This window comes from Hemicordylus capensis, chromosome 11 (genome assembly GCF_027244095.1).
Source record: "Hemicordylus capensis ecotype Gifberg chromosome 11, rHemCap1.1.pri, whole genome shotgun sequence".
NCBI lineage: Eukaryota > Metazoa > Chordata > Lepidosauria > Squamata > Cordylidae > Hemicordylus > Hemicordylus capensis.
The window spans coordinates 24,401,305-24,643,290 of record NC_069667.1 but is presented as its reverse complement, the minus strand read 5'-3'; the positions used below and the strand labels follow the sequence as shown (position 1 = coordinate 24,643,290).

Here is a 241,986-nt window from a genome sequence, read left to right as displayed (position 1 = left end):
GAAGAGTTGGTTGGTTGGTATGTGTGAAATAAAGCCACACATCTTGATGACCTACAGATACTGAATTTCGCATACAATCCAGCCACTGAATTTAGCTGAATGCACCATCTACACCAGCATATGCAAGGGCAGGGTGGTGGTGAATTTTGTATTTTTAGAAGAAATGCTATAATATTTTTAACAGTTCTTGTTCTCAACAGATTTTTAACATTCAATAATCAGATCAATACTTCCAAAATGACATAATGCCCAAGAGAAGCAGAAGGTCATTGGTTGGCTTTTTCCTCCCCCCTTCATTTCGACAATGGACTATTGAGACTCTTAGTGAATTCAATTTGGAGGTATACACAGAGTTTGCTGCTTATTGACCCAATCTGGAAAATAAAATTAGGGGCTGTTTAACAAAAGCGGAGTGTCTGGAAGCCAGACCTAACACCAGCTAATTTGTGATTGGTTCTATGGTGGGAAGAGAAGTTGCATAGGAACATTTGCGGCAGAAGTGGGCTAATTTGTGAAGATGGCAATTATCAATTAATATTATAGTAAAAGCAAAGTAGGCAGATTAGCTCTTACCAAAACTTAGCTCTTACCAGAACTTGTTTTTAAATAAATTGAGAGGGAGGGATAGAGATCCCCTGTTTACAATTTTTAATAACAAATTGGAATAATATGTGCAACTTATTTATTTATTTATTTATTTATTTAAATTTCTATACCGCCCTTCCAAAAATGGCTCAGGGCGGTTCACACAGAGAAATAACAAATAAATAAGATAAACAAATCTGGGAACTGGATGGACATTTCTCCTTTATATCTTTGTAGCTGTTTAGAAACTTCTACTTTTTAATTTAAAAAAGCTAGACAGCTAGTCCATATGAATCATAGTAAAAAATATTATGCAGGCTGACTCTTGGAAACTTGCAGCCCTGTCCTTAAGCCCAAAGGAGATGTATTCCCAGCATTCTAACTGTTTTCCTGACACCATGAAGGAAGGAAGGAAATTGATACTCAGCAAAGTTTCAATTTTTCCAAATCAAACATGCTGAACTGATATTTTCTTTACGTATCACTTCATTACGGGACTGAATTTAGGTGGAAAATAGGTTAAAGCTCTTAACGTCTAGGATGTGCTTCTCTGCAAGTGTGTTTGTATTTGCAGATGCTGACTGCTGTACAAATCTGTATCTCAGAGGTACTTATTTCATTAAAAGGATCATAAAATACATCCCAAAAGCTGTATTAGGTAAGCTGCCGATGGAATTTTACAAGAGGTCTACACTACAGCCACCTTGAATAACTGGAAGTATATTAAATTCCCTTTTCAGGTAACAAGAAACAAACCACTTACTCTGGAGAATCCTGAACAGACATCAGTTGGGGTGGAAAGTGTGCAAGGAATGAATGGTGGTTGGGTGTCAACTTGAAATTAAATGGGGCATTTGGAACATTATAGGAGAGCCCACAAAAACAACCTACACCACCATTAACCTGGCATCCGCATTTTGTGTTCATGTTGTAGGATGTATTAGCAGAGGAAATATTAAACAATGGTGTAACACAGATCCCCAGTTTTTGTGGTTGCCAACAGCCCAGCCTAACTGTGTTTTCACGGTTATGATTTTGTAGGCCAGGACAGTATCTCAGACTGGACATCAGATTTAATGCCCTCCCTGTTACCCGAGCAAAGAGGCTCGGTTGAAGTGTTGGTTCTCTTTATTTAGCAGAGGGAGAGCATCTGGCCCTATCCAACCCCAGCACAACATCCCTCCAGTGGCTGTTTCTCTGGTGTCTAGCATATGTTTCTTTTTAGACTGTGAGCTTGTTGGGGACAGGGGACCATCTTATTTATTTACTTTATTTTTCTATGTAAACTGGTTTGAGAGCTTCTGTTGAAAAGTGGTGTATAAATATTAATCATATACGTGTGTTATGAATACCATCAGCCATTGTGTGTACCGTCTTTTGGCGCTCAGCTGAATCTGCCACATGCCTAACTATCCCTGTAAACCAAAGTACGTTTTTGCCAAAGTGCCCCTTCCCTCACCCCGCCCCCACTTGAAAACTGTAAAAATCACAGGAATAACAGGAGGAGATTTTTGTGTGTGCAAGATTAAACTGGCCACTGAATGTCAGTGTTGCACCAGATTGATATAATAGAGATAAAAATTTGATGCTAATGTTTTAAAAGTTGAAAGGCTGATACTGAACAGAACAAAAAACAGCTCAAACTATTTTCTAGATTGTAACTTAATTCTCTGCTTTCCCCTTAACCCTGTGATCTCCCAAAGCAAGCCTGGAACTGTAATATTAGAGATTGGGGTGGAATTGAACTGTGTGCTGTTGGATTATTTTTTGTGGTGTTTACTGACTTAGGTAAAGGTAAAGTGTGCCGTCAAGTCGATTTTGACTCCTGGCGCCCACAGAGCCCTGGGGTTTTTCTTTGGTAGAATACAGGAGGGGTTTGCCATTGCCTCCTCCCGCGCAGTGTGAGATGATGATGCCTTTCAGCATCTTCCTATATCGCTGCTGCCTGATATAGTACCAGCAGGGATCTGAACTGGCAACCTTCTGCTTGCTAGTCAAGCATTTCCCTGCTGTGCCACATGTATATATCCCCAGGACGATGTATACTGGGTTCACAGGTGGTTCTTGTCCAGATGCTGACAAACAACAAATATTGATATACCGCTTTTTGACAAAAGTTCCCAAAGCGGTTTACAAAGATATAACAATACAATACAATACAATACAATACAATACATAAGGCTCTCTGTCCCCAAAGGGCTCACAGTCTAAAAAGAAACATAAGACAGACGCCAGCAACAGCCACAGGAGAGATGCTGTGCTGGGCCTGGATAGGGCCAGTTGCTCTCCCCCTGCTAAATATAAGAGAATCTCCACTTTAAAAGGTGCCTCTTTGCTCAGTTAGCAATGACCAGACCTCGCCCTGCTTAGCTTCTGGAAGGTGGTTGTAAAGTGCCTTCACCAACATCTCTGCTTCCAAACACTGTTATGCTGCATTTAAAAATTAAATAATGAATGCAGCTAACATTCTAGGAGATCATGGTACTGAGTTGTATCAGGAGAAGCATGTTTAACAGATTTTAATTCTCGGATTTCAAAACGAAATTTGCAAATTTAAAACGTGACTTGCAACGCCTAGCTTTTAGCCTGTGCTTCCAGTTTATGAAGGAGCACTCTCCTGTTTCAAATCCTCTTGATGATAGACTCCATGAAGGACCAGAATGACTGGGAGTTTAACTGTTGTACTGCAAATCCTGTATGTGACCAGTATTTTCCTCCCATGTATATTCTTTGCCCAGAAGTTATGGATACAAAACTTATTGAGATGAATATCGACATCCAATCTATCTTATGGCAGCTTCGTGGTTTCTAGGTACATAGGATACTCCCTTATAGTGAATCAGACCATTTATCCGGCTAGCTCAAGGATTCTCAGGGTTGGGTCCCCAGATGTTATTGGACTTCAGCTCCCATAATGCCCAACCAAAGGCCACTGGGGCTGGGGATTATGGGAGTTGAAGTCCAATAACATCTGGGGACCCAATGTCTAGCTCAGGGTTTCTTAGCCTTGGGCCCCCAGATGTTGTTGGGCTACAACTCCCAGAATCCCCAAGCAAAAGCCATTGCAGCTGAGGATTCTGGGAGTTGTAGTCCAACAACATCTGGGGGCCCAAGGTTAAGAAACCCTGGTCTAGCTCATTATTGTCAACATCAAGGGTTTTTTTGGAAAAAATTCCCAGTCCTACAAAGGGGATTGAAACGGGGATGTTATGTATGCAAAGCAGGAGCTATAGTCTCGTACCATCTAGTGAAGAGTGACAGTTGCTCCCTCAATTTCTTTAGAATATCTGAAGTTGCTCTCCGTGGTTCTCAGGACAAGGATTTATTTTCAACACGAATACTGCTTTAGTGCCAGAAAGTGATGCCATCGAAGGCAGGGACAGCCAGAATGTATTTCTACCGGTTTATCTCTGAGCCACTTGTACGTCATTCACACACTGGAAAGGATGGGATATAAATCAAACCAATATGGAAATCTAGAGGCACTGGAAATCTATTTTAACAGAATTGTCAAGGAGTGTTCTTCAGTTCTTATGCAAACTGTGTCGAAAGCTCTTTTGGCTTACCTAAGGGAAATTATGACATTACATGGTTATTTGCTATTTCCTTTCGCATCAGCAACAGTTTGCATATGTCAGCATAACATTAGAGATGAAAAACAGGCGCTGAAAGAGGACAGGTAAGCATCTTTTAAAGATGTGTAGCAGAAAGATTTATGGCTGAGACCTTTATGTCAGCTGTATATTATGTACCTTATTCCTGAACCAGCAAGTCCACCTTATGAGCTAAGCAGGCTTCCATGCATCATATTCAGCTCTGGATTGGAGTACTCCAATCCAGAAAGTAGATTTCTACCCACTTGGATCTAACACACCTCACATTCAGCTGTAAAATGGATAAGCTCTTCAATGGATAGCAAGGCAACGAATAGGATGGCCTGCTCCTAAGGGTTGCTGCCTGCTTGACGAGGTCATCTGAGAGGGCTCTGCTCCGGGTGCCGACAATGAGGGAGGCTCGGTTGTCATGCATGTGGGACAGGGCCTTCTCTGTGGCTGCCCCCAGACTCTGGAATGCTCTCCCGGTGGCTATTCGTTCCTCGGTCTCCATCACAGTTTTTAAAAAGCATGTGAAATCCTGGCTTTTTACCCAGGCTTTTATAGGATTAACTCTACTGCTGCTGCTTTGTACTTTTGAATTGTTATATTGTGCTTGTATTTTAAATCTTTTTAGTCAGATCTACATTTTTATATTTTTAGCTGTAAAAATTCTGTCATATTAATCATCTTCTTAATATTTTGGTGTGAACCGCCTTGGGATTGTTTTAATGAAAGGTGGTATACAAATTCAACAAGAGAGAGAGAGAGAGAGAGGAAGGCAGGCAGGCAGGCAGGCTCCAGAAGCAGATTCTGTTTCTTCTAGGGATATCTTCAGTTTGACTGTCGCAAGCAGGGGCGGGTGGGGAGACCACTGCTATAAACCCATAGTCGTTTTATCTGCTGATGATTGTCTTTCTTTCCCTGGGAAGCCACATAAAATTGGGATGTTGCTGAATTCTCCCATCTTGGCTGGAATCCCTACTGCAGCTCCAAAAAGAGCTCAAAGAGTCTTGCTGCTACTTCCGAGTCCACAGCGATGTGCTCTTAGGACATCCCAGTACCGCAGGCATCAAGTGTTTTATATTAAGCATTGTTTCTCCCCAGGGCACTCTGGGAACTGTAGTTCCAAAGACTGCCAGATGATAAAATTCACTGGGAGAAGCCATCCCAATGAAATTCCTACAAGGCTGATTCAAATTCATACTCTGACTACATCTTCTTGTAGGGAATGGTTACTTAAAGGCTTGTGACACAGCCCTGTGGATATTGTAGGGGAGTAACAGCAGGAGAGAGGGCATGCCCTCAACTCCTGCCTGTAGGCTTTCAACAGCATCTGATGGGCCACTGTGTGAAACAGGATGCTGGACCTTGAGCCTGATCCAGCAGGGCTGTTCTTATGTTAACTGGAAAAGATGCAGAAGATGGCAACCAAGATGATCAGAGGCCTGGTGTACCTTATGAGGCAAGTCTACAGCACCTGGTTTTTTTGGGGTTTTTTTAGTTTGGAAAAGAGGCAACTATGGGGAGACATGATAGAGGTGTATAGAATTATGCATAGTGTAGAGAGAGTGATTTTTTTTCTGTCTACCTCACAACAGTGGAAACAGGGGTCATCCCATGAAACTGAAGGCCAGGGAATTTAGCACTGACAAAAGGAACTACTTTTTCAAACAAGGGACAATTAATCTATGGAACTTTCTGCCATGGGATGTGGTGATGGCAACCAGCTTGGATGGCTTTAAAAGGGGCTTAGACCAATGCACAGAGGACAGGTCTATCAATGGCTACTGGTGGCTATAGGCCAGCCTCAGAGTCATGATGCCTCTCAATACCAGTTGCAGGGGAGCAGCAGCAGGAGAGAAGGCATGCCCACAACTCCTGCCTGTGGGCCACTGTGGGGAACAGGATGCTGGGTTAGGTAGGCCTTGGGCCTGATCCAGCAGGGCTACTCTTACGTTGTCTCCAGAGCAAGTCCCAGTGAGAATGGAACTTGCCTTGTGCTCATGGTCTCACAGGCCTTTCCTTGGGAGTAGCTCCGTCAGCTCCATTTAAATGAACCAATTTCCTACCTTCTTGTTTGCTGTGGCTTGCAGCTGAAATATCTGCACACAGGGCCGCTCACACAGCAAGAGCTTTATTTATTGGTCTGTCATTACAGTTTCTTTCACACTTCCGTAGCTCTCACATGGTGAGCAGTACAACAAATTAACAGCCCAGTTCTCAGTTGCATGCTGGCAGTTTTGACATGTGCTTCAGGTGGTTAGAATATCAATCAGCCGCATGCCATTGGCTCTGCTCTCTGGCTTCCTCCACACTGTGTACGGAACAGCACACACCTAACTCTATGTTGCCTATGAAATGAAGGTGTGCATCCTTGCATACCTATTGCACAGCAGGTTTTAATACATAAATAGATTCATCCCACTGCTAAGAGCCTCCCAAGAATTGGCATTGATTGAAAGTAACTCTGGATCTTTTAATGGCTTGATATTGTGAACAGCATTGGAAGAAATATTGTGAGAGGGAGGGAAATCTTCAGGAATGCCTTTTGTCTGCTTTTGATGCCCTGGGCAGTGCTCACTGTAAGGGCTGCCCGGTTGAACCAAAGCTCATTTCAGTTGGGAGGGCCTGATGATGAACTGTCTAGCTATAGACAGTTCTCTGTAAAGCACTTTGATAATTCTTTGTTGAAACAATTTTTCTCTGTAAAGCACTTTGAGAATTGTTTGTTGAAACGCAGGATATAAATAACAGTAATGATAATTTAGTGTTTTTCAAGATGGCGGCTGTGTGGTGGGATGGTACAGCTACCATTCCAAAGGTCACAGGAAGAGTGTAGTGCTTGGCAAACGAGAAAAGAAACCCCGTCCTGCATAGTGAAATGTGAGAAATCAGAACTGAGGCCAAAGTGTTTTAATTCCACATTTTCTGTTATGAGGGTGGCCGTTGGCTGACTCTGTTGGCGTCCACATTGGTGTCTTTTGTTTTGTGTGATATAGAATCCAGCAAACACTGCCTTGTGAATCCCCATCCTGTTTCAGAATCCCTGAAATCTGTCTGCTCTTTCTATTTACTCAGAGATTGCCTGTCTTAAAAAAAACAAAAAACAACCCTAAAGGTGTGTGTTCTTTTGGCTCAAGATATAGCTGAAAGTTATTTTCCACTCAATGTCTCAGCAAGTTGAGGGTTTGAACTGACAGGCTGTGCTCTCAATGGCACAGTGTTAATGCATAAATTAGTGCTTGAGACACCCCACTGAGGGATATGATGGTGCCAAACAGACTTTCAGGCAACGTGTTTTAAAGCAAAGGACAAATAGATCGTAGTCTGATATCACGGCATAATCACCCTGGAGGGTTTATGAACCTCTTTAAGCCAGCTAGCTATTTAACCAATCTTATAACTCTGAAACAATGGAGAGCATTTTTGATGGCCTGTTTTAATGCTCTCCCTTTAGCAGTTTTAGATGGTAGATGTAGAAATATTCCTGTTGTCAAACGAACTTGCCTGTGTGGTATAGGTGAAACTGAAACTGTGATTCATGTACTGTACTCTTATATTGTCCATTTTATCACAATATTCATGCTGTTTATATTTCCCCTTTTTAATAGAATATACTGGGCAGGCCTGATAAGTTTACCCTTCCTTGCTTCTTGCAGATAATAACCCATTAACTACAATCCATGTGGCCAGATTTGGGAGCACTGCCTGTCAGGTGAGGCAAGTGTTGACTAATTATTAGTATTAATAATTAAGACATATGAAATAGAATTATAAATTGAGAATGGTTGCACACATGTTGATGGTGCTTTTATGTATGCTGTTGATGGTTATCTGCTTGTTGGTTGTTGTTTTTTGGCTGGTCAATGACTGTAAAGCACAGTGAGCACTGCAAGATATTCCGCTCAGGGGATGGAGCCGCTCTGGGAAGAGCAGAAGGTTTCAAGTTCCCTCCCTGGCTTCTCCAAGACAGGGCTGTGCCTGCAACCTTGGAGAAGCCGCTGCCAGTCTGTGAAGACAATACTGAGCAAGATAGACCAATGGTCTGACTCAGTAAATGGCAGCCTCCTATGTTCCTATGAGGACAACTTGTCACTTCACTGGTGCCCAAGAAGCTACATAATGCAACTGCCTAGGTAACATCGCCCCTGGATGTCTGGATAAAAGTTGCCTGGAGGTTTTATAGACAGCGCTTTCCCCCCAAATTCACTCCTGATTGGAGTGTGCCAGTCCACATATTCGCTGGATTTAACTCGACCTCTCTGTGGGCTATCAGGGACCAGGACAGACAGGGCTTTCTATTTCTCTGAAGGGAGGTTACGAATTCTGGCTTAGCTTGAGTTATGTCCGGGTTTAAAAAACCCTCTATTTCCAGCAGCTTTTGAAAAAAACTCCGAGGCTTCTGCTTTCTCCAAAGGTGTTGATGGAGGTGCTGATGGCTATGCAAATGGTCCATCGAATGAAAATGCCTTGAATCTGCCGTGAAGAAGATTTGCTCTCCAGGTACCTCAAGGCATACAGCCATGTGTGAAAAACCTCCGGGCATAACCCCAGCCCCCACTGGCTATATCTGTAACCGAAAGTTCAGACTCAAACTCCTCCTTTTGTTTTCTTTACAATTTTATTTACAAAATGTATTAAAACTCTTTTGTACAAGGCCTCATTTGAATGAGGCTCAGTCGTTGATGCCCACACATGCAGTTTACAATTTGACAGCCATGAATTTGCTTGGCAAGTTCTTTGCGGTTTTGTTTTTCCTGTTCACTGAAGTGCAAATTTAACAACCAATAAAGAAACAACCTGGAAAAAAAAACATTTTTTTTAAAAAAGAAAGAAAGAAAGAAAAAGTAATCGTAATTTTAAAAAGAAACAAAAAAGGATTTGTGGTTACTGCTGTGGTCAAATGGTTACTGCTGAACTTCTGTAGCTCAAAGCAGGAGCTTTTAAAAAAGCAATTGACACGTTTAACATGCACATTTTAAAAAATGGCCTCCTATTATCAAACCCTTCATGAGTGCGAAGCCTCCTCTCTGAAAAAAATTATTTTCATTTGATAAACATACATTTCTTTTTATACAGCTTTCTAAGAAAAGGTTTTTTTTACTTAAATACAACATTTTGCATCTCCCTTTGCTGAAACATTATAGCATTCAGAAATTGAAAATCACAGTTTCTTGAAAAAGAAGAGTTTCTTTTTGCTTAATGCGTTGTAAAAACATGAGCAGCAACTTGTCCTACAGTTTCCTTGATTATTTTTTTATAATACATTTTGTTGAAATGTTTTTTCCTCTTTATTCCTATATTCTATTCCTTGATTTAATGAGCTATCAAATATATCTTCAGTGACCTTTATATGCCTTGTTTTTTTTAAAACGAACTATCAAATATATTGTCAGTGACTCTTTCAAACATTTTTCTTTTTTTTTTAATCTCAAAGGAAAAAAAATATATTCATCGACTTTTTATTTTGTTTATATCCAGTATGTTATTTATGAAATGAAACTTTGCTGAACTACCAGTTGCACATATTGTCATATTAGAGGTAATTAGTATGCAGATGATTCCTTTATCTTGTATTTATCTATTTGGTAAATGATAGGATTTATTTTATTTTTTAAAAGATGCAATAATGAGCATATGAAACCGCCTCATATTGAATCAGACTAGTGGTTCACCTAACCCAATACTGCTTACCCTGACTGCCAGAAGTTCATAGTCTTAGAGGTCTTTCTCAGCCCTGTTGCCTGAGATATTTTTAATTGAAGATACCAGGGATTAAAAACTGGCACATCCCATACATGGGCTCCATCACTGAGTTGTGAACCCTATTTCTGGTGCAGCCACACTGGAATACATCCTACACCTGAAAAGCTGGAGATCTGTCATGCCATGCCTCTGTTTCTAGCAGTCTTCTATGGAATGTGTTATATTCCTTATGAAACTAAAGATGAACCTAAGAATCCTTTTGCTAAGCAGCCATGGGATGATGATTGACAGCAGCTGAGAATATAACAACTACTAGCAATAGTTATGCTAGAGGGTTTTGCTGTGATCCGGACCAACCGGTCTCTTCTGAGGTACCGCCCTGTTTTCTTTGCAAAGCGAGGCCGATCCACGAAGCATCGAAGTATCGTCTGAGCACAGTGCTAGATTCTGAATTACAAAAGAAGAAAGGTGAGGGATCCTGAAACTGCTTTATAGGGACACGTCCTTTTCTATGCTTTCACACTTATTGTTTCATAGTACATGTTGAGTTGAAAATGCATGCATGCGTCTTTCAGGAAACAAAATTGTGCATGGTTTCTCCTTAAAGTGATTGGATGCTATTTAAAATAAAATAAACATTTTAAAAAGCACTTGTAGTTTATAGAGAAGGGGTTGCCCTCTGGCCTGCCCTTCAGTTTTCTTCTAGAAGGATCTCCTCGGAAAGTTACACCATGTCCCTCCTTGATAGACAGATGAATACATGATCCTCCACTTTCTTATCAGCTGACACATCTTTTTCTTTGCTTTTGCATGTTACATTCAATTAGAACTGATATATGCGTTCTCTTAAAATGTGAGGCAGGAGATAGACTGGCGATAGGAAACGAGAATCCTCGCCACCATGGAGAAGGAAGCATAGCAGCACGGTGGTAGATCACAGAGTTAGGTTAATAGGCCGCTCTTGGGATATAAGCAGTGGTATTCTGAGGCTTAATATTAAGAACAACTTAATATTTTGATAAGGGGGGGGGGACTTGAAAACTTTTCTTTTCAAAAGAATACGTCCATTTACTGTGCAGTGGTATCAAAGAATGGCTTCTGTTGAACGTTTGTTAAAATTATTATTTTTTACAAGAATACATTTTTTCACATATTAGAATATTGTCTTATCAGTCCATTTGTGTGTGTGTGTCTGTGTGTGTGTCTGTTTTCAAGCAAAGCAAGAATTTTTTGTTTTGATGGTTTGCATTGTTTTTGAGTCTTAAGAATCTCCCATAAGGCACTGAAGGAAAAAACAAAAAAACCTATGAAAAGTTCATTGCACCATCATCGTGATGTGTCCAGTCCGACACCTAGGAGGGAGTAAAAGTGGCTCAGGTGATCGCTGAAGTCGCTGCGGGTCTGGTTTGTGCCTCCCTTTGCCCTCAGAAGCACGGGGATCTGTAACGAGATTGCAAATATCTCAGCTTTGTCCTCAGAGAGGGCGAGTATCGTGAGGTCATAGGAGAGAACCTGGAGAAATGAAGGAAAATAATAATGTGTGCTCACAGTGATAGTCCCCTACCTTAAAAATACTTGACACTGCAAAGTCGACTGGATATCGGCAGCTGTTTTTAGGGCTGCAGGTGGGGACTAAATATGGAGTTACTGAGATGGGCAGCGTTCAAAGGAATTACTGCACAGTTACGGGATCTCCCGTGGGTGGCCCTTTCATGCTGCGAGGTGAGGCTAGGTGGCAGATTACTGAGGCACCAGCTTGGCATGAAGAAGTCACTATCCGAGGGGCTCTTGTAGGGGGCAGGAATCTGACAGAGTTCTGCCTCTCCTTACACTCCTTGGGGCAATTCCAAGGGTAATGGAATCAGGCACTTTTTGAAGGAGAGTAGCCATATGCAAATTCCCAAGTTATTACACACCTGCTGACCAGAGAATATCTCCTATTATGAGGCCATCATTTTACACAAATATTATGCATGGTGCCTGAAACACGCAACTAACAACAAATATTTATATTCCGCTTTTCAACACAAGTTTCCAAAGCGGTTTACAAAGAGAAATAAATAAATAAGATGGCTCCCTGTCCCCAAAGGGCTCACAATCTAAAAAGAAACATAAGATAGACACCAGCAACAGTCACTGGGAGTACTCTTCCCCTGCTAAATATAGGAGATTCACCACTTTAAAAAGGTGCCTCTTTGCCAAGTTAGCTGGGGACTATGTCAGTAATGGAATCATTGGTAATGAAATATGTCAATTTGTGCATTTCAGAGTCTGTTCCTGACAAATTTGCACATTTCAGACACTAGCTATGATATTTGTTGTAAAAAAAAAAAAAGACACCTTATAGTAGACAATATTAACTTGAAAATCTGCTTCTGGCTACAGTCATTGAAGAAGTGGTAAGATGCCTGATTCTGTCACCCATGGTATTGCCCCTTGCAAGAAGCACAAGGAGAGATGAGGCAGCAGCTCGCATACTTCCCCTGCCTTGCCCTCCATATGGCTTTTGACCCTTGAAAGAGTTGGTTTTGAAGAGAGACTGGATCACATTAGGGACATGGGGCAATGCGGTGTCTGGTGCCTCACCTCAGATGCCACAATATCTTGGGATCACATCTACCAGAGAGGACTCTGTAGACCGGGGTTTCTTAACCTTGGGCCCCCAGATGTGGCTGGACAACAACTCTCATAATCCCCAAGCAAAAGTCATTGCAGCTCAGGATTCTGGGAGTTGTAGTCCAACAACCTCTGGGGGTCCAAGGTTACGAAATCCTGCTTTAGACAAATACTGTTGTGCACATCTGGTCTGTCTTTCCTTGAGGCTCCTTTGCCCTTCAGATTCTGAATGAAGCCCTTTCCCCTGAACCCATCACTCCCTCAACTATGACAGCTGTTGCGATATTTCATCTCCAGTGAATCTGCATGGATATGACTTACTGATTGGAAATCATTGCATGAAATCGGTCCCCTAGGTGAAGCAAATGGAAACTGGACCCTTCACTTCACTGAATGCAGAGTTTTAAAAAAAATCTTGCGCTGCAAGATTGTTCTTGCATCAACAAATCACATTGTATTTCCCCCCCTAAAAGCATTAGGTCGCAGGGAAAATGCCTCCAGGAACCACTTACCTGATTACCACAACACCGTTCCTTTTAATAAAAAGTGAGGGGGAAGATAAGAAAGGCAGGGAAGAATTTTCAGTGATGTCCATTTCTATGTGTAAACTTGCAGGGCTCTCCTGTCTGAATTACCTGTGAAAGTCAAGACCTTCAATGTGCAATAACTGTCAAGGCCAGGCCGGTGATGAAGCGGAGTGGGGTGGCCACCTCAGAGGCCACCTCTCAGTCACTGAATCGATTCTTACGAGTGGTGCGACTCACTCTAAAAAGTGATCTTCTATGAATAAATATAGATACTTGGTTTGCCTTCTATATCAGAAAGAGTATTGTGTCTGTCTGAACCATAGCTTCTAACAAACGTGTTTTCAATAGAAACATGTTTTTTTAAATTTTTATTTTAAAGCTGATTTCAGCATCCTATAACTGGGACGGAAGAGTGGGAGAATATGTTTCTTTAAACTGAAAGGAAGACAGGTCAGAGGCTATTATTGTGACTAATCAAGCACGCACATCAGGAGGCATGGTGTGCTGGAAGCCTTGAAAAACTCCCAAATGCACTAGAGGCAAATCAACAACGTGTACCTGCTTTTATGATCTTTTATTAATACCTTCGCATGTAGTTCAGAAACTTCAGTTAGTTCAAAATGCGGCAGCCAGACTGGTCTCTGGAGTAACCCGGAGAGACGATATTATGCCTGTTTTACAACAGTTGCATTGGCTGCTGATATGTTTCCAGGCAAAATACAAAGTGCTGGTTATTACTTCAAAGCCCTGAAAGCAGCTTAGGTCCAGGCTACCTTAGAGAGCGCCTTCTTCTGCATGATCCCTACCGCACGTTAAGGTCATCTGAGGAGGCCCATCTCCAGTTACCACCGGTATGTCTGGTGGCAACTCGGAGGCGGGCCTTCTTTGTAGCTGCTCCTGGGCTGTGGAATGCACTCCCAGCAGAAATCCGTAATTTGAATTTATTATTGGCCTTCAGGAAAGCCCTTTACGCCTATCTGTTTGGCCTGGCCTTTCAGGATTTTTACCTTGTTGTAAACTGTTTTAAATTGTTTAAAATGTTTGCCCTGGTTTTCCAGGGTTTTTAACTGTTTGAATGTTTAATATTCTCTTTTTTAAGTTTTGATTTTAATTGTTAACTGGTTTTAATTGTTTTTACTTTGTTGCAAACCGCCCTGAGCCAATAAGGATTTCTGCTGGGAGTGCATTCCACAGCCCAGGAGCAGCTACACAGAAGACCTGTCTCTGAGTCGCCACCAAACGAACCGGTGGTAACTGGAGACGGACCTCCTCAGATGACCTTAACGTGCGGTAGGGATCATGCAGAAGAAGGCACTCTCTAAGGTAATGCTCTCTCTCTTCCTCATCAAAAGGAGGGTTGTGAGTCCATAAGGCTTCTTCAGCATTCCTTAGCTGAAGGCTTCTTCGCACCTTCAGCAAAGAGCACCCAGAGCATTCTCTGAGCAGGAAGGGACAGATGTACAAATCTGCTCCTGATGGTTGTGCCGCTCCAAAGGAGAGCTGGTCTTGTGGTAGCCAGCCTGAATTGTCCCCTTTGCTAAGCAGAGTCCAACCTGGTTGCATATGAATGGGAGACTTGATGTGTGAGCACTGTAAGATATTCCACTCAGGGGATGGAGCTGCTCTGGGAAGAGCATCTGCCTGCTTCCATGCAGAAGGTTCCAAGTTCCCTCCCTGGCATCTCCAAGATAGGGCTGCAACCTTGGAAAAGCCGCTGCCAGCCAGTCTGTGTAGACAATACTGCAGCAGATGGACCAATGGTCTGAATCACTATATGGCAGCTTCCTATGTTCCTTTTAAATCATGTGGAAAGGGCTTTTGGAGGGATGGAAGAGAGGCAAAAGTTGCTCCCCTGTCCTCCATTGTGCCCAGACTGAAAGAATCCTTCAGTGCAGAATGAACTGCAGACCCACAGTGTAGTTGCACAGCAATCCACGGACCTGCTTCCAGTGACGGCATACTTTGCATCACGTTAATTTTGAATTATAGCGAATACTTGGAGGTTTTAATAGAAGTAGATCCCCCCTCCAAGTCCTGCTATGCTGCCTTATCGTGGTGGTGGTGGGGTGTTCCTGGGAGGGATGAACAAAGTACACCAGGAGTTATACTCCCAGTAGGGTCATCCAAGGTGTGAAGGTCATCCCAGCTGCCCAGTTAAAGCAAGCAGGCACCTACATTGGACAGCAGTGATATAGGAAAAACGGTCACTTTAGTGACAATGACAAATGCATCATTTCATACTGTGTGGGAGAAGGCAATGGTAAATCAGCCCTGCATTTTAACAAGATAACCACATAGATAGACAAGACAGAATGATTGTTGATGTAGTGCCCGATGATGGGCTGCTCAGGTCGGATGGTACTCAACATGCTACAGAGGAAGAGCCAAGAATCTCTCAGAGTACTGATGGTGTTTATGGTGCGATTAGGTTAAAGCCTTTTGGATGTCTAGCTGCTGATGTTGCCATACAGGAGAAGAAATTCTGAAGCTACAAAGACAGAATTACAGTGGGAATGTGGAACGCCAGAAGCATGAATATGGGAAAGCTCGATACAGTGAAAGATGAACTGAATCAACTACAGATTGACATCTTGGGCATCAGCGAGTTAAAATGGACTGGAATGGGACACTTTCAGTCAGAAAACCATACCATTTACTACCCAGGACACAAAAAACGAAGAAGGAACAGTGTTGCTTTCATAGTCCAGAAAGATATAGCAATGACAGTACTTGGGTAAAATGTGGTCAATGACTGATTAATATCAATTAGATTTCGTGGACAACCCTTTAACATGGCAGTTTTTCTAGTCTATGCCCCAACTACTGATGCAGAAGAGGAGGAAGTTGATGAGTTTTATGCTCAAGTTCAGTCTGAAATTGACAGAACATGGAAGCAAGATGTGCTGGTGGTGGTTAGAGACTGGCATGTCAAAGTTGGAAATAGCAAGAAGGAAAACACGGTCAGATTGTAGGGCCTAGGAAACAGAAATGACCAGGAGAATGACTTCTTAGTTTCTGCCAATCCAACAATCTCTTCATTGCTAACACATTCTTCAAACAACCAAAGCAGCGCCTATACACATGGACATCATCAGATGGAGTACACAGAAATCAAATTGATTTCTTATTTATTAAACTTATATGCTGAACATATACGGAGAGAAGCTGGATTGGAAAAAGATTAGTGTGGTTTTAAAGTTGGAGGAAGAAACAGCAATAACTTGTGCTACGCTGATGACACCACTCTGATAGCTGAGAATGCGGATGATCTGCAAGCTCTAGTAAAGAAAGTCAAGGAGCACGTGAAAAAATGAAGGCCTTGGAAAGTATACTTAGATGCCGTGATGTGTCTATACCTACAAAGATTAGAATCGTTCAGACACTGGATTTTCCAGTAACACTCTATGGATGCGAAAGCTGGACTTTGAAGAAGCAGGATAGAAAACGTATTGACGTTTTTGAACTTTGGTGCTGGAGAAGACTTTTGAGGATACCATGGATAGCCAGGAAAACAAGCAAATGGATCAATGGACAAATCAATCCAGAATTTTCACTCGAGGCACAAATGACCAGGCTCAAACTATCATACTTCAGAAATATTATGCAAAAACCCAGCTCCCTTGAGAAGTCCATAATGCTGGGGAAAGTTGAAGGAAAGAGAAGAAGGGGACGGCCAGCAGCAAGGTGGATGGACACGATTATGACAGGAATGAATGCACCACTGAGAGACCTGAAAGGCCAAGTTGAAGACAGATCATCCTGAAGAGAATCTATCTATGTGGTTGCGAAGAGTCATCACCGACTTGATGGCACTTAATCAATCAATCACTCAATCAATCAGACCTACTTTTAGATAGATAAGTATCTTTAAGATACTTAGAACCAGTGTATAAATATTCCAATTAATAATAATAAAAGTTTTTTTAAAATAAAAGCTTTTTTGTATTGAAAGTAATATAATTTGTTGTACCAGTGTCTAGCTTTCCACGATAGAGCCTAATTAGCTTGTATGAAACAACTGAAATCTTTTTCTTCTACATTGTCTTCTGTAAAGAAACTAGTGAACTTTAAGAGTTTTAGGAACCTGATTTGGATTTGTTCGTGTGAACAGCAGAAAATGAATTCACCTGAATGCTTTGATTTAACAGAATCAGTATTTGGATTTGGGATTTTCCTCCAATGAGCCAGTACTGGCGTGTGCATGAGAGGGAGAGAGAGGAGAGATAGAGAGAGAGAGAGAGATTTTTTTGATTGATTGGGATTATCTATCTTGGTTGCCCAAAAATCTTCAGTCAGCTGTGGATGTTGTAATTTCAAGTTATTCTGGCATCACCATTAAAATGCAGAGGGTAGCAACTTGTGTGACAGTTAATCCAGTCAAGGTTTGGGGAGAAAGACTGTGAAACATTCCGTCTGCGTTGCGATATACATGCAGTTGTATATCTGGAAGTAATATACACTGGAAGTAATGGCTCACGTAGTGCACATCAAGATAGTGTCTAAGTGAGACACAGAAGCTTCTGCTTCTGAGCCCCTTCATAGCCGGCTTGCTAGGATGCTCCTTAGTAGTGAAGGAGCCTTCCAGTTTTTGTAGGCTGCTCCATCAGGATTTAAAGGGACTCGGAAGCAATGAGCTTCCAGAAGGCCTTCGATGGGCATCTTACTGCACCATATGTGAGCCATTTATTCCCAGTGTCCTCCGAATGTGCAACTCCATTTATGGAATCTGTGCATTGTCCTGGATCACACATGTGCAACGGTATGCATGTTATACCGCAATGGAGATGGAATTTTGCATAGTACGTCAGCCGGTCATTTCAGAACACGTTTTGAAGAGACCTCTGCCGTGTTCCATCCAACTCACGTGCCTAGTGTGCGTCATCTTGAGAGGTTACTCCAAGCTGGGGAACAGCACAGCAAAACACATCACCACAGGGGACACTCAAACACATAAACCAGGCGTTTTGCTTACTAGACCTTTCGCTGCATCACTAGATCTTAACACTCTCTGTTCCGTACACGTTGTAGCCTTCTCTGTACGTAGCATAATTCTGGGTGTTGGGTGGAGGAGCAGGCTTAAAGTTTTGTGTGTTCTTTGTGAGTTTCATTCGTTTAGATTCGGCCCGAGACTTGTAACAGAACTCTATCAAAGCCACTGTCATGGCAAGGCCGAGGCCTCCGACAAGAATATAGAAAACGCCGGCAACATTGCTCAGACTCAAAGCGCTCGTCTTGTCCTAAGAAAAATGAACCAGTCGATTAGTTTTGCTGTGGAGAGGAAAGAAAAAGAAGGGCATGTTACTTTGCAAGACCAAGGCGTTTTGACTTTGGAAGCCCTATAACTGTATTCAAACCACTCGCCCTCACTAGGTTGAGCTCTTTATACCCAAATCTTATCACTTCAGAGGGACCAGGTGCATTTTAAAATTTTCGTTTCACGTTGTCCCACGATGGAAATGCACTTAAAGCAGGGGACACCCACAAAAGATCAATTTATATGTGTCTACTTGTTGCTATGTTTAAAAACAAAACATGTTCAGTGGTATTCACTGTGTAGCCCATTGGCTCTGGATGTGCTGCATGGTGAATATCACTGCTCTATCCTAAACATTTCCATTGACCATTTAGAGTTCCACTGGGGAAGGCTGAACCAAGCAGGGATCAAAGACCATTGATATGGTTTATATTAGAGGAAGTCAAGGAATATACTGTAATTAGAATCTTTTCTGACTTCTATACAGCTGTGTTTGATGAAGTTTATCAGCTACTTTCAGGCCGAGCTAAATAACCCTAAGCAATCATAATGAGCTTCTAAGGTTGGGCAGAAAAAAGGCCAGCATAAAAATTAAGTTGATCTGTACTGGCTCAGATATTTCTTCCAGGCATCATTAGGCACTTTAAAAAAGAATGTCTCTGTCTGTCATGACACCATCATAACCATTTTGCTGCTGGATTGGATTACCTGCTACCTTGGTGCTCAAGGGTTTGAATTCTTACGGTTTCAGCTGTGACACAAAGAAAATCAGAAGGCTTGTCAACATGAGAAAGTTGCGCAGGTGCGACTTCACATGAATTCAAACCAGCTGGAGTCAAACCGGTTCAAGTCCCAGAGTGGAAAGACCACTTTTAGGCTTTAGATATAATAGTAATAATTATGATAATAATGATAATAATCCATTAATAATAATGATAATGATGAAAATAATAATAAACTTCCAGCCAAAGCCTAACTTTTGCAATAACAGACCAAATTCCTCAAAGTAGGAGAAGATGTGTGCTTCTAACAGCACTTCTAATTCTTGAATCCCCTTAATGCTCAGAGACTGACGTGAAGGGTGCAAAATCCAACTCGGCGACAAAAAAACGGGCTGATGAGTCACTTTTCCAAGCAAAAAGCAGCATCCACCTATAAGGGGCTCGCATCGGTTTGACCACGGATTTACTCTAAACCAGCACAACTCTCTTATGTAGGCAAGGCCTGAGTAGTTGATGTCAATCTGGATTCCAGACCAATCTGTGGCAGAAATTATTTAAATTTAAAAAGTTGCAGGTTAAGCCTCGGCTTACCAAAAATCTTGTTAGTTGTTACAAAATATCTGTAAAATTCGGAAAACAAAAGCAGAACTCAACCCCTCCCCCCTCCAAAATAGATCAATTCCAGCCAGAGGAAATCAAAGGCATTTTAGAAAATTTTAGGTTTGAGTTACAAAGAGGCTGATCCTGCAATGGTGCAATCAAACGTCTGTTGGCCCATAGTTAAACTTCATAAGAGGCCATATCTTCGTCTTATTGGAATCAATACTTTTTTTATTGACTCTGGTAGGATCAGAAGATGGGGCCTTCTCTAGTCATCGTTAAGGTAATTATGACAGTAACTTTCAAAGGCCAAAGCAGAAGATCGGTGTTCAATTCCCATTTAGTTCCTATGAGAATTGGGCATCACACTGTGCTTTGCACCTTGGAAAGCTATCCAAAACAGTATTTAATACTGCTTGGGTTTTTTTTTTTTTTTAAAGTTGCGCCATTATATACATCTCCATGTTTCATCTCAGCAGGTAAGCAGAATGTTTTCTCCCAAATCAAGAAAGAAAAGCGTGTATAAATGGAGACCGCTGTGACCATTCTGTCTATGAAACATCCAAGAAGTTCCACAGGAGAAGGTTTGCAAGGTCATTCCACACCCCACCACTCTGTCAACAGAATGTGTGTGTGTGTGTGTGTGGTTTGATGACAGGAAGCTAAAAGCCATACCATAAAGAAAATCAAAGTAGGCAGTTGCAAAAGTTTCTGGTATGGGAATGCAGTAATACAGTAGCAAAATGGTTTGATGAATAATAAAAATAAAAGTTGAATGGCCAAAACTTATGGAATGAGCCAGCAGTAAAGGAGTGCACTATTCAATTAAAAAAGCAACCCGCCTCCAAACTTTCCTGGAACAAAACAAAACAAAAGTTTCATGCTTATTAATGTGATGTCCTCTCAAAAAAATAGATATTAAAAATCATGCGGCTATTGTTCAAAAACCGTCATGTATGGAGAAAAGTTACAGAATTTCGTAATAAAATCCTAGGTACTTTGTAAATGTTTAGAAAATTAAGACTTGGAGGCTAAAATAATAAGATTCAGCTAGAAAGTATCATTAAGTATATATAATTAAAATGGAGATACCAGTGAGATTTTCTTTGGTATATTTTGGAGAGAAAAAATCTGAGTAGGTAAAAAAATGTACTTACAACTAACGCCTTTGATACTGCAAAAGAGAAATGCTGTCACTTTTTTTGAGCTTTTAATGAATTTTTTTCATTTTTTAAATGAATTTTTTTTCCTTAAAAAAAAAAAAAATTCCCTGCCCTTTTCCCTTGAACCTTTAGAATGTAAATAATTACTTTAGAAAGTCATTTTGTATAAATAGAACAGTGGGTCAAAAATGTGATTGCTAATCAGTACAAAAAGACCTTCAGTGACTGACCTTACTTCCCGAGTCCTTGGCTCCACATTCACCCTTATCGTACCACCATTTGTTTTTCAGCTTGTCTAAGATGCCTTGTTCACTGAGTTTCAATACTGCAAGGTTTACAGGAGTTCTTCACGTGGGAAATAACATAAATAACATTATATTATGTTATTTTATGTTATTCAAGCTTTAAACTACTTTAAAACTATACAAAGCGATAAAGCAGGGTTCCTGGCCACAACTAAGTTAGTCATACTGAAGCAGGCAAGTGGCTCAACCCCTTAAAAGTTAAATTCTAGAGCGTCACTAGTTCACCAGGTTCTGCCCATATCGCTTTGAGTAATCGGCACACACTGTTAAATAAACTCCATGGAAACAAGGTAGCTCAATTCTCCCCACTGGTGTTTTCTGGCTTATTTATTCGTTCCTTTTTATTGATTTATTGTGTTTTGGTTTGTCAGCTTGCAGTAGCTTTGCAAAAAAAGAGCAAAAGAAAAGCAAACAGTTTGCACTCGTGGTAGACTTATTGAACTAACAGAAACACTTAACAGCCCTCTGTTCCTGCCATGAATAACAACAACAAAAACAACAACATTTATATACTGCTTTTCAACAAAAGTTTCCAAAGCAGTGTACATGGAGTAATCATAAATAAGTAAGATGGAACCCTGTCCCCAAAGGGCTCACAAGCTAAAAAGAAACATAAGATAGACACCAGCAACAGTCACTGGAGGTCCTGTGCTGGGGGTGGAGAGGGCCAGTTACTCTCCCCCTGCTAAATAAAGAGAATCACCACGTTAAAAAGATGCCTCTTTGCCCAGTTAGCAGGGGTAGATAAGAAAGACAAGCCTTTCTTCCCTGACTAGCAAGCAGAGGAATAAGATTAGTTATCAAGGATATATATTTGCATAGGAATCCTAGCCACAGAGTTAGACATATATATGTAGATACAGTGCACAGAAGTGTCGAAGACTTCAACACACAGTTTTCCAAACCGTTGTGCATAGAAATGACCTATAGCCATTTTGACTTCTTTGTGTGAAAATGCTTTAAAAATCATGATGACCTCCCAAGATCTTGGCCAGTGGCCACAATGTTCATGGAAGCCCAACCGCCATTGTTAATTCATGCCGCCAATGTCAGGAATTCCACATACCCTAGCAAAGCACAGCAAAATGAAGCCATATCCACGATCTGTGCTATGTATTTCAAGTCTCTGAAGAGCCACCATAAGGTGAAGCACCACCCACTTTTGAAATGAGCCAGCTCCAGACATTGTAATTTAATTAGTAATGCCCTTGAGTCGGTATCGACTCCAGGTGACCACCGAGCCCTGTGGTTGTCCTTGGTAGAATACAGGAGGGGTTTACCATTGATCTCCCGCGCAGTGTGAGATGATGCTTTTCAGCATCTTCCTATGTCGCTGCTGCCCAAAAGAGGTGTTTCCCAAAGTCTGGGAAATGCACCAGCGGGGATACGAATGGCAACCTTCTGCTTGTTAGGCAAGCATTTCCCCGCTGCGCCACTTAAGATGACATTTGCCATCATTAGGAGTGGAACATTATTTTTTCTGTTCATATTAGTCCATTATACCTTTTTAAAACTTCATTTCATCCTCTGCAGGGATAATTCAATAGTTGCTTCTGAATTAACCTATTGATAGTCTCTCTGAGAGACTAGAGGGCTATTTGCTGAGGGAGCTCAGGGTTGAGCTCAGGAGCTGAGAGTTAGCAAGGTCTTCATGGACCACTATCCATCTGTGTAGAGGAGTATTTGGGTTACAGGTCACCCACTGTGCAGTAAACCCATCAACAGTAAAGGATCCAGCAGTCGAGAAATATGCCACAGACTAGAACTTGGTAGGGTTGCAATGAAGGCCTTGGAAAGGATATTTAGATGGTGTGACGTGTCTATACCTACAAAGATTAGAATCGTTTGGACAATGGTTTTTCCAGTGACACTCTATGGATGCGAAAGCTGGACTTTGAAGAAGCAGGATAGAAAACATATTGACGTTTTTGAACTTTGGTGCTGGAGAAGACTTTTGAGGATACCATGGACAGCCAGGGAAACAATCAAATGGATCAATGGACAAATCAATCCAGAATTTCCACTCGAGGCACAAATGACCAGGCTCAAACTATCATACTTTGGACACATTCTGTGAAAACCCAGCACCCTTGAGAAGTCCATAATGCTGGGGAAAGTTGAAGGAAAGAGAAGAGGACAACCAGTAGCAAGGTGGATGGACTCAATTACGACAGCAATGAATGCACCACTGAGACCTTAAAGGCCAAGCTGAAGACAGATCATCCTGGAGAGAATCTAACTATGTGGTTGCTAAGAGTCGACACCAACTTGACGGCACTTAATCAATCCATCATTGTGCAGGCCTGGTTTAGTAGAAAACATTTTTTGGAACTTATCTAAAGTTCATCACACTCCCCTCCTTGAAATCTGTATGCTGTAATCTGATGGCATGAACCAGTCTTATAACAGATGTTGCAATTCCTACAAACCCTAGGATTAATCGGATAACATAGGCATTTGCCACATTCGCACGTAATGCGGAACCAAGGGTCCAATAGACCCAGCCACCCGACAGTTACCTGTCCACATTTGGACGTAACCTCCAGGACACCAACTGCAGTCAGGGAGACTGCAGAGAGAAGGGGGAACTGGCTGTACGGGCTACCTTCTGGAATGATGGACTGCCCCAGCAGCCAATCACAGCCAGAGCAAGGGAGGATCTTCCTCCCACAACATTGTTTAGAGCTTGCTGCAGCATTCAGACATAATGACCCCCAAATGAAACCTCAAGTAAAAAAAACTCACTACAAACCTAAGGTTCAAATTGGAGTTTGGGGAGAGAAACCTCGGATTGCTTTTGTGTCTGAATGCATTTGGATGTACAAGAAATTCAATTTCAGGCCCCTTCAACTCTGGGTTCCCATTAGGTGTGGATGGGGCCATTGCCTTTTCTAGCAGTGTGACTTGCAAAAATGTAGGTTAGATGCAGACATTAGCAAGTGCTCTGCCTTTTGAAGAATGAAGATTCCTCAATTAGTCTGCCTGGTTTTAATGCAAGTCTAAGAACACATTTTTATAACAGGAGATTGGTGTCAATTTGTGGTTGACTCATTTCTAACCTATGGGAATAAGTTGTAGATACATTCAATTTCCTTGATGAGCAGCACCAAGCCTTCTCTCTTCCATTTTCCATTAATATACTTGTTTCTGTAATTAGTTTCCTCCTGAGCAACTGGAGCAACGTTTATTATTTGCTTGCTTTCAACTGTGCAGATTTAGCTGATGAACTCTCTTTTCCTCCGGAATTTGATGGTGGAATGCAATGCCATTTTCCTCAGAGTTCCCCCCACCCCTAACCACACAATCTTCTCCCACTGTCTTTTGTGTTGATATATAGATTATAAAGCCCTTGGGCAGGAACCTGTCCTCTTTTTCTTTGTAAACATCACGTCTATGGATGGCGTTACGGAACTAAATAAGTAAATAGAAGACACTGCTGGATTAAAATACACAATGTACATGGCAATATATGCCTAGAAAGAATTCTTTTTGATAAAGCAGAGCTTGAGCCCTTTCTCATGATCAGAGAAAAGGCTCAAAAAGGGCGAGGGGAAGAAGCCTTCGAAAGCTTACCTCCCATGCAGACGATCCTTCTGAAGAGTCTGGGTGCAGAGATTGCATGCCCAGAAGTGGAGCTCCCTCCAAAGGCAGCGAGGAGGGCTGGGAGCATCTCCCATCATGCCCCATTCCACACCCTCCCCCTGTGCATTATGGGGATTCCCCCAGTGCCAGCCAGGAGCAGCTGGGGCGGGCAGACGATCCGAAAAACGGGGTTAAGAGAGCATTTGCTCTCTTAACCCTGTTTAGGAGGGTGGCTGGCTTGGCGGGTTTGCGACTGAGGCGCAGCCAGGATTGGACCCGATCCTGGCAGTTCTCATGTGGGCAAGATCGGGCTGGGCTTCGTCAGCCTGGTTTTGCCTGCGCATGAGAACAGCCTCATTGTCTTGTAGACTTGTAAAACAGTGGACCGGGTCTCACGATCAGTGAGACTTGGTTTCTGGCAGTGAGTGGGAAGAGAGGGCTAAGCCTGCTCTCCCCACTCACAAGTGGGGAGGGAGCCTTGGGCGGCCGGATTGGCCGCCCACACGATTGCCAACTCCGTGACGGAGCTGGCGGGGGATGGGGGGAGTGGGGGCCGATTGGCCCTCGCAAGCTCCAGTATGCCCTGCGCAAGCACGCAGGGCATGCTGGCGAGACCCCCAGAGCTGGGAGGCGGCTTTTCGCCTCCCCTCCAGGGGTCTCCTCGTGAGTAGCCACGGCACAGAGCCACACTGCAGCTACTCACGATCCAATAGCCCGGGTTTGCGGAGTGCTCGCTCCGCAAACCCAGGCTAAGAGGCGGGCTACTTGAGCGGGTTAGCCGCTCAAGAACCCCCGGGCTGGCAGCCGAGCCCAGTGGTTCTTACGATTAGCAGAAATCGGGCTAGGCTCTCCTAGCCCGATTTTTGCTAATCATGTGAATAGCTTCTTAATCTGGCAGTACACTAATTTTTTTTAAAAGGGTGTGCACTGGCCTCTCAACAGAGACTTTCTCCCCAGCAGCAAAGCTGTTGCACGTGTTTAAAAACTAAATAATTACTTAAATTTAATTAAAACTGGCCCCCAAAGCAGGCCTTCTTGGACAAGTGTTGGCCCAAAGAGGGCCTAAAGGCCATGATGCAGGTCCATTGCTGAAGCCTAGCAAATCCGGCCTTGTAAAACTGCTTTGACGGAAGACTACCCAGGAGCCAGATGTGAATTCTACTGAGTCCTTTGGAGGAGGATCTAAGTGAAACATAAGAGAATGTTCATGAACGAATGAGTCTTCCTCTTGTGTGGCAAGTTCTTATCTTGCCCGTTCAGGTATTTCTCCTCCAACATCCCTTTAGAAATGCTTTTCCTTTCATAAAAGCCCCGACATCTTCTATGAATCAGTTGCCCAAGGACAGCCTCACACATGACATCATTCCAGCTGTCTACATGCGGCCCTCTAGGATAGTTGAGTTGATCCATATGGGTTCACCAGTTAAAGTTCTTAATAAAAGATGTAGAGTTCCTTGCAATGAAATATTTGTTTACTGGGCCAATCTCTTGATGGAAACGCAACCATATTGAGTACACAAACTTTAATCGGCTCCTCTTCTGGTAAAAAGCCAAGATCGGAACAGGCCAATAGCAGTCATTTGCAGACGGAACTGCAAAATTAGGCATTCTTCTCTCTCCTGTCAGTCCTATAAACATGCAACTCTGTCTTCTGGGACTCCAGCCCCTGTGACTCCATGCACACAGTTGAAGTTCTTTGATTTCTCCTTCTACATGCAGCTCTTTTCATTGCTTTGGAGGTCACCTTGGGTCTTGTAAATTTCAAAAATTTTAAAGGGGGATAGTTGCTGTAGGAAAGAGTACTCAACTGAATGAGCTTGAATAAGAAAATGGTCCTGACAATTTCCAGGTGAGAACCATTATATTTGCTCCAGTCTTTTCATTCCAGGATGTTGTGGTTCTGTCTACAGATTTTAGCACGGTTTTTAACTTGCCTTACGTTTCAATTTGACTTTCTTGCTGTTTTAAGTGGCAGTTCCCCCCTTGGTTTAAATATTATCATAGTCATCACTTTGTTGTGGCCCTGATATCCTACATGATAAGGCAGGTTATAAAAATACTGACATAAACAGACAACCCGGAGCCAGTCCCAGGTCCATGCGTGTGACCAAAACACTCATTTTCAAATACTTGCTTGCTGCACTCACACATCATTTTTCAAATGTTCGCCAAAAACTTTCTTGAGCTGTATCTTAACAACACAGCAGCTGGCATGCTGCACATGGTTCCATATGCCTTTTTACAAAACTCTTGTGCAACCCACAGGAAATTGGGCAAATCGAAAGAATGGGCATTCACTGCGCAACTGTGCTTGTGTGGTTTTTGCAGCTGCAAAACTGCACGCATGGTTTGTGCCAGCACCTTGCATTTTACCCGGAAACATATTGGTAGTCAATAGGCTGTTAAAATCCCCGATCAATCACAACTCTGATGGAGATTTGTATATCCAGGCCATCCTGTGGTTCATCGATGCAGTACATAATTAGCTCTCCTCCTGGGCCGCCATTTTGCATCTGGCTCTGTCTGGTGGACCTCAGGAGTCTAATTTAAGAAACAAAAACAAATTATATCCCACAAGACTGAAGTTTGCCCACACCTGATATGACACCACTTATATGGAAGCACCAGTTCACACAAGCTGTATGCAATCGTGTTGGTGTGCCATCAGGTGTGACGTGGTCTGCAGCGGATGCAGAATCTCAGAGATTCCTCTCTGTTAAGATTCCCTCAGCATTAGATTTAACCAGCCTGTCACTTTATTATTATCAATACTTCACAACTGTGACAAGTGCAGAGTGGGTGGGGACGTGTGGGTTATTAAATACTTATTTAAGGTCATAATAGGAACTTAGCATAAAAGATTTGTGTAGGTAGGTACAAAATTACAAGGTGCCAAATGCAAGATATGAGGGCGATAAAGACACAGAGATTGTCAGGAAAGAAGGTAGAGAGCCTCCCGTGAGGGAAGAACAAGGGGGGGGGGACACCTATCTGTTTCTTCAGCATCCATCGGGGCGTAGCTAGGGGTGAGGGGGCCCGTGTTCACCCTTCTTTCTGGTGGCCTCTTGGAGTGAGGGAGATGATGAAGAAAAGAGGGAGGGGTGGAGCTGGGGAACCTTCAGGAGCTGGGGGGACCAGGTTCTTTGAACCCATCCGCTCAGTTATAGCTACCCCCTGGCATTCACCTTTGCTTTCAGAAAATTATATGGAAGTAAGCCCTACTGATTAATAGAACACCATGGCAAATGATATAGCAAGGCTCTTCTTGACATGAATTTATTTTGGTATCAGCAATCCAGCAGTTCCTCATCACTGGCTTAAAAAATAATAATAATTAAGGCCGGAGAGGGTTTAAACTATGAAATAACCATGTTGATAGGTAAGTGTGAGGCTGGGCAAGCACACTGAACTGGAAAAGCCAGATTTGTAACAGACCCCAGACTCTGAAAGGATCTCTTCTACATGGGGAAATGGCCTGTGCTTAGGAATGGGGGGGGGGGGCCTGGGGAGCACATGAATGAATGAATGAATGAATATCTATGTAAACAGCTTTTGGGAGCTTTTGTTGAAAAGTGGCATATAAATATTCGTCATATTTGTATTCGTGATAGAGTGTGCCTGTCCTGATGTCACTAAGCAGTCGGGACATCCGTTCATCACATGCTTCATGTTCATTTGAATCACCTCTTTACTTGTGCTCCAAAACCCTGTTTAAATATGTGGAGAGGAGAGCTGGTCTGGTGGTAGCAAGCATGACTTGTCCCCCGAGCTAAGCAGGGTATGTCCTGGTTGCATTTGAATGGGAGACCACATGTGAGCGCTGTAAGATATTCCCCTCAGGGGGTGGAGCCGCTCTGGGAAGAGCATCTAAGTTCCAAGTTCCCTCCCTGGCATCTCCCAAGAATAGGGCTGAGAGAGACTCCTGCCTGCAACCTTGGAGAAGCTGCTGCTAGTCTGTGCAGACAATACTGAGCGAGATGGACCAATGGTCTGACTCAGTATACGGCAGCTTCCTATGTTCCTATGTGATTAAAGGATGTCATGAGGGACATTCTGTGGTGATATCAGGGGGGTGGGTACTCCGGGAATGACTTTGTCATTAATTTTAGTCCATTCCCTAGAGCATCTGCTTTGCATGCAGAAGGTCTCAAGTCCCCTCCCTGGCATCTCCAAGATAGGGCTGAGAGAGGCCCTGCCTGTAACCCTGGGGGAGCCGCTGCCAGTCTGTGTAGACAATACTAGGTTAGATGGACCAATGGTCTGACTCGGTATATGGCAGCTTCCTCTGTCCCTAGCTAACCTCCACAGGTTCTGAGCAGGCTTAGATGAAGTGCCTCTTTGATCAATTGAAAGCATATGGCACAGAGGAGTATCCTCAGAGGAGTAAAATATCAAATACCACAACTAACACTAGAAGGAAAGCTAGCAGGAAAAAAAGATTAAGAGGAAAGAGGAGGAAGCGATGGATGGATGGATGACCTGAAAGAATGACTAGAAATGGACACAGAAGATATCATCCACAATTCTAGGCACTGCAATCTATGACTTTTGCTGATGGCCAACCTTCTCCAATCGGAGAAGGCACATGACGGGAGAGATGAGCGAAGGAGCTATAAAACAGGCAGTTCTGGCACTTTTCCTTGGAAGATGTGCAAGCTCAGCAAAATTGTTCTCAAAGAACTGCAGCAGAACTGTCTTGTTTGCACTCAGAAAGATATGCCTTTTAAGTGCTGGACAGACACTACAGCCTGGAATATTAAATGGGCCATGAAAATGTCACTTAGAAAGAGAAGCTATTTTGAGAAGCTATAGGCATTGCCAAAACATTTGCATAAAACTGTTGCCATGTGGTCAGGGGCGGTGGAAGAAACAAAGCCCCATCTTTTATTCTTTGGGTGGGGAAAAGTGCATTTTACTTTAAAGTAAAATTCACTTTAATTCTGCAATGGAAAAGTGTCTGCATCTGGTACCAACAGCTGGCTTGACCCACATTGTATTCCCAGAGGACTCAGCCTGGCTGATGGAGAATTAGAGCTGAAAATGTCTGCTAGTTCTTAAGAGCAGCTTTGCACTCAACAGCAAACAAATAAATAGGGGAGCAATTTGCAGGTTAAAAACAGGGGGGAAAAGGTTCTTATTTCCAATTCCTTTTTTTTTTTTTTTGGTCTTGGGAAAACAGACAGGGCCAACTTAACATCTCCTAGTGCAGACCAGAAATTGCATTTTTATTAGCATAGATCCTACTTCACAGCACCCAAAAGCTGGGATATTCCCTCTGGGATTTTTAAACTCAGGGTGGGTTTAAACTCAGTGCAGAACCTGGGGTTCAGCTGGCCCAAAAGATGGCAGGACATATGGCATTTATTTAATGTGCATTAATTAATTAATTAATTTTACATTCCAGTTTTTGCCCTGCTTTAACGTGTGCATGGTATCTTTGATAGGGAAGAACCCCACTTGTTGACTATTTCCCTTGTATGCATAAGAACAGCCTTGCTGGATCAGGCCCAAGGCCTCTCTAGTCCAGCATCCTGTTTCACACGGTGGCCCACCAGACGCCTCTGAGAAGCCCACAGGCAAGAGATGAGGCTCACAGGGTTGACATGCATTTGTCAACCCTATTATAAACACAAAGATCTCTTTACAATATCTGTGAAGACAGTCAGTGGACCGAAATACCTACTTTTTAATTTTCTGAGTACGCATCTGCCTGTACTATATGCAATGCCAATACGTAGCTTGAAAGAAACCCAAACAAGTAATTGTGAATTGAGAAGTATAAGCAAGGATTTTTCAAAAACAAAGCAGTACAAGAAAGAAAGAAAGAAAGAAAGAAAGAAAGAAAGAAAGAACCAAGAAAATCTGCTTTCTCATTTTCACACTGTCTAATATGTCAATTTTCAGTGAAGGCATTGCCAACTCTGTAAACAAGAGCTCTCTATAAATCGCTTTAGAACAAGTAATAAACTTGACTCGCAAAGATCCACTTTCTAGTTTCCCCAAACATACAGCTTCCTAGGCTATATGTGCTGTATAGTGTAAAAAAAAAAAAAAAGGACAAAGCATGGCTGGGACCCAAAGAGCCCTGAGTGACACCCTTAAAAAGACTTCTGCAAATGCAAGGGCAGAGCGGGTCCCTTGAGAAGTGGTGACCCCTGGGAAGCCCTTAAGGCTGGGAGTCAGCATTGCAGGAACCTGCTGAAGCCCTAGCCCCAGCCCGGAAAGTGCCCTAGCCCCAGCCCGTAAACTACAGTCGGCCACTGGAGCCCCTCACTTCAGCAGCTGTTGGACTACAACTCCCATCTACTGGCCACTGTGGCTGGGGATGAGGGGTGCTATAGTCCAACGTCTGGAGAAGGACCAAAATTGTGCACCTGCTCAGTCTCTTGCCTGTCAAGAGGTAAGGGACACTCTGGGACAGAGGAAGGAGGCAGCACTCATGGGTGGCAGTGGGGAGGAGAAGCACACTCTGTTCCTTGCTTGCCTCCTCCACTTCCAAGTAGTGGTGGCAAGTAGGGCCGGGCCTAGAGAAAGAAGGCAAGTGAGCACTGGCGATGGAAGCAAAGAGGAGGGGGCTTCCAAGAAAGGGGACCTCACTGAGCATGTCTCAGGGGCCCCAGAGAACCCGGGGCTGGCACTGAAAGCCCCGGTGTGCAAGTCAAGGCTCATGTGTAGCCCTTTGGATCCCAACAAGCCAATGCAATGCCAGCAAGCGAAATCCTGACTGTGTCCTCTGTTAGTTAAATAAGGTCCCGAGTTTAATCACAACCATAAGTGCAAAAAAAAAAGAAAGAAAAAGAGAAGACTGTCCAATTGAACAAGCTACTAGACAAGCCAAGTTGGCCATGATGGTCTCAAGATGGTCCTCCTCTCCTAGGCTCTTTTTTCCCTGATGCATAAAATAACAGTCTTGCCGATTACTCTTGTCTAAGGTACCCGATTGTGGTGACATTGAGGCTGACCTTGGAGTCACCTCCCCCGCTGCCGCACTCTCCTTTGTCGTACCACCATTTGTTTTTCAATTTGTCCAAGAGGCCTTGCTCATTCAGTTTTAATACTGCCAGGTTAACAGCATTTCTTGAAACGATAAAACATAACTCGTAAGAATAAAAGCACAAGATGCTCGGTTAAGTCGTTCAACGTATAAAGAAAGGAGCACAAGAGGACAAATTGGCCAGAGCGGTTTTTGTCACAGGGAGGTGGAGCTAAGAGATGTGTCGGTCACAGCAAATCACAGGGTCAAATATTGGAAGGTGGCATGGAGGATACACATTTGCTCAAAAAGCGGAAGTGTGCGGGGTGGGGAAATTTGTCTTCGGGGGGAAAAAGGAGGGGGGGAGGAAACAAAACATCACGTCATGCAACCAACGCCCATCACGGAGGGTGGTTTTAAAGTTGGGCTTTTACCATTTAAATTGAAAAAAAAAAGCCACTGACCCATAAAATTAAAAACAGCAACAAACAATCAGAAAGGACAACACGGAGAGAACATTTAGAAAAAAAAATGGATGCATTAAAGTCAATGAAACCATAATTTACCGTCTTATTTAACTCCATGGAATACTGAAAGATTTTTTTTTTTAACTTTTTAAGTTTACCTCAAATCCACAAGAAAGAAAATGACAACACAATACATCAGGGTAGGTGGAATACTATAACAACATGGAGATTGTTATATTATTCCACCCACCTTAATGCTGAGCCTTTGGGTGTTGCTACACCATAGCCTTTGGAATCCAGGTTTCCACCAACTTTCATTGTGTCACAGGGCTTTCGTTGTTCAATGTACTCATTCATGGTCGATTCAAGCAGGAAGGCAAACTTCCCCTTTGATTTCCTCACGCGAGCCACTCCATCCGCTGTCGTTTTGGCAAACACAGACGGCTCAGCTGACTTCATGTAAGACCACATTTTCTCATAGACAGCTATTTTGGATCTCTGTGGAAGGCAATGGAAAAAAAGAGACAGAGTTAACAGGCAATTTGCTAGCTCTGAACTTCCTAGGACAGACAAAAGTTTGTTGAGATTCCAATAGAACCTTGGGAACCCCTGCTAACGTGGCAAGAGGCACCTTTTTAAAACATGGTGATTCTCTTTATTTAGCAGGGGGAGAGTAACTGGCCCTCTCCACCCCTAGCACAGTACCTCCCGTGACTGTTGCTGGTGTCTATCTTATGTTTCTTTTTAGATTGTGAGCCAGTGGCCGATAGAGGCGCGACTATGTCCCTGCAATGCTAATGTGACTGAGACAGTTGACCATGTGTTACTCTACTGTGAATTTTATCAAGATGTCGGGAAGCGTTTAATTGAGCCCATGCTGGCTCAGTATTCGGATGGCCCTGGGCGTTTTTGTATACCTAACGATTTGTTAGTGAACTTCTTACTTGAAGATAAAGACTCTAGTGTCTCTTATTCAGTGGTGAAATTCTGCTACATTGTTGGTAGACTTTGGACCACTCTGGTGCATGGTGGGATTGAATGTATTTTCTGATTGTGCTGCTGTTTTATTTATTTGTTTTGCTGGTCAATTGACCGAATAAAGATAAAAGAAAGAAGGAAAGAAGGAAAGAAAGAAAGAAAGAAGGAAAGAAGGAAAGAAAGAAAGAAAGAAGGAAGGAAGGAAGGAAGGAAGGAAGGAAGGAAGGAAGGAAGGAAGGAAGGAAGGAAGGAGCTAGAAGGACCAATAATCTGACTCAGTATAAGGTGGCTTCTTATGTTCCTACCATAGAGCATAACCTCCAACGATGATCTCGTTGCTCATACGGAGCAAAGAAGTTACGGTATCCTGATTCACATACAATGCAAGGCAATGGGAACAGTCAGAGATGATGACCCTCGCTGCTGCGTCTGTATAACCACCGTTGATGGTGTCGTGCAGCTCTGCTCAGGGCATGGTTGTTGTCCACGCAAATGCCCGTCGCGCAGGTGTGGAGGCCATTTGTGTGTCAGTGCAGCACAAGGGCGGCTGGGGGAGAGCACCATTGGCATGTGGCAAGGGGAGCACTACGAGTACAGCAATGGTGGTGAGTGGAGGAGGAGCAGGGATGGAGCTGCTCTCCTACGTTTTAAAGCGGCAGGGTGGAAGCCCCCAGTTTTAAAGGGATTGTGCTGCGATTCAGATGCCGAATCGTGTTCAGAAATTATCTTCTATATGATAATCATAAAAAATACACAGGTGTTGCTTCAATACCTAATGAGCCATTTTGGAAGGGCGGCATACAAATCAAATCAAATCAAATCAATTAATTAAAAAACTGCCCATGCTGCCTTTTGCAGTATATGAGCCCTTGCCCCTGGGCTCCTAGAGACAGGAGGAAGCCGGGCACCTAATGCAGACCTGCGCTCCATCAAGCAAGACGGCTTCAGTGGCAGAAGCTAATGATTGCATTTTGGTCCGAAAAGACTTCCCTGTGATTAAAACAAACTTCTTACATCTTGTTTGCCCGCACCAGTAATGGAGCGAAGCCAACTTCAGAAGCCCATAAATAGAAGAGATTTTTCTTATGTGCTTTGTAAATCCCTTTTCATTTCTGAGACTGCTCTTAGAAGTCCAGAGGCAAACATTCCTTATGACTTCAAGAGAGGATGATTATAGCTTCTTTAAAAAAAACAAACCACCACCACACTGACACACAGCGACTGATCAAATTCAAAGTTTTCTCTGCGTTTCATGTCAGCCTTGGGAGACATTAGAACTGCCATCCACAAGCATAAGCGTATTCTAGTTCATAAGTAGGCATAATCCACAATTCTGCTTTCCTTCTTCCTTCAGAAGTATTTACTTGGACATCATTATGTAGACCAGGGATTCTCAGCATGGGGTCCCCAGATGTTACTGGATTTCAACAGAGAGCCAGTGTGGTGTAGTGGCTAGGACCAGGGAGACCTGAGTTCAAATCCCCACTTAGCCATGAAACTAGCTGGGTGACTCTGGGCCAGTCACTTCTCTCTCAGCCTAGCCTACTTCACAGGGTTGTTGTGAAAGAGAAACTCAAGTATGTAGTACACCGCTCTGGGCTCCTTGGAGGAAGAACAGGATATGAAATGTGAAGAATAAACCAATGGTCTGACTCCGTATATGGCAGCTTCCTATGTTGCTATGCTTTCTGCCTAGGCACGTTCTAGAATTTGTATTAACAAGAAGTACCTCTCCTTGTCCAGACAACCCAAGGGCACAAAAGAAGGAAGAAAAACAAATCCAAGTTTGGTGGTGCATATAACAAATGGAAACAACACTTCCCTTCCATTTTATTTTAAGTTAGCACTTCTTTCAATATTTGGGGGCACATTATAATAGGGAAATTACAGCAAAGGTATTTTTGGGGGGTGCCTTGGGAGAAAAGTGGCATATAGACGCAGCAAATGTATTTTTGATTGTATTTCTGCACCGCCGTGGATACCACTGCACAGCATAGAAACATTCTTAAATAAATAAGCGTTTCTTCAAAGAAACTGGCCTACTGCCTGTGGCTTTTGCCAAGACTTTGTTTTAAACATTGTTTATCCATAAACAAAATTTAGAAAAAAGGATTTGCTGTTTGATTAATTGGGGGCACCTTTTGAACCGACCGGCTCAACATGCCAGCCCTTATGAGAGCTGATAGATTCTTCTAACAAGCACATCTTCATGGGAGCCAGCATGGTTATAAAGTGGTACAGTAATTTGCAGGGGTGGGGGTGGGGACGGTGGAGCTCTAGCTGTCTCAGGCAATGTCATTATCATTACGGCGTAGTCGTGCTTCCAAAAGTGGAACACTGACAAAGCGAGTGATTGCTTTCCCCTGGGGCATGGGCTGCTTTCCTCCAGTGAGACATTCCTGGTGAACAAGTTAACCCATGAGCCGATCCTCTGCGGCAATCTCCATGACAGCTTTGCAAGTGCACGCATGATCTCTGATCTGCCCCAAATCAGTGTCTCCCCTTCATGGAGTCTGCAACTAAGGGGCGGTGCGCTGAGATGGTTGTCGTGTTTGCTGAGGTGTGTGCATCGCAACAAATTGGCGGTCAAGAGGAGTAGAGGGAAGATCTTCGGGAGCTGAGGCCAATTGAACTATTTGCCTTCTGAGAGATTTGCTATGAAGACGTGAAGGGTTGCATTGGATTTGACTCCTGCTGATGGGAAATGGCCCATGCTTATTCACCCCAGCTATTGCACAGACGTATCTTCTCTCTTTTTCCATAACAATGTGGACATCTCACCTCTCCCAGCCAGTGAGCATTTCATTTGCTGACTGGGTGCCCCAGGCAAAGGGTGAGGGGGGCCCAGACACTGGCAGCTAGGGGACATCTGTCCCTCCTGTTCAGTAGTGGCTATGACCATAGGTGTATTAGACAAGCGGGGGGCAAATGTCACCTGGCCCACAGGGTCTGAGGGGCCCTCAAGGCCAGCCCCCCCATGTCCTTACAAGTCGCCCTCGCGACCGCACACTCACTCAACCCCTTGCCGCCACTGGCTGCTGCTCCCCTCCTCCCAGAAAGTGCCGCTTCCTCTGCGGCTGCTGCTCCCCACCCCCCAGCTTTCCTTCTTGCCTGGTATTGCTCCTTGGTTGGCTTGCCTGTCTCTCAGTTGCTTCCCAAGTCCCCCACCCTGCATGGGCTCTTGTGCGGGGACTGGAATTGGCTTGGCTAAGCTGGCTCCTTCCCAGACTCGTTTGCTGCTCCATGTGGGCTCTGCCATAGCAAGATCGATCTTGCCCAGGCAAGAGCCCACGACTCTGCCTCTGCCCACCGTTTAGGCGGCTTTGGCTGGGCTTTGGTAGTTTTATCAGTTGGATTTTAACTGCTGTGTGTCTAATATCTATTTTCAGATGTTTATATGACGGGGTTTGACTCTCTTTCTCAGCCTCACCTGACTAGGAACATGGAAAGCTGCTTTCTACTGACTCTGACCATGGTCCATCTTGCTCAGTATAGTTTTCACAGACTGGCAGTGGCTTCTCCAAGGTTGCAGGCAGGAATCTCTCTCAGTCCTCCTTTGGAGATGCTGCCAGGGAGGGAACTTGGAGCCTTCTGCTCTTTCCAGAGCGGCTCTATCCCCTGAGGGGAATCTCTTCCAGTGCTCACACTTCTAGTCTCCCATTCATATGCAACCAGGGTGAACCCTGCTTAGCTAAGGGGACAAGTCATGCTTGCTACCACCAGACCAGCTCTTTTCCCTGATACCAGCTCTCTTTCCTCACAGGGTTGTTGCTGTTAATTTATTTGTTTGTATGTTTCTTTGGTTGATGTTGTAGTTGTGAAACATTCAAAGATTACTAAAATCCAGGCTAAAAAAAAAGTGTCTTAAGGGCTCTTTGGAAGGCTAGTAAAGATGTTAAACCACAAATGTCTTTAGGGAGTGCATTCCACAGCCCAAGAGTGACTACAGAGAAGGCCTGCTCCTGAGTGACTGCCAGATGGGCTGGCAGCATAAGGAGACAGACCTCTCTTGGTTATCTTAATGTGTAGTGGGGATCATGCAGAAGAAAGCACTCTCCCAGGTAACCGGGTCCTAAGCCATTTAGGGCTTTAAAGGTAATTGCCAGCACTTTGTATTTTGCTTTAAAACAGGCATAATACGGTCTCACCAAGAACCCCAGAGACCAATCTAGCCACTGCATTTTGGACCAAATGAAGTTTCCGAACCACACACAGAGGCAGCCCCATGTAGAAAACATTGCAGTAGTCAAGCCAAGAAGTTACCAGAGAGTGCACCACAGTTCTGAGGATAAAACGGTGGGGAAGATGACCATGTACCTTGCCCGGAACATTTAGAGAAAGGACAGGATGAAAACCAAATAAACAAACCTACAATATGTAGGTTGAATATCCAAGTAAAGAAAGAAAGATGCCTAGTAAAAGAAACTGAGACTCAGGCTGTGATTGATACTTGAAAAATGGCTAAGCATGGTTTAATTGCATGCCCATTTACATCAGTCAGTAACTGGTAGCAAAGGTCACCCTGGTCTACCCAAATCCTAAAAACTAATTAAAGCGTAACATCAGACATTTTTCAATATCAGCTGTGGATTGAATCTCCCCCTTCCCAGGTTTGATGTACTGGTCATATTTGTTTGAAACTTTAATTGAATACATTAGAAGATGTTAGTTCTTCTAACCCAGAAAGCAATGAATTCAATTTTGAGTAATTGCTTTCTATCACTTCTGGCTCTCCGAAAGAAAGGCAGAGAGGCCTTTTAGCATTTTTAACACCAGCCCCGAAGTGAACACGTCTCCAAAGAGAGGTTGTTCTTTTCCATTTCCTTCCCTTTGGGATAAAAGCTTTCTGAAATCAGGATGAAAATTGACACATTCTATTGATTGCCATTTATTGCACTGCCTCCTAAGTGTTCTATTGTAAAAGGCATAATGCTGCTAATTAGGAAAAAGTAGCTATTATCAAAATCACAGCGTTCTCATGTGCAGCCAAGACTGGGCGAAGACAGCGAACCCACCTAGGAAGCCCACCATTTAGCTGAAGTTAGGAGCACAAGCATGCCTTTAACCTGGGCTAACTGCTGGTGTGTCAGCACCCGCTGCTTCCAGTTGGTGATGACACAGGAGCGGGCTCCCAGCCATCTCTGGGGGGACCCCCATAATGCACTGCACAGATTTCTGGGGGCCAGGATCATGTGTCCCAGTCCTCAAACCTCCACGCACTGGACACAGCAATGACTCCCTGGTTCCAGGAGCACCCACCTCTACATGGGAGTAGGTAGCAAAGTAAAGTGAAGGTAAAGTTTGCCATCGAGTTGGTGTTGACTCCTGGCACCCACAGAGCCCTGTGGTGGTCTTTGGTAGAATACAGGAGGGGGCTGACCATTGCCATCTCCCGCGTGCAGTCTGAGACGATGCCGTTCAGCATCTTTCTATATCACTGCTGCCCAATACAGGAGTTTCCCATAGTCTGGGAAACACACCCATGGAGATTCGAACCAACAGCCTCCTGCTCTCTGGGCTGCTGCCTGATATAGGTACCAGTGGGGATTCGAACCGGCAACGTCTGGCTTGCTAGTCAAGTCGTTTCCCCGCTGTGCCACTGCACAGGCCTAGTATTTAGTTTAAGCACATATGCTTCTGTATTTAAAAAAAAGACTTTTAAGGGTGGCTTACAAGAAAATTAAGGTTCAGCAGTAATCAGAACAAAATCAAAATACAGCGGCAGACGTGATGGCATCAAAAGAATATCAACTCATGTTTTTAAAAGCAATTTAAACCTAGGTGCATATCTATTATTTGCTTCTACAAAATAGAGCAATTTCCCCCCTAACATGTCACATATGCAACAAAGACAACTGTTTTATAGCTGCTTCCCTTGTAAACACAAAGCAATATTATCTGTGTTTAACTCAGCTTTATTCAGAAACCACTCTATTTTTCTCCTTCTCCTTGCCCTCCCTTTCCTTTCTGACTCCACTCCCCACACTCCCTACAGGATCCCCACTGAGACAAAAGTCTAAGTAACAAAACACAAAAGATAGCTAAACAGAATACAACGCACCTTCAAAAAGACACTTTGCAGAATCTAGATTCTCTTGATCCCTTTTTACATGACATGGCCTCCTATATTGCACATTTGTTACCCTTGTTCCCAACCTCTGTGTGTTCAGCCTAACTTCTGAACAAAACTTACAGCTCGTGTGCACCATGTTTCTCTCCAAGTGATCAGGAACACAGGTGGTTTTTTGGTGGGTTTTCCCCTCCCCCAGAGTTCCAGATCACACACACAAAGCTTATGCACACGCAAATAGCTTTAACCTCAGCAAAGAATGTAAATGGTGAAACTTACTCTAAAAAATTCTTTGGTTGAGCCTGAATCCAAAGTCCCATAGGCTATTTCTGTCTGTTTAGCCAAGTCCTCAGCGCTTTCTATGGGAGACACCATCCTTTCCACGGTCAGGAAGGCAGCAAGGTTGGCCGTGTAGGAAGAGATGATGATGAGAGTGAAGAACCACCAGACACCTCCGACAATACGCCCTGAGAGAGATCTAAGAAAGAGGAGATGTGGTTATATAAGCTAACCCCCATTTTGTTTGAGAAGTCACAGATTTGGGGTATTGTTTTAAGCCACTGGGCAAAGAGAATGGGTCCATATATGGCTATTGTACAAAGATTGTTTCAGAAAACTCACAACTATGGCTTTTGGGGTTGCAGTACTTTCTCTATACCCAAGTGATGCATGCATGTGCACCCCCCCACACACACACATTATAAGAACATAAGAACAGCCTGGCTGGATCAGGCCCAAGAATGCCCATCTAGTCCAGCATCCTGTTTCACACAGTGGCCCACCAGATGCCTCTGGGGAGCCCACAGGCAAGAGGGGAGGGCATTTCAGGTTTCTCTCTTGCTGTTGCTCCCCTGCAACTGGTATTGAGAGGCATTGTGCCTCTGAGGCTGGAGATAGCCTATAGCCCTCAGACTAGTGGCCCTTGATAGACCTGTCCTCCATGAATTTGTCTAAGCCCTTTTTATAGCCATCCAAGCTAGTGGCCATCACCACATCCTGTGGCTAGGAATTCCATAGATTAATTATGCGCAGTGTGGAAAAAGGACTTCCACTTGTCAGTCCTAAATTTCCCGACCTTCAGTTTCATTATGTCCCCATTCACATCATAATCATGCAAATGACTGATAATACAAACAAACTCCCCCAAATTCCCTCAAGAACATGAATGCAGATAATTCATAAGCTATCTCTGAATATTAGAACACTTGCCTAATATTTGATTCTGGTATTCAGTATCCGATGACACCAAAATTTCAAGACTTGACCTGGTATTTCAGTGGCTCATATAGCATGCCGCATTCTAAGGGTGGGGTTGTGTCTTCCAAATGTAAGTCGCACTAGAACGCACTTGTGCAAATACGTGCAAGGGAGTTGCAGTTTTACACAGCCATTGGGAAAGAGCTGTGCAATTGTGCACCTTGCTCACACAATTTCTGCAGCTGTGCAGCTGTGCTGTAGCACAACTTACGTTTGGGAGAAGCAGTAGCACCAACAGTACACACAGTGGCTTAGCTATAATTGAGCGGATGGGTTCAAAGAACCCTCCCTATTTTCTTCATTATCTCCCTCACTCCAAGGGGCCGCATGGTATGTGGCCAGTATCAACAAAATAACTATTTTCTGTGAAAATCTTGTTGTTCTTATATATGAATATCTTGTAGATTTCTCCGTGACCAGTTCATTCAGAGATTGGGTTGAGTCCACAGTTAGTATACAGATCAAGACACAAAAGAAACAATGAACATTATCTGTTTCAGGAATAAATTCATTTTCCAAAGCAGCAGAAATACTGCTAGAGAACAGGTAACTATAATAATATTAGGACCGCAGCACTGATCATACAATTCATGTCTGTTTACCTTTCATGCAGTGCACAGACTCCTTCAAAAGCATTTGGTAGAAGTTCAGCAAGACCGGATCATGTTAGTATGTATGACACAAACTCACTTAGTTTTGGGGATGGAGGGATTGAAAATGAAATCATTCACGCCACTCTTTACAGAACGTTTCTAAGAGTTTATTTTTCAAAAGTTACGTCATTAGTTATTACAACTTCCTCTTTAAAGATCTTTGGCACTCAGGTTTCTCCCCTGGGTTTCACTGGTTAGATTAATTTTGTTCTTATATTCTGTACATTTGAACAAAATAAAAATTAAAATTCAATAATTAAAAAAACCCCACATCGCTAGCACTGACTCTCATACCACATATTGGAATGTACATTTTAAGAATAAAATAACAGTCCTGCTCGATCAGGTCCAAGGCCTATCTGTCTAGCATCCTATTGAGGGCACGCCCTCTCTCTTGCTGTTGCTCCCCTGCAACTGGTATTGAGAGGCATCTTGCCTCTGAGACTGGAGGTGACCTATGGCCATCAAACTAGTAGCCATTGATAGACCTGTCCTCCATGAATTGGTCTAAGCCCCTCTTAAAGCTATCCAAGCTGCTTATGATATATTTAAAGTTTTTGTTATTCTCCTTCACTTCTAGCTAAATGCTCCACAAACTCTCTTTTTGCATCACTTATTGTGTCCTTGCATTTCTTTTGTCAGAGTTTATGTTCCTTCCTGTTCTCTTCATCTGGGCAGGACTTCAATTTTCTGAAGGAATTCTTCATCCCTTTTATAGCTTCCCTGACTCTACTTGTTAGCTACACTGGCATCCTCCTGAACTTGGTTGTATCTTCCCTCCTTCTTGTTATACATTCCAACTGAGCTTCTAGTATTGTTGTTTTAAATAAGTTCCATGCTTTCTGGAATGATTTGGTCCTCCAGATTTTCCCTTTCAGGTTCCTTTTAACCTGTCCCCTCATTTTTGAGAAGTTTCCATCTTCTGAAGCCAAACACATCTGTTTTGCACTTCCTTGGCAATGCTCCACTCACATATGAGCTGAATTGGATCACATAATGGTCACTGTTCCCCAATGGCTCTACAACTCTGACATCTTGCACCAGGTCCTGGGCACCACTCAGGATTAAGTCCAAGGTCGCCTTCTCTCTGTTTGGTTCCATGACCAACTGTTCGAAGGCACAGTCATGTAGCACACCTAGAAATGTGGCCTCTCTGTCAATACTCACATGTGACTTTTCCCAGTCTATGTGAGGGTAATTCAAGTCACCCATGATTACAGCTCTGTCTCTCTTTCACACCTCTCTGAATGAATGAATGATTATTATGGTACTTGGCCAAATTTCAACATTATAGTACAAAACTGACATTCAATGCAGCACATCTCTCCAATTTGCTTCTCCTACTCCAGGTTTCAGTCTCAGCATTTTGATCTGGAATGTCATTGGGGGCATGCAGCTGTACAACCGCACTCTTACACAACTTCAAGAATGAAGTGAGTTTACACAAGAGCAACCCATTATTTTCAATGGGATTTCTCTTGCATAAATGTGTTTTGTGCAATTCTTGCAATTGTACAGGAGCGTAACGGCACAGCTGCATGCTCCCAAGAGCCGAACAGAGAACAAGGAAGACAGTCTCATTCTCATTTTCACTATCTCTGTTATTGTGCGTCAAGCAGCAGCTTTTCATGAAGAAATAAGAAGGGGACGCATTTCCTAAAAGCAGGAGATGCTTAAAAGAGCCTTTACGACTATGACATCTTACAGACTGTTCCCACCCAGTACTTTTCTCCGTGGTCCACCTAGTTTGCTTTAAAGGGACTCCTGTATGATTTGTTAATCATAAATAAATAATGTGAAAAGATTGACTGGAAATGTGTGTGTGTGTTTTAAATAACTATCAGAAAACTTTCCTGGTCTGAACAATTGGGAATTTGAGAGTCTAAGGCTGACGTATGGTGACATGACCAGACATTCTTGTATATCTTTTATGTAAATTAGAATTTGCATGTCTAAAACCCAGCGTTCCAAAGCATGCATATTCCTATTTAGCAATCTAGTCTCCGACACATTTCCATTTCAGCCAATATTATCACTGAAGAGAAGTGCAAATATTTATTCATTTCTTGTTGCCGTTTATAAAAATGTTCAAAGAAAGAAAAATTACAATAAGCCACGTCTTGGTAAAATGGCTTTTCCCATCAGCATAAATTCAAAGATGGGATCTCACCTCTCTAAACTAGACAAAACAGTGGTGGAGAGGTCTGTGGTATTCTGCTTTATGGTATTCACAATATATGGGCAATACCGCACCTCCAATAATGACCTGTCCAAATCGAATTGGGATAGTCCCCTGAGGATTCCTCTCTCCCTCTGACAAAGTGCCTTTTGCTCCTGAATAGTATATCTGGATCTCATCCAACATGGACAGTCGCCAATTTACATTCGTACACACACACACCAGATTGGAAATAACAATTTGAGTGCTCAAATAATGACGTACAATGCTATCATCTATAAAGTGTACAGACTTCCTTCCAATTCCCAAAGTCTTGTTTCTGAAAACAAACTTTGGAATTAAAAAAAAATTCTCACCCCCGCCTGGCCGTATATTGAATCTGTAGTATATTTATGTAAAGTGGTATATTTGGAGGCTGTTCTCGTGACCAGCTTGCCTGGGTTGCCCCAAGCAGGATTAGACTGGTCATGAGAAGCAGTGGGATCCTCACAGATCCTTCTCCTCCTCATCCACCTAACCCCCTTAACAAACCCAGATTTTAGCCAGGGTTAAGGGTGCTCTCGTACCATTACCCTGGCTACTGGGTATCACGTGATTCATGACACACACAGAGACAAACGGCTACCGGGTATCGTGTGAGTCACAGAGATGGGCACATAGAGTTTAGCTATAGATATGCAAGTTCCAAACAGAACCACTTCGCTGATAAAGAATCTTCAACTGTTATCATCAAATCAAGTAAAGAGGATATGTGCATACCTTCAGAGAAAAACAGGAACTGATAGCCGGAAATTAAACTGATAAGTTCACATCAAGGACAATAATAATGTCAAGGACATTATTATGCAAATGTTACATTCTCTTGTCAGAACACTTTATATATACATACACATCCTTAAACATTTCTGCAAAGAGCATGAATTTCTAATGGTACTCTTGACCACAATTTAGGTACCATGTAAGCGCCGTACCATGCAGCAGGGTGAAGTGAGGTGAATTTGGGGAGCAACAGACTTGGAGTTATCCCTCTGCTCACTCATCTCTGGGGTGGCTGACAGCACCACCGAGCCATAGGTGACGCCTCTCTAGCCAAGTCAACTCTATGGGCAGAAATCCAAAGATTTCTATGGACAGAAATCTTTGGATGCAATCCTTTGATTATTGTGCACTGCTTTGAGCACAAATATTGTAGAACAGTGGAAAGTGCATGAAATAAATAATAATAGATGTTACTGCTTGTGCCTATGACAAAGGTGTTGTACTGAAAAGGATTATAGGACCAGCTCTCATCATGAAAGAATTAGGGAATATAATATATTAAGCAGTCTGTCTTGTAGGCACTTAGAAAAGAATCTGGTGATCAGTAGGAATCAGCATGGATTTGACATTAGCAAGTCAGGCCTGACTAATCTCATCTCCTTTTTCAACAGTTACTAGTTTAGTAAAGTCAAGGTAAAGTGTGCCCTCGAGTCGGTGTCAACTCCTGGGGACCACAGAGCCCTGTGGTTGTCTTTGGCAGAATACAGGAGGGGTTGACCACTGCCTACTCCCCTGCAGTATGAGATGATGCCTTTCAGCATCTTCCTATATCGCTGCTGCCTGATATAGATGTTTCCCATAGTTTGGGAAACATACCAGCAGGGATTCGAACTGGCAACCTCTGGCTTGCTAGTCAAGTCATTTCCCCACTGTGCCAAAGTAGATCATGGCAATGCTCTGGTCATAGTGTATCTTGATTTCAGCAAAGCATTGACAAAGTCTCCTACGATATCTGTGTTGACAAGTTGGTAAAATGCGCAATGCATGAGTCACAACTGGTTGGACGACCAGTTAGTACTCATGAATGGCTCCACATCCTCCCGGAGGGAGGCATCAAGTAGAATGCCACAGGGCTCTGTTCGAGGCCCTGTGCTATTTAACATTTTCTTAAATGGCTTGGAAGGACTAGCAGAGGAGATGATTATCATCTGCAGATGACCCAAAGCTGAGTGGGGGATGGATAGCTAGCACCTTTTAAGATAGAATCAAGGTTCAGTCAGCTCTGGACAGGCTTGAATACTGAGCCCAAAGATTGTGAGGGGCCTGGAACCCAGAGCTCCTTCAGCCTATGGTTGAAAGAGCTGGGTATATTTAGCTGGGAGACAACTAAAAGGAAAAGTAAAGGTGTGCCGTCCATGCAGTATGAGATGATGCCTTTCAGCATCTTCCTATATTGCTGCTCCCCGATATAGGTGTTTTGCATAGTCTGGGAAACATACCAGTGGGGATTTGAATCGGCAACCTTCTGCTTGCTAGGCAAATCCTTTCCCCGCTAAAGGGAGATACAATTGCCTTCATCTATAAAAGACAGAGCAGATGAGTTCTTCGTTGCTCTTGAGGGCAAGACTAAAGCCAATGGATTGAAATGATAAAAAACCAGATTTAGGCTAGAGATAAGTAGGTGGGGGGAGAGAGAATGAGAGAGAATATGAAGACCTCCACAGCTACATGTTGTTCCAAAACAGTAATGCTGTTTAATACATTAACAGATGGATATGTGCATAGTGATTTCAATCTATATCAACTTTCTTGATGCATCCAAAGCTGGGGCATTGATAAGAGAAGAAAATGCCCTACTGGCTAATGCAATGTATTGCTCACCAAACATGTTAAGAGTAATAGGAAAAGCTGAATGAAAATCCCAAGATATTCTATTGGTAGTTGAAAAACTGAGATCTGGTGAAAGTACGACGAGAAACCCAAATGCCTGCAGCTTTCCATGTGATGTCCCATGCTTATTTTCCCGGTCCTGAGATGGGCGAACACATGATCAACAGCACTTTAAATGCTACTAGGACATATTATCTCAACAGCAAGGAAGAGGCAGGATTTCATTGCCAATTTAGGAATTAAACATGCACACAGGGAAGAAGCTACAAGCTACAAGTTCAAAAACAAACACCATTCCTAAAACAAGGTTGTTATTCATTTTTGATCAATTTCCTTACTTTCACTATCCCTTACTAGATGAGTGGGCTTCACCAGAAATAATACTGCCCATATTCGCACATCCCATCCCATCAGTTTCAGCCCCTGAACCCTCTTCTGCTTACTGACCAGCTTCAATTCAAAATTATTCAATTTCCAGGCTTTATTCTTTCTCAGGTGGCTTCCTATTTGCCATGCTGGTTAAAAGAACAACAAAACACCAGAAAAACTGGTGCGTGACATATAGAGGAGACCCTCGTTATTTGTTGGTTTTCCATTTGCAGTTTCTGGTATTTGCAGATGGGTCAGAGCATTTCATAGTTTCAGTAGTTCTACTCCAGTGGCATTTTTGTGATTGTAGGCAACAACAGAAATGTAAAGAGTCCCTGGCATCTCCCGGTATGGCTGGGAAAGATCTTTACCCTGAAAAGTCCCTACCAGTCAGTGTAGACATTTACACTGGGCTAGATGGACCACGAGCCTGACTCAGTAGACCTATTCACACATGTGTGCAAAACCGGTCTAAGGGAGCCTAGCCCGGTTTCAATCAAAAACTGTGTTCTACCCGGGTTTGGGAGCTATGTGTGCTCCCAATTTTTGTTTGTGTGGAAAAAAGGTAGGAGGAAAACCTGGGTAGAAGTGATTGTCGGAGGAAAAGCTACCCAGGTTTTCCACCTTCCTCGCTTCCACACAATCACTTCTACCCAGGTTTCCCTCTTGCCTTTATAATTGTGTGAATGACCTCAGGACATTTTTCTGTGCCCTAATTTTATTTAAAAGGATAGAATAAATCAAATAACGTTAATTGAAACATGTTAGACCACCTTAGGCAGCTTTTCCACAATGACTTGCCATGACCCTGCCCCACTCTAGGGCCCCCCAGAGCTTCCTCTCCTGCCCCACACCACCTCTGGTTATGGGCCTGGCGACAGTAAGACAACTGGGTGACTTGAGACGATTCATTTCACAGAATGACATACACACAGTGCTCACAACAATTCCTAGAGGGTATATATGGATGACATGAGCGTGTGAGTGCATCGATGCAATGGATGAAAGGGATCATGAAGATAACAAAGAGAGACAAGGAAGGGAAACTTAAAAGGTCGGCATAAACTATGACGAGCAGTGTGGTTTTTAAAATGCTGTTGCACGTGGCTTTGTGAGCACTGGGCTCTCGTTTGACAAAGCAGAAAGAACAGCGTTATATGCACCAAGCAGATGACCGTAAAATGAGATATGCAGCAAAAACACGGTAACCCTCCAAGCATTGCTGAAAGATGTAAAACCCGATGCATTTTACAGTCTCAACATGGTGTATATAAGTTCTGGCAGCAATGCGCGAGTGAGCAGGCATTGAAAGGCAACGCCAGGCATGTTCTGTGGTTGAGGGGTGAATGCTGGCAAGCAATTGTGACTTGATGGAAGGAGTTTAGTCTTGGATGGCATGTCAAAATAAAATTTGGAAAGGTGGGGAACATTGAGAAAGAAACATATATGCACCATGGCATCAGCCGACGACCATAAAATGCAAAGCGGTGATGGGGGTGTGATATGAAAAAACAAACCTTGGGGAAATATCGCATCCTTGCTGCATAAAGGCACCCAGGGAAAACCAGAGGCTGTTAAATATCCCAAACTCATTTGGAGGATCAGGAGGGTTCTGAGGGTCTCTGGGCTCTTCTTGGTTGTCTTCCAAATGCCACTCGTAAGGGCTGAATCGGCTGACTAGGAAAAGAACCACACTGACTCCAATATAAGCAAAGACTATACACATCCAAATCTCATAGGCCAAAGGATCCAGAAAGGAGAAGACGCCTGGTTTGGATTTCTGGGGTTTCTTGATCATGATGGAAATGCCCAGACTCATAAAGGGTTTGGAAAAGTCTATGACTTCTTCTCGGACCAAGGTTATGGTAAGAGGGGCGACAGCTATGTCCGCTCTCTGCAAAGACAGAGCACATAAAATGGAGAAATTATCATTATAACCAAACAACCAAGATGCCTTTATTTAAAACGACTCATGTATCCAGATCTTGGATCTGCTACTTATTCATTTTGTGACATTTATACCATACCTTTCTCCCATCATGGCACTCAAGAGACAGCATGCAAGGAAAGTCCTTCTGGAACAGGAAACCATTTTCTAATACTTTTTGCTATGTCAACTAATTTCAAAAGTGATATATAACTATTTTGAATAACAAAAATGGAAACGGTGAAAGAGGAACAAGTACCAGAAACCAAAACAATCGGAGCATATGTGAAGAGCCCCTGAAAGGCTTCCAGAAACCTGGGGATTCCCGAGAGCACATTTTAAGAACATAGGAAGCTCCTTTTTTCTGTCAGACCATTGGTCAATCCCCACCTGCACAGTGGTGGGATGAGAACTCGCCCAGCAGATGGTCCTCCTTACTTTCCCTAAGCACAGATGGGCTTTCTCGAGGGCCCGTCTGAATGCTCTTCCTTTGGAACTTTTGGCTGGCAGATAATAGAAGAATTCCATGTGAGCAAAGATATGGCCCCTGTAACTCTGATGAGATTGAGTCAGCTGCACATGTGCTCTTGCGCTGTGTCTTTTATATAGACTTTAGGCGAAGGTTAATTGACCCTCTTTAACATAATCAAACAAACAAACAAAAAAACTCCTGTGAATCAGTCCTTCAAAAACAATCATTACAAACCAATTTAAAAACAATATAAATCCATTAGCAATTAAAACATTTAAAACAGTTTAAAAACCCTGGAAGGCCAGGCCAAACAGATAGGCTTTAAGAGCTCTCCTGAAGACCAACAATGAACTCAAGTTACGGGTTTCTGCCGGAAGGGAACTTGGAGCCTTCTGCTCTTCCCAGAGTGGCTCCATCATCCCCTAAGGGGAATCTCTCACACTTCTAGTCTCCCATTCATATACAACCAGGGTGGACTCTGCTTAGAGAAGGGTACAAGTCATGCTTGCTACCACCATACTAGCTCTCCTCTAATCATGCATTGCAGATCATGCAGATAATTACAATCCATTAATTAATAATTATGCAGATCATGCAGATAATTACAGATCATGCAGATAATTCCGATCCATTATTATCCTACCCACTTTCAAGCTTATTTTGTATTCTTCAGGCAAGGTTTAAGACCTCTTTTAATGTGTAGATAAAACAAATAAAAACAAAGCTCTTACAAACTCGAGCAAACACATTTCAGTGCTAAGACATCATTGTCAATGCTCTATTTCAAACAGCTGGAGCACTGACAATGGACAGAGCACTGTACTGACAATGATGTTTTATAATTGAAACGTGTTTGCTTGATTTTCTAAGATCTTGGGTTTTATTTGCTTTATCTACACACTAAAAGAGGTCTCACCGCACAGAGCCTTTGGATGGATAGGGCGGTTCAGAAATGCAACAAATAAAATAAAATAAAATAAAATAAAAGAATAAATAAATTTGTCTAGAGTAAGGGAGTATGCTTATATCATTGCCACTATTTCATTGCATTCATAAGGGCTAGAAATATGGTATTTGGGTGGGAAATTTCTAGAGCTAATATCACATCCTGCTCTCTCTCTTTTTTTTTTTTTTGGCACATTCAGAATACACTCTGCCTATTGCTCAATTATTATTATTTTCCAAATGACATTCCAGTCGGCTATTAGACTTTTGACAAGTCAGCACATTCTGGCAATTGCCTTCCTTCCATTTTGGATACAGGGCAGCAACGTTGGAGCAGCGAAGAAACGGTTCTCCACCTCTGCTGGCAGCAGGAGCAGATCCCAAGGGGCAACGTCACAGAAATAGGGTAAAAACGAGGTTATGCAGAAAACTGACGCAGATTTCAGCATCGAAGCAATCATTCCGAATGTGTGCAAGGAGGCAGAACTCACTGGGGAAGATGGGCCTTCCCAAAATAGGGGGGGAAACCCCTTATGAAGCCGGTTTAGCATATTCGGTACCAGGGATTGCTACATCTTGGCACCGAGACAAGTATCCACATTTTCAAACGTCCCAAGGCCCTGAAATGGGATACAGGTACAGTCCTGCTGCTTCTGCGTCGTCCCTCCCTTGCCCTTGAACTCCCACGTCACAGTCTACTGTGGTCAGTAGGAACATGCTGCAGCAAGGGTAGGGGGGTGAGGAGGCAGTCCCCCCTTTTTTCTTCCAAAAACTGCCGCACCAGTGAGATGGGGGCAGCGAAGGCCGCAGAGCAGCAGCTGCAGGGGGGGGCAAGGGGGAAGTGCCCCCTTTAACTTTAAAATGCCACTGTGTGGCGGAATGGGGTGGCAGCAGCTGCAGCGGGGAGGATGGTGGTGGGGTGAGGGGAAGGTTCCCCCCTTTTACCATACAGCAGCATCACTGCTTAGCAGGGCAGTGAGGGAGAGCTCTTTCCAGCTCCCCTCCTCCCTCTCAAATGAGTTCTCCCCACTCCCCACAGCTGTGTGCCCTTCGCTGCCCCCATCCCATTGTTGTGGTGGCTTTCAGAAGAAAAAAGTGGGGGACTCCCCCCTCACCACCCCTGCCCTTGCTGCAACACCGGCTGTCCTCAGAGAGGGGCGGCAAAAATTGCCGCTCCTCAAATTTTGCCGCAAGTGCCTACTTGGCCTCTCCTTAAATCTGCCACTGCAGCCAGCTGCTTCCTCAGGGCACTCTCGGGACAGAACAAACAGAACAAAGCTTTCTCTTCTTCCGCTGGTGGCTGTAAGCGTAGTTCCCACCCAGACCTCTGGATTGGTCCTTCTGTTTTGATTTCCCCGGGCTTTTCTCCTTATTAGCCGTTGCTCTGAGCGAGGCCCAGTCCTCCTTCAAATCCTTCCTATGACTTCAAGGAGTATTGCCTGAATGACACACATCACGACGGCACTCTGCTCACCAAGGTCATGTCAAGAGAGGCCCCAGTGTGGGTATGACTGGGCTCGACCCTCTGGCTGGCTTCATGGGAAGTAACTTGTCTGCCGTGACAGTTAAGTGCACAGTGGACAAACACAAGCTGAAGCCATGAATTATGCAGGCATTCGGTTCAGCTGCTGGGAAAACTCATTTCACAGCAGGCCTGGCTTCCTTCAGAGCTGGGTCTCTGGGCTTGCTCGTGCAGGTATTCAAAATTAATGTCATGCATACCAAATGTGACAATCCTTTCCCCCGACAAAACACACGGGGCCCCCAGGAGCAACGCAACACACTCCTGCTTTCAACTTTTGTAATAGACTTTGAAGCTCCAGAGAGAAAGCAAAGTCATCTGATAAACCTAAGGCGGCCTCGTCATAATGAGCTATTTTATAGGACTTTTTCATTATCGACAAACCTTGATTGTATTCTGTTGTTAAGGCCACACATGACTTGCCATAGGAACATAGGAAGCTGCCATATACAGAGTCAGGCCATTGGTCCATCTAGCTCAGTATTGTCTATACAGACTGGCAGCGGCTTCTCCATTGTTGCAGGCAGGAATCTCTCTCAGCTCCATCTTGGAGAAGCCAGGGAAGGAACTTGGAATCTTCTGCTCTTCCCAGAGTGGCTCCATCCCCTGAGGGGGACATCTTAAAGTGTTCTCACATGTAGTCTCCCATTCATATGCAACGAGAGTGGACCGTTCTTAGCTAAGGTGACCAGAGGTGCTCTTACCCCTGGACTTCGGGGCTGAAATCCAGGGCCTCTACAGCCCCTGGGGGCACCCAAATCCTCTTCAGTCTGTCCCAGATGGTCACCAGGCCGAGCATGATGATGCTTAATTTGCAGAGGAGTGGGGCCTCCCAAGGGCTTTAGGTCCAGGCTCCAAAATTACCTCGGTGCACCTCTGAAGGCGACAAATCGTGCTTGCTGCCTCAAGTCCAGCTCTCCTCTTCATGTGTGTTCCTCTTGTCAGCTCCTTGCAGCAAAAGAGCATAGGATGAAGGCTGCATGTGATTCTGTGCCAGTGTGGAAGCTGGCAGAGGGTATGGAATTAAAACCATGCATTTCAGGACCCCAAATATGCTTCTGGTCCTTCTGGCAGACCTAAAGGTGTATGGGAAAGTGTCTGCTCGAGACTCAAAAGCCAGAAGTGGGTTGAAGGAACACACACACACACACACACACACCCCTAGCCAAACTTCTCCTAAAGTAGACTTTTGGTCCATCAAGCTCAGTACGGTCTGCATTTACTGGCATTGGGCCATCAGGGTTTCAGGCCAAAATACGATCACCAGCCCCTGCCACTGGCTTACAGACTCTGCAGCGCCCCGCGAAGGAAAAGCAGGATGCACCTGCTAGTTCCAGGAAACTGCAAAACACTGCTTACAAATGTGGAGAGCCTCCATGGCTCCTAAGGATTGAACCTGCATTATAGGATGCTTCTTCTGTCATCCCCAATGGGAGAAGCATCCTACAGGGCAGACACAATCCTTAGGAGCCAAGGAAGCTCTCGGGGGGCAACTCCAGAACAACTAGTTTGGGGGAGCGATGGAGTGGAAACCAACGTTATTAGGGGAGCGAGGCTGGCCTGGCTCCTGGGAGACTGGAGGAATCTCTGGCTTCTGCTGCTTGTTCTGGCGTAGAGGAGTGAATGAATGAGGCAGGGAAGCAAGGGAGAGATATGTTGGTTGGAAGAATTCAGGTTGATGTATATGGATTGTAATGAGAATCCTTGTATTTGCTTTGCTAGGCTATTTTCTTTCCCCCCATTTTAAAAATCTTTGTTAAAACAATAAATATTATTAAAAAAAGAATGAGGCAGCATTAAACAGAGGCCTTAAAATAAACAATTCAAGCGACAGGACCATAATATTGTGTTTGATTGTATTTACGGTTGGTGAACCGCCTAGAGCCTTCAGAATCTGGTGGTATATGAACAAGCGATTAAACAAATAAAAATAAAACAAAATGCGACGACACTTTGATTGAAAATTCCACTCTGCTAGATGGGGGAGTAAAAGGGGGAGCAGAAACTCTTTTGCGGAGACCACCTGTTATCCCTTGCTACTCCTTGGCGTCGTCTCTGGAGGCTCTCCACATTTGCTAGCAGCATCAACAGGTTTTGCAGCCCAATGGGACCAGCGCGAACGTCCTACTCTTTGACTAGTGGGGTTCTGTACACTATGCAAGCCATCAGGAACCTCAAGCTAGGTAGAGATCGTGTCTGCGCTGTAGGTCCAGCCTCCTTCTACCTTTGAAGACCCAATCAGCCAAAGACCAGGATACTTAAGACCTGCCTTACCCTATATCTGCCTGTATGCCCCATGTAGATTTGCCTGTACCGTAGGTGTAGGGACACAGTGCAGGTCATGGTTAAAGGCCCTGCACCGTGTTCCTTGGCCATTAGAGGAATAATAGGTGGACACAGAGGATGGGGACTTTGCTGTTATGGTGCTAAGGTGTCATCTATGGATGCTGTCTTCTACTGAATCGGACCATCTAGCCCACTGCTGTCTATGCTGACCAGTAGCAACTCTCCCGGGGTCCTTCTCAGTCCTACCTACAAGAGACAGAACCTGGGACCTTCTACTATTACGACGACAAATATTTATATACTGCTCTTCAAACAAAGTTCCCAAAGTGGTTTACAAAGAAAAATAATAAATCAAGAAGATGGTCCCCTGCCCCCAAAGGGCTGACAGTCTAAAAAGAAACATAAAGCAGATATCAGCAACAGCCACTGGAGGGATGCTGTGCTGGGGTTGGATAGGGCCAGTTGCTCTCTCCCTGCTAAATATTAAAGTAGCAGCACTTTAAAAGGTGTCCCTTTGCTCAGTTAGCAGGGGCATGCATGCAAAGGAGGTGCTCTATCACTGAGCATAGTCCTTCAAAACATTTTTATTTAAATTACACTTCCCTTCTCCCTGCTCACAAGGCAGAGTTTCAGCACAATTCCACCCACCCTTTTCTCTTCCCAGGACAAGGAGAAGCAGAATGTATTATGCAAAATCAGCAGAAAAAGCTGCCTCTTTGCATCGTTTAAGTCAAGGTGAAGAGGTCTCCTTTCCTGATTAGAGAGTCCTGTGCCCAAATGCTCTTGCTCTCTTTCTGCCCGAGAAGGCAAAATTCTGGCTCCAAAGATGCTCAAGGGCTCCCCAATTGCTCCCTGCGGCAGGAGACCCATGCCAGAAGATCCACTTGACCCCTGAGAAGGACTACCTGGATGCCACCGACATCGGGATGCAGATGATCAAGGCTTTGGAGAGCCAATGATACAACTGGTGACAGAGCAGGCTTTGGGGTGACTGCTGAACAAATGCAAAGCCATGAAGGGGGTGGAGAAGGCTGCTAGGGAGTCTCCTTTTGCCCTCTACTGCTTTCCCCCTACAAGCTCCTCTCCCAGTCATTTCCCCTTGCAATGTAACAAATGCAGCTGGTGGGGCGGGGGTGGTCATAGGGTGGGCTGGAGGGACCGCAGGGGGAAAGTGGCAAGCAGGGGGGAGTGTTAAGCGAATTAGTGCTCCCTTCACTCCATTCTTAAGACTCTGGTTTGCTGTCAAACGGTGCCGTATCTACCCGAATCGAAGACGACCATGAATTTTAGATGACCTTCTTTTTTAAAAAACGAGTTAAATATAGGTCATGCTACTGACCCAAAAGGAAGAGAACCCTGAATCTCCAATCCTCCAATTTCTAGTACTGGAAAAAAAAACAACCTAGTCTTGGATTCAGGTCAATCCAAGCCGTTCAGTGTATGGGCTCGTTTGTCTTTAACCAAATAGCACTGAAAAACAAAGACCATTTCCCTCCTGATGGTTATTCACCCATCATTAGAACCTCCTCAGTAAGCCCAGGCAGAGGAATCTGCCTCACTATAAAAACACAGGCAGAACCACCTCCGCTCCGGCCTGACACTCGGAGGTTCTCTCTTCCCCGTAGAGAGAGGTTGAGACGTGCAATCATGTTCAGGTAGCACATCTGGGGCTCTGCGCAACACATCCGAACAACAGCTGCCTTTGTTGTACTCCTCCCCGAGGAGCCAGGAGAGTTTTCATTCCAGACGAGTGGCTCGAAGAAAGGTTGGTGTTTGTTCAGAGCTTTCGCGAGCGGCAAACTCTTTCAGCGTTCACAGGATGAGTCTCGGGGAGGTGTCTTGGCCAGGTGACTCCCGAGCAGGAGAGATTGCAAGTGTGGTCACAAGGCTATGTGATGAATGGGGCAGGGTGGGGCAGGGGGACCGAGGGCAGCTGGGTTCCCAATTCCGCTGAGCAAATGACAAGAAGCCACACCCTCATAGGGCAAATTCAGCAGTCTGTCAGGGCCAACTTAGGCATTAAGAGTGGGGAAAATAGGAATTATATACCAGTGTTTCCCAATCTTCTTCATCCTGGGGCACACTCACATTAAAAAAAAAAAAGAACGGGAGCATGTTGTCTCCTCGGCAGTGGCAAAGCCCTGCATGTTACCTATTTTGGTTTTCTTTGGTTTTCTTTGGTCACTCTGCCGAGATGACAGAGTGACAGGCAACACGGATGAGGCTTCCTGAGGTGCTCACAGAAGCAGGAACAGTTGCCGTGGCTGGAGAGAGGCCTTGCTTTCCCCACTGAGTGCAAACAGTTTCATCACAAAGGCTCCAGGTGTTTTACAAATCCTAGCCACAAGACAGTTCGTTCATATCACTCATCCACGTCTCGTTGTGGCTGAATGTCAGGTCCTTGGAGATTAAGTACCCGGTCAAACATCGCAAAGTAAGTCAGCCAAAGACCCAGAATAAAACACAGCAGTCTTGGCTTCCACTCCATTTTCTCAAATTGCTCAACAGCTTTTACAGTGAGGAAACTCTTGGTGAATCCAAGTCTGCCTCTCTGTGAGTTGAAAGCCATCCGTTCTTGGCCAATAGCGGAAGTTTTCTTCTTTTTTCATGACACAGGAACTTAGAAAACTGCCTTATACTGAGTCAGTCCATCGGTACATCTAGCTCAGTACTGTCAAATTGACTGGCCGCAACTCTTCGAGATTTCAGGTGGGGATATTGCCCAGCCCTACTTGGAGAAGCCAGGGATTGAACATGGGACCTTCTGGATGCAAAGCAGATGCTCTAACATTGAGCTATGGGCCCATCAATGGTTATTCCCACCAAGATTACTTTTGGCACCAAGGTGGAGCTATAGTCCCATTCCTTTAAACATTAACATTATAGTTCATATAAAATAAAATGATTAAACATTAAATTAAAGTAAAATGAAATTATCAACATTTTAGATTTAATCTGGTCGATCTCCTAGAGACGTACATATCAGGCGGTATAAAAATATGATAGATAGATAAATAAATAGATAAATAAATAACCCCAAGGTACCTTGGGAACTATACTTTGATGATGATGAGGCGAGGGTCCTACACAGAGAATTCCTATCACCGTCCCCAAACTAAAATTCCCTGGATTCCCTGGGGGAGCCACCCAAACGAAAATCCCCTGGGTTCTTTGCAGGAAGCCATGACAGCTAAACTGGTATAAAAATGACATACCAAATTGTTTCACATTTTGCATCAAACCCACCCCCAGGAATTACTGAGACCATCAGCTCTGACAAAGGGAACCCTAGTGCAAGTTTGAAATAATGAAGTCACATACAGGTGAATGCGAGGAACTGTCATTAGGTGATAGACCAGGAATACAGATACAGTCTCCACATTTAGGACATTTACCTCCCCTGAAATATGTTATTGCTATATGCTTATGATACAAGTATGATACAGATTATACAGAAGAATTTACAGTTAGAATTAACAAATGCTGATAGTTAATCACTATCTGTGAATATACGTAGGTCTAAAGTATAATAAATGACAATTTGACATCAAGTGAAAAACAATTCTATTGGAGAAGATAATAACGGGCAGCCAATTTCTCATAAATGTGTAATAAGCCACAAATTCTCTATTATTATGTTGAATGGTATCATTGGTATAAATCAAAAGAAACAATTCTGGGTCTAGAGCAGAGCTGCCCTACTTTGGCCCTCCTGCAGCTGTTGGCTTACAACTCCCATAATCCCTGGCTATGGGCCACTGTGGTTGGGGATTATGGGAGTTGTAGTCCAATGGATGCGACAGCTGGACTTTGAAGAAGTGAGACAGAAAAAGCATTGATGTTTTTGAACTTTGGTGCTAGAGACCATGGACAGCCAGGAAAACAAACAAATAGATCATATACCAAATCCATCCATTTAAGGCACAAATGACCAGGCTCAAACTATCCTACTTCGGAAACATTATGCAAAAACCCAGCTCCCTTGAGAAGTCCACAATGCTGGGAAAGGTTGAAGGGAAGAGAAGAGGATGAACAACAGCCAAGTGGGTGGACTTGATTACGACAGCAATGAATGAACCATTGAGAGACCTGAAAGGCCAAGTTGAAGACAGATAATCCTGGAGAGAATCTATCTATGTGGTCGCTAAGAGTCGATACCGACTTGACGGCACTTAATCAATTAATCAATCAATCAATCAGTCAGTCTAAAAACAGCTGGAGGGCCAAAGTTGAGCAGCCCTGGTCTAGAGACAGAGGATATCCTAACAATCTGTCAAGTATTTGTCATACTGTAAAAAATCTATTATGGCTTTTCTGTGTGTGTACTTGCACATACATCCAAGAACTTTGCCAATGGGAGGGAGGGAGGGAGGAGTGGGTTGCTTTGGATGCTTATTCATATTTATACGCATGAGTATTTGAGGGCCACTTACCCCATAGACCAGCTCACCCACCATGCCATTCCACATTTTAGTGTCAGAATCTCTCGCTCCATATTTCCCATCAGGAACGATAGAGAGTTCGTATTTTATCCCGACGTGCTTTGCTATTTCATAGGCTAGATCTACACAATAGCCTTCGTATTTCTCGTTCCCTTCTTTTTGGTCAGGGGTCTGCTTGCGCATGACGTAGGGTGCTTCCTGTGAAATTGTTGGTGGGAGAGGGGAAAGGTGCTTCAGTTCAAGATGCAACTTAGGAACACAGGAAGCTGCCATATACTGGGTCAGACCATAGGTCTGTCTAGCTCAGTGTTGTCTACCCAGACTGGCAGCAGCTTCTCCAAGGTTACAGGCAGGAATCTGTCTCAGCCCTATCTTGGAGATGTTGCCAGGGACGGAACTTGGAACCTTCTGCTCTTCCCAGAGCGGCTCCATCCCCTGAGGGGGAATATCTGACAGTGCTCACACTTCTAGTCTCCCTTTCATATGCAACCAGGGTGGACCCTGCTTAGCTAAGGGGACAAGTCGTGCTTGCTACCACAAGACCAGATCTCCTCCCTAACTTCTGTAATCGTGTTCCAGATGTTGACAAGTGCATGCATCTGTCTGCCTCTATGCCTTGAACAGCTTCCACTGAAGTGAGCAGGAGAGGGACTTTCAAAAAGCTGTGAGGGAGAGGAGGGTAAAATACTGTATTTGAGGAACCGGAGACCTTTCACCTGACATAGATCTCTCCCCAAATGCACCCATTCCGTCTTGCTCCTCAGATTCACAAAGTCTAAACTGGTGCTGTGGAACTTACGAGGATGGTGGTGACCACGATGGTCCTGTTCTCCACAGATGAAGTATCGTTGGAGACCGTGGGGTCTAAGGCAGGCATAAATTTCTCATATTCATTCCAGTAACCAGCCTGCCAATGAAGAGAACACCAACAAGTCAATATGCTGCATGGGTGTCATTTTCAATACTTTACCACTCAAGCAACCCACTGGGCTACTGTGGGGATAATTATCAGTCTGCCAGTGGACACCAGCCATTTCAAACAAATCAGCACAATAAAACCACATTGGAAACCCCACCCCACCTTTTAGAGGGCTCCCTTTCTTGCGCCAAACCAAATTTACTGGTACAACCACCCTGGAAGGAAGCTTGCAGCACTTCGGTGTTGGTCTAGGACCAGTGAGAACAAAGGTTATTTTTACATTTATATCCAGCTCTTGTCCAAGGAGCCCAGAGTGGTATATATGGTTATGCTTATGCTCACAACAACCCTGTGAGGTAAGTTAGGCTGAGAGATGAGTGACTGGCCCGGAGTCACCCAGTGAGTTTCATGGCTGAACAGGGATTTGAACTCAGGTCTTCTTGGTCTCCTAGTCCAACACTCTAACCACTACACCATGCTGGCACACTCAGCTTGGAATCTTACTGGGTGGCCTTGGGTTAGTAACCTATTCTCAGCCTAACTTATTTCATGGGATTGTTGTGAGGATAAAATGGAGTGGAAGAGCCATGTATGGGACCCTGGAGGAAGGCTGTGAGTCAAATGAAATAAATCAGTAGGTTAGGCTAGGGGACAATTACTTGACCAAATGCACCCGATTATCTCCACTGAAGCTCAGCTAGGACCAGTGTTCCCTATATCAGGGATTTCCCAGATGATGTTCACTACAACTCCCATAACCCCCAAGCAAAGGCTTTTGCAGCTGGGGATGCTGGGAGTCATAGTCAACAACATGGCTAGGACTCTCTGGTCTGAGTCAGACAGGTGGCCCTTGTTATTCACAGGGGTTCCATTCCTGCAGATAACGAAACCGTGAATAAAGAGACCTTAACCCTATGGGGATTGGGGGTTAGGTTCCTTTTGCTTAAAAAACGCTTTAATAGCAGGGAGGGGCAGAAATGAAGGTAGAAAGCATAGTACTTTGTTCTCTAGGTCTTCAGAAATACCCCCCAAATCCTATTTTTTGTTTTAAATCTTTTTTTTTTTAACTTTACAAAAAAGAGCCACAAAATGCTTCTGCGCTTCAAAATGGAGAACTGCCAAAAATTGCCTATATTTCACTCTGCGGATAAAGAAGTTGGGTCTCTAAGACCCATTCACAGATACATGAAACCATGATCTGCGAAACTGCAGATAACAAGTGTCCACTCTACATCACATTGGCTCTACTGAGACTTCATTTGCATACTCCTGATGGCCCCGTTTTCTTTTTAAATGGCCTTGTGGCAGAAGCAGGATAAAATTAAGGGAGGGGAGCATATACACCCACATGCAGATGTGCCTTACCTTCCGTTCTCCGCCAGGTCTCATTTCGTAGACATCAATTGTATAATTAGTTCTACGCCCATAGGTGTCAAACTGGATGTTCCCTGTCATCCCTTGCACTTGAACCTTAAAAATGATACATTACAATGTATTACATTTCTCCTTGTTTTAAACACTGTGCCATCCATGGACCTGGTGCTCCGTGAAAGATACGCAGATGGGTCCCTGCTCCAAGGGTCTTACAGTCTAGACCAGGGATTCTCAACGTTGGGTCCCTAGATGTTATTGGACTTCAACTCCCATAATCCCCAGCCCCAGTGGCCTTTGGTTGGGGATTATGGGAGTTGAAGTCCAATAACATCTGAGGACTCAATGCTGAAAATCCCTGGTCTAGACCAGTGTTCTTCATTGTAAGGCCTGGGCACCGACAGCAGCCCCATCAACCCTAAATGAGGCTCCGTAGTTAATTGTTTATTGGGCCTGTGTGAGCCTTTCTCCATAGGAAAACAGGAAGCTGCCTCCTACTGAGTCAGACCCTTGGTCCATCTTGCTCAGTATTGTCTACCCCAGGCATTCTCAACGTTGGGTCCCCAGATGTTACTGGACCTCAACCCCCATAATCTTCAACCCAAGGCCCCTGGGGGTGGGGATTATGGGAGCTGAAGTCCAAGAACATCTGGGGGCCCAACACTGAGAATCCCTGGTCTACACAGACTAGCAGAGACTTCTCCAAAATTGCAGGATGGAGTCTCTCTCAGCCCTATCTTGGAGATGCCAGGGAGGAAACTTGGAACCTAATGAATGCAAGCATGCAGGAGCTTTACCTTTGATCGACAGCCCCGTCCCTTTGCTTCTACAAGACCAGCTCTCCTCCCAAAGCTGAGTACACCACACAACCCCCCAGGCACCATGTGAAGATGACAATTCTCACTGCATCCGGTTGTGATTTGCCCAGCAAGGGAAATGGAGCTCTTTTCAGTTCCTGCACCGAACTGGAAGGTGTGCACGGAGTGCTGGAAAATGTAGCCCTTCCCGATTCTTTTCTCCTAGAACTCATAAGACAGGGCTTTGTCTTAAAGGACCCTTCCAACACTCTGTGGAGTTCAGCTGAGTGGGAAATGGCCCTCACATTGACGTGGTTCCCTACTAGGAAAACAGTGAAGATCACGAATCTGGGCATTCCATACAGAAGGATATCAGTGGTTTCTTTCTTCTTACCATTTTCAGGGCTCTTTCGATATCAATGCCTTGGCTCCAAGGCACAGCGGGGTTTGCTAAGCAATCTCCAGCACTACCTCTCCGGGAGACATCGACACGCTGTCTCCTGAGGTACCGGAAAGCTTCCGCTATGACGAGGATGGCATCATGGGTCAGAGCAGATGTATACTAAAAAAAGAGGCAAAGGAGACAGTTTGACAAACGGCATTCTGGGAACTGCATTAGGTTGATTTTTTTTTTTAACTGCCCGGAATAGATTTTTACTTAGCTGATTTTTTACTGCCTGGAGCAGTTAGTCTAACTAGCCCACACTCCTTGAGATGTCAGATATGATTTTGCAATGATTTTGTTGCCAGGAGTGGGCGACAATGGCTATATTTTTCTTTAGGTTAAAATCAATAGCCCATTGTTTTCCGATAAGCAATATCAACATGGCTCACATAAGATGTCAGAGTCCTAGAGATAAAACTGTTCACAACAGCAATAAAATGAGGTTATTCACACAATCAAAAACTGTGTTCTAGTCAGGTTTGGAAGCTGTGTGTGCTTCCAATTTTTGGTTGTGTGGAATCAAGCTATGAGGGAAACCTGGGTGGAAGTGATTGTGTCACACATCCGAAAATTGGGAGCACACACAGCTCCCAAACCCGGATAGAACACAGTTTTTGATTGTGTGAATGACCTCAATGAGTAGAAAAATATCTTACTATTGTTATCATCAATAATGGAACACCATCAATGTACACTGAACTGCAGGCAACAGTTGTAGACTAGATTTTAAAAAAACACTCAGGATATGTGTGTGAATGCTGCATAGGTACTGCAGTGCATGTGAAAGAGGCACTATCTCATACTTTGAATTTGACTTGGCAGCACACGCTTGCCAAAAAAAAGCGCTGGCCAACAGCTTTTGTAAAAGCAAAACACTAGTCCTCATTAGGTAGGGATCCATTCATGGCAACATTCTGCCTATAAAACAAACCCTGTAAGTAGTGTCATATAACATGCCGTTCTTTTTCTTTTTTTGCTCACAGTTTTCTTCCTCTTTTTTAAACAACAAGCAAGCCAATATAGACTGTCTAACATTAACAGCAGAGCAACCATGAATCACATCTCTCTGGACCGTATTTCCCATTAGCTCAAATATGGAGCCAGCAATAAATCTGTTTATTTTTCCTTTGGAAAAAAAGAAACTCCACTACCTTCTCATACAGTCCAAAATTACAGTTCTTATTGAGGTTATAAATCTGATAAACATTCCTGTTCACAGAAAGGGTAAGATCTTTAACAGGCGTTGTGTGTGTGTGTGTGTGTGTGCGCCAGTGAGTTATATTTTATTTCACAGTATGAGGTAGACATCTCTTCAGAGCTAAAGATTTGCCTATCTTCTGAACAAATTGCTTTTTCATGGTCAGCTTTCGATTCCCCATTTTATTTTATTTTTTAAAAGATGTATTATTCAGTATTCAGATTTGGAAAATTAACTGGCTAGAATAGCCCAGACTGATATATAAAATCCTGGCTAATTCTGCAGGATATACAAGGGAACATTTTATAAGAACAGCTCTACTGGATTAGGGTCCAATTGAGCTAAAGCAGCTTCCCATGTTCAACTGCTGTTCACATGGAATCCTTCTCCACACTCTGGATTCGGGGATATGAACCTTCTGATTGGCCGAGGGCAACGGAGAACATCGTTCATCCCTTCAGAACGGCACTTGGCTATCTCTTAGGACCGACTGCAAACCAGCATCCTGTTTCCAAGATGGTCCAGACAGATCCCTCATGGAAGCCACCAGACAGAGCATAATCTATAGTTTGTTCTTAAGCCAGGAAATTGAAGCTTTACATTTCTTCCCCTCATGCACCAAGATCACGTGAGACCCAGATTTGTGCTCCGAATGCCTAAACAATGTCAACATTATGACTGAACTAGATCAGTGTCATCACATACATTAACAGATGTAATAAGGCCCATTCACACGTTATGTTCAACACTCATACGAGTCTACAGTGTACAGAGGTACAGATCTGTACAGAGGTACTGTCATTCACATGACTAGTACTACATAAGGCCTACATGATGGTGCATTTTTTCACCACGCTGCCTCTGTTATCAGGAACCTTAATGCAGTCCTTCACAAATCATGCCAAGTGAACAAATCTAATTTTCTACTTTATTCAAATTCTACTAACAAATGCATGGCCATGTAAAGGAAAGCCACTGTGAGAAGGAAGGAGCTGATAAAAAACTGAAGAAATTAAAAAAACACCAGAGATGTAATCTCCAGACAATTTTCTTTCCTAATGAAAAACATTGTACATAATTTTTAAAGCACGTTTTTAAAGGCGGTGGGGGTGCAAACACCATGCAAGTTTTAAGCAGCACCAGAAGCAGTCCTGGGCCCTGGGCCAGAGTCTGAAAGACCCCCTGAAATGGTTCCCTCAAAGCCTGAGCCCCCTGAAGAGCCAGTCTCTCCTACAGCATGGCATTCCTTGATATCTGCACACAGCACCAGCAACAGGATAATCAGGACTGGATAGGGAAAAGAGAGAAATGTCAGGCTTCGTTTGAAAGTCTGACATGAAAGTCTGAAGGGGGCCCCTTTAAGCCAGGATGCAGCAAGGTTGGAGTGGGCCCTAGGACCTGAAGTGAAGATGCTGCCCCTGCTATCCCACCTCCCTGCCTTCCTCCTCAAACGAGGGAGAGCAAAGAGCAAGCTGTCATTCAGCTAGCAGGCCCCCTCTCCCTTGGGGACCCAGGGACATTTGTCCTCCCTTGTTCACCTGTAGCTAAGCCTCTGCCTTTAAGGCTTCCACTATCCAAACAGGAAGCAGAGCCCAACAGGAGCATCCAGAGCTAAGAGGAATTGAAGAGCTGAGCTTGCCTCTACGGTTGGAGCAATGTGTCCCATGGAGCTGTCCGTGGTGCTGCAACCGGACATGCTTGGCCTTTTTCCAAACCTTGTGGACTTCTGTTTGAGGGATGGGACAGGACAAAAATACAGTAAAGCATGTTCCAGAGCACTCAGGTATGGTACCATATAATCACCTTGAGCCAGAGTGGGTGATGCACTGCCCATATTACTCTCATATGCATGGTGGAGTTTGGGGCGTGAGTTTTGGGCAGTATAGAAGTATGTTAAATAATAAAAAATAATAATAATAATGGTGGAGAACAAGAGCTCCATCTGGTGTTGGAACAGGCAGGACTCAGAACATGCCATTTGGGAACAGAACCGTTAGTTTCTTATCCATTTTGCCATTGCACCATGACACATACCTTTAATCGAGAATTTTTGGCTTCTGGGAATTCCCTTTCATCCAGCCTCTCCCAGCGCAGCATAAACTGCTGTACCATTGGGTTTTCCTTATTAATAATCTGAAATCCAGTTACATTGGCACCTCCTTGGACTACTCTTTCTAGTGAAATATCTGTAAAACCCTAGAAAGGTAAAAGAAAGAGATTTCAATTTTTGCACGGAACAGTCTGACATGTAGCTTCCCTGCCCACATATCTCCAGCCCAAAGCAAGACAGTGTAGGAAAGGTCCCCCGCCACCTGCTTATCATTATTTTTGTAATGGCACCATAAAGCAAAAGGAACAAACAACAACAACAACAACAACAACACACTGAAAACAAGGCACAAGGTTGAATGTTAGCCTGGAAATTATTATTCCAATACAAATATGTGGAAAGCCTGCAGAGAATCCAGACCCTCTTGCAGATTGCAGCTGTCTTTTCTTCTGGGATCTGGTAGGGAGGTCCAATGGGAAGAGAGCTCCTGGCGTGATATGGGTTGCACCCACTTCTGGTCAGCTCTTGCTTTTGGGTGACCTTCCCATCAGATTCTGGAAGAAAAAACTGCAAGACTCTGGAAGAGTGGGGCTGGATTCTCTGCAAGTTCTTGGCTCATAGGTGTTCGCAAGCTCTGTTTACAGCATTTTTTAAAATTGTTGTCTAGAAAAGCAACATTTTTCTGTATTAGTAGTATACAAGAATAAATGCTTGTTCCTTTTAAATTTCAACTGTTTTTTCAACTGAATTCATTTAGTTACCCATTTTCATTGGTTGTTTTTCTTGTTTTTCTCCTCCCTTAGAAAAGAGGCTAAACCTTATTGTAACTCCAGGGAAGAGCTCCATTGTGCAGGGACCTCCTGGTGGGTTGCCTTTTGTTTACCTACATGTCCCAGGATACAGAGTCCTTTCAGGGCAATGTGCGTAACAAAATGGCTGTGAGGATATGAAAAACTGGCAGTCCCAGTGGCTGTTTTGCCAGCAAAGCAATGCCCCATATTCCTTTGAACGATTCTAAGAAAAGTAGAAATTACTTTCTTTCCCAGTTCACTGACAGATATTTTTTGCTATGCTCAATCAGTTCAACACGAAGACCAGACCTACTCTCTCAACCTCTTCCTTTAAATAACCCAACAGTGGCCAACATCCTGACTAATGCAGAGCGGTCGTGCCAGGGGGAGAAGGGATTTCTGCCCATAGAGTTGGGCTGGCTAGAGTAGTACCAGCGGTTCTGCGGTGCTGCCAGATTTAGCCGAGAGTGAACTAGCAGGAAGGTCATTCGAACCTGCAGCTTCTCCAAAAAAGGGAAAAGATGTTTCACCCTGCTGTTGGTAGGGCCAGCTCTTTCTGTAAACAGTGGCTGATATCCTGACTAATGAAGTGCTTGTGAAGGACGTTGCCCTAGGGCAGGCCTGCTCAACTTCGGCCCTCCTGCAGATGTTGGCCTACAATTCCCATAATTCCTGGCTATTGGCTGCTGTGGCTGAGAATTATGGGAGTTGTAGTCCAAAAACAGCTGGGGGCCTAAGTTGAGCAGGCCTGCCCTAGAGTAATGCTCTTCATTGTAAGGCCAGGGGGAGGCGGCCATGTGAGGCCCATCAACCCTATGCGGGCTCCCCGACTAATTTTTAATTGGGCCTGTGTGAAACTTCTGCATGGCCTGCATAGACCCCTGGCATCGTGTGGAGCTAACCATCCCCACCATACAGTGCTATGCTGTGGACCCAGGTTGAACATAACACGTTAATATGGCTATGGAGGACCTGATATTCAAGAATCATAACTCTCTTCCCCTTGGCCACACGGGGCCTCTTGTACACTTCTTGCCTCAGCTCTCGCTTCCCTCCTTCTCCAAGCATTTCTGGAGACATGAGCTAAATGTCAACATATGATTTCCCAGGACCCCAGCTGAGTCTCCTTTATACATGTGTCTTTATATAGAGATGAGTTTAAAGCTGCAAAGAGAACTCCATACAAGCATTATAATGTCTTACCAGATTAGCCAGCATGTAATGATAACTTCTGGAATGTTTACTAAGGATTACAACCTGTATAAAGGAGAAAGAAAGAAGATCTGTCACTTGGGGAAAGAAAACAGTTTTCAACACGCTCAAAAAGGAAACTTGCCACCCTAAAAAGATGTAGTTTGGGGGTTGCAAATGCAATGGCTTGATGGCTATTGTCATCCACAACAGAAGAACTGTGCCTCTGCACACACACGCATAAAAGCCTGAATGCCACACACTTTTAAAATGCAAATAACATTATGGAATGAAGAGGCAGTGTGTAAGAATGCATCTGATAGTGGAAATACCTCCCAATGGCATCACAGATGAATGTATGCTCCCATTTCATGTCACCCATATTAATGCATCTCTGAGAATGGCTAGAACTACTTGTGTGTAGATAGTGCATACTTTATTTGTTGAGAATTTGAATCAAATTCCAAAAATTCATTTCAAATTCGAATCTGGCCTGAAAATTTGATTCAAATTTGAATCAAATTTGTATTGATTTAACCCTGTTTTGGCACCTTTTTCATCAAAAAGGGGGTCCAAATGGTTTTTAAAAGCTGCCAAACAGCTCTTGAATCAAATTTAAATCAAATTTCAAAAATTCAATTCGAATTTGAATGGAACTGATCTTTTAAGGAGTGATTTGATTCAAATCCGAATCACTCAAATGACCCAGATTTGAGTCGAATCCATTCAAATTTGAATTAATTTGCACATCCCAAATAATTTTTGTGTATAATAATTTTTATGCCATTCTGTGACTGGCTCAATCTCCTGAGCTACCAATTTGTGATCAACTCTGTGTCCCAAAGGACAAGTTTGTGCAGTAGCTATCAAGGCTTGGGGAGGGGGGAGAAAAGAAGTAGCTCCAAAATATTTTAAGACTGTCCACCCTTGCTGAAAGCAACATGCCACCTATAGTCAACCTACAAGTATAACCGTCACCCCTGACAGCACTGTTGGCTGCAAACAGAACGTATATTCCACATGGGGGAAAGGAATATTGCCATTGGACATCCCCTATGCAATGTGTCTTTTCTCCAAGTGATGCTTTTCATATTTCCTGCCAAGCTGGGAATGCAGCAAGCTCACCTGCCAACATATTCTGAGCACACTTTCACACAACTTCCATCACTTTATGATCAGTCTCAGTCTGAACTGTGTTCCTCACAGCTGACCTCCCACAGCTGGTGGGAGGAGAGTTGGTCTTGTGGTAGTATGCATGAATTGTCGCCTTTGCTAAGCAGGGTCCATTCTGCTTTGCATTTGAATGGGAGACAAAATGTGTGAGCACCACAGGATATTCCCCTTAGGGGACGGGGTTGCTCTGAGAAAAGCACCTCCATGCAGAAGGATTCCAAGTTTCCTCCTTGGCATCTCCAGATAGGGCTGAGAGAGACTCCTGCCTACAACCTTGCTTGGAGAAGCCGCTGTCAGTCTGTGTGGACAATCCTGAGCTATTTGGACCAATGGTCTGACTTGGTAGAAGGCAGTGTCCTATGCCCCTGTTTATGGACACCATTGTCCTTGATTTACCAAATCAGTCACCAGAATCAATCAATGCTCAATTAATGCTCAATCAAAATTAGGGAGGAAAACATTTTCAGAGGATAATTCTACAGAAAAAAACAGACGACATTTCCTCCGTTGGCTTCTCCACACAAATGTCATTTTATTGCATGCAGTGCAGCATTCTGTTGCCAGGATTAAATGGTAACAGTCTCTCACAGCTGCTCTTTGAATGTCCTCTGCCCACGCACAGATCTGTGCAATTGTTAGAGTCCTTTTCCCCCACAAGATCACTAATTTCTCAGGAAATCTCTGCCATTCCCCAAGAAAGGCAGAGTTCTTCTGATTCATGGCACATCTGGGGGGTTTAGAAAGTGAAATGCTCAGGTGGACATGGGGCATGTCAGAAAGAATTAAAATTAAACAGAATTCTCTCCAACACCACGTCCCTCCCAAAAACAAAGTGGTAAGAAGGCTGGTGCTTGAATCGCCAAAGGCACACACAAAAGTGAATAATTCTTGTTCCAATGAGTTCTATACCCTAAAAGGTATCAGGAAAGGATCCCCCCCTCTCCTGTTCTGTTTGCTCTGTCTGTTGGATCTCTAACAGCCAAATAACAGCCAAATAACAGCAAAATACAAGGACTGCCATTAACAAATACCACACACATGATCCATCTCTTTGCAGATTACACACAGTATTATACTTTACTAATCTCAGAGGTACAAAAACTCTTTTATCTCAACATGTTAATATACTAGGTATTCAGAATTAATTATACTGGCTGACATGAGGAAAATTACTCAAAGTAGCCCCATCGAAATTAAAAGGACATGTTAGGCATCACTTAACTTGTTCTTTTAATTTCAGTGGGACTATTCTGAGTAATTTTCCACATCATGTCAGCTGCTAAATCTGAAATATTCCCCATCTGTATATTACAAAAGGAGAAAGCTTCCCTTCAGAAATACTTTCAATATTGCTGAGTAAACTCAGCCTGGGGAGACTTCAGAATATGGATAAACACAAACAATGAACTTCTACCCATAAGTATACTACATTAATTTACAGACCAAAGCCAACCTTTCTGAAATGGAACTTAATCCACCTTTCATGGCTTAATCCACCTTTCATTACAAGTGCTCAACATTACTGTTCTCTCATTTCGATTTCAGACTATTTCTATACATATCCACACAGACCTTATCAAAGCATAGCAAATCCTTGCGGATAATTTTACTGAAGGAAAGAAGAGACTAGGAGGTCATGCACACATCCTTGGCCATGTGCTCCCTAGGGCTGGGGGTAAGCCAGAACTTACCTGCCTTCCCTCGCAGGGGAGTGGTGGCCATCTTGGCCTCCACCATGCCATGTGCCCACATGAGCGACAACTAGGGATGAGCACAAACCTGTTCAGCATTCTATTCTTAGAACACCGAACAGGTTCGGAATCTCCGCGTTCAAACTGGTTTGATCCCTCTGGTGTTCTGAGTACAAATAGTCCAGCGGGGCGTTGTGACTGGAAGTGACCGGAAGTGCCGTGTGCATGCCGCGGGTGCACATGTCATGTATGTTGCTGCCCCCCCGGACTATTTATACTCAAGAGCTCTTGAGGGGGGAGCATGGCGGGGGTGGGGGGCAAGTGCACCCTCCGTCCCCTCTCCCCATTATCGTCTTGAAGGGAGCCAGTTCTGTGCACATCCCTAGTGACAACACAATGGAGGCCAGAGCTGGGATCGAGAGGAGGAAGTCCTCCTGCATCAGAGTGTTCCCCGTGCCAGGAACGTAGCTGCTCCACTCGGTGGAGTCACTCCTTCCCCAGGCTTGCTGCCCAAAATGGCGGTGGGCCAGGTGGAAGCCATCTACCTGGCAGAGATCACACAGATGATCACCTGCTGAGGTATAATGAACTCACGATTAATTCTACCCCGATAAAATGCCGGGTAGAAAAGGCGGGCTCCACATGTTCTCCACAGGTGGGCCCCACACTTCCTCCTAGAAAAGCCTTCAGGCTTTGCTCCCCCTGGTCTTCAGTCTGAACAAGCAGTCATCAAGAGAAGTTACCTAGTCACTCATCAGGGTCTGTCAGTTTGGTTATTGCTTCTATCAAACTGAATGGAAACCCTGTAAAAACTCTGAAAGCTGCATACAGTTGTAAGATCACGGCAAGCCAACAAACCAATACACAGTATTTCCAGAAGAAACACATCAGTTTTTATATGCACAGAAATCAAAGCTTGTTAGAGGGAAAGTGATTTAATTACACCCTAATAATACTTTCAGAATTCAGCACATCTTCCTAGCCTAGAGCTAACAACAGCATGTAAGCCCGAGAAAATGTTACAACAATTTGAATGTAAAGAGAGGCAAGCTTATCAGATCTAATCAGCCACACTGGCATTAGGGTCCTACGAGAATGAGTGAATTTGATAAAGCCTTTTCATGAAGCAGATACACAGAAGTAGATCATATTATTATTATTACATTATTATTATTATGTTTATATCCCGCTCTTCCTCCAAGGAGCCCAGAGCGGTGTACTACATACTTGAGTTTCTCTTTCACAACAACCCTGTGAAGTAGGTTAGGCAGAGAGAGAAGTGACTGGCCCAGAGTCACCCAGCTAGTTTCATGGCTGAATGGGGATTTGAACTCGGGTCTCCCCAGTCCTAGTCCAGCACTCTAACCACTACACCACGCTGGCTCCCTTGACAATTGTATATACATTTTTCAGCTTCCAAAGATGGCAAAGACAACCCAAATGTATGACCCTTTATTTTTAAGATGAATAAAGACACAATTGCTGAGACAGCTCAGCACTGCTGCAGAAAGAGTGGACAGGTTCAGTCAGGATGCCCTCTTTCTTGGAAGAGAAAACTAATTGATTTGCATGTGATAATTCATTTAAATAGGGGCTAATTTGAAATAATTGGCTACTACTGTGGCAAAAGCAATCCCACCTATACACCCATCTTCCTGTCCAGTGAGGTCCTCTGAGGAGGCTCTACTGGGTGTGCCCCCACTTGAGGAACTCAGGAAGCTGACATTCTGATTCAAAATATAGGTCAATTTACACTAACTGGCAGAGGCTCTCCAAGGCAGGAATCTCCCTTGCCCTGCTTGGAAATGTTGCCAGGGATTGAATCTGGGACCTCTACATGCAAAGAAGATGAAGATATGGCCCTATCTCCATAGGATACAGCCCCAACCTGAGGCTGCCATGAACTCATGCCATCTCTGGGTTCCATTATCACCTCCTTTGCTGATTCTTTCAGGGAGCTTTCACCTGAAATGAACGCATGCAGGGGTGGAGCCACCAATGGGTGAACGGGTTCAAAGAACCCAGGCCGCGCCCAACCAGGGGCCACGCCCCGCGTCTGACGTCAGACGTGAGGGTGCTGGTTTAGCTCCTGAGTAGGGGCCATGTGGCCCCCCTTCGGGAGTTAAATGGCCGCTGCGTTCGCAGCGCAGCCAGGAGCGGCTCTTCCCTGCCTTTAAGACAGGACTGATCCGCTACTGGCTGCGCTGTGAACGTAGCACTGGCCCAAGTCTAGCTCCCGAAGGGGCTGCGTGGCCCCTTTGGGAATTAAATGGCCGGCACTGCTAACGCAGCACTGGCCGAACTCCAACTCGGAAGTGGAGTCACGCAGCTCCATTCGGAAGCCAGACCATGCCCCCTGCGTCCGACACGGGGGGTAGGCTGCAGCTGCACATGGGTCGCTGGCGGTCAGGCTCCGTGCCTGAATGCATGCTTTAAACTGGAGCCTGATTCACACACACACACACACACACACACACACACACACACACACACACACACCCCAAACCCTTGCTTCATTTGTTCAAATACAACTGATTACAATCATTGCTAATCATGTCAACATTTATTGTGATTTAATTGGGGCTTTTCTTCTTCTTTTTTTTTGCTTTTCGTACCGTGGGCAGCGATACAAATAAAATAAAGTAAAACGAATGGGCCAGATGGCCCAAAGAAAAAGTCAGGATGGTGTTAAATGAGCTAAATGGCCCTGCTAAAGTAATTCAGGGATATCAAAAGCCCAGGCTGGATGCTAATGCTGCAGGAAAGGCTCCTGGAGCAGGAGCTAGGCCAAGGCGTTGGCAGAAGGAAACTAGGGGAAAGATTAGCTGTAATTGGTTCGAAAGCTAAATTACCCACCTACTCTCTCTCTCCCCCTCTCCCTCCCGCTCTCTCTTTCTCAGCAGTGCAAGGCATATTTCAGACACCATCTCCAGTTGCAGTCAGTTACCAAAGCCAAAAGGACAGCGTGGCATCAAAAGGGGTTTTCTTTACCGCCACAGGAAAACTCTATTTACAGCAAGGTAGCCTCCAACCTTCCCACACAGTATGAACGGCTGCCTTTGAATGAGAGGGCTTCAGTCTTTCATGTCGAGAGCCAACAGCTTTGCCCAAGTGCATTCTGACTGGCTGAAAAAGGGATAGCATGGCATGCTGGGATTCTAGAAGACAAAAGCTCAGCGCCCTGGTTTTTTGTTTTTTTTTATGGTTTAGATAGGGTCCATTCTGAACTTTGGGGGTGGGGAGGTGGGGTCCCATTTTCTAACTTTAAAAACCTGCATCTTTAGAACATATGAGAATAAGAACAGCCCTGCTGGATCAAGCCCAAGGAAGCCCATCTAGTCCAGCATCCTGTTTCGCACAGTGGCCCACCAGATGCCTTCAAGAAGCCTACAGGCAGGAGTTGAGGGCATGCCCTCTCTCCTGCCATTACTCCCCTGCAACTGGTACTCAGAGGTACTCAACTGGTACTCAGATCCTGCCTTTGAGGCTGGAGGTGGCCTATAGCCCGCCAACTAGTAGTGTTGATAGACCTTTCATACAAGGAGAGAGGCCATGCCCTCAACTCCTCCCTGTAGGCTTCCAGCGGCATCTGGTGGGCCACTGTGTGAAACAGGATGCTGGACTAGATGGGCCTTGGGTCTGATCCAGCAGGGCTGTTCTTATGATGTACATAGGAACAAAGGAGCATCCTCTATACTGAGTCAGATCATTGGTCCATCTAGCTCAGTATGGTCTACACAGATTGTTTATGTTCTTATGCAGGGGTTTAGATAAATTCATGGAGAATTTAGGGTTAGGGGTTAGGGTTAGCCCTAACCCTAACCCTAACAGGTCTATCTACGGCTACTAGTTTGAGGGCTGTAGGCCACCTCCAGCCTCAGAGGCAAGTTGCAGGGGAGCAACACACAGGAGAGAGGGCATGCCCTCACCTCTTGCCTGTGGGCTTCTAAGAGGCACCCGGTGGGCCACTGTGTGAAACAGGATGCTGGACTAAATAGGCCTTGGGCCTGATCCAGCTGGGCTGTTCTTATGACTGGCAGTGGCTTCTCCAAGGTTGCAGGCAGGAGTCTCTCTCAGTCCTTGATGTAGGCTGCACAATGAAGAAAGCATGATGAGGAACCAAAGAGTCAGAGGATCCAAGAAGCAAGAACAGTCTCAGGTGTCAGCACACTAGCATATGAGCAGCCAGAACCACACGATCATAGAATCATAGAGCATTTTAAGGGTTGGAAGGGGGCTGGATTTGAAGACTGAAACTTGGTGAAGGAGATTCTGGTGTATGGCCATACACAGACAACTGCCCATGTTTACTCTGGAGGGTCCCTATTTTCTGGGACCTGCTTCTGGAAAAACCATTCTCCCTGTTCTGTCCCTGTTTTTGCCTTTTGTATCTTCTTCACATTTTGTTAGTGCATCTTGCTGTCATTTTACCTGAGGGAGCTACCTCCCCAGGATCTATCAGTGTTAAATCCCTTTGAGAACTGTAAAGAAACCATTTCCTTCTTAAGCTCAACATTTCCAACAGAAAGACCAGCACATGCCTTATATGTCCTCTGAAAGAAGTTCAATTAATCACATTCTCAATTCTTCTTCTGAGGACAATTTTTTCCTTGACAGCCTCTGGGCAATCTGACCATTTCAGAAATGTGAGCATTATATTCTCTTCTGCAGCATTACTTAACATTTTGTTCACTGGATGCTTCCACTTAATCCTAAGATTGCCTCTTGGCCTAACCTTTTATGATTGCATTTGGAAACAGCCTCCTTTTGAGAAGAAGCATAGGCCCTCTGGAATAAGAGAGGCCTTTGTAATATTTCATCGTTTTGATCTTGGATGAGCTTCTTATTTCCCCTTTGGGAATGCAGTCTAAATGGGCACAAAGGCACTCTGGCTTGAAATGAGACTCTCTGGCTGCATTCATTCCATGCACCCCTCCCTCTGCTCTCCCGTCTGAATTCGGACGTTCAAGAGAGCTCCCTCTCTGCTGTCTCGCTGACTACAGTGAGGAGGAGGATCTGGCTGTGCGGGCTGTCAAGAAGGCTGTGCGGGCCTTCTTGACTGAAGTACAGCCCTGGCAACCAATAGCAGCCGGAGCGAGGGAGGAGCTTCCTCCCTCAAATCCAGTTGCAAGGCAACCAGACTGCGGTGTCAGTGTTCGGACTTAATGCTGGCATCATGGAACCAGACACCCAGGTGGCGGACCTCACTACAAACCAAAGGTACAGATCACTGTCCAAGGAAGGAAACCGCGGGTCCATTTTCTTTTGTGGCTGAGGTTGCCCACATTCGGATGTACAGATTTTGAAACTGGAGGTCTCTTCACCTCTGGTTTTGTGTTACATGTGCAAAAGCAAAGTAATCTTTCTGACCCCGAATGATTGACTATTAAAAGTATACAGCAGCATTGTTAAAGACTTGGAGGCTGAAAGTGCTTTCACCTTATGGAAAATAAATAGGTACTTTTATTTATATTTTATTAAAAGTTTTTTTTTAATTTGGGAGTAGATGACAAGACTGAAACCTAAAGATGGAAATGGGGATTTTGCTTCTGTGGCCAACCTTTTCTTGTGAGATCAGAGAGGGACCTTGGTCTACAACTAAAACAGTGATAGACCTTCCGGCATTTCAGAGACAAAATAGGGACATACTTGTTACTGCATAAAATCAGCAACACACAGCTGAGAGAACCCAGAGCACAGAACTTCAAAAAGCGTTGAAATAAAGTAAAATTCATCGGCAGAGTGGCTGACAATGGAAGAAGTCCTGCGGGGACATGAAGAGGTTGGAAATTAGCAGCATATCTTCCTTCTTCTGTGCCCACTGCAGGTGGAAGGGCAAGTTACATGATTTTTGTTACTCTCTCTTCTCTCCTGAAAGACTATCCACTTGTAGAAATGTGTCCCTGAGGGCTGCATGAGCCTCCACCTGCACTGAGCCGCAGAAGAAGGAAAATGTGCAACTCGTTTTCAACCTTTTTACATCCTGCAAACCACGTTCCACTGTCAGAGCTCTGCGGGGAATGTCATCCACTGTCTCTAGGTTCTAATCCATCGGGGCCCAGGAATGGCCCAAGTGGCAACAAAACACCTGCACTCTTGCACAAATACTCAAAGTGGTGTGATCACATGTCTGGGACACTGGGCACATCTAGACTACAAACTTAAACTGATTTGGAAATGGTTTAAATGTCAAGGCTTCCCTCAAAGAACTCTGGGAATTTTTTAAGAGAGTTGCCCACTTCAAATCTTTTTGGATAGATCTCTAAATCCGGAAATCACACATCTCATTTACCTTGGTCGACAGCCATGACCATTGAACTGGTTTGAAACTGGTTTGAATGTATAGTGCAGACATGCCCACTAACTGGAAATAAGGTACGTAGCATCGCAGAAGTGCAATTGAGCCCGTTGAAGTACTGTATTTACCTGGATGCAAGGCTGGGTTTTTTCTAAGTTCTTTTATGTTTGAAATCAGGGGGTCATCTTAAATTCAGAGTCCTCTTCCAGTGTTCTCTCTAAAAAAAATTTCACCTGTGTGCGGAATAATTTTTGTTCTGGGTGGCAGTATCAAAACATTGTGTGTGCATGTATATTCAGAGTGGGGCCTTCCTGATTCAATCTAAGCGGGATTTAAAATTAACTGAGCAAACACAAAAAAACTTGTGTGCATGTGAACGTGCGCACTCCTGAAAAGGGAAGACTGTCCTCTTCCTTTTGGTTTAATATAAGTACAGTGTAACCTGTATTTAACCTATATTTTTTAAGGGACTCATCTTAAATTCAGGTATTTGCACAAGAGCAATCTTGTACAAGAGCACAGGCATTTTCACGAGATGTTCCCAGTGCCATGCGTAGTTCAGAGCGGCCAAAGTTTCACTGCGCAACATGTTGGTCGCCGATCTAAACCCTCCAGAGGAAAGGCAAAACATTACATTTCTCATTAATATTATTTTGTGCTCCCTACCCCCGCCTTTGACTGAGTTAATTCTCTGCTAAGCTCAGTAGAAAAACAATCTGAAATATGCAAATAGGGAGCCGTTCTTTCCCACAGTGCGGCATTATCAGCGAAGCACAGTTGTCATAGGGAAGGACAGCTCCCCTTTCCCTTGAGGATCCCTACTGCAGAGATCTAAGACAGGGATTTAAACAATATTATTATTTACTTTCTATGGAGATAAGGCATTAAGCTGGGAAGAAAGAGGGAAAGCTTGCAAAGAAACATAAAATAAAATTGCTCAGCAACAGACCCAGAAGCAGACCATCCCAGACTTCCACCTGTGGGGAAAAAAGGCATCTTGCATTGTTCTTTATAAAAAGGTTTCAGGACACTGCTGCCCATCATTGGATTTATCACTTGACACATCAACCTGGTGCAGAACCCCACCCCACCCCACACACACACACACACACACACACACACTGCCTTGCACCCTGCTCTGTGGTGAACTGGCCATGGTCGTGATTTGCTGTGAACTAGCCTAAACCCCTACCAATTGCAGGCCAGTGTGACCTATTTCAGGTCCCAGCATGGAACAAGATACCGAATGGGGCCCATCAGGAGGGAACCTGAAGTTCTGTTTAAGGAGCAGGAAAGGATCATGGCCAGTCACAGAACCTTCAGTGTGGATTAAAGATCAATAATATACCAGGAACATTTACGATTATTAATAGCTGCTTGCAATGCAGTTCCTCTCCAGCTCAGCTTTGCAGTTTGGAGAGGAACCAGTAAATTCAGAAACAGCAGGGAATGACTCAAGAATTCCAGCTGCCCAAGAAGATTCAACCTAAGGCTTGATTGGAACTGAATGCTGTCGGAACTGATTCCCATCTGCAGCATTTCTTCTGATTTGTTTATAGCAGGGAGGCTAGTTTGCCATCAGTCAATAATGGAGAACTTGCTCCATAGATTATGCTGATTTGGGGCTCCAAATTTTAAGGATGCTTCCTAGAAACATAAGCCTCATTTTACTTGGTGGGATTTCCTTCCTAGCAAACATACTTACAGTTAGGCTGCAAACATTCCTTTTGATGTAATTCTGAACTAGGAGCTAGGGAATGGTTTTCAGGTTATTCAAGGGATCCAAAAGTTGCCACAGAACTAGCTTTAAAACTGGACCAAATTTGTACTCCATTTTGTTTTTGTTTTGTTATACTCACCTCCACCCTGCAGACGACCGATTCTATGTTGCTGGGAGTGCAGACCATGCTCCCAAATGATCTGTGTTGCATCCCTACAGCACAAGGCTCCGGAGGCCAGGACGACACATACCGATCTCTGGAGATCCCACAATGCACCACGATGCACCACATGACATGCACGATGCATTGGGGGTTTCCTCCAGGAGACGGGTGCTCTAGACACCCATCTCTGTTTCCTCCGGGGCTGAACATAGCCCCAGTGAACATAGAAGCCTGTAGCCCGGGTTAAGGGCATGCTCACTCCCTTAACTTCGGCTAACAGCTGGGCTCAGAAGGTAGAACGGATAGAATGGATGCTTAGACAAATGGGAGACACGATCAAAGTGTATAAAATTATGCATGGCGTGGAGAGGGTGGACAGAGAGAATTTTTTCCCCCTCTCTCACAACACTAGAACCAGGGGCCATCCCATGAAACTGAATGCCAAGAAATTTAGGACCGACAAGAGGAAGTACTTTTTCATAGAGCGCATAATTAATCTATGGAATTCCTTGCCATGGGATGGGGTGATGGCCACCAGCTTGGATGGCTTTAAAAGGGGCTCAGACAAAGTCATGGAGGACAGGTCTCTCAATGGCTACTAGTCTGGTGGCTAAAGGCCACCAGAGGCAAAATGCCTTTAGATCCCAGTTGCAGGGGAGCAACAGCAGGAGAGAGAGCATGCCCTCATCTCTTGCCTGTGGGCTTCTAGGAGGCATCTGGTGGGCTACTGTGTGAAACAGGATGCTAGGCTAGATGGGTCTTGGGCCTGATCCAGCACGGCTGTTCTTATGGGTCCAGATCGGTCACAGAAAGCTAGCGTGCCTGCCACATACCTGCTCCAAAATGGTGTTGATTTTTTCTACTTCACAGTCTATCAAGTATCTTTTCTCCTGCCGCTTGTCCATTTCCTCAATAATTGCCTTAAACTCTTGAACATCCTTTATGCTTCCCACAGATCGAGCTGTCACTTGCCAATTGTTTTGCACGGCTGCTTCCATAATTGCCTGAAGAATGGAAAAACCTAGAAAAAAAGAGTGAGAGGAGAAGGGTAACACACAAGGACCAAAACCAGCCCGAAATCAAGAACAACCATCCATCTCAGTAACAGCTGCAGTATTTATTAGCCACTAAAGTTAATAACCGGAAGCTTGTTCTCCTCGCCATCGAAATCTAGCATTAACGTCTGTCCTGTTTGTAGTAATCTCTTGATTTAGCAAGAGTTACTTGGATATAAAAATGGCCCATAAAATATCTAACCGTGTCATGGAGATTTTTAGGATATTCTCATCTTGTTGCAATGAAATACATGTTTGCATACACACACACACACACACACACACACACACACACACACATCCCAACCAAATTTTGCAGTTTTGCAAAATACCCACATGTACAATTCACACAAATCAAAGTGAAGCATCACTCATAGTTTGGGAGTAAGATGCCTATCCTCACCACAAATCGAAGAAAGGAGAACAAGAAAAGCCCTACAAACACCTTCAAAATGTGTTAATTGGACGGGAGGTAAGAGAGCATAGAAAAGCCTTGCTGATTCGAGCCCAGCCACCTGTTTCGGGCCCACCAGATGCCCTAGGAGGCATGCCCTCTGTCCTGCTGTTGCTCCCCTGCAACTGATACCAGGAGTAATTTTGTTTCCAATTCTGGAGGTAGCCTATAGCCATCAAGACTGGTAGCCACCAATAGTCCTCCATGAACTTGTCTAAGCCCCTTATAAGAGAAGCAAGATGCTTGCCCCATCCTCATGACCTCTGTATGTTCAGTGGAATGTGCAGACAGAAGGGTATGAACGTAGGGTCTTCTGGTCAATTAGGAGCCTTGTGCTAGCAAGTATCTCAGAGCACAGATACAATTGTATGTGGGTGCAGCTCTTATCACACTTCGGCTCAATATGTGAAAGTCAGGAATGGGGCCAAGAGGCACGATCCTGCTTCCCCCAATACTGAAGGTGTAAATAGAGCTAAAAATCATGTCAGAAAAGGCATGTCGAAAGGGGAAACTAGAAAACTCAGAACACCTTTCCATATTTACAGTGCTTAACAGTTGCTGATATTTCCTACATTTGTAACTATCAGAGCTCACCCATGGGTTAGCAAAATACAATCTTTCTCTCTTGGCAACTGAATTCCACAGCTCTACTAGCATGTACACATTTTTGAAATTCTGATAAGTGGCTTTTCAGTGAGACTTATGGAAGAAGAAGAAAATCCCTAAATGTGACGACCTCCTTTCTGAGTTGCCAAGCATGCATATGTTGAAGTTAACTTTTCAAAATTCATGTGACATGCACATTTCTTTTGCTCACGACCAATATTAGAAATCCCCTAGTCTGGCTCAGAATCGGACACTTACTGGACAAAGCATTCCAACTCACATTGTGGAAGATCATTGACCCCTCCCTTATTCCATTAACTATTCTATCTGATTTCCTCAATATTTCTTATTTGAACAATACAATCACAAACGTTCCACTAAAAATAAAGCAGAAGGGAAGACTGTAAATCAGTCCATTGTGTTTACAGGCTGCTGCAGGATACTTTGCTTATTATCTGGTAGAAAGAATAGTCACTGGCCCCTTAAATATCACCACATAAATTGTATTCTTGAGCCAATAAGTTTCTGGGGTCATTAATATAAGTCTGTCATCTTCAGTCTTTTCAGACCTGAGACATTTATCTCCAGCCAACAACCTCCTATCTCCCTTCTTTCACCCCATTCACAAGTAATGCAAAACCAGAGTTGAAGGGGCAAAGGCTGGCAAACCTGTATGTCCGAATACAGGACTTCCCATCCAAACTCCAGTTCCACATGGAGAGCGATCCGACATTCCGCTCTCCAAACTCCAATTTGTACCCTCGGGTTGTAGTGAGTTTCGCCGCCCCATCCCAAGGCTGAACACAGCCTGCATTACTGGGGGGGGGGGGCAGAACTGCAGGCTGCTTTCTCTGTAACCAGAGTTTAGGGAGGAAGCTCCTCCCCCTCTCCAGCTGTGATTGGCTGTGTGGGCTGTCCTTCATGGAAGAAGGAAGGCTGCGCAGCCAGCTCCTCCTCCTCTCTGCAGTCTCCCTGACAGCCTGCTCTCCGTTACGTCCGCACTCGGAAAGGAGGGTGGGGTGGGGTGGAGAGAGGAACCGTGGGTCTATTGGACCCATGGGTCCACGTTACGTGCAAATCCAGCCTCTCTCTTTTCCTCCCCCCCCCCCCATTCTCTCTCCCTTTCTTGAAAGCTGCAATCAAGAAACAGAACATGGTGGTAGTGTCATTGGTTAGGGCACATATCCTGCTTCTGGGTCTTGACCAACAAACAGCTGAAGACCAGTCACATCATTGAGTGCATCTATTTATTTCCAGCGCTGGAGGGTACCTATCCACCAATGCCTTTATGCTCCTGTTACAACCTCTGCATCCTCATTTGCAATGCAATCGGCCATCACTTCCATCCCAGGAAATTGCTTTTCAGTCTCAGGTTACCCAGCTTCCAAAAATGCAGGACAGGAATTGATTGGGAGATGACGTCATGTAATTGGCATAGCCTGCAACTCTGCATAAGGGGAAGTGCCAATTAAGTTATTGTGGCAATTATCCAAGACGTGTAATGTGGACACGCAATTTGCCAGTATTTGCTTTTTATTCCATGTGGTGGTGGCTTTTTTTTTTTAAACTCTGCGATTACAATGCACATTAAATAACACTCCTAAAGCTCATATTAAGGTAATATTAACTCATTTAGCAGCTTCAACAGAGCAGGGAGGCAGCGTGAAATGAACAAAGAGCGACACAGTGGGAAATTTATGCTTGGAAGTGGGCAATTCATTCCTTGTGAATGATGGCAAACAGTGATGGAGACTGAATCGGAGCAAACTGCTGAGGACTAATTGTTGAGCAGCTGGGGAGAGCCATCTCCTTGAAGGCTACCTGTGTGGAAGCTTTTGTGGGGATACAGCTTTGCATTCCTGCTGTGGCATCTCACCGGAAGCATGGAATGATCCTGGCTTCATTCAAGGAATGGTGATTTCTCAATCAGAAGGATTAAGCTGAAGGCAACAGGCAGTCTTCTTAGGAACATAGGAAGCTGCCATATACTGAGTCCACCGGATAGGCCCCAAGAGAATCGCTGCCCTATTGTTACATGAGATCTGTGGGTACAGCAGGCATCAGCATGGGGCCTTCTGAGGGCTCTGGGCCTCGGCATCTGCCCAGTGATGGCGACCCCCTGATGTTGACCCTATCATAAAACCACCTCGTTGCAACTTTTTTTCACAGCCTAGAGACTAAGACATTACTGGGCCCCAGTGATCCATTGATGGGTTTGTGGATGGGGTTGGCTGCCCTCTGCTCTTCTGAAAAGAGATTCAGTTCAGTCTGCTCCCAGAGCAGCATCTTTTAAATATAACTTTCCAACAGGGCTTTCAATGGCCTCCCTTAATGATGTCCTGACTTCCACTGTTTAATTCGTCTTCAGTGTTCTTGGTTTGGGACGTGTTCACTTTATTGCCTTACGATTAATGCATGCTGTACTTGGGAATACTGTCTGGTTCCCCCTCTCCCCAGAGACCACTGAAAGAGAGGCATTTACATATGTATAGTACAATGAACTCAGCCTTCCTTAACATCATATTTTACAAAGATGCCTGTGATGTCTGAGACAGCATTACGATTCCACTACATGCAGGAGAATGAGCAGGTACAAGACTCAGTTACTCAGAAGCTTACAAATGAGGCATTGTGATAATTGAAACTCTGAGGGCAATTAAGGGGAAATTTATGCCAGTTATGCCAAATTTTTCCAGCTAAGGAAAAATTGGCCTTTTATTGCTGGTGCTTAAGTGGACATAAATACTCCAATAGCCCCAAAGAGCATGCGCAGGTGCAAGTAACACAGAGGTGAGCTACATTATTACGTGGCTATAGCAACATGCACATGTGATGGTCTGGATGGTCTGTAATGTAATGTGAAGGGAGGGAACATAAGAACCACCCTCCTGGATCAGGCCCAAGGCCCAACAGCCCAGTATCCTGTTTCCCACAATGACCCACTGGATGCCTCTGAGAAGCCCACAGGCAAGAGCTGAGGGCATGCCCTCTCTCCTGCGGCTGTTGCTCCCCTGCAACTGACATTTAGAGGCATCTTGCCCTATAGACATCAGACTATTAGCCACTGATAGACCGGCTTTCCATGAATTTATCTAACTCCCTCTTAAAGTCCCCTCTTAAAGAGTACTTTAACCTTCCCCCCACCCATCACAGTCCTGATCAAGGAGGAAAGCTCCCGCTGGTGCCAAACCCAGGATATATATTTTTTAATCAAGTAATGAAAATCACCTCACCTCACCAAAAGACCACCTCTGCTCTTTAAACACAGATGTTCTAAGCAGCGGTTGCCAGGAACATTACAACCAGGACCCAAAAGAAAGGGTGGTGTGTGTGTGTGTGTGTGTGAAATCTCTCAAATAGATACTGAAAGGAACATGGGAAGCTGTCATATACTGAACTGAGATCCACCTAGCTCAATATTGTGTACCCAGACTGGCAGTGGCTTCTCCAAGGTTGCAGGCAGAAGTCTCTCTCAGTCATATCTGGAGATGCTAGAGAGGGAGCTGGTCTTGTGATAAAGTCGGTGTTGACTCCTGGTGACCAAAGAACCCTGTGGTTTTCTTGGTAGAATCCAGGAGCGGTTTACCATTGCCATCTCCCATGCAGTATGAGATGATGCCTTCCAGCATCTTCCTTTATCACTGCTGCCCAATATAGGAGTTTCCCATATTCTGGGAAACACACCAGCGAAGATTCAAACCAACAGCCTCCTGCTCTCTAGGCAGGTCACTTCCCTGCTGCGCCATTAGATGGTTCAATGGGCAAGGGGAGCAGGGCTGAATTTCCAGATGGGCAAGAAACCACCTGGAAATTCAACCCTGCTTCCCCGAGCCTCATACAAAGCCCAAACCAATCTAATATATTGCTGTCAAAGGGAGAGAGAGAAATAAAGAACACGTCTGAGCTACTGTTTTAGACCACCTCCTCTGAGACTGTGATTTCTCAGATGATACTGCTAACACAGATGAAGAGGACTTTCCCACTCAGTTTCAATCGCACCCTAAATGCTTGAGAGAATCCTTTTCCCCCCCAAAAAAGCAAGCTAAGCAATGGAAGGAGGCGGGGAGCCTTCCATTCGAGAAAAGCTCATTCAGCAAAATGTAATTTGACCTCCAGCAGGACTGACCCAAAATACATACTTATCAGATCAAGTATAACACTGTAACAATACTGAATCCAACCTAAGAACCGATACATCAGATTATGTTTTGCATCCAGTGGGCCATATGGGCCCACATCAAGGATAGCATGAAGATCTTTATGACAGGCATCCAGGAAATTAGCACGAGAAACATCAGTAACTTAAATCACACTTGTATGGCTTGTTTCTTTTTCATCTCCATCCCATCCACCTCTATGCCTCTTGGGTTTCCGGGGTAGTCCTATTTTGATTGCATTATTGGTAGAGAAATGTAGGGTGCCTAGCTCCCTTATCTTTTGTGATGGCCCCCCAGCTACTCTTTTTAGAAGATCATGATTTGGCTAAAATGGGGTGGGTAGGTTGGAGCTTCTGGATTTTATTCAAAGCTCCCTACCTCCCCGCCCCCACGATTTAAGCACTAACTCCTACCAGACTATTAAGAACTAGGTAGAGAAGAGGATCAAGAGAAGTTCAGTCATCTATTTGCTTCTCGCAACTCTTTGTTCTCGGTCATAGTTTTCAGAGCACACGCTTTTAATGACTATAGCTTAAGCAGATGCAGCCATTAATCACCCCAAACACAGCACAGAAAAACAGCAGAGAAAGATTTGAGCAGGGAAGCTTGGCTAACGTGGTACTTGCTCCTTGTGGGTTTTCCAACTCATGACCTGCCCCTCAACTCTGAACATGCAAACCCAGAGAGAGGGCAGGGGGAAAAACGCTCTCTGTGCCAGCTGGTACTCAACTGAAGATGCAAATGAGTATGTGTCTGCCCGTGTTTATCCAAGAAAAAGGGATCTAATTACGAATCATGCAGTTAGTAATTAGCAGGTTAGTGGATAACCTCGTGTGCTGGGCAAGACAGTTGATCCATGTTCCAGAAGGGTTGAGTGCTTGGAGGATTACAGAACTTATAATCAAATAGCTCTCAGCTGGAGGTAAGAAGCTACTGCAGGTTTCGTAAGTGCCAGAAGTACAGTCAAACCCCCAATGGGTACATTTAGCTTATTGAATAATTTCTGAGAAACAGTGAAGGGGAAATTAATACTTTGTTCTCCAAAGCCCATGGCTGCCACATTCTCACAACCACATTGCCTGAGTTTTCTTTGACAGCACGAGCAATTAAGTAAGATTCCTTACAGAGATTATCCCATGACAGAAATGTACACCGAGGCTTGTTGATCTGTTCTCTGGAATGACCTGAGCCATTTTCACACCTTCAGTGAACATTCCTAATGTTTCATATGATGCTGCCATGATTGGACTGACTTGGGATATCACATTCTTGGTCCAAGAAACCTTGGGTTGGGAACAATCAGCCGTTTGATTCGGGTTTGCAGTCTGGGTTTGTAAGAGCGCTCAGACCACAGTTTCCCAGTAAGGAGGACATCATGATCAGCTGTGTTTTAACAAACCAGAAAGTGTTCCCTGAAGCAAAGTGTGCAAAAGGAGAAGGGACAAAGGGTGCTCAAGTTCATCATCATTAGTTGCTGATCCAATAAACCATGGTGATTTTGGACTGGAAATGAACTCCTGCTACCTCATCTGCCTGAAGATGACAAAGCCCAAATTGGCACGTAGGAGTGCCAATATGGCACTCATTAGGACTCATCTAAGGAGATCAGAGTCTCAAACACCGAGTGTCAAACTAGGCTTGAGGAGAACCAAATCAACTGGGTAACCTTAAGCCACTCACGGATGCTTCTCACACAATCGGTGTGTAGAGCCGGCAGGAATTTGGCAGGGAGAGCCGGTCAAGCCCACCCTCCCCGCACATGAGCAGCCGGCAAGCTCTGGGTGGCTGGATCGGCTGCCGACATGATTACCAGCTCCATCATGGAGGTGGTAGGGATGGTGGGGATCGGGGGCCGCCCAGCCCCTGGAAGTCCCAAGATGCCCCATGTGAGTGCACGGGACATTCTGGGGAGACCCCCAACATGGGGAAGCTTGTTTTAGCCTCCCGGTCAAGAGTCTCTCCTGCTTAGCAAAGGGGACAATTCATGCTTGATACCACAAGAGTGGCTTCTATACCCTGAAGGAAAAAAAAAACTTGTTTATTCTTACAGGGTGAAGTGAAAAAAAAAATACGGGGGAGGGAGGAGCACCATGGGTTGCATCCAGATGAATTAGTCATGACTAAGGACCAATGACTCCACGAGACAAGTTAGTCATGACTAACTTTAGGCTCATTAACTTCGATGGACTTAGATGTGGCTAATCTGGACCTTAGTCTTTGTCTTTACCAGCGTGGATGCTACCTTAAGTGTCTTGGAAGGAGAGTGGGATAATATGTAATAAATAAATATAATTTCAAAATGCCTGCTGCAATCGTTAACTCTCCTGATAATACAAATTAATTTTTTGTAAGTTCAGTCTGGATAATGCTGAATAACTCCTTTAAAAAGCCCCATGTCAAGAAACTGCTGAGTTTAGATAATGATAAATATTATTCCTTTGAAGAAACAATCACGGGAGATTATGTTAATCGAGCCAGAAATGGAAATTCATATTCCTAATAAGTAAAAGTGTGTTAGCTTAGTGTGTCTTAGATAAATGTCCCAGAAAAGTCAAATATTTGGCTGGCTGAATTGTCTTCCCATTTCGTCAAAAAGATTCTTGATGTCTAACCTTCAGTCATCACAAGTGAATAAATATGTAATTCTTCTTGCTAAACTTTTTCGGAATACTTTTAAAAATCTGGTTACCTGCACAAATCAAAATCCTTTTGCATCCAAGAACTCTCTTTAGTAGGCGCTATTAAGCTTCCCTAGAGGGGAAAAAGGGTCTTGCACCTTTACAGTAGATATTGGTGATGGGGATTTGCCGGGTTCTTCCCCCTTGGGAGCTGAGCCAAGGTGAAATCCTGCATGCCAAGGGACTCTTCATAGCCAAGACCTCAAATGGCCTCAGGACCCAATGGGGAAGAGCAGAGATATGGTTCTTCCCACTTGGGATTTGAATCTACTTGGGGTCCTGGCCATCAGACCTATGAAGAGTCCATTGGCAAGCAGGATTGCACCTTAGCTGAGCATGCAGATGTGCATATTTAAACTGAATAAGGAGGTCCACAAGAAGCAGTTCTAACACTGAAACTATGCAAATGTGTGTGCTACAAAGCACACATTAAAGTTGTGCCCCCGAGTCGGTGTCAACTCCTGGAGACCACAGAGCCCTGTGGTTGTCTTAGGTAGAATCCAGGAGGGGTTGACCATTGCCATCTCCCATGCAGTATGAGATGATGCCTTTCAGCATCTTCCTATATCGCTGCTGCCCGATATTGGTGTTTCCCATAGTCTGGGTGACATACCAGCGGGGATTTGAACCGGCAACCTCATGCTCGCTAGACAAGTCATTTCCCCACTGCGCCATTAAGTGGCTGTAGCTGTGAGAAATTCTCCCTACTCCCCCAGCAACACATCTATTATCACTAGCTGGAACCTTTAGCCTAAGAAGGTAGCCCACAGAAGAGTTAATCTGGTAATTCCACCCCCCACCCCGCATTTATTTCATGCACATAGGGAAAATGACATTAATTTAACTTTGCCTTCTGTGATATTTATATCTGTGCAAAAATGAAGGGCAAAGAGATAAATCAGGTCAGTGTTGCCTGTGAGCCAAAGTACAGTTGCCTAAAAGGAAAAACAAAATCCAGCTAAAAAGACTAATTATTAGCTTGCAGATGTTACAGATTTGAAATTTAATGCCAGAACATACTCTAGGGACTGTGTTGCAATACCACCATCTTTTGCCCTCCACTTAATGTTTACTCTTTGGTTGGATGAGATCATTACTGCTGCAATCCTATAAACACTTATTTATTCTGAAATTCTGTTAGCTGCCTTTCATCAAAAAAACATTCCTGCTCACTGACATATCAAAAGATAAAATAAAACGATATGATAAGATCATGGAATCAAAAAACGTCATAAAATCACAGAAGCAGAGGTCATCTTCCCCAAGCAATGAACTCCAGAAGAAGAATAAAATGCCAGTTAAAACCAGCCGCTACACGTGTGGAAAGATCTGGGCAAACCAGAGGACTCCAGAGAAGCTAGAACTCTCAAAGCCCTTATTTACTCTTTGATCAGCAACAAACCTGCACCCAGACTGAGAAATCATTCTGCAGAGGCAAGAGACTCCGATATACATTTTGCCAAGCCATTCACAGCAGCGGAATGCCCAAATCCAATTAAGAGAGCAAAAGGATTACATGTACAGAGTCGCTCCCAGGCACCATTAAAAGAGAAACAAAACACACACTCCGATGCATTAAATCCGATGCACACTCCGATCCATTACATTCCAAGATGGGCTTTTGAGAACATGCCGACAGTCTGTCTGAAAGAGAGATTTGAGTCTCCTCCATTAATTTGATCTTCTAACGTTCCCATCCTAAGCAGGTTTAGCCAGAGATAAGCTCCACTGGATTCAATGGGATTTACTTGGGTGGAAGCGTGTTGAGGATTGCTGCTCAAGGCAGCCAATGGAGCGGGGCTGTTCTGATTGCATTTACGCACCCGGACTGGAAGCCTGCAGCCAAAGAACCAGCTGGTTCGTTCAGATCAATCTTGGAGTTCGGGCCCCACTGGTATGTTTCCCAGACTAATCAAATCCCCACTGGTATGTTTCCCAGACTATGGGAAACACCTCTATCGGGCAGCGGCGATATAGGAAGGTGCTGAAAGGCATCCTCGCATACTGTGCAGGAGGAGGCCATGGTCAACCCCTCCTGTATTCTACCAAAGACAACCACGGGGCTCTGTGGGCACCACGAGTCGACACCGACTCGAGGGCACACTTTACCTTTATTCTTATTAATGCAGGTATGGACCTGCAACAAAATATTGCAGTATATCTCTGGTGTGCAAGTGTTACCTGAGAATGGTGAACGTTTTAGACACCTTTCCTTCTCATATACAGAACAGGTTGAGGCTGTCTTGAGGGAGTATTCTTTAAGTTGAGAAAATTCCCATTGTTTTTGTTCAAGCCTCTCTCCTCTGCCTCATCACTGTGTTCTATTAGCTCCACCCACCTAGTTGTTAATTAACTGCCCTCTGCATCTGTGAACATTCCGCTCCACGGAGTTACAGTTTGGGGTCTTTTCTTCTTATTTCTTTAGGGTTTTTCTTCAGATTGTTGTGAAACCGATGTATTTTCAAATTACTCCAAGCAGCCAATCCCACCCTCTCACTCACAGGTGCTCTGGTGATACATCTATAAGGATCAAAACATTTCCAGCTTTTTTGGAAACAAATGTAAGATTGTTTGGCTACCTATTTGCATGGTGCTTCAGAGGTCTGTCTCACATTCTCAGTGGGCTGACAATCTAAAATCCACACAAGGGAGACAACAGAGGAAAAGGAGGGAATTAGAAGTAGGGATAAACTGCAAAAAGATATGTGATTCACAGAATAGTATGGAGACTAGGAGAGAGGAAAATGAGTGGTTCCAATTCATACATATATCAGGGATATATGGGATATATCACATATCCCACCAACAGCCTCCAAAACATAGCCAAAACTTCCTATCTTCACAAGGGACCAGCTACCTTCTGTCCTGTTCCCATGGGTCTAGGTATTATATTTAACAATCCAAGGGGGCCGGAGCCATCACCATCATGCTGATGGGCTGACCCACTAGTGGTGACCTGCTGCCTGCAATAATTATCCCTCCCGCAGGAGTACGCTGCCATATTTCATCTGGCAGAAGATGCACAGGGTAGGGATCATCTAGGCCAGCTGTGTCCCTCCGAGGCCTGGCTTCTCTTGCTCTCTCCAACAGCGAGCGTTGGGAGATTTGGCCAGTGCAACACTGAAATAAAAACAGATTTCCTTTTTTTTTTTAAGAAGAGCAGCCCCAATCCAAACATGCTCATATTACCGAGCAGCAATGAGCCCTTTGTGGTAAAAGCAGTTCATGCCAGGCACCCTTGGTTTTACCAGAAAGAAAAACCCAGTCACTATTCAATGCCTGCATGCCTAAAGCACAGCCAGTCTTGTGTGTGCCTCCAGAACAGCTCTGAAAACCCTGCAAACTCACTGAAACCCTGTTGCAAGGGAAGCCAGCACTATTTTTAGAGTAAGGCCACCAACACCCAAAGCAATTATGTGCATCAAAATGCAAGTGAACCTCCTTCAAGCCAATCTAGTTGCTATGCAAAATATATCGCCCTTACAATAAATACCCAAGGACAGTTTCATTACCGCTGCAGCTACAGTTTGACGTGCGCCTTCCGTCCAAAAGAGTCTAACTGGAAGTGCCTGAAATCAGCCCAGCCCTTAGATCCCACCAGGCAGATTCTTTTCCTGTGTCCACAGCATATCTCCAAATGGATGAGATGGACCTTGGTTTACTCTGCAGCTGGATATGTCAGAGCCATACTTAACACAGAGGAGCTAAACTGGATGACCTTCAGATGCATTTCAGAACAAGGTCCTATGACCGAACTCCTTCCCAGATGATGACGGACTGCAGACGGAGAGGCTGCTTCTATTCCAGGGGTGTAGCTATAACTGAGCGGATGGGTTCAAAGAACCTGCCCCCTTCCCGGCTACTGAGGGGCCCCCAGTTCCACCCCTCCCTATTTTCTTCATTATCTCCCTCACTCTGAGGGGCCACCAGGGAGAGGGGTGAACATGGGCCCCCTCTCCCCTAGCTACGCCCCTGTCCCATTCTAAACCTTCATGCATTCATCTGAAGGTGTGAACAGAGCACTGCTCCTCATGACCTAAAAACATCAGAACAGCCCTGCTGGATCAGGCCCAAGAAGGCCCATCTAGCCCAGCATCCTGTTTCACAAAGTAGCCCACCAGATGCCTCTGGGGAGCCCTCAGGCAAGAGGTATAATGCATGACCTCTCTCCTGCTGTTGCTCCCCTGCAGCTGGGATTGAGAGGCATCGTGCCTCTGAGGCTGGAGATGGCCCACAGCCACCAGACTAGTAGCCCTTGATAGACCTGTCCACCATGAATCTGTCTAAGCCCCTCTTAAAGCTATCCAAGCTGGTGACCATCACCACTTGTAAAGTGCATTAATGGGTCGCTGAGCTGTGTCTCACATGTTTGGTTTCTGAAACAGACACTGACAAGCTACTTGTCTATGGGGGCTGCCTGCCACCCACCCCCCAGCCACCCTTAATTGGAAAGCCTGACAAAGCCATGGCCTGCACGGCTGAAGACACAGAGGCTCTCTTCAGAGCTTCCGATGAACAAAACATCCCTGGGTCCTTGAGGGAGAGGAATTCCATCAGCTAAGCAACAGCTTTTTCTTTGCTCTTCCCCTTATTCCTCTCTGAAGTAGGAGAGGGGCAGGAACTCATCTTCACTTTTGTTCCAGGACCCACTCCAACCTTAGGAACATAGGAAGCTGCCTTCTACTGAGTCAGACCAACAGTCTATCTAGCTCAGTATTGTCTACACAGACTGGCAGCGGCTGGGCTTCTCCACGTTTTCAGGCAAGAGTCTCTCTCAGCCCTATCCTGGAGAAGCCAGGGAGGGAACTTGGAAGTTTGGCTACTAGTTGGAGGGCTATAGGCCACCTCCAGCCTCAGAGGCAGGATAGCTCTGAATACACGTTGCAGGGGAGTAACAGCAGGAGAGAGGGCATGCCCTCAGTGACTGCCTGTAGACTTTCAGCGGTATCTGGTGGGCCACTGTGTGAAACAGGATGCTGGACTAGATGAGCCTTGGGCCTGATCCAGCAGGGCTGTTCTTATGTTCTAACTTTATGCATGCAAATGCTCTTCCCAGAGCGACCCCATCCCCTAAGGGGGATATCTTCCGGTGCCCACACATGTATTCTCCCATTCAAATGCAACCAGGGCAGACCCTGCTTAGCAAAGGGGACCATTCATGCTTGCTACCACAAGACCAGCTCTCCTTCCCTTGTTATGCCCCTGGCATCATCCCAATTTCCCCCACCTCCCCTGAATATCTGAATTATTGACTTTGGTGCCAGAAGAGGGCTATACAGAGCGAAACTCTTCTTTAGACCACTGCAGTGCCACAAATTACTACCAGATATACCTGCAGGATGGGCTAACATGATGACTGTGGGCTCATCATGTGTGTAGGTTTATTGGCAAGGCAGATTTCAGTTGAAGTTTAGCAGGTTTCAGTGTGAGAATAGACTTTTCACAATGCTTTTTCACTCCATTTAATTTCTTCATATTTTGAGCACATGTGCTCCACATTCTGGCTCTGAATGCCTGTAAATATCCATCATCATCATAATTATAATCATAATTCACAGCATTTGGTATTTCCTGGCAAACAGTTCTCCACCAAAGTATCCTGTTCACCATCTTTTCTAATTCTATTATCTTTCTTCTTCAGGAAACAGAAAATAGTAATTAGGAATTTCTCTCTCATTGGCAGATATTAAACTTCTATTTACCAGCACAGAATGGAGACCTTCTATTTCTTTTTAAAGGCTCTTGCTAAATTTTACTTTCCTATAGCAAGGTGAAACCTTCACCTTTATTGCATCTGACCAAAATTGCTAAGCAATATAGGCATTATCGATTAGCCGTGTACATTTGTCTGCACTGGCAATGATTGGTCTACAATTAGGTCAAGATTTTTTTTTATTAAAGAAATAGAAATCTAATTACATCATTGCCTGCCAGTTAGCCCACCATAATGACAACCTGTCCTGAAGGAATAACAGCTGTTGTACAGAGGGTGCCCCTGGAATCCACAGTCACCTGCAACATATTTGGTTTCCCATTCATGTGCCGTTTCCTTTAAATTGCTAACCAGTGCAGGAGAGGTGCATTTGTGAGGGGGTGGGGAGAAAAAGATGCATACGCTGTAGCCGCCTAAAGGCAGCCATAATGTATGCACTGACCGTTCAAGTTTCATGCTCTGCTATTTAAAAATAATGGCATTACAGAGACATTGCCTGCATTACATTAGGGTACGTAGGGAGGTGTCCACAGCTTAGGAATTCATGCTGCGCATAAATGGCTGAAACACAGATAACTATGTGGAACGGTTAACAAGCGAAGAGCACTAAAAAGTAGGTTCCCTCCCCCCTCTCTTCACTTATCGGTGAGCATTTTGGAAAACCAAACATTATATAGCATTGCTGGTTTTAAAACAATTCTATGTATTTCAAATATGTTTTGCACATTTTATTGTTTTGCTACACATGAGAACAGTCTGTGTATTGGTGTATGTGGGAGGAGGGATTTGTCCTCCGTGGCACCATTTTGTGTTTCTGTCTTTTCAGAACGCCACAAAATGGAGGCATTCTAGAGTCAATGGGACAAGCCATTCTAGAGAATGTGGCTCAGTAATAGTAAGGGGTCTGTATTTCACCTCAATCCGCCAAATGGCACAGCGGGGAAATAACTTGCCTAGAGGGTAAGAGGTTGCCGGTTCGAATCCACACTGGTATATTTCCCAGACTATCCGAAACACCTATATTGGGCAGCAGCGAGATAAGAAGGTGCTGAAAGGCATCATCTCATACTGCACAGGAGGAGGCAATGGTAAACCCCTCCTGTATTCGACCAAAGACAAACACAGTTTGAGTTTATATATATATTTGGTAGCTCCTGCCACTGCTAGCCTCTGCCTGTCTGCTTGGCCGCTGTTCAGCTGTGGACTCAGCACCTCCCTACCCATCATGGTCTAATATAGTCACCTTCTGATGCATGGCCCCGGGAAGACTGTATTACCACCAGTAAAGGGAGGCAAGCTGGTGGCAATGAGTCCTTGGCTGAGCATTAGCTAAGGAGGAAGGGGGCAGCTATGGAGATAGGGGGCACATTGGCTTTCCCCCCTTCTGGCCCCATTGAGTAGCCTGTGTCCTCTGCACACGGTTGCCAAATGGTAGTTCCACCCCTGCTTATCTCCTACACTTTAGTGGGAAATATAAAGGGTACACTTGAGGTGAAATAAATTAAAGTTGTACCATCGAGTCGGTGTCGACTCCTGGCGACCACAGAGCCCTGCATTTGTCTTTGGCAGATAGTACCTGAGAAGCCACTTTGAAGTATAGGAAGGTGATGGTGCCCTCTGGATTAGCAACTGGTGGGGGGCACAGAGAGAGTACCTCTGGAGACTGGATTCAGTTCAGGGGCCCCCAATTGTGGACCCCCGCTACATCAGCAAAAAAGAGAAGAGGTCAGTCCTTGCTCTTCTAAGTGCTATCTCAGCAGTGGAGAAAGAAAGATGTGAGGATAAGGAGGACTCATTCGCCTGTAGGTAGAGCCATCTCTATAGAACCAATGAATTAAAAGCCATTCAAGGGACATGCTGCAACATTCCTGAAGATAGTCTATGTACTGGGCTGGAAATAAAACCAGGGCCCCTTGTGTGGTATTACTGACAGAAGCGACTCAAAGTCAAAAGACATGCTAAAGATTTTGTGACATGTAGTCACAAAGCTCCTTCTAGAAATCTCAACAACGGATGTTTGGATTCCTTTAGCCTTCCCAAGAGCCTCTTCTTTATTCTCCACATAGCCGCTGCAATCCTGGTAGCTAAGTTCCAAATTTACGATTCTAATACAATATGCTCCCCCCGGGGCGAAGGAAACAGAGCTGGAGTTTATGTTTTCATTAGTCACAATTCTGGCTCCTGAGCAGACAACTTTCTGATGGTGTGCTCCTCAGGGACTTAAAATGATTCCTGAAGGCTTTCTTTGAAGCATGTCCACGTGTGTATATCATCCACATGTGCATATCATCACTTGATGAGCTGCAGTTGAATATCTGAATCGATTACATAGAAATTGTGCTGAAATGAAGTCAGGAGATTTGGAAGTTATGGATGTCCGGAGATATGGAAGCCATTGCAGTTTTGATCTGTAATGGCTCTTAACAAGGGCAAGTTACCTTTTTCATCCTGCAGTGTGAGAGGGTACATGTTTGAATGTTCGCTTGCAATAAATAAATACATAAATAAATAAGCCCTCCCTGCATGCAGAAATCTAGAATATCAGGGAAATACAAGGCTACTTCTTTCTCTCTAGTGCCAGTGTTCTTCTTGCTGGGGGAGATGTCCCCCCACCCCGGGAGCATTCTAACATGCAGCCTAACAGGCTAATTAATGGGTCTATAGTTGGAAGGGACGGAGTGGGAGCCATGTTTTTATATTGGGACCATAATGGCCTCACTCCAGGAGGAGGGAATGACACCTGTATTATTAATCGAGGTAAACAAACTGGCTAGGACATGAGCCCACCAATCAAGGTTATCTAATACTACCTCCAGGAAGATGAGATCAGAACCAGGTACTTTCCTTTTCTTTAGACCCTTAACTAGATTAACTATACCATCCGATGTAAGAGGTGGCCACAAAGGCAACCTCTCAGGAGTGGAGGGATCATTACCCAAAGGGGCCAAAGCTCAATTAAAAAGAGCATGAAAATGGGCTACCCAAGAATGAGCAGGAACCACAGAAAGCACTCTAGGGTAGGCAGAACCTGAAATAATGTGCCAAAAGGCACCACTATCCTTGTTGTGAGTGGCCAAGATTAATGACCTCACACATTTTTTATAAGCTTTCTTGGCACTAGTCAGAGAGAAAGATGTAGCCTTTGTATTTCCCTGATAGTCTAGATTTCTGCATGCAGGGAGGGCTTATTTATTTATTTATTGCAAGTGAACATTCAGACATGTACCCTCTCACACAATGAGGTGGTACAGTTCAGGGAAAGCTTCAACTCCCGATTCTGCTGAATGTATAATCTGGCCTGTAATCACTTTAAGAGGAGAATTTCCTCAAGAATATAATATTGTCGGTTTACTAAAGTGCACATTTGCAAAGCTATTAAGCGATGACTTACTAGAAGGAAAAATATGTGGGGAGAAAATGAGCATGGTTTTAAACGTCTCATTGGAATGCGAAGCAAAATCCATCTTTGCAAGAGCAAAAGGCTTTACAAATTGCTTTAAAATTAATTCGAAATGAGATCATTTCATCCTCCAGATGAGCAAAGTTTGTCATGTTTGTGTTCCTATTTTTTTCTCCCTATAAAACATCTGAGTCATCATTATGCTCCACTAAGGGAATTAATGCTTTCCCAGAAAACATGACATGGATAATTAAACAGGTAAAAGAAAGCAGTTTATTTCATTGTGTGAATTTTGATCAGGGAAAAAAAAATACAATACACACTTTTGCTTAGAATGAGGAAACCTCAGGATCCACAAATCTTGGGTGGATTCACCCATATCCAATTTTGGTTCAGACTTCTCTTACCCTGTTTGGGGAAAACCAGAGCTTTCCAAAGCTCCGCATGGCGGCGGGGGTCTGCTATCCCCCGCCATTGTGGCTGAGGAAAAAAACATCTTTGCCCCGTATTTGCTCACCTGACTGCCCATGCATTTATTTCTTTTTTGTAATTTTTAGCCAGCATTTTTACTTAAAATTCTGAAAATAAAGTGATCAGTTTCTGAGTTTCCCTTGGGATTTTTTTTGGATGTTACATCACTTGTCCTGAGATTCTCTGATGTTATATCACTTCCCCTGTGATTTCTGGATGTTTCAACTTTTCTTCCGGGATTCTCAGTACATTTCCCCATAAGAATCCAGCGGCACCCATTCCCATGAGCAAAATCCCACTTTAGGTTTACTCAGAAGTCCTGTTCAGCAGAGGCCCTGCTTCTCTCAACAACTGGTTTTTTAAGATTATGAACAACCCACAGACTTGAATATGGGGTGGTAGAGAAATGTGTTGAATGAATGAATGAATGGATCAAACTGCCCCTTAATCAGTAGCTTCCTCTTTGTCCCTTTAAAATACAGTAGCTAAGTAGCTGCTTCCTGCTACCTTGCCATGGATATGATATTCCTGGATTGCCCTTCATTCGGCTCCTGTTCCCTGCAGGAGGAAGTGGGGTTTAATTACTGGTTTCATGTTCGGCTGAATAATGGTTGCAAAATGCTTTTTATGAGCACAGTTTTGTTAGACAATCCAAATAAATTAATTAATTAACGTACAACTGTTCCGGCTGCAAAGAGGAAACCAGTAAAAGAAGAAACTGTCAGGAACAGGAACTGACTAATTCAGGAATGCCACAGCAAACTAACTGGACGCAATTAATTAATCCTTGCTCCCATTTTAAAAACGGAGGCAAGGTATGGATGACTTCAGTGGGTAGCAAGGGTTAGTGGGTGCTCCCCCTCCAAAAAATATTTCCTGTTCTCCCTTTAGCTCTCCTGTACGTTGGCCTGGAACTTTACAGCAAAGAGTCAGACCATACAGTCGCAGTATATTATGGTCCTATAGTCTGAATTAATTATTTTCAAAAGGCCTCTGTTATTTCAAAAAGCCTCTTTCACTCACTCCTCTACCCCAGGGACAAGCAGCAGAACAAGCCAGTACAATCAAGTCGGTAGGACTCCTTCAACCTCCCAGCAGCCTAATGGATGTGGAACTTACTCTGGGTAGTTTGCCAAAATCACATTTATTTATTATTATTATTATTATTAGTTATTTATTATTAAAACTTTTATACCGCCCTTCCAAAAGGCTCATGACAAAACAAAAGTTTGACACAATCTTCCATGGTATCATCTTGCATCGGTTAAGGGAGGAGAGCTGGCCTTGTGGTAGCAAGCATGAAATGCCCCCTTTGCTAAGCAGGGTCTGGTTTGCATTTGAATGGGAGCTTTCATGGGCAAGTAATGTAAGATATTCGATCCCTTAGGAGATAATGAGGCCACTCCGGGAAGAGCACCTGTATGCTTGCATGCAGCAGGTTCCAAGTTCCCTCCCTGAGGCCGACTTCTTCCTGAAAGCTTGGAGAAGCTTCTGCCAGTCTGTGTAGACAATACTGAGCTAGATGGACCAACGGTCTGACTCAGGCAGCTTCCTATGTTCCTAATGAATCCATAGTAGTCCACCATTTTGTTCAACATGGGCACACATTAGAACCTGCTGTAATGTGTTATCATATAATCACGAGTTGTAAGTTCAGCAACATCTGGAGTACCACCAATTGGGAACCCTTGGTCTACAGTGATTGGCAGCATGTCTCCAGGGTTTCAGACAGGATCTTTTCTAGTCCTATGTGAAAATGCCAGGGATCAATTCTGGGCTCCAGTCCTCCTTTTAAAGTCTATTAAGAATCAACCAATCTTTATTTACAGTCACAGACCAGCATAAATTAAGTAACATGTTTTCTGTCCATGTTTAGAAGCAGTATATGAAATAGCCAATATTGTCGAGCAACAATATGGGATGTCCATCACTTCATGACCTGCTTGTGAGCTTCCAGAAGCGTCTGATTAGCCACCACTGGAAAGTGAATGCTAACCCAGATAAACCTTGGTCTGATCCAGCAAGGCAATCCTCAGCATTGTTGATGCACTTTTCGAGGGAAGAGTTAAGCAGAACGCTAAACCCTTTCCTTAAAATTTAAGTACATAAGTAGCTCTACTGAAGTCGGTTGGGACTCCTGCCATGATTAATATAAGTTGTTCATTTCAGATCCCATCACTTGGCACGATATATTGCTTTAGATGTCTAAATAATAGAAAGAATGGTGGAATTAATCAGCCCCTGCCTATTCCATCTTTACAGTAGTAAGTCTTACACTTGGCAATACTAAATGAAGCACCTGCAGTTTTATCTATTCTTCTTTGCCTTGATATATGGAAGAAGCCACTGCAGAAATGTTTATACACAGCAGTCCTAAGAATTCATCTCGGCACTGTTATTTTTTAATGGGAAAGAACAGAAGAAACTCTGAACAGTTCCACAGGGGCCTCCAACTATTTTATAGTCATGATGAATGGCAGTCAGTAAGACCTGGAAATATGCCTTTTCTGTGGCCTTTACCGGGAAGTTGCCGAACTCATGTTAGAACAAGGAAGCTGAGTAGAGTACCTGCCAATGCTCAGACAGCGAGGCTATTCTCACGACCAGCAAAAATCGGGCTAGGAGAGCCTGGCGGTTTACACGCCCTGCAAGCCCGGTGGTTTAAACGCGGCTAACCCACTTGAGAAGCCCTCCCCTCAGCCCAGGTTAGCAGAGCCAAAGCTCCACTAACCAGGGTTAACGGATCGTGTGCTGCCATGGCGCGGCTCCAAACCACGGCAACTCACGAGAATACCCCCGACCGGGAGGCTAAAAGCAGCCTCCTGGCTCGGGGGTCTCTCCAGCATGTTCTGCGTGCTTGCGCTGGGCATGCTAGAACTTCTGGGGGGCCGCATGGCCCCCAAACTCTCAAGCCCCCACCAGCTCTGGCTTGCTGATCATCGGCTTGCTGATTGTCTGCAGGGAGAGCGGGCTTAGCCCGATCTCCCCGCAAACCCTTTCATAGCAGTCTCACTGATCATGAGACCCGCCTCCTTGTTTCCTAAATATTTCAAACTTGGGGGGCTACCCTCCTACACTTCCAGCTTTCCCTTAACTCTGCACTGGCCATTAGTTTGCCGAATGAGCACACATCTGCTCAGGTGAATCCATGTATATGAAGCCACCCATTATGCAGGGCGATCTGCAAACTGGGGGTGGAGAATATCCAAGCCAATGGCTTCCACAACACCCCAAGCACAGCTCAGCCTAACCCAGTGAAGAAGCACCTTGAAGTGGTAGATCTATTAGTGGGGACTGGCCAGGATATGGTAGCCAAGAACAGAACCGCCATAATCTAGAAGACTCAAGTGGAATACTCACAATAAGAGGCTAGGGCTAAAAAGGGGGAGACTATTTCTGCACGTGAGTGGTGTCTCCTAGACTAGTTAGATCTTGAGGCTGTTCTCATGCGCACCCAAATGTCCAGCCTGAGTTAGGTTGTGCATGAAAACCGCTGGGATCGGGCCTATTCCTGGTAGGGAAGGGCCACCTAGCCCATCTTTGTAGCCTGGCTTGCAGCCCAGGTTAAAGGCTTGAGTGAGCTCTTAACCCAGGCCTCAGGGTTTGCTGGGGATGCATTCAGCCCCAGTGGACACAGAGATGGGTGCCTAGAGTGTATTGGGGAGTCCCCCAATGCATTGTGCATGTTGGGCAGTGCATTCTGGGATACCTGGAGGCCAGGACATGCCATCCCGGCCTCTGGAGCTCCACGCTGTGCCATGCAGCGCCCAACCTCTGAGAGCACTTTTCGCGCTCCCAGAAACATTGCAGCACCCCCCGCATCTGCCTGCCCGCCCCCTGCCCCTCCAGTTGTGTGAATGACCGCCTTATGTTTTAATCTTAGAGGATGAAAAGCAAGGCTATTTGTTTATTGGTTTAAAAATGGAGAATCTATCCTGCTGGGTTGGAGAGCTGGTCTTGGGGTAGCGAGAATGAAATGTTCCCTTTGCTAAGCACCTTGATCTGCATTTGGGTGGTTGCCTACATGTGTGCTACAGCCCTTTAGGGGATGGGGTTGTGGCTGGCATGCAGATGGTCCTGGGTTCACTCCCTGGCATCTCCTGGTAGGGCTGAGAAAGACTGCTGCCTAAAACCTACTGCCAGTCTGGGTGGACAATACTGAGCTCAATGGACCAATGTTCTGACTCAATATAAGGTAGTTTCCTATGCTCCTGTATTCCTCCTCGTAGCTTGAATACCAGGACATTAACATTATCTCTATCCATCAGAATTTGGGCTTCCTGTAGGATGCACATTTACCCAGCGATGGGGGAGGTTCCACAGGTCATGATCCTGTTATACGTCTGAGCATATTCAAGGGCAGGTTTTCCCTCTCATTATTTCTACCGCAGGCTGTGCTCCTGTGGGAAGCCTCCAGTCCCTGATGTGGGCAAAGGAAAGGTGGGGTGGGAAGTCTAATGCCAGCATGGTATGCTTAGGAATGGCCTTGAGATTATTTTACAGAAAGGCAGTATAAAAATTTAACAATAAATAAAAATAAAATAGATTCATGGATAAGGTGACAATGTGAATGGTATACAGAAGCAGACATGTGGATTTATCTAACCCCTAAGGTACCTGACAGCTCTTCCTCCAGTGAAAGCTTTTCCTCCATTATAAAACCAATGGAGAAGAAAGGGTTAAACGTTTGGCACAGGGCCACATCAAACAGTCTTAAATGCGGAGTCGCAGAGCAGTGGCTCATACATGAGTGCTGAACATCTCATCTTGGACACGTGAGAAGCAGTGGCTAAGAGTCGCCCCTGCTATGCATTCCAAAATCCACGTTGAACAAAATAGCCTTTACTTAAATTATTTACATATATACACAAACTATGAAAATTAAACATGCTATATCCTATTCTGTAAGAGTAGCCGGAACATGCATATTTATGGGCCGATTAATATTTAAATGGAATGTATGAAAATGAAAAACTGCTTATAAACACGGCATGGCTCCAACTCTCAAGTGGTCCTAGACACACAGTTATTGCTATTATCTCCACTCCCCTTGCAGAACTTGCATTCAGAGCCTCTCTTGATGCTCCCTAGAATTCTCTTTGCTTTCCTGATGGACTCTTGATCAGGGCACGTGAAGATTTCAATACATTGTTTCTCCAAGACATGTTCATAGCCAGTTTCCCCCATTTAGACTCAATTCCTAGCAGCAGCCTCCCACAGGTATCATTTGCATTGTCACTCCATGCTTAGTGTATGCCTGGAAATCCTGGTGGGCTAACGCCAACGAGGCCTGCACAATTCATGACTTATCAACAATGTTTTCTGCTTGCCATACACCCCATTTCTGTAAGCCCAGGCAGGTAGCAAAGTCAGGCGGTTTACTGATCCTGGTGGGCTAGATGCTTTAGAGCAGGGGTTCTCAACGTCGGGTCTCCAGATGTTATTGGACTTCAACTCCCATAATCTCCTGCCCCAGTGGCCTTTGGCTGGGGATTATGGGAGTTGAAGTCCAATAACATCTGGAGACCCAACGTTGAGAATCCCTGCTTTAGAGCATCACTTCTACACCAGTCAGTGCCAGGCCTGCTCAACTTTGGCCCCCCAGCTGTTTTTGGACTACAACTCCCATAATCCCCAGCCACAATGGCCAATAGACAGGGATTAACGGAATTGTAGACTGCCATCAGCAGGAGGGCCAAGGTTGAGCAGCCCTGCTTTAGAGGCTTGAAGCAGAGACAGCCCAATGTACCAGCCATGGTAACATAGGAAGCTGCCATATACTGAGTCAGACCATTGGTCTATCTAGCTCAGTATTGTCTACACAGCCTGGCAGCGGCTTCTCTAAGGTTCCAGGCAGGAATCTCTCTTAGCCCTGTCTTGGAGATGCTGCCAGGGAGGGAACTTGGAACCTCCTGGTAACTTGGGTCATGTTTCTGTGTAGGACGTTTTCTGCATAGTGTGGTGCTTTCTCATCGGGACATAGGAAGGTACCGTCTATCAAGCCAGACCTTTGGTCCACCAAGCTCTGTATTGTCTACACCAGGCCTGCTCAACTTTGGCCCTCCTGCAGATGTTGACCTACAATTCCCATAATCCCTTGCTACTGGCCACTGTGGCTGGGGATTATGGGAGTTGCAGTCCAAAAGCAGCTGGGAGGGGGCAAAGTTGAGCAGGCCTGGTCTACACTGACTGGAGGTGGCTTCTCCAAGGTTCCAGGCAGCAGTTAATACCAACCCTACCTGGAGATGCCAGGGATTGAACCTGCGACCTTCTGCATGCAAGCAGATGCTCTACCACTGAGCTGCAATGCCTTCCCCTAAGAGGAAGATATATTCCTCTTCCCCTAAGAGAAATATTCTGCACAATCCATAAATCACTCCTACAAAAACCAGCACAGCCTCACCCTGCATTTTGCTTCTTGGGGAAGGGCTATAGCTTATTGGCAGAATGTATACTTTGCATGCAGAAGGAGAGGAGAGCTGGTCTTGTGGTAGCAAGCATGCCTTGTCCCCTTAGCTAAGCAGGGTCCACCCTGGTTGCATATGAATGGGAGACTTGATACGTGAGCACTGTAAGATATTCCCCTCAGGGGATGGAGCCGCTCTGGGAAGAGCAGAAGGTTCCAAGTTCCCTCCCTGGCAGCAACTCCAAGACAGGGCTGAGAGAGATTCTTGCCTGCAACCTTGGAGAAGCCGTTGCCAGACTGTGAAGACAATACTGAGCTAGATAGACCAATGGTCTGACTCAGTATATGGCAGCTGCCTATGTTCCTGCCCATGTTCCTATGTCCCAAGTCCGAGGCAGTGCTGGAAAAACCTCGTACACTGCTAGTCAGTACAGACAATATTGAACTAGATGAGCAGATAGTCTGCTCCATCTAAGGTAGCTTCCTCAATGCGGTCCAATTTTAGGACCTTAGGTTATAGTGTCAGTGTAGATTTAATACTTTACAGAGCAACAGAAGCAAAAGACATCTCCAGTCTAAATGTCACAAAATCCACAGCTGGGCGGGTTCCATTTTGAAGGGCATCAGTATGGCATTTTAAAAGCTAAATGTAGAGCTTACTGCTGCTTGCTGCTTTTTTTCTCGCCACAACTAAATTATTGTTATCAAAAACGCCGGGAAAAACATGAATTTCTCCAGGAACAAAATATACCAGCTAGTGCAGAGTAGCTTAATAGCCTGCGATTTCTCACCAATTGTCCCATTCAAACAACAAGTAAGCTAACAACACTTAGAGACAGAAGAGGTATTTAAATGATAATGTATTCTACAGGCTGACAGAAAATTGCTATTACTTCCTCCCAGCAGTATTTGTGCCCCAAAGCAGCAAAGGATCGAGGCTGCAAATTATTAAAAAGTACAGTCTAACGGTCCTCTGAGTGGTGTTGTTTTGCTTTATTTTCAATGGGATCTTGAAACTGACATCTGAGCCGTCCTACTATTCAGCACAAGCAGTAATTCACCACCACTACTGGGAAGGCTCCTGAGATGCTCTCTCACATGAAGACCCATCACAATAGATTAGACGGGCCACAGGAACTGCCAAGTGTTTCAGGTGCTGTCAAATACAATTACGAGGCCGGAGAAAACGAAGCGTAGGGTCTGTTTCCCTGACGGTAATGCACGGGTTCTGCATCTCCAGCTTCCTCTGGTCTTCAAAACAAAACAGAGCCGCTTCCCCTTTGGACTGCCACATAATCTTCCTTTCCACCCAGCCCCAGAATGACGGCATAATTTTGATTTCCATAATAATAATTTTGAACAGGACATTACAACCCCCCCCTGCAACAAACGATGACTGTAAGGCAGAGATAGAATCACCAGTCTTTAATGTTTACACTGTAGCAAGGGGTCACCTTTGGCCTTTTGTGGAAAAACGGCCCCGCTAAGCTTAATACCCATCAATGTAGAGAAAACCATTTACAAGCAAGACCCAGAAAGCATGCCAGAGAAAGGGATTTTAGCCTTTCCTTCTCCATAACTTAGCAGGAATCAATAAACATAAGCGCCTCATTTTTAAAAACGTTTAAAAATGTTTTATTTTAAGCGCCACTGTAACGGATTATATTTATTTACTTAGCACATTTCTATACTGCCCCATATAAAAATCTCAGGGCAGTTTACAATTTAAGACACAACAGTAATTTTTTGAAAATAACATAATTAAACCAATTTAAAAATATAGATTAAACCTCTAAAATGTTAAAAAAAAAACACCTTTACAGATTAAAATCTGGATTAAAGAGGTAAATCTTCAGATTTTTCTTAAAGACATTCAGCCACCGAGTCACCGAGTCAGTGCTGACTCCTGGTGACCACAGAGCCATGTGGTCTTCTTTGGTAGAATACAGGAGGGGCTGACCATTGCCATCTTCCATGCAGTATGAGATGATGCCTTTCAGCCTCTTCCTATATCACTGCTGCCCGATATAGGCATTTCCCAAAGTCTGGGAAACACACCAGTAGGGATTTGAACCAGCAACCTCTTGCTCCCTAGGCAAGTTACTTCCCCGCTGTGCCATTAGGTGGCTACAACACTTAAATTTGAGAATGAAATCAAATCAAAAGTAGTTCTATTCTACATTGGATTTAGGAATAGAAATAGGCAAGAGGAAGAGAAGAGTTGAACGGGATTTTTCTTACCTCTTTCTGTGTCGTAGAGGTACACAAACTTTTCCCAGTTGTAGTAAGTCAGAAGGCTCAAAATGGCCCCTTTGAGTGCTGGCCGCATCTGAATGACAAACTGTACATCAGCATCAGTTGGGAAACTGGGTGTGATGAAAGACGTGTGCAGAGCCCCACAGAAGGACGTCAGTGTGTTCATTGACATCTGGTCATAGAATCCAAAGATGGCATAGACTCCCCTGGAAAACTGCGAACAGACTAAGAAACAGAAGAGCAAAGCAGTTACAAACAAGGGGTAGCCAAGTGCGGGCTATCACAATGCATTGATAAACAAGAGAACTCGAAAGTGGTCATTGCAGTTTGCTTCATTAGATCAAAGTCATCAATGCAACTTGCTTTCTTGCCAGAGCAAAATGAATGGCAAGTTCTAGAAGGAAAAATACCCATACATTGGTTTTACTAGAATCCTCGCATTGCAAGTATATATATTTAAAACACGTTTGCTTCAAACACATTTGCATTTTGGAGGGGCAGCATATAAATCAAATAAATAAATAATAAAAATAAATCATATGAATGGAATGTATAAACTCTTGCTTTCAACATACATGAACGCACTTTCCCACACACTCATTTTTAAAAATCTGAATTGTGCTATCACAAAGACACTGCATAGCTATAATCTTCATAGGTGTTTGGAAACCAAACATTTCCGAGTAATGATATATTTTACTGCACAAGAGTCGTGGAGACATAATTGCATGAGATAGAGGCGACAACCTCTACAGTAAATACACAGTATTGCATTCCCAAGTACCATTTCCAGAGCATTCATTACTTGCACAAATCATAATATTTAGAATCTCTAAAGCCTGCTAAAGCAGCCTGAGAATGAAAGAAAAAGGATTCTCCACAAGAGCTCATTGACACAGCATCATAGGTAATGACGTCTTAAATAGCCAGTCAGTGGTGGAGGGAGGGAAGGCTTTCTGTCATCATAGCCAAGAAATTCAGGTGCAAACATTTAACACCAAACAGAATAAACTAGCTGAACAGAGCGCAGAACATCTGTGCTTCTAGTTCTCCCATTTCCTGCCCCACTTTTTGGCCTCCCGCATCCCCCTCACCTGCTCACTGGCTTTCTTCCCTCTCGCCTGTGCCCTTCACTATCCAGGCAGCTGCTCACGAACTCTCGCGAGAGCTGCCACACATGGGATTAGCTACGGGTACGTTTTAGATAGATAGATAGATAGATAGATAGATAGATAGATAGATAGATAGATAGATAGACAGATAGACAGATTTTATTCCAGAGTGGTTAAGCATTGTGAATGGATACAGAACCAAAAAGAGGTCATACACATATTCCAAGAGGGGTAGATGCATTGGAGAGTGCGTGGATATCCACAGGCTTAGAGAAGAGATACAAATGTACTGAATTTAAAATGAAAAACAAAACGTTAGGAGCAACCTCAGCAGCAAAAGAAAAAGAAGACATAACAGCAGCTCGGAACTTCATTTGTTTCTTGCCCGAGGTCTGACGGGAGCCTTAAATCCACTGCTGCAACTTTACATGCCGGAAGGAAATACATATATGGGATTTTACAACATTGTAAACAACAGCAGCAAAAAACAATATACTAGCTTACAGGCATAACAGAAAGTCAAAAGGGTGGGAGGAGAAGCAATATCATCCGCTACTATCACTACACCCAGCTCTTTGGGTGAAGAGCTCAGAGCTCTGAGGAGAAGCCCACACTTTGCCTGTGTAAAGGCCCAGGAGCAGTCACGAGAATCTACAGAAGAAGAGTGATGGTATTTGTGTGTTAAAATTTAGATATCCCACTTCACGGCTCAAGCTAGAGCTCTTAGGGCAGCTTAGATATTTTGTAGTCTTCAAGTCCTGCTCGTCTCTCTCCCCTTGGTCTGCAGATCAAAATATATTCAAAACTCTGATGTACATTTATTTTCTTATTTTATTCAACATATATCTATACCACCCAAAACTTGCGTGTCTGGGCGGTTTACAATTAAAATCATTGAAACATTAAAATCATTGAAACAATTAAAATCATTGAAACAATTAAAATCAGTTAAAACCCAACATGATAAGTATTAAAACCAGAAATCTAATTCAAAGCCTGGGTGAATAAAGAGGTCTTCAATGCATTTATAAAGGTTGCCAGAGATGGGGAGGCTCTTATTTCAACAGGGAGTGCATTCCAAAGCCTTGGGGCAGCAACGGAGCAAGCCCGTGCCCAAGTAGCCGCCAGACGAGCCATTATGAGGCTGTTCTTACAATCAGCCAAAACCAGATGAAGGAAGCCAAGCCTGGCCTTGGCCGATCGTAAGAACCGGCGGAACCACACCCAATCCTGGCGGTGCTTCAGCGGCAACCCCGCCAAAGAAGCCAGTCTCCTAAACAGGGTTAAGGGAGTGAGTGCTCCTACTAGCTGTGTTTTTCCAGTCGTCTGCCAGCACCAGACTGGGAGACTGGGACTCCCACCCATTGCTGGGGGGTTACCCAGAATGCACCACACACTAACATAGTGCATCATGGGATTTCCAGGGGCCAGGATGCCTCTGGATACCAGTTGCAGGGAGAGCAACAGCAGGAGAGAGGGCATGCCCTCAACTCCTGCCTGTGGCTTCCAGCGGCATCTGGTGGGCCACTGTGAGAAACAGGATGCTGGACTAGATGGGCTTCCTCAGGCCTGATCCAGCACAGGGCTGTTCTTATGTTCTTATGACTTTGATAAGGCTGATTAACCTATCGAATCCTGGTCATATTACAAAAATGCAAAGGAAGAAGAAACAGACAAGTTAATATTCTGGAGACAAGGTGACAAAATTAAATGAAACAACTTCCTCTCCTATTTACAAAAAGGAGAAGAAAAATGTTTGCAAGCCAAATATTTTCACACACATTTTTGATGCTTTCTAACATTAAAAATTGAAACCCTTAAGAACATAAGAACAGCCCTATTGAATGATTGATTTTCAGCCCCCACCCCTTATTTTTTCACTCAGTCTCAAAGATGCCTTTGATCCATATTCATGCTGACCAGGATGTGGCCACTTGAACATTCTACTAATGATTTAGCAAGAGGAAAGTGTAAGATTCATTGCGGACCAGGAAAATGCAGAGAAGCTGCCAAAGCATGAATCTAGTTTTATTAAAACAATTTTAGTGCAATTTCATCTATTAGTTTTATTAGTTTTATCTCATTCAGTCTCCTTGAATTTGTCTTTTCAGGGGTTATTGGAAGCAATACTATTACATCCTCAAAACTAAGCAGCTCTTCTGGTGATCAGCTAACAAGGAATGAAGAGAGAGAGGAATGCTTAAGAACATAGGAAGCTGCCATATACTGAGTCAGACCCTTGGTCTATCTAGCTCAGTATTGTCTACCCAGACTGGCAGAGGCTTCTCCAAGGTTACAAGAAGGAATCTCTCTCAGCCCTATCTTGGAGATGCTCCCAGGAAGGGAACTTGAAACCTTCTGCTCTTCCCAGAGTGGCTCCATCCCCTAAGGGGAATCTCTTCCAGTGCTCACACATCAAGTCTCCCATTCATATGCAACCAGGGTGGACCCTGTTTAGCTAAGGGGACAAGTTATGCTTGCTACCACAAGACCAGCTCTCCTCTCCATGCCTGCAAACTGCCAAGCTCTTTTACTAGTATATTATATAAATAGAAGGCTGTGATTTGCTGCAGGGAATGCATCTGGCTTACTTAGGAAACCAGTTCTGATGTTGGCTGGAATTAATGCCTTTTTAAAAAAGTTGTTTAGAATACGAACATCAGAAAAGTCAGCTACGTTCTAAAGCTGGGTTACATCTCCCAAACCTGGACAGAGAACAGTTTTTGATTGTATGAATGACCTCCTGATTTATAAGACCATTCTTAGAGCAGGGTAACCGTTAGCGTTTGACTTCACTATTCACCTCACTGTCCACAGAATTATCCCCGTTGGGTTTGAGTTTCATTTCCACCTTCATGGTGGAAAATGAGGAGCTGCACCTCCCCCACCTCCAAGTTGTTCAGAAAAAGAAAACCAGCATTAATGTGTTTCATCTCCATCTGAAGTACTTTCCGAACAGGCTGGAAATTGCATAAATGGGCTGTTAAAGAAGCAGTTGCAGTAACTCACGAGAGAGCAAACAGCTATATAATATTCTCAGAAGAAACTCTGGCCTCAGCAGGCTCGGCTCCTTAATAATATGTGGTCCTCTGAACTGCTTTCCATTTGTTTTCGGTTAACTTTAATTTTTCAAAAGTAGAAAGGAACAAAAAAACAACAACCCAGCACACACACACACACACCAAGAACACTCATTTTTATTTCAGCCACGGGGCAAATCGACTCTTTGCAATTGTCTATTTCAATTGCATAGCTAGCATAAGTGTGCATGGTTTAAAAGTGGCCAGTCTTGGGTGGAGCAGTGGCAGATCTATATCACCTTATCCCTAAAGTGCCATTTTTAAGCACGCTTATGCTAGCCATGTGAGAGCAGACAGGCTTAGTAGGGCTGTGCAGGGGCGGAGCCAAGATTGAGTGGGGGTGTTCAAAGAACCTGGGCCACCACGCCTCAGGGGCCACACCTCACATGGCTCCGTTTTTGAGAAGTTCTCCATTTTTGAGAAGTTTCAGCCACTACATGGCCCCCAGCCTGGCCAGGAATGCCTCTCCCTGCTTTAGCAAGCAGGGAGAAGCCATCCCGGCCACACTGCAAATACGGAGTTGGGCAGATTTTACTTACAAACAGGGCACACAGCCCTCTTTGCTAACATGGCCACTCCCCCTGCATCCGATGTCAGATTCAGGAGGGGGGGCTGGGGTGGAGGGGGCTGCCGCCAGTGGGGGCAGCAGGCTGAACAGGGGCCGCCAGCGTCCCCCCACGCTACTGGGGCCATGCAAATATTTAGTTGGCTATTCAGATTCAGTTATATTCTATCTGAATAGCCAACTGAATACAGAATTTGAGGTCAAGGCTTTGAATAGTATTTCTAGGGTGCAAATATATTCAGAGCGTATATATGCAGGGTATTTAAGAGAACATCTTCACTATGAGCTCCATCGCCCATTGAGATAATCCAGAGAGGTCCATCTACAGTTGCCCCCAGCTCATCTGGGGGCTACTCAGGGGCAGGCCTTCTCTGTTGCTGCCCCGAGACTAGGAATGCACTCCCTGCTGAAATAAGAGCCTCCTCATCTCTGGCAATTTTAAAAAAGCATTTGAAAACCCGCCTCTTCACCCAAGCCCGACACCAACTTGACGGCACGCTTTACGTTTACCATCTCTGACAGCTTTTTAAAAGCCTTTAAAGACACATTTGCTCACTCAAGCTTTTTAACTAGACTTGTGGTTTTAAATTGTTTTAAGGTTTTAAACTTTTGTTGAAAAGCAGTATATAAATATTTTAAAATCTAAATTCCATCCCCTAAACAAGGGACTGTTAGTTAAGCAACGAACATGCTCAAAAATAGTTTTTAAAGGAAACAAGAGTGTACTGCAAAAGAAAGAAAGATGCATTTAAAAAATGGCGCTATGTTGCCTATCAATATTTGTTTGCCGTTGCATTCCTGAACTCTACACACAAAGGCAAAAATTTATGTAGCCCATGAGCCTTGATGCTGTCTTTATTCTAGCTGATTGCCTGAAAAGCTTAAAATTATGCAGAAGTTTGGGGGGAACTCATGCATGAAATTGGTACTTTAGTCTGCAACCTGCCAAATGTGAACAAAAGCTCCTCCAGCTCTCTGTATATTCCAGCTCCTCCTTCGATTTAAGAAACTCAAGCATACCTCATCCATTTTCAAAGCAACATCTGTGTGCTGTTCAATCAGGCTAATCTAGGTAGTCAAGGCTTCCCCCTCCCCCCACCTCCTAGGGAAGTTTGGAGTGAGCAGAGATGACACCATACTATAAACAAGTATGCAGTTTAATAATGTTCTATAAGATCTGATAGATGGGCTTTCAGTTTAGTTTTAATTCAAACTGATGAACAGGGACTTTGTATGCAGACGGTCCACAGTTCAGTCCTGGCGCCTCCAGTTAAGCAATCTCAAGCCGCAAAGCTGGGGGGAATCTCATTTCAAGACTTTGGAGAGCTGGCAGCAGTTGGAGAAGACAGTCCTGGGGGAAAAAATGTATGCAGAGGCCATCACACACCCCATCATGATAGGAACAGAGGAAGCTGCCTAGACCAGGGATTCTCAGCGTTGGGTCCCCAGACGTTCTTGGACTTCAACTCCCATAATCCCCAGCCCCAGTCCCAGTGGCCTTTGGTTGGGGATTATGGGAGGTGAAGTCCAATAACATCTGAGGACCCAACGTTGAGAATCCTTGGCCTAGACCATTGGTCTATCTAGCTCAGTATCGTCTACACTGACTGGCAGCAGCTCCCCAAGATTTCAGTCAAGAGTCTCTGCCAGCCCTACCTGGAGATGCTGCCAGGGGTCGAACCTGCAACCACTGAGCAGATGCTCCATTATTGAGCTACGGCCCCATCTCCTGCATGAAAACACAGGCTTCCCTGCATTGGAAGCAGAGGAAGAGACTCTCTTCTCCCAGACACGCTAGTTTGCCACTTGCAGTTAATAAATGGTCATTGTCGTCATTGCCATCATCTTCATCTAAACAGGAGCACTTCTCAATACAGTGAGGCTGTTCTCATGAGCAGCCTGGGCTAGGCTGCATGTGTGAAGTTCCAGGATGCAAGCAGATTCCAGAGCTCCCAGTAGATCCCAGTAGCCTAACCCCGCTCTTCAGCCCGGCTCTTAGCTGAGGTTAAGGGAGCAAGCACTCCTTTAACCCAGCTCGTTTGTCTCTTTGGGCTCCACAGAGCTCAAGGAGACACAGAGACAGGTGCCTAGAGTGCCTGTCTGTTGGGGGAATCCTCCATGGGGCGTGGTGCTTTGTGGGATATAGGAGGCCGGGAAAATGAGTCTCGGCCTCTGTTGGTCTACACTGCTCCCAACAGCTTGCGCACCATTGGGAAAAAGAGGGACCATCGGGGAGAAGGAAGGTTGCCCGCACACGGTTGTGTGAATAGCCCCAGTATGTTTCCAAGCCTATTCATTGCCCTGACTTTGTCTAGAAAATATGGTACTTATTCTAATTTTAAAATACGCAGAGTTCAGCATTGCAGAAGACTATTTCCTTTCCAAAATGCTATTGAGCCATTCCTTAATAGCCTGAGAGGGTAATCCGGGAGTGGGTTTTTTTTTTCTAGAAAACTAAATGAAGATTAAAGGATTAGAGCAGATTAAAGGTGAAAAAAAGAAACAGGAACGGCCAAACTATTAATTAATATTTTCCTCAGATATTTCAACATGAATTAAATATTTATCTGAGGATCTTATGTTTAATGCATGTGCTCTTGATATTTTTTTTCCTTGGTATTAATGAGAAAAGCTAACAATTAGGAACACTGCCATATTTCAGATAGGCAGTGCAAGCAGGGAGATCAGATCAGGGTTTAATGGCATAAGAACAGCCCTGCTGGATCAGGCCCAAGGCCCATCTAGTCCAGCATCCTGTTTCACACAATGGCCCACCAGATGCCTCCGAGAAGCCCACAGGCTGCCAGTTCTCTGCTTACCCCAACTGCTAGTTCATTTATAAATAAATTAAAGAGCACTGGTCTCAGCACAGATCCCACTCCTTACTTCCCTCCATTGTGAAAACTGTCCATTTATTCCTACCCTCTGTTTCCTGTCCTTCAACCAGTTACCGTCCCCTTATCCCATGACTGATATGTTTACTCAAGAGCCTTTGGTGGGGAACTTTGCCAAAGGCTTTTTGGAAGTCCAAGTATACTATGTCAACTGGATCACCTTGATCCACAAGCCTGTTGACACTCTCAAAGAACTCCAAAAGGTTAGTAAGGCAAGACTTGCCCTTGCAGAAGCCAGGCTGGTTCTCCTTCAACAAGGCCTGTTCTTCTATATGTTTAACAAATTTGTCTTAAGTAAGCTTTCCATCAATTTAACTTCCGGCACAGAAGTTAAGCTAACCGGCCTGTAGTTTCCCCCATCCCACTTTGATGGCACAGCACCGGTTAGCCCTTCTTGCACCAAATCCTTGAGCAGAATTCATGCAGCATTATCTAATTTTTCTATTCTGGTCCAACACAACCTTTTCTGTCAGCCAGCAAAGCAGTTCTCATTAATTCCCAAGGTCTTAAAAGGAGCACAACTAGCCAACTGACTTTTTAAAATCCCCCCAAAACTCACATGCACATAAATGAAAATTGTGTTCCGATTACTGCCTTCACCAAGAAGCAAAGCCAGGTCAATGTTCTGCTGATAAGGTGGCCGGGTTTCAACCAACAAAATGGTGATGAGAGACTGGTGAGATAGATCCTATGGTGGATCTTTGGGTCAATTTATCAAAATCTGTCACAGGGGCTACCTGGTTATGGTGTGCATGTGCACGCACGGACACACACACAAACCCACACCCCAATCATCTATTGGTCCCACTAGATATTCTCAGAAGCCTAGTGGTACTCTCACTGTTACCGTTAATAATTTATGACATTTTCCTCCCACCCTCCCTCTACAGGTACTTATTATGGGACATTGCAACTCAGAGGATGGGTTAGATCTGCCTGTCCTCGTACACTCCCCCAGAAGAAACAGGTACACAGTCTGGGAATTCAATTGACTACTGCAATTTACTCAAGGTCAAGCTGAGGTTGGAGAGTTGTAATAAGGTCTGCCACAGACTTTTGGGAAGAGAGCTGGTCTTGTGGTAGCAAGCACGACTTGTCTCCTTTGCTAAGCAGGGTTCACCCTGGTTGCATATGAAAGGGAGACTAGAAGTGTGAGCACTGGAAGAGATTCCCCTTAGGGGATGGAGCCACTCTGAGAAGAGCATCCAGGTTCCAAGTTCCCTCCCTGGTAGCATCTCCAAGACAGGGTTGAGAAAGATTCCTGCCTGCAATCTTGGAGAAGTTGCTGCCAGTCTGTGTAGACAGTACTGATTGAGATGGACCTATGGTCTGACTCAGTATATGGCAGCTTCCTATGCCTTTATAGGCATAGGAAACGGCAACTGGTGCAAAATGTGGCAGCCAGATCGGTCTCTGGGGTAGCCTGAAGAGACCATATTATTCCCGTCATAAAGAATTATACTGGTTGTTAATATGTTTCTGGGCAAAATATGAAGTGCTGGTCATTATCTAGAAAGCCCCAAATGGCTTGGGCCCAGGGTATTTAAGGAGTAGTAATAAGTTTATTGTAGTAACCACTGGTCATTACACTATTTAAGAGGACACCTTCTTATTCGTGAGCCCGACCTCTCCTTAAGCCCATCTGGGGAGGTCCCCCTTGGCTGGTGACTCAGGGTCAGGCCTTCTCTATGGCCACACCGAGACTCTGGAATGAGCTCCCTTGTCAAAAGAAGAAGAACATTCCTGGCAGCCTTGAGAAAAATGCTCAATACGCACCTGTTTAAATGTTTATGGTTTTTGAATGTTATTCTTTGTAAACCACCTTGAGGCAGTATATAAATACATCAGTGTTTTGTTGTTGTTGTTGTTTTAAAAAAATAATAAGATGCTTAGTGTGTCATACATGGTTCTCTCCTATATTGTCTTCAGAACCATCTGAAAGAGACTGAGAGAAAGAGAACGGAGGCTTAGTTCAGCTGTTGAGCTTCAAGGCTGAGCAAGGATTTGTCCTTTTAACCAATGAAAGCTTGAAATCTCCCAATTTTGCAAAGATCTGCTTGGCCAGATAGAATTGCCTGGCAGCCCAGATGTTGCCTCCTGTTTGTTTATACACCAGGTGATTTCTCTCTCTGCTGCATTATTAATGGGCTTTTTTGCCCCAACTGCAGTGTGCACCATATGCTAGATCGATATTTTCAATAATAAGCAAACAGTTAAACAAGAATTTTATAGCATGAAGGGGGGGAAATAAAATAAAATCAATTTGCAGGGTCAGGCACCTGCTAGAGTAGGGATATAATATACAATCGTAGACTTATTTCCATTAAAAGAATACTTCGATCCAATGTTGCGTGTTGCACGCACAGATTGATTGGGGAATATCCAATTGCAGTGGGCCAGTTCCAGAGGGAACGATCAGTTAGCTTCAGTGATACATCCAAAGACGTCTACTACAGGCTTCTAGTTTGTGAAATGTACCCCTGCTTAATGGCTTCTTTGCTGATGAGCAGGAATTAAGGCTTCTTTTTTAATTTAAAGAATTGCATTATTTCATCATGTTGTCACTGGAGTAGGAGGACAGCAAATCAAGGTTAGGTTCCAACAGATAGCGGTCAGCAATTAGTCCTCCTCAGCCCTGTCCTAAAATACAAGTTCGCCCAAGAGCATTTGAAGGCGCTTTCTCATAACATAGGAAGCTGCCTTGTAGCATATATCAGATAATTTGTCTATCTAGCTCAGTATTGTCTATAGCACAGATTCTCAGCGTTGGGTCCCCAGATGTTAATTGACTTCAACTCCCATAATCCCCAGCCCCAGTGGCCTTTGTTGGGAATTATGAGAGTTGAAGTCTGGAGACCCAAGCTTGAGAATCCCTGGTCTATAGCAATGGTTCCCAACCTTTCCCTTTATGTGGACCACTACATTGTCATCTAAACCTTTTGCGGACGACCACCTAAGCAAGCCATTTTAAGCATTTTTAACACCGCCTATGGTTGATCATCTATCAAACATATTTGGTATATGTTTTAAAATATCAAAACATATATATTTAAAATGCAGCTATTTCGAATAATTTGTCACTCACAAACATATTGCACTCGTCACAGTGCATTTACCTGCAGCAGGATTACCAGTGGAAAAATAATATGATACATAAGGGGTACACAGGATTATAGTGTTATATTATCTTTCCCCCACCCACGGACCACCTGCAGTACCCCTGAGGAAATGTTAGGAACCACTGGTCTACAGTGATAGGCAGTGGCTCTCCTGGGCTTCAGGCAGGGGTTTTTCCAGCCCTACCTTTAGATGCCAGGGAATGGACCTGGGACCTTCTACGTGCAAAGCACAGGCTCTGCCACTGAGTTACAACCCATCCTAGAACACAGGGATTCCATTTTCAGTGGCAGCCTCATCTGCAACCTGTGCTTCTCCACTCTGTTTGGCTCCGGCAGCCAAGGAGAAAGTAATGAGCACACTCTGCTTGTTTGAACTAGGGAAGGTGCTGACTTTTCACATGGAGTGGGTCAGAAACATATACCCCCAGTTTGGAAAAGCTATACTGGCTGCCGATAAGTTTCTGGGCAAAATACAAGGTGCTGGTTATAACCTATAAAGCCCTAAATGGCTTGGGCCCTGGGTATTTAAGAGAACGTCTTCTTCGTCATGAATCCCACCACCCATTGAAATAATCAGGAGAGGTACGTCTGCGGTTGCCACTGGCTCGTCTGGTGGCTACTCAGGGACGGGCCTTCTTCACGGCAGCCCTGAAGCTTTGGAATGCAAAATAAGAGCCTCCCCATCTTGGACAATTTAAAAAAAAAAATCTTTGAAGCCAACAACATGTCTGTCAATCCTTTTGAGTGTTGACCAATGAGAGTTCCCCCAGCAAGAGACAACCAAGACAATGCCAGCAAATTCTTGACACTCAAAAAAAGTCATGTCTTCTACATAACACAGGACAACCCGTCCCCTTTCAAAGACAGATTTTGTTTTTGACAGTCACAGGAAAAGAAAAAGATTCTTCTATGTAAATTATGCATAATCGGTATTTATCAAGCTCAGTTAATTGGCACATAACAAAAGAGATGTCTGGCACACTGCTGAGTAATGTGCCCACTAAAAACAAGGGAGGGTGGCTGTACAATGGGCATCTGATTGCAAAAAGAGAAAGTCAAGAGTTGCTTTCGAATTGCGTCTCACTTTTTTCAGAAGAGGCCGGGCAAAAATCTGTTGTCTGATACATGGCCAGCTAACAGCAGATGGAGTGTTGGATTTTAACCAGATAGACCTGGGTTCAAACTAGTCTTCTCTGTAACAGGGTTTCCCAGAAGATGTTGACTACAACCCCCATAAACCCCCAGCCAAAGGCCCTTGTAGCCAGGGATGCTGGGAGTTGTAGTCAACAACATCTGGGAATCCCTGTTATAGGGAACACTGGTTCAAATCCTCCCTCAGTCATGAAGCTTATTACTAAGAATATTTATATACTGCTTTTCAACAATAAAAAAATGTTACCAAAAGGGTGACAGGTGTGCACAACTCAATAACATGCCCACTTCCTGGACTCATCACAGCTTTTAAAGCAGTAGCAACAGGAGGAATAGGATGCTTGACAGAAGCTTGAACAGCCTGTTGATTGCAATTAAGCAAAGGGAGGGCTCTCTTCTAATTAGCTGGGGAAGCACAAAGGTCCCTGTTCAGTCCAGAACGGGGTCCCTACTAGTTGCTGTGGCTGGTGGCTGCTTTGGGGTCCTTTTCTGAAACCCTTGGGGACAGAAACTTTTAAACAATTTAAATTGTTTCAACATTTAACCGCTCTGGTTTGCAATAAAATCGTGATTATAAACCACCACTGGACTGGGTTGTATAAAACTAACAAGTAAATATGGTAGAGTGTGCTGTCAAATCAGTGTCGACTCCTGGCAAGCCCTGTGGTTGTTTCTGGTAGAATACAGGAGGGGTTTCCCATTGCCATCTCCCGCGCAGTATGAGATGATGCCTTTCAGCATCTTCCTATATCGCTGCTGCCCAATAGAGGTGTTTCCCATGGTCTGGGAAACATATCAGCAGGGATTCAAACCAGCAACCTCTGGCTTGCTAGTCAAGTTATTTCTCCACTGCGCCATTAGGTGGCTATAACAAATAAACAACAAACTAAATAATGATAAATAAAACAAACCAGTCTTGCATTATAACCACATTGCATGAAGGGGGCCTGTAGGGCAATTTTTGCTTACCCTCTACTCTTGCATAGGCAGATTTCTCAGAGATGGTTGGGCAGCGTATTTACGATGCAAGTTAGGCCTGGACTTCTTTCAAGCACACTTGTTTGCCAAACAGGGAGAGTTTGACTGTCCAGGTAGATTAACAGATTCAGTGAAGTGTCTCTTCAAGCAAGGAGGGGCACAAGATCTCATTTCCCCAGATGTGCCAGTTCGAGGAACAGAAAAAGGTTTTCAGGATATTGTTGCCTTCTTTGATGGTGCATTTTAATCTCTGCTAACAAATCCAAGCCTCTCTCTGCCCCCAGCCAACCAGTGTATTATTAGTCAGAGCAAATCTTTCTGTGCACAACAATGACATGGGAACAGCTAATACAACCTAAATGAACACAATGAACATTAAAAATGTTGCTATTGTGAAAGGGACTAAATTGATAGAGTTCAGTCTGCCAGCAAGCAGCAACAGATGGGGCTAAATTTCAACCTCCCTTCCACACATGAACAGCAAGGCCAAGAGCAAAGAGAAAAAACCATTACAACCATTCAGGTGAATTTCATAGGGATATGTAGGCAGGTATGGAAAGGCAGATGACAAATGTTGCAAAAGCTACATCTGGAACTTACCAAGATAAGAGCAGTGTTAGGATCTGTATTTGAAAGGCACGTTTTGATAGGCAGGACTAAGGAAACAGATAAGGAAACATAGGAAGCCACCTTATACCATAGGTCCATCTAGCTCAGTATTGTCTACACAGACTGGCAGTGGCTTCTCCAAGGTTGCAGGCAGGCAGGAGTCTCTCTCCGCCCTATCTTGGAGATGCTGCCAGGGAGGGAACTTGGAACCTTCTGCATTTCCAAATTGCACGCTATAACAGTGTCACTATGTGTCTGCTAAGCGTGCTTCCGTACGGCCTGTGTTTTGACATCACAGTTCCTGCGCGGTCAGCAATGTGCTGTTCACATGTCCAATACCTTCTTTCGGGTTATCTTTGCGTTATAGTGCTACAACATTGCATGTGCATTGCAAAAAAGGAGCTGTATTGCTCCCCCTGCTGGTGGCTTTGCACAACAAATGGTCTCCACCCTTTATTTATGTTTTCGATATGATCTTGCCAAGCCAAAGCATTTCACCGCTGTAGAGCTCACCGTCTCAAGTCAAACTGGAAAGTGCCCAGGTGCTCTTCCCAGAGCAGACCCATCCCCTAAAGGGAATATTTTACAATGATCACACATGTAATCTCCCATTCAAATGCAAACTATCAAACCAGGCCAGTTCGATGTTGAACCGGCTCGAGGTTGTGCCACTTTGCACATCCCCACCAAACATGGTTTCTTTGATAGTCTGAATGGGGCCATAGGACTGGGGTTAGATTCAATTGATGTCAAAAGATTAAAATTGGCTTCTTAGCACAAAGAGATAAGGGATGTTAAAGTACAGGATTATTAACAGCAAGGAAGGCAATCAGGAAGACTGCAATCAGAAGGCAATCAGTTCACTTGAGAATGCAATCAAGCCAATATTTCGAGAAGTCTTTGTATTGATGTAATGCAACATATCTCTGTGTGTGTGCGCGCACGCGCATGTATACACACACAGAAATGTCAAAGCGGAAGCTTTGATATGGCAAGATCACAATGCCCTTCTAAACCTTCCATTTAGTCAGCAATATATTTAACATGAGATCACAGAGGCATAGCAAACCCTTGGCTGAGAATAAGGTGTAGGCCATGAAGACAAAGAATAATGTAGGTGCAAGAAATGCGGTATGATCTTGTACATTTTGAGAATTAAACAGTACATTGATATCAAGTCTGAAGTTTGGTCTATCCAGCATAGCATCCTCTACATCAGGGGTTCCCAACCAGGGGTACTCCAGCTGTTGCTGAACTACAACTCCCATCATCCCTAGTCACAATAAATTGTAGCTGGGGATGATGGGAGTTGTAGTTCAGCAACATCTAGAGGGCCCCTGATTGGGAATCCCTGCTTTACATGACTGGCAGTGACTCTCCAAGGTTTCAGGCAGGGGTCTTTCCCAGCCCTACCTGGAGATGCTGCCAGGGACCGAACCTGGAATCTCCTGCATGCAAAGTGAATGCGCTACCATTGACATTGAGCTAAGAGCCCTTTGCTCATTCAAAGTCCTTCATGCAGCAGGATGAAAATATGGGCTGAATTGTCGCCGCTGCCACCGTTGCCAAGTTAGGTAGGACCAGCCCTGCATTTCTCCACTGATTTTGCAGAACGATGCGGCAATGCTGCCGAATCAGGATATGTGAATACTTTATGAGAAAAGACACTGTCAGGCTCTCAGGACAGTCATCCACCTTCCGCTGCCAAAGGAGGCTGAGGTAGCCTCAGAGTTCTCAGCCAGAGGAGTGTTGCTACCCCCAAGATTCCCAACTGCTACTGCCAACACTAGCCTGCCCTCGTGTTGCTACTCACAAGGCTCGGTCAGAATCCCAGAGCTCCTTCCACACTGAGTTCTCCTGGACTGGCCCCTCATCACTGGCCAATCCTCCCTTAGATAGCTCCTGGGGAAAGTCTCACGAGATCTTGCCTTGAGATCTCGCAAGAGCCACTCCCGATCCTGCAAAGCGACAGTCTGTTGGTAGCGAGGCAGATGGGTATGGGCCAGGTAGGCATGCTGATATCTACTTCTTTCCCTTGCCCAATAGGGTCTTCCCAGAAAGACCCGGGCAGTGGAAACCCCAACATGAAGCTCACCACATTTACCTACAGCAATCAGATTCACCTTGGGATTCCCCTACAGACACATATGGTTCCAGGGCTTGCAGTACATGAAATGATGATGCAAGAGCAAAGGCTTTTGGGGAGGAAATGCTTAAAGAATGATGGGGTCAAGCAAGCACAGTGTGTCTATACGTGCACACGCTGTGCAATAGGATTTCTCCAACAGTTTTGCCCTGGATCAGATCAATTTGCCTCCCACTTGACTCCGCTAACACACCACCAAATACAGCTGCCTTACAATAAAGTGGCTTCCAATCGCATCAGCAGCCTGTTAGGTTTCTTGTACTCTATGCCATTGGTGGGGGCGGGGGGAGGGAGAGAAGGAATTTTTCTGCACATCTCCACCCACGTGACATGTCAAGAGTAGCAAATTTGTGCAGCAGAGAAGAAAACCAGAAAGAGGTCTTCGCCAGGGACATTTTTGTGTCCATGGCAAACATCTGCTGTTCCTTCCTTGCATTTCTAGTGACATCTGCCTCTTTGCTCAGAAATTCTAAGAGGTATCGAATCTATGCACATGCTCTGCAGCGTATTATTTATTTAGGCCAAATTCTGTCTATCACCCACCTTCATAACAGCTGCCTCATTTTTCTACCCCCCACCCATCCTATGGCACATATCTACAAACATGAAGTTTGTACAAATTAGGTCACCATCCCTAACCCCGGAAAGAAAGACCATGGCTATAACAAAACAAAGCAATGTCAAATGGGGGGGTTGGATCCTAGATTGAGTACCCCAAATAAACCACAGTTTGTTGACCGGTGTAGGTTCAGATGTCCAAACTAACCACAGACATACAAAACAAACCTTGGTTCTCTGTGTGATGTCTGAACTAATGAGACAAGATAGATCCATTCTGCATTCAGAGATTTAACTGAGAGAAAGCCTGAAACCTTAAGAATGACAAGGTCAATAATTTGTACTAAACCTTTTAATCAGTCACCCCCAAAAGACAAAAATAGGAACAATGACCCACATACAGCACTGCATTTGGTGGACAGCATTGTTGTGTGGCTGAGAAACGATGTCAACCTATTTACTCTTCCGCAACTGTCCAAAAATGTCACAGTTGGAGACAGAACAGACATTACTTTCAATGCCTCTTTGCATTATGTTCTTGGAGAACTGCATCAATTCCCATGCAGAAGTACAGGTGGTAGCCCCACTGCCCTCCTAATGCTGTGCTATATGTGGGCCAGTGATTTAGCAGGGACAGGTTCCAGGAAAAATGTGTAGCTGGAGAGTATGAACTTTCCCCAGAGCCTCCCATATCCTTAACTGGAGCTAAGCCTCACTGCCTACAAATGCATGTGTAGCACAATCCAGCATATTTTAACCAAAAAAATACATCCCAGCAAAGGATTGCAGCCTTACTCACATTAATCCTTTGTTACCCTTTATTTTTCCTTATCTTCCTTGGCTGCTAGAGATGTGGCTTTTCCAGAAAATCTTGCATGGGGAAAAAAAATTCTGGAAATACCCCGCCCTCCACATTTGCATTAATTTATCCTCAAAAAATCCATACTGTACAAATCTTCCTGATGCCCTAAATAGATTTCGACCTGATGTGACATGTTATTTGAGCCACTGAGCCATTTTTGGAAGGGCGGTATAGAAATCGAATGAATGGATGAAATTATCTATATCTATATCTACATCCTCCACCATATTAATCCACCAACCACTATATCTCAACAGTTTTTCCAAGAAGTCAAGGAGAAATTTTAGTAATGGAAAATATTCCAAAGAAAAAGTATGGGCATTTTTTCCAGAAAAAAATTATATTTTGGAAAAATCTCCACCCCACATCTCTGCCTCCCATTCTGTTGATATTCAGATGGTCATTGCCACATAATTTTAAGGTCTTTTTTTCAGTGTGCATTATGAAACATCAAGTGTAGTGATGGTGTGTTAAGTAAAGAACTTTAAAAAACAACACCACTGAATTATTTCAAGAGCCCTCAGGTCTAATAATGCAATGTGAGAAACATATGAAACATGAACATCCAACGCTTGATGTGTATGTGGGCACAGAAGAGTCAACATGAACCTTACGATTTGAAACGAACTGCCTAAATAACTCAGCTTTAAGCACCAGTAATAGATGACGTATTGGAGGGAGCTCTTATTTTTTAATTATAAGTTATTTTCCAGCAAAAGCTGCTGATGTACAATGACAATATAAAAACTACCAACTCTCCTCAAAAAAAAAAAATTCAATCAAAACAGAATGACTAACCATATAAAAGAACAGACCAGCAGCTAAACCAAATTTAAAAGCCATTGCTCAGGGGTACACACTGAACTAAATTAAAATTCAGTTTAAGCAAGCTAGACTTCACTCACCTTCCAGAGGTCAGGGCAGAGATGGGCCTCCTGAGGAAGGGAATCCAAATTTGGAGCCCTCAGTCTTCAAGAGAAACAAAGCCCTGGCAAGAACCATCTTGGAAGATATACATGGATCACTTGGAAGGGTAGTCCTTCCCCAGTCCTTTCTATGTTTTCAATAACATTCCCTTTATGGGAAAAACCACTGAGGAGGACTACGTTTCCCTCCCAGTACAGTGCCTTCAGAGATGGCACTAGGGCTCAAGAGGCCTCCGTTTCCTTTAAAGCAGCCCCACTGGTACTCGGCAAAGTGCAGCACTGTGTAGTAGGTACAACTGTCTCTGGACAGTGCTGTGTGGAGTGTTCAGCTTCAGCCAAGTTTTGTACTAGCCTAGCAAACAGTTAGGCAGCCACACTGGGTCAATGGAAGCCACCACTGGTTCCCAAGTCTTGCAGTGAAGAACGCTGGAGTAGGCAGGATAAGACAGAGAAAAGGAGGGCCAGATGCCAATCATCAAGGTTAAAGGTTGCCCCTTTAAGGCAGAGATCAGAAAGGATAACCTGAGTTCAGAGGTATTTAAGAGCTCAGTCTACTACTGACTGCTGTCAGAGCAACTTGTCCCCAGGAGCTGTCCATGGTGCTGCAAACCATCTTGAAGCCTTCCAGACATCACAGGCTCTGGTCTACAGGACAGAACATAATGGGAGCATCCCATAAGCACTACTTATGCCTATAGTGCAAAACTTAGATCAATTACTGATGAAAGCAACTGCAGAAAACTCTTTATTTCAATGACTGGAAACTCCAGAAAGCAATGCTTGGGAAACTCTGATGGGCTTGAAAATTCTTATACATGGGTGGTGTGGGGAATAACAAACTCTAGTACTACCACATAGGAACACAGGAAGCTGCCTTATACCAAGTCAGTCCATCTAGCTCAGTATTGTCTTCACAGACTGACAGCGGCTTCTCCAAGGCTGCAGGCAGGGATCTCTCTCAGCCCTATCTCAGAGATGCCAGGGAGGGAACCTTCTGCATGCAAGCATGCAGATGCTCTTCCTAGAGCACCCCCAGAATATCTTACTATGCTCGCATGTAGTCTCCCATTCCAATTCAAACCAGGGTGGACTCTGAATAGCAAAGAGGACAATTCATGTTTACTACCCCAAGACCCACTCTCCTTCCACATTTATATATAACTTTCCAATGAAAGTTCTCAAGGTGGTTTATTACATATTTCCTGTCCCCAAAGGGACATTTTCATCCCCTTTATCATCTTGTGATGGTGTTATTACAACAAAATGAGTTAGATTTTTTTTAAAGGCCATCAGAAAAGACTGCTTGCATGGCTTCCCAAGATCACAGTCTTCTGTATATAAACCTTTTGAAAATGGAAAAATGAAGCCAATCTGCCACTCAGAGTGACTTTGACTAGCAGATGAAATTGTATCAGGAAAGTTACCATCAAGGATAGATCAAAAGCATCAAAAAAACTGTCATGCTGACATTTCCTTCCACCACCAGGAACCCTGAGAAGCAAGTAAATAACTGATCCCTAGTTCTTTTGGAAGTTCAAATAAGAAAGGTAAATTCCTCTGCTCATCCAGCCATCCATTAGTGTTCAAGTGATGGAAACGCAACTGTCACGCTAATAACTGGTAGTCATCACTATCCTGGTGTGGGGAAGGAGAAAGGTAACCTATGGAGGTAAATCACATAAGTACCTGCATAGCAAATGGTTTCAGAACACTCAGGTAAGAAAGTCAAGGCACAAACCACAACAGACAACTTCATCTACACACTCCTGCCAAATTCACAGCCAACCTGCACTGTGGAAATTACATATGGGGGGTAGTCAAGACACCAAGGGCAATGTCTCACATGTTCTGGATGGCACTATAGTAATTACTTGCATGAACAGGTCACATTCATTGCATGAATGGGTCATCACAGATATGACTCCAAAAGTAACACTTTCATGTCTCTCCACATCACCTCAAATGCACTGCTTTTCAATAGTCTCGGTTCACACACACATTCAGCTTTCCAACACCAAGGGTTGGGTTCAGACCAGGGTCGGGTTCACTAGATGCCAGCAACGTGAAGGGATGACTTGCATGTATGAATGGAACAACACAGAACTGTCAGGTCATAGTTCACACAGTGAACTTGCCAATGGAGTCTGTTCATACATTTAGTCATCAGGTCACCAAACACAGAAAAAATATATTTTATAGCTACACTCATCCACAAGAGTCTCGCCACTGGAAGGGTTATTGGTGTACAAGACCATGCCACCCTGCTTTACAATAATCAACAGCTATCTACACACATTTTCTTGGAACCGATTCCCATAAAGAAGACATCTTTAAGCAAACTCCTGCTTAACTGTTTTGTGGAAAGGACCCAAGACAATCTGAGAGACTCCCCGCCCTTAGGTTTCTTAAAATGAATTTTGTTTGACAAAAATCCCTGATTTCTTACAGGCATCATCTTGAAAGAGTGTTATTTAGAGATGTTTTCTGACTTTCTAGCTCCCTTGGCAAAGAGGGAGAAAAATTAAAAATAAGAGTTACCCAAGTTTAGCAAGGGGAAAAAATCTGTTGTTTTAAATATCTCAGGTGAGGCTTTTGGAATAAGCTGACAGTACAGTTGAATGGTGAAACTCGCATGTATGTTTTAATTAGAGAGAGGCTGAACACCTACTGTTTGCATCCCAAGCCCATTCATTTCACAAACAGCAGGAGCAAGATCATCTATCACAGATATTTGGTGTGCACTGCTAGGCTGCATAATTTCGCTGGAGAAAACCCTGGCAGTGCTTAAGCAAAGACAACTGCAAGAGCCATGGAAATTTGCTGTTCAAACAGCACCTCCTAGATCTTTCTAGCTCTGCTGTGCACTGCAGCATGCAAGAACCCATTTCCTATTCAATTTGTGATGAGCATCAAGGTAGAGATGGTGTTTTTTTCCTCCTACAGCTAATGTTTGGAGCTGCCAGGACCGCAGGTCTGGAAGCCCCTCAGTGGGGAGAATATTTATAGGAAGCTGCCATATACTGAGTCAGACCATTGGTCCATCTAGCTCAGTATTGTCTACACAGACTGGCAGCAGCTTCTCCAAGGTTGCAGGCAGGAATCTCTTTCGGTGGGGGAGGGGGGAGTTGGAGCGGGGAGCCCCAGTTCTGTCAGTCCTATCCACTCTACCATTTATTTAAAATATTTATACCCCACCCCTCCAGTACACTACGGCTCAGGGCGGCTCGTAACATTAATAAAATAGATACAATATCTATCTATCTATCTTGGTAAAGAGGCACCTTTTAACATGGTGATTCTCTTTATTTAGCAGGGGGAGAGCAACTGGCCCTATCCACCCCCAGCACAGGACCTCCAGTGACTGTTGCTGGTGTCTATCTTAGATTTCCTTTTAGACTCTGAGCCCTTTGGGAACAGGGATCCATCTTATTTGTTTGTTATTTCTCTGTGTAAACCGCCCTGAGCCATTTTTGGAAGGGCGGTATAGAAACTGAATGAATGAATGAATAAATAAATAAATAAATAAATAGATACATGTAAAATAAGAGGCAAATAAAATTAAACATGTTTAAAAACCAGGCTAAAACTACATTTAAAATTACATTTTGAAAAATTTTCAAATTTAAAGTTCTTAATAAAAAGCTAAAAAGGGCAAACTAGAAAACCTAAAGAACCTACCAGATATAAGCAGCAGATACTATGCCTTGAGGAAGCGCCCAACTGGCAACGTCAGACTTGGGAGACTCCTCTACTGACCAGTCAGCCAAGGCAGAAGCCTCCCAACCTTGCCAAAGGCAGAGCCTGTGATACAGTGCCTTGCCCCTTGAAGTCGTGACAACTTGTGTAGGCAAAAATAGGGACAGGAAGCGGTGGTACTTCAAGGCTCTGTTGAGAACTACACCTCACTGAAACAACATCCTGCTATGCCTGGGTGGATGCCCCTGTCCAGCTCTGGTTGGATACTCTTTACAGAGTTCAGCATTTGGAGAGCTCCGATGTCAAAGCCAGTGAGTGCCTGGAGCTCTCCAAATTCTGACCTCTGAGAGTCAGTCACTGGAACATAGGAAGCTGCCTTACACCAAGTCAGACTATTGGTCCATCTAGCTCAGTACAGTCTACACCAGGCCTGCTCAACTTAGGCCCCCCAGCTCTTTTTGGACTACAACTCCACAATCCCCAGCCACAGTGGCCAATAGCTAGGAGTTATGGGAACTGTAGGTCAAACTCTGCAGGAGGGCTGAACTTGAGCAGCTCTGGTCTGCACTGATCAGCAGTAGCTCTCCAAGATTTCAGGACTCTCCAAGGCTTTCCCAACCCTACCGGGAGATGCCAGGAATTGAACCTGGGACCTTCGGCCTGCAAAGCAGATGCTCTGCCACTGAACTATGGCCACATCCTTGGTCCTGTTTCCTAATGGCCTCCTGCTTGGGCCTAATGTCTTAGTACCTCTGACCCTGGGACTGAGCCACATCCAGCCTGTAACAGGTTAGGAACTGCCCTAATTGCTACCACTGGTGTTTCCTCACAGCAGAACACACAATATGTAGAAATAATAAACCTGCACATTCGCACAAAGAAAGCTGGACCCAAACAGGTACATGTGGAAGAGGCCAATGTTAATTCCCTACAGCATTTAAAAGGTGCTGATCAGTGTCCTCTCTAAGGCGTGTGCATGTGTGCGCGCTCACACGTTTTTTGATGTCCGCTCAGTTAATTTTAGTTCCCGCTCAGGTGGAATCAGGCCTCATTCTGAATGCATGTGCGCACACACTGCCTTGATACTGCCACCCAGAACAAAACTCACTCTGCACAGAGATGAAAAAAATTAGAGAACACACCGGTGCAGATTTGTAGGTCCTTTCTCATTCTCAGTTATGAGGATAGTGTTGCCAACTGACAGACACAAAAACCCATATTCCAGTTCAACATACTGGGCAACAGACAGAGTTTCCCTTACTCTGGAAAGAAAAGAAAAAAAGCTCCTTCTTCCAGAGAGTCACAGAAACTGTGTATATCACCCATGATAATTAAAAACACTGGGTAGGATACTGGAACTCTTGGTCACCATGGAAATTGAATGGCAATAGATTCAGGACAAACAGTACTTCTTCACACAATGCATGATTAAATTCATGGAAGTCACTGCTATGGGATGTGGCGATAGCTACCAGCTTCAATAGGAGATTACACAAAATCATGTAGGAGAGGTCTATGATTGTCTACTAACCAGGATGGCTATATGCAACTTCCATGTTCAGAGACAGTAAGGCTATGCGCCTGATCACTGGGTGGTTTGGAGGTGTGCACCAAACTTACCTCCCCGTCCCGACAATCTGCTATTGCTAGTGGAAGGCATGGATTGCGCTCCTACACGATACATGCTGCTTGAAGCAGCACGGATCTCCGGAGGCTGGGACAATGCGTCCCGCCCTCTGCATATCCCAGAATGCACTGCGTGACGAGTGCAGTGAATTGGGAGAATCCTCCCAGGTGTCGGGAGCGCTAGGTGCCCAACCCTGCTCTAAGTGCCCTACCCAACCCTGCGTGCAGCTTGAACATACACACGACCCTGGTGCTGGGGTTAAGGGTAGCCGCTCACACCCTTAAGCTTGGCTAAAGGCCAGGGAGCAAAGTAGGGTTAGGCAGCATGGCAGCACCAGGATTGGGAGCAATCCTGCTGCTACACACAAGCAGCCTAACCCAGGCTGGGCTACCCTGGTCTGGGCTCGGCTGCTCATGTGAATAGCTTGAGTGTATCTGTGAATACTAGTTGCTGGGCAGCACCAGTGGAGGAGAGGCCCTCAGACCTGTCCGAGTCCAGCATCCTACCTCTGTGAGAATTGGATGCAGAACTAGACAACCTTTACTTACAATTAGATTTGGATGCGACCTTTCATAAAAGGTATCCCAAGGCAGTTCACAAAAACCATCAACTGAAAACCAGGACAATAAAATCCCTTTGAAATATAAATTTGACACACCAAACAGTACGGCTGTTAAATACACCAGCATTTGGCAGAGAAAACCTCAGCCCTCGAGGGTCCAAGGCCCTTTGGTTTGATCCAGCCGTATTTATTCTCTGTGTAAATTGGAGGGGTGTGTGTGTGTGTGTGTGTGAGAGAGAGAGAGAGAATGAACAAACAAATGAACTATCAGCATCTTTGCTGAGCCATACACATGGGGGAATTGTAGAACCCATGCAGACACTCAAGAAGCCAGGTTATCTAGTTCAGCCCCCAGAACTCCATTTCACATGCTGTGGATAGAAATGTGTGCTTCCTCCTCCCACTCCTACAGAGTCTCTTGCTCTAAGGGAGCACAAACACATTTCTGTCAGCACCAGCTGCAAGAATAAAAAGAACCCTTCTTCTATTCATTCTGCTCCCGCCACAGTCTACCAAGTTCCATCCCCTGGTTCTATCCAGGTTCCAGAATTTTTTAAATCCAAGTTGCCAGTCTGAAGGGAAGGGAGAGTTTGGCAGTAACCTGCACCGTTCCTCAGTGGTGATGTTCTGTGATATCAGGGGTAGGCAGCCTGATTTATTGCAGGGATGATGGGAGTTGCAGTCCAACAACAAGGCGAAAGCCTCAGGCTGGCACTATATGGTAAACACACAAATGCAATTCTCACAACAAAGGCAGCCATCTTCCTAAATCTGGGACAGCAAGTAGATATCCTATAATAAAAGTAGATTTAACGGGACAGAAAGCAATTCTGTTCAGAGACAAGAAGGCCAGCAGAGCCCAAAACTCCTCTCCCAGCGTAAAGGTAAAGTGTGCCATCGAATCGGTGTCGACTCCTGGAGACCACAGAGCCCTGTGGTTTTTCTTTGGTAGAATACAGGAAGGGTTGACCATTGCCTCCTCCCGTGCTGTATGAGATGATGCCTTTCAGCACCTTCCTGTATCGCTGCTGCCCGATATGGGTGTTTCCCATAGTCTGGGATTCGAATTGGCAACCTCTGGCTTGCTAGACAAGTCATTTCCCCGCTGTGTGATTAACACAGAAAACATAATTAATAAATAAGATGGCTCCCTGTCTCCAGAGGGCTGACAATCGAAGAAGAAGCATAAGGTAGACACCAACAACAGCCACTGGAGGGATGCTGTGCTGGGGATGGATGGGGCCAGTTGCTCTCCCTCTGCTAAACATAAGATAATCACTGCTTGAAAAAGGTGCCTCTTTGCTCTGTTAGCTCCGGTTACTTCTAACACAGCAAAAGACACCACAGAGGAATTCTGCAGATGGCCGAGCACGGTCAGCAAGTGCAACAGGAAAAGTGCCCATGAAACAATGCATAATTTAAGCCGGGTGTTGGTTCGTCCTCTCTCTCTCCCACCCTTCCTCTATACATTCGATGAAGTTTTTGATGTAGAGCAACAGATTGGCATGATCAGGGTACAGAAACGACAGCCAAGGAGCCATCTGCTGTGCATCTCTCCTGAGAATGCAACACTAAAAGAAGTAGGTGACTGAAGAGATTTCGAAAATGGATCCACACACCATTAGCTAAGCGACAGCATGAAGGATGGCAAACTTCTGAGGGTTAGTTTTTGTGGGGTTTTTTAAGGCCATTGCAAGGGCTTTTTGCTTTTGCATTCCTATCAGAATTCAGTAAGGTAATAGATATGGTTACAGGAAGCTTTGAAATCCCAGCAATTAGTGGGGGTGGGATTTTTGCCTGTGGGTACAGCATCGGTTTCTTTTCTAGTGCCAGGAAGAGCAACCAGGATAATCAAGGCACTGGAGCACCTTCCTGCTGGTACTATTCCTACTTATTTACTGGCAGGTGCTTTGTGTTTGGTTTTCTCTTACATCAACTATTTCCAGAAGAGCTGGAAAGGTTGTTATCGTTATGGGCACAGAACAGGAGCACCTGCGGACAAGGAGGTACTGGCAGATTCAGAGTAACTAGAAGATATGTCAGTTTCACCAAAATCTGAAGAAAAAACCTAATGGAGCCACAAACCCCAAAACTCAATTGAGCGGAATGCTTGTGGACTCACGGCAGCTAATAGACAACCAGGTGGGCGGAGCTAATGTATCTCAGTGATGGTACGGAAGGAGGATCTGACCAAAAACAGCAAGAAATTGCTCAGCTAGAATATCCAGTCAAGCTAGTCACAAACCCTTCTGCTTCAGAGGAGGAAAGGGGTCTAAAGTTCTAGTTCTCACCCCAGTCATTTCACACCTTTGTGTCTCTGAGGGGGAAGCGGTTTTACACATTTAAGCTCTTGGTGTGCATGTGGGATTAGAGCTGTGAAGGCAGAGAAAGAGTAGACAGACAAAGAGGAGAAAGATAAGAGAGAGAGAACGATAGTGACAGAAAGAGAATGATAGATAGATGATGGTCCTGTGTTTGCAGGCTGGCACTGATGGGTCTCAAGATCTTTACAAACGGACACCAAACCAATAAATGATTAGGAAACCGTCAAAAGAAAAGGTTATGGCTATTTTACTTTTAATAAAGTGGGTTTCTGCCCAGTGATCTAGCAAGAGATGTTTTTCAAGCCAGGCAGTAACAGTTCTTTGGGGGATTTTCACAGGAGCAAAATTTAGACTGTTTCTCAACTGTGCCTCTTTCCAAAGCATTAGAATAATCTTTTGATTCTTAATGCACGCATACTCCATTATCCTTCCCTCTGAAGCATCCTAAAGTACTCTTGAGTGATGAAAGAGCCTCCAATGCAGTCAGCACCAAAACAGTCGTAAATAGAAGCTCCCTTTTATAACATGCAAGGAAAATATAACTCAACGTATCATTTCATATCCCAATAATAGTTGCACTGTACAAGCGCCAGGACAAAATGAATAGCCCTGTAACTCTAATCAATACAAATTCTTTCAAACAACTGGCACAGGTTTCCCAGCAATCAGCAGTTTTGCCGCATTCACTGGCTTTTCCGGGAGTAAAACACTGGAAAGACCATGTTTATTTGTAAAATAAATGCATCAGAGTTATTGTTTATTATCAAATGGTGCCATCAGCGATCTTTCTGCTTGCGTACAGACAAACATAAGCAAAAAGAGGCCAGGTCTCTGCCTGAGCAGCTTACAGTTTTGACAGGAGACATGCAATGGGATGAACATGCAAATGAAATAACACAGACTAGGTCTCAAAGGGTTGCTGCAAGAATAAAATGCATGAATGGAAACCACGCACGCTGTCCTCTGCTCCTCGAATGAAGGGCAAGATAAAACATAAAAATAATTCTGCTTGCGTTGCCCAGCAAGGACACAGCTGCCTAGTGAGGCATAGCTGATTTGCATAAACAAATGTTTGGGAACATCATCATGATGATTACTTCATGGAGCTCACGAGTACACTAAGAGGCGAAGTTATGCTACAGCCATGTGTAATCGAACCCATCCAAGGTTCCTTGATGGAACAAAAAGTGCCAGCTATAATCATTTCAATAAATAAGAAAAATGCACCCCAACTGTTGTCTCTCTCTCGCAAAGTGAGGGGATGGATCACATCAGAAAAGGGGTGGAAAGGAATTCATTGTGAAAGAAATTACAACACAGATACAAACTATAATGCATTAGAGAAATGGAGGGATCCTGTCCTTCTTTCAGCTAATACACTGCTTTGAAATCAGGCTCCATGACAAGGAAAATTAAGCTGCTCTTCCTCTCTTGACAGTAATGGCACATTAGGCCTACCCAAACAGAATTTGCTTGCTCTGGGTTCTTTGAATGCAATTCCAGAAGTGTTGGTTTTAACCATTTATGTTGCTCAGGGGTTGCTATGAGCACTGATGCCACAGCCATAACTCCCGATATAGCCTGCAAATAGTAACTAACAGGGGTGTGCAGAACCAGTTCAACTCTAACCTGGTTCGATTCGAACCAGACCACCATGGCCCCCCACCCACAAATGGTGTGATGCCAATGGCCTCCATGTATGCGCAGAGATCACGCAAATGGCCTCCGCGCATGAGCGGAGTCCGGAAGCAGGCCCCGCCCCCTGTTGGCCCATGCTGCTGGCGGGGGAGTGCCAGCAGGGCCTAGAGGACTCCTGGCACCACCGGGAGACTGCCTCTGCTGGGGAGCCACCACTGCCACTGTGGGTAAGGTGACCTCTCACCTGTCCCTCACGGCCTCCAATTCAACCTCCTTTTAGCAGTAGGGATCCCTTTTGCTTGTAAAGGGGAATCCTTATCAGATTCCCCTTTATAAGCATCCCAAACTGAGTCAAAATGGGCCGAACTGGTTCAACCCGGTTCAAATGCACAAACCGAACTGCTGGCTGGTTCTAACAAACCAGACTGCGGACCAGTGTTTCGGTTCGAACTGAGTTTGAATTCGAACCAAACCGCTCATGCATACCCCAGCAGCTAATGCAATAGAAAAATCTCAGTCACAAGTTTTAACGGGGACAGTCACACCAATGGGAATGAATATGCAACATCCAATTGCCCATATGCACGTTTCTTTAGAAGTGAGTCCCACGGTTCTCGGAGTAAGCCCCCCTGAAAGTGTGCTGAAGATTACAGGCATGGCTAGGCCAAGGCAGTTTCAGTCAGAGCTGAATACCACAGCAGGTTTAAATTATCACCACAGAAAGAGAAATCAGCAGTATGCAAACAGAGGAATGCCAATTAGCTCTCACCTAGCTGCAACTAGACAACCAGCAAATCTGAGCCAAGCTTTAGGGACCTCCAGCCTTGCAATGGAATTTGAACTCGGCGCCGTCAACTGTGAAGCATCAGAGCTTGGTGAGAACAGTAGCAACAACATCCAGAATACTACTTTTTTTTCTTTTTGAAACCTTCTCATTTTATTTAGTTTTGCAGGGATTAATTCAGGGAAACAAGCAAACTCAGAGGTAAGATAACCAATGAAACAGGGCCATTAAAAGGAAGCATATTGGATCGGGAAATAGCAAGGCTGAAAACCAGAAAGACTTGAGAACATAAGAGCAGCCTGGCTGGATCAGGACCACCAAGGCCTATGTAGTCCAGCACTCTGTTTCACACAGTGGCCCACCAGATGCCTCTGGGGAGCCCACAGGCAAGATGTATGTGCATGCCCTCTCTCCTGCTGCTGTTGCTCCCCTGCAATTGGTATTGAGAGGCATCGTGCCTCTGAGGCTGGAGGTAGTCTATAGCCCCCAGACTAGGAGCCAATGATAGACCTGTCCTCCATGAATTTGTCTATGCCCCTTTTAAAGCCATCCAAACTGGTGGCCATCACCACATTCTATGGCAGAGAATTCCACAGATCATCTATGTGCTATGTGGAGAAGTACTGTACTTCCTTTTGTTGATCCTAAATTTCCTAGCCTTCACTTTCATGGGATGACCCTGGGTTCATCCATCTTTTCATTCTTCTTGCCATGTGAACTACTTTGAGAACTTTTTTTCAAAGTGGTAAATATTCTTAATAAAACACATTTTAAAAATTATTAAAAAGCTCTCTGCGCTCAACCAGTAGCACTTTAAAAATCCAACTTCAGAAATCTGTGAAAGACCAGTGAGGAGAGATGGCAGTTCCAAGATTATGCTGTCCTACACTCCATCTGCATGCTATCTTTGAGGTGCCTTCCCTGACTGATGCTGCTGCTAAACATTTGAGAGATAGTGTGGCAGAATTTGGACAACTCAACTGTCTGCTCCTGGCAAAAAAAATTCCCATTTGTTCCATCCTGTATCAAATCTCCCAAAATAGTCAAAATACAAGTCATTGGGCATTGTTAACCAAAACAAGTTATTAACGGACACTTGCATTCATTCTGACTGGTGCTGTTCTACATTCCAACCATAGCCTGGGCCAATCATGCATTATAGGTTGCTGAGAAGACATGTTATTCTGAATTATTAACTGTATATTTAAGACTGAGTTATTGATTTTAACCACTTTGACCATCAACGAGAGAAAGGCAAGGTAGAATGGCAGAAACGGAAAGCAATGGAATTGTCTCTCTCCGTGTATTTGTGAACCGCCTTGAGATTGCTTTAATAAAAGGCAGTACAGAAATTTAAAAATAAATGAATGAATGAATTCGGCATACAGCAACCCCATGCTTAAAGGGGGGGGGTGTTCACCTATGGCTAGGGATGTGCACAAATCAAATTATCAGATTCGATTCAAATTTGGATTCAAACTGGCCAATTTGATTAGAATTTGAATCAAATTGGCCCAAAACAGGCCAAGTTGATTCAAATTCAAATCGATTTGTTCTATTTTAGCACCTTTTTTAAACCAATCAAGGTGGTATGGCTTTTTAAAGGTGCTAAAATGTCCCTAAACTGTCGTCGAATCTATTTGAATCAATTCAAATTCTTACCTGGCTTATTCAATTCAAATCAGATTACTCCCTTTAGGGGTGATTTGATTCAAATTTGAATCATTCGAATCAGCCAAATTGGAGTATATTTTATTCAAATTTGAATCGATCTGCATATCCCTACCTATGGCCAGATTCACACATAAAACTGAACAAAGTCGATAACCTACTTGTCCACGGCTGTCTGGACAGACATTAAGGCAGGAACCAGAGGTGGACACAGGGCCTCCAACTGAAAAGTTAAACCTCAAACCTAGATTTGAAGTTGGTTAGCCAAACCAAGTATTGCTCACCCTGAGGTTTGCGCTATGTCTGAACCGACACTCTTCCTTTGGTTCACTGCAGGAGATCCCACCCCTTTTGCCATCGAGACCAATGGCTGTGAATTAGATGATATAGAGAAGGCTTGCCCATTGAAGGGCAGTTCAAGGCAGGCTAGGAAAGTATCCAAGGCTTCACTGGGAGGCATGGACAGAGGATGTACCTCTGGTTCAACTTGGCTACCTGTATGTGACTGTCTGCAAAGCCAACTTCAAGTTTCCCCCATATCCACCAATTCCCCACTACATATGAACCTAGCCACTGAAAGATCTACATTTCAGCAGGTAGGAGCAAACCATGCAGCATCCACATCTCACCAGCTCAGAAGAAGAATACAAACACAGAGATTTGCAGTGTGACATTTTGGGATGTTTCCTCTTCCCTGTTGAGTGCACATTAGAATTAAGCCCATACTGAGAAAAGCAAATATCCCATGGTGGCTGAATGCAGGAGACTTCCGCAGTTCTCCAATTATCGTTATATAAAATTTCTCTAAGGGTGACCTAATCTGAATTGAAATGAAAATGTCAACACTGAAGCCCAGTTAGCACCGTCTGCTGTTTCCGATGTGCGAAATAGGTCACCAATGCGGCTGCTCTTTTGCTGTTGAGCCAGGCTAATGAGATCTCTTGATTTCAAAATAAATCAATACCCTGAAGTTGAAAATTGTGGGGGAGATGCTGCATTACTCCAGTGAGTCATTGTAATTTACCATTCCAGTACTCAGCCCTTTTGGTTATTCTCGTCACCCACTAGGGTGGGGACAATTCAAGTAAGTAAAGCTGTATTCACTCTTGGGCAACTTCTTGAGTTTGGACTACAGCTTCCATCAACGCCAGCCACAATGGTCAAATGCAAGGGATTATGGGAATTGTAGTCCCAAAGCAAGTTACTCAAGACTGGCTGTATTACACAGCAATTCATTACATGCAGAATGTTGGGGAGGTGGACCCTATTCAGTGGTAGGGTCCATGGTTTCCATGCAGAAGGTACCACAGTCAGTCTCTAGTACAATGAGGTAGTGGTGGTAAACGCCCCTCTTTGGAACCCTAGAAAGCTACTGCAAGTCAGCTTAGAGGGCACTCAGCTCAATAGACCAATGGTTTGAATCCGTACATGCCAACTTCCTATGTTCATTAGCTCAGTTTAAATCCTCGGTAAAGTGTTCTTATCTCGTCTCCTCCCCACCACACGCCCATGTATTTCATCAGCTTTGGGTGGTTGACCGGGAGAGTTTCAGCTTTGCTATATGCTGGGTCAAACACTGTTAAACTACTAGCACTGAAAATGACATCTTTATGTCGAAACGTTTGCTTTTAACCAAGTCCTGTTGGGTTAACGCCCTTTTATATGCAATAAAGACGGTCTATAAAGGCCAGCTGTCTTGAGCTCTCATCATGTGTATTTCATCGCCATTAAACCAGCTGATTCAGTTTAAATCCAGTTAACATGATGATAAATGTTAAGTATTAAACTCCGATTAGAAAAACGCAAGTAAACATTCCTTTGATGTCAACACAAAATTTTGGGGAAACTGTACAGTTCTTGACATATTTTCAATTTATGTTCCACAGCATGTAAGATTATAGATCCCTTTAAACTAATTTTTCCAAAATAAAACTACTCCTGTTTCTATGCTAACTCCAAAAATTCCCCTTCGCAGCCCCCTTATGTAGGAGAATTTCCATCTCAAGATGTATGTGGTACCATTTTCCCTGCTCTGCCTGCAAATATTCTGTAAAGACCAACTTCTCCACAACCCCTTAATCTGCACTCCGAAATGTACACAACAAATATTTATATACTGCTTTTCAACAAGAAGTCCCCAAAGCAGAGAGAGAGAGAGAGAGAGGGAGAGCGAATGGAGCTCAGGATAAGGTACATGAATTCCAAGGTGACCACCCAATCAGGCACTAACCAGTCAAGACCAACTAATCTTCAGCAATGATGCCATTCTCTGGCCTAGTGATGTGGCAAAAAATTGACCGAATCCATTCAAATTTGAATTGAAACGGAATTGATTCTATTTGAAACTGCTTGCACAGAATGTGATTGGTTTGACTTGATTCAAGTTCACCCAAACTCAAATCAAATTCACCCGAATTTGACTGAAGTCAATTTGAGTTCAGGCGAATTCAAATCAATTCAAACAAATCCAATTCTGTGCAAACAGTTTCAAGCCAAATCAATTTGAATTCAATTTGAAATTTGAATCGATTCAGTCAAATTGTTTGCACATCCCTACTCTGCCCTTGGCTCCACTGCATTTGCCTGCTCTCTTACCCTGTAGAGCTGCTATTACAACTGGGAGGCTGTCCTCTGGTTGTCTTGCATCATTGACAGTGCCTTATCCCTGTCTCCCAAATCTCACCAAAATTCTGGACAACCGGAGACCTCCCAGGGCAGTCTCAGGTGCAAATCTGGTTGCCTACACCTCATGGCTTGTAGGACTGGAGATGGGGATCAGCATTGTTGGGCAGTTGGTGAGGGTCCAGAGTACTCACATGGCCCACTCTTGATCCCTGAGATTACCTCTGCGCCAATAACTTTTGTGTGATAATGGTAGATCAATTCTCTTTGGGCCCAGCCAGGTAGGAAGGAGCCCTGAATTCTGGAGCCATCCTCAACTCCAATGGACCAACCTTAATTTGGTTTATTAAAGGGCTTACTTGGTGACCTTGGATTCCCAAGCTTGGTCCTCCAGATGTTGCTGAACTACAACTCCCATTATCCCCAGCCACAATAAAATGGTCGATGGGGATGATGGGAGTTTTAGTTCGGCAACATCTGGAGGACCTCATGTTAGGAAACCCTGCTTTAGCAACCCAACTATGAAATACGATCTAGGACTACTGGCATGTCACTGTTGAAAGGATTAGTAGAATTGCTTACATCTCAATCTCAATCTCTCACACACACAACACATACTATCTCCCAGGAATTCATGTAGGATTTGGTCCTGCCGCTCTCATTATTGGCCATTAAGAATCTCTCGATTGTCTTGTAGTGACCAGCTGTGGACAGGGATGACTCCAAGGGGTACAAAAGTAGAGCGGGTGTTCCCCACCCAAATATTTTTCATTCCCCCTTTTGCTCCGGCATACACTATTTGGAACTGTATGGCAAAGTGCCAGACAATATAGTCATAGTATGTAATGGCCCTATAGCCTGAATTAATTATCTTAGGAGGCCTTGGTTGTTTAAAGAAGTCTCATTCACTACTGCAGAGCAAGCAGCAGAAGTCAGTGCAACCAGGTAGGTAGGAGCCTCTAGCCTTCCAGGAGGCAGACCAATTCCTTAGCTTCCACATCTTCCATTTTGTATTCTGAAACCTGACAAACCTTTAAGAACAGAGACATCTTTGGCAGCAGCGAGCTGACCAGTTGAAGCAGCGCAGTCCCTTTGCCAGCTGGCTAAAAAGAGCCCAGATGCAAGGAAAGCAAGTTGCTTGCCCACTGGCATGAAAAAATGCTGAGCAGCCGCAAACAGGGAAGTAGTTTGTGCACCCCGGAGCAGAGAGACTGGACAGGAGAAGCAGAATTAAAGATCAGTCCAGCTAATCTCCGTTAACATCAAGCCCTGCAACACCAGCAGTGCATATATTTTTTTAAAGGGAAACAGAAAACTCACTGGCCTTGGCTCTACAAAATCTCATCCCTCTGAAAGCTGAAGGATGAATGGCAAAGGATGCAAAATGCTGCTGAGGAAGAGAGTCAAGAAAAGCCACAAAACAGAAAGCACCCAAACAAATGGATCTCCGCAAACAAGGATAATTAGGTAATTATGCTCTTTTCCCTTTGGCTGGCAAAGGAATAAATGCAGTGGCAAACACAGCAGACAGTCAAAATTTGTTAATACGCAAAAAGAATCTCTCTCCCCCCCCCACCCGCCCCCAAATGACTCAAAAGGAATAAGTGAGAACATGAATAGCCAACAGATTGCTCAGGGTGTTTATCTGTAGACTATAGCTCACCCACATTTCACAGTCAATCCCTTCTGCTCCTGCATACCTTCTACCACTGCTAAGATCAACAGATTTTCTTATTTAATTTATTTATTTTAGTATTAAAGCTAATCCTTTCCTTAGGAAAATTCTAAGGGGGGGGGTGTAACTAACCCAATTGCTTTCCTAAATATTCCCTGCAAATGGTGCGTAAGCTGAAAGCACATTTGTTGGCCGTAAAGGTGTAGAACAGCAATTTTTTGCAATGACAGTGCAGAGAGAGAGAATATGCGATCTGTGTGCTAATGAGCTGACACTGCAGTAGCTGGAGTACGAGGAGCGAACAGTACTCTACAAGTACAGAACAGAAACGATACGGGCAGCGCTGCTCCGAGGGAATCGGGGAGACAGAACTTTAAGCATATTTTGAACACGAACCGTAACAGACTCTGGGGGAGGTTTTCATCTAAAGCTGCAGAGCGAAAAAATTATATCGAGATATGCAAGTGATGGAATTATGCCTGTAAGATAACCCATTCCAATCTGTCCTGACAAAGACGTCTTGCTCCGTGTGCAAGCAGTTTTGCAGGAAACCTGCAATGCCTCCCTTTCCACCTGCTCGTATCGCCTTCTGTGCTACTCCACCTCACAGAGTTCCTATCCTCATAGGGCAATTTTTTTCTCTCTCCCAGAGAAAAGGTCTGCAAAATATGGTCTCAATAATTTTTAATTCACCTACATGTTAAAAACACACACACCCCAAGCAGTAGTTTCAATCCAGCCCTTTTCAGAAGCAGACAGGCATGCAGCAGAGATTAGAAGCCGGAGATGCAGACAACACACAATGACAGGTTCATACAGGAATTTAACTGGGGAAAGGAGCTGCTATTAAACATCAGGGAGCAGAAGTTTTTCTGTCTCATAAGGAGAACATCCTCTCCAATGAATGCCAAGGTTTTTTTCTTTCCCTGTTCTGCTGTGAAGATTTCTTAGATAGGTCCCCCCCCACCAGTTTTGGAATGCACCACACTGCAGCAAAGTGGACACAGCATAAGGACAGTTTTCTTCCTCCTTTATAAACTCCAAGAACATTCCTGAGGTTACTATTACAGATTCTGAATGGATCGATCTTGTTTTACACTCATGAATCTGGATTAACAATCACCTCCATTATCAAGACAACAGTCCTCAGGACATTCTCTCCTCATGGTGCCAGGGTGGAAAGTACTTGGTTAAAGCCTGGATTGTTCCCTTGTTCTGGATTATTTGTGTGGGAGTTTTTACAATCCAGTATTAATATTGTTGTTTAGAGATTCATTCATCCCATAAACAAACATTTAAGATTAGGATCAAATTATCTGTTAATGACTTTTAGAAGAGCGGGAAAATATCCCCCCTTACTACCATTAAATAGCTAAGAGAAAGGCATAGGTGAAACAAGTTGAGAATTAACTATCTGAGCACACAATTCTTTTCATTTAAACACAACAGCAGCAGCAGCAGTGTAGACATACTATTGATACCACAAAGCACAGCCTAGGCACATCTGGGACACTCAGATTTTCCCATCATCCTTTGCAGAATCTGTTCCAGTAAGGCCCTATTTACATTGTAAAGCTGCATTAGTTCTGTGACTCACTGTCATAACTTTCTTCCCAACAAAGAATCCTGAGAACTCGGTGAGACATGGAGGACATTGCCTAGAACAGGGTTACACACCTTCAGCCCTCTAGTTGTTATTGGACTACAACTCTCATCATCCCCAACCACAGTGGCCAACTGGAAGTGGTGACGGCCTACAAGAGGGTGGGGGGAGTATTATGTCCATTCGACTGTGTGGATAGTTCTCACAACTTGTTGGTCAGAACCAATGCAGCTTTCTCCAACTTGGGCACATCAATGGCCAATGGCAAGAAAGTAATGTAAGATGCTCGTTTTCCGTGAGAAGACAGTCGATTCACAGACAACACTGGAAGACAAAGATAGCCACTAGTTCATTAGGAAGGGAATTGGTAATGCCTAGGCTAGGCATGGCTAACATGCTAGGCTAGAACATGGTTATCCTGCAGGGAGCAAGGAGGACGTCACTTGGGGATGCATATGTTCTGACTTTTCTAAGACAATTACTCTATGATCATAGCCACATAGGAAGCTACGACTACTTCATATATGTATATACCACTCTTCAACCAAAGTTCTCAAAGTGGTTTACATAGAAAAATAAATAATACATAAATAAAATGGCTCCCTGTCCCCAAAGATTTCACAATCTAAAAGAAACATAAGACCAATATAGGAACATAGGAAGCTGCCATATACCGAGTCAGACCCTTGGTCCATCTAGCTCAGTATTGTCTACCCAGAATAGAAGTGGCTTCTCCAAAGTTGCAGGCAGGAGTCTCTCTCAGTCCTATCTTGGAGATGCTGCCAGGGAAGGAAGCTGGAACCTAGATGCTCTTCCCAGAGTGGCTCCATCTCCTAAGGGGACTATATCTTACAGTGCTCACACTTCTAGTCTCCATTTCATATGTAACCAGGGTGGACCCGGCTTAGCTAAGAGAACAAGTCATGCTTGCTACCACCAGACCAGCTCTCTTCCCTATCAGCAACAGCCACTGGAAGGATGGCTGGGGATGGATAAGGCCAGTTGCTCTCCCCCTACTAAATATAAGAGAACCGTCACTTTAAAAAGGTGTCTCTCTCTGCTCAGTTAGCAGGGGTATAAACTGCCTTATATGGAGTCAGACCATAGGTCCATCTAGCTCAGTACTTGCAGCAGCTTCTCCAAGGTTGAAGGCAGGAGTCTCTCCCAGCGCTGTCTTGGAGAGATACACCCAACTCAGGGGGTTTGCTGACACAAGGTGAGTTGTGGGCCTAAAGTTCATCCTTTAGGTTTGGAAGCTCAGACCTCTGAAGATATGTACTGAGGGTACACAGAAGGAGGGAATGGGGTTCTCTCATTGCCATTTGTATTGTTGGGCGGAAGCTTAGCAGTGAAAGAAAAAGAGAGTTCTGTTCAGGGTCTTCTCAACTCCATTCCATAGGACTGTCGCTGAAAGTCTTTTGGCATCTCTAAAAAAAACCCCAAAACCTTGGATTCTCTGCTTAAAGCCTCCCTCCCAACCCATAATTTTCTTCAAGTTTAGTTTCAGGCAGAGTCTGGGAAAACTGGACTGAACCCCATGAGCCAAGCTTGAAAGAAAGCTTCAGTCCTTGGTATACTAGTGGCACCATGTTTTCAACAAAGGCGTACACTTGTACTGTACTCCAAAACACCACTGGGTACAAGAGGTAACGGGCTGGAAAGGAGCACCCTTTGGTTTCCAGTGACATAATTGTTAAAATAGACAAGAAATCGAGGAGGAGGAGGAGGAGGAGGAGGAGGAGGAGGAGGAAGGGACAATCTCCTTCAAACTAACCTGCCAAATGTGCAGTCAGGGCAGTTAAAGAGCATTACACCCATCTACACCAAAAGCACAAGCTTGTGTGTTTTACTCAGAAGCAAGTCAAGTTGTATTCCCAGATAAGTGTGCAGAGTTTTATCACCCAAGTGATGGTGAATACACACTTTTGCAAAAAGAAATATACTTCCATCCTTCCTCTGATATTTTTCAATTGGATAGGTATCAGATGCAGAAAGGTCAAGCACTCTTATGGTATGCAGCAGCAGTAATGTCACGTAACATGAGGCATTCTTCTCGGCCTATAATAAACGATTCAGCTCCAGACTGGATTAGCCAGAAAGCAGAGAACACTAATTCACACAATGCATAATGAATGTAATGGAATTTGCTTCCCAAAGATGCAGTGAAAGCCATTGCCTATAATATTTTTAGAAGGGGATGAATCCGTTCAGGGAGAAGAGGTCTATTCTCTTTGATAAACACCAGCCAATCACAGACTTCTTTGCACTGAACTCTCACTGGGGTGAACAAGCAGTTGGGCATGGCAAAGGCCTCTGAAGCACATGACACAAGATTCTGAAGTGATGTATTAGAACATAAGAACAGCCCTGATGGATCAGGCCCAAGGAAGCCCATCTAGTCCAGCATCCTGTTTCACACAGTGGCTCACCAGATGCCCTCTGAGAAGCCCACAGGCAAGAGGTATAATGCATGCCCTCTCTCCTGCTGTTGCTCCCCTGCAACTGGTATTGAGAGGCATCATGCCTCTGAGGCTGGAGATGGCCCACAGCCACCAGACTAGTAGCCACTGATAGACCTGTCCTCTATGAATCTGTCTAAGCCCCCTTTTAAAGCAATCCACGCTGGGGGTGTGGAGAATGTTTTTTGCCCTCCATCCATAGTGTGGAGAATGTTTTTTGCCCTCTCCCGTAATATCAGAACTCAGGGTCATCTAATGAAACTGACTGGCAATGGATTCAAGATGGACAATCGAAACTGCAATGGACATTGTCAAATTAACATGTGGGTAATGATCGCCACCGGCCTTGTTGGCTTTAAAGGATTAAGGAAATTCCTAGAGGAGAGGTCTACCATGGCCAGGAGCAGTTCCCCACTGAACGGCTTCCCTCCACGCCCCCTGCTTGTGGGCTTCCCAAGGGCATCTATTTGACTGCCATGGGAAACCCAGTACTGAATTAGACAGAACTGGTCCAATCCATCAGGGATCTCCTTGGGCTAGTATGGACAATATGTACAGCCAGCCCTGCTCATCCCACGATCAGGGGCATGAGTGTGTCCATTCTGTTCCACCTCCCTGTGCACCTGTGTCTTGAATCTCATGGGGAGGGGACTCCTAGTAATCTTAGCGGGATCCAGGAAACAGCACCAAGGTGTTTCCCTCCCCACTTTCTTTAAAAAGAGCAATTAATAACCAATTATCCAAGCTGTTTAATGCCTTTACTGTAAGTCCATATAATTGATATTTAAGGAAACTATGTTTGAGATAGAGCCTCTTGAAGGGATTACATTCATTAAGGATTATGATTCAGATGTTTGTTAAATGTACTGCTGAGGCAGGCCAGGATTAGATTATTAAAATAAAAGTCATTTTGAGTTCATTTGTTCTCTCTCTCTCTCTCTCTCTCTCTCTCTCTCTCTCTCTCTCTCTCTCTCTCTCTCGTTGACAATTGACCAGAAAATACAACCTGACCTGCTCTTGTGCATTTAACAGCTTGATTTGCAGAATTCAGCACGTGACACTTTTGACAGCATAGAGATAAAAGCATCATCACCTACTAATATCTTCACATCAAGCTCCGCAGTGGCTGGCTGAAACATTGGCAATTCCAGTTATAACTAGGAAGTTCACATTCCATTTATATGTCTGAAGAGCTTGAACCCTAAAATCCAGCACACAAAGCATCAACTAGTCGGAAGCCATCTGAACGCGAGGCATCTCAGGAGACGTCTGTGTGTCTAAGAGATCTTCTCCTTATGGAGAGCTGCTTGTTAACTCCTGGCCTAACAGTTTAGGAGTTCCTAGAAGGTAGGCTCCTGCTAGTCTGCCTGTTCCCACACACTCGTGCATAATTAATAGGAAAGCTGCGAGACCTAGAAAATCATCACAGATACAAAACCACAATAGAAATGGAATGATTGCATCTATAGTGAAGGTACGTTGCAGCTGGGCATTGGATGGAGTGAGGGCCGGGATCATCACCCCCTTTCTTTAAAGTGGCCCCCTGATATAACTGGTTGCTGACCAGGATCTTACATTTAAAATAATAAGGCGAGAGTAATTAATTTCTGGCATTGCACTCTTGCACAGCTTCTCGCGGTGGATTTCACAGGATTAAAACAGCCCTCTTTGGATTTTAAATAAAGGGCGATATCATTCAAGGATGCCACTTGATCCCAAACAAAAGACGTGTCTGAATATTAGGGTGGACCTTTGAAGAGATCTTGATGCGGCCCAGAAGGTGGATTGGTTTGTTTTCCATGCACTGCACTATATACCTTCTCCAATTTCTATTGCATCTTGCTCTCAATAGGTACGAGCATCACACACACACACACTTGCAGTGCTAATTTTTTTCCCCAGGCTGCCAGGCTTTCTCCACCATTTCTCTCCCTCCCTCTAGCTCCTAAAGCATTCATCAGTTTACAGTCTCTCATTGGTTTTTATCAAGACACTCATTCTCTGCAAGAAGAAAGGCTATTTTAAGGCAGAAGAAGGAGGCCAGTAAACCCATCTCCCTCTGTCACCTCAAGGTCACTTTAAACAGCATTTGCCACATTTCATTCCTGTGCAAGATATTATTTGTGCCATAACATTTCCCATCTCCTCCTGCCACTGCTTATATCCAGACTGTAGCTGGTTTTTAGCAACAATCACTGTCAAAACACACAAATGTGACTTTATAACTTACTCTGAATTGTTTCCATCAGATTGGGGGAGAAAAAACATATTAGCATGAGAAGAATCAAATATTTAATTAAGAGTAACTGGCAAGCATGCAATACTGCAAGATTAATTAAGTTGTGCTTTGGCAGGGCTGTTGTGATGTAGTTTAACAGGCATGAATTGCAGCTCTGGATCTCGGCAAAAGGAGAGCTTTTTTCTTTTTTTAGGGGCAGGGAGGAGAAAAGGTACATAAACAGAACCCCACAGTGTCATAAGAGAAGTCAAGCAGCTACTTACACGCATTTGTTACCGAAAAACTGTTGGAGGAATCGAGGTGGTCGACATGATAGTTCAAGTGGAAAGGTTTCTCCGTGAAATTTTGGTTTGTGTTATATAACTGTACAGCAAATCGGAATGCACTGTGTTCTTGGACTGTGTTTCTCATGAAAAGTCCTCCTGCAAGGGAGAAGGAAACATTGGAAATGAGATGTTTGAAATATGTTCGGCATGTGCTGTCTCATCAGACAAGGCACTGCAGCCACATCTAGAGCAATGTATTGACATGTTATACGGTAGTTTTCAGCCACACACACACACACATCAAAGAAGTGATAAAATACCAAATAAGGTTGCCATCCTATGCCCACTTGAAAGGCGTGAGACTTCTAAGTAAACATGGACAAGATTCAGCTGCAAGTAAAACGTATACATATCCATGTTTACTCTCAAGTAAGTCCCACTGAGTGCAGCAGAACTCACAACAAAGCAAATGTTAAAGGGATTACAACCTCAAATCCACATTATAACTTTATGCTGCAGCAGCCAAAGCACACTTCCTTACTCGGAAGTAAATCCCAACAGCTTCAACAGGACTTAGGTTTTTTTTAATATGACTGAGATCCTCAGTCAGGATCCAATCCTATGCCTTTTGTATTTTTAGCAGGAAGAAACACACACTGTATGTTTAGAGGTGCTTATTCCCTGGTAAATGTACATAGATCAGACTGAAGCCTTATTTGGAAGGAAATCTAGTGGAACTTACTTCCAAGTAGGCATGCCTAGGATCACAAGAGCTGTGGCTGTAGTATTCAAAATGCTACGGCTACAAACTTGGGCACTTCTGTAGAAGTCAGTGGGGCTTGCTTTCTGAGTAAATGTGGATAGGTTTGGGTAAACATCGGACTGGACTCTAAGAATCCAAGAGACTAGCAGCAGGAACTGATCAGGAATGAAATCCAATAGAACCCAATTGGGTTTCCAAGTGTTCCAATATCATAGCAGGCTACTTGATCTCAGAATATCAGTTGGAAGGAAGACTTTTGGCAGTGCAAATAACTGAGCTACTTTCATTCTAGTCTGCCAGGGTAACACACATCAGACACAGGTTATGCACAGGTGAAAGTTCTGAATGGCTGCGTGCAGAAGCTTCTCTGCAGCCCGACACACATCAAAGCAACCTTGAACGACAAGGCACTAGAAATCCAAGTTGGACTTATTCTCAAGCTTTCTTGGCACGCATCATGCCAGACCCTTCTGAAGCATGGACTGGGCAAACATGAATCCCCCTCTCCCTTTGGGCTTTCCCCCTCTGCAGCATGGATGCAGCCGCACATTAACCAACAGAGGTAAGATGCCTCCCGATCAGTGAATAAGACACTATTTTTAAACACAGCTTGGCATTTCTCAATGCCCCAGAACCCGAGTGGGAGGAAAAAATTACACTCCTACTCGCAGAACAGCAAGAGAGGAGTACATTTGATGCAGATCTCATTGGGTGACATGGGCAGGCAAGCAATTGATTATGTGAGCCAGCCCCCAGAAACTGCCCCCCTCGGCTTGTCACACCTGGGCTATCAGATGTCTGGGCTATGAGAAACAGCTCAGTCTTCTTTGGGCTGAAAGCCACATTTGGGCTACCCCCCCCCCAAAAAAAACCCCAAGGCTAAAGGTGGGCAGGGGAATTTCTAGTCTTTCATGTACAGGACGTGCACTATGAACGACAAAGTTATGCTGGCAGAGATAGTATCACAAGCAACAACAAGGGCATCACAACAGGAATCAATGGAAATGTTGCCAGTGGAGTCAACGGCTGGGGGGGGGTGTTAAGTGATGGGTAAGGAGGCATCCCAGCATCATTAGGACCAAGAGGCTTCAAAAGGACTTCAGGGGAACAGAGGACGCTGCCACATACTGAGTCAGACCCTTGGTCCATCTAGCTCAGTAATGTCTACCCAGACTGGCAGAGGCTTCTCCAAGGCTGCAGGCAGAAGTCTCTCTTAGCTCTATCTTGGAGATGTTGCCAGGGAGGGAACTTGGAACCTTCTGAATGCAAGCAGGTAGATGCTTTTCCCAGAGTGGCCCCATCACCTATGGGGAATAGCTTAGAGTGCTACTCACACATGGAGTCTCCCATTCAAATGGAAACCAGGGCAGACCCTGCTTAGCAAAGGGGACAAGTCGTGCTTGCTACCCCAAGACCCGCTCTGCTCCCAGTGGGGCTTCAACCACCACCACCACCACCACCACCTTACTGTTACTAACAACCCTGCACTCCCTTTCCCCCTTCCCACCCCACGACTCCATCCCTTATTAGTAGTCTATGCGATGCTGTGCAGTTATCTCGGGCGGTGGAGCAGGCGGGGGGGGGGGGGGAGGACGACACAAATCACCCTTGAGCCCGAGTTTCTCCGAGCCATTGACTGCGCCTCGCCTTCAGGTGATCTGCCTTCAGAACTCAAAAACCCGCCGGGATTGGGTGCGGGGTGGGAGATCCACAGTTGCGATGAAGCGGGGGAGGCGGGGGGGGGAGATGAAGGAGTTGCGATGAAGCGGGGGGGGAGAATCCCCCCTCCTCCTCCCCCCACCCAGGTACCCCCCCGATCGCCCTCCCCTGCCCCGCGCCCCCTGGAAAGGAGAGACCCCCGCCCGGCCCCGCCCGCCTCTCACCTATACTGATGGTGTTGGGGAATCCTCCCAGCGACCCCCCCAGCAGCGACCCCAGCCCGAGGAGGAGGAGGAGGAGGGTCGGCGGCGGCGGCGGCGCGGGCTGCCCCATGGCGAGCTTCGCCTCTGGCGGCGGGCGCGTCCTAACACCAAGCGGGCCGGCGGGCGGCGGGCATGGGCGCCACGGCGGGGGCTGCTGGCGGGCGGGCGGGCGGACCCCCGCGTTCCCCGTCGGCGCCGCTTCCCTGGGCGGGCGGGCGGCTGCCGCTGCTGCTGCTCCTCGGCGGCGGCTCCTTCTTCAGCACGACCAGCCCAGCCTGGCGGGGCTGCTGGGCTGGGAGACGGCGCGCCGCGCGCCACCCACTCGGGCGCCCCCCTCCGCCCAGGCCGCTCCGCGCCAACTTGCCGCCCCCGATCGGGCCAGGCGGGGGCTCAGAGCGCAGCAGCAGCCCGGCGCATCCTCCCGCTGCCACCCCGGCCGCGCACACTGCTGCAGCAGCGGCCAGGAGAAGAGCCGCCTCGGCGCGCCGCCGCCGCCGCCGCCTGGGTCGATTGCAGCAGCAGCAGCAGCAGCAGCCGGCGAGGCGAGGCGAGGCGATCAATGGCAACCCGGCGAGGCTCACGTGGACTCCCCTTCCAAGCTGCTGCCACTGGCGGCCCCTCGCGCGCTGCTGCTGCTGCAGTCGCAGTGCCTCTTTCGCTGGCACCCTCGCTTTCTTTCGGGGTGGGGGGGGGAGGAAGAAAGGGAGGGGGGAGGGAGAGAGGGAGGGAAGGCAAAGGCGAGAGAGAGAGAGCGAGAGAGCGAGCTCGCACTCCCCGCTGCAATCGGAGTTTCTCCATCTGGCTGTTTTTTAAAAGACGCACCTGTTTTCTCAGGCGTTCCGTTCGTTTCGACTGGTCTCATGTCATAACTGTTTTCATCATTTTATCCCGCTTTTTAATATATTGCATTTCAACTTAGGGACACCGCCTAGGGCTGCACGTGTCAGGCGGTATAGAAGTATGAGGGAGGGGGGGTTAGGAGAGGAGGGAAGGGAGCCGAGAAAAGAAGAGAATGCGGGGAAAGAAGAAAGCAAGAGATGAAGGAGGAAGGGAGAGAGAGAGAGATTTGGGCAGTAGGTCTTGACAGATACCATGAAAGTGACTAGATCTGACAGAATCCAAAAGTCACCATTCATTCATTCATTCATTCATTCATTCTATTCCATTCATTAAATTGTTCCCTGTCAGAATAGGAGCGTGCTGGTCTCTGGATGCCTTAAAAAAAACACACACACAACTTAGGACACACCTGTTTACTTGGGCTTTTAGTTAAATTTGAAATTGGTTTAAAGTGTTTTGTTGCCTGTTTTAATTGTTGGTTGCGTTTTTACAAAAATGATGTACACTGCCTAGAGATGTCTGTATTAGGCAGTATAGAATTAGGAATAATAAACAAACAGATTAATAAAACATTTATTTTATTTTATTTGTATACTGCCCAACTGACAATTGCCCTCTTACAATCCTTTGGATGGGGATAGAAATGTAATAAATAAAATAATATAATAAATAATATTTTTTAAAAATGTTAGAATCAAGTCAATCATAATACAAATTAAAAACACATTAACACATTAAAAAACCTAAAAGCGATTGATTGATTGATTAAGTGCCCTCAAGTCGGTGTCGACTCTTAGTGACCACATAGATAGATTCTCTCCAGGATGATCGGTCTTCAGCTTGGCCTTGAAGGTCTCTCAGTGGAGCATTCATGGCTGGCGTCATCGTGTCCATCCATCTTGCTGCTGGTCGTCCTCTTCTCTTTCCCAGCATTATGGACTTCTTAAGAGAACTGAGTTTTTGCAAACTGTGTCCAAAGTCTGATAGTCTGAGCGTGGTCATTTGTGCCTCAAGTGAAAATTCTAGATTGATTTGTTCTATGATCCATTTGTTTGTTTTCCAGGCTGTCCATGGTATCCTCAAAAGTCTTCTCCAGCACCAAAGTTCAAAAGCGTCAATACTTTTCCTATCTTGCTTCTTCAAGGTCCAGCTTTCGCATCCATGGAGTGTCAAAAGAAAAACCATTGTCCGAACAATTCTAATCTTTGTAGGTATAGACACGTCACAGCATCTAAATATCCTTTCCAGCATCTAAATATCCTTCACAGCATCTAAATATCCTTCATTGCAACCCTACCAAGTACTAGTTTGCGGCATATTTCTTGACTGCTGGATCCTTTACTGTTGATGGCTGATCCTAAAAGGCAGAAGCTATCCACCACTTCAATGTCTTCATTATCCATTCTGAGGCTGGTTGCTGTACCCGTGGTCATTAGTTTGGTCTAAAGACCCAAAAACAATACAGGGCTTCGATTTCTTCTGAGAAGTCACCCAAATGACACCAATTCTGGAACAGCTACCTTTCCAGTTCTTCAGCTTGCTGCTCAAGATTTGGTGTCAATGTTGGTTGGTCCTACAAGGTATTACCACATTGTGACTTTTGGAGAGAGAGAGAGAGAGAGAGAGAGAGAGATTCCCCCCAATGGGCCAACACCACAGCCTGTCATTTTTGTCAGAGATAACAGGGGTTCCAGCAGGGGCGTAACGAGGCTGGAGTGGGCCCAGAGACAAAATTTTAAAATGGGCCCCTTGCTGATACACACACACTCACTTCACATGTGACTTGCCTCTGGGGGGCCCCTCGAGGCGTGGGGGCCCCCAGGCAGCCACCTCCCCTTGCCTAATGGTAGTTACGCCCCTGGTTCCAGTGCCTTTAAGGCTATAATTCTCTAGGCACACTTAACTGTGAGTAAGGAAGTCCCACTGAATGCACAAGGGGACTTGTTTCTGATTGGGATGTGCCCGAACTGCGGTTCGAAGTACGGTTCGAGCACTTTTAGGGAAATTGTACTGGGAACATTAAGCAGAGCAGAGGTTCTGCCTCTGAGGTACAGCCCCGTCCATAAAGCACTAGGAACATCAGGAGCTGCATTATCCCAAACATAACTCTTGCTCCAGCTAGCTCCATATTGTCTACCCCAGGCCTGCTCAACTTAGGGGCCCCCAGCTGTTTTTGGACTACAACTTCCATAATCCCCAGCCACAGTGGCCAATAGCCAGGGATTAGGTGTAAGGCAACATCTGCAAGAGGGTCAAAATTGAGCAGGCCTGGTCTACACTGGCTGGCAGCGGCTTCTCGAAGGTTTCAGGCAGGAGTCTCTCCCAGCCCTACCTAGAGATGCTGCCAGGGATGGAACCTGGGACCTTCTGCATGCCAAGAAGATGCTCTACCATTGAGCGACAGCCCAGCAGACTCTATTGCTTCATTCTACAATTGGGGGTACCCCTTTGGGATGCTCCCTCCAATTAAAAAAACAACAAAAATACCTCCACTCAAAAATAGAAAGTTGCACTTCACAAAAAGAAGATCTAGCCTAGAAGTTCCTAACCTGAACAACAACTCACCCTCAGTTACCATTTATTGTAGCTGGGGATTTTGGAAGTGGTCATTCAGCAATCTCTGGAGGGCCACAAGCTGAGAACCCCTGATCTAGTCAAACCGCTTACTTGCAGCTTGCTGGGAGTTCTTACTCACAATCCATTCAGCCACCTCCTTCACCTATCCTGTGAGGAAGCTGCATTTCCATCTCTCCAATCTTCGCAACAGGCTTCAAGCCTTCCTGCCTAACTTGCAAGACCCTTGAAAACAAAGGGCCTGTGATTTCCGGACAGATGCAAAGAATATCTAGATTAGGCGTGTGTGGAAATACCCTCCCTCTCCAAGAGATTGGGCATCCATCTTATCAAAGGTGCCGCAGCCTCCCTTGAACCTTCCCAAGGGTTCTTGAGCAAACAGGAATTTCCGGATTCACTTTGTGCTTTGCTTTCAACGGAATTCAGTGGATGCACAAAACTCCGCTGCACCATTTCACTGATCTTATCCAAACTTCTTGCTTTTGCTTCCTTTGGAATTTCCTCCACTTGTTTTATCCAAAGGGGAACCCCAGTTTCGCTTGCACAGAAATTCAGTGGCAACTCTCGACTGAAGAACTCCTGCAAAGAAATAAATGATATTACTAGAATGCCAAAGGGGATTTTTCCAGTGCTTTGCTCTCGGGCAAATCTATTTGAAAGCATCCTTAATTGGACGTAGCGGAAGATTTTTCAAAGAATTCATTTTCAACACAGACTTCCTCGTTCTCCTTGTTTCATCTCCCTCCCCCACATGACTACTGTTGCCATTGATTGTAATGGAAAGCCATCCACAGCCTAGAAGCAAATTCTGCCTTTGAAAATGTGGCCTACATTACCACGCCCTTTAACAAATATCAGGATAGCGACATACATGTTATCACTCCCCAAGGATATCTACCTAAGAGGAGAGCTGGTCTTGTGGTAGCAAGCATGAATTGTCCCCTTTGCTAAGCAGGGCCTGCCCTGGTTTGCATTTGAATGGGAGACTCCATGTGTGAGTAGCACTATAAGCTATTGCCCTTAGGTGATGGGGCCACCTGCCTATATTGAGAAGAGCACCTGCCTGTTTTTATGCAGAAGGTTTCAAGTTCCCTCCCTGGCATCTCCAGATAGGGCTGAGAGAGATTTCTGCCGTAACTTTGGAGAAGCTGCTGCCAGTCTGGGTAGACAATACTGAGTTAGATGGACTAAGGGTCTGACTCAGCAGAAAGCAATTTCTGATGTCCCTATGAAAGTTCCCCTCACCTATTACACATTAGACAGTTAATTTATGAGATGTAGGCCTGTTGTTTTCCACAGTAGAGGCATCTATTTCTGAATAAGCTGGAAATGTTTATGATCCTTATGGACACATAAGTGCAACACCTGTGGGCAAGAGGAACATGTCAGTAGACTCAGGGTAATCTCTAGATACATTGGTTTCACAAAATCCTGAAGGAAAAAGACATAAAGTGACCAAAAAACCCCAAACTGCCATAATGTAACTTAATGGAGTGGAATGTTCACAGAGTCCTAGGGCAGTTAACAGATAACTCAGTGGGTGGAGCTAACTCATTGGTGAAGAAGTGGGGGAAGAAGGGCTTGAACAGAAAGAGTGGTAAATTAAGGTTGAAGACTGCTTCCATAAGACAAGCACAACCCTTTCTACTTCTGAGGGAGAAAGGGGACTAAATGTTCCCCATTTCCAAGCACCCTGCTAACTGAGCAAAGAGTCACCTTTTAAAGTGGTGATTCTCTTATATTTAGCAGGGGGGAGAGCAACTGGCCCTCTCCAGCCCCAGCACAGCATCCCTCCAGTGGCTATTTCTGGTGTCAACCTTATGTTTCTTTTTAGATTGTGAGCCCTTTGGGGACAGGGGACCATCTTATTTATGTATTGTATATTTTTCTGTGTTAACCTCTTTGAGAACTTTGGTTGAAGAGCGGTATATAAAAATTCATAGTAGTAGTAGTAGGTAACACTACACACCAGGGATATACCACAACAGTTTTTTGTGGGTCCATATTTTTAACACAAGATCTTCCACTGAAGTTGGCACAGTGTGGCAATACTGAATACATTCTAACCTGAAAAGGCAAGTTACATTTGAAAGTTAGAAAATATTCCCTTTTATAAATGCCGATAATGGGACGAAACACTGCACATGAAGACTTTTTATGGGAGACCATGATGATTAGCAAAATGGGCAGCAGAAAGTGAAGGGTTCAAAAGGTGCAAGCCTTTAAAAAAAAAAAGCACTTCCTTTTTCAGTTTCTGTTTCTTAATTGCAATGGCTGGTGTCTATTCCTTTTGCTTCTCCTAAAACCACCCATAGCTGGCAATAGCTATCAAGAAAGACTCTTTCTATTGTATCTGACTGCTTAATCTTGCTTTTAAAAAGAGAGGGAGAGAGAGAGAACCACCAGAAGAGCCTTTCATCTAATCAGAATTACATAGTTTCTCTCTGGTTATTTCCTCATAAAATAGAAGAGAGACAATTAACTGAACTTTATGCTAATGCAAGCAGTTTGATTAGCTACAACCTGATTAATTCCAAAGGAGACAGAGCTTTGCAGATACTGTGATAGGGGCATTGATAATAACAAAGATGAAAGGGGATTACGGAGAAAGTACAAAACAGACCGAGGGGACAAATATCAAAAGAAAGAGAGTCATCTGACTGTGGCGACAATGTAGCTCTGGGCAAATGACAAAGATCATAACCTTTTCAGGCATTTATTTTATTTTATTTTATTTAGTTATACATTTATATTTCATCCCTCTTTGGAGGAGCTCAGAGCAGTGTCCATGGCTATGCTTATCCTCACAACGACCCTGTGAGGTAGGTTAGGATGAGAGATAAATGACTGGCCAGACCCTCCCAGTGAATTTCATGGCTGAACAGGAATCTGATATCATCCAACATCCTAACCAGTAGTACACAATACCGGTCTCTCTCTCTCTCTCTCTCTCTCTCTCCCCCTCTCTCTCCTTATTGAATTTATATACCACCTAACATCAAAATCTCTAGGCAGTGTACAGAATTAAAACATAATCGTAGCTAGTAGGCACCAGCAATCAATGCCTTTAAAAAGTAGCAGGTTAGACAAACTCTAAAAGAGGTTATTGTTTCTGCAGTCTCTTTGCCACTGCTGTACAAAGAACCCCTGGAATGCTGTGCAATGTACACAAGTAAATTACAAATTAATTGGCCCATGATGCAGTATCTTGGAAACCCAGACATAAGGAATTCTTTTTTTGAAAATCCATTATTACTTAAATACCTCATGGGTCATCACATATAGAGTACCTTGAATATTGATTTCTGGGTGTTTGGGGCCGTCTATGCATGAAAAGCCCCACAAGGAAATTAGCTAGAAATGAGTGAATTCAATTGTTTAAAGTGCCAACAATAGGGTAAGAAATGAAAAGTCAATTAGGGTTTTAATTAGAGCTACAATAATCAAATGTATGATCTAATTAACAGTGGTATTAATTTTAACTTGCCTCCTATTTAATTGGCCTTTTATGGATACTAATTTGAAAACTTGTTATATTTGTTTTTCTAAAGGAAGATGATGTTTCTTCTGCCTACTTTAATAATAAAATCAATAGGAAACTACTGTTCTTTTTAAAATGAATATGTCAGTTGGTTTATGGGAACGATACTATATTGGATATAAAGATTCACTTCCACTCACAGAAGGAGGCTTCTGCTTCTAGAAGGAATCTTCCACTCATGGAAACACTACAGCATTAGATGAGAAAGGTGAATGGTGTTGTCATGCAGTGCTATCAGCCATGAGACTTGCTGGGTGACTCTGGGCCAATCACTTCTCTCTCAGCCTAACCTACCTCACAGAGTTGTTGTGAGGATAAACACAACCTGGTATACTGCTCCTTGAAAGACTAGCAGGATATACAAATAAAATAAAATAAGCATTCACAGATCAGCACTAGCGGCTATTTTCTTTCTGCTCACGCTTCTCTGGATCCACTCCTATAGTTTGGATCTGAAATGATGTGCACAAATGTTACAAAGTAAACTTTACTCAGTGGTTTACATCCAGGGGTACATGAACCTCTGGGATACTTTTAAGGCTTGTAAAGGCTTGTAAAGGGTCTTCAGAGCCCACCTCCCTCCCTGACTAGTGATTAGGATGCAGCTCCTTTGCCTCCTGTGCTGGTCAGAGGACTTGGCTATTAAATCCAGATTAAGTTACCCATGCTATTGAAATTAGTGGGGAAACGTTACGTGTCCTACTAATTTCAAGTGGGAGTATTTGTGAGTAACATAGAGGTCATTCCCACAATTTAAAAAATGGTTCTACCAAGGTTTGGGACCAGCATGTGTTCCCAATTTTCAGCTGTGTGGAAGCAAGGTACATAGGAACATAGGAAGCTGCCATAAACTGAGTCAGACAATTGGTCTATCTAGCTCAGTATTGTCTTCACAGAGTGGCAGCAACTTCTCCAAGGTTGCAGGCAGGAATCTCTCTCTCTCAGCCCTATCTTGGAGATGCTGCCAGGGAGGGAACATGGAATCTTCTTTCTCTTCCCAGAGTGGCTCCATCCCCTGAGGGGAATATCTTGCAGTGCTCACACTTCTAGTCTCCCTTTCATATACAACCAGGGCAGACCCTGCTTAGCAAAGGGGACAAGTCATGCTTGCTACCACAAGACCAGCTCTCCTCCCATAGGTGTTGTGTAGGCTGTTTAGGAGGAGCAACCAGGTTAGATAAGGATAACGCCAGGCTGAAACATTGAAATTCGTGCTCTTTCTGCATTACTTTGGTGTACTGTAGTTATTTCCTGTTTAATCTTGTATAATAATTAACTCCAATTGATCCACTGTGCTTTAGCAGAGTGCTGGGGCATTGTAAATTTAGGAGTGCTTTTATAAGGTTTAAAAATATTGTTTAAAAGCACTGTTCTAGAAACTTCTTGATTACCGAGTATACTTTTTCATTGGGAGAAAAAATGCACTTTGCCTTTCTGGCAGCTAGGAGAAAATGGAGCAAGAACACTTTGGAATTAACTACTGCAGTTCTTAATCAGGTTTAACTGGGTAAAAGAGGCACCTTTGATGTGGTTGTTCTCTTATATTTAGCAGGGATAGAGTAGTCGCCTGTTCATCCTGGCACAAATGTCTTTTTCAGCAGTTTTGTGCTGGTTTCTGCCTTATGCCTTTTTCTCTTTTTATAGTGTGAGCCCCTTTGCCAACAGGGAACCATCATTTTATCCCTTGTTCTGTGTAAACCGATTTGAGCATGGTTGTGCTGAAAAGTGGTATAGACATATGAATAATAAGTGGCCAACATGCTGTGCAGCGTTATGTGTGCATAACAGAGATCCAAGGCAGCATTGGCGTGAGCAAAAGGGACGCATCTGAGAAGTTCTGTGTAGGAAGTGCAATCCCCAGAAGCCACGCCGGCTTCCCGAGGAGAAGTCCGTCACTCTCTGCCCCACTGAACATTGCTGCATCCAGGGGCAGAGCCCGTTGCGTGGATGGGTTCAAAGAACCTGAGCCGCCGCACTCAGGGGGCGGGCCTTGTGCCCCAGCCACACCCTATGTCTGATGTCAGACACAGGGGGCAGGTTTCCCTCACAAACGGGGCCACGCCCCCCATTTGCGAGGAGATTCGGGCCAGCACTGCGTTCGTCCCTGGCCTTTAAAAGGCAGGGAGTTGTGTTCCTGGCCAGGCTGGGAAGCCTTGGTTTCTATAAGACCAGCTCTCCTCTCTATCCCCTGAGGGGAATAGCTTTGAACTTGAAAGACGTAACGAAACATAAGTATGGAGACGTACATACGGGACAGGTTCAGAGTACTGCCTGTACAGACTTACCAAGTAGGTATGAGAAGAACCAGAGATTTGTTTGCTTGTTTGTTTATGTTTATATAGCACTTTTGTTCTAAGACCCAGGGCAGTTAACAACAAGAGAAAAACAATTCAATCAAAACATAAAAACAGAACAAATACCGCTGAAAGTTTAAGAAGAGTAAAGGACCGCTCTTTGGCCAAAAGCCTGGATAAAAAGGGCAGTCTTCACTTCCCTCCTAAAGGCTAGGAGAGAGGGAGCCATGTGGGCCTCAGCTGAGCAAGTTCCACAATCCGGGGGCAACCACTGAGAAGGCCCTATCCTGCATGCTTGACAAACGGGCCTCAGAAGCAGTCGGCACGTGGATCAGAGCCCTTCAGGACAATCTATTCAGGTGGGGAGATTCAGATGGGATTCAGGTGGGATCCTGCCTTGGGACTGTTTTAATGAAAGGCGGTATATAAATTTAACAATAAAATAAATAAATAAGGTGGGAGATGACAAGGAGAGCATGCTCCCACTGGGTGTGATGCCTGAACCTGCCCAATTCCAGTTCCCATGATCTCCACCCAACATTCTCCTGAGAATCTCCACCCAACTTCCTGATCTTGGGTACAGAAGTCGGGTGAAGAATCTCGGGAACTGGGTGGGGGTGGGGGTGTTCCAGATGTCACGCCGTGAGTGTACACTCCTCACGATCTCCAGTTCCTCTCCTACCTGCTTGGTAAGTGCTTACAGGTGGTTGCCAAAAGCCGTCCAGGGATTGGCATCTCTCCTTGGGAGGTTCTCCTCTTTTTTGAGCTTTGCAGTGTTTTGCACACTTTCCTCCTTGAAACTTGGTTCTTAAAAATGCTTTTTAGCTCATATAAGAATGATCTGAAGGTGCTCTTGGAAGCCCAGACCAGATTTATGCCTGGAGAACCATCACTGGAGTTAATGAAGTTACTCTGGGGATGAATTAAGTCAGCTGTGTTTATTCTCTAAGCTGCCTCTACGTCGTAAATCATGCTAAGATTAACATTAATCTGACTGAAATATTCGAGCATCCAATACCCTGGCTAATTCTATTAAGGACATTTTTTCTCTCTCTCTCTCCCCCTCATTCTACTTTGAAATGTTATCACATGGTGACAAAAACCTAAGCTTTTTATTGGATTTTTGTAAATCCTTCCTGTGCTGGCTGCTTTTGGAATGGGGTCTAGTTGCTGAATGATTGTTCCATCAGCATTGCAGAGTCGTTTAAGAAACAAATAAACAATCATTCTGAGTCTGGCGTCGCAGCCATATGTCCAATCCAGGAATGGGATGTTGTCAGAATGCAATCATGCTAACAGCCGACTATGGGAACATTTCATGGGTGGCTTAGGAAAGTGCTACTGTCCAAATAGGAACATCAGAAGCTGCCATATACTTAGTCAGACCCTTGGTCCATCTAGAGCACTATTGTCTTCACAGACTGGCAGCGGCTTCTCCAAGGTTGCAGGCAGCAGGAGTCTCTCTCAGCCCTGTCTTGGAGATGCTGCCAGGGAGGGAACTCAGAACCTAGACGCTCTCCCCAGAGTGGCCCCATCCCCTGAGGGAAATATCTTGCAGTGCTCACACACGTAGTCTCCCATTCAAATGCAAACCAAGGTGGACCCTACTTAGCAAAGGGGACAGAGCTCAGGTACTGGACTGTATCTCTCTCCCTAGATTTGATGAGGTCTAAGGATGAAATATCCTTCATGGTTGCTGGCCAAAAGTGCCCACTAGAGAAAGTTGCGTCCTCCTGATTCCAGGATGTTCTGGGGGTGGGAAGGGAGTATGGAGGTGCTCCACTTTCTTTTCTGAAGAGGACTCCCCTGCCTCCAGATCGCAGGGCTGACACTAAGGTTACAAACTGAGTACCCAGAATGTTGGGGGCAATATGCTAAATCATTGTAAACCGCTTAGAGAGCTCCGGCTATAAAGCGGTATATAAATGTAAGTGCTATTGCTATTGCTAAACTGGAGGTTTCCCTAGGCAGTAAAGGGTTCCTCTAGAGTAATGCCATCCAGCAGGGTTGGTGGATGGCTTCCCCTAACCTGGAGTGTCACTTCCACTTCTGAGACAGCAGAGAGGATTTGGGCGGTGGGACGGGGCCCCACAAGGGAACACTGGACCCTAGGTATTCCTGGACTGCTCTGACAAAATGGCGGCCAGCGGAGCAAGCTCTGGCCGTTCAGAGTCTGTTTAGGGGACTCTCGTTGGGGCTGGACCTTGATCTTGCTTTTAAAACTAGCTTGACCCAGTTTTGCATGCAAGTTTCTCTCCTCGTCCCCCGCCACAGCCCCCTCACCCCGGAGACCTCCCCACCCTCAAGCATGGTGGCAGCAGCAGCACTACCTTCCTTTCCTGTGCCACCTCCTCCTCTGCCACCCTCCTGTTCCTTCTCCTCCTCCTCCTCCCTCCTTGGTTGCCCTGTCAGGCTCCGGTTCTTTGGCCACCCCTGAGCTTTCCCTCCCTCCACCGCCTCACCTTCAGGCCTCCTTCCTCCGCCACCCTTCTGCTCCTCCTTGTCCTTCTTCTCGGCTGCCCCATCGGGCTCCTCCAGTGCCCCAGCCGCCCCTGAGCCACCCGCTTCAGCTGCCGCCATCATGCTGACCCAGCTCTCTCTCGCCGCGCATGTGCTTAGCACCGCGTGGGCGGGACGTGCCACGTACCACCCGAGGTGTTTATATTTTTAAAATGTGTATGCCACCCTTCTTATACAATTCAAGGTGGCATTCAAAAAAGTTCATTTCCTCCTCCTTCTCCAAGCTCGGGTGGGCGGACAAAGGTGGGCATAGATGTGTGAACGCAGTTGACGTGACTGCAAAGCTGGTTGTACCCACACCAAAGGGGTAAGTTGGCAGTGTGAAGACCACACAGTGATACACGGAGTGCTTTCTCATGAACAGTGAGAAAGGGCTACAGGGTTTGTGGGGAGAAAGCCCTAAAGCAGGGACATAACTATAACAGAGCAAGGGGAGACAGTTGTCTGGGGGCCCACTGCCTTGCCCCCCCCCGAGGCAAGTCACATGACTGACTCCCCCAGCCGCACACCCACCTGGGCTTCCTTCAGTTGTATTCATCCTCCGAAATTGATGTGAGTGTTAAGACCTGGAGCTACCAGAACAGCACATCTTTCTTGAGTACCATTAAATGACTTCCGTCGTCCACAATTTACAAAACCTTTTTAAAAATAATTGAGGATGATGTTCTATTGTGGCACATAGGTTGTCTGTGTGTGTGTGTGTGTGTGTGTGTGTGTGTAAATTTTACTTTGCTTTTTGTTACCACTATTCAGCCTCATTTAAGATTTCTTTACTTCATGAGCTGAGCTTCAGTGGTGGGGGGGCATTTTAAAATCTTGTCTCTGGTCCCACTATAACTTTGCTACGCCCCTGCCCTAAAGAACATACCCCCCTGCAGATGATCATTCCGCCCACGCGGATGATTACCGGCTGCTGTCAGCCGCTCCGAGGGTCAGGGTGCTGGGACGCGTTGCCCCACATCACCCTACCCCTAGAAGCTCCAACCATGACCTGTGCAAGGCTTTTCCTGAGTCTGCTAGCCGCGGCTGACAGTCAAACGTAAAACCAGCTGTCAAGTGAGAATGGATAGAAGAAGGCAAAAGTGAGAGTGCATAGAAATAGCACCGATAGAATATTACCAAAAACACACCAGAAATCAAGTACAAAATACCTTGTAAGATCTGGCAGCCACTGTACCAACGCAGAACATCTTTTTACTGAAAGAAGACTAATTATTGACATAGAACAAACGAGCAACACACGACCGTGCCTTTAAAGCCGGTGGACATCTGTTTGTGCCTGTGAGAAGCCTTTTATTTTTCTTTAGTTAAAACGGTTCCTAACTAAATAGAAGCAATATTTTTGCGGTGGATGCTGAGATTCAATTAATGCTTTCCAAAATATGAAAGGCTAAATGCCACATTTACAATTGTTTCTGCTTAACCTTTAGTAAAGTAACCAAGTAGATATACAATGCTGAAGGTTTTGTTTTGAGTGTTAATTAAATGGTATATTTGTGGATGGAAAGGTCAGTTTCCAGTAGAGCTTTTAAAAAACAAAACAAAAAAAACCACACAAAACAAACCCAAACTACAATCTCTTTTCCGCTAAACTGAAGGAGTTAGTTGTACACTCAAGGTACATAACATAATTTTAAACCTTGGTTTGAAAATCGATTTTTTGCACCATGAAGAGAACATATTCATCATTATGAAGGGCAATCGTGCCTTGCCATACAGGCAAATGCGTGGCGGTCAAAATAATTTAGCATTACAGACCTGAAGAATTTAAATCTGAAGGATATATGTAGCCTAATCAGACCAGACATGCAAGGATTAGCAAATTTAATCTTTTGTTGTTTCTTGCTACCTGAACACATTTCTCTCCCTCATGGTTCTATTGAGAGACACCCCCGCCAAAAATATTTAAGTACGACAATTGTGGGAAAATATCTATTTAATCCGCAGTTGTCCCCAAATATTTCTAATAATAATAATTTTATTATTTCCAGAAGAATTTCAAATGTTATGATCCTTTTGGACACATAACTGGAGCACCTGCAGATGAGAGGGAGGTACTGGCAGACTTGGAGATATATCAGTTTCATAAAAAAATCCAAGGAAAAAACCTAAGGTGCAAAACCTGCCGAAATTGCTGGTATCCATATCCCCCTGCTAACTTGGCAAAGAGGCACCTTTTGCTGTGGTGATTCTCTTTATTTAGCAGGGGGAGAGTAACTGGCCTTATCCACCCCCAGCACAGCATGCCTCCAGTGACTGTGGCTGGTGTCTATCTCATGTTTCTTTTTATAGTGTGAGCCCTTTGGGGACAGGGAACCATCTTATTTGTTTATTATTTCTCTGTGTAAACCGCCCTGAGCCATTTTTGGAAGAGCGGTATAGAAATCGTATGAATGATGATGATGATGATGATGATGATGATGATGATGAATGAATTCCCCTCAGGCCACTGACAGGCTTGGGCCCTTTGCCCTTTCTTCTTTCTCTCTTCCCCTCCCTTCTCTTTCTCTCTTTTTCTCTCCTCCACTCATTCTTCTCCCCTCCCCCTTTGTGAGTTAACAGATCTTGTTCATCTTGTTTCATCATCTAATTCACACAACAGCAGTCTCCTTCTCCTGGAGGGTCTCTTTCCTCCCTCACAACCCCTCTCTTTGCAGGCCCCTGCCCACTATCCAGGTAGATAGATGGATAGATTCCTCTCCTCTACAATCAGGAACATCTCCCAACCAGTAACAGTTGCATTCCAACTGACCTTCACCTTCACAGGCTCCTCCCCGTATCTGTATATGGAATCCCCACTGCCCTATCCCCACAGTGCCACAGCCTCCTCCCCCTTTCTGAATATGGAATCCCCTCTGCCCAATCACCATGGGGCTTCTGCTCTCACCGGCTCCTCCTCCCTATCTGCATATGGAATCCCCACTGGCCAATCAGGTGCTTCTGCTCATGAATTCTCACAAGAGCTGCCACACACGGGATTAGCCATGGGTACGCCTTAGAGAACTGTATATATAGATGTAGCATTTCTGTTGGCTTTAATTGCAAGTCACCACAAGTGATGACATGCATAGTTGAACTAAGACATATTTATTTAGGGGGCAATAACCCCTCCATTTTGTCACCAGTGCAGTCTTGTGTTGCCAACAACTAGGCACCTTGTTGCCAGATGCTACTTCTGTCCAGAAAGGGAGAAGCTATAGGGATTAATGCTCCCTCAGTCAAGGGAGCTCAGTGCTACAATGGGGTCATAGCGGAGGCCATGTGTGTGCCGGTGCCGTGCGCAGGCTGTTGGGGAGAGTGCCATAGTAGTGGGAAGTTGCATGGAGTGGCAGGTGAGCAGGTAAGGATCCACTGTACTCACCTTTAAAAATCCTGCTAACCATCACTCCCCTCCCCAGAGCCACAGTCAAACCGCCGATCCAGTTTGGCGATAGCACGAACCGGTTCAGCTTCGAACCGGGGCATGAACCTTGGTTTGTGCACATCTCTAACCCAGGTTTCCTCATTTTAGCAATCTAGCCACTACAACACAAGCCAAAATCAGCAGGTGGGAACATATGAGTGGGAGAGATCTTTGCCCACATGGAAAGTAAATATTCACATACCCCCACCCCACCCCCCGAACAATGCTGTATGACGTTCTAGTTTGAGCTGGATTTTATTGACAAGGATTATGACGGAATGTGACAGAGGGTATAGATATAATCTTTACATATTTTAATATCTCATTTAAATCAACTGGGCTGGAGAGTGCCCAAATCTTTGTGGGATTCTGTTCTTGGTGCTTTAAAATATTTTAACTGAAATGCATTTATAGTTCTGTGTTATAGTTTTCCTGGCCATGTTGTGCTTCTTCTAGCAGTCACTGGCTGGTGGCCACCCACCTCCCGAATGCCCTCGAGTATAATGACAACATGATGCTCAATCACATTACACAAAATGTTTGTCATTCTGAGCTCCTTGGCTGAATGTTGCAACATACACACACAATAAGGTAATGAACCTGAGCCTGAAGGCTAAGACAACAGTCTTGCCATTAATTTTATCTTCCATTCCTATTTTCCTTGTTGGTTGGTACTCTTAAAGTACAAATAATCCTCATGCTTTCAAATAATGCTGCAGTAATTTCCCATTAGGAGTGATGCATTAACTTAATTTGGGAGGGATCTGTAAATGAAAGAGGTTTCAATTGGACACCCAATTTTCTATAACTTGGCATGTCTTGTTAAAATACATAAAGTGAAACATTCCATTAAAGAACAAACCAAGCCAATTAAATGCTTATATTCTGAAGAGGTGAGATTCAGTGGAAATTAATTGTATTTTGGTTAGGTTAGACTTTCATTAGCACTCGTTCCAGTGATAGAAAGTTTTCATTTTACAGGGACACTTTTCAGGTAGATGAACACCACAATCCTAGGTTTGCTTACATAGGAGTAAGCCCCACTGAACACAGCAAGATTTACTTCTTCTGAGTAATGTGGAAAGAATTGAATTGTATTATGACTGAGCTTTGAATTCTTTTCAAAACCTCTTACTCCTTCCAAGAGAGGAGTGATGGTGAAAGGATTCACAAAAGCTGCCACCTGCCCCAACCTTTATCATTGCAACTACTACTGTTTCGCCAAACAGTTACAGCAGTCATATTCCTGGTTGTTGGCAGTAGCCATTTCTCCCCTTGTACAAGGCTCCAGAGTGAGGGCAGAAAGTGACAGCAGACGCAGGGGCCCAGCTAGTTATGCTCCCACATCTGACATCAGACATGGGGGTGTGGTCTCCCTCCCAGATGGGGCCGCGTGGCCCCATTTGGAAGGGAGATTGGCCCACGCTGCGTTGAGTAGCACAGGCCAGAGCAACTCTCCCTGCCTTAAAGGCAGGGAGAGTCACTCCGGTCTGCAGTGTGGGCTGATTTCCGTTCCAAACGAGGCCACGCGGCCCCATTTGGGACCAAAATAACACCCCCCACATCTGACATCAGATGTGGGGGGCATGTCTGGGGCTGCACTCGCGGCCCCTGATTGGTGGTGGCCCAGGTTCTTTGAACCCATTCGCCCAATGGTGGATCCACCCCGATTCCATGCTGGTGAAGTTGGGGGTGTTTTTTAGCCCAGCCCTAGGCAGTATGGTTATGTAAAGCTTAAACACAACAGCCCTCTTCAGATGTAATGAGCACACGCAACCCTGTGCTCATGGTACAGCAGGCAAAAGCAGGGAGGAAGTCCCATCGCTCTGCTGTCAATCACCCCCTCGTGCTGACGATCAGGACTGCAGTGCTGCCCTCTTCAGACAAAGGTCACAGAAAAGAGATGCAGGCCACTGCTCAACAGGAGAAATATACCTCTCAACCAGGATATTTGAAAACATGTGCTTAGAGCAAAGATTAGATAAAATAGCACTATCCATCTTTTGCCCTATACAGGATTTTAGCTGGCAGGGAATCTCCAAAATGCATGATTCAGTTCTCACCGTTTAATATTTTTAATATTTTTTTTATGGTTACAAACTGCTACTAGTCCGTGCACCTCTCTATTTAATAGCCGCAAATTTAAATAGATTTAATATCTATCTATCTATCTATCTATCTATCTATCTATCTATCTATCTATCAAATGTCTATACTGCCCAAAAATCATGTCTCTGGGTAGTTTACAATAAAAATACAATTAAAACAAAAATTAAAACATTAAAACAATCTAAGAGTTAAAACATGTTTAAAGTGATAACTATTCAAATTGCAAATCTAATTAACAGCCTGGGTGAACAGATGTGTCTGGACTGACCTTCTAAAAATGGTCAGAGACGGGGAGGCTCTTGTTTCAATAGGGAGCATGTTCCAAAGCTTTGGGGCAGCAACGGAGAAGGCCCCTCCCTTAGTAGCCACCAGACGGGCTGGTGGCAACTGTAGACAAACCTCTCTGGATGATCTTAATGGGAGGTGAAGATCATAGTGAAGAAGACATTCTCTTAAATACCCTGGGCCTAAGCCATTTAGGGCTTTATAGGTTATAACCAGCACCTTGTATTTTCCCCAGAAATGTTTCAGCAGCCAGTGTCGTTTTTCAATACAGGAGTGATGTGATCTCACCGAGATGACCCGGAGACCAACCTGGCTGCTGCATTCTGTACCAACTGCAGTTTCCGGATTACGTACAAAGGCAGCCCCACATAAAGCACATTGCAGTAGTCAAGTCTCTCGAGGCTACCAGTATATTTTGCTGATTTTAGTTTCTGATTTAGTTGCTTCAGTTGGTGATTTTTAATCAGTGCTACTTCACATGCTGTGAAAAGTTTTGCCTGCTGATTTTTGCAACTCAGACTGTGACCATCACAGGAGCAAGTCCAACTGGGTTTTTCCATGGTCCGTTGGTAACCCTAACTGCTCAGAAAGGCATTTTTAAAAACCCTCCAGTAGAAACCAGAAGCACAAATAGAAACTCCAGCCACCATGAACCACTCTGGTTTATATTTATTTGGCAGAGTTTTTATTTCCTTGGGCCTTCCCTTTATTTCCATGAGTTTTACTTCATTATATGTCTGTTTTGCAGGGAGATTAGGCAATGCTGCCCATAGAGATTATGCTTGAAATATTTAACATTTAAATCCTCGTTTCCTGTTGCTTCCTTTCTGATTGCCTGTCTGTTTCTCTTTTATGAACGCCTCTTAAAACACCATCTGAATCCTCCTCCACCTCAAATCTTAGCCCCTTCTTCCAAATCACCCATTATGCTCAAAATCCTCACTTCCTTTGTGTTGGCCAGCGCCCAAATTCATCAGCTTTCCAGCTGCACATATAAGTACACTTCTTTTCAGTAGCACTCTTCAAACAAAACACATACATATTTTAAAGGGAGAGAAAAAATCCTGGCTTACCAAGGGTTGTTTCACACTGCAGAATATTTATGAACAATTGCATATGCAGATACACATCCATGGAAAGAGATGTCAGTGGAAAGCTAGCTCATGTTAAGAAAAATACCCTACACATTGAAAACTAGCACTTCAGGGTACTGGCTGATATTCAGAGCAAGGATGTATCAGGGCAGTTAAAGAGCAGCCTAACAGACCTTCCCAACTAACTGCATCAGTGCAGTGTGGTAGTGGTGATGGCTGATGCCCTCCCCTTCCCCAGGAAGCCCTTTGTGCCACTGGAAAATGTGTTCCTGAGCATTGTGCAGCCCTTAGGGACATATTTTTGGGTGGCACAAAGGGCTTCCTGGGGAAAGGGTGTCAAAAATTGTCCCTCCCCTGGTGCACTGGTGCAGTTAATAAGGAAGTTGAGACTGAGAATCAGCAAGACTGTAGAGAGGAGGAGGAACTCGCTGTGTGGACTTCCTTCTTGACTGGACAGTCTGCACAGCCAATGACGCTGGAGTAGAGGGAGAAGCATCCTCCACCAACTCCAGTTCCAGGGAATGCAGCCTGTGGTTCTGGATTCAGATAAACTGCAGTGGAAGCTCGGGTTGTGGTGATGAAACTCATTACAACCCAAGGGTTCAGAATGGAGTTCTAAATCTGAACCCTCAGTTTCGTCGCCACTCCAAACCCCATTTGCCCACATCTGGACATAAAGTCTGTGGAACCGCTGGCCCATTCAACTGCGGCTCTGCGTTACGTGTGAATGCGACCACTATTTATACTAAAATTTGTTTGGCTTTTGGACTGTCCATCCCAGTTGACTGCCTGTTTACCCCCAGGACACTTTCACTAATAGCTTCATCATCCTCATGACAATAAAGACAATGAACATGAATACCCTTGCACAACTCTCGATGGTATCTTGTCAATTTTGAGCAGAGACAGATCATACTGTGTTGCAGGTGCTTTATAAACCCCTAGTTAGAATGCTTCTTTCGTAAGTTGCCCATTAATAAGAAATTTACTACTCGGCATTTATAATTCAGTTCTTTCCATCTGCAGTTCATCACTCCTTCCTGCCCATGATAAAAACAAACCAGCTCAAAGGATTCCTTTTACACGTTCCTAGTTTTGCTCTCTGCTCCAAATCCTTTCCCACAGGGATCAGGAGATTAATGCCTCTTCCTCCAATTGTATCTCAGGAACCTAACTGGAAAGGGATGAGAGGAGGGAATATACTGCACATAAAGAAAGATATATCTCTTAGTGAACAGGATACTTATGAACAAAGTTTTTCCAACTGTAGAAAGCATAAACATACATAGATGCAGAGCTATGCAGGGCACTTAACTCATAGAAAAGCTACAAATAATGGAATAATAGGGTCTATAAATCTGAGACATAGTACTGGTATTTAATTTAAAACAAACTAGGAAGGCAACATAGATAATCAGGAATCTGTAAAACCAACAAACCCTATGAGAGAAAAAGACTGGAGTATCTTTAGTGTGGAGAAGATACATATTTTTAAACATGCCTTTGGCTCTTTTATCCAAACTGTTTTGAGCTGTTTTAGTTGTTTTGGCTGTTTTAATTGCTGTTTTTTAAATTTGTAAACAGCCTTGAGAGCATGGATGTAGGTGGTCTAGAAATGGAACAGAGAGGTCGACAGAGTGGTTTGGAGTTAGGAGATCGGTCTATTTCATCCGCATAATGGAGTGATCATCCCATCATTCCTCTACCAGTGTAGAAGCCAGTGCAGAAGCCTCTGCAGTCAGTTAGGCAGGAGACTCCTCCAGCCTCCCAGGAACCAAGCCAACCCTTTCACTTTCTTCCTGGCCAGGAACTGGGCTGGGTGAAGACAGGAGAGTGGGGGCCCGTGTTCACCCCTCTCTCTGGCGGCCCCTCGGAGTGAGGGAGATAATGAAGAAAATAGGGAGGGTTGGAGCTGAGGGACCCTCAGGAGCTTAGAGGCCCAGGTTCTTTGAACCCATTCTCTCAATTATAGCTACCCCCCTGGGTGAAGCCATCTGTGTAGTGGGATTCAGGGTCACGTCCCCCTGCAGATTTCAGCTGGCCTGGTATGGACCTCTCTCCCTGCCCCACTCTTTCCTGCCACATGGTCTTGGACAGGAAGAGAAAACAAGCCTAGAAAGCAGACTAGAAGGTTTGGCCTAATCCCCAAAGGCTGTCTTTTCTAAGAGGAATCGGGTCCATTTTCTGAACAAGTTTGAAAAGGTCAAGCGAGCAATCATTAATAAAGCAAAAGAACTAACATCAATTACCTAATCTCTATAATTATTTAATGCATGGCAAAATCCTCACTCCCCTGATAACGTTCTTCGCCATCCCTTTGCTCCCCCAAACATAAGTTCTTCTAGCTCAGTTTTCTCTTCACTGACCGGTAGCAGCTCTCCAAGGTTTCAGGCAGGAGTCTCTCCTAGCCCTACCTGGAGATGCTGCCAGGAAGTGAACCTGGGTCCTTCTGCATGCAAAGCAGATGCTCTTCCTCTGAGCTACATGCCCCCCTAACCTGATTTGGTGGCATTCCAGCCCATGTTCAAAAAGGAGACATTTGGAGACATCAGCTATGGTCAGGTGTTGCAGGATACTAGTGGTAGGCATTGAATGGTTAAAGACACCTCTTCCTGCCCTTCACATTTCCCCCTACAAACCACCTCTTTTCAATATTGCTTTACAGAGGGGTGGGGAGCAGAAATCGAGGTTTAAAACAGCGAGTTGGTTGCATAATGTGGCACTCCATCTCCGAACAGCAGATTATGCTGCTTCTGGCAAATCTTGGAATCTTAAATCGATTTGCAGAGGCTAAACGCCTTTCTCCCCCATCATACTCCATAGAAAGCATCTCCCTTTGACAAACAGAATGATCCAAGCATATATCTCACCGCACATATACATTGCCGATATGCTGCGGCTTCTGCCTCTCCTCAGATGGATATATTGCACGCTTCATAGAATCTTGCCAGTTTCATATTAGAACAAGGGAAAAGGTCTAGCGGGGGGTGGTGGTGGTGGTGGTGGGAAACATTAACTTGTAAATGTAATCTAAATCATTTCTCCTCTCTTCTAAATGTCAGGCTGAAATTTTCCACTGTTTCCCTCTGCCAAGACTACTCAGGGTGTTGATTCTGGCAGGCTGATTCGCGAGTCCCATTGTGAAGGAAATATTTTATTAATTCTTTGAAAGACACTTCTCACTCTAAAAGGCCAAGAACACCCACGCAGATGAGGTGCGCTGCTTTCTTTCCCCCTGGGTAGCTACCAATTGACAAACGAGTTTGATTTGCTTTGATGCGCGCCGTGAATTATTGTAAAGCCAGCTCAGCTCCCTGGAATGGGGACAGAGGAAAGGTATAACAGTTCTGAGCATCTTCTAAAGCAGGGAAGGATTTGCTGGGAAATCTTGTATTGCTTTAGGGAAAGTGGGCTTGTCAAATGAGTCTCTCAGTGGCTGAGAAGCTGTTAGACTGAGGAGAAGCAAAACCCAGTAATATCTGGATCAGCATCTCTGGGGGTGTCTGAACAGACACTGTCAGAAGTAAGGGACATGGCTTGGAGAAACAGTCTGTGGTGTAATCTCATTGGATTCCTGTGAGCTGAGGTGAGGACCCAGGGATTTTGGAGAGGGCAACACAAACCCTGAAGGAAAATACTTTGTGTGAGGAAAAAAGAGATTCTAGACAGGAATACTTTTGCCTTGAAAGAGTGGCTTACATTCTGCCCAACAAGCTGCCGATCTAGGAAAGAGGTGCGTTCACTGTCTCCACAGCAACAGGGGAGGTTCCATCCTACTAAGAAGTGCATTATAACACTTGGAAAAGTATTTTCATCATTCCCAGAGCAAGTACCATGGCAAGTGTGATGAGACACTCCTTCACAGGCATGGAGCCTCCCCGCCTTTAGAAGCAGCGTGGGCGGGGGTAGAGTTGTTGCCTCTGCCTTGGTGGGTTGCTGTGTGGACTGTAAGGCACTGGACACATCTTCACCTAACGCAGAACTGCGGTTGAATGGGACTGAGGTGCCCAAAACAATATGTGCAAACTGAAGCAATTGTGACGAACCCAAGGTTGCAGATTTGTGACTCCAATCTGAACCATTGGGTTGTAGTGACCGCAATGCAGTCTGCAGTACACCAGAATTTGGAACCGCAGGCTGCGTCCCCTTCAACCAGAGTTGAGGGAAGAAGCTCCTCCCTCAACTCCAGCCATGACTGGCTGTGCAGGCTGTCCTTCAGTCAAGAAGGAAGCCCGCACAGCCAGTTTCCCCCTCCTCTCTGCTCACTCTCCGTTATGTCAAAATTCAGACAGGAGAGCAGGGGTAGATCCATGGTTGTGTGTTAAACATGCGAATGCAGCCACTGATTTTTTTTTAAATTATTTAAATATTGCAACACATAGCACATTTACTTCACTTTTTCTTTCCATATGCAAGATGAGTTTGTTAATGCCATATTTGCAAGACAGCTTTATCAATTTGTCCTAAAGGGTAAGACCTCGTTTGGATTGTATTTGAAAGAGGTTTTTCAAACTGGAGGTGTTCATATTCCAAATGTCCTCAGTCCCCCCACCTCTAACTGTAATCCAGTGGAAAGCTGGGTCTAGGAAGGCTATTGCTGTGTCCCTTATTTTTGTCTGCTTTTCACCAAGAAGCTATCTAAGAAACAAGCATGTGCATGCATTCTCAGTTTTATAGAATGGAAGAAAAGTAAAGCCAATGCATCTTAGAGCTATTGTAGAAAAATGGCAGCCTCGTGTGTCTCATGATGGGTTTGTACAACGGTTAGAGATACAATTCTGGCTCCCAGGATGGGATCAAACTCCTTCCAAGAATAATCAAAGGAGGCATCCAGGGAGACACATGCATGCCAGTCTCTGCCCCTATTTTGACTAGCTGAACATCTCCCTGGTCTGGCAGTTAGACACCTCAAAGGACAATGGAGGTTGCATTCGGCCAGAGACATTGACAAGCTTACTGCAAGCAGCAGTTATACAAACTCTACCTCAGGCCTGCTCTACTTCGGCCCTCCTGCAGCTGTCGGCCTACAACTCCCATAATCCCTGGCTATTGGCCGCCTGGCTGTGGATTATGGGAGCTGAACAGCTGAGGGGCCAAAGTTGAGCAGGCCTGCTCTACAGAAAGGACAGGGAGGGGCTGATTGGGGGTGGAGTAGCACTGTATATGAACGAAGGGGTAGAATCCTGCTGGTCCTGTGGTGGCAAGAATGAATTTTTGCTAAGCTGGGTCTGCCCTGGTTCACATTTGCATGGGGGACTACATGTGAGCACTGTAAGATATTCCCCTTGGGGGATGGGGCCACTCTGAGAAGAGAATCTGCATGCTTGCATGCAGAAGGTTCAAGTTCCCTCCCTGGCATTTCCAGATAGGACAGAGAGAGACTTCTGCCTGTAACCTTGCAGAAGCCACTGCCAATCTGTGTGGACAATACTGAGCTAGATGGACGAAGGGTCTGATGCAGTATATGGCAGCTTCCTATGTCCCTATGTCCCTTCAAAAGGAGATCCAGGTGGAATCTGGGTAACTACAGGACATTTAGCTTAACTTCTGTGCCGGGTAAATTGATGGAAAGCATACTTAAGGACAAAATTGTTAAACATATAGAAGAACAGGCCTTGCTGAAGGAAGTGGATAAAAATAAATGAAAGGAATTACAATATTTTCCCCCCTTCCATAATCAAATTATGAACATAATATAGAGAAAGAAAACAGCCTTTGAGACAAGTGCTTTGTATGACAACCACTGGCTCATTAGCCTTAAGAGTACCATCTTGGTCCCATTATCTAGTAAAATACAATATATTGTAGACTATGATCAAGGAGCAGATGGCTCATTTGCTGATTCTGCTGCAAACATCCACCATCTTAATGCCAAGGGGGAACAAGATTTTACAAATAGCAATGCTGGTAAAGGAATAAAGAATCATATATATCCATTATATGTTGCTAGGTTGATATGTCAAGGCCCTCTCCATCCATTCAGCTCGAACCAACAGCCACATGGTTCCTTTGACTCCCTCTGTCGCCATTTTGTCTGGTCATTAGAACAATTATACAAGAATTTCTGAAATTGCTTGTTTTCCTCCTCCCTCCCAATCCCATTGGTCTACTAGGTTGTAATGTTGAGAAGCAGTCCCCCCACCATTTGGGGGATTTCGCTTCCATCTGGGCCCAAGAAACAGTCTGGACTCTTGTGCACTGAAGGCAGGCCTCCATTCCAAAGGAGCAACTCCGTCATGTAAGGCATGGGTAATATGTTCCAATCCTTGAAGAAGGTGACTGCACACTCTTGCATTTTAGATTAAGCTGAATGCCTCCTGCAAGCAACTAAGGGTCCTGGAACAATGAAGAGGTTCCAACAGACCAACCAACCATACACCCCATACAGTCAGAGCAACTCCCAGCCACAAAATGGATTTGACATTCTACAGTTCTGCTGCCTTTGTGCTGGCGGGTTAAAACCCACCAGATATAAGCAGCAGGTAAAACATTAAAACACCTATCAGCTCCCTTGAGAAGTCCATAATGCTGGGAAAAGTTGAAGGAAAGAGAAGAGGATGACCAACAGCAAGGTGGATGGACTCGATCACGACAACAATGAATGCACCGCTGAGAGACCTTGAAGGTCAAATTGAAGACAGATCATCCTGGAGAAAATCTATCTATGTGAGAGGAGAGCTGGTCTTGTGGTAGCAAGCATGATTTGTCCCCTTAAGCTAAGCAGGGTCCTCCCTGGTTGCATACAAGAGAAGAATAGAAATGTGAGCACTGCAAGATATTCCCCTCAGGGGATGGAGCCGCTCAGGGAAGAGCAGAAGGTTCCAAGTTCCCTCCCTGGCAGCATCTCCAAGAGAGGGCTGAGAGAGATTCCTGCCTGCAACCTTGGAGAAGTTGCTACCAGTCTGTGTAGACAATACTGAGCTAGATGGACCTATGGTCTGACTCCGTATATGGCAGCTTCCTATGTTCCTATGTTGCTAAGAGTCTGTCGACACTGACTTGACGGCATTTAATCAATCAGTCAGTCAGTCAAATATATGCGACATAGGAAGTTGCCTTACTGCCACGGTTCATCCAGCTGAGTATTGTCTACACAGACTGGCAGCAGCTCTCCAGCGTTTCAGGCAGGAGTCTTCCCCAGTCCTACCTTGAAATGCCAGGGATTGAACCTGGGACCTTCTGCTCTCCCATTGAACTATGGCCCCATTCCCAAATCACATTCTTCTACTTCAGCCTTACACCATTACATGGGCATAAATTTAGTTAAAGATAAATCTAAAACAACAAACTGACTTCCAGTCTCTTAAACACTGGATTGTGTAATATAATGTACCATTTGGATCAAAAACGTTTACCTCCATGTGCAGAGAAAGACATCTGAATCTTTTGGCCATTATTCCTTGGTCTTTCTTTAGCACAAAAAAAGAGCAAGGTATAATGAAACATGATCATCATAAATACGCAGCAATTAATCTGTAGCTACGTACAGCAAACTGTGACAAGTTGCAGAGTTAAATTTGGTTGTGTTCCCAGCCTCACACAAGGATCATTATATTGTATTCTTTCTCATTCTCTCTTTGGATGAAAAGGCAGTAACCTAGACACATCACAAAGAAAAGACCCAAATTTAGAGAGGGATGAGAAGGTGTAATTTTGAAATGCTCTGCAGCTGCCGAAATGTTTCCATTTGGTTTCTTAAATACGATTCTGATTCCAGACAAAATGGTCAGTTGAATTGAAGATCTCCTGCCCCATAGCAATAACATAATTAAAAAGAAAGGTTTTCTAGTAAGTTTGAATTTTATGCCCGCAGTTAATGTTTAAGTGTTCAGCAATAAGCAAGAATGTATTTTGTAGCCCCTGTTTTGTAAAGTTTTTTTTCATTGGGCTGGGCGTTATTCTTTCATTTAATGAGCAAACCTTATCACAGCCCCAAGCACAGCTGGAGTTAATGATGGCTACATTCCACTGAAAGCAATGGAACATAACCAACTTGTTCCATTGGGTTTCAATGGGCGGCTTCGAACACAACCCCAGACCAGAGCCCTGGGAAAACACACACATCTTACATTTGGTCTTGGGAAGGATATTTATTTATTTATTATTTATTTAGCATATTTGTATACCACCCACTACCAAAGTCTCTAGGTGGTTTACAACATTAAAACAAAACAATTTTTTTTTTTAAAAAGGCAATTTAAAACATATAAAAGTTCTAATTAAGATAGCTACCCATAAAACCCACTAAATAGCTAAAAAGCTTGGCTGAAGAGATATGACTCCAGTTATTTTCCAAAAGCCAACAGGGATGGAGCATTAAATACCTGGGTATTTAAATACCTGGGGTTGTGGCGAGATTGGGCATTTTCTACAACCCACCAGACAGATTGGGCGTTTTCTACAAACCTACCAGTCTCTGCATATTCTTGTCCCATTTGTGGTGCAGAACCTGACATCTGTAACTAAGATCTGAAGTGAGGGGAAGACTGCAAGTGGGGCAGACTATGTGGAGATTGGTGGGTTCATATGACACATCCATTTTGGCATATCCTTCCTGAGAGGAAAAACAGGATGTGAGGATGATGTAATGAAAGAAATAAGCCCTAACATGTTATGAGGTGAAAAACCTCTTCTTAGGTAAAGGTAAAGTATGCCATCAAATCAATTTTTATTCCTGGAGCCCACAGAGCCCTGCAGTTTTCTTTGGTAGAATACAGGAGGGGTTTCCCATTGCCTCGTCCCGTGCAGTGTGAGATGATGCCTTTTAGAATCTGACTATGGCATGTGAAATAACAACAATTAAATGTATAAAGATACATGGAACATCAAAAAGCTATGGCAAAATTTAAAAACCTTGGACAGTATAAAAACAAGTCAACCGTGCAAACATTGTCGGGCAAAAGAATTATAGAAAGAATAATCTCTATGATACATGAAGCAATAAAAACTGATGATGATGAATCGCAACAAAAAGTAATATAATAAATAAGCTACATGTCATGCATTCACATTTAAACTCCCTAAATAAGGCAAGACAAAAATAGCAAATATAGACCCTTGTTGAAAACCAAAGAATTAATGAAAACACAACTGATCCTTTGCACCCCCAGGCCCCATTAAAGACAAGACGCATACAGTTGGATGAACTAGGGCCACTTTATTGATTTAGGTAACATACATCCTGCAGCGAGGCATGACAATTCAGAGTGCGGTTATCCCAACTAAGGGCCAGCCTCAAAAGGAGGACTGCCCAACCCCGGGTGACAGATAGAGTGTTAATTCCATCCAGAATGAATCTGGACTTCATAACAGCCATGGGGTGAAACCCCACTGAGAGGAGGTCAGGCAGCCCCACTCACCCAGGCTGCAAAACTCGGAGATCCTGCCCCTGAGTAGGGGTGAATCCCAGCCCAAGGGCCTCAAAACCTGCAAGGGCTGTTCCGCAGCTTGCCTACTCACCTGAAACGTTCCTCCAGTCAAATACTGATTAATACATCTAAACTAAACCGCACTCATTGGCAAGGGACCAGTCAAGAGGTGACAACCCTAAATCAACTTCAGTGAGAAGTAGGCGAAAAAAGGCCACACCACGGCCAATCAGGTGTGACTCAAACAATTCCTACTTGGCCCCAACATGGCGACTGGACTTCCCTCACTGAAATGGGTGGGAGGGAGAGAGTCTCATAAAACTGAGAATGAGGGGTAGAGCCAGCTTCTTAAAATTCCGCTCCAGCGTCCTTATTGTCTGGCCCGTATCACGTGACGGGTTTTAAACATGGCGGCCATGCTTGCCTCAAGGGGTTGAAAGCACAACCCCACCGCCTGTGAAAGCATGAAGTGGCAGGGAGCGGCAAAACGAACAAAGAACTTGCATCATCCATACAATCAAACTAAAATATAAAAACAAGTCGAAACGTTGCAGGATATATGCATGTTCCTCGGGTTCCAGTGGCTATGCCATGTTCAGTGTGACATGTGAAGTCACTGCTAACGTTACCTAGATTGGGCTTCCTCTTTTTTTCCTTTCTTTTTTTGCATAGAAACATTTTTCCTCTTCTTCTTGATTCCATTCATTTCAAACAAAACCACATATACAAACTACTTAAAAACCCAAAGGACACAGAACTTAATAAACCAACCTGCATGCAGTGTTTACTCAGAAGTCAGCTTCGCGATCAGCAATGGGAATTTCTCTTGTGTAAGTGTGTATAGGATCGCCGCTTGAGTTAATTTTCCTAGCCATTGGCTCCATTCCAAAAAGGGAGATCTTCCATTTTCATGGCCTACGCTTTGCCTGCAGGGACTGTAATCAGGGCATGTTGTGAAATATGTGACATTTATTGTGAACGACTGTGGAGGGGACACAGATCCAGTGATCAAGATAGAGCCTTACCTTGGGGGCAAATCTGCAGAAGGCTCCAGGTTCACACTCTGGCATCTCCAGGTAGGAGAGCATGTGATGTGTGAGTTAGGAGACCATGTGATTAGGTAGCATGTGATGGGGTCTCTCTGCCTGAGACCCCAGAGGGCCGTTACCAGGCAGAGTAGACACTCTTGAGATTGACAGACTCAGTAGGAAGCAGCTTCATATGTTCATTCCGCTTCCCCCCCCCCATGTGTAGGGAAACCAGTTTTCCTTCCCTTTCTCATCACGATAATGCTAGTGGTCACAGGATGTGCCCTGGAGTGTGGGAGACCTCAGAGAAAGCCCAGATGCTGTTAAGATCTGGTGTTACCAACATTTTCCCCATGGGGAAAGCTTTGGAAATGCTGCTTGTGCCATCACCTGTTCTTAACAGCATTGGGGCTACCTTTGAAGCCTGCAGAACTCCCAGAGTGCAGCATTGTGTTTCCGTAATACTACATATCATGTGGGCCCATATATTTTAGCAGTAGCAGTGTTTTTTTTTATTTTCTATATTGTAAGCCACCTCGTAAATTGTAATTGTAATTATACACGCTTATAATAATAAACTAAAAAAACCCGAATGTCGCAAACAAAGTACATTAAGAGGGGATGATCTAAATGTGGAGGAAATGTCATCAGATTCAAAAGAAGTATACGGTCCGTTGCTTCTATTAATGAGAAATTCCTGAATAGGCACTGATGCATTTTCTTTGCAGGGAAGAAAAGTGAAGTCGATCACTTTGCTCTGTAGTCCCTGGAGAACATTTATGGTCTCCGATGAAGTCAGTGTAAGCTTCCTCTGTCTCATTTGAATGCAACTTCTCTGAGCCACGCCGAGAAAGACAATGAGTAAAACAGATGGGCTTGACAGATGAAGCCAACACTCTTTTTCTTTGGACAGGAGACCCATTAAACCTGTGAACTAGTCAATTGAGGGGTGTAGAACACCATCAGATACAGGTTGCTGCATCATTATGCAGTCAAGAAAACAAGGCAAGTTTTCTGTTGCTCTAATGGACCAAAGAATGCAGTCCTAATCTACTTGCTCTAGAGATATCCCAGGACTATCAGAACCTAATTCTCATCGAAGGGACAACCCATGTGACTAAATGCATTTCCATTCAATTTTTTAAAAACCTCCCTGTATATCTAATATCTCAACAAAACTAGCATCTCAGGCCAGACTAGAACATTGATATCTCTTCAACAAAGCCCAAGAGTTGTGAGTTCTGTTTTGTTCCGGAGGAGCCTCTACCAGCAGTTTGAGGTGGTATAGTCCAGACCAAGGTTTGCCCTGACCATTCCCAAATATTGAAAGAGGCCCCATCATCACTGTTTATGAAAACTGGGCAATATCAACATGGATGCTGCCTTTGTATTAGAATATTTTGCCTGTGCAATAACTTTTGCTAGCCCTCTTTCCTCTACTGCCCCTTTCAGTGCCCCTGAAAGACATGTCATTGAAGAATGGGAAATGCACATTACGGGCAGCAGAGGGAAATTTTAATCGAAGCATGGCTTTTCTATAATTAACACAGCGTGGCTGATCACACAACCAAAATCTGGGTAGGACAAGCATCCTTCCAGGTTTCAGAGCTGTAAAGTGTGCCGTTGAGACGGTGTTGACTCGTGGTGACCACAGAGCCATGTGGTTATCTTTGGTAGAATACAGCCAGGAGTTGACCATTGCCTCCTCCCATGCAGTAGGAGATGCTTTCAGCATCTTTCTGTATCCTTTCAGCATCTTTCTGTATCGCTTCTGCCTGATATAGGTGTTCCCCATAGACTGGGAAACATACCAGCGGGGATTCCAACTGGCAACCTCTGGCTTGCTAATCAAGTCATTTCCCCGCTATGCCATTGGGTGGCATATCTTCAGAGCTGTACGTACTCCCAATTTCCTTTTTCTTTTTCGGGTGTGGGGGAGCAAACAGCTAGGTAGGAGGAGGGAGAGGTGATTGTGTGGGAGAGAGGAATGTTGCAGAGTAATGACTTATCTTGTATAAGTGATTACACAGGACACCAACTTTAAATGAGAAACAAGAGTTTGATATTTATTCCTAACTAAAACAGAGGCTATGAAAGCAATAAGCAGGCTAACGGTCTCTTATGCAGAGAGAGGGAGAACCTCTATGGTGGAAATTCAGGACAGGAAGTGAAGAGAGAAGACAAACCAGCTGTGACTCCACCCCCAAGCCAATATATAGCTACCTTCAAATATAGACAAGCATGCCCCATATAAAGAACGGATACAATGTTATTGGGAAATCCCAGCGAAGAGCTGGGTAGGTGTCAGCGGGGACCCCCGCCAGCCTTACCGGCTCCGATGTTCCCTCGGCAGCCAAGGTCAAAGAGGCCCCAGGTGGGCCGGGCGGCAGGGCAGAGCAGCCCAATGAGTAGCCAGCCGAGACACTGTGGGACCAAGGAGACGGGCTTGTGGGGACGGGGGGGAGGGCGGGGGCGAGCGAGGGAGGTGGCGGCAGCAGACAGAAGCACAGCTGAGGGGGATAAGGGGAAGTCAGCCTGATATGGCAGGGTGGAGGTCCAATTAGCGGGGACGTGCGATGCATCAGTTGCCAGGAGGGATTGAAGGCAGGCTTGGCCAGTGATGAGGGGCAGTTGGAGGGCGAGTGGTCTGCCACAGTGACCCCGAGGAGCCTGGAGGAGAAGGACTCGAGTGAACCAAACCCCCTCCCCTCAAAAACCTTGAGGCCCAGTCTGGGGGAGGTGAGAAGGAGAAGTAAACAGGGGAACGGCTGTGGAGAGGCCAGTGTTGTGACAGAAGGACAGTGCCACTTTCATACCTAACGTTTGACGAAGGTAGGAGGAAAAGCTGCCCTACCCAGTTCCTGTCTCCCACAGAATCACGTATTCCTCCTCCTACCTAGTTGTTTGCTCCCGCACAATGGAAAATTGGGAGCACACATGGCTCCCAAACATGTCCTACCCAATTTTCAGTTGTGTGAACAATCTTACTGACTGTAATAACAGCAGTAATAGGGGAGTAAGCAGTAATTGTGTGGGTTCAGAATTCAGGAGATGATTTTGATCTGCCTGTTTTGGATGGGGTCACGCTCCCCTGGAAGGAACAGGTTCGCATTCTGGGGCTGCTTCTGGAGCCAAACCTCTCTTTGGTGTCCCAGGTTGAGGTGGTGGCCAGAAGCACTTTTTATCAGCTTTTTTGTGCCACCTGAGTCGGTTTCTTGAGATGAACGAACTCAAAATGGTGTTACATGTGCTGGTAACGTCGAGACTTGACTACTGCAATGTGCTTTATGTGGGGCTGCCTTTGTACATAGTCCGGAAACTGCAGTTGGTTCAGCATGCGGCAGTCAGGTTGGTCTCCAGGTCATCTTGGAGAGACCACATTAATCCTGTATTGAAAGAACTACACTGGCTGTGGATAAGTTTCTGGGGAAAATACAAGGTGCTGGTTATAACCTATAAAGCCCTAAATGGCTTAGGCCCAGAGTATATGAACGTCTTCTTCACCTTGATCCCCACCGCCCATTAAGATCATCCGGAGAGGTTTGTCTATAGTTGCCACCGGCCCGTCTGGTGGCTACTAAGGGACGGGCCTTCTCCGTTGCTGCCCCAAAGCTTTTGAACGTGCTGCCCATTGAAACATGAGCCTCCCTGTCTCTGACCACTTTTAAAAGGTCAGTCCAGACACATCTGTTCACCCAGGCTTTTAATTAGATTCACAGTTTTAACTTTTAGATTGTTTTAAAGTTTTAATTTTGTTGTAATGGTATTTTTATTGTAAACCGCCCAGAGACGTGAGTTTGGGGCAGTACAGAAATTTGTCAAATAAATAAATAAATGGCCTCACAACTGTACATTGTGCCTGTGAAATGTTGGCATTTGTGCAACAGCCTTCTTGCACAGCTGTGTGAACGCTAATGCTGACAATACCCAAGCGATTCCGCATTGTATGTCAGTGGTATATTTTTAAGAGCAAAATTATTCCAACTTCACAAGAAAATTAAATGGTAACCAGTTTCAATGCGTCTGTCAAATGCATTACTTCCCTCATTTATTTGAAGTGCAGCTGACATTTAGAGGCCGCAGTTTCTAAAATGGGGGATGCAAAATTTAATCATATCAGGCAAGAGCACCGTTACTGCAAATGTAGCCATATTTTCTAAAACAAAAGTTATAGTGGGATTTTGCCTTGTTAACTTCACCCCAAGCTGTCTCAAGAATTAATTACACCAAGGTAAAAGCTTTTCATTTCCCCCTGTTCTGATGTCTACCTGCTTCTTATCTCTTATAGTCACACTTTTGACAATTGATTAGCACTGTAACCCTACAGACAGGAATGCTAACCAAAAGAATAGAAGCTGGTGATTTAATTATTTGGGTGTTTGAGAAGTTGCTAAGGGCCTTTCAGAGTGTGTGCCAAACACATTTAAATCTTTGCGCAATATCCCCCAGCTAAGCACACACTCTCATGAACCCAGTGAAGAGTATACAGAACCTCCAAAGAAATCAGATATAGAAAAATGCAGCAAAGATGCTGTAGAATCCAAGGGAAAGAGGTGTGGTGGTCTACAAAGCCAAGGAAGTGAAATAGAATCAGGGATATTAATAGTTTAATGAAATAGACATTATGTACAGAGAGGCAAGTGCAGATTGCTTTTCCGGGCTCTTGCTGCTGGCTGTTTGTTAGCCCCACCTCTACTCCAGGACTGGAATACAAGTAGCTAAGGTCCCATTCAAAAGCTGACCTGGATCAAGGAATGGATTAACCAAAAACACCACAGATGGTTCATCCCATGAAAAGAGGGGTCATCCCATGAAACTGATGGCCAGGAAGTTTAAGCCTGAGAAAAGGAAGCACTTTTCCACATTGTGCATAATTAAGCTATGGAATTCTCTGTCACATGATGTGGTGTTGGTCACTAGCCTGGACGGCTTTAAAAGGGGCTTCGACAAACTCATGAAGTATAGGCTACAGGTTCCATATCAATGGCTACTAGTCTGAGGGCTATAGGTCACCAATAGCATCAGAGGCAAGTTGTCTCTCGATGCCAGTTGCAGGTGAGCAACAGCAGAAGAGAGGGCATGCTCTCAGCTTTTGCCTGTGGGCTTCTCAGAGGCATTTTGTGGGCTACTGTGGGAAACAGGGTGCTGGACTAGGTGGGCCCTGAGCCTGATCCAGTAGGGCTGTTCTTATGTTCCTGAGACCGTTGTTGTTCATCCCCACAGAAAGCAGGATACCTCTTTTTGGTTCAATTGTGACCAAGGATTTCCAGGTGTGCACAAGGAGGCTCCAAAATTTCCCTGTGTAAAGAGACAATGATGCTGCCCAATTTTCTGCAAGCGTTGAGTAATTTCGTTGAGTTTTTCTAGATAAAAGCATTGAGTGAACCACCAGTTCAGTCTTCCCTTCCTTCCAACACCCAGCCTTCCTTCTGTAGCCCCCTTCTTCTATCCCTGCTTTCTGAGACTCTTCTGGTGGCAGGGGCGTAGGGAGGCTGGGGGCAGCCCCAGTTAAGCCCGCTGCCAGAGCCCCCACAGCTCCTGCATCTGGTGGCAGACACAAAGTCTGAAGTCAGATGCAGGGGGCATAGCTGGGGCACCAGGTGTGGCTCATGAGCGTTGTGGCCCAGGTTCTTTGAAGACCCTCGCACAATGGTGGCTCCGCTCCGTCTGCTGGCCTTGCTCCTCTTCCCTCCATAGCTTCCAACATTTCAGCAATGGAAATGACATCATATCTCTATTTGTACACCAAAGTGTGCTCAATTATGAGCATACACACTCACCCTTTAGTATTACACATCAGGCAGCATCCTGAGTAGGGGTTCCATGAGTGGAAGATCATGCAATGGGAGAAGAGTGATTCTTGCCAATTCACCTTTCCCTGCACTATACATTGCCCTCCCCACCTCCAACCCCAACTCTGACCAAATTCTAAACTTGCTAAATTTCAGCAAAGTTGCTACCTCACCAGGAATAAATTGTGGGAAAGCTGCAATCCTGAACCCAATTGCATGCATCTGATTGCAAAAGTTCCTGATTCTGATTTCAGCAGGAGCTGTGAGCAGGATTGGGAGACAGAGAAAGCCATCTTTGAAGAAGAAGAAAATCAACATAATTCATCAGCTAGATAGGTTCCTCGGACCAGAAATGCATCACAATTAGTTCCACTGGAGCACTCATTAGAAATAACTTGTGCATAAACATGCTCCAGGCAGGTCTTTCAAATACAGTACCAATTAATACATACATTTTCATTTTTCTGTCATTGGAAAATTGTATTCCTTATTTAGGCACACAATAAATCATTAGGAAAATACATACAGCAGTGAAGTAGAAAACAGTAATTAATTGCACAAGGATGTGGAAGGATGGAGAATATTTTGTGCATAACTGGAAATGCTCAACTTGCATTGATTCAAATTGCTTTTGTTGGCTGCTCAACCAGATTTCTTTGCATGTGCTCGTGCCCTTAAGGTGCCCTGGGACAGTGTATCATACGGTTTGCAAAATAAAAGTTCATTCCACAAGTTCATTGTAAGAAATCATTCTCTGTAAATAAATGCGGGTGTGTATGAGTCAGTTGTGAAAATGGCAGCTAACAATGATTGTCTGTGGTTGAGTTTCCTTCTCATGGAAGTTCAGGATGGTATTATTATGAGAGATATGAAGATATCGAAGATGGTCCCCGAAGAAGACAGAAAGGACATTCTCACAACCTTACAGGGGGTGGGTAGGGCACAGGGGAAGGCCAGATTAATCTTCTTCCTTTGTCCCCCCCCCCTCGTACAGCACACAGCTCCCTGAAGTGCAGCATTCTGTAGACTGAGGGAATGCAGTGCAGCCTCCAGATATCCCTAAATGCATTGCACAAGGAGTGAATTGCATTGAGAGATTCCCTCCCAGCCGGGTGCTCTAGGTGCCCAGTTCTGGGTCTGCTTGGGCTGCCTGCAGCTTGAGCAGACACACAACTGGAAACTTGGGAAGAAGGACCTGCTTGCACCCTTATACCTAGGTAAAAGCCTGGGTTAAAACCCTGGTCTACCCGGCAGGCAGAGCTGGGACTGGCCACAATCCCAGCACTTCACACAAGAGCCCTACCTTGGTTGGTTGGTTGCTGAGAGTCAATTGATGAGGGTCAAAGTCAAAGTCTTGATGCCTACATTCGTAAATTGGCAAAAGTTAAATTTTTCCATAGTAGGACAGGCACCTTTAACACTTTAATTTTCACTGGAGTTGGGAGAAGGATATTGCAAGGAAATTGTTATCTTATTGTCTGAGTCTCATCTGAGTACCTATTACCTATGGGCTTTGAGAGGGCTAAAGAAACCCGCAAGCAACGTATTATGGACATATTATGGAATTTCAGAGCAACTTAAATAAAGCTCCCAAGGAGAGGACCATAGAGTCCTCATGCAGAACCCTAGTTTTGAGTTGGCCAATTATCTGATCATCTTGGATGTGCCTAAATACTGGAGGGCCTTTTCCAGAGCCTACTTCAATGCCCTTTCATCAGCACCTTGGAGGGCAGGGACAAAAATATTCTTTCTGTGGAGCATACCTGACCTTAAGGCTCTGGATCTGTTGGTCTTGTTCTCCTCCACTGTACCTTTTGTAGAGACTTGCATATTAAAGTTAATTTCACCCTTGTTAAAACATTTTCCTGGTTGTTCAGAGGAATTTTACATTTTGTTTCTTTTAAAGGATAAACAAACAGACGTTACATGTAGGGAAGCCAAATGTGTTGTCTTAGCTTGTAGAACCTGCCAAGAAACTGAATCACCTTTATAATGCTTTAGCAAGGCAACCGGGAGTATATGGTATATAATTGTATATTTTATATATTAATGGATGTTTTTCTTCTGCTGGTCTTTGACCATAATAAAGACTGATTGATTGATTGATTGACCTACTATCGTAGCTTCCGATCACAGTTTAATGTTGCAACCAGACTACAGTTGCCAGTAATGCATGGATTTTCATGTCACACTCTGTAGGAGTGTCTCTGGCTTGGCTTAACCCTTTCACTTTGATTGTGCACATCATAAGAACCGGCCAAATGTGTGACTTGACTCTTTACCAGTACCATACAGCAATGCCATATGTTTGAACACAGATTTGTATACAAGTTAAAATTGGGCTCAGTTTGGCAAACTATTGCTTTGAAATAATCTCACATGATCACACACCACAATTTGTGTTGAGTATCTTGAAAGCACACACACACAGACAATATACAAGTGACAGTACCTGGCATGGATACTGGTACTGGCACGGCCTCCTCAAGTGAATGGTAATTTAAAAACAGATGGCATCTAAACAAGCTGTACTCCAAGGGCAGAATGCTTTCTTCCTGTGCTTCCCTTGTTTGAGGCTGTCTGAATTGTGCCATTTCTCCCAATTTTTCACCTAGATCTCATTAACTAACAGGTCAAGCCCAAATAAAAATGGAGCAGTGCTTGAAGTGATAGCTTTGGCATGATTTGTTGGAGTTCCAGTACATCATAGGAACAAAGGACGCTGCCATATACTGAGTCAGACCATTGGTCTATCTAGCTCAGTATTGTCTACACAGACTGACAGTGGCTTCTCCAAGTTTGCAGGCGGGAATCTCTCTCAGCCTGATCTTGGAGATGCTGCCAGGGAGGGAACTTGGAACCTTCTGCTCTTCCCAGAGTGGCCCCATCCCCTAAGGTGAATATCTTACAGTACTCACATGTAGTCACCCACTCAAATGCAAACCAGGGTGGATCCTGCTTAGCAAATGGGACAATTCGTGCTTGCTACCAAACCACCAAATCCAAATGACAAAATCAAGCTCCTAGAACTTCTTGCTGCTCAGGGAGCCGAGAAGCTCATAACCTTTTAGGACTTGTAGGTGCATGATCCAGCGATGGCCTAGCCATCTGCGGGCACTTCCGTGAAGAAGGCCAATATTACAGAAACTTAAGCTGTGATGTTTCATGATCCCAAAACACCCCTCTCAGGAGAAAAACTAGGTCTAGGCAAGAGCATCGCAGAAGTCTCAAAGATTTGTGTTCTCCTTCCTGTCATTTTTGACACAATTGGAGAAGAGCTTCACTGCATTGCTCAAACCATTTAAAAAGCCATTTAGAGGTATCAAGAGATACAATCAAACACTTAAGCTCTGGGGACTTGCTAACTCTTCTCTGATGAAGCTGAATTCAATAAGAGCACCATAAAAACAGCAACACAGAGACATTGCTGTAAATGCACATGTGTTTGTATTACAGCTTTAATATTCTTTTCCTATATATTTTAAAACAGACTACTATGAACAGGGAGGCACTTATTCACTGAATAAGTGATTCCTAGTCCCTTCCAGTGGCTTACATGAAAAAGAATTATTTCATGGTACACTACAGAGAGCACTGAGCAAATATAAACAGTCCGGTCCCTAGTTCTATATAAGAGAGTATACTTTATATTGAGGTCATTCACACAACTGAAAACTGGGTAGGACACGTCTCCTAGCCACATAAGAACATAAGAACAGCCCTGCTGGATCAGGCCCATGACCCATCTAGTCCAGCATCCTGTTTCCCACAGAGGCCCACCAGATGCCCCAGGGAAGCCCACAGGCAAGAGCGGAGGGCATGGCCTCTCTCTTGCGGTTGCTCCCCTGCACTGGTATTTAGAGGCATCTTGCTTCTGAGGCTGGAGGTGGCCTATAGCCATCTCCAGCCCCTCATGTGTGCTCCCAATTTTTGTTTGTGTGGGAGCAAACAACTAGGTAGGAGGAGGGAGAAGTGCTTGTGTGGGAGGCAAATGCTGGGTAGGGCAGCTTTTCCTCCTCCTTTGGTCAAATGCTGGGTATGAAAGCAGAGTAGGATGGTGCTGTCCGACCCAGCTCCTGTCTCCCACACAATCACTTCTGTCTCCTCCTACCTGTCTCCTACACAACCGGAATTTGGGAGCACCCACAGCTCCCCAACCTGAGTAGGACACTTGTCTGACCCAGTTTTCGGTTGTGTGAATGACCTCTTCGTGTCTTTCAAAATACACAGGAAGCACCAACCTACTATCCTGAAGCAATCTGCAATTCATCCACCGAAAAAGGAGAAATCAGCCAGCAATGTAGCCAAGGAAAATCCAGTTGGGACCCGGCTGATCTGCCCTTAAGTAAAGAGTGCGGAACACCAACCTTTCTAGGTGCAAATTGCAGCAGGTTGCATCTTCCATTCATTGCCTAGTGTTTTGTAAATAGGAATATGGCTTGATTGCAAAACAAAAGCATTGCTGTTAAGGTTAGAATGGCGAAGGGAATGTAAACAGCTATGAAATCAAGAGCTAAGCAATTCCTGACTGCCTGTGGTGTACCTCTTTGGTGAAGATACAGCTGTGCCTGTCTATTCTATCAGCCTTGTCACTCCTTATCTCCATCTGGAAGATACAAGCTGGTATATTTTTAAACCCCAGCATCAGTGTGGGTGGGCGTGACTCGAGGCTCGTCATGATGGAGTCTCTGAATTCTTGTCTCCAATCAAAGATAAGCCAGGGTGCATCAAAGATTCCAGCCTCTCCACCTGTACAGCCGTGACGAATGGCATGAAAGGAAAATGCAGACGAAGCTCAGTTGAAACTGAAACGGGGGGTGGGGGGATCGATTTCTATCTTTTAATCCAGGGAGCGAGAGGAGAGCGGACTGTGTTCACTCACAGCACACGCTCAGGTGCAAGAAACGCCCCCCCCTCACTCCCCACAAGAGGGGCTGTGGTGTTGCAGAGCAATTATTTATCCTTTATAAGTAATTGAACAGGAAGCCAACTTTAACTGAGAAACAAGAGTTTGATATTTATTACTTACTAAACACAGGCTAAGAAAACAATAAGCAGGCTAACAGGCTCTTAGGCAGAGAGAGGGAGAACCTCTCTGTTTGAATTCAAGTCGGTAAGTGAGGAGCAGACAAACAAATGGTGACTCCACCCCCTAAGCCAGTCAAACATAGACAAGCATGCCCCACACAAAGAACTAAGACAATGTCCATGGCAAAACCCCAACATGCGGAACACCCTCCCCCCCCCACCCGCTCCCCCAGGCCAGGGCTCACTGCTCCACCAATGGAAGAAGGATTAACACAGCTGGATGAGCACAGCTGGAAGAGGTGGCTGGCCACAGCAGGCAGCTGAAGGTGGACAACAGTGGGAGCCTTTGCCTCATGGAGGGGGGAATTGCTCAGAGGCTCCCGAATAAAGGGCTTAATGAGTTCTTTGAGTCTCTCAGCACTATTATAGCTCTGCCCCTGTTTTTGTCTCCTGCCTGAAGGTCCTCTGAAAGGGCTTTTAGGCCACATAGCCATGTGGCAATTCCCATGGGGTTGAATAACCACTTCAATGGCCTGGTCATTTGATCACTCTTTTGGCTAATGAGCTCCCCCTTGCTCTTGCTCTTTTTCAATTATTCACTGCATTTGTTCTGTTTTTCTATTTTTATTCAGCTATTTTTATCTTGATGTTAACCATCCTGGAGTCTCAGGACAAAGGGCGGTATAGAAATATAAGTAACTAAAATAACTAAAATAAAACAATATTTGAGACTGCGACATTTTAGATGGGGAAGAGAGCTGGTTGTAAGAACATAAGGACAGCCCTGCTGGATCAGGCCCAAGAAGGCCCATCTAGTCCAGTATCCTGTTTCACACAATGGCCCACCAGATGCCTCTGGGATGCCCACAGGCAAGAGGTGTAGCCATGCCCTCTGTCTTGCTGTTACTCCCCTGCAACGGGTATTTAGAGGCATCATGCCTCTGAGGCTGGAGGTGGCCTATAGTCCATAGTTCCACATATGAGAGTATACTTTATATTGAGGTCATTCACACAACTGACTAGTTCCCATTGATAGAACTGTCCTCCATGAATTTATCTAAACCCCTCTTAAAGCCATGCAGGCTGTTGGCTGTCACCACATCTTGTGGCAAAGAATTCCTTGTGGTAGAGTCTTATGGTAGCAAGCATGCCTTGTCCCCTTTGCTAAACAGGGTTTGTCTTGGTTTGCATTTGAATGGGAGACTACATGTGTGAGCACGGTAACATATTCCCCTGAGGGGATGGGGCCACTCTGGGAAGAGCAGCTGCCTGCTTGCATGCAGAAGATTCCAAGTTCCCTCCCTGGCATCTCCAAAGAGGACTTGGAGAGACTCCTGCCAATAATGTTGGAGAAGCTTCTGCCAGTCTGGGTAGACAGTAATAAGCTAGACGGATCAATGGTATAAGGCAGCTTCCTGTGTCAGCTCTGGGGAAGGGATGGTGGCTGTCCTAGTGGCAACAGTGGGGCTTTTTGCTGCAGCCCCAGAAGCAGCAGCACCACTGCAGAGACCTGGTGGTGGTTGTATGAACAGGGGAACCTGAGGGCACGCTGCTAGCACAGCCGCTGTGAGGACGGCTCATCATGTCAGCCGGTGTCTTTATGCCGAACATCAAACCATTTCAGCTAGCATTACTCAAATGAGCGCAGCATCCAGAAAGTTTAATTGCTTTTATTATCATCCAAGCTTCAGGGTGCTCACAAATCAGAAGCACCGTTCCATGGAATGGGAGGTAAAGCTTGAAAGACTGATGATGCATTCTTTCTGACTGATGATGGACAGAGATTAAACTCAATAGGTAAAAGAATCACAATCCAGGTGCATTAACGCTCCCTCCCTCTCCCCCTCTCCCTCCCTCCCTCTCCCCCTCCCCCTCCCCCTTGCTCTCTCTCCCTCCTTCCCTCCCCCCCCTCTCCTCTTCCCTCCACTGGCTGGTACAGATAGGAGAAGGACTGGCCAGTGGACGAAGCAGGAAACTGAATTCAACGGGGGTTAGGCACTTGAGATCCAGCCAAGTACACAATCCAAACTGGGAGGGTTCAGACAAGAGTCAAGAGCCAGGAACCTCTGCCGTAGACAATGCTGAGCTAGATGGACCAATGGTTTGACCCAGGTATCAGGCAGCTTCCTCAGGGCCATATACTGGGGAACTGCAGCCAGGGATCTTTTACAGTTTGGTGAAAAGCGCTGGTCTTGTGATAAAGTAAAATTGTGCTGTCGAGTCGGTGTCGACTCCTGGAGACCACAGAGCCTTGTAGTTGTCTTTGGTAGAATACAGGAGGGGTTGACCATTGCCTCCTCCTGCACAGTATGGGATGATGCCTTTCAGCTGCTACACAATATAGGTGTCTCCCATAGTCTGGGAAACATACCAGCAGGGATTTGAACCGGCAATTTCTGGCTTGTTAGTCAAGTCATTTCCCCACTGCACCATTAGGTGGCTCTTGGTCTTGTGGTAGTGAGCATGAATTGTCCCCTTTGCTGGGCAGCGTCTGCCCTGTTTGCATTTGGATGGGTGACTACATGTGAGCACTGCCGTAAGCTATTCCCCTCGGGGAATGGGGTTGTATCTCAGTGGTAGAGCATCTACTTGCATGCACAAGGCCCCAGGTTCACTCCCTGGCAGGGCTGGGAGAGACTCCTGCTTTTGAAAGGTGCTACCACTGCCAGTCAGTGTAGACCAGGGGTTCTCAACGTTGGGTCTCCAGATGTTATTGGACTTCAACTCCCATAATCCCCTGCCCCAGTGGCCTTTGATTGGGGATTATGGGAGTTGAAGTCCAATAACATCTGGGGACACAACGTTGAGAATCCCTGGTGTAGACAATACTGAGTTAGATGGACCAAGAGAAGGTATAAAGCAGCTTCCTATGTACACACGCAGAGAGAAACTGCTCAAGGAGAGATTCCATAGGGCAAGACCCATCCCAGGCTCCGGAGACCTGAGATTCTGTTGCAGTGGAGCAGAAGGTGGGCAGATCATCCTGAGGGGAGGCGTTTCATCCCAAAAGTTGTTGTTTTTGCAAGCACCCTCCACAAATTACAGTCCCTTGGGTGAAAGGAACACAAACTCTGAGCATGGAGCTTGACCCTGTTATGACCCATGACTTAACTTTCTTCAATGGAAGCAAACCATTTATGAAGCAATTACCTTCGGGGGGCAGTGCCCACCACGTGCTCAGGGGAGTGGGCAGCAATTTCACGCCACGCACAGATCCAAGTGGTGCACCATCGCACGATGGCAGAGCTGCATTTCATTGCAAAATGCTGACAGTTCTTGGCATCTTTCTGGAACGGGTCCATTAAGAGCATATGGTGCTGTGCCGTGTATGGCTGTGCGCCGCATTAAAACTCCACGAGGAATTGCATTCCAGGTTTGTTAACTCTGACTGGAACGTAAGTGAGAGTTTTAAAGTCCTCAAAGATGTTTAAGAAAACCTTTTAATGGTTTAATGGGATGCGATGACAGCAAATTTTTTTGTTAATGTCTCATCTTGCTAGCAAAATGGTTAGTGCACAAATCATTTTATAACCAGCCTTGAAACAGGTGAAATGTGTATCCTTTTCTGGCTGCTCACAGAAAGAGCTGTGGCTCTTTTGCCAGATTCAAAGAGCACCGGAAAAAGAAGACAGTAGTTTTAGATGTCAAAGCACAACTCAGCTGAATTGTAAAGAAATTTAAACATGTTGCCTTAGCCTGGAATTAATGATAAGTCTATAGGCGATTGCAGTTCACATGGGTGTGTTTTAAGAAAAGATGATATTTCCTAGTTTCTATACATGTATGTAATTTAATTAGTGCCGTTATATACTTTTAATATTAAGAACATAAGAACAGTCCTGCTGGATCAGTCCCATTAGTCCAGCATCCTGGTAGACACCGTGGCCTCATAAGGAAGGTGCTCCAGGCCCCTGATCATTTTGGTTGCCCTCTTCTGCACCTTTTCCAGTTCTACAATGTCCTTCTTAAGATACGGTGACCAAAACTGTACGCAGTACTCCAGATGTGGCCACACCATAGATTTGTACAAGGGCATGATAATATTAGCAGTTTTATTTTCAACCCTTTTCCTAATGATCCCTAGCATGGAATTAGCTTTTTTCACAGCTGCCGCGCACTGAGTCAACACTTTCAATGAGCTGTCCACCACGACCCCAAGATCTCTCTCCTGGCCATTCACTGACAGCTCAGATCCCATCAACATATAGTTGAAGTTGGGGTTTTTTGCCCCGATGTGCTTCACTTTACACTTGCCAACACTGAACCACATTTACCATTTTGTTGCCCACTCACCCAGTTTGGAGAGATCTTTTGAATGCTTTTAGGTGAGTCCAAAATGAAAGTAATAGAAGTGATATTTTATGTCATCGCAAAGTGCCCAGAGACGGTAGTTTGGGGCTGACTACAAATTTGAGAAATACATACATACATACATACATACATACATACATACATATTCATTTTACATTCAATACAGTACAACCTGTGTACAGTGTATGCATGTACAGGTCTGTATGCATGGCAACCATTCAGCCATTATGTCCAATGCACATTACATAGAGCACTGCTTGGGATTTTGACAAGAAAACAAGGCTGGCTGTTCACACAAGCAAAGATTGGGTAGGACAAGTGTCCTCCTCAGATTTGGAAGCTGTGAGCATTTCCAATTTTTAGTTGTGTGGGCGCAAACAACTAGGTAGGAAGGAGACATGATTGTGTGAGAGATAAGAGCTGAATAGGCCAGCTTTTTCTCCTACTTTGGTCAAATGCTGGGTATGAAAGCGGGGTAGGATGGCACCATCTGATCCAGCTCCTGTCTCCCACACAATCACATCTCCCTCCTCCTAACTAGTTGTTTGCTCCCACATAACTGAAAATTGGGAGCATCATCAGCTCCCACATGTGGATAGAACACTTGTCCTATCCATTGGTTGTGTGAACAGCCTCAGTCTTTAGCTAGGTAGTTGCTTCACTTAGTAAAGTGTGCTGTTGAGTCAGTGTCGACTCCCGGCGACCACAGAGCCTTGTGGTTGTCTTTGGTAGAATACAGGAGGGGCTGACCATTGCCTCCTCCTGTGCAGTACAAGGTGATACATTTCAGCATCTTCCTATATCGCTGCTGCCCAATATAGGTGTTTCTCATAGTCTGCGAAAACATACCAGCAGGGATTCAAACCGGCAACCTCTGGCTTGTTAGTCAAGTCATTTCCCCACTGTGCCATTAGATGACTATTTAGTACCACTTAGTACCACATCCTATAGAGCAGAGATTCTCAATGTTGGGTCCCCAGATGATAACGGACTTCAACTCCCATAATTCCCCACCAAAGGCCACTGGCAGGGGATTAGGGGAGTTGCAGTCCAATAACATCTGGAGACCCAGCGTTGATAACCCCTGCTATATCGCATCTTCAGTCTTTCAAAACCCTGATGCCAATGTTGATTGGAGACAGCAGCCGGCTAAAACAGTACCATCCTTACCCAGCTTTCATGCCCATCTACTCTCTCCCACACAATCATGTCTCCTTTCTCCTACCTAGTTGTTTGCTCCCACACAACTGAAAATTTAGAGCACACACAGCTCCCGAACCTAGGTTGGACACTTGTCCTACTCAGTTTGGGGTTGTGTGAAGAGCCTCAGTGACGATCAATAGGCCTAGAACAAGACAGTACTATTTCTCCCCCTTTGGGTGTTGTTATGTGGTACATTTCAATATTTTGCTCCAAAGACATTTGTCACTTCGTTCATGAAATGACTCATTGTTCTTGTTATCAGCAGAAACTAAGACAAAGACAGCACAGCAATTATTGGAGAATGTACAAAAGAGTGACAAGGAAGAATAAGTGAATTAGAGTGACAGTAGAGAGACCTTCCATTGGTCCACTTCTGCTCAATTACTGCGGAGTGTAATTGCGAATGAAAAGCTCTGTTTACATTTTTGCCTTCACCTAAAAGCTAAGTTCAAGTTGAAGCACTTTGGCAAATAAGACAAAATTGCTCAAGATTCTAAAGAGCTGGGATTTCACACACACTGCCCCCAACAAACAATGGTACTGTCATGTCAGTCTTTCAGAGACATTTTCACTTCAGCACGCTCTTCGAAAAGGTGGTATGTAGGTAAGCAAATAATTGCTGTATTGCAGAGATGGCGAACCAAAGGCTCCCTGGCTGGACTACAAACCCCATCATCCCCAACAACAATGGCCAGGAATCAGGGGTTATGGAGCTGTCATCTAAGTGCAACTGGCAGGACATGAGTAGGCCAAATCTGCTCTCTGGTTATTTCCTAAGGGTTGTTGCACTTCAGCTGTACCCAGAGTGTAGCCCCTACCTGAGCATCTAAGGACCATCCTGTCTTATACCAGTTTGCCTATCAGTTAAATCAGCAGCTGAGGCCTTTCTCATCATTTAACTCGCTAGCTCCTCCCTCCAGTTGACCTGCCTCTCTGGCTGCCCGTGCTGCTGCCCACTGCCTTGTCTACCACCAAGCCTGCCACTGCACTTGCTGCCTCATCCTATCCTATCTATGCTATCCTATGCTATCCTGCCTCATCTACTGGTCTTTGGCCAGGATGACACACTTGAGGTTCCCCAGCCTGAGATCCCCCAGACTGAGATACAGAGGGAACGGCACTGCAGACCATCACATATCTCCGTTGGTTCAACTGCAGACCATCACATATCTCCGCTGGCTCAACCAAGTTGAGCCAGCGTTATGCCCCCTGGCTGGGCCCCCCAGCAAGGCCCTGGATGCGATCTCATCCTGCCTCGCACTGCCTTGCAGCCATGGGTTCTGAAGGCAAAGGGGGCAGCCTCACCGGGAATTAACCAGAGGTTCATGAAGGGCCTTTTCAGTGGTTGCACTCCATTTATGGAATAGCTTCCACCACCACCACCACCACCACTGCCGCCACCACCACAATAACAAATATTTATATACCGCTTTTCAACAAAAGTTTCCAAAGTGGTTTACACAGAGAAATAAATAAATAAATAAATAAATTTGAATGGAACCCCAGTGAGGTCCTCCTGGCTTCATCCCTTTGGTCTTTTAGATGCCAGGGAAAAAACTTTTTGGTTCACTCGGGCCTTTTAAATTTTGCTCTGATTTTAACTGATTTTTTTTTTAAGTGTTTTAAATTGTTTTGTATGGTAATTGGTATGTCTCTCCCCCCCCCACCCTTTTTTGGTCCATTATGGTTCAAGGTGTTGTGCATTTTAATCTCATGTTTTAATGTTGTGTTGTTAGCCACTCAGAGAACAATTTGTTATGGGGCGGCTAACCAATAATGATGGAGGAGGAGGAGGAGGAGGAGGAGGTGGAGGAGGAGAATGTGGGTTCAGACATAACGTGCAGTTCATTGGGAGCAGAACTTGGTTTGGCAAGCCAACTTCGTCATGCTTACACATCTCAGTTTAAGCTCTGAGTGAACCTCAAGTTTCTGCCTTGGTGTGGTTCATACAATCGCAGATAACTGCGTAGCCAAGTTTGCAAGTAGATTCCATTTCTATAGATCCAGTCTTTATATCCAGTGTCAGAGCCTTATCCATCACCAAGAAGGCAGCACATGATCCCCCTGGGTCCTACCTTCCACCCCACATGCCAACTCCCTTAGGGTGAACATCGATTCCTAGACAGGTCTTTCACTTACCAGTCGCCAATGAACAAGTGAAATGTTTTCATCAAGAATGGCAAGATGTGTGGATAGTGTGTGAGAATTTGTTCAAAATTAATATTTTATTGTTTGCCAGGACCATCAAAGGTACGTTCTTCTTAATAGGATGGCTCAGCTGTGATCAGCTTTGAAAGTTGGTTATCTGGAGCAACCTTACAAATGCATCAGTGAGAACATGCACACCATCATTGGCCGTTTCCCCAGATTTTTCAGTGTGCTGGTGTATGTTTTAGGTGTCTACTGTCACATTTTGCCGGTGTGGCTATTTTTATTTGCTGCCGTAATTTGTTTACTTGTTACAAAACCCACTACTGATTTAAATTAAGCTCACCCAGGCTCATTAGTTCAGTTAACGCACTTTAAATGCATGCATGCATGCACACGCACACGCACACACACACTCACGTGCATACAAAAAAATAACCCTGAGTTGTTTACCATCTGTTCTAGTAAACAAAACACTGAAAACCCTCTAAGGAAAAGAGAAAAAAACCCTCTAGCGATGAAAAGGTGAGGTACTTTAAAAGCCTTGGAAATGGGAAGAACAGTTCAAAAATATTTTAGTAAAATTACCCACCTGTTAGAGATTCTAGGGATAATGGTGGGCCAGGATTCAGACTCTTTATCAAACAGAGGGTGGACAGAGAAAATATTTTCTCCCTCTCACACAACACTAGAACCAGGGGTCACCCCTTGAAACTGAAAGTCGGGAAATTTAGGACCGACAAGAGGAAGTACTTTTTCACACAGTGCATAATTAATCTATGGAATTCCTTGCCATGGGATGTGGTGATGGCCACCAGCTTGGACAGGTCTATCATTGGCGACTAGTCTGGTGGCTGTGGGCCATCTCCAGCCTCAGAGGCATGATGCCTCTCAATACCAGTTGCAGGGGAGCAACCTCAGGAGAGAGAGCATGCCCTCACCTCTTGCCTGTGGGCTTCTCGGAGGCATCTGGTGGGCCACTGTGTGAAACAGGATGCTGGACTAGATGGGCCTTCTTGGGCCTGATCCAGCAGGGCTGTTCTTATGTTCTTATTTTATATTGCTGTGTGTGTTCATCTTTAGAACAAACTGAATGGTGCAGAATTCATATCTACCAAAACACAAAGCAACACCCCATCTTGCTGCTCTGAATGAGTAGAAAAATCCACTCTTTTACCATTCATTAAATAGCTCAGCAACAATTTGAAATGGGTGGTTAAGTAGTATCTATAGCTAGCACAAAAATAGAACGTGTATGATTACATGTCTTAAGAAAAAGTACAAGAACAGTAACATAATACCTTTACCAGGATGAAAGTTCACAGTTTGTGAACACTTCAAGTTACATAGAATCTTTCCTCAGACTAGATGCAATTAACAAGGGTGGAAATAAAGAGGTTTCTGGGAGAAGAACGAGCATATAGCTCAGCTTGCAGTCTGCTTCTGACTTAAGCTGCAAGTAGAAAAGGTTCTTGCAAACTAATTAAGAACTGAACCCAATTTCTTTAAAGTATTCCTATACAGCTTTTTGTCAAGGCACCTCTCCAAAGCTGTTTACATAAGATCTCAGTACATAACTTCATAAATAAAATGATAAAACAGCATTTCCATAGATATTCACTTGTATTAAAAGTCTCAAATTATCATTACATTGATGCATGCTGGTGCAGAGAAGCAAATTTTCAGCAGGAGACTATATGTATCGACTAAAAAATGAGTCCCATTAGTTTCAATAGGACTGACTTCCAGATGTGTGCTGTGGGGATCACACTATGGAATTCTGATTATTTGGCTCTGACTCAAAGAATGCCCTGTGTCACCAAAAAATATCTCCCTGAGGGCTGCATGACCCTCAGGGACATATGTTTGGGTGGTACAGGGCACTCACAGAGTCAAGAAAAACCATCCAAACTCACTCTCCTCCACCCAGCTGCGAGGAACAGTATGTGTTACAAGGAATACATGTGATTGGGTATCCCATGTTTTCCTCCTTAAATCTTCCCTAAATGATGCCCTGGATTTAGGGTTGGTGGTTAAAGTGAGCACGTTTAAAGGAAGAGTTCCCTAAAAATGTGGTACTAGGGTGGGAGAAGAAGATAACTATGATGTGTGTGTCATAAATAGAAAGCACTGAAGAAAGTGTCACAACTTGGTTGCATGAACATATTTCATCGTCATGGCAACATGACACCTCACATTCTCTAAAAAAAGGAACATTGCAATTTTAAAGGAGAAGCAAACTCCTCCAGTAATGTGACAATTTTACAGAGAAGCCAACACTGATAAAACACAGTAATTCAAAGAAATACAACTTGAGATCTTAGAGCAAAGAAGAGGGGAAGAGAAAGAGAGGCTTCGCATAATATCAGCTACAATGTGTATTAGTGTGCAGATTGGAGCTATTCCCCCCCCCTAAAAAAAATAACAAGATATAAAAGTATAAACATCTAAGTAAGCTATGGAATGTCAAGTAAATAGTTATGGAATGATACTAGAACCTCAGGAGTCTGGATGTCTGGATGGAGAGTATTACATTTGTTCCCAAAATTTTACACATTACAGAGAACCTAACTAGGTATATGGCACAGCGTGAGAAACGTGTATGTATGCATTTATTTATTTATTTATTTATTTATTTATTTATTTATTTATTTAATGGTATTTATGATATTTATACCCCGCCCCTCCAGTGCACTACTGCTCGGGGGGGGCTCACAATACTAAAAAAATAGATACAATGTGAAATAAAAGACTAACACAATGAAATCAGTTAAAAGATCAGGCAAAAATCACATTTTAAAATCACAATGTTTTTTAAAAAGCTTCAAGTTAAAAGTTATTAATAAAAAGCTAAACAACTATTTAAAAAATCGACCTACCCGATCTAAGCAGCAGATAAAACATTAAAAAGCCTCTTTAAAAATATGTGTTTTAATTGTTTTTTAAAAAAACACTAAAGGAGGGAGCATGGTGAAGCTCTTCGGGGAGAGTGTATCAAAGCCAAGGGGCCACCACCGAAAGGGCTCCTCATTTCACATTCACTTCCCAGTCAGTTGGTCTATCTAGTTCAGCAGTGGTGCAAGCAAAACTGAGCCGGATGGACAATTGCTCCATTAAGCTCAGCATTGCCTATTGCTGATGGCGCCTTTCCAAGCTTTACCTGGAGACACCAGGGATTGCACCTGAGACCTTTATGCATGGAAAACAGGTGCTCTGTCACTGAGCTCTGGTCCCTCTCCATACCAGACATACTCTCCAGCTCATACCGTCCAGGTGTGGCAGATTAATAACAATCTGCAAGCTATCCAGCTTCTTAATAATAAGCAGCAAAATCCTGTACTGAGACATAATTCAACCTGTGCTAGATTGATCCACAAGGACACACCTTTTGGCAAGGAATGACATGGGATAGTGATGCTGTCAGAACTTCTGAAGCAAAGCATATCATGTTCAAGAAGCACCCCAGGCCCTGCTCCTGGGTGATTAATTTGCTGCTTCCAGTCCTTTCCTAACTTCTATGTTTGTAAACTATGTAAAGAGTGCTGGAAATTGTGGTCCACTCTTTGAAAGAAATGACTCAACCTTAGTCCATCCATCAAATTAAAAAAAGATTGCCATTTCAGCTGGCATCCGCTACTCCTCAAACATGAAGAGCCTGGGAACTGAAGAAATGCTGATGTGGAAGAGAGCATCCTCTTGGAGGGTGATGAATCATCTTGGCCTGCACTGAAGCATGCCTATCTGTACATACAAAGCATCTGTTGACAGGTGCAGTGGAAAATCACAGCGGCTTCAAGTTCAAGTAGAAACTCATGTCTGTTACAATCTACATCCTAATTTTGGTTGGGATTATGCATTTCCAAATGCCAACAGCATGTATTGTATATGACTAACATAGGATCATAGGAAGCTGCCATATACTGAGACAGACCATTGGTCCATCAAGCTCAGTATTGTCTTCACAGACTGATAGCGGATTTTCCAGGGTTGCAGGCAGGAGTCTCTCTCAGCCCTATCTTGGAGATGCTGCCAGGGAGGGAACTTGGAACCTTCTGCTCTTCCCAGAGCAGCTCCATCCCTTAAGGGGAATATCTTCCAGTGCTCACACTTCTAGTCTCCCATTCATATGCAACCAGGGCAGACCCTGTTTAGCTAAGGGGACAATTCATTCTTGCTACCACAAGATCAGCTCTCCTCTCCACTGTTATCACTGCATCACTGCTATCACAAGGGTATAGAACCGGTCCTTTCCCTGTTCCTGCCCATGTGCCCTGGCTATAACCACAATATGTGATGTAGGAGCAGCAGGTTTATAGCACCAGCTCTAGAAAAAGTAATGACAAAGGTGATTTGATATCCACACTGCTGTCCTAGTGAGTGTGGAAGAAAAGAGGAAGGGCAGCCCAGTACTAGAACATGCTTTAAAAATGTCTAAAAACAGAGGGATTATCAACCATGCAAAATGTCTGGAAACATTTGTTTCCAGCAAAAGAAAACCGCACACGTATTGCCCATATGTATCACCTGCCATCCCTGACGCTTTGCAACATGCTACTACGTGATGCTTTGCAAAGAGCCCTTTAAGTGAAAATTTGCTATTGGTGTGAAAATGAGAGCAATAAAAGGACCAAAATGAGAAGTGCCACTACCTACCACCAAACAGTAAGGCATCCATCTTTTTGTCATCATAAAAGTGACAACAGCACGATGAGAAAATAGCATCTATCTTTCATCAGGACATAAAAGCACTCTTGCATGATGGCAGCAGGAGTCCTAATCTAGGTCTCCGTTTCCAGTCAGCGGCCAGGCGGATGTCTCAGGGCAGCAGGGCACACATCCACCGCCCTTCCCGCCACCATTTGTCCCCCACACCTGGGAATCAGGTAGATCTCTTCTGAGCACAGAGGTTTCAGCTATAGTTGCACCTATTTATCATGCCTGTTAATAGAGCTATTCTTCCTCTGTCAACACACACACACACACACACACACACACACACACACACACCAGCTGCATAACACATTTTTCATCAATGATGATGCCAAGGGGTAGCAAGGGCAGTCTATGTTCTCCCTGAAATGTTTCCTGCTCCCCGCTCCATCAGACTTGATTTACAGAAAGGTGTCAGACAATACAGTCATAATATATTATGGTCTTATAGCTTGAATTAATTATTTGAAGAGCAGAAGGTTCCAGGTTCCCTCCCTGGCTTCTCCAAGATAGGGCTGAGAGTGATTCCTGCCTGCAACCTTGGAGAAGCCGCTGCCAGTCTGTATAGACAATACTGAGCTAGATAGACCAATGGTCCGACTCGGTATATGGCAGCTTCCTATGTTCCTATATGTGGTGGCACTCAACCCACTCAACCAACCATGTCATCTCCCATGCAGATTTTGGCTGGTCCAATACCTTTCTCTCCATCCCAGTCTTCCCTGCTACATCAAGTTGGGAAGGGAAGTAGCCTGGAAAAGAAGACTGGAAGCTTTGGCCTAATCCAAAAAGACAGTTGCCACCCAGGGCTGATCCTCAGATTACCAGATACCACCGCAGTGATTGCCATCACACAGAAATGGCTAGAAACACTTCTGGGTGGTGATTGCAAGTGGTAACAGTAATGCGGGAGAGGTATTCACCATTTGGTTCACTCACTCTTCATGGTGAAGCTCCATATCAGCACCAGATGCTGCCAATAATTCATTCATCCATTCATTCGATTTCTATGAAATCGATTTCCCTTCCAAAAATGGCTCAGGGCGGTTTACACAGAGAAATAAATACATAAGATGGATCCCTGTCCCCAAAGGGCTCACAATCTAAAAAGAAACATAAGATAGACACCAGCAACAGCCACTGGAGGGATGCTGTGCTGGGGGTGGATAGGGCCAGTTACTCTCCCCCTGATAAATAAAGAGAATCACCACGATAAACGGTGCCTCTCTGCCCAGTTAGCAGGTGTTAGTGTAATAATGTGTGGCACAAACTTGAAGGGTCTTGTAACTAATGAAGCATCAGGGTCCTGAGGGTGAACGAAGAAAGGGTTGAATCTCTACAACTTTGGGCCTTTTGCATGAGTTTTAAAAGACAAAGTCTTTTCTCCAGGAAGGTTATGAAGAGAGAAGCATTAGCAGGACTGGATGCCCAAGGAACCAGTAAAGCATGGTTCCAGTAGCCCAATGAACCAGTAAAGCAAGCAGAGTTAGGAAATGAATCTGAAGTGAGCAGGGACAGAACAAGGAGCAGAAACTCTAAGGGGCACAGGATCATTCCTTTGATGAGCACAGAAAGCCTCTAAGAGGGAGGTGACATGTATTTACAGTGGGAAGGGGTGGAACTAGGCAAAGAGCCATTGGAGCTCATGGTTGTCTGTGGATTCTTCACAATGATGTGGCTCCTCAAGATGAGTTCCAGCCTGCTTATGAAAGACTTTATGAAAGACACCATGGTAAAGATGTGCACAAAACAAATTTTTCGATTTGTTTCATTTTCGAACCAAATTCTGAAAATTCGTTACAAATTCAAATCAAATTCAAATGTGGTCCGAAAATTCAATTCCAATTCAAATTGATTTCAAATTGACTTGCTCCTGATTTGGCACCTTGTTTAACCATCAGGGGCCTGAATGGTTTTTAAAAAGTGTCAAATGGCTCTCAGATCGAATTAGAATCTAATTTCAAAAACACAATTCGAATTTGAATCAAATTGCCCTTTTAAGTGTTAGATTCTATTTGAATACTCAAATCACCCAGATCTGAGTCGAATCAATTTGAATTCAAATTGATTTGCACATCCCTAACCCATGGGGCTAACCTCCTCTACAAGAATGAGAAGTTCTCTCAGTGGGATAAACTCTTCTCATGGTTGCTTTCAAACAGGAAACAGGAAATCGCTGTTTACTGAGTCAGATCTAGCTCAGTATTGTCAACATTGACTGGCAGCAGCTTTCCAAGGTTTCAGGCAGGAGTCTTTCACAGCCCTGCCTGGATATGCCAACGGTTAGAAACTAGGACCTTTTGCATGTAAATCAGATGCTCTGAGGTACATCCCCATCCACACCAAATGTCCACCAAACAGTGGTATTTGCAAGACAACTGTAATGTTAGAATCAGCTCTCGGACAAGAGGTCCCAAACTACCTGTTCCTAAGTAGTGTTTGTATCTTATTTTAATATGGAACTCTAGAATGAATTTTTTAAAAAACCCAAACACCTCTATACTTGTTAACTGATTCTGTTAGATCAGGGTTCTGTGATAGATGCTGAAAGCCCAGCATTAGGCGACTTGTCAGAGCAGCATCCATTAAGTTTCCAGAAGGAAAATGCAAAGGAGGAAATGACAGGTTTGCTTTTCTGTTGTCTGTTCACTAGAAATGTGAACTTTTTGAGAGCATTGCTATATTTCATATAAGGAGAAGGGCACAGAAGAGATTTCCATTGGTTCACATTGGCCAGTGTGCCGCCTAAGATTTCCACTGTGGTTGATGGACACTTGGGGTACCTTCATGCAATCTGCGACAATGTGAGATAAAGTGACCGGCATTGCCCCTGCAAAAAGATTGCCACATCCGTGCACCACTCGATGCCCTTGGAGCTGTGGAAATGACCTTCCAGTGACCACTAATGGGGAAGCTGCCAATGTCATGCACTCCTGCGTGTGTAGCACTCTTCTTCATTCATGCTGCTGCTTCCAACGCCATGAATAATAGTCTTAGGAACAAAGGATGTGAATGCCTGGCGTGGTGTCAACAGGTCACAAAGGCCGTTTTAATTGCTGTTGCTCCTGAATGGTGTGAAGGTACACTACACTGGATATCTCAAAGGTCACCACTGGCTTTATTTTCGTTCACAAATACAGCGAATTTTGAGATCATAAGGCAAAAGACGTATTATCTGCAAAGAAAAAAAAACCCACTGTCATAAATATTTTTGTTCCATGTCTGCTCGGATAATTTAAAGTGGGGGAGGGGGGCTTTTCTCCACTGAGGCCACAGGGAGAACAGCAGACATATACAGTCCTTAGTGGAAGTTTTCAACTCAGGACAATGAAATCAATAATATTTGGACTCAGGGTTGAAGAGGAACTCTGGGATTTGGCCCTAAATCAGCTTATCCAGCGCTCTGCAAATTGATTTTTTACAATCTGGCCGAAACTCTAATTACACTGTCATAAAAATCTCCGTATTGTCAGTGCCTTATTTCTGGAGATTTCCAAAGAGGCGTCTTTACAGGATCTTAGATTGCTTCCAACAACAGGTGAGACAAGGGGTGTGAGATAAGCAGGAGCATGGCAGATCATGTGATTTCGATCGAGATAATGACAGGGAACCCAATATCACAAACATGTTTACTTTGCTAAATGGTGTTTGTGGCATTAGTGAAATTAGCAAAATGCCCATGGGGGAAAGCAAAGCAAGGACTTAGCAAGCAAGCATCTTTTATGGAAAGATTTATGGGACAGGCTATGGGACAGATCGGCTCAGCTGCAGGAATATATGATCAATTATACAAGGAACAATAGCTCTCCAAAAGTAGGTGTGCTCCTTATCATTGCTTTTCCTGGTATTTCAATTGATCAATCGATCAATCGATCAATTGATCGATCGATCAAACAAACAAACAAACGAAACGAAATGAAATGAAACGAAACAAACCCCTTCTCTCTAGCACATAACTGCATTTGGGTCCTGTCCTAATGGGGAGGGCCACATCGTGTACATTAGCATATGATCAATCAATCACAATAGTGACTGCCCACTTGGTTAATCCACCCAAGACAAACCTCTCTCCACAGCAGCATTGCCATTTACTGCTTGCAAATCCAACTCAAAGAGGAAGAGGAGAGGTTTCGGAGGGGCTGGTTGGTGGGGAGGGGAGGGGGGAGGGAGCAGGAAACTCTTTTGTTTGGTTCAAGTTAATTCCAATGTTTTTATTGTATTTGTATTTTCTTTTTCTCTTTTTTTGTCTGTTATGCTTTAACGTGTTATGTGTTTTTATTGTATGTTTTAATCCTCTGCTGTGAGCCAACCGGAGAACAATTTGATATGGGGCAGCTAACAAATAAAGTTGTTTATTAATTATAATAATTATTATCATTATGCTATTTACACACAGTCTACAAAATGTTATTGACTGGATTTGGTACTGTAATTATCGGGCCCTTTCCAAGGGTCTAAGATAACTAAAGAAAAATTAAAGATAGTGTATTATTATTATTATTATTATTATTATTATTATTATTATTATTATTATTATTTCACTATTGTTAGAAATAGCCAATCTAACTGGCTCATCCAAGATTTAGCCAATGTCATGGGAGAAGTCAACTCTCATGAGTCCAACTCAAACTTGTGATTGAAGTCTCTTGTTCCAGTGCAGAGTTGTTTATATGCTGTAGAGGATCTGTTTTAATTAAGCAAAGCCATATGGAAAACCTACTCCATGTCAGTAAGATCATCAGTATGCATTGCTAATAGAAAAGTGCCAGGTAGACTGACATGTTGACAATGTTGCTGCTGTTCCCCCAGTCTTGTTTTCATTCTAACACACACAAAGATGGAATGTAAAACTGCTAGTCTGAATTCTCCCACAACAGTGATATCGACATGCTGAGCTGGGAGACAGTGACGTACGTGCAAGCTTGCTCATCACTCTAAAGAGTATGTGCAAGGAACTTAGTAGCTTGTGTATGTGTGAACATAAACTGAAACTTCTATAATCCATCTAGTCCAATATCCTTCTTCCTACAGTCAGAGGTGTACCTAGGTAATTTTGGAGCCTGGACCTAAAGATCTTTGGAGCACACACACACACCCGCAAATTAAGCATCATCATGCTCTGCCAGGTGACCCAGAACAGACTAAAGAGGATTGGGGGGGGGGCATGGGCTGTGGAGCCCTGGACTTTGGCCCAAAAGTCCAGGGGTAAGAGTGTCTCTGCTTACAGTGGCCAACCAGATGCCTCTGAGAAGGACACAAGCAAGCCATGTAGACAATCAGCTCGTTCCTGGTGTAGCTCTCTGTCAGGGACTCAGAGATTTGCCAGTCAGTGTAGACAATTGTGAGCTAGATGGGCCAGTCATGTTCAGTGAGCATGGAGCTACCTTTGACGGTAGTTCAGAAGCTTTGGTTTTCTGCAAAATCCAGCAATAAGGCTGCTGACTGGGACTGGAGGCTTAAATCAACCCCACTGGACTCCTGGTCCACTTCCAGGCACAGTTCAGAGTGCTGGTGTGGAGACACACTCCCCACTGCCCTACCTGAGATGTGCCTCAGCTGGGCTACCAATAGCCCTGTGTCTAAAGAAGCCTCATTCACCCACTCTTCTACTGCAGAACAAGCAGGAAAAAACAGTGCAGCCAGGTAGATAAAAGACACCTCCAGCCTCCCAGGAGCCATGCCAATCTCTTTGTTTCCTTTTTGGTCAGGAACTGGGATAGGTTTGAGGGCTCACCCTTAAGCCAGACCAGGCCTGGTTTGGCTCGATGTAGAGCCAAACCCTTTGGGCTGGGCTGGGGCCAGTTCGGTTTCAAACAAACAAAAAAGACAGACTTTCCACCATTGTAGGGCTTTGGAGGATGCTGCCGTGGCCATGGAGATGGGTCTCCTGATGTCCCTTCCCCCCACCCGCCAACCTCTCCTATTCATTTTAAGCCCCTTTTGGCCCATTTCTGTCCCATTATGGGCTTCTTTGTGGTGGTGGCAGCCATTTGGGAGGCTGCCGCACATGTCACTGGCCATCTGCATTGCTGGGGTCATGACCTGGCCATGTAGATGGCCAGTGGGCATGTGTGGTGGCTTCCAAAATGATCACTGCTACTGCAGAGAGGCCTGTAATGGGCTGAAAACATCCAGGGGGCGGCAGGGGAAATGGGGACATCAGGAGAAACCCCCCTGTGGCTGCAGCAATACCACCAAAGCCCCACAATGGTGGTAAGTCTGTCTTTTGTTATTTTGGTTAAAAAAATTCATCCAAATTCATCCATCCCGAGCCAGGCCCAAACTGGTTTGGACTAGAGCCGGACTAGTGCACAGAACTGGACCAGACCCGATTTGGTTTGAGTCCAGTTCTACTTGAACCGAACTGGGTTTTCCAGTTTTGTGGACACCCCTAGAGTTCAGAGGGGTACAGGATCATATCCTCTACATATGTCAGCTGGCCTCTCTGCACCTCAGTCTTTCCTGCCACATGGTCTTGGACAGGAAGAGAAAATTAGGCTAGAAAGCAGACTGGAAGGTTTTGGCCTAATCAAAAAAGACAGTGACCGGTCATTCACACAACCCTTTGAATCTAGGTTTAAAATAGGCTACTGACTTGCGTCAAGTCAGTTGTGAACTGACTGTGAGCTTGTGCCAAGATTGTTTATGGCCCAAGATTAATCTGAGACACCCCACTTGGCCTGGGTTCAATCATTCTAATGTCAACAACCCACATTAAACCTGGATCCAAATGACTGTGTGAACAAACCTACTATTTTCCAAGAGGAATCTGGTCGCCTTTCTGAATAAGTTTGAAGATGTCAAGCAAGCTGAATTAAAAATGTAAATAAAGTAACAACATTAATTACTATAATTATAAAAACATTAATTACTATAATCACTCTATAATAATCTATAAGTATTTAGAGTATAGCAAATTCCTTGCTCACCTGTTTTTTACCACCCCTTTTCTCCCCCAAACTAGTTACTCTAGGGTTGCTCCAGGGAGTCAAACTAGCTACTTGTCTGGGGAGGGAGTGCTTCCACCCCTCACCCCCTAGAAACAGTTACAGATGGTGGAAAAAATCAGAAAAAAGAGTGGGCAGAGATGCCCAGGTTTGCCTGAACTTTATACTTCAGCATACTTAGAGTGACAGTTAATCTTGTACGCCTCTGTTAAAAGAATACAAAAAGAAAAGGCTACCTCTTGAAAGGTTTTATTCAAACAAAGTTTACTTTTCCCTCATTGCAACAGGCCATTGCAACAGTGTTTCCTAGCTGTCTAGGTAGAAAAGAACTGTAGGGGGGGAAACTCTGTTCTTAAGAAAAAGATATTCACCAACCCACATGAGAACTTTCAGATATCAGCTTTGTTCTAGCCTTCTTCAGCTGTCTCATACAATCACTCATTTTAAGAACTAATTAATGTGTTCCAAAATGAAAAGCCCCCCACCCCCAGTAATATTTGTCATGTTTCTGCAGTGATCTTCAAAATTAATTACAGTATGGTGACATTTAAATAGGTGTATGAAAAGGATGAATTGGTTAACCTGCTTGTTTATGACTTACGAAAGGGCCAATGGAAAGAAGGATTTCTGTTCTGCTTTTTTTGACTAGCATTCTCTTCTCTTTTAAGTTACATCTTAATCCTACCATTAAGTAAAAAAAAAAATACAAGACTTTCATTTAAAACCTTCAAAGATTTTTGGTGTTGTTTCTGTACTTTCCCCCTTCACAACATCTCATTTGTCTTTTTTTAACAGCTTGGAAATTGAAAAAAAGAGAGAGAGAGAGAAGACAGAAGCACATTCATAACACACCATTTAGGTAATGTGCTTAATTGATGTGAACAAATTCGTTATTGTATTCTGATTTATCCAAAGGATTTAACTAATGATGCTCTGAACAGCACAAAATAGATGCCATGTCCAAGCCAATTCATGCCACAAACTCCATGCTATATGAAGACCTTCCACTGGTGAAAGTGCCTTTGAATGCTCTTAGGCGGTCTTATGCACCAACGTAAGAACAGCCCTGCTGGATCAGGCCCAAGGCCCATCTCGTCCAGCATCCTGTTTCACACAATGGCCCAGCAGTTGCTGCTGGAAGCCTACAGGCAGGAGTTGAGGGCATGCCCTCATGCTTTAAACAAGTGGCATCACTTTAATGGTGCTTACTCCACAGTAAAAGTCCACAGGATTGCACAATTTGAAAGGCAAATTCTATTAAATAAATAAATGTAGGCTGTTATATATCTTCCGAGTCTCCCCACACACGTCATTCACACGACCAGCCCTACTCAGGCTTGGACAGACCCACCTGGGTCGGAAAGTTCATGTGGAGTGCCAGGATTGGTCCCGATCCCAAGTAGCCTGGGTTTCGTACCTGGGCTAATAGTGAGGTAGAAGGGTGCAAGTATGCCCTTCCGCCCCACTCCTGAGTAAGGCATACTCAGGTTGCCTATGTGAAATTAATGAACTAATTTCATTAGGGTTTTTTTTTTAGTATAGATAGGGTTATATTCTAGGTTCTGAGGTGATTATGTGCCATTATCTAAGTATATGGATGCTTTATTCATGCTACTGATAGGGATGTCTATATACTGCTCTCCAAAAGGTCTCAGAGCTGTTTACATATAATAATAAATACTAGCTGGGCTGGGCACAGAGCATCTGCACCTCTAGTTTTCCCCACCCCCTGCCGCCACCACTGCCACTGCCACTGCCACTGCTGATTTATTTCCTAGCCCGCTAGGATTGATGATTCGCTAAATATAAGAGAATCACCATCTAAAAGGTGCCTCTTTGCTCAATTAGCCGGGGTCACCCTTCCTTCCTTCCTTCCTTCCTTCCTTCCTTCCTTCCTTCCTTCCTTCCTTCCTTCCAACTAACTAACTATCATATTTATTTGCTGCGGGATATGTGCATCTCTAGGCGATGTACAGAGTGAAATAAGCAAAAGGCCGAGTGAAGGAGAACGTTCAGAGGCACAGGTCTCAGTTTGTCCCCCGCATGATTTGAATTCATGACCCTGCACATCTTCTCTCTGAAAATCCGGTGCAGCTATACACGCAATGTTTGGAACACTTGAAGGGAATTATGTATCTGCAATAATGAAAAGGACCTCCTCAGAACAAAGCACCTTCTTGGTTGTCATTTAGAACAATGAAAGAATGTTAGAACAGTCCAATTTCCCCATCCAATAATCTCAACATCCTTTTGGCTGAGGATTACAAACGACATCTTCGTCTTTTGTTTCTCCCTGCAATTGCCCAATTATTTGACTCTAGCTCAAGCCCGTTGCCCCCCCCACCCCGGTAATCAAACAGGCGCAATGTTAAGGGCGGGGGGAGATATCATTACAGCCTCAATTAATCGGAGAGACATTGATTTCAGGATAAACAGGGAGTGAGTTTAGACACAAATTCATTAGCTAGTTTTACACTGGAGCCATGTGCTGGTGCCATGTGGTTCAAAGCCTGATGTGAAGCCTCATTTTTTGCATTTCTTTTTTATTATACTGATAACCACATTTATTTGTTTGTTTGTCATAGAACAATAAAAACTTATCACCTCCCTGGAATTGAGAGGGTAGTCAGGGAGGGACCCTGACAAGGACTCACTGAAATCTTCTGCAGGGATGAGTCTAAGGGGAGCAAGAGGTAGGAGGCAAAAAATATTTCCCACTTCCTTTCAATTGCTGCCGAGATACTGCTGGGTCAATGCCTCCACCTCCTCCTCTTGAGATATTAGCTGCACTGCCTAGTTGGACAGCTCGCCTGAGGCCTCAGAACCTTGGACAGCTCCCTTGCCTCTAGGGCAAATCCACAGTCCAATATACTACCATGTAGCAAGTAGCCTTTGGACTTCTGGCTGGTGACCAAGAATGCCTTCCCTTTGCCACTCCAGACATAGGGCAAATGTGTCACCATGCCACATCCCTGCCCTGCTTCTGCCTCTCTTACATTCTTCAGTCTATCTGGGAGCTGTCCGTGTGATTTCTGTGAAAACAAATTTCTCCGAAATGGCTCCATTCAATAAATAAAAAAAACAAAAACAAAAACAGACTAAGTCTGAAAGGAAAGAACTGGAACATTCTAGTAGATCTTGATGGACAGACAAAATAAGTGTGTGTTAACATTATCACGTCCTCTTATTCACTAATAATAATAAAAGAGATCTGTGTGCAGCCCTAAAGCTGTGGTCTCCTACAGGGGCTGCCTTTGAAATATTTCCTACGTGAAATGTGTGCTGCTTCCCTCTGGTGTGCTGAGTGATCAGGGCTTACTTCATTATGTGTGTCTGACAGGCTGAGGAAGGATGCAGGATGGAGCAAAAGAACTGTCAAGGGCCAATCCTGAGCTGACTTCAGCACAATGCCATCTCTAGTTCTGCATGCATCCCTATACATGGACATCATTACTTGTTGTTATAGGTGATGCTGCATAAGGTGGCATTTTGGAAAGGGACCAGTGAGCCAGAACCCCTTGCTTTAGCTATTAGCCTGCCAAATTGTTTGGCTGCTGGAGCTCGGTAATATATTTTGAGGCACTTGACGATATGCGGTTCCATAGATCTGCTTTGCTTCTGCCCCGCTTCAAGACAGTTCACGCTTCACTTCTCAGGCAGGGAAAAAATAAATAAATATCAATGATAAGTTGTATTAAACATGGCTGTCTGCTCGGCGGATGGGCACACGTTGCTGGTTACATCTACTCTCTGGCAAGCACAGACCAGTGACTTGTAGAATGCTGTAGGGGTGTGTGAATCGATTTGGGTACAAAACAATCTGTACCCAAATCTACCTGTTTGGCGTGATTTGTGGACAAAATCATCTGGAGCACCGGGAGCAGAGGGAGCAGAGCTCTTGGACTATACAAGCCTCACTTTGGGACCTGGCATTTAGCCAAGGTTAAGCAAACCCGTGGGTCACGTAACCTCGGCAGGCTAGCATCTGGGCGATTGCCATCGGGTTAAGAGGCTTCTCCCTGGCTCACCACCATTTCAGGCAGCGAGCCACAGGGAAGGAGCAGTTGCTCCAAGCATGGTGGCTGCTCTAAGGAGATAAGTCACCATGCTCGTGGTGCAAGGCATTCTGGGAATTGGGAGGGGGAAGTCCTCCCATTCCCAGCTCTTGCAGCCTCCACGCCACTGCATGTGTGGGTGTGTGGTGTGGTGTGTGGGTGTGGGGGGGGTAGCACAGCCACTGCTCATGTGCCAGGGAAAGCCGCTAAGCTTGGAAGAGGTGGCTGAAGGTCATGTGCATGACCTTAATGTATAGTTAAAAAGATTCGCCAAGGGCTATAGACAAGCCTAAGAGAATGCCTAAAACATTTTCCACCAAGCCCTTTTGCACTTCGTGTTGGTGCCATCAGTTACAGGAGTGTTCGTTCCAAACCACAGAGCTCAGCAAAAAAAAGCACTCCCGTCTATCCTAATAATGGATCTTTGAACAGAGAGCCTTATTCTTCTGGAGAGGCTCCCTTTTCTCTGACGCTGTCCCCTGCTCACCCATGAATTATTTAAACAGTCTCCTCAGATTTAATTTGTTTGCTGTTTAAAAGTTGTTTGTGTCCTAAGGCAAGGAAATGTCCCCAATTTGGAAGAGGAGGGGGGAGGAGGAGGGGGAGATGGATGAGGGGGAGGGGGAGGAGAAGGAGGAGGAGGAGGGAGGAGGAGGAGGAGGAGGAGGAGGAGGAAGTGGTCTGAATTCTTGCATATTTCCTAGATCTAGGGGATGGGGCCATAGTTCAGTGGCAGAGCATCCACTCTGCATGCAGAAGGCCTCAGCTTCAGTCCCTGGCATCTTCAGGTAGGGATGAAAGAGAACCCTGCCTGTAACTTTGAAGAAGCCACTGCTAGACTGTGTAGACAATACTGAGCTAGAGGGACCAAGGGTCTGACTCAGTAGAAGGCCGCTTTCTATGTCCCTATGATCTATCAAGGGCTATGCTCTGCTGCTCTGCTGCTAAACTAACAACACCTGGTGAAGCTCCATGCAGGAACTTCAATGGCCACAACAGGATGGCCACAACATTAACAGGAGCAGTCCATTCTCTCCAGTGCCACTGTGGCAAGGAGGTGTGCACTGCAGCCATCACTCTACGGGTTCTCCCCACAGGCCTCAGTTCAAGAGGAGACAGTATGTTCAACTGAGATCCTTGTGTTAGGAAAAGGGAGCTATTCTGCTTCCTGATTAAGATGGTACCATGCAGCAACCAGGGCTGGCAAGGGGCCCCACAGGTGGGTCAGAGAATGCAGATATGACAAGCAGTCCGGGGCCGTGGGAAAGAGGAAACAAGAAGCAGAAAGTTAGGGATCAATTCCAAATCAGGACTCTTGGAAACAAGGGTGGCCAGGGGCAGGTTTTTCAGCACCCTAGACAGCACTAGGGAGCAGACTTGTTCTAAAAGAGCTTAAGCACTGTTCAGGCATTATAACCATATTCAGGCTGAACACAGGGAGCAATCCATGCCCCTTTCCCCCATGTTCAGCACTTCTCTGCAGAAGCAACCAGTGGAAGACATACAGGGCAAGGATGCACCGGTGCAGAGTGAGCGAGCAACCTAACAAAACCGCCAAACTAATCACAGAGGGGAAGTGGCAATTTTTGACACCCTCTTCCCCAAAGCCTTCAGTGCCACTCAAAAATATGTCCCCAAGGGCTGTGCAACTGCCATTGGCTAATAGCACTGGCATGCCTTCCACCAGATTGGCATTTTGTATCTCCTCTGCTTGAGGTTGATGGTTATTAAGGAAGAACTATCCTACTCTTAGTAAATTGCATGCTTAATTTAAGAGACCAATATGTAAAATAGTGCATGATGCCAATAGACTGGATAACCTGAGAACATCAAATGAAGACAAAAATCTGTATGGAATAACAATGCTCAAATCCGCATTTTAAATCGGGGATTAATTTAATCACATCTTAACGACAAATTAGTGTGGGGGGGGGAATTAAAAAAGAACCAAAGGAAGAAAAATTAAGGGGGTATAAGTAGAGCCATAGAACTAGCTCAGGGATTTCTTCAGTAATGTTAATTAGTCATCAGAAAATTATGGTCTTGTGGTCCAAATCTCCTAGGCCTGCATTTCCATGTTTTTGACCCAGCACAGAGAACATCAGATAGAATCTGCTGCTGCATCCATCTTGCTGCAGGTGACACAAGGCACACAGTGGAATGTTTTAACAAATGTTTTATTTAAAGACAGGCTTGGAGAGTCTGTGGGAGTAATTGCCAGTTTGCCAGCTGAATCACTTTCGCATTTGGAAAATGCTTTTTATCATTATATTAGATGGCTCTTGATCTCAGGCTGGCGCAATCTACTCGATAAACGAATCCTAGTGTCAGTAGACATTATGCATTATACATTATATTAGTATACGTTAACACCCCAGGTTGGAGCTTGGGTATCTTACTTCTTCACATGTTGTTTAGGTGAAAATAAATATCTTGGACTGTTTTTGTCCCCTGGTGAGCATTGTGTCTTGTGCACTTCTGCACATGTGATACATGGCAGCTCCCTGTCCCCGCACCCGCACGGTGAGGCAGTGGGTGGGGTTGTGCCTCCAGTCGCCGAAGCAGGCATGGCGGCCACCATCTTGGCCCCTTCCATGTGACCAGGGCCAGGCAATCGGGAGAGGGGGCAGGGAGGAACTTGCCAGCATGACCACCACATTTGTAGGTGATTAATCAGTGCATGCGCCATCCACATATGTGAAGCCCCATTCTGATGACTGCTAGTCCTCATGGACTAGTAAGTCCAGCAGAGAAAAGAGAATGACTCTCATGCTAAAGCAGACATGTTTGTTATCAATTCAAGCAATATGTGATGGCACCCTTGGGTGGTGTTTCCCCATGCAAAAAATTTAAGTGCTTATTCCTAGTAATTTGCTTAAGGTCGTATGTGACTGAAAAACAGTCTGTGGTGTTAAGAATAAAACTTAAGAGTACTGGTTGAAAATATGTGGGGACAATATTTTCCACTGATGGAAAAGAATTTTTAGAGGGGTGAGGGAATGATCAGAAATCAAAGGAAACTGTGCAGAGTTTGGACAGACTGCAGACAGAGGGACCTCTGTACCTCTGTGCATGACAAAGGCAAGATTTAAACTGGGGACCTCTTGACTAAACGGCTCACACTTTTATATGATGGAAATGTTTAGACTTGTACAAAAGCTTCCAGTCTTAAAAATCTGATCAAAATTGAAAGTTCCTATAGGTTTTGGCCTGGGGTGTTTCAGTATTTGCCACAGGGTTTCAGTTTTGAATGTTAGACTTTAGTCTCTAGAAAATATTCCAAGCACATGAGCCATAGTTAGTGTCATATGAGTTACGTGTTAGTCTGAATAGGCCGCGTATGCCTGCTATGCTGCTATGCTTTCATTTATCTTGCATTTAGACAAGCAAAATTAGTGCTGCCATGCATTGCCAATGGGAAGAGTTACATAAACATCCCTTAATAGTGGAAAATAAATCTAGAATTCTCGCTGCTTCACAAAATTCCTTTCTTGAAGAAGTCACTTTGATTGTTTTACTTAAAAGACAGGGATAAATGGCAGTTTGGTCAAGTGGTTTTATTGGTTGTACATTTTCTATACCACTTTTCATTAAAATAATCCCAAAGCAATTGTTAAACGTCTTTCACTCCTGAGTAGCTTACATGTGCAAAAAGCAAGGTGCATAACTTAGGTACTCTTCTATGTTTCTTAGGGGTGTCAAATCTTGAAACAAAAATATTGCTACCTGAGGGAGACTGGGCAGGTTTTCGGGGTTGGAGGCAGAGCTTAGGAAGGGTCTGGAATTGGAGCTAGAAGATGGAACTCAGTGGACTTTGGTACATTGTGGGACTCATCTTCCTGCCTCTGCATAAAGAAGTTCATTCATTGGTTCATGCTGATTCACAGAAGCTCTATAATGAACCTTTATGGCTCAGGATGTTCAAATCAGAGACAGTAGCTATTAAGAAACCCAGACTTCCATTGTAGATCAGAGCTCTGAATTGAGACATTCCTCAGTTTTGTTGCTGAATGAATCTTAATCCTTTCTCCACAACAGGTAAACCAGTCCAAATTGGTCCCACTTTTAAACAAATAAGCCAAGAGCCACTTTTAGGAGGGACTTTCAGTTTGGAGGGCAAAACTTAAATCCACATTGGCCTGAGACTGCTGTCACATCATTGCTCTTTTAGAGCAATGGGTTTCAGAATGTTCCAGAGGACGGTAGGGTGCCTTGCACTGGTTTTAATCCTGGTTTGCAGGGTCGAAGATCCCTGATTAAGTTGCCTCCGAGTCTCTTCCTGCCTTGAACGATGCTAACGAATGCATCCACTCTACTGGGGTGTATCGTATTCTGAATTTCAAGTGAGATATGATTCTCCTCTCTTCCTTGACCAATTGGATTCCTTAGGCTTGTCTTCAAAATTCTCCAAGCAGATGAAATATGAAATATGCAAAGCCACAGAGGAAGGATGCCTTGACACACTTTTTCCATTAACCAGCCTTTTGGCTACAAGACAAGCAAAATGAGAAGAGTCAAAGGATGCCTAAGCAACTCTGGCTGATGGGAGAACTAAGGCTGATTCTTTTCATTAAATTATGAGGCATATTCTCACACAGTGCATTTCCATCTAAGTGCTTTTGGAAGGAAATCTGTGAAGAAATAAATGTGGGAAATGTTACAGTCTCATTTAGAGTGCACCTTCTTGTCATATTCCCATTTCTTTTCTTTTCTTTTTATTACATGGAGAATAATATTACTGCAGCTGATTCTGGTATTACAATATCGCCATAATATTACTGGCACGTATTTTCATTTCATTTCATTTTGTCGCTTGCCGTGCTGATACTAATCTTTGCATTTGTTCCCATATACACAGGTTTCCTTCTCCTGGTATTAAAGCTTGAGTTTTCTTTTTCTTTTTCTAATAAATGCTGAATTTGTATGATTGCATCCATGTGCAGATGCATACATACATTTGCTGAATGAGCTGGGGGTGAGATGGAGGCACAGAGGGTGGATTATGCAGCACTCAGCCTCTGAGATTATATTGGAACCCAGTGTCACAGTTGCTGAAAGGAATTTAGAAGGTGAAATGTGGCAGAGCAGGCGACTTAATTTCCATTTATTTCAGCCGATGCCGGATTGCACCCGGAGTGATTGGGTGCACTCACTGAAGCAAATTCACCTTTAAGAAAGAAAGGGTTATACTCATGAAAGGAATGACACAGAGCTGCAGCAAAGAACAAGCATGGTGTGAGAGTAGCATGTCAAGGGAGAAAGCTAGGCAAGCAGGTCATGCACACAGCCTCGCTGGGGAGGATGGGTGGGATGCAGAAGGTCACCTGCCTTCCCCAGCAGATGAGCAGCCACTGTCCTCCCTTCTGCTGCACCATGTGCTCACATGACGAATGGTGCGGCGGAGAGACACACTGGGGGGTGGGAGGATTTCTGTCCTCCTGGATCCCAGGGTGCCCCGGGGCATGAGTGGTGGCGACTCAGAGGCGGGCCTTCTCTGTAGCTCCTCCTGGGCGATAGAATACACCCCCGGCAGAAATCTGTCATTTGAGTTCCTTACTGTCTTTCAAGAGAGCCCTTAAAACCTATCTTTTGGGCCTAGCCTCCCGGGGTTTTTAAACTGCTGCAAATGGTTTTTAATTGTTTTAAAGGTTTGCCCTGGTTTTCCAGGGTTTTTAGCTGTTTGAATGTTTAAATTGGTTTCATTCTGGGTTTTTAAAAATCGTTTTGATTTTAATCGTTAACTGGTTTTAAGGGTTTTTATTCAGTTGTGAACTGCCCTGAGCTCTTTTGGAAGGGCGGTATATAAATCAAATAAATCAAATAAATAAGCAAGCACAGCAGCTGCTCTTGTTAGGGCAGCTGCCACACTTGGGGTGGCCACTCCCCCCCCCCCAGCTCACTGCTGGGAATGGTCGTGAGCACAGTGGAAGCTTTTAACCCGGTCGTGATCACCCAGGCGGGTTAAAAGCAGACCGAGCTTATGCAACCCTGTAGTCCGAATTTGGATGCAATGCAGGCTGCATTGAACCTTGGGGTTGGGAGAACGAAAGCCACTACAATCTATGGGTTCAAACTGGAGTTCCAGAGCGGAAACCTCGGGTCACTTGCATTGTGGAACCAGAGTTGCACACAATTGACGGAAGGATACGACAACCTTTAGCACCTTAAACTCCAGTTCCACGTTATGTGCGAATGCGGCCAGTATGTCGATCAGCATTAGACAAAACGAGAAATCCGCAATCCTCATCTCCATGTCCTCAGCAACAGGAAATCTTTGCTTCAATTAAGCCGGGCAAGCTGGATGCTGTTGTGATATTTAATTTATTCCTTGGAGAGTTTGAGATGACGGTTTTTCTTTAAGCTTCAGGAATGGAGGAAGAGGCCCCCCTGTAACCATTTCCCTTTTATGCTGGTTGCATCAGGCCACCTAAGTATAGCATGGACCACACTAGACTAGCACGAAGGTCATTGGCTGTGTGAGCGAATTGGATTTGACAGAAGCTCTCTGTCTGCCTCAGGGCACCAATAAGGAGAGCAGCTCAACATCAAACCGACATCAGCAATATAATTCATAATGGACTCTTCACTGATCATTTTCACAACTTGCTCCTTTGCTTTACAGTTTGTAATTTCCTTGCTTTCTCGTTCTGAGCTCTTGTTTAAGATCACAAAAAAATCAGAGCCATTCAAAATGACAAGGGGCTTATCGAAAGTCACAGCAAATATGACTTTACAGAGGAAAAAGAAAAGGGAAGAAAACTATTTTGAAGGCAACATGCTGAAAACCAAAGGCTTAAAAGACCTTTGGACTCAAGCGGCTTGTTCACAAGACCATTATGAGGTCCATCTGCACTCCCCCCATATCGTATTAAATGCTACTTTGGGGGGCCTCTGACCTTCAGGAGAAGATTGTGAATCTGCTGGGGGTGGGGGCTGGCTTGAAAAGCTGCAGTACATGCCTAGAACATGGTGCTCTCCCTTTGGATTCCAGATCTTATTTATAGATAAATATCTTTCCATCTTGAACTAACTGTCTATTTAGACTGTACAATGGGAACCTTATCACATGTTATCATCATAATTTGATTCATTTACTTAAAAAGGAAATCTCTGGATTGACTTTAATCAGCAGAATGGCTTTTTGCACCCTCACCATTGTGTCCACAGAAAGGGCACTTGTCTCATCTTGTTAGGATTTTGTATCAAGGATTCAGAAAAAACAAATGTACTTCACAAAGATCAACCATAAGAAATGAGAGAGGCATGTCTCCTTTTTCAAGAGAATGGCAGTCAAAATCTGAAAAGGATCATGTCAAGGAATTGTTTCCATACATCTGACTGCTTATCCCCACAGGCTAGTGGTGGCCAATGACTCTTGGGACTGGGTGGGCACCCGGCAGGGCATATGAAGGGTAGATCCAAAGTGGGTACTGCCAATGATAGTGGGTGGAGCTGCAAGTGAGGCATTGCTAAAACCCTTCCTGCCTAAAAAAGAAAAACAATATCGGTGGAGAAAGTGGCAACCAGTGGGCTTTCTCCCCCAAATTTTTACTCCCCCCGCCAACTACCTATATTCCTCAGCTGTTCTCCTCCACCCAATATACTGGGTGAACAAGTATGTATAATTGAATAGATTATATGAATCATTTTTAAAGTTCTGTTTGAGCTTGAATCTAATCACGCGAGATTCAATTCGTGTTGATTTTGATTCGATTTGAACTCGAATCAATATGGGGGGAAATGAAAGTGTCAGGGGTCACCAGAGTAGGATGGGTGGTAGTGTCCAATGGATGGCAATTACCAGGCAAATCCACACCCCCAATTCATCACAGGTGATGCTCAATGATTATAACATGCACAGTCATAAAAACATAGGAACCTTCTCAAACTCACTGACAACCACTCACTGACACTCACTGACAAACCCACTGACAATCAGTTGTGATTGCATGATTGAAGGTGTGCTACCAATGATAGATCCTAACCCTGAAAGAACTTACAACAATTTTTGGAAACATTGGTTTAACAATGCTGGACATATACCAGAATCCAGGTAATTTTAACCATAATAATGAACAAATTTTTCAAAAGGTCCATGTAGGACGGGAATAAATGAATTTAAAAAATCAAAATAATATGAAATGTGTACACTAATTGCCAACTGGAATACACTAACATGGCTGCAAGAAACACTTGGGATTTATTACCCAAAGCAAGTGATGTATCAAGGCTATCTGCAGCCATGCATTGTGATCATATATGTAACAATACAATATGTTCTTACAAAAAAAGATTAAAAATCCAATCTTTAATGAAGTCCATATGGAACTACAGTCTTAAAAAAAAATCCAAAAGGCTTCGCATTGAAGTATTTTGATTGTGCGATCTATACCTTTCTTACTTGATGGAAAGATTTTCTCAACAGCAAAATCATAGCTCATAACTGAACTCTGAAAAATGTGCAGGTCAGTGGGGCGTCAAGATTGCCTGTCCTGATTTTGCTTTTATGCTCTATTAATGTTTTCAAATGATAACAAAGTAGTTCTATAGGAAGTGGCAACTTTGGTATTACTTTGAGAAAATAAAAGCAAAATGTTATGGTTGCCCAGCAATATTTTAAAAGGCACCTTTTAAAGAGGTGGCTCTCATATTTTTATCCTATATCTTATAACTAGCAAGGAGAGGGAAACTGCCTTTGCTCATCTGGGACGAAACGCGGATCTCCATCTTAGCTGAACAGTTTCTGACTTTCGTTATGGAGGCGACAGGGTCATCAAGCTACAGACCTTTTTCACAGTAAGTAACCAGTTCAAGAGGAAACCTTAAGTGGTACTTTCAATGAATTTCACTAGATGACCCCATCTTTTAGGGCGGAGTGGGGGCTATATCACTACAACCAAAGGATTCAAAATGGAGTTTGGAGAGCAAGAGCGAGAGCGAGAGAGAGAGAGAGAGAGAGAGAGAGAGAGAGAGAGAGAGAGAGACCTTCTCTCCATCCAGGATTTTAAAAAATGTAACAAGTAATTTCCAATATTTTGGCATATTCAGCAAAAGTAGGCATTATTGGCCAGATACGTGCTATATTATGTCGTCTCAATCTATTAATTCATTGCTATAGTTTAATATATACTGAGTGCACCCTTCATTACTACTGCTGGAGCCCTTTGAAGACAGTAGCTGTATAGCTCAGTTTGCTAACGTTTCATAAGAAGTGATTGGAGGCTACAGTGGAACTTCAGACAGAAACTGTTAATGTGTTTTTTGTCTGCTAAATAAGCAGCTACAGTGTCGTTGAATAGTGGTTGTTTTTTAAATGTCCTCAAAATGTACAGAAGGTTCAAGGGTACGCCAAAAAGAGAGTCTCACGTGATATCATTTAAGAAGCTGTTTTCCAGCATTATAACCCCCCACCCATGAAATGAACAAAGAACAGAGGCCACATAAATTAAGACCCCTGAATACACATGCGGACAGCAGACACAATGAAAGTTGTTGTCATTCTCCCTTGCAGATAATGGACGGCACTGTTGACGACATGGGATGGAAGGTCTCAGCAATGCTGACATTGTCAAGACGCAAAGAGCAGCCATTGTATGGCGTCTCCTGGTGAGCTTTGGTGGTGCCAAAAATGCGTTGGTTTCCAATGGAGTCAGTGTTGGTGCCCTTGGCAGGCTCTGAGTCTTCTTGTCAGCAAAACACAGAAACATGTGCCTGTGTGTTTTCTGCATCTGTGAGGCATTCAGTTTGTTAGCTTATGAGGGGGAGTGAGGAGGGGGGCATTGCTAGTCAGAGGCCACATTGGGCCAAGTCTCCCAGATGCCATTTTGAATCACGGAGTCCATCTTGGACGGTAGATGGAGACACTCCCTAAAGGCTGCAGCAATGACTTCTCTGCCCCCATTTAGCTTCTCCAAGGTGAAAAAAGTAGTAAATATGCAACGGGGTGCTAATGTCGGCCATTTTGAATAAATAATTGCTAAACCACTTATTCCAGTACAGTGATTCTGAAGGAGGCTCTAACTTGCGAAATACAACTGGGGAGTGACCAGAAAAGGATAGCTCCCATCTAAGGACCAGGAAACCCAGCAGAATAAATGTTCATGCCACACTTCTAAAATGACAGTGTACAAAGTATTGTTTTTTATGGCAGAGATTCCCAACCTGTGGTGCGCAGACCACTGGTGGTCCGTGAGGGTACTGCAAGTGGTCCGTGGATTGGGGGGAGGTAATGCCATAGTAACATAATCCCATGCACCTCCTATGTATCATATTTGATGTTACACTGTTATTCACAATGTAATTTGCTTCACAAACATCCTTCTGCAATATAACATACTGTATCTACCCAAATATAAGCCGACTCTGAATTTAAGATAAGCGCCTTTAAATATAGTTAAATATAGGTTATACCCTTATTTACCCAAAAGGAAGAGGACTCTGAATTTAAGATGACCCCCTTATTCCTAACATGAAATAATTTGGGGGGAAACCTAGACTTGGATTCGAGTGATAAATTACTAGAAATAACTGGGTTTCTAATACCCCTTGATATCAGTTTGACTCCCATCAGCCATAGCCTGTGTTAAACATGTTTAAAATGGCTTGCTTACATGGTGGTCTGCAAAAGTTTTTTATAACAAGGTAGTAGTCCCAATCAGGGGCAGAGCCACCATAGCACGAATGGGTTCAAAGAGCCCGGGCCGCCATGCTCAGGGGTCACGCCCCTGTGCCTGATGTCGGATGCAGATGGCGTGGTTTTGCTCATAAACAGGGCCGTGCACCCCATTTGCAAGCAAAATCCAGCCTGTGCCGCATTCACAGTGTGGCCGGGAGTGGCTCTTCCTGCCTTTGGCATGTGGCCCAATTTGTGAGCAAAACCACACCCTCTGAACCTGATGTCAGATGCTGACATCACTCTGACATCAGACACGGGGGCGTGGCTATGGAGGCTGCTTTCGATGGCTGAACCGGGCCCCACTGCTGGCCTCCCTACATCACTGGTCCCCATAAAGGAAGAGGTTGGGGACCACTGCTTTATGGCTACGATCTCTTTGTAGGAAAAGTGCCCTTTATAGACACTAGTTGAAGAACATTCTCTTAGCACACCCAAAGCACAAATGAAGAGGCAGGCAGGAGCCAAAGCAAATGCCACTGTCAATAAAATCATACCTAACAAGAGACATTCGAGTAGGGAGTTGACCTTCCTCTGTCACTTCAACATGAAGTGTGTTCACAGAGGCAGCCTCAGGCACCTGATGCAGAGATGACTTCTTCAGTTGATGAGTTCCCTTGGGAAAAAAATTAATTATCTTTCCAGTGGCATATGAAATTACCTTTATTGCCAACCTAATCTTGGAAGCCAACTGTTTCTGCAACATGTGACAAGTTATTGTCATATCACACCGTCAGGTTAGGAAATAATGCGCAGGATCTCATTTTAAAAATGCAAACATTTTATTTTTCATTTGTGTTGGTTTGTAAGGGGACAAAATAATAGCAGTGCCAGCAGTACAATACTGGATCTCTTTGCAACCTGCTGAAGAAGCCTTAATACGTTTCAGCAGTCAAAAGGGGGTAATGGGATTGTCCAGCCAGAGTATATTTTATGGAATGAATAAAATAGCACATTTTGTTCAATGCAATTGCTGGCGGGATAGCAAAGCAAGTGCTCTCCCAAAGCAACAGGTGGAGTCCAAGAATACTTTTTACTCAGGCAATGAATTGTCCAGTCTGAGAAGTCAGGACCAAGTCTGAGGCTTTATGGGATCAACTGGAACCCGAATGGTCTCTTCTGTCACCTGACAACACAGCATGTTCTGGCCAACTGCACTGGTGGCAAGAGTGCAGGCAAACTAGTGATTCTGTCATCCTGATTGGAGGAGATGGGCATTTTGGAGATATGAGACAGGAGCACAAAGAGGAGTGAAATTTGGGGTGGACTTACCAGCGGTGTTGATTGTGCTCCATGATCCTTGTGGGTGTTATTTCCCCCACCCACTCAAGGCTCCAGAGTGAGGGCAGGAAGCATCACCCTCAGTGCTTGTTTCATGATGACACCACATGATGATATGGAACCATCACGAAGCCAATTCAGAGTGAGGGCAAGGCTTCCTTCCTTACCTGGGAGCACAGTGGCGGGCCAGAGATGACAGCAATTGATAAATGGGAGTGTGGTCCCCATGCAGACTATGAAATAGGTAATGGTGGTGGTGGAGGAGGAGGAAGAGGTGGAAGAAGTTACTTCTTTCCAGAGCCTAGTACCAGTTCAATAACAGTCACCACTTGAGGAGAATAAAAACCAGTCGCCTCCTCCACCCTGCACCAGCTTGTCCCCTGAGTCAGAGGTGATGACTACCCTATCCCCCCTGCCACCTTTGCTCCCACCCCTAGCCTCACAGCCCAGACAATGCCCTCTTCCCCTCACCTTCTGGGCCGCCTAGGGTGTGCTGCTGCAGAAGTTGCACTCAAAAATAGTGATGGAAAGAGCCCCTCTGGTTGGCATTCACTGTAATGCTGTGCAAACGGCAGCACCAGCACATGGGATCCTGAAAGTCAGCATGGTGTAGTGGCTAGAGTGCTGGACTAGGCCTGGGGGGACCCGAGTTCAAATCCCTGTTCAGCCATGGAACGCACTGGGTGACTCTGCGCCAGTCACTCCCCTCTTAGCCTCCCCTACCTCACAGGCTTCTTGTGAGGATAAACATAACCATGAGCACCACTCTGGGCTCTTTGAAGGAAGAGTGGGATCTAAATGCAATCAAATAAATAAATCAGACATTTCCAAAATGGAAACCCGTGTTGGTGGATCGGTGTTAATGAGACAACTTAGGTATATATGGGAACAGAAGTTCATCAGAGTTTGAGGGTTTTTTTAATAGTTTCAGCTGTCTTCAGTGTGTGACATTCTAAATCAGCACAAGCTTACCCCCAAGCAACAGGGATGCTAATTTTGCACTCTTCAGCTAAGGCTCTGTTTACTTGCCTTTCATTTCCATCCCTGAAGTGCGGCAAATGAAGAATACAATGGAAGAGAATACTTAAAAAAAAAAAAAAAGAATGCACAAGATGAACTTGGGCTAATGGGGAACACATGTGACTTAGAAATTCAGAGACACGATTGACACCTTGCTCATGGAGAGATACCATAACTCAGTAACAAATTACATGCTTAGCATGTAGAAGGTCTGAGATTCAATCCTCAGCATCCCTAGTCAACGAATGAGAGAGCAGGTGACGAGGAAAGTGCCGTGACCCTGAAATGTTGCTGCCAGCCACAGCAGACCATACTGAGCCAGATGGACTAACTCAGCATAAAACAGCTTCTTCTGTTTGTTTTGACTGTGCTGAGCTGGGTGGAAGGATGGATTCCCCCTTTCCTAGGTATGTGAGACTGTACAAAGTCTTTATTGCTTACATCCTACAGAAGCTAAGGTGGGCCCCTTAACCTTAGAGCACAAGTGAAAAGGGTAAGCACCCCATCTTAACCTGAAGGGTCTTTTATTAGTTGCAAATGGGATGTGCAGCGCTATGACTCAATCGTTGCTGTTGACAAATTGTAAGGATGTGCTGAAAAACAAAGTATTCTCAGCATGCACTTTCTCTCACTCAGGGAGGGAGAGACTTTCATGTATTCATTCCTCTGGCTTAGGGTTTGTTTTTTAAAACCCATACATACCCTCCTGGAGAGGGCTCATATATATTTTTTTGAAGCTGAGATGAGTCCTATGATCAGTAGCCAACAGTGTGCTAGTGTGTTGGGGAAGTCGGAGGGAAAGTGTGAAGAGCAAGCTGCTCAGGGACATTTGTCCCTACCCCTTGTTCAATTTCAGCTATGCTCCTGTCACCAGGCCCTCACAGAATTGCGTAGGAACATAGGAAGCTGGCTGATACCAAGTCAAACCATTGGTCCATCTAGCCCCGTATTGTCTACACCAGGGGTTCCTAACAGATGGTCCTCAGATATTACTGAACTACAGCTCCCAGCAGCCACAATGAATTGTAGCTGGAGTTGATAGGAGTTGTAGTTCAACAAAATCTCTGGAGTACCACAAGTCAACACTTGTGGCAGTGGCTTTTCAGGGTTTCAGGCAGGAGTCTTCCTCAGCCCTAACTGGAGATGCTGCCAGGGCCTTCTGCATGTGAGCAGATGCTCTGCCACTGAGCTACAGCTAGGGATGTGCAGAACAGGTTCGATCACAAAGTGGACTGCTCTGACCTGGCCAGTTCAAGCAGTTTGATTGCGAACTGCTTCGAACTGCTTCGAGCTGGTTCATCGAATCGATCGGCGCAGTTGATCGGTTTGACCAAACCAGTTTGCAAACCTTTGATTCGATCTGAATTCAGCCTGAATTCAGACCGAACATGCCAAATGGTTCATGCACACCCCAGTTGACAGGGATGCAGCCTGCAGTTCCGCATTCAGATGTACTGCTGGCTGCATCCAACCTCGGGTTACACCGACATCACTCACTACAACTTACTACAGATTGAAGTTCCAAATCTGAAACCTTGGGTTTGTCACCTTGCCAAACTCCAATTGCTCACATTCACACAAAGCTCTCACAGAACTGCTGGCCCCTTCAACTGCATTTCCATATTACACGCCAATGCAGCCAGAGACAGAGAGAGACAGGCAGCAAGCAGACAGACATACTTCCTAGTTCACAGCTCCTAATCATCCATCATCCCAAGAATATCCAAAGAACAGTTGTTAGAAAGCAAATCCCATTGAACTCCACGGGATTTGTTTCTGAGTAAACATGATTAAGATTGCACTGTAAATCTGGCTTTAATTTACTTTTTGGTGAATTATAGGATAAGGATATGTGTGACCTGAGCATAATGCTCATTTTGCAGAGCTTATAAAATCAGGGAGAGTTATTATCTGGATTTCAGCTTTGCAGATCATTTCAAGGACCTGCTCTGTTGAAAGTAACTGGGAATATTTAGAATATGTGTCATTGTTTAGAGTTTTAAAATATAACCCTACATTTTTCATTCTGGTGCTTGAAGGAAGGCATTCATGCCTTAATGCTTTGTGAGAAGAGGGCAATAAAACTGATGCACGATCAGTTTGGATCTTAGGAATGTGTCAGCGAACTAAATAAATTGTAATCACAGTAATTAGGAGAATGTCTAATTAACATGTTTACTGGATAATGAAGACATTTGCAATCACAGCCTAATATATGTAAAATAGCCTCTATATTCTACATAAAATGGGGTCACGCTGAAATAGATTGGTTTTGGCCATCCTGCAAAGGAATGAAGTCTGAAGTGAGTCCCATGACAACAAACAGAAAGTTTGCCATTGAGTATACACTTGTCAGGGAGATGCAGCCTCCTCAAACTGGAAAACATAGACAGTGGCTGACATGATGTGAAGTTGTCAGCCCAACAAGGTAATCAGGGCCCAACAAAGTCATTGGAGGGAGCTTTGCTTTGGGTGCCAGCATTGAGGAAGGCTCAGTCACCATGTCTGCAGGACAGGGCCTTCTCTGTGGTTGCCCCCAGGCTCTGGAATGCTCTCCCAGTGGGTGTCCACTCTCTGGTGTTTGTGGCAGCTTCTAAAAAACAACTGAAAGCTCTTTTATTTGTTAGGGGTTTTAGCCCTTAGGGGTTGCCAGTCTCTCCTTTCTAGCCACTGTCATTTTGTTTTTTTGTGGCTGTTGCTTGTCGATGTTTTTATGGTCTTAATTGATAGTATTTATTGATTATTTGTTTATTTAAAACATTTATACCCCGCCCTTCCAGTGCATTACTGCTTGGGGCAACTCACAACATTTATAAAACAATTAGAAGATAAAATCAGACTAATAAAATGAACCAAATTAAACAAGTTTAATTAAACAAGCTAAAACCACAACTGAAAAGAGCTTTTAAAATTCCAAGTTAAAATCTTAAAGCTAAAAACGAAACATTATTTTTTTAAAAATAATATTTTAATGTGATTTTATAGACGTTTATTGTATTAAGTTCTGTAAACCTCCTTGGGGTGAGTTTTACGTAGACGATATATACCTTGAAGAATAAATATATAAAAATTTGAAACCATAGGTCCCTTCACATCTGGTTTCAAAAACTGTCCGAATTTGGGCAACTGCAGTTTTGCCAAAATAACTGACTCGTGGTTTCCCTCCCTGGACTGTGATTTTTACCTTTGGTTTGTCGTGAGGTCCGCTGCTTCCACAGTGCCAGTATTACGTCCGAAAACTGGCACTGCAGTCTGGTTGCTGTCTGGTTGCTTTGCAATTGGAGGGAAGAAGCTCCTCCCTCCCTCTGGCTGCTGGGGCTGTCCTTCAGCAAAGAAGGAAGGCCTGGTAGCCAGATCCCCCTCCTCTCGCAGTCAGCGAGATTGCCGAGAGGGAGCTCTACTCCTGAACGTCTGAATTTGGATGGGAGAACAGCTGGTAAGCAGCTGTGGCATCCCAATGCACATAAAGAGACCCTTGTTTTTCACGGGTTCTCCATTGCAATTTTGGCTATTTGCAGCAGGGCTATATATACACCCAGTTTCCATTATTGCCGGGGCACAAATGCCGATACCACAATAACTGAAACATAAGAACATAAGAACAGCCCTGCTGGATCAGGCCCAGGGAGGCCCATCTAGTCCAGCATCCTGTTTTGCACAGTGGCCCACCAGATGCCGCTGGGAGCCTACAGGCAGGAGTGGAGGGCATGCCCTCTCTCCTGCTGTTACTTCCCTGCAACTGGTACTCAGAGGCCTCCTGCCTTTGAGGCTGGTGGTGGCCTATAGCCCTCCAACTAGTAGCCACGATAGACCTCTCCTCCAAGAAGTTATCCAAACCGCTCTTAAAGCCATCCAGGTTGTTGGCTGTCACCACATCTTGTGGCAGAGAGTTCTACAAGTTGATTATGCATCATGTGAAAAAGTACTTCCATTGGTTGGTCCTAAATTTCCTGGCAATCAATTTCACCTATGGGGAACCTTGCACCTATGGGAATGATGGGGCTAGTTTCCTCAGTAGGTCCTCAAGGTTCACGGACCAGTTTGAGTCAATGCTTGTAAAGGGGAATCCACTGAGGATGGCTCTTTACAAGCAAAGGGGGATTCCCAAAGGGCGGGGAGGGAGAGGGGAACTTACATTCCCACTGGTGGTGGGACGGCAGCAGGGCCTCCTCTAATCACCCCCCCCACACACACACACTGGCCTCCTCAATAGTATCCTGGCAGTGGCAGCTGCAGCTCAGTTCGGGTCTCCACTAGCTTTATTCTGGTAAGATAATAATGTGGTGCATAGATCATAAATTACTATTATTAATAATAACAAATGGCCCATCTTGTTGCGAATAACAACTTCCATATCCACTTCCAATTTTACCAAAAGCCTGTCTATGTTAATGTCTATTGCAACACCACTTTATGTCAAGAGGAATGGAATACTTTATAGCAACTCTATAAAAGAGACACAAATCACACCACTTAAAAAAAAATGGCAGAGCTGTTCTTACTTTAATTCCCTCTGCTATCATTGTGACCTATTCTCTGTCAGCATTTCACCCCACAAAATGGCCTTCCCTGACTCATTCATGCTATGCATAAACAGCCAGCAATTTTCCAGAGTTAACAAGGAGAAAAGGGCAAAACTTCAAAAAAATGCTGCTTGTGTGAATGAATGGAGTGACGTCCCATTTTGCAAACACTCACTGAGGTAATTCACACAATCAAAAACTGTGTTCTATCCAGGTTTGGGAGCGGTGTGTGCTCCTAGTATTTGTCTGTGTGGAAGCAAGGTAAGAGGAAAACCTGGGTAGAAGTGATTGTGACATCATACAAAACCAGAGGTGAAAGGGCCAATGGGTTTCAATTTCTGAATGTCTGAATGCGGGCAACTGCAGTTATGAGAGAAATTAGACCCGGAGTTTCCCTTTCCAGCCTCTGATTTGTACCTTCGGTTTGTAATGAGTTTCATCACCCGGACCTCCGGTTTACCGGTGCCAGTGTCCCATCCAAACACGGCACTGCAGTCTGGTTCTTGAGTTGAGGGAGGACGCTCCTCCTTTGCTCCAGCTGCTATTGGCTGCTAGGGCTGTCCTTCAGTCAAGAAAGAAGCCACAGCAGCCAGTTCCCCCTCCTCTCTGCAGTCATGTTGACTGCAGAAAGGGTGCTCTCCGTGATGTCCACATTCAGATGAAAGAGCAGGAGTGGGGGTGGAGCCACAGGCCCATTGGATCCACAGTTCACGTTACGTGTGAATGCGGCCATTGTGTGGAAGCAAGGTAGGAGAAAACATTATCCAGGTTTTCCTCAAACCTTGCTTCCACACAACTGAAGATTGGGAATTCCTTTTCTGGAAGGCACAAATAGGCCAAATTCATGGAGGAAAGGTCCATCTGTGGCTATCCATTGGTCATGGTTCTGCTGCCTCTCACCCCTGTTCTCCTGTCAGCATTCAGATGTAATGGACAAGAGGCTCTTTGCAGTCAGGGAGTCTACAGAGGGGGAACTGGCTGTGTGGGCTTCCTTCTGCACAAAAGGACAGCCCGGGCAGCAAATCACAGCCTGAGCAAGGGAGGAGCTTCCTCCCTCAGCTGTGGGTGCAGCTCAGTTGTGTAGCATTCTGACACAACGCTGGTACCAACAAACTGCAGGTAGGAGTGGTGAAACCAACTACAAACCAAAGGTTCAAACTGGAGCCTTGGGAGGGAAATCTTGGGTCACTTTTGGGTCCGAACTGTAGTTGCATATGTTTGGACATCCAAAAATTTCAACCTCAGCCCCTTTCAACTCTGGTTTTGTGTTACTCTGATGTTGGCTCCATGAAACCTCCATGTTTCTGAATGTTGGTTACTGGGGATGAACAGTGGGAGAGTGATATGGCCTGCATGTTCAGTGGTAGGCTTCCTAGGAGCATCGTGTTGACCACTGTGAGAAGCAGGACCCGTTGGACTAGTTACTAGCTGAATCTTGCTCTGATCCAGCAGGGCTTTTTTGCAGTTCTTAAGCTCCTGTGTCTTGGTCAGTGGAGATTACATCCCAACCATCTCCTAAAAGCTATTTTGGCATAAACTATTTTGTATTAGCAGAAGGCTTGCTTGATGTGGCCCAGACAGAGCCCGTTCTCTGGATCATCAACCTTCTTACAATATTAAACAGAAACCCAGCTCTGTTTAATTAACATGGTAATTATGATACTTTTTCCAAGTCAGTGGACTAAGATGGCTTGCAAGTTAGGCATAATGGATGCAATCAACCAAGCATAGTTCCTGTGCATCCTCCATTGTGTTTGGCACAAGCTCCATTGAGCTGTACTTGGCAGACTGCAACTTCTGGGGTTGGGGGGGGGAGAGAGAGAGAGAGAGAGAACCCTCGGTAATGACATCTGAAAGAATTCAAACATGATCTCTGCATGTGTGTTTAAAATAGACAGTGTACAGGACTCCCTTTCTGTAATTATGAAACTGTTAGGATGACTGATTGAATTTGAATAGCACTCCCCAGGGAAAGCCACTGTGCTCTCAACTTGAAATGATTATGATTTTTTGGCCTTTAGCAGTCATGGGATAAAGTCAGCAGCAGGCCAGGATGGCAGCCTACAGCTACACCTAATGAAATCAAGCCCATCTGCATCTCTGGCAGTAAGAAATGCTGAGGGATGAGCTGATCTCAATGACACATGGAACTGGCCGTAGCTAAGGTCAGCTGTGCAAAAAGAGCAGAATTAGGTAGGAATGAACTGGTGGGTACCAGACTGCAGTACAACCCAAGACATTTTGGAAGTGGAGAACGGTTTACATTCCTGCCCCCAATTTTCCTCCACCACATGCACAGTCATTCCCTACCTCCTTACCTGGCTGTGGGGAGGCAATGGCTAGACACCATATTCTTGCCACACCACCTCTTTCTGCAGCAGTTATGGAGGAGGGAGAAGAAGTGAACGAGGAAGGAGGGAGAGGAGGGAGGATTTCCATCCATAGAGTTGGGCTAGAGTGGGGCCATCCATAGAGTTGGGCTGGCTAGAGTGGTGCCATCAGTGGCTCTGTGGTGCAGCCAGTCACCATAGATGTGACTAAGTAGAGGGGTAGCTTCAAATGTGCTTCTTCCTCACTAAATGTTTCCCACCCGAAAATGGGTGTCTTGACCTGCTGTATAGTAGGCCTGGCTGTGGTATAACGGGCTATGCCACTTTAGACTGTAGGATGGGATTGCATTACTTATTCTTTCCCTTGCAGTGGAAACACAACCTTTTACTGTAAATAGAAAATTAGCACAGCAAATAGCAGGCTGGGGTAAAATCTCTGTGTATCCCCCCCCCATATGCAAATTGTGAATGTTTAACTATGTAGGTGCTGTGGAGAAGTTAGTATTGTTTAAACTTTGTGTAAGGTTTGTATTAGTTGTATCTATGCTAAGTTCTGGCTTGTTGCTGCATAAAGACCTGGAAAGGATGCTTTGGCCACTTAAGGGCTAACGGAATATAAGTTGTGAGGTGAGGGGGCTGTGGTGGGGGGTGCAGGGGTGGGGGGAGAAATCAAGTACTAGCACGCAGATGCTCTGCACGGGTTAAACTAGTTTGTAAATAAATACTTCAGTATCGCTATTTTTAAACAAAGTGGATAAATGACACCTTTCCCCCTCAGAAGCAGAATGGCTTGTGACTGTCTTGAGGGAGTATTCTTCAAGTTGACCAATTTTATCTGAGGCCTCCTCTCTCCACTCACCACACAGTTCCATTCGCTCCAGCAACCTGTTCAATTGTTAACTTTTAATAGTCTTTCCTCACAATCATTCTGTCCTATTTATAAACAAGGGGAAATTTGGGTGTGTGTTTTCCCCTCAGCCTTTTTGAACACTGACGTATCGGCGGGTCACACCCAAGACTGCCACTTGTCCGTAGGCACTCCAGTTATCCTTCCACAAGGAGATCCAACACTTTCAGAAATAATATATACAGTAGAGAGACCTCCTGGCCCCCATGAACTTAACCTAATTCTTCTTAATAGACCTTGGAGCTATCAGTTATCACCATGTCTTTCGGCAGTGGGTTTCTTAAATCTAAGTATGCATTGTGTGAATACATTTCATCTTTTGGTCTGTCCAGAACCTACAATGTAGTTGTGTCACCCCAACAAGTTCACTGATTATGAGAGAAGATAAAACATACCTGCCTACCAATTTCTCCACACCATCCACAATTTTCTAAGCCGCATTTTGCTTCCCCACAAGTAATTTGTCCCCCACACCCACCCCACCCTGAACAAAATCACTTTTTTAAACTCAGGGCTTTTGATAACAGCTTTCTGTGAACATAAGGGAGCATAATATGAACATAATTAAATTCCTGATGCTGTTGTGTGTGGTTCACATTGAAGAAGAAAAGAGCCTTATTTCCTCAGAACGGAAGCCGTGGGCCATCAAAGCCAGCCAGAGAAAATGTACACTCTTGAGATTTTCCCAATAAACCCAGATGCATCTTCTTGAAAGAACAATTCAAAACCTCCCAATACAGTTAAAGTTTTGTGAAGCAGTTGTGGTGGCAGGTGATTAATGTTGCCATAAAAGGTCTTTTGTAAATCAATTTTAAAGAGAAGAAAGAGCAGAATGGAACTCCATCCAATCCCTCCTGAACTATCATGACACCTTTTTTTTAAAGCAAAAAAATCCCCTCTCTTTTTTTTGCCAGGAAAAATGGAAACACCAACCAACCAACCAACCAACCCAGGTAGGCTTCTGACAGTGTACTCAGGGCCAGCAAAGTACCAAAACAAATATCTGAGCCAAGATGCTTTGTTCTATACATTCCATGGCTTGAAATACAAATGTGGTTAGTCTTAAGAACACTTAAGAACATAGGAAGCTGCCATATACTGAGTCAGACCATTGGTCTATCTAGCTCAGTATTGTCTTCATAGGCTGGCAGCGGCTTCTCCAAGGTTGCAGACAGGATCTCTCTCAGCCCTATTTTAGAGATGCTGCTAGGGAGGGAACTTGAAACCTTCTGCTCCTCCCAGAGCAGCTCCATCCCCTGAAGGGAATATCTGACAGTGCTCACACTTCTAGTCTCCCATTCATATGCAACCAGGGCAAACCCTGCTTAGCTAAGGGGACAAGTCATGCTTGCTACCACAAGACCATCATTGCAAGAGTCTCAGAAGCTCAGCATCATAGAAAAGCATTCTCATTTCACACACACTCCCTTTCCCAAGATAAATAGTATAAGAGGCTGGGTGGAGGTGTGTGTGTGCCTGTGTGTGTGTGTTCTGAAATTAGGTTTCCCAACAGTCAGTGAGCCTCACAACCACAGATTCCTGGACAGGAGGACCCAGTGTTCTCTCTAACAAGGAATCCCAGATGCTGTTGACTACAACTCCCATAATACCCATCCAAAGGCCATCACAGCTGGGGATGGTGGGAGTTGTAGTCAACAACTTCTGGAATTCTCTTTTGGAGAGAATGCTGGTAGGAATGCACAGAATAGTGAACCTAACCCCAATGATGTTATTCTGCATGTAAAAAAGACTACGTAACCTCTTGCAGAACCATGAAAACTGCTACGGTATCTGCATACTGTAGGAACTCAAAAGCAACTCTTGAAAACTAGTGTTGGTGGTTGTTTTCCTCCTGGTTCTTTGGATCTAACCCATAATTTTCCTCAGTCCAGAATTCTAAAGCCCTTAATTACCTTTCTCCTCTACAAGAAGCTTTATTCTCCACAAAGCAGTAGAAGGCCTTTGCCTTCGGCCTTTGACCTTTTGTCATTCTTGCATCTCAGATCCTGGGAGACCAAAAATCAGACCCAAACAAAACCTGGGAATTGAATCAGTCAACACCGCCGGGATATGTGTGGCTGCCTCCGAAGGTACAGACGCAAGTGCTGACAAGCAACAACAGTGTGAAATTTGTTCCAGTCCCTTTATCTAACCATGAAGCAAGTGTGCTTAAGGAGCATTACGATAAGGTGGGAACAAAATAGGCAGGGTGGTAATAAAGGCGAGAGGCACAAATAAGAAGGCTATAAATATGAAAATGGCATTCTTTGAAGGCTGGTGGAAAATCTCCTTAGGCTGAGGCACCACAGAGGGAGGGTAACTGAATTTTGCACATGCCTTTGATGGCTTTCACTCAGTGATGCAAAGGCCTTAATATTTTGTTTACCAGGACCACATTATTGAATAAGAACACACAAGGCTGACCTTGCTTTTTTCCTCTGGGGTGGTGGTGGGGAATGAAAGCACCCACGGCCATGATCCTGAATTACTGGCGACACTGCAAACTCATTTGAGGCTCATGTAAATATCTCCCCCTTGCCTTTGTGTGATCAGAGAAGCTTAATCAGCTCAGCTAAGGCTATTTAAATGATACTTGCAGGGTGGTGTTGAAGGCTTGGCTTAGCTGTTGCCTTTCTCAGTTTCCTTCTTATTGGCAGCTTCTAAAGGGAATGCTCCAGGTTTAATTCAATCAGGATTTTTCGGTCCCGAAAAGAGAGCCAGCTTGGGAATGTACATCTTGGAATTGGGATTGGTGTAATTACAAAACTCTACCAGTAGGGTGACCATCACTGTTCCCTCTAACAAGGATCCCCAGATGTTGTTCACTACAACTCCCAGAATCCCCAGCTGCAATGGCTTTTGCTTGGGGATTATGGGAGTTGTAGTCAACAACATCTGGGAATCCCTGTTAGAGGGGATACTGGTGTGGAGGAACAGGATGTGGAAGGGAAAGCTTGACCAGCCAGTGACCGTGCCAGTGTCCAGGACAGAGGGAGATCTGGGTAGAGAAAACCCCTCCCTGTCCATTCTGAGGCCTCTGGGTAAAAGGGCTAAATAGGACCTAAAAGCTCCCACAATGTTATTAGTATTTCTATAATTCTCTTTAGTTGATTGAGTGTGAGAGCTTCTGAATTTTCACTATCAGTATCTATGCAGCAAACTTTACTTTCCCAAACATGCACATAGCGATTAGCAACCCACAAGGTTCTATTCAGCATCTTGCATCGCAAAATTGGCCTAGGTCTATGGGTGTAAGTGTACAAGTCAGCAGCCACACACACACACACACACACACACACACACAGAGAGTACTGCAATATTAGAGAACTTTTGTCTAGCGATATAGTGCACAGATTGGCCACAACCAAAGCCTTAGGCCACAAGTTTTGTCTGACAGCATGGCACCGAGGATCTGAATTTTATAAATAGAAATCAGCTCTTTCTCAGCTCCCCACCCCACCCTCCCACCCACCCCCGAAATTAAAGCTGCTTCCAGTACATTGCATTCCTATAACCTCAGAGCTGCTAGAATTTAACCGCATAGCTCCAGCTGTACAAGAAGGAAATGCCTCCAGGGAACATTAGACATTGACCGTAGTATTTGACATTGACAATCATGTTATTCTGCCAGACTTATGACAGTGGAAAATAGCTTAATTGAAGGATTGTTCCATTTCCCTTTTCTTTTTTGAGAGAGAAACTAGGAAATAGATACAAAGTTTTAATTGGTGGAAACCCATTGGCCTTCATATGATGGCTGTTGCATCACAACATAATTGGGCCTTTGTTGTTTTGTATTTAAAAGCAATTAATTAGGAAAAGGTTCTTACGAAAGTCAGCGATGCACTGCTGTTGAGAGAGGATGACCTTTGGATGGCTCTTAAATGGATCTCTTTTGGCAATTTATTCTCCCCGCAACATGCACTTCACTCAGTAAACTCAGCTCTGTGTTGGGGTGTCCCCTCCATACCTGATTGCTTAGTGGTGACAAAGGCCTTGGGGTGAAGAACAGCACTGCATGGATGAAACAGGGAGACAACTGAAGGCATAAGAACATAAGCTCGTAAGAAACGCCCTGTTGGATCAAACCAAGACCCATCCAGTTGAGCATCCTACCTCAAATAGCAGCCCACCAGGCACACCTGGGGAGCCCACAAGTGGGGGAAAGATAGATAGATAGATAGATAGATAGATAGATAGATAGATAGATAGATAGATAGATAGATAGATAGGCTTCCTGTCCCCAAAGGGCTCACAATCTAAAAAAGAAACATAAGGTAGACACCACCAGCAGCCACTGGTGGGATGTTGTGCTGGGGATGGATAGGGCCATCATTTTTATTTTATCATTATGAAGAATATGCATATACTGCTTTTCAACAAAACCCTCAGAGTGGTTTACGTAGTAAAAGGAATGAGAAGATTGTTCCCTGTCCCAAAGGGGTACACTTTTTTTTTTTTTAAGGGAAGATGTAGATGTCTCCACTGATCTACATAGGCAGAAAGAAAGGGGCTTTGCATAGCTGGCAGATACCTTTTGGATTCACAAAACTTGGAACCCACCCTGATCCCTGGCTTGAGAGGTGAAGATAAATCAGAAATCCTCCTCCAGTTTGACTTTCAATCTGAGCCCGAGAAAAAATTGGCAATTTCTAATGTTTGGCTTTCTTTGAGGTGAGTATTATCGAGACTCAAGCTCATTTTTCAAGCTCAGCTAACTTCACCGGCATCACTATTACACACTGCAAAAACCACCTATTATAAGGAGAGAATTATGGAGCAAGCATCTTCATAAAGGGGTCAGTGTGCAAAGGAAGATTGATGGAACTGGGTGAGTTCAGCTTCCTGAATGAAGAACATTATGCAGGAGACATGATCACCGTTTTAAAAACCGGAGAGGCTGCTATAAAGGAAATGGAATGTGATTGTTCTCTATTGCTACTGAGGACAACAGTGGTGCTTATGTTAACAGCTCCCCCTTCCCTTCCACCTTCCTCCAGCAGACATGTTAACCTCCTCAGTGCTCCTGTATGAAACAATTACGAGGTGTAAATGAAATGTTTATTGAAGACATTTAATTTCCATACATTCCCAAGCAACGTTATACAGTGTGACTTTTCAGGTAAGCTGCAATGGGTTCTTTCTGCCAGCATTGCTAATTAGGTTGCTCAAGATTTGAAGTGCGCACACAAGTTTAAACACCTGTGTTTGGGTTGTATCTGGATCTGGGCTATTATTAGTAACCTAGAAATTTTGTGATGAATAATTAATATGTCAAAAGATCCAGGGGGCTGATTCTAATAATGGTTTAACTGGAAACCATTTTTTATTCCAACAGGTTCAGTCTGAAAGAATCGTCTATATACAAGATGCAAAGACTAGAGTCAAATCATACTATCCGAGGATTCCAGTACACACATGTATTTCATCTCTTCACATGAAATAATGGTTTAAAAAAGAGAGGAAAGGTTGTGCTGTTGAGTCGGTGTCGACTCCTGGTGACCACAGAGCCATGTCGGGTTTCTGGTAGAATACAGGAGGGGTTTACCTAGTCTGGTTCCCTAGTTGCACTTTACTTCCACCACTGGGCTTCTGTAACCAAGATTTGAAGTTGGGTGGCAAATGTCAGGTCACAGAGGGTAGTGTGTCTAGAGAACTGGACATTTGGTGGGTTCTGAGAGCATGGAATGTTTGCAACTTGTAGCTCACACCAGGAGTGCACACTCATTGGGAACGTCTGGTTCCTGTCCCCTTCATTTCCACCTGTCATGTGAACCCGCCCAATGGAAAATGTCAGAAGAATTGCCATGGTGGATTAAGAACATAAGAACAGCCCTGCTGGATCAGGCCCAAGGCAGCCCATCTAGTCCTGCATCCTGTTTCACACAGTGGCCCATCAGATGCCGCTGGAAGCCTACAAGCATGAGTTGAGGCCATGTCCTCTCTCCTGCTGTAACTCCCCTGCAACTGGTACTTAGAGGCATCCTGCCTTTGAGGCTGGAGGTGGCCTATAGCCCTCCAACTAGTCGCCGTTGATAGACCTCTCCTCCATGAAGTTATGCAAACCCCTCTTCAAGCCATCCAGGCCGTTGGCTGTCACCACATCTCGTGGCAGAGAATTCTACAAGTTGATTACATGTTGTGTGAAAAAGTACCTCCGTTTGCTGGTCCTAAATTTCCTGGCAATCAATTTCATGGGATGACCCCTGGTCATCCCATGAAAGACCAAGACTTTTCTACTACTATTATCACTATGAATATTTGTATACTGCTCTTCAGTCAAAGTTCTCAAAGCAGTTTACGTAGAAAAATAAAGAATACATTAATATTGTCCTGTCCCCAAAGGGCTCACAGTCTAATAAGAAACATAAGGCAGATACCAGCAACAGCCACTGGAGGGATGCTGTCCTGGGGCTGGATAGGGCCAGTTGCTCTCCCCCTGCTAAACATAAGAGAATCACCACTTGAAAAGGTGTCTCTTTGCTCAGTTAGCAGGGTTAGCCCAGTTTTGTTTCCAATGGCAGCTAGCCAAATGTGTACGTGAAGGAGCTTCTTTATTATTTTCCTGTGTTTGGAAATGCTTTATGCTCACAATGGGTGGAATCATGCTGACATCTTTTTCAGGGCAGACCTGCTCTCTGCCCCCTTGCTGCTGTGGTGCCCGTCCCAAGAATAGATCCTATTGATAGATTCTTCCTTTAGATATTTAGGTATCTGGAAGGTTCTGGAAAACTTTATGGGCAAAAGGTCGAGCTATGACATGCTTGCCTGCACTAGAGGAAAGTCAGTTTAAAATCATTTTTAGATGGGATCTCATGCCTGTCAAGTTAAATAAATCATATCCTAATATCAGTGAGCATTGCTAGAGGGGATATTGTAGGAATGGAGGCTTTTATCCTATGATTTCAGGGATGCAACATTATTCAACATTCTGTGTGGAAGTTCCAAGTATTATTAGCGACATAATAGGATATTTGATATCATTTGACCCTGTAAATTTCATTTGGGAGATTATTAAAGGCTGGACACAGAGAGAACACAGAGAAGTGGTCTGGAATTTAAAATTTGCTTGAAAGATACAAATAGTGAAAAGCTGGCAGCACCCACACGCAGTTAGTTTTATGGAGGATTAAGGAGCATTATGGACATCCTGATAAAATAATTCCAAACAGAGGATTAGAGAGGTTCGTGGGGCACCCTACATTGTTGGAGGCCTCAGGGGCCATCTTATTTATGTATTATTTATTTTCCTGTGTAAACTGCTTTGAGAATTTTGGTTGAAGAGCAGTATATAAATATTTGCCGTCTGCATCAGAGAGAAGAAATGGAGTCCATGCCCATGACAGGGGCAGAGAAAGAGGACGGAGAGAGGAATGTGTAGGGAACACCTCCAAGCAGCCACCCCACCACAGAGGAAAATAGTTTCCCTTGAACTGAAGTTAGGGCCTCCTCATGAGCAAACTAAGCAAGGTAGAAAACAGAGCTAGATGGACCAATGTCTGACTCAGTATAAGGCAACTTCCTATGTTCCTATATTCCTAGAGGCCAAAGGGCGAAATCTGGCAACAGTATTCAAAGTAGGAAGAAGGGGTTTTATCTATCTTATTTATAGTTTGATTGACTGATTAAGTGCAGTCCTGTCAGTGTCGACCCTAAGCGACCACATAGATAGATTCTCTCCAGGATAACCTGTCTTCAACTTGGCCTTTAAGGTTTCTCAGTAGTGCCTTCATTGCTGTCGTAATTGAGTCCATCCACCTTGCTGTTGGTCATCCCACCTGACATATGCTTCCCCAAACGGTGTACATAATCCAAAACACCACAAATATAAAAACAGAATTAAACAAAACCAATTAAAATATTTTCACAGAATAAAACAACTAAACAGTTTAAAATTGATTTTAATTAAAAGCCCGAGAAAACAGGTGTGTTTTAAGGATCTTTTAAAAAGCAATCCAAAATGGGCAGCCACAGAGAAGGTCCAATATTATGATGATGAGAGGCTTCATAATCTGCTCTTAGCAAAAACATCTTGCATGGCCTCCACATGTCTTTTGCATGTTGAGATCTTCTTTTTAAAAACACTGGCCAACACAGCACAGTCTGACCTCAGCGTGCAAATGTTGCAGGTCTATTGCAGAGGTGGGCTATTGTGAATCCCCTTAAAACAGCTTTGAGGCTGCTTTTTATTTATTTAATTTATTTAATCATCACATTTTTATACCGCCCCATCCAAAAGCTGTGGGCGGTGCCTTATGTGTGTAGCAGCTTTCTAATATCAAGGTTAGACTGTGCAGCATGTCGGCCACTATTTATTGAAATTTATTGAAATGATCGCCGGGGGGGAAATCTTATATGCGGATACGAAAGACAGAACAAAACAGGAAAAAAATAGTCATCAAATAATTTACCAAAATGTAAAACAACAGAAACATAGGAAGCTGTCATATACTGAGTCAGACCACAGGTTCATCTAGCTCGGTATTGTCTACACAGAGTGGCAGTGGCTTCTCCAAGACTGCCAGCAGGAATCTCTCTGAGCCTATCTTGAAGTTGCTGCCAGGGAGGGAACGTGGAACCTTCTGCATGTAGGCAAGCAGGTGCTCTTCCCAGAGCGGCCCTAACCCCCAAGGGGAATTTCTTACAGTGCTCACACATGTAGTCTGCCATTCAAATGCAAACCAGGGTAAAGGATTTTAGAATAAAATAAATTGAACTCCTCAAGTGTTTCCAGACAAGAAAAAAGGAAACCAGACAACAGGATCATTATCTGAGCTCTCAGGATTTGTGTTTTCACAAATCTGAGAAGTGAGTTTGACCACAATAATGATAATTTCCCAGTTTGTCTTAACCCAGTCTTTGTAAGAAGGTGAAACTTAAGTTCTGCCTATATCGTTTTGGCTAGTAAAAAATAAACTGCAAAGTACAAAGCCTCATGATAGTACAATATAAAGATAGCTTCTTTTAAAAAAAAAAAAGCAGGTCCCTGCTTGTTGTCAAACATGAAAAGAAGAAGAACGGGAATGGGGGAAAGGTAATTTTGGATACATTCACTCACTCGTTCATTTGGGTTAATGTCTCTTTCTTTTGTTCGTGTGTTGTGTGGGATGAACACTGATCTCATAAAATATTGCCTCCTTGAAATTGCTAAAAGTAGGATATCTCTTGCGAAAACTCAACAATAGAATATAATTTTCTTAAGAATGATATTGATGCTATGGAACCTCTCCATTTGGTTGCATGTTATTCCGGTGAAGCAGAACTTGAACAGCTAAACTGGAAACCGCATATTATCTTAAAAGA

General features: G+C 44.5%; 1 protein-coding gene across 8 annotated transcripts; it reads right to left on the bottom strand.

Moving 5' to 3' along the window:
- Window positions 1-8,783: 8,783 nt before the first annotated feature.
- Window positions 8,784-149,577, bottom strand: GRIA3 (glutamate ionotropic receptor AMPA type subunit 3). 8 transcript variants are annotated; one of them, XM_053274382.1, is made up of 16 exons: window positions 149,523-149,577; window positions 146,013-146,171; window positions 104,834-105,073; window positions 78,486-78,673; window positions 66,620-66,673; window positions 64,610-64,771; window positions 61,327-61,494; window positions 60,130-60,234; window positions 58,645-58,752; window positions 57,837-58,043; window positions 47,769-48,145; window positions 39,424-39,622; window positions 32,347-32,594; window positions 21,000-21,114; window positions 18,003-18,267; window positions 8,784-11,327 (listed from the first exon to the last, which is right to left on the bottom strand). In XM_053274382.1, exons 1-15 carry the CDS (start codon window positions 149,560-149,562, stop codon window positions 18,022-18,024), a joined length of 2,616 nt encoding a protein of 871 aa, XP_053130357.1. In that variant the 5' UTR covers window positions 149,563-149,577; the 3' UTR covers window positions 8,784-11,327; window positions 18,003-18,021. The 8 variants fall into 8 exon arrangements, 7 of the variants coding, with proteins under 7 accessions (XP_053130357.1, XP_053130353.1, XP_053130354.1 ...); XM_053274378.1 differs by lacking the exons at window positions 21,000-21,114; window positions 149,523-149,577 and adding exons at window positions 31,619-31,733; window positions 148,662-149,321; XM_053274379.1 differs by lacking the exon at window positions 149,523-149,577 and adding an exon at window positions 148,662-149,319 and having other exon boundaries at window positions 8,784-11,399.
- Window positions 149,578-241,986: the final 92,409 nt, after the last annotated feature.

Excerpts from the sequence above, each read along its gene's own strand:
- GRIA3 (XM_053274378.1), bottom strand. The coding sequence starts at position 148,770 with ATGGGGCAGCCCGCGCCGCCGCCGCCGCCGACCCTCCTCCTCCTCCTC. Across the intron at positions 146,172-148,661 it reads CCCCAACACCATCAGTATAG|GAGGACTTTTCATGAGAAAC; the intron begins GTGAGAGGCGGG and ends TCTCCCTTGCAG. Across the intron at positions 105,074-146,012 it reads TTTTTCGGTAACAAATGCGT|TCTGTTCGCAGTTTTCCAGG; the intron begins GTAAGTAGCTGC and ends TCTGTTTCTTAG.